General features: G+C 42.6%; 2 protein-coding genes and 1 long non-coding RNA gene across 12 annotated transcripts; 1 reads left to right on the top strand and 2 right to left on the bottom strand.

The window, feature by feature from the left end:
* The first annotated feature begins 111,943 nt into the window (after positions 1-111,943).
* Positions 111,944-185,177, top strand: CLVS1 (clavesin 1). Its single transcript, XM_081874622.1, has 6 exons — positions 111,944-112,231; positions 119,871-120,498; positions 141,265-141,439; positions 170,629-170,739; positions 174,620-174,855; positions 182,953-185,177. Exons 2-6 carry the CDS (start codon positions 120,110-120,112, stop codon positions 183,038-183,040), a joined length of 999 nt encoding a protein of 332 aa, XP_081730748.1. The 5' UTR covers positions 111,944-112,231; positions 119,871-120,109; the 3' UTR covers positions 183,041-185,177.
* A 1,405-nt stretch (positions 185,178-186,582) lies between these two features.
* Positions 186,583-288,013, bottom strand: ASPH (aspartate beta-hydroxylase). 10 transcript variants are annotated; one of them, XM_081874200.1, is made up of 28 exons: positions 287,841-288,010; positions 273,584-273,733; positions 273,078-273,122; positions 270,723-270,791; positions 250,603-250,692; positions 248,014-248,094; positions 246,958-247,104; positions 245,705-245,755; positions 244,100-244,156; positions 242,401-242,445; positions 241,434-241,481; positions 239,707-239,745; positions 238,500-238,541; positions 237,817-237,849; positions 236,973-237,017; positions 235,176-235,226; positions 222,264-222,299; positions 219,982-220,067; positions 218,518-218,604; positions 217,318-217,468; positions 215,661-215,797; positions 211,269-211,367; positions 209,759-209,848; positions 208,212-208,349; positions 201,747-201,882; positions 200,061-200,152; positions 199,014-199,147; positions 186,583-188,588 (listed from the first exon to the last, which is right to left on the bottom strand). In XM_081874200.1, exons 1-28 carry the CDS (start codon positions 287,893-287,895, stop codon positions 188,438-188,440), a joined length of 2,385 nt encoding a protein of 794 aa, XP_081730326.1. In that variant the 5' UTR covers positions 287,896-288,010; the 3' UTR covers positions 186,583-188,437. The 10 variants fall into 10 exon arrangements, with proteins under 10 accessions (XP_081730326.1, XP_081730328.1, XP_081730329.1 ...); XM_081874202.1 differs by lacking the exon at positions 287,841-288,010 and adding an exon at positions 275,974-276,161; XM_081874203.1 differs by lacking the exon at positions 273,078-273,122 and having other exon boundaries at positions 287,841-288,013.
* LOC309349129 lies at positions 251,142-253,660 on the bottom strand. The gene is made up of 2 exons (XR_014159742.1): positions 253,534-253,660; positions 251,142-251,654 (listed from the first exon to the last, which is right to left on the bottom strand). It is a non-coding gene; the product is annotated as an uncharacterized lncRNA (long non-coding RNA).
* Positions 288,014-288,358: the final 345 nt, after the last annotated feature.

Below are 288,358 nucleotides of genomic sequence, written 5' to 3'. Positions count from 1 at the left end.
AGCTCTTGCCTTCACAGTTCTCGAGAAAAACCTTTTAGGTGTGAAATTTAATTCGTCAAAAACAACTAGCAAGTTTTTTTTGGGGGGGGGGTGGAAGGGCAGAAAAGGCCATAAAGGTGCGTTACTGTAAAACATGCTTACCACACTATTCTAAGCCCTCGAGCCCTCCTTGCGGGCGTCCCATAGGGGCATCCGGTTGGCAGCTGTGAGAGCAGGATGCTGAGCTAGATCGCCCATTGGCCGGATCCAGCAACTGGGCTCTTCTTGGGTCTCCCCTGTTGAGTTCAGCAGGGCTTACTCCAATGCAAGTGAGTGTAGGATGGTAGCCCCAGTTTTTTGGGTGGTGGTTTGGTTTTTTTAAAAAAGGAAGATTGCCCCTTGATGTGTTGTTGTTTTTTTACAGTTGGAGGCTGGCCTTCTTCTGTGCGCTCTCAGCTGGTGGTGGGCTTGTTGGGGAGGGGCTGGCTGGGGGCGGAGGGGCTGCTGGAAGCATCAGAGTAAAGCAAATAACTGAGGAACAGGAGGGCTGGGGAGTGGGGGTGGGGGTGTAGGCTGATCTCTGGGCAGCCAGAAACTCTTAAATGGATTCTTTCAGATAAAAGAGCCCCGGATACCTTTCTTTTCCTATAATGGCCCCTGAGGCTAATGTCTTAAAGAGGAAACAAAAGAATTGTTTTACATCACACAAGTGGGGCAAGGGACACAGTGGGTGAAAGAGGCACTTGAGTAATGCAGGCCTGTGCAGAGAGGGGTTAGGGAAGACAGGGAGGGGGGTGGGGAGGGGTGCAGCTGGGTCTAACTTCTGCTTTGCTGTGTGGCCTCTGCTGTTAAACCTTTTAACACCTTCTTTGCCGTTTTTTTGGGGGGGGGGCGGGGAGAGGCTGGGCCATTGGCTGTGCCTCTGGGGCTTTTCCTACCACTTCCCCCCAACAAATGGGCCCTGTTGGCATAGCCACTCCTGCCTCTTCAGGGTCTTTCAGGCTTGTAATCCTTTGCTTGCTTGCTTTTTTCTGGTTTAAAATGCACCCTATAAAATAATTCAGTTCTCTGAGTTGTTGTTTTCTTTTTAAAGGTGCCAATCTGAATATATTAGACACCGGCATATTCAAGGAATGGTGGTTGTGTTTTATTTTAAAAGGCCCTTCTCTTTAAAGCAGGCCTGTTTGGCCAGGACATGAGAGACTGCGTGTGAAATTACTATCCCGTGTTGCTGCGAGAGCCGGGCTCCTCCGAATGGCTTCATCTGTGCAGCGCATCCTTTGTCTCGGCTGTCGGCTTTCCAGAGGTGGGAAGGGCAGGTGTGACAAGAGAGCAGAGGAAGAGGGAGCCGAGAGAGGCAAAGGCAGCTCTGCAACTGCAGGGCAAGGGGGAAATATCTTGCGGCTACTTTTCAACTCGCCTCCCTCTTGGCTTCCCCACCTCCCTTTAAAATGAGGGGCTGGATTTCGGCCTCCTTGGGCTGTGCTTTCCATCTGTTTTTGATTAATGCAAGATTGAAATGTCAGTGACAGCTGTTCACACTGAATTGCAAATTTTTGAAAAAGGAAGTTCTAGCCCTTTAGAAAGCATAAACATCAATGACCGTATTAGATCAGCTCCAGTAACCTACCCAGTGCACTATTTCATTTAGGGCTGACAGAACCAGACCCTGAGAGGGCTTCTGTTTCTTTAAAAGTTTCGTGGAAGGCTGACAGCCACCAGATGAAACTTGTCTGTCATAGTGCTGTAGTGAGAGAGGCAATACCTGGAGGGATGTCCCCTTTTGTGCAACTTTTCAAAGTATCAGTATCTACTGGGTGCTGCCCTCAACCTTAATTTCCCTAATTGGGGGCGAGTGGTATAAATACTTCTTGATCATGTTGGACTAGGATCTGGGAGATCAAGGTTCAAATTCCCACTCACCTATGAAGCTCACAGGGTGACCTTGGGCCAGTGAGTCACAGTCTCTCAATCTAGCCTACCTCCCAGGGTTGTTGTGAGAACGCAACCGGGAAGGGAAGAACCATGTATTCCACCTATTTCTCCTTTGAGGAAAAGCGGGATACTGTATGAATGTAGAAACAAAACAATATGATCCCGGTTCTTTTTCCTTTCCAAATAGAGGACCATCCCAAAGGACTGGTTATCTCGGTTCTGGGTGTAACTGTGCTGATTCTAATTGCTTGATGGGCTGCATGAAACCTAGCAAAAGCAATGACAATTGGACAAATTAGCTAAACATACTACATAGATCAGATTTTGATGTTCTTTTGGGGAACCTGAAAAAACAGAAGTAAAAGCAAGCAAGTTTTAAAATGCTAGATACTGCATGTCCACGCTGGATGAATCTGCAGGTTCTGGGAACAATGAAAACAGAAGGTTTAACAGACTATGCTAATTAGATTACAAAGAGGCCTGCCTCAGAAGTTTCCAGTTATATAGGCCTTGCAGAGACAAAGTGGTGAATTTGGAGTGAGGTGGGGGGTGGGGGAGAATGCATCAAATGAAAATTAGGAGTTGCTTCTTCATTTCTAGTTTCAAAATGCCTATATGGTGCTTCCCCCACCCCATTCCCATAACTGGGTGCATGCTTGTTATCGGCATGTTCTTTCTCTCTCTATTTCACACATGCACTAATCTCTCTTCAGGAGGCCTGCTTTCTTTCCCTGTGCTAGGCAAAAGTAGGGCAGAAGTCTCCAAACACCTTTACCTTCTCTGGGACCAAAGGCATCTGTCCTTATGGCACAGTCAGTGCTGACTGCTGCTATGTGCTGCCCAGTGGGGACCGACATGTGAGAAGGTCTTTATGGTGGCCGTTCCCCATTTGTGGAATGCCGCTCTCCCTCCCCACCCCCACCCCCACCCCCACCCCCTGTGAGATGTGTGTCTGTCTCCCTCCTTATTTACTTTCAGGAAGACTGTAGAAACATTTCTGTTTTCCCAGGCATTTGAAGGATGCAACATTCCGTTCCTAAACGCATTCCCATAATTAGCTGTGCAGGTACGTGACTGTTTTAAATGTTTCCAAGTGTTTCAAAATATGTTTTTGTTTTATTTTTAATTGATTTGTTTTATCACTTCCATGTTTGTCGCCCATAGCTCCTATGGGAGGAAGGGCGAGGTATAAATTGAAATAAATTCATGCCCTGCACCTAATGCATTTGTGAATGAGTCAACACCAAAAGAGACAGAGGCATCAGCAGAAGACCATGGCATTGCTGTTCCTTTGCGTGTTGGTGAGGCTGCGGAAAGGACATATTTTTGCCTCCCGATGGCATCGTATTGAGCAGGGATGGTGAACCTCGGGAGACCAAATGAGGCCCTGCAGATGTTGTTCACTCTCCCCAGGCTACATATCCACCTGAGCCACACCCCTCAGCAGCCCTGCTTTACACCCTCCTGGAGTGTCTTTGCAGGACTGGAATGTGTTTTTGAATTCTGGCAGTGCTTCTTGCTTGCCTGGATGCAAGTCAGAGAGGAATCTGAATGAGAAGGAATTAGCCCCTTTTCCAAAGGTAAAATTCACATTGATTGTGCTACCCAATGGGCTGAAACAGGCAGCAGGTGACTGAAAACACAGAAAACATGGGGACATTTGTTAGTCCCCCCCATCATTAGAGTTGCCGTCCTCCCACTTTCTTCTCTCCCTATCCTATCTTCCTCTCCCCCCCTTTTGTCTTCTGTCTTTAAAAAACACACACAAAGGAAAACATTTCCCCATCTCTTCTAATGTAAGGCAACACACACTGCTGTCATGTTTAAGCACCATCGCCTCCAGGAAAGTGCCTTCATCCAAGTGATAGGAGCAGTTGCAGCTGTGGGAATGCACTTCAGTGGAGTGTGAACTTTATTCCTCCCCTTTGCAACTATTTAAATACTAATATCGAGGTTTAAAATGTTTTTCTTTTTTAAACAGGAGTGGAGGAAAGGAACTCACAGAGGCTTGCCTGAGGGTAAGACCCACTGAACAGAGTAGGACGTAGGACTTGGCTTCCATGTATACGTGGCATAGGACCGGGCTGTCAAATGCCTAATAACTGTTGATAAACAGTTAATATCATGGAAGGTCAGGAAATTCATATGTTCCTGTCCAACAGCCTCACTAACCCAGTTAAAGCTGCACATGTGCTGCAGTTTCAGTCTGAGCTGTTGAGATTAATATGCAATATGTAAGTTATGTTGTAAAATGTGCCATTATATTAGGAATATCTGTTGAGCTAACACTGCCAAAGGACACTGGCAGTCTGTATTTCTTGGCTCTGAATTTTTCAAAGTGCAACTTGAATGTTGTGCCGAGATTTTTTTTGTGTGTGTGTGTGTGTGTGTGTGTGTGTGTGTATGTGCAGTGTGAATAGCCATAATGGAGCTGAGATGCAGCTCTGCTGAACAGAGTACAAAGAAAGCTTCTCAGTTAGGCCACTGGACACAGACCAAAGAGGTAGTTTTTCCTAGCTGTCTTGTTTCCACACTGATTCTCACAGTGTGGTGCCCAAAGTCACAGCAAGAGAGATGTTAAAAACCTGGTCTGGATTCTAAGGATGAGATGGATGGCAAAGGAATCGAACGTTAACTGCATTATCCATGTCTTGCTTATTTCAAGCCAATTTGACCAAAAAGCACTCAATAACCCATAAAATATTTAAGATCATTATGCCTGCAAGCTGCCCAAACTGGAAAGTGGGCTGTCTGTGTGAAAGTGGGCTGTGTTTTTGACAGCTGTTTTGTTTATATTTTATGTGCAAAAGCCTGCTTGTGCAAGATGTTACGTGTGCAAACGTGCACACAAAGCAAAATCCAGAACACAGTTAAAAATAATTATCGGTGTGCTTGGTCGTGCCCATGGTTTCATACTATGAAGAAGGCATCCAGATCCCCATCGAGCAGAGATTATGCATGTGTTTTCCTGTTAGCTGTTCACCAACTGAATATGCATAATACGATCTGAAATAATCTGCATGACCAGGCATCATGTAAGTGATAGATAACAGTCCTTGTATGGAGAATGGGCCCACACCTACTAGTCACACCTCTTTTGTCAGCTGTGCTCCTCCCACCTTGTATGAATTGGGCAAAAAGTTTAAATCAGGCATAGGCAAACTCGGCCCTCCAGATGTTTTGGGACTACAACTCCCATCACCCCTAGCTAACAGGACCAGTGGTCAAGGATGATGGGAATTATAGTCCCAAAACATCTGGAGGGCCGAGTTTGCCTATGCTTGGTTTAAAGAGGAGAGTTTGCTTTTCCTGCATAAGCTCCGCCCCCTTGCTGCCCATGACTGAGACTCCTGCATGATCAGGATTCTAAATACCAAGGCAGGTGGGGAGTGGGGGTAGGAGCTGGTGGGGCTGAGGCCAACAAGCCCAAGCCCAGTCTTCCCCTCCAAGCGCTTGGAAGAAAACACTGCCAATAGGACCGGCAGATCCCAAATGGGACAGTGTGCTGACAGTGTCTCCATCAGTTGTTCCAGAGGGAGGATCTTCCAAACAGCCATTTCCCTTATTTGCAGCAACTATTAAAACCACAGCAGCTCATATTCTATCTGGTAATATGGGTCTGAAGATCGACTCTGCCACCAGTAGGAGCTGCCATATATCAAGCCTGCTTCCTCTTCCGCAGCCTCCAGTGAAACATGACGTGGCCTTGCCACTCTCCCATCTGTTTCCCCTGAAAAAGATCCACTTTCCCACCCCATTATTTGTTGCCAGGGCTTCTGCCTTGAAACCTTCATCTGGCCACCATATCTTCTGTCGACATCTGCCCACTCCCGGTGCAGAGTTCTGGGTCGCTGTCTCCCTGGCATTTTGACTTTGTTCTCTCCCCTGCTTCCCTACGCCTGTGATCACCTCATTATTATGTCATCCCTTCCCTTTCCTGACTCGGCAGGAATCGGCAGCAACTTCCCTCTCCATCTGCTGCTGCAGAAGGTGCCTGTGTGGTGCAGAGAGCCGCCCTTCCCCCCCAGCGCTCTTTTCCCCTTCCTCTTGCTACCCTCCACAACCTTTTAAAGTGTCAGCTGTTCCTTATACCCCCCCCACCCAATTTCTTGCTCCTCTAACGCAGTCACACGAGATGGGCTGATGGCATTCCTCTGCGGCTCAAAGGGAACGAGTCCAAGGTTTAAGCTGATCTATCTCCGCACACCATCCTGTATGTCTTTTGCCTCTCACCAGGGACCCCCCAAAGGCTGTTATTCCACGGCCCTCTTCATCTGTCCTTGACTCAGCTGCAGCTGGCAGCAATAAGTCTTGCAAATCTCGCCCTGCTATTAAACCACCCCTTTGCTTGCAAAAAAAAAAAAAAAAAAAGGAAAGCGAAATCTGTTCCGTTGGGCCCCGCTTGTTAGACACAGGAGCCGTCCTCTGGCTTTCCTTTCCTTGCCCTTACTCTGCAATCTTGAACCCGCCCTGAGTGCACTTATTGCACAGAGGGAGGTAGCATAATTGGACAAAATGCATCCTTTAAAACAATGTGTGTGCTTGAGAGGAGCGGAGTGTTTGGGATAGGAGACGGAGGTTTCCTGTTTCAACAGGAGGGGCAGAGTGCCTGCCATTTGTCACAGATGGGGAAGCATCCGGTTCCCCTCCTGAATTCCACACAAACACACACACCAGTACAACAGCTCCAGCTCTCTGTATGGGGCTGGCGGTGAGGCACAAGCACAAGCAATCAGCTCCACACTTGCAATCTGGTCGCCTTATCTCATCAAGTGGGAGCCCTCCTGACCTCAGATTCCGGAAAGGGCAGTAACTCTGCTGGCCAGGCTCCCCTGGTGGACTGGGACTGGATCTCCTCCTTGGATCTCCTCGGGTTTGTCAGTCCCCTAGGAAAGCATTTAAGGGGCATCACTCAAGGGATGGCAATTTAATGAATTGGCCCTTTCCTGCTTCCACATTTTTATTTTATTGCCCTGGAGCCTGACTAATTCTCCTCCTGCTTTGAATAAACAGGGTTTCATTCTGGAGGCCTTCCAAGCTTCCTAGGCAGCCCTTCCTGTCTCTTTAACCCTTTCCGTGCACTCACTGTGGTAGGAAAACCACAGGACAGGCTGCTGTTATCACTCTCCCATCAGCTAAAAATCTGTTTTGTGCTTGCAGCCTCCTAAGAGCAAGAGAGCATGTCCTGTTGCTTGTCTGACTGCACACTTCTCCATCTGTGCTTGGCTTGGATGGTTGTTTCCAGAGAGTGATGCTTGAGGAGAGCTGTTCGGCCCTGTGGAGCCTTCAATGGGGGGTTCCACAGGATTCGATTTTATGCCACATGCTGTTGTTAAACAGCATGAAACCACCGAAAGGGGTTATCTGGAGTTTTGGAGCACATTGTCAGCAACATGGTGATGACCAACAGCTCTACTTCTCCTTTACATCTGCAGGTGAGGCAGTGGAAGTGCTGGACTGTTGTTTTGCTTTGGTAATGGACTGGATAAGAGCCAATGAGCTGAAGGTCAATCCAGATAAGACTGTTACTGGGTGGTTCCCTAGACCGGAAAGATGGGAGGCTGCCTGCTCTTGATGGGGTTACGTTCCCTCTGAAGGAGCAGGTATGCAGCTTGGGGGTACTTTGGAATCCATTTCTAACACTTCAGACTCAGGTGGCCTCAGTGGCACGGAGTGCCTTCCATCAGCTTTGTCTGGTGGCCCAGTTGTGCCCCTGTTGGGACAGGGATAGCCTAACTTCTGTCATCTATGCTCTGGTAACCTATAGGTTAGATGACTACAATGCATTAAGCGTGGGGCTGCTTCTGAAGATGGTTTGGAAACTTCAGGTGGTGCAGAATTCGGCAGTCATGTTGCATATGGGGCAAGATGGTGTGAGCATATAATGCCAGTTGTAGTCTGACTGCACTGGCTGTTACTTTGTTTCTGGGCTCAGTTCAAAGTGTTGGCTTTGATCCATAAAACCTTCAACAATTCAGGACCACAATATCTCAAAGACTGCCTCTTTGCATACAAACGACCCCAAACCCTGTGATCACCATCTGAGGTGATCATCATTGTGTGCTTCCTCCACGGGGCCAGCCGGTGGCAACACAAAAACGGGCCTTTTCTGCGGTGGCTCCCCAATTGTGGAATGCTCTCACGAGGGCGCTTTTGTTACATATCTTTTGGTGCTAGGCAAAAACATTCCTCTTCTCCCAGGCCTTTGGCTAATTAAACAATCTATGGCCTTTAAAACTCTGTGGGGGGTGGGGGGTTGTTGTTGCTGCTGCTGCTTTTGCCTGGCTGAAATCTGTCCTTGAATTCTGATTATGGTTCTTCCTTGCCTGGATGGAGGATAAGGAAGAGCTGTGTTGAAAGCAGCCTACAGTACAAAGGCAACATTCATTGTTCTGCCCACTTCTGCCTCTGGCCCCATCTTCCGCTGGCATGTGGGCCCCAGAAGGCTGCTCATAAAAGATCTCAGGCTGCAGAAGGTTGCCCAGTGCTGTAACGCATGACCCAACAGAGAAGCACGTTCGCCCTCAGGCACACTTTTGTCAAGGGGAAGGACCGTGCAATTTGTGCGCGTACACTGAGGCCCGCATTGCGTTTCGCACGCACAGTGGCAGGTGTGGAGCTTGAACTCAGTGCCCCGCCGCACAGACAAAAATTCTGCTTGGCTATGGTGGCAAAATGGCTGTCATGTTTCTTCAGGGTTGGAGGTGCTGCTGGCTCCCCACTCCTTTTTGCTGGTTTTTAGATGTTTGCTGCTAAAAATAATAAGCATCCTTCCCCCTCCCCCACTATCTCTCATGCTCTTTTTCCCCTCTTTCTTTCTTTGAAACAGGTCAATGGGCCCTTTGTGGTTAGAAGCTGAGAATCGTACAGCTGCTCTCCTTTGCAGAAAGAGGAAACATGCTTCCAACTCAAACAACACAGATTCTGGGAGGCAAAAATCATTCGCAGCCACCCCTCCCCAGTTTACTTCAGGTGACTCATTCTGCACTTGCTGGATGGCTTGTGACTCACTACATTGTTAGACATGTCAGTGTGATGGAAAATGATCTGCTTGAGCTCTGATCCCGGGAGACCGTTTCCTGCTTGCAGCCTCCCCACTGGGGAAGTCTGAGGACCTGCGGGGTTTTATTTCTCTCCCTTTCCCTCCCCCCCTCTCCCACCCCTTAGACAAAGTGGGTGGATGCAGATAGAGAAGATCTTATTGGAAGAAAGAGAAGAGGGTTGAGGTCAATGGAATCTGTTCCCTCTAGCTGACTGTGTCCTGTGCTGGCTCTGTGTGTGACTTTATCTGAATAGTAATTAGTTGGCAGGAAAAGACGAGCAGCTGAAGAGACAGGATGTGGTTGCTGCGCAAGATCTGAGGCCTGTTTCTGATGGGAAGGAGAAAGGACAGAGCGAAATGCAAGTCACACCTGCCTGATAGGCGCTGCTGAGATCTTCAGCGGGGAAGCATACTTGTCGCTTGTAGGAAGGATTCAAGCAACTGCTTTTTTGCTTTACCTTGAGGCAACTCCCACCCCTACAAAACACACACACAAACCACACCATGGTGTGATCTGTGTGAAACTAGGTCACGTGTAGGGTTAGTAGTGCATTCACTTATGTAGCCACTCAGCATTCGGCTAACCTGAAAGCTGATGGTGGTTGAATTCCCCAAGAGGACCACTTGTCTTTTGGATGAGCAGTACCTCAACACACAGGAAATTATCTTTCTTTCCCTGCACCAAAGCGTCTATATGGCACAGTTACTAACTGATATAGCAATTTATCTGTCTGTCAGAAGTAAGTGTTCTGGTTTGCGAATGTTTTTCGTAAGCCGAACATCCGATGCGGCTGTTGGCTATTGTATCTGGGGCGCCCGCACCAATTGGAAGCCGTGCCTTGGTTTTCGAACGTTTTGGAAGTCAAAGGGACTTCCAGAATGGATTAAGTTCGAGAACCAAGGTTCTATTGTATGTCAATACAGTAAAGGTATGGAGGATATGGCAGCTCCATAAAGGCAGCCGAAATGTACAGCAGAGTATTGCGGAGGCTTTTCCAATACAGTGGTATCTCTGCTTAAGAACTTAATTCATTCTGGAGGTCAGTTCTTAACCTGAACTGTTCTTAACCTGAAGCACCACTTTAGCTAATGGGGCCTCCCACCGCTGCGCAATTTCTGTTCTCATCCTGAAGCAAAGTTCTTAGCCCGAGGTACTATTTCTGGGTTAGCGGAGTCTGTAACCTGAAGTGTCTGTAACCTGAAGCATCTTAACCTGAGGTACCACTGTATGCTGTTTAGAAGGGGAAGTTCTCAGGCACTGCTGGGACTTTGGTCTTGGAAGTTCCCTCTCACTCACCGGTGGGCCTTCTATTTTGGCCTCCCAGGCCTCTCTGTTTGACCCATGAGGCCATTTTGGCCAAGCCATGTCCACCTGGCCATCACATGACATTGGCGCGGCTTGAATTCAGTACTTATCCTGTCACACTTTCGGCAGGGACCAAGTGCACTCTGGAGCTCCCTGTCATTCCCAAGTGCATCTTATTCCTTCCAAAAGCAGTGCAGTAGGGAAAGGCACCCAGTTCAACCAGTGCTAAAGCAACAATCAGAGCACACCTGCAATTGTTGCTTTATAGCCATGGCTTTGCCTTTCCCGTGCCTGATGTCACAGGACATCAAATGATTGGCAGCTGGACAGCTCCATCCACCTGCCAATGTGGCTCGCAGAGACTACTTTCAGATCCAGTCCTCTGGCCAAAAGTGGTTACTCACCCCTGCTCTAACTAGATTCTGCTGCTACTTACAATTTATTTTGTACCATTGGTTATTCTGCCCCTAAAATAAATAGGGGTTACGTAATCTACGTGAGCTTCTTTGTGAATGTTCTTCTTTACATCAACATAAAAGGAGTCATATTGGATTATACTGGATCACACCAAAGGTCGGGCTAGGCCTTCATTCTGCTGTCAGTGTGATATGGTCTTACTCCTTTCCAGTGCTTTTTAGGTGTTTTTGTTTTGTTTTGTTTTGTTTTGCTTTAGGAAAGAATGGTGCTGGTACTTACCATAAAGTTGTTACAGTAAGTGCCGTACTTTTTTTTAATACTTTTTTTAAAGTATATAAAGCTACCTTTATTTAGACTTTTACAGAACAAGCCAATGAATACACTTGTAGGAAGTTTAAAAACAGCATGTCACCTTTTTACACCAACTATATTGCCATCAACTTGCTTTAGAAGTTACAGAAATTCCAAGTTTTGAATCCACTTTCCTCAATCAACAGGTATTCATAAATACAACATCTTAACCCCCGATTTATTTAATGGTATACAAGTGCCATACTTTTAACATTTGCAAAAAAAAAGGAAAAAAAAAGGTGCTGGTATTGCGTACTCTTGAGTACCCCCAGAAAAAAAGAACTGCATTGAGCATTTTGCATCTTCCAGATCAAGTGCAATGAAAGCTCCACACAGGGTGCATTGCACTTCTCCAGTCCTGAAGTCACCAGCGCTTGAACGACGGCAGTCAAGCTCTCCCAGTCTAGTAACGACCGTAGTTGTCACACCAGAGGCGGCTGGTAAAAGGTGCTTCTAGCTCCTGAAGCTACCTGGGCCTCCAGGGACAGAGCTGGATCCAATAGCAGCCCTAAACTGTGTACCTGCTTCTTCAGGGGAGTGTGACCCTGTCCAGGACAGGCAAGTGGACCAATTTCTTTGGCATGGGAACCCCTCCCCCACAGTGCCTCTGTCTTGCCAGGACTTGCTTGGGTAATGTGTCTCTGTGTATCCAGGCCCGGATTTATTCCTTCTACAAACAGATTGCTAATATGGCAACCCAGCCACGGGAGGCACTGTGCACAAATGGAGCCATGGGAGACCACTTTTATCTTAGCTTTGGGCTGCACCTGCTGGATTTTCAGCTAGCATCCAGTTCTTGGCAACCTGGTGCTACCTCTCTGAGATCTAATGGTTTCTGACTTAGAAGCTTCCCTTTGAAATTAATTGATTTCCTTCCCCTCACAAAGGGCAGCATTCACCATGATTGAAATATTACAGATATAAAGCATTACTATACCTGCAGCCCAGTTGGGGGAAAACCTTTTAGGGTGGCTTAATGTTGGGGCTGATATACATATACATATACGTATACGTGTGTGTATATAACCATTTTTTATTTTACTGGAATACTTCCTTTTGCATGATGCTCACATTTGATTTATTGTTGAAATCTTCCACGAGCTCACATATGCATACCTTTAGGGCACTTTTACACAAGCTTTTAAGTGTGCCAAATTTGGGGTTGTCATCTGCAAATCAATGCCTTGCCTTTGACCTGGTGAGATAGACAGGTAATCTTGGGATCTTTTCTACAGGCTTGTCATTGCTTTTCACTTGCTTCAGTTGCATTTTACTTGCGCATGGATGTTTACATAAACAACTAAATTCTAAGCCTAGACAGCATTGGAAAGGGGAGCAGGCACCCCCACAACAAGCAGTTCACCCCCTCAATTGCTGAACCTCTGCGGTTACTAGAAAGAAATGTATTTTTTCCATATAAAAAATACAATTCTGCTAAAAATCAGCAGAAGGCTACAATCCTGAGCACACTCCATCAAGTCTTACTTAAAAGAAGATATGATTAGGATAGGGACATTAATGAGAAATATTATTTCCCCATCAGGAGTCTAATGTAGCTTGACTCGCTGGAATTTACTTTGCCCCTTCTCTGCTGGCCAATATTTTCCGCTGGTGTCACTATTGGTTCTGTGAACCAGACAAGTAACTCCATGTGTGCCTAGCAGTGTGTTTGGCAATTGCAAAAACTTTTGAAAACAATGTGATAATCATTTATTTAATTTTTTTAAATGGCAAGGTTGAAGTCATGGCAAGGATCACCAGTCTGAACCTATGCTCTAATGCAGGGGTAACGTGCCCTATGGATGTTCTTGGAGTACAGCTCCCATCAATCCTAGTCAGCAGGTCCAATTACCAGGGATTGGAGGAGCCTGGAGGCTACCATGTTGGCTACACCTGTTCTGGTGTTTGCTTTATTTCCCAGCTGCTTTTGCCCCTTACGCCTTTGTAGTTTGGGGGAAGGGTGAAAGAAATGTGTGAAGCTGTCCGCACTGAGCACAGACACTTGCAAGCTGGGTTTTTGTTTTAGATAAGAGCCATTTAGTTTTTACCTGTGTGAAGAGGTGCCACAGATTCAAAGGGGCTGTGGGGCTACATCACCACATGGCTCATTCTAGCTCCCCATTCTTTTAGGGCAAACATCTATAGCGTGGTGGTGCTTCTTTGCATCTAGATGAATAGGCACTTTGACACACCTTTATAGAGGTTAGGCAAAAGTATCCCATTATTCTCGCTTCCATTTCATAGCACACAATGCTATGGATCTGGTGCTTTTACAATCCTTGGGGTTATTTTAGTCAAAGGTACACAGGGTGTTTACTGTTGTTGCCATACATCCGGAAATTCCTGGACATAGCTGGGATTTGAGCATTGGAAACAGTGTCTGGGCAGAAATTGCTTAAATGTCCGGGGATATCCGGAAGTGTAGGTTTTTGTGAATTTTTGAAATATGGCAATCCTAGTGTCTACATTGAACTCAGTGAGACTTACTTCTGAGTTGACACACATAGGGTTGTGCAGTGAGGGGATCTGTTCATGTCTGCTTTGGTGGGGTTTCAAGTGGAAGTGATTCAGCTCTGGTGGTCTATTAATTGTGGAAAAAGCTGCCCATAGCACCCAACCTTCACCTCTGATGTTGTCCTCCCCCCCTTCTGCTTACAGCTTGCTTTGCTTTTTTAGATGGGGAGATGTGTTCATTCTGATGGGCCTTCCAAGCTATTTCTATGTGATGTGGAAGTAGCATTTCAAACAGAGTGTGGCGTAACCTCTTTCTAACATATGATACAAACCACAACTGTCTGGCATGGGCGTGCAAGCCAGAACCCGAAGGGAAACGGCGCACAGAGCCAGACGTGATCTTTGATCGTACGTTGTGTAAAATTAACAGCGCCAGTCATGACAAGCCTTAAATGCCACATCTGTCAGGGGGTTTGGTAGCTGCATAACAATATGTTTTTAACCCCATTATTGCTTAATTATGCCTTCAATTATTTCCCCAACAATAACAACAACAACAAAACCCATTGCAAATAACAGGTGGTTTTCTGACAATTCTGTGCGCTGAAAACAGCCCAGAATGGAGTTTGTGGCATTTTATCCTCCAAAGGGAGAAGGCACCTGAGCAGCTGAGCTTAATGAGTGCCCAACTCTGATTAACTCCTTAGCTGCCAGTTTTCCTTGCTGTTCTTGCTACAGGCTTTATACACACAGGGAAGCACTTCAGCAGATAACATTCAAGAAGTTTAAGTGGAATAGGAGAACCTTGCTGGATCAGACAAAATACCCATCTAGTTCAGCATCCTGTTTTCCATGATGGCCAACCAGAAGTGCATGAACAGAACATGAGCGCAATAGCCTTCACCTGCTTGTCTTGTACCAAAAGCACTTCACCTATTCAGTAGCAAGTGAGCAGCACGTTGTGAGGCAGCAGCTGCTTTTGCTATTTCCATGCAGACAAAGGCTTGTAGTTCAGCAGCCAAGCCAGGGATAGCTTCAAACAGCGAAGTTCTTTAGGGTGAAATCCAAGGAGCTGAACACCATTTAAATCAGTGGAACTTGCTTCAGAGCAAATAGGCACAGGCTACTAAGCAATGGTCTGCCATGTTGGATTCATCAGTTCTAAACTTGCATAGAAACAAATGTATATACATTGATGCTTTAGAATGATCTCCAGAATAAGAATTCCTACCAACTGGACACTCTTTCCTCATCCTCTGCTGTTGAATTTTTGCTTGGTGCAGGGAATCATAGGGCTCATTCAAGTGGGCTTCCTCTCCATTTTCACAGGGAGCAGGTCAGGCCAATTGAGCCTGGAGACTGAGTCATCATCACCTGCAGTGAACCCAAAATGTCTGCTAAAATGCATCCAGCCAAGACTTCCATGAAGTACAGTAGGAGATCAGTACAGTGGTACCTCGGGTTACAGACGCTTCAGGTTACACGATTTTGGGACGGTTACTTCCAGGTTTCGGCGCTCGCGCATGCGCAAAAAACCAAATCGCAACCCATGTGTGTGCAGATGCGGCACTGCGAGTTCTGAACGCTGCAGGTTGCGAATGTGCCTCCTGCATGGATCACGTTCGCATCCCAAGGTTCCACTGTACAGTGGTACCTCAGGTTAAGAACTTAATTCGTTCTGGAGGTCTATTCTTAACCTGAGGTACCACTTTAGCTAATGGGGCCTCCTGCTGCCGCCGTGCCGCCACCGTGCGATTTCTGTTCTCATCCTGAAGCAAAGTTCTTAACTCGAGGTACTATTTCTGGGTTAGCGGAGTCTGTAACATGAAGCGTCTGTAACCCGAGGTACCACTGTAATGTGGTGTGAGCAGCCTTTCATATGATTCCTCAGCCATTATCAGTCTACTCCTTCATGGCATCCCTGATAAGCTTCTCAGGAGACAATTGGGGAAGGGAACACTTTAAAGAGACAGAAAGGAAAGGAAAAGAAATTTAAAAGTTTAAAGAAATATGGTAGATGGACAGGACACCATGCTAATACATTAAGCATGGTAGAATATATATTTCATTTGCTTATTACCTTTGTATCTTGGCTTTTGTCCAAGTTTAGAGCATTGTACATGGTTTCTCCAAAATAAAGTGGGGAGAGAGAGGGCATGGAAAAGCTAGCTCCCTGGGAAGGTAATTCCACAACTGTGGAGCCACCACTGAAAAGGCCTTGTTCATGATAAGTTGTCTATTAATCTCCTCTTTGCTACTGGCAGGCCGGAGACCAAGGCCTCAGAAGCCAAACAGAGCTAAAGTAGATTCATGTGGATGCAAGTTCTAGATGCAAGGCTATTTAGGGCTTTAAACATGTAAAGAATTATTTTTAGTTGAACCCGTGAAGGACTGGTCTAAAATAGGTGTGATCTGTGCTTCCTGTCTTGCTTCTACTAGCAATCTGGCAGCTGCATTTTGAACCATTCCCAGTTTCAGAACTGTCTTTAAAGGCAGCCCCAAGTAAAATACATACATACATACATACATACATACATACATACATACTTATTATTAGTATTGTTATTAACTGAATTTTTATATCACCCTATACCCGGAGGTCTCAGGGCAGTTCACAGAATAAAATCAAAATATAAAACCACAAAATACACAATCAAAATAAAAACAACAACCCAATAACCTCCCCACCCCACATTTTAAAAGGGCATAGGATGTCAATAAAATCAACCAAAGGCCTGGTTAAAATGGAACTTTTTACCTGGCGCCTAAAGGTGTATAATGAAGGTGCCAGGTGAACTTCACAGGCGAACACTGAGAGTGTTCCACAGATGGGGAGCCACTGCAGAAAAGGCCCGTTCTCATGTTGCCACCCTCCAAACCTCTTGAGGAGGTACACAAAGAAGGGCCTCAGAAGATGATCTCAGGGTCCGAGTAGATACTCGTTTAATTCTGGATATAATCACTGCATGGGTAAATGTTCTCCAGGTAAGATCACAGCAAGTGAACCTTATGGGAATTGTCTTCCAAAAAGGACCAGAGCCCACCATACCTTTAAGCAGTGCTCCAGCAGGGCAACCTAGTTTGTCAATGATACCATCAACAAGGCAAGTCAGCAGGATCACTTTGTATACCTTCCAGGGTAATCATCCACCAAGATAACCAATACAATTTCAGTCCTGAGACCAGGCCAGAAACCAAACAGGAATGGCACCGTCCAGATCTACGTAGAGTCAAGATGCTACCTCCCTCACCAATGCCTTACCTCAAAATGACAAATTTGGGTAGCTGTTCAAATTTGCCAGATTCAATGTAGATTCCTTTAAAAGGGGTCAAACAACTGCCTCCTTTAAGACAGAAGGGCCACATGTAACTGGCCTGTCAGGTCTCTGTTTTTCTCACTTAGCCTTCTGTAACACATGCCCTTTGACTTGCCCTTTCCCAGGCCACCTTGCAACAAGATGGGAACACTTCCAATGTGCTTCTGAGACTGACTTGAATGGGGAAACGATGGAGGAGTCTTGAGGCAGGCAGAAACTAAGGGCATTGTTGAAAAGGGAAAGATGAGTAGAGAGTTACTTGTGAGACACTGTGTGGAGGGGGCAAAAGAAAGAACAACAGAAACGAACCCTTCACAGATGAATATATTGTCACTTAGTACGGTAAGTATTGAGAGTCCCTTTGATTTGCTGAGAAACTCCAGTGCATATTGGCCCTTTGAAACAGAGGACAATGTCCCACTTGGAAAGAATTTTAAACCACGCTAGACACGATGGCAGCAAACGCAGGTGAAAATCAACTTGTGCTTGCACAGAAGTGCTTCCTGATTCATCTTGCATGCCGAGCCAAGGCAGGCCAGCTCTTCATAATGCTGTCCCACAGAGCATCTCCGATTGCTCACCGCCTGGACCACGTGCTGCTGTCCCCAACGCAGCAGGCGCAGAGGCCTCTCTGGCTAGTGTGCCGTTATTGGATTTGAGACTGCAGGCAAGCCTGGTGCCTGCCGGACTTGACAACCACTCAGTCAGTGATCTGTCTCCTTTAAGAGAGCAGACAGGCTCCAAGGCTGCTGTGTTACTCCCACCGGTTCCCCTCCTCTCCCTGCCTCTCTGAGTGCAGCACAACATCAGAACGCAGCTGTCAGTCAGGCTCCTCGGGGAGCAGTCTGTATGTTTACATGAATGATCATATGGTAACCTCTTCCAGCTCATGGGCAAGTCGCACGGTTACCTCATCTGCAGTCAAATTACCTCATCCATGTGAAATGTAGCAAGTGCAAGACAGGGAGCAAAGCACGGCGCTCTCCAGGGTATGGCTCCCTCATTAGGAGACGGCAGAGGAGCTGTCCTCCGTTGGACCACTCAGGAAATAAACTTGAGATCTGTTAGTCTTATAATTATCCCTACTCATGGGCCCCTTCATAAATCAACGGGGCTTATTTCATGACAGGGAGAGGGGTGTGTCCCTGTGTGCCTGGGAGCCTCTTGTCTCGGCGGATTTACATTTACCCTCTGGAAGGCTGCTGAGAGTTCTAGGATGATGAGCACTCGGATGGGAGGTTAATTTACCCCTCTTTAAGGAAATAAAGAGCAGCAGATAAGGTTCAAGCGGGATGGGATGCTGTGCAGCACAGGCCAGGCTCTGAAATCTCATGTGCCCTGGCTTACCATTTCTCCCTTTAAAAAATATGGCGTGTGATGTCTAGGAATATAAAGTCAATTATCTTGGCCATAGGTGGCTGGGTTTATTAGACGCTGTCAAGTTATTCACAATGTAAAGGACATGTTGACCTACAGTGGTCTCTCCCTTCCAATCAGCGCTTACAACTTACAGAATCTCCTGTATTCTGTGCATCCTTCGTATTAACCCTTGGGTTTGCTGGGCAGATATTTGCTGTAGCGTTTCATTTGCAAGCCTTGCCTTGGAAGAACTCTTGTTTATTTTGGGACAAGCCTTTTAAAAGCACACGGTTGGCTGGAAAGCGGGGGGGGGGGGGGTGGAGGGGAGAAGGAGGAAGGGAGGGAGGCAAGAAAGGAATCATCGGCCACAGTCTCCTTTCTTTGCCAATGAACACCCTGGAAAAAAAAGCCATTTATGTATCATATATTTGTTTCAGGCTATTTATCATTTCTGGTTTGCACACATCGTGCGTGAACAGCTGTCCTTATCTGGCATGGGGCAGCATAATAAAAGGGAGATTATGAGCACTCTTTCCCTCTCCCCCTCCGCTTGCTTTCTCAGGCCTATGAATGTGGAGCTGCTTCTGAATGGCAAGGAGGACAGGGTCTCATGGCAGTAACTAATGCACATCTGGAGTTTTGCAGCATTCTAGAGATAGTTATTAGGGTCCCAGGAGCACCAGCCAGGCTGGGAATGGGAACCTGGTATCCATGGTGAGGCTCCCTATCTCACAGCACCAGGTGTGCTTTTTCTTGGAAAGGCTGTCCTCGGAGGGGGAGAAAAAAGAATCCAGGAGAGAGGTAATTAGGAGCTACCTTGCACAACCGAGCCAGCTCCCGGAAAGGACAGTGCAGGGAGCGGATGAAGTGTGCAGAGATTTCCGCCTTATGGAAGGCAGCAGTGTTTTTGTCTCTTTCTCCAGGGGAGTTGAGAGGAAGAAATACAAGGGTAGATAGCTACATGTTTTAAAGAAACCTGGAAATGCTAACATGTCTGTGTTGGAGCGCATCAGTGCAGGTTGTTCGCTGTCTTGAAATAAGATCCATATTCAGATCGATAGAGATTTGTGCCGAGGGGAAGTGTTTCTGATTATTTCTTTGCCTTCTCAATGTGGCATAGAGTGACTGAAAGAGATACCTTCCCTGGGCTGCTAACTGGAGACTAATTAATAAAACAAACCCTTTCCTGGCAGCTTCTGTGCACACATTCTCTCTCCCCCTCCACCCCCAATTTCTATAATACTGTATGTGAGACGACCATAAAATGGGTAGGGCTAATGAATGGACAGGCCTGCCCTGTTTGAAGCCTGGTATTTCATTTGTGAGGAAGTTTGGTTGGATGCCTTTTTGATACTGCTAGAACTGTTTGCAACAGTTAGAAAACAGTAGATAATTAAGCTCACAACAAAAATTGGTGCTTGTCACTGGTGATAAACACATAAATAGATTCTCAGATGTATCACCAGAAGTATAGTGTCCAGATCAAGGGAAGTAATAGAACTGCTCTATTCTGCCTTGGTCAGACCATACCTGGAGTACTGTGTCCACTTCTGGACGCCACAATTTAAGAAGGATATTGACAAGCTGGAACGTGTGCAGAAGGGGGTGACCAAGATGATAAAAGGTCTGGAAACCAAGCCTTATGAGTAACGGTTGAAGGAGCCGGGTATGTTCAGCATGGGGAAGAAGAAACTGGGAGGAGATATGATAGCCATTTTCAAATAGCTAAAGGGCTGTCACATGGAAGAGGGAGCATGCTTATTTTCTCCTGCTCTGGAGGATAGGTCCCAAACCAATGGCTTCAAGTCACAAGAAAGGAAATTCCGACTAAACACCAGGAAGAACTTTCTGATAGTAAGAGCTGTTCTACAATGGAATGGTCTCCCTCGAGGGGTTGTGGCCTCTCGTCCCTTAGAGATTTTAAAGCAGAGGTTGGATGGCCATCTGTCATGGATGCTTTAGTTGAGATTCCTTCATTGCAGAGGGTTGGACTAAATTACCCTCAGGGTCCCTTCCAACTCTATAATTTTACGATTCTATGACTCAGTAGTGGTGGGTAGTAATCTTTTTCCTGTTCAGGACTTTCATATGCTGGATGGAATGAAGATGGAGGTATGGTTTATATGGTTACATGCCACCCCAATCTCTGCCGAGCAGCTGCATGAGATTCCAAAGGTTACGGGCACTCACCCAGGGTTGCGTTTCTGCTGAGACAAATGTCTTCTAAATATATGGCTTGCCGTACACGTATTTACACCTGGGCCTATACCTGGGGGAGAGTTCAGAGCACTGCATCTCAAGAGGGGCTTGTTCCCCACAGCAGTGCAGCACTGGAGTTCAAGGCATCCTGCACAACTTCTCGGGACCTCTGCCCCAGCCTGCCAAGATCATTCTGTCCCGCATGACCTCCACCTGGAGCTCTGGCTCCACCATTTTCCTTCTGAAAGACCCTTGCCAGAAAAAAAAAACCAAGCCTCATGTAAAACAACACTCCCCCCTGTAGTCTTAGCCTGCCCAGCCTCCCCAGTCCCCTTGGTAACCTCCTCCCCTCATGGCAGAGCCTCCTGCCTGCTTTATGGTTTCCATTGATGGGTTAATGATGTGCTTCCAGCAGCTTTTGTCATTCTCAGTGGTGTCTATCTTAGGTGAGGCCCTAGTATTTTCCTTTCAATTCTCCAAATATTATCGAAATTCTACCATTTATTAATTTCTAGCATTCACAAACTCTAGCAGTTATTAGTGAGTGCCCAAGGTCTCCTCAAATGTCCATACAGCTGGCTTGGTGCTGCAACAAAGCAAGCAGTGGCTCATGCTAGCTCTGAGTAGTAGACCCCAATTGCAATTACATACTCTGCATACTGAAGATAATGGTCCAGAATTTGCCAGTGTGAAGGGAAACAGGATTGTTTTAAAGGAATGCCACATGGCTTCTGTTGTAAAAGAAGTAGAATCTTATCTATGACTTTGGTGGGAATAAGGAAGCAGGGAAGACTTCAGCACTGCAGAAGGTATACAGTCATACCTTAGTTCTCAAATGGAATCCATTCCAGAAGTCCATTCGACTTCTGAAAATGTTTGAAAACCAAGGCATGGCTTCCAATCAGCTGCAGGAGCTTCCTGCACTCAAGCAGAAGCCGTAGAAGCCATGTCAGATGTTTGGCTTCCAAAAAACATTCGCAAACTGGAACACTAACCTCTGGGTTTGTGACGTTCAGGAGCCAAAATGTTTGAGTTGTAAGGCGTTCCAGAACCAAGGTACGACTGTATTTTCAAACAACAACAATGGATTGCCCTTGCACCAGGAGTGATTCTGACATTCCACGGATTACTTTTTTTAACACATCAAAAAGGAAAGCATCCCACTCAGGATTGTTGTTCTGTAACTTCAGAGACTGCCATAGGGTTAGGGTCATCATGATGTGCCTCCCACACAGATGCATACAGAGAGCCATGGGGTGACTCAGGAATGTATACAGATTTTTTAACAGTAGCTCTAGCCAAATTAACACAATCCCACAAGTGCTAAGCCTATATCCCTATTGGCTAGTGAATGCCGTCCCTTGAAAACCCAGCTTCTGATTGGGATACCTTGTGATCTTGGTCTCGCAGAAGGAAAGCCACCCCTTTGTCTGCACTAAGTGGGAAGAGATCACTGTGTGGAACAGATGTTCTGGAGTCTTCAGCAGCGTGGAGAAAATAATCTGATCCACATACTGAATGGGTGCACATGAATGGCTTGCCAGGTGGAGACAGCTGCTGCAGAGCGGAATGCACATTTTCTTGAGAGCATCCTGTAGAACTTAAGAGATTTTCCATGACTTAGCAGCCAGTTTTGTTTGGTAGATAGCCTTCCTGTGCCTCTGCCCCATGGTCCTAATCTCTGAAGATCTGCAGCATGGTAGGACTCTGTGAGGACTCTACTGCCAAAGTTTCTTGTCCTTTTCCAAAGTCAGTAAAGGAAACCTGTCTTAAAACTGAAGTCCTTTATATGCTTACCTGGGAGAAATATCCATTGAACTCAGTGGAACTTCTGATATGACATACAGTGTACATTTGCCAGTGCTGGTCCTTGCTGGTGGAAATCTACAAAGTATCCCCTTTGCCCATCTTGGGAGATTTTTTCTGATTTTTTGCTTCATGGTCAGGAGTGAATATAAAACAACAGATTTCATGGTAGAATTACAAATCAATAGCATAATAGTTTCACTGCTTATGGACATTTTTATTAATTAAACAATTAAGACCACGTGGACATCGACTTGTGAAATGTTTCCCCTATTTTGCAGAAAAGGTAGCTTGCAAAGGCTGGTATATTTTTAGAGAAGGGAGAGAGTTCACAAGCATATCAACTATGAAATATGGCAAATTAGCAGTCAGGTTCACTAGCACCATAGATCCAGACACTTAATTTGCTGTATATATTTAGTTTATGATTGAACTAATTTATGATAAACTGTAAGAATTAGATATACCTCCCAACTATTCAAATTCCCAACTATGACTGGGAGCCTAGAAAGGGTTGAAATACTAATCAGAAAGCATGGAGTCAACTTCATCCCACAAACCACAGTGAAGATGTCACAATAACAATAAAATGCTCCATTACCGAGGAAAGCAATTAAATCAAACTAATTGAATTACAATTAACAATTATTTAATTTTTGAAGTACTAGTGGAGCATTATATTATCAGCAAGCTGTCTGTATAGTATTTTGGCTGGATTATAAATGGTTATAATGACAGGGGGTTTCCTCTGGCAGCCAGATCCTAAACACATTTGCTTGGAAGTAAATCCTGCTGAATTCAATGGAATTTGTTTGCACATATGCATAGGATTCTAGCCTTAATCAGCCATAATGTTATAGTTGGGCCATAGCTGCTGTGTAGGCTACCTTGATTCTGTTTGATGACCAATGTGCTGTAGTGGTTAGACTGTTCTCCTTAGACCAGGGTGACCACGGTTTAAAGCTGCCCAGATGTCCTTTTCATGATGCTATTGGAGCAGTTGCTGTATATGTAACTCTGTTTCCAATACAATTTGCACCTGCAAAACATTGTTTCTTCATTTCCAGCTGGTGCATACCCCATGGCTTCCTACTGAATTCCTGCAAATTTAATACACAAATATATATTTTTAGGGGGGGATTGCTGTCTCATTTTGGTTGTGCTGTAGTGCAAGAGTGCCTCTCTAGTCAGCAATAATGCAGTAATATTGGGGATGCATAATAGAAAAGCTAAGTAAGCAGAATGATGTATGGATGGTCTAGAGTATAAATCCACCAGCAGTGCACTATTATTGTGTCAATGACATGTTGTGGAATACACAGCTGCCCCTGCACAACTCCCATCAGCCATGAGGAGACCTTAATCGCTACTCAGCCCAGATGCTCTTACTCTAATTTACTTGGAGGGTTGTTGATAATATAAAAATTGGGAGGGGAGTCTATTTTGCCCTGAGCTGCATGACATAATATCAAGATAAATAATTTGATGCGACCCTTTCAGTACTTTTTAATGTGGTTGTACAACCTTCACACCCTCTATTTCTGTCACAGCACAAAGGTTCACAGTCTGGATGGTTATATTGGTGCTGGGTGCAAGGAATTTCCCTTCAGATCCAGCTGGCTAATAGCTCTGGGAGTTTTCTGCCTTCCAACCTTCCAGCAATGCAATGGCACTTTGCAGTGAAAGGGAGAACTAAAACCCTTGCATGCATCCCAGCATTAGATTATTCTGATCCACCCTTGCCTGCATCCCAAGGCGCAGCAGCCAGCTGCTGAGAGCTTGCTACTTTCTGCTCTGTGGTCCCCAAAGAATTGCTGTCTCCAGGAAATAATGCCAGCTCTCCCTCCCCTAAGAAGTGGAAGATGCAGCATAACAGATTGCACGAGGCAAGAAGACCAGTTACAGCAAATGTTTCTGCAAAATTCGAGATGCTCACTTACAAATAGAGGAGCCTTTTCTAGCTACTCTATTGATTTCATGGTAGCTGTGAAGTTCCCAGAGGTAGAGAGAAACAGGGTGTGGGCTGGAATGTTTGTTTTGTACACTTGGCAAGGAAGGACTGCTAGCAGGACCATAAGATGCTGCTTTATAGCAAGTCAGATCATTGGACCATTTAGTTCTGTATTGTCTCGTACACTGACTGGCAGTGGCTCTCCAGGGTGTTCTGGGCAGGATTCTGTCTCCATCCTTCTGAGATATGCCAGGGACTCAACCTGGGACCTTATACATGCAAAGGTCAAGCCAATGGTGGATCTACATTTTGGGAGCACTGAAGCTTGAACCTTGTTGTCTCACAACAAGGTCTGGCACTGTTATCGTCTTCAATGGGGTTGTTCCATGACAGATCACATTTTTTTAAAAAAATAAATAGCTCAGGTTTGAGTTAAATTTGCTGTACTATATTATCTCATATGTCAATGTCACTGATGTGAATAAAAATGCTCCGTGCCTTATAGTTTTCGAGTCATGAGACTCGAAATGGGTCTACTAGACCCTTAAAAAAACACACACACCAATAAGTCACTTCTGGAGCCACTCCGAAATTAGGGGCCCTGAAGCTCAAGCTTTGTTAGTTTCATAGCAGATCCACCCCTGGGCCAAGCTCTACATCGCTTTCCTAGAGAAGCACAATCCTATTGAGTTCAGTGGACTTGACTCCCACTAGGTTGTTCTTTATGGGTCTTCATGCATTTTAGGGCTCTCACTCAGTTAAAGAAAACCTAATTGATTCATTAATTGGCTTATTAATTCTTATTAATTAAATGTGCATAAAAACGCATGGCAGAAAAAGCGGGGGGGGGGGGGGCGTTCTCTTTAGAGACAATGTACACATGTGGATGCAACAGCCACCATCTGAGAAGAGGGATTCTACAAGAAAGAATGCTTCTTTTATAATGGCAATTGGCAACTGCACTTTGTTTATTCAAAGGACCTAACCTTTGTTTTAATTGCCTGATTCATAAGGGACATCTTCTTAGCAAACCAAAATGTCTTATCAATCTAATTGATGAAACATTACAGTCCTAATACACTTGCTGAGATGAAGAGATTCCTCCCCAGCCGTGAGTACAGGGTTGGCCCTATCATTAGGCAGACTGAGGTTGTCAGTGTGGCAGAAACAAATGTGAAGTGGTAGATCCATGACTGAATTTATCTTATTCGGTTACAGTATTTATACCCTTCCCTTCATTGTCAAAAAATCTCAGGATGAGTTCTAACAGTAAAAATATAGCATAAAATTCCTCAGTAAATGAATGAGAGCCATTAAAAGAAAATGCCACGAGTTCCATAATATGACCTGTGTGTGTGTGTGTGTGTGTGTGTGTGTGTGTTTAAAAAATAAAGTAGCTGTGAGGCAAGGGTGTCTATCAAAAATTGATAAGGGTACTGGCATTATTAGTCAATTGATTAATTACATTTCTATACTACCCCTCATCTGAGAACCACAGGACGGTTTACAATATAAAAACACAAAAATATGTACCAAGGGTGGTATTTGACTAAGTCATATTCAGAGTAGATCCAGTGAAATTAACAGTAAGCCTGACCTGAGCTTCTCCACATTTCCGCTTGTCCCGGACCTAGAAAGCATGGGACTGATAGGTTTTCTGCTTATCCTGAGCAGTTTTTATTTGTCCTCATGCCTCTTTCCCCGGGAAAACCCACTGTTTACCACTGAATCAGAACAAATCTGCAGAAAAACTGATTGACGTTTGCTCTGATTCACTGACAAACAGCTGGTTTCCCTAGGAGATAGCGGTGGGACAAGCAGATGTTTGGACGAGCCCCAATTTGCACTTCCCAGAATGGTATTGTACACAAACCGAAAAATAGGCACACCTTCAAAATTCACACACATCTGAATTTTGCAATGCATCTGTAGCTAAGTAATGCGTACAAAAGCCTATATGCTAGGGTAAAGTATGCATTAACTGAACTTAATGCTGGAAAACTGAAATTGACAAATTGACCCGTCCCTGTTCATGAGCTAGGCCCAACTGATTTCAATGTGTCTACTCTGAGTATAACGTCAATGGATTTCTCCTGAAGCATCTCTTTGTGAGCAAAGACAAGAGAAACTACACTTTGAACCGGGAGCAACACAAACAGGAGAGAGACAGAGAAAGCTGACTTTTGGGAGCTCTGTAAGTCAACGGCATCTAGGGGACCTCTGTCTGAAGATCTGATGCAGCTCAGTGGATTTGGCTGTCTGCTGAAGGGTTAATGCTGTGCACCGACCTATGCTCAAACTCTATGTTTGCAAGTGAGCAGGCAAATGACATGTCAGAAGGGCAGCTTCATGTATGACATCTGCAGTATATGGAAATAACATGGATGGGGAAATCACGTATGAAGTGCCTGTCACTTCGGTATGCCACAGAACTGTTAAGCTCTTCCTTATCTGATTTCTCTGCTGCATGTTTTGTAATTTTTGGTGTGTGGAAGAAACACGTTTGTGCCAACCAAGCAATGAATCCTATAACAAGTGAAAGGAAAAGGGGAAACTGTTTTTCTAACGCTTTACATGTAAACAAAGCAACACATTGGATGCTGTGAGATGTGCACCCCACATGTTTCTTGCTTACCACACCAGGAAAGGGGGGCATTTTGCAGTGCCGGTTTTGTGACAGAAGAATGTCTCCAGCAGAGACACACTGTAGCTTTATGGAAATTAATATTATTCAGGTTCCTTTGTGTGGATGACTTTACAAACCATAATGCTGCACATTGAATATATCCCTGGCTGTTTGCTGAAGTGAATCGTACACACAGTTGGAGACTCCAACTCTGCCAGTGCCCAAGAACGCAAGTTGCATAAAAAGAGGCCGAATCATATGTGACAAGAAGAATCAGCCCTTCTTCATTTATCAGAGCCCCCCCCCTTTCCTGGACAACCAATCTTCTAAAATTCCCTTGGCCATAAAAGGGCAGAGCCCACACAGTTGACAGGGTCATCTGCTCTGCAAGAAATGACAAGGAGAATTTTAAAGAAATTACGGCAGCTATAAGAGAACATATAGCACATATGCTAAACTCCATTCTTTCCTTTTTAAAAAAATTATTTTTATTAAATATTTTCTTGGTTTACAAAAGTGCATGCCTTGTCTCTTTTTTTCAGGTTGTACAGTCTTTCTTACAAATCAGTTACATTTGTTGTGAGACATTAGTGTTGAGTCCAGTATAAGGTTGGGGAAGAAGAGGGGGGAGGGGATGGTTGGGGTGGTGAGGCTCATAGTCTTTTTATAGTGTATGTGTGGGGTTTTGTGTCAGCATCAACTGGGTAGGTTCTCTTTCTCTTTATTTATTACATTTCCTTGGTTGTGAGAGGTATTGGGGGGCAGGATGTGATTGGTTGTCTGTGGTTGGCTGCAGTGGGGTTTGTTTGCATTTGTGAAGGGGGAGGACTTGTTGGGTCAGGTAAGCCAGATTGATTCATATGCTGTCAGTGGATTCTTGTTGTTGTCTTGTTGGACTGTGTATGTGATAAAGGGGAGCCATACTGGGGTGAAGGATTCTTCTATTTGTCCCCATGTCAGTTTCAGTTTATTAGTTAGCTTTTCTATTAAGGCTCTTTCCCATACAATTTGATGCCATTGGTCCATGCTTACTCCTAACAGGTCTCTCCAGTGTCTGGTTATGAGGCTTCTGGCTGCTGAGAGTAGGTGGGTTATAAGCTCTGTATAATGTGAGTGGACATTATGATGTTGGAACATGTTCAGTAGGGCCAGTTCTGGGGTGAGTTCTAATACCTATTTAGTTATTTTGTATATCTCTTGTGTTGTGGGGATTTTCTTTAGTTTGTTTTGGAGAAATGGGTATGCTGTTGTGGGGATGTTTTCAATGGTGTCTCTCTCCAGGTGGACCCATTGTTTCATCTTGTTTGTAGGTTTTACCTTTTATTTCCACACCCTTGATATCTGGGGCTGCTCGGAGTCAGATTGCTAGGGTTCAAGGGCCAAGATGAATAGAAAGGGAGACAGTGGGCAACCTTGTTTTGTGCCTCTTTGGATTCCATATTTTTAATTCTGCATTTTGCTGAGGCTTGGGTGTAAATTTGTTTGAGGGTTTGTAGGAAGTTGGGGCCAAATTTCATGTTAGTTCATACTGCCAATAGATATTTCCATTCTAAGCAATCAAAGGCTTTAAGGATGTCTAGGGATATGATCACTTGTGGGAGTTTGGTCATTGTGCTGTGTTCTATCAGATTCAGTAGTTTCCTACTGGGGTCTGTTACGTTGCGACCAGGGACAAAGCCTGCCTGGTCTGGGGCAATTAGTTTGTGTAGGAAGATTTTTAGGTGGTTAGCCAGGATTGATGTGAATATCTTGTAGTCTTGGTTTATCAATGAAATTGAGTGGTATGATTCTATTTTGAGGCTATCTTTGAGTGGTTTTGGGATAGAGACTATTTTGGAAGAGGTCCAGGTTTGGGGGATGGGGGCCCCTTTTATGAAGTTGTTAAATAGATGGGTCATGTCCTTACATCAGGGGTTCTTCGAATTTTTTGCAGAATTCTGAGCCATCTGGGGCTGGGGCTTTGTGTGGTTTCAGGTTTTTGAGTACCATCTCTGTTTCCTCTGGTGTGATAGGGCTCTCCAGGAAAATAACTGGTGTCAAAGATTTACCTAACATATCTTGCACTCTGAATGAAATGTGCTGTCCCCCCATGTGCTGTCTGCAGAAAGAAGCATCTTGTGGTGGTACATCACAGTAGGTCCCAAGATGCTGGTAATTACTGGGGAAGGGCCTTGGCTCATTGGTTGACTACAGAGGTGCTGTCTTGCGCCCAAGTTTTGGGGGTGTCTGGCACATGGCACACATGTCATGTGCCCTGTACATGTCACACCAATATGACATCATGTGGTGGTGTGCGTTGCACATGTGACATTGCATCATTGGGAGGAGGCCAAGCACAGAGCCCGGTGAAGCATGGCTTTCTCTCGCATGCTCAGGAGGAACCAGCCACTGAACCAGGTCACACTCAGCTCGGCCATTGGTCTCCTCCACCCTCTCAAAATTGAGGGGCCCCACATCCATGTCAGCAGATTTTGAATTAGGCACACTAGGCCTCTTGGCTCATGAGGACATTTTTGTCAAGCCACACACAACTGCCCTACAGCTGGTAATGAAAGGCTGGTTGTCAGATCTCCAGACACTGTAAGCAGTACTGAACTAGAATGGTGAATGGTTTGACTCACTATAATCTGACACATGGGTGCCCCAATTACTTAGGGAATTTTCACACCAGCACCGCATATTACCATTGGCCTCTGGCACTGGAATGACTATCCTGACCCCACACAGAGTGCCACTATCAGTGCTGTAACATTACTGTCACTTATTAAAATGCATTGGGCTTGATTCACCTATATTATTGCTCTGTTTTGATGCTTTGCTGTTTTGACGTTGATTTTAATAGCTTTATATCAACATAGAAGCATGGTAATGATCATTACCTCTTTTAAGGTGTTTCTTTCTGGGGGGGTTTAAAAGCATTTTTCAATATATATTTTTTAAAAATAATGGCGAGAAATACTGAAGATTTCAGAAATCCCAAAGTTAAACTGTAGGCCATTTCCAACGTCTCCTATTAACGTTAAAATATGTGCCTCTGGATGCTCATTCATCATGGATGTTTCAAAATCCTGATTTTGAGGGTGTCACTTTAAATAAATATGAGGGCCCATCATCAATGAGATCCCCCGTCATGTGATTATTTGCCTGTCAGAATGGAATCCTTGTGTTCTGGACCATGCAAGCCAATTGACACATTTGCAGATTATAAGCCTGCGGCAGTGTAAGGCACACCCAGGCCGTTAGGATGAGGACAGCACAGGTGGAATATACGTTCCCATGGAAATTATTCATGTTTTTCTTTCTTTGTCCTACTGCTGCTTTCCTCATGGATGAAGCTGCAAAGAGTGCTGTTAAACTCGGGTCTTTGGATGCCTTTGGGTTGGAGTTCACACATGAGCTAAGATAATGTCTTCTCCCACCACTGCCAAAGGAATTAAGAGCATTGGATCTATGATAGAGCGAGAGGCCCTGCTCATGTGGAAACAAATGACTTCCGGGAAGGGGGGGGGGTATTTTCTGCATTCATTTTGTATTTAAGAAACATGAATGAATATTAATCCTGTTGAACTGATTCTGAGTTTTTAAAGAGTATTTCAGATTTGTCTTTCGGCTTTACAGTAGCACCTTGGCTTACATAACCCTCTGGTTATGTAAACTTCACGTTACAAAAGTGGCAAACCCGGAAGTATTGGACTGGGTATTACGGCCCCGCGCACATACACAGAAGTGGTCTACTGCTGTGCACATGCGCAGAACAGTGATTCTTGGGTTGCAGAAACCTCAGGATCCGGTCAGACCTCCAGAATGGATCCCATTCGCAGCCAGAGGTACCACTGTATTTTCCTTCAGATTTATTTTCCTTGAGGCTTAATGGTTTGCATTGCATTCTGTATTCACTGTCACCACGGATGTACATGGAAAAAGCCCTCCCCAGCAAGAGCCCTTTTGCTGCAGGGGCCCTTGCTGAGATGTGGGCTCTTTTACACCGCCAGCAGGGTTCAGCCTATTCTTCAGGGGGAGGGGAGTGAGAGGGGCTTTCCCCCAGCTTTTTCCTGACTTAAAACACACACACACACACATACTGGACTAAATCTGAATTAATGAAACACGAATGAAAGTCTTCTGAAAGAAGTAAGTTATGGAAATATTTTTCAACCTGAAAAGTGAAAGAAAAACACACACTCTCCCCCCTGCCACCATGCCCGTCCCTGACTTCTTCATGTGCAAAGGGGAACCAAGCAGAGGGCCTTTTCAGTGGTGGCGCCCGCCCTGTGGAATGCCCTCCCATCAGATGTCAAAGAAATAAACAACTATATGACTTTCAAAAGACATCTGAAGGCAGCCCTGTTTAGGGAAGTTTTTAATGATTGATGTTTTATTGCTTTTTTATTTTTATCATTAATATTCTGTTGGCAGCCGTCCAGAGTGGCTGGGGAAACCCAGCCAGATGGGCGGGGTGTAAATAATATATTATAATTATTATTATTGTTATTATAAAGAGCCATAGTCACCAGGTTCCCTTTTGTCTGTGCCTTGAATTAATATGTGCTAGAGGAATCTCCTGAATTCTGAGATGCAGGTGTAGAAGTGTTCTGTTTTCAGATTCTATTTTACAAGTAACTAGGATATTTTTTTAACTGCCTATGTGTCAAGTGTCAGCTTTCTGTATGTTGTGGAAGTACATTAACAATTTTATAATGCCACCAATTACCGGTAGTGAGTGAGACCCAATCATCATCATCGTCATTACTATGATGATTACTACTACAGTGGTACTTCAGGTTACATACGCTTCAGGTTACAGACGCTTCAGGGTACAGACTCCGCTAACCCAGAAATAGTACCTTGGGTTAAGAACTTTGCTTCAGGATGAGAACAGAAATCGTGCTCCGGCGACACGGCGGCAGCAGGAGGCCCCATTAGCTAAAGTGGTGCTTCAGGTTAAGAACAGTTTCATGTTAAGAACGGACCTCCAGAACGAATTAAGTTCTTAACCCGAGGTACCGGCCCCTCCCATTATTCCACCTGAGGTGAAGCATGAAGGTGACTAATTTATTTTTCATGTAATTTCAGTGGGACTCCTAAGCATCACTAACTTGCTTTGGATCAAGCCCAACTCATGGCTTTAAACTGCACTGGTGGCTTTATATACCATGAATCATGCTTTCCTTCTGGGTCACATGCTATCCCCTTACGTCTGGGGGGGATTATGATTTTATGTTCCTTTCTGGAGGGATGAACTTAATCCGTGGTGCTGGGGGACTTGTTTATCGGCTGTGTATACACTGTAATTTTAAAGCATATTGCTTCCTCCAAAGAACCCTGGGATTTGGAGCTTACGCCACCACAGAGCTACAGCACCCAGCACCCTTAACTATCTACAGTTCCCAGGGTTCTTTGGGAAAACCATGTGCTTTAAATGTGTGGTGTGCATGCACCCTATCCCTTACCTGGAAGTAAGCCCAACTGAACTCCATGGGGCTTACTTCTGAGCAAGGCATGTATAGGCTGCACGATTAATCTGTATCAGGTTAGCAGCATCTGAAGAAGCATGTTAGGGTTAAGTGTAGCCACGATTAGCTGATAACTGTTTTCTATGAAGTAAATTAGCTACACGCTGTGCATTAGTATCAGGAAAAAAGCTTTCATCGCTGAAAGAAATATTTTTAGAGGTTCAATGCAGCGACCAGAACAAATACCCAAGACTGGAATAAAGTGTTTGTAATTCCTGATCTCCCATGCTTGACTGAGTGCCACGGGAACAAAGTATTTTCCCCCCATCTATAGCTTTGCTAGAGAACTTGAGTGTGGAGATAGCACTTCAGTTTTAAAACAACCATCCTGCATAGAATCACTTTGACTGCTATCTCTCATCTCCTCCATATTCTTTTATTGTAGGGAATGTCAACAGATGTACTTGAATGAAACCTTTGCCATACAGGATCTTTCCCACTGTTGGAAAAGAAGAAGAATTCATACACATGCATAATGTTTCTCTGTGTTAAAATGTACTTGCACACTGCTGCAATGGTCTTATGTTTAAGAACTGGATACACTGCAGGTTGCAAATACAGTACACCTTTTTGTGGGAGGCAGCTGACAGGTTTTTGCTATTTCATTGATTTTGGCATCACTGGACAACTGCAATGAGAAAAAGTTACGGCCAAAGTCCTCTAGTGGTAGCGGAGCATTGTCAGATGTAGCAGGTAACTGCTGCTGCATTTGTCTTTAACAGCTGTGCAAAAAGGGCACTGTCTGGACTTGGTGGAAAAAACTACCAGGGATTTTACCATCATGACTGAGTGTAATAAAAGCCCCAAACTATTTGGTATATGATAATGGTCAAAGATACGCAGATAGCAAGGAGGGCACGTTGTATTCAAAATCTATATTTTTCAGAATCATCGTGAGATAAAAAGACACTCTCAGCATCCCCTAAAGGGCAGCAAAAGCAGTTGATATATGAGAGCAGTTGGTGTAACAAGCTGCAAATACTTGAACTTACCGTTGCTTTAAAGTAAAATAACCACAGCTAGCTTGCCTATTTTGTTCTACATCAAGCACTGTTTGCTGCCTGATAAGAAGCTTCTTCAGCATCATTTATTAAAAAGAGGAGCTTATTTGTGTCCCAGCCGGTCAATGACTTCCGGTCTGTGGAACAGCAGGATGGTGATGCCACAGAGACAGATTTGGCTACGTGATGATGTCATAAACTCAATTCAGTGGGAGGGTACAGCTGTGGAACAACAAGAAAAGCTCTTGGACCTGGGAGAATTGATCTGTATGCACCACAATCAAAAATATGGGTCAGGCAAAAGTGTGGATGAGCCTAAAGAAACAAAAATAGAGACAAAAGCAGCTGCGTTGTGAGGATCATCAATCAAAAGTTCAGTGGAAAACTAAAGGAAGGGGGATCTGCTGTCTCTGTCTCCTCTCTCCCATCCATTTGCCCTCCTGCTTTCATTAAGCCACCCTCCCTATGAATACCATCATCTGCTGCTATTGGAAAACTACTCGGCCCTCCCTCTTCTCCTGCTCCTGGTAACCTTTTGATTCCTCTATCAGTTTGTGCTGTGTGGGAGGAGAAGGCGGATGTCAGTCAAAGTATCCCATCAGCCAGCATAAAAGGGAGCAGCCTCTGAAAGACTGACACGAAAATATGTGAATGGCTTCTTCCCACAAGCAGTTCTAAGCATGCAGAGGTTTCCCCCCCCCCCCAGCTGCTTCCTTAAAGGTTATTATTGGCTATGGAGTCCCTCCTCCTTGTTCTTCCTCATTCCCCACCATTCCATGGCAGACTTAAGGGGGCCTAAAACAAGCAGCTCCCTCACTGCCTTCATTCTTCCTCCATCAGCAGCAGAGGCACTTGGAAAAGCCCAGCTCATTATTGAAGGTTACGATGCATCATAGATAGAGCTACGGTTGTTTCAGGTGTGTGTGTCAAAAGATCAGGTGTGACTGGTGGGAAGAGGACTGGCTCCAGCTGCAGTTCAGAGAGACCAGATGGCTTGCAAGGAGTGGAGTAAGAGACCGAGGGAATTCTAATGATTAGAAGCTCTGAAAGAGTCTTGGGATACAGGCGAGCTAGGCATCCTGGGAAGTTTAGTAATTAGCATCTATGAGGCAATTGTAGGACATTCTTGCATGCAATGCTCAATTCTGCAGAATGCTACCCGAACAGGTGAACAGACCGGAGCAGTGCGAGCTCGAAACCGAATTAAAACATCCGTTTCTGTTCCCCAAGTGCGCTTGTTAAATCTGTGCTGATTAAAGTCAAATCAAAGGAGGCTGCAGGCCACGGTGTTTCATGTGCTCCATCTGTTCGGAGCAGACCTGTATTCCAAACAACAAAATAGTGCTTGCTGACTAGAGGATGGCATTCAAAGAATGAAAATAAGATGGATCACTCCCTTGTAAAATGGTACCCTGCTGGATTGGTGCGTGTGCCAAAAATGGCGGACTCAACTTTGACTTGATTGACCAGAACATTAGGAGCCAGTTTTGCAGACTTGTTCTGAATTTTCGCATATTTACAAAATAGTACGAAACATAAGATCAGACTGGATTATTGCTGTGTGCAGTATCGCTGAAAATCCCAGCCAGACCAAGCTATCTGCTATTGGGAAAGTATTTGAGCAAAGGACATTGTGAACCACCTGCTCTTTCTGTGAATTAGGATTGCCAACTTTTTCTTTTATTGCAGGGCTTTGAAGAACGAAGCAGAACTTCAGCACTTGAAGCCTTTCCTCATACCTATATGAATTTCAGCTGCTGAATTTCTACCCTTTTTGAAGTTGGTACAGGCCCAGAAGCCTTGTGAGAAAAAAGTCGATAGTGCTCTTATCCTTTCACAAGTACAGAAGATCTCATGTTTCTGGCTACATGTTATATATATCAACTAATCTGAGGGACATTCTGTTTTTCAGAATCATTTGGCTTCATATAAATCTCACTTGCTCCTACCTCCATTAAACCTGTGTTCTAAACATGGGAAAGGAAGAGCAACAACCATGTTCTGTACCCATTCCCATTTAGAGTTGCCATATCTTGAAGAAAAGAGTTAATAAATTGCTCAGTATATGGTGACTTCTATCCACATCACTCTGTTATAATGGGGTTGTGTGTGAATCTCCCTGGGTTATGCTCGACCCTCTGTGGATTGACTGAATGGCACTGCAGTTTAATATAACTGTACCTCTGGAATGGATTCCTGAAAACCGGTTCACACTCAGAGCTTAACACATGCTGGTGCTACAGCAGTCACATGACACTCTGGTCTGCAACTCGTTGCACACTGGCTTTCTGCTAGCAGCCCAACATTGAGCAGGTCATGTGTAGGGTTGCCATATGTCCGGAAATCCCAGGACATGTTCTCTTTTTGGGGACCGAACTTGCCCATCTGGGGGGATTTTTACATTTCAAAGGAAATGTCCAGGGTTTTTTCGGGAGGGCGGTATTTATTTTTGGTATGCACTTGAATCCCTCTGCAAAATACTGACAGTCTGGAGGCACGACAGAGTTTTTGGTGTGGCCTTTAGATCTATTTATAGAACATATGCCTGCTTCCAGATAGGCTGGAGCAATAAATATCCTCCCCCCATACACAGATGGCTGGCTCGATTTCCTGAAGAGCAAGAACTTGCCAGAACTAGGCTCTGCAGAGGTTAATTGGGTATCTTTACCCAGAAGAAATGCAGAAAGCAAGCACAGTTTGGTTCTTTTGTTTGGTGTAGGGAATGGGAAAGTTTTCTGTTTATGCTACGCCAAGGTCAATGTGATTTAGCATTCAGGGACATAATAATCTTGCAATGGAATCCTCAAAATTACACAGGGGGAACTAGGTAAGAAAGAAGAAACCAAAAGTGGCACTTTTTTTAAAAAAAGAAGGAAACACTTTGATGTTGAAAACAATCAGGTTTACAGCAGAAGAAAATTGATTCCTTTAATCCTCTGTAAATAGGGGTGGGAGAAGGGTTGCCTACAGATTACCCCTTTTTTCCAGGGATATCTTTTAATCTAAATGCTTGCTCCTTGGCTATTCATAGAAAATAATGGCTGTTCATTCTCTCTGAGACAATCGGCGTTCCTTATTTTCAAATGCCCTACCTAACAGAACTGCAGCACCCTTTACTTTTGAACTTTGACTTGGCAACATCTCAGAGGAAAGAGAAGGAATCAAGTCCATAAAAGTCACCAGCTGGGCCTTTCAAGGGCCAGAAATGTTTGGACACCATGCTTGTTATTCCTTTGGTAGGGCATCTTTCCTTCACTGCAAAATACCCAGGGAGCAAGAAGTCTATGTGGGGAGAGTGTGTGAAAGGAAGAATGCAGCATATGCCACACCTCCTTCCTTTCCGCTCTCCAACATCTCTTTGTCCTGAGTTGCAGCAAATGCACAGTGAATGATTCCCATTCTAAATTTAGTCCTGATGCCAACTTACCTGGCTACCTGCTTAATAGTACTTGGGATGGAGGTGAGATGTGCAACCTGACCCTTTGCATGCAGACTAGGAAGTGAGTCCCTTTGAGCTCAGCAGAGCTACAATAAATGTGGATAAGATTGTAGCTTTAATACTTCCATATTTTATTCTTTTTCACACTGGCAGCTTAGTGCATGCCGATCTGTATCGGTGTATCTTATACCCTTCTCACCTGCTCTGACGTAACAGGGAACCAATCACACCTTTCTGCTCTGTTATGAAGCTACAAATAGAATTTTATTTAGTTATTTATCAATACTTACATACCGAGAATGTAAAATATGAGAGAAAAAATGATAAAATCAACAGATTCTCAAAACAAGTAGACAATAAAATCATCAAAACAAAGATAAATAGTTTTAAGAACAGTGCTTTTCCCCCTGGGGGGACACAGGGGTACGCATACCCCTAAACATTTTGTGAATCTAAGTTTGGCCTCATTGAGGGGCAGTATTTCAATATGAGTAGGAAAATGAGAGTACCCCTAAACATTTTTTTAAGAAAAAAGCATTGTTTAAGAACAAATATGCACCATATGGTAGACTTGCCTAAACAAAGAAGTTTTTAGCAGGCCTCAAAAACAAGTCAGTGAAGGGGCCTGCCTGATATTAATGCTGGCATGGCTTCACACAGCATTTAATTCTCATTGATAGTTGAGGTGGATCAACAATCTAATGCTCCACATGCTATATTCATATACACCCGCCCCTCCCCTAAAATTTGTCTAAGAAGCTAGTAACTACCCAGGTATCCTCACGGATATCCCCTGCTTTAGGGTGGGAATCCCTAGTGCAATGTATTAGCAATATATATGCCATTTTAGCTGCTCCTATGCTATTTCTCTGGCGCAACATGAGGTTTCATAACCCAGTTTCTGCAGCGCCGTGTAGAGAAATGACCTTTTCAGCTGCCTTGATTTGGTTTATGTTTATGGTTATATGGCAGATTAAGCTACACTGTATGGATTAGTGTTTTGGGAGAAACAGCAGCAAATAATAATCCAATCTCTGTCTGATCCTCTAGAAAAGACAGGGTACACTGTTAGTTTAATTTCTGAATGATCCTGCAATACCTGTTCTTATTTATCAGATGCAAGGTTATTTGTGATTATGAATAAAGGAGAATTGCATAAAGGGCTCTGTTTTTAGGCAGAGAATTGTATTCATTGCATTATCATGAATATGAGGTTCATTTCATCTAGTACTTCCCATCCCTGCTTCCATTCCCAGGATTCTTTGGGGGAAGCCATGACAGTTAAAATGGTACTTTAAATGTACAGTGAGGATGTGGCCTTGAAAGAACAAATCCGTTGGCCAGAGCCTTTATGGTAAAATTCTGCTGTTTGATTACGGGTCAGATTAAAAGACAGGGGTCAGTAGCTGTGTAGAAGAGGGAATGTTGACCTGCCATTCAGGGCGATAATTCTCCCTTCCACACAGCTATTAAAGGTACAGCAGCCCTGCTTCCATTTCCATGTGCCTCCCCCCCCCCCACAGCCAAAAAAAGATGGTGAACCGGAAAAAGAGAAGGCAAAAGTGGCCTCGCTGAACATTTGCGGTATGCCGATTCCAAAACAGCCAAGGGAGTTTGTGAATTCAGCACAGCACAGAAAACGTCCTCTACCAGCAACTGTGTTTGCTCTCCCGTGCTCTGCTGCTGCAGAGCCTATAAAGAAAGCTGCTAACAAAAAGGTTATTCAGAAGGTTGCTTGAATAAACCCAAAGGTAACAAGTATCCACTGAGCAGATGTCGTGAGACCGAGCTGCTCTTTGGAAAAGTGCCGAGATATTTTAAAGTAGCGCTTTCTCATTAACCTAAGCACAATGCTAAAAGTCCTTTAAAATAAAACTTTCCAGATGCCACCTGCATCTGAGATGCTAATAGGATGAATGCCAGTAAGCCCACTAATACTGGAAATGCTCTTAAGGAAACAGCTACAGCTGATGGTATAGTGACACAAACAAATAAAAAAACTAATTTATGTATTCCTGCAGCTGCATCTCCAGGCAAAGTCGAAGCAGGAGTCAGGACCAATTCACAGTTGACTAATGTTTCCTCCGTCTTTGCAGATTTGGACATTTAACCGTAATTAAGATTTATTGTCTGCAAACTTGCAGGTCAGAGCAGGCATCACAGTATGGATAACTTTTTGTTTACTAGTAAAAAGGCCTATTAGGAGAAATCTTCAAACCCTCCAAGCATAACGTGTCATTTCAGATCTTGACTGTACATTTCCAGCAGGAGTGCAAAAGACCCATCAAGCATTGCAGTGGGTTAGGAAAGGCGGGCTGTGCGTGTGGCTTGCCTGAAGCAAAATATTCTATTTTCCTCAAATACCTCGAATGTCTGGAATAGCAGTGCTGGAATTCAGGAAGGTAGGGGGAAGGCTGGATCACATTCAGCGAGACTCTGCAAGACCCTTGATTCAGTACAGCAAAACAGAGCTTGGATCAGTGTGCTTTCACTCACACCAAAAGGAAAAGGTCTGAACCAGAGAGGGCCTGTAAGCTCAATGGCTGAATACAGCTTCAATCCCTGGCAACTCCATCCAGTTACAACAGCCCAGGTTGCAGATGCTAGAGGAGACCTCTGCCTAAGATGTTGAAGAACTCCAGCCAGTCAGAGCAGACAGTGCTTGGCTTGATGAACAAATACCGTAGTATGAGCTGTTATAGGGTAACTGCCGATGCAACTATGGGTCCTTAGGTCTCACTTCTCTCCTGACCATGATTTGTAGCAGAGATGTTTGTCCATCTCACACTTAGTTCTTCACACATATTCATGGCTCAATGACTGCAACAACAAATAATGAGTTACACTTGATGCCCACATGTCTCCTTTTGAAGAAAATGCTGCTCCTGCCCACCACCCTTTTGCTCTATGCAGTGATTCTAAAACTGTTGCAAGGTTCAGAGGTGTCTTTGAGTGCCTTTTTATGCAGAGGAAACATTCTTTCTAGGATTTTCTCCACCAATCTTACTTTAGCTTCAGGCATAAGACGTTTGACTATACATGCTCATTATGAGTGGCTTGTTTTTAAAACTAATTGCACATTCCTTGTAATGTTGAGAGGCAGTGACAACTATGTTTTTGATCCAGAAATTTCATTTCATTTCACCACGTGAGATCACATCACGTAAAGCTCACCTGTTTCCTTGTCTCTTTACTCATTTACTTTTCTTTCTCTCATTGTCTGAAATATAGATTGTAACATTGATGAGAGAGGACCCCTGTTTTTCGGGGTGGGTGGGACTTATCTAGTCTGTAAAGCATAATGGTTTTATTCAACTAACTTTTATTCGGAAGAAACCCAATGAAATTAAAGGACTTAAGTTAGACATGGTCATTAATTTAGATGTGAGTAAATGTTAGTTGACTACAACCCAATCCCATTGATGGTATATACATAATAATGTCCCACAAAATGTTCCTATCCTTCCCAGCCATTTATATATGTACCTGTAACTCAGGACAGTATTTCATGCACCTGATGAAATGAACAGCAATCCACAAAAGTTTGTGCCCTAATTTGTTAGTCTCTGAGGTGCCACAAGACTGTGTCTTCTCTTCTCTTCTCTTCTCTTCTCTTCTCTTCTCTTCTCTTCTCTTCTCTTCTCTTCTCTTCTCTTAGAGACTAATACAGTAACCCCATTAGAAGATCCTGAAGTATCTTTCGGGTTTAGCTGATAAGCCTCTGTTGATACTGCAGAAATTATTGGGTTTTTTCCAGATAAATATAACCTTGCTTCAACCGAATATCATGTTTCTTTCTATCCGTTCAGTTGTTAAATAATCCACTTCATGTCATACCATAACAAATAACTTCCAGTCCTTTTCTTGATATTTGTGAACCACAAGAATGGTTTCTGGACTGAGCAGCAACTTGCAGTTGTGTGTGTGTGAAGGGAATGTCCTGTAAAGAAAAGTCACCTTTGTGAAAGGGAGGAAAACAAGTCTGGGTCTGTGCTTGGCCACATAGTCACATTAAACAGCTGCTCCATGTGTGGGATTCCTGTGCACTGGCCCCCTCGGTGGGTCTACCAATACACACAACCCTATCCACATACCTCTCTCTCCCAGGCCGTCCACTGAGAGCTTGGGAAAGGGAAATGTTCCTAAATATTTAATTAACTGAAAAGGGAACCCCTAAATTTACACTTGTCAGATTACCTCTGGATCACAGTCACTGTTTATGCTCTTGTGGCCAAATCAAACTCCACGTTTAGTCCATTTCCCCTATGCCATGAAAGTAATAAGAATTGGCAGGTTGACTTGAAGCATTCATGTGACTCAGGTGACCCAGTCAGGGTAAATCTAACATGGTGTGCTTATCTACAGGAGAATATCAAGTTCAAGGCTTGGCTCTTAGCCCTGAACTCATTGGACAAGACAGTCTACAGACCTCGCGGGACGGTGAAAAGTTGCTACTCCACAACGCCTGGCTCCTTTTCCTTTTTCTCTGTCTCTTTTTCCTCTCTGGAAGCTGACTTTTCTTTCAGCAGGCTGTGCATGTGCCAAAACCCTTTCCATTCTTAAGTTTGTCAGAGAGAAGAACATCAGATGTTGATACAGGAAGGGCTTTCCCAGTTCACAATTCCTGTTTCCTTTGGCTTGCAGTCTGCTGTGTGTTCTCTCTCTCTCTCTCTCTCTCTCTCTGTGTGTAGGGGGTCCTCTTCCAACTGTCTGTGGCATCATCTTCTTATGGGCTTGTTTCATACCAAACTCTGTGAATTCCAGAGTGAAGAATTCCAGCCTGCAAAACACGAGACAGGCGGGCCATAAGGGGGTGAATGAGGGGAGAGAGGCAGACAAGTCAGAACAGAAGGTGAATAAATGACTGGGGGGGGGGACCAGAGATGCATCTCCATCTGGAAAGAAGAGTGCTGTTTAGTGCGTCTGGAAGGCATTATTTCTGCAAATAGCTGGACCCTCTTCCATGCTTAGAGGCAGGGATCCCAGCCTGCTGCCAAGCATAAGCCTTCCTGATGGCTCAGTGGTGGGGAAAGTCAGCGAACAAGTGTACTAATGGCATAACGCAGGGAAAACAGCAACCACTCCTTTTGTGTTAAGGCCCATCAGGCATCTGTCCTTCTCCCAGGAGGCAGCCCACAACTTCAGATTGCATTAGGGAAGACTCCTGTTTCATATCACTGGATGTACCAATTTGATGAAAATTTAATTGGTTGGATGTGAAGGGGGATCTAGGAGTATATATATATTGGCTGATTGTTCTTAGCAAATCAGCATTACAGACGGGAGCTGTCCTAGCCAATGCAGTCACCTTTGATTTTTAACTTGGAAAATCCGGATATATAAATGTAACGTATACCAACTCAACAATAATTTCCTGATTTTGTGGTTTAATGGAAAAGAGAAACCCTATGGGGTGTTAATTTAACACGCAGAGAGGTGAGAGTGTGTGTGAATGTGCTAAAGTCTTCACACCCGCCCACACCCATCGCTTTCCACATATTGAAGGGTGGCAGCCTGCTTCAGGGAAGCCTATTGTGCTTTTGGAGGCTCCCATGTGTTTTGGATCCCTGGGAAATCCGGGGTCCAAAGTAGAGTAGAGTAGAGAAGACCTTTCCCACCGCAGACTTGTCACCCTTCAAACTACAGAGGGTGTGATGAGGCAGAGAGCTAGCCTGCTTGTGCACACTCTCATTTCCATGTCTTAACCCCGCCAAGGAGTTAGACTCAATTCAGATTTGCCTGTCATGTCATCCTAACCATTGCCTTGGACTCTTATGTAGAATTGAGCTGGAAACAATGGTAGATACAGGCTGTTTATTGGTTCCCTGTTTCCATTGATCATGGTTTGCAATTATAGTCCTTCTGAGTTGTAATAACATTTCAGTGCAATTCTGTGCAGAACTACTTAGAAGTAAGTCTACTGGGTTCAATGGGACTTATCCCCAGATACGTGGAAATTGGCTTGCAGCCATAATCAACGTGGTACGTCTGTGATTTTGGGACAAATACATCTCTCAAGAAGAAATAACAGTGGTGTTATTCTAGTTGTCTGTTTCAAAATACTTAAGGGAACTGAATGTACAGAACTGTATTGCAGTGGGTGTTTGAGAGTTTGTTGCACATTTCATTGTTGGGCAGCCAGCTAGGGTGCTTCCAGATGTCACTCTAATTAGCATATGGTAATGGTAGCAGACAGGTACTTCCTCTTCAGTGGGTTTGTAGCTACCATCACTGACTTGGTGGAACAATAGCTTTCCCTCATGCATCAGTTTTGCTAGCTGCTTGCTTTAATGGTGACTACAATGATGATTCATGAGTTTGTCTCATATTGCTGTGACTACCCACACAAACATTTAATAGGGCACACACCTAAAGGCTATGCAATTGTTCAAGGAAATGTGGGCCTCACAAACGCAACAAACAAAATGAGCAGGAAAAATAAAAGGAAAACAAAGAAAGAAACCCATACCAACTAAAACAATACCCCAAACTTCAATAAAACAATCAACAAACAGGCTAAAATCAGACACACAACCAACACAATGGTGGTGCCAGAGCATGCCAATACTCGTATCCCGACCCCAGCAAACCAATAATGCTATTAATAACACTGACAACATTGCTTATAAACCTTTTACCCAACACAGGCATCATAAAGGCTCTTAACACCACCTCACTGACCATTACATATCGCAAACAACAGGAGGACAGCCTGTTCTTGAACAAGGCCCTCCATGCCAGCTGAGATGCAGGACCAACCGGCTGGAAGCCAGATGGTCCAAATTACCCCAAATAAACACCTATATAACTACATATATGCTACTTTCTGTAATCTACCCCCCAAAATTTAATTCTAACCCCCCTCTTCCCCCACCCATCACACTTTATGTCAGTGCAACTTAATAGGTTTGATAGACAATATAAGGTGAGAGACACAGGACAAACCAGACGGGTTGGCAGGGAACCATCCTATAAAGTAGATAAGCAGAATGGCTAGCTTAAAAACAATTAGAGTAAACACGTGGGGGTTGGGAAACCCTATCAAAAGAAAACGCATAAGAGAACCTCTGATGCCCTACATGACCCACCTATTCAACAACATCATAAAATGGGGCCCCATTCCTAAAACCTGGACCTTCTCCAAGATAGTCTCTATCCCCAAACCATTCAAAGACAGCCTCAAAGTAGAATCATACCACCCGATCTCATTAATAAACCAAGACTACAAGATATTCACATAAATCTTGGCTAACTACCTAAAAAAAATTCCTACACAAATTAATAGCCCCAGACCAGACTAGCTTCATCCCTGGTCACAATATAAGAGACCCCATCAGGAAACTACTGAATCTAATTGAACTCAGCAAGGCAACTAAATTCCCACTGATGATTATGTCCCTAGACATTCTCAAAGCTTTTGATTGCTTAGAATGGATATACCTATTAGTAGTAATAACTAACATGAAAATTGGTCCCAACTTCTTACAAATCTTCAAACAAATCTACTCCCAAGCCTCAGCAAAATGCAGGACTCTAATACCATAGCAATCCAAAGAGGCACAAAACAAGGATGCTCACTGTCTCCCTTCCTATTCATCCTGGCTCTGGAACCTCTAGCAATCCGAATCCGAACAGCCACAAACATCAGGAGAGTGGAAATAAAAGGCAGAACCTATAAATCAGGGTTCTTTGCAGATGACCTGATGGTCACAACACCAGACCCCATAAACACAGCAACCACCCTAACCAAAGAACTCAACACATTTGCAATGGTTTAAATTTTGCAAAATCTGAGGCTATGTGTTTCAACACCCCCCCCTCCCCATATCCAAAAAGATTTCACCAACATCACCAGGATAAAACTTTGCTGCACCAAGTTCAGATACCTAGGGGGTACCGGAAACCTCAACAAACTATTCCTCCACAATTACAACCCTTTGTGGTGACAAATCAACAAAGACTTGGGGAGATGGAACAATACCAGCTTCACACTCTCAGACAAAATAGCCATGATCAGAATGATCACCTTCCCAAAATTAACCTGCCTATTTCAATCTCTCCCAATCTGGATTCCCCCAACCCAACTCCAGAAGTGGCAGAAAGAATTATACTCGCTTATCTTTTCACATGAAAGCCCAATAATAAATCCCAAATACCTACACCTCTCCTCCTCAGTAGGTGGGTGGGGAATTCCCAACATAGAACTATACTACATCGCCAACCAAGTGCGCCACATAATCCCATACATTCTAAAAGACGAGACAAAAAGGGGGAACACCAGGAGAGAGACATATTCAAAAATACCTCCACCACAGCATACCCATTCCTCCCAGACAAACGACGGAAAATCCCCATAACACTAAACAGGTTCACATAAAGGTAAAGAGACCCCTGACCATTAGGTCCAGTCGTGGCCAACTCTGGGGTTCCGGCACTCATCTCGCTTTATTGGCCGAGGAAGCCGGCCTACATGTGGCCAGCATAACTAAGCTGCTTCTGGCGAACCAGAGCAGGGCACGGAAATGCCGTTTACCTTCCCACCGGAGCAGTACCTATTTATCTACTTGCACTTTGACGTGCTTTCAAACTGCTAGGTGGGCAGGAGCAGGGACCGAGCAATGGGAGCTCACCCTGTCACGGCAATTCGAACCGCGACCTTCTGATCGGCAAGTCCTAGGCTCTGTGGTTTAACCCACAGCGCCACCTGCGTCCCAAACAGTTTCACATAGACCATGCTTAAAGCATGGAAGGAAGAAGCAGTTCAACTGTCCCCAACCCCATCTCCACTAATCCCCCTGGCTCACTACCCACTATTCCACCACGCAGCACGAAACCTCCAGGTAAAAACCTGGCAAGCCAAAGGCCTACACTGTCTAAAAGACTTCTACAAAAATAACAAATCCACATTGACACGAGAAATACAAGACAATGTTTTCTATACATTCTGGACCTTACAGCAATCTATATATCTATATCTATATCTATATCTATATCTATATCTATATCTATATCTATATCTATATCTATATCTATATCTATATCTATATCTATATCTATATCTATATATAAAACAAACACATGTTCAAGTGCATGAATAGTTGAATACACACCCACACACACAGGTATAGGAACCTGTGGTGGAAACTATTTCAATCACCCCAGTTTTTACTTTTAAAGCAGCTCTTCCACATCTGTATGCAAAGAATTAGAAAGCCTCTAGAACTAGGATGGCGAGAATCTTGTCACACTACCATGCAAAAATCTAAAATATAAGCACAGCTGCTTACGTTGCAAATGTGATGTCCCCACAATCTCACCTTTAGCACCTTGTTCCATGGCATGATGCAAGCATGTTTCCTTTGCAATGAGTGATGCAATGAATTCTGGGATTGGGCTCATTAGGAGCACAATGACTCCACCTCCCCCCCTTCCCTGTATGTTGGATGTGTCAATGTGGTAGCCTAACCCTTATTATTTTCATTTTTCTCTCTTATAAGGCGACCCAATTTCTTTTAAAGGAAAACACTGCATTTCATATCATCTGTCCAGTTTGGTGACTGTTCACCCATCACCCCAGCTAATCTCTACAGAATAAAAATACAAGCCACCTTTCTTAAAAAGGCACACACACACACACACACACACACACAGTGCCAATTTGACACCTTTCTGGCCCCTCCCCCACCACTCCTCGAGCTCATTCCCCATCTCAGCAGAGTTAGTTATGTCTGACTTCCTCTATTCACATTTTGGCTATCCTTGTTGCTTTTTGGGGTTTGCATTTTGCTTCCTTTAGTGTTGTTGTTTTTCAGCCAAAGCTGTCATTTATCATGAGAACAAGAGCAGCCATGTGTTGATTTTTTTTCTCTGGATTCGTTTTGGACAGTGTCCCAGTGCTAATGAAGGCCCTTCCAAAGTGCTAAAGAGCTGTTGCCAAAATCGGTTATAGTGAAAACAATAGGGGAGTGGTGCACAGACAGCAGATGCAGTGTGTGTGTGCGTGCAAGCGTGTGTGAGAGAGAGCTAGCAAGTGTGTGCCCCTGTGTGCAGGGAAAGAGCCCTTGCAAATGGGATTGTTGTCCCTTTGCCTTGAGGTGCAGGAGGAAATGGAACAAAAAAGGCTCAACTCCATGTTTCTCTGCACTTAAATATATGGAAAATGAAGCTAATGAAAGCAAATGCACCCCAGCTTTTATACAGGATAAAGAAGGCTCAGGTAGCCATCCATCCTTACCTTGGGAGTTGGGACTAAGCCCTGCAGAGCACAGCCACACTTACTTCTGAGGAAACAGGTGTTGGATCTGGCCACACATCCAATAATGTTATTACAAAAAGAACTGTGTTGAATTCATTTCTATCCCTCTTTTGGACATGGTCTTTTACTGATATGTGTTGGTTTGATGCTACACTCTTGCTGTGCAACATACACAATTTTTAACCAATAAAATGATTTGGATGAAGTTCACCTTTTTTTTAAAAAAAATAAAAGCTAAGATAATTTTACAGATTTGAAAAGTGTGATGCTCCATCTTCGATATGATTTTGATCATAAGTGCTCATGTTTTCTCTCATCTACCTTTTAAAGTTTCTTTTTTAATGAATATTTGCTTCCTGAATAAGCAGCCCATCTCAGTTCTCTATACTTTTCTCTCCTTTGTATACGACACGTAGGATAACGTTTCCTGTGGTACATGTTTTCTACAGTTTGCCTTTCGTTTTTAACATCTATCTATATATGCTGGCTAAGTGATCATTTTTTTGAACAGAAGTCACAATATACAGAAGCCCGTTGGAAGCTATAATATCTAAATAAGCAACCTTCATGAAAATAATAGGGGGAGTGGAACTGTGTGCATTTCAGTTAAGTAAATCAGACGACTTGCTGCAACATCTCCTCCCTCCTTTGCAGAATTCATTCTTCTGAGTGTGTGTGTGTGTGTGTGTGTGTGTGCGCGCGTGTGTGTATACGTGTGTGGGAAAGGGAGCATTCACTTCATTTTCCTGTTATTATTCATCCTGTAGGCTTTTTGCTTTTTATGAATCAAAATACCATGTTATTGTGCTGTCTGATACTAGCTGAGCAAGCTAGTTGAATTATAGCCTTCAGCACCATCTACTGGTGACATTTAACACAGTGGAGGATTCATGGACAGAATGAATGAGTATGCTTCTGGGGCAGTGAGTGGTGTGACTGGTAGCTTTTGGAGCTGGTGGAGCTGCAATGTTAAACCCTCTCTTTTCCCCCACACCAGACACCTACAGCTGTCATAAATGAAAGAATGCCCTTAAATGTGCAGAATGCCAGCATCTTCCTGCTGAGAAACAGCAGCTGTATGCCACACACCCATGCGAAAGGGCATTAGTACAATTTTCAGGTGAAGATGAACCTCAGCCCATCTCATTTAGGGATTGATCCACAACACATAGCATAAGTTCTTGAATTCGTACAAAACCCCAAATAGTAATTACAAAGCTTTTGAGGTCTTACCTGTTCCTGTTTGTGTGATTGCTTTTGAAAGCATCTCAAAAATCAAATCCAGGGTTGGCCTTAACAATAGGCAGAATGAGGCAGCTGCCTCAGACAGCAGATGCTGGAGGGCAGGGAGTGGCACTGTGGTGATATCCTACCCTGCTTCCCTCAGGTGTTGTGGAGGAGGCTGCCCCATTTCCACATTTGAAGCAAGAGTTGATTGCTAGTTTGGTTGGCTTCCATACATGGAATGTGTTTTTGGCCATCTACTTTGCCACAAAATGTGTGGCGCTTGCCCTGGTCAACCCCACTTCTTTTGTGAAATTAAAAGAGCTAAAACAATGCATGGTGGTGCAGTACTGTGATTCATCTTCCTGGTGTTTTTTAAAAAATGAAACACAGATGTAAGATCAAGAGCAGAAAGGCAGCAACAGGGGAGAGGCCTCTTAACCCTTTCCCTTCCTGTCGCTTGACTACTCAAAATCACCTCCCTCCTTAGCTGATTTCATACCCACAGGGGGAAGGAACTGATCATTTACTCTCCATTTCAGTTCATGTGACCGCTTTTAATCTTAAAAAACCAGCCAGAAGGGGGAAAAGTTCACGTGGACAATGATAAGGGTTTGATTTAATTCCATCTAGAGTGGATCACAGCTCTGCCTGAGGCCCGTTTTCACTTCATTCACACCTCCTGAAACATTAAGCAAACTGAAGCACAATAATCCTTCAAAGTTCGCTCTACTTTGACTTTTTCAACATAATTCTCCAGCCAATAAATAAGTACAAAAATGCATTATATTAGGGAAAATATGCTTTGCAAAAATTTTTTTAAAATGTAAGGAACACACACTCTAGATCCCCCCACAAATGGACAGAGAACCTGGGGACAGGGATGAGAACCTGGAATCTTATGGATGATGGAAATATTACTCAGTGCTGACCTGGCATTCCGGAACAGCAACCACAGACCTGAGAGACAACCGTAATTTCCCAGGTTGGAGGAGGGGCTGGCACATGGCACAGTCACTAACTGCTTGTGCCCTGTGCCCCTTACCTGGCCTGCCGAAACCCCTACATCATACCTCCCCTTGCCCAGAACCACTGTGACTGGGATCTCAAAGCTCCTTTCTTCCCAGGCATCCTGTGTGAATTTAAAAACGCACAAGTTAAAAGCAGTTAAAGATGATTCAAAACCGTTAAAACAGGGCAATTAAAACAGCACCAGAGCTCCTCAACAAAGCCCCCTAAACAATATGTCATCCCAAGAATCTGTTCAGCCACTTCAGCTTTTGTAGCTGGAGTCAAGTCAGGGCCCAGCCATTCCAGGCCAAGTGGAAGAGGCAAGGCAGGGAGCAGGTCATAGGAGCCAACTCCTAGGGGCTGAGGTCCCTTCAGCCCCCCATAAAATATTTGAGGGGGCTGGGACCCTCCAAAGTTGATGGGTATTGCCATTCAAATGGTGATTGTGCACTGCATATTGTGATCAATTAGGCAGGGTGGGGCTTACCTCCCCCCCAATATTTTATTCAAGTTGACACCCCTGGAACAGGTCCTCTAGGACTTACAGCAACTATATAGCACTGCATGTGAACTCACTTTCTTCCATCTGATGGATGAGTCACATGGCACAGAAAGTGGCTTGTACAATCCTGGACAACAATTTTTATAAGGAAGTGATTGGTAGGTTAAAGCTCTTTTTGATCAAGTTTATAGTAAGAGCTTTCTTGAGGTAGATTTTAAAAATTATCCTAGAACTTGGAAAACATTGAGATGGTGTTGGCGAAAATTCACAAACGGAAGATCTACCCTGCTGCTGACATGGAGCCAGCCAATTTTGTTGTGTAGCGGCAGCCTCAATTCTTCTTTATTAAACCCCAAATGATTTAATCAAAATGATGTTTACCCAACATATCCAGGAAGCAATACTTTCATTACCAGGTGCCAATCTTTCCCGTGAGTTGGTGAAAGGCCATTTATTTCAGAGGCAGAGGCTGCAAGTTTGAAAAGGTCTCTCCATGACAATGCCATTTATGTTACCATTCATGTGTTTCTAGGGTGAAGGTGGGGGGGGGATTAAATCTCAGAAGTAATTGTCTGTCTTTTGATAGCTAAAACAAATGCAGCATTTAAAACAATCGACCTTTTGTGGCTCAGAACAATGGGATTGTTGTCGACTTGCCCGTGTAATCCATATCCATTTATTTATGCTGAGTAAATAAATGCTTCTCTGCCCTGCTCTGTGCTCTGCTGCGCAGTGGCAAATGGACAGCTCATTCTCTTGGTCCAGCTCTCAGACCCAGCTCCATTGCTGAGACAGCAGCAGCTGCCATCCACTCTGCTACAGCAGCCCTCTGGGGAAGCACCAATGCACTGGAGTGGAACAGCTCAGGGTGCTTCTGCAGAAAGGGGAGGCAAGAATGCAGCCAGTAGATTGTGCCACATCCTCAAGCTCCTCATAGCAACCTGTTTCTTCCTGCCTTCCGCTGATGCAGCTTGCTTGGTGCTGGCACATCACCGTGAGGGAGGGGAGTGTATGCAGAGAGGCAAGTGGAGTGAGCAAACTTATGGAATTCATTATTAGCTTAAGGAATTCATTACCGGAAGATGTGACTACTACTTTAGATGGCATTTTAAAAGGACCGTTAGGAAGGCAAATTCGTGCAGGATAGGTCTGTCTTTCAACAGCTATGAGCTGTAGCAGCTAAACAAAGTGGTGTGCACTGGCTGTGTGTGAGGGCTAAATAATGAGGTGAACTGGGGTGATTTGAGGGTCTCTCTCCTCCTGAGTTAAAGTGTGATGTCAACGACACACAAACCAAGTAAGATCGGGGCCCCTGCAAAACCTCATGTCACTCTTTTGCTCTGTTTCTGTACTTTTCTATGCTGTATCACACACACACACACTTTCACGGGCTTTTCAAGAAGAGCTCTGGATTATGTTTCTCTTAAAGTAGAACAGTGGAGGATAAAAATCCCCTACTTTCAGCTGCTTTAACAACTATTTTAAAAATGGAAGTTTTCAAAAACAGTAGTGGTCAGTGGGGTGATATAAGCAGGGTGGCGTTGCTCATCTGCCTTCCAAACCACAAGTTTCTCTGCCAATTCCTGAGAGCAGGAGCAGTAAGGCGCATCACGGGTGTAGCAGTGGAGCCAATCTGATATTCTTGCAATGTCCCTGCTCTGTGCCTTGCTCCTCATGCCTCTGCTGTCCTCTCAGGAACCAGCAGTGATGCTCATGGTCTGAAAGGCAGGTGAGCAGCACTGCCCCACCAACTGCTGCTGCTTCAGAACTTCTAAGGCAGGGTTCTAGACAGCCACCTCTTAATTATTTCAAGATAAGAAAGAGAGAAACCCCTGCTCCTCCATAAGAGATTATGAAGGAAAGTGAATCCCCCCCCCCAAAAAGTCCCTAGACTTAATTGTTTGCAATTTGGCAGACTTAATCCATTCTGAGCAGATATCTCACTTGCAAATTTCATTCACTTTGACCAAAAGGTAGGGAAAGTTATTATAGCCATCTCTAGATTCCCCATCACACTGAATGGCAGCTTTGTTTTATGTGGCTCAGAAACTGAATTACAGATCAAGCCAGAGGGAGCGCAGAGTGACTCAGAAACAAATCAGGATTTTTTTAAAAAAATACATAGATGTAGATGCAAGCTGAATCTTGGTGCCTGTCCACTCTCTTAGATAAATGTGTTTAGAGGCAATATACTTCCAAATCTGACATATACATTGTGCTTTAACATTTTCCTCACTTTAATCCTCACGCTAGTCATGCGAGGTACATTTAGATTAGAGACAGTGATCTGGCCAGTGCTGTCCAATGACATTCATGCTAGGGGAGGGGGGAATTTTGACCCATCTCTTCCCCACACCCCTACAAGTTGTTGAGCTTTTTTTAAGGTTTTTTTTTTTAAAAAAGCTTTTTTTTTGGGGGGGGAGGCTCGGGACAGACAAAAGGGTAAAGTTTATGGATCAAAACAACAGCACAGGGAAAGCTCCGTCTTCCAGAGATCATTCAACTATGGAGGGGGGGCCAAGGGGTTTGTGTGGCAGGAGTCAGTTTTAGGGGCACTAAGGAAAGGGAGCCAGAGATCAACTGCAATCTACCAAAACCTTGCAGGTATCTACCAGTAGATCGCGATCGACTTGTTGGACATCCCTAAACTACATGAACCAACGGTCTGTCTCTGCATAAGGCAGCTTCCTCTGTAACAGCACCAAACTTCTCCTTTTTGCAGACAGGACACTTGTGAATGTTTCTTTCAGAAAGGTATCAATACATTACAGGCCTAGGATCCCCCATTGTTCTGGAGATAGGGGGCATTCTATTGGCTGTTTCCTGCCACCCACTGTATAAAAAGAACCCCTTGTTCTCTTCGGTCGCATGGAGCCATTTCAGATGTAATATTTATGCATATAAATGTTTCAGGAGAGCTCTGATTTATCAGCCATCTCCTCCTCTTTCTCCCTCTCATTCAAAGATTTCAACAGAGCAACAGATGGCTCTTGCAGGCCATTTGCTGTGACTCAAATGGTGGCACCACTGAGGAGAGCTAAGGATAGCTAAAAACGAGTGTTGCTTCCCTTTGCAAGTATCACACTGCCTCGAAAGAAGAAGAGAGAAAAAGAAAGGAAGGAAGGAAGGAAAGGAAAATAAGCTGCTGGGTTGAAAACTCAACCTGCTTGCTTTTAGTGCCATTTTTGGCTGCTCTGTGTACAAGCATATCCTGTTCAGCTTGAGTGAATGAAAACAGAGCCAAAAGAAAAAGAAAAAAGAGAGAGATAGCTATACCTGTTCTGTTTTGAGGACAGCCTTCTCTTGAGTTTGGAATTTAAGAAAGACCATCCATGCTCAGTGGGATCCATGCAGCTAGAAATCTGTCGCACAGTATCTATTTATTATTTCAGTGGGACTTGCATGGGGCAAGTGTTTGGAGGCTGCACAGCAGCAGTGCTTTGTGAATTGCATCCACTAGCATATTTTCTGCTTTTATTCTTCTGGTGGAAGGTATCTAACTAAGATGGTTCTACAAGTTGTGGGTGGACTTCAGCTTTGCAGTGCTGTATCTACTTTGCTTTTTTTTTTTTTTTTTGCTAGAACCTTGAGAGCAGAGGTAGACAACCTAAGGCCTGTGGGCCAGATGCAGCCCAATTGACTTCTCAATCCAGCCCGCGGATGGTCCAGGAATCAGCGTGTTTTTACATGAGTAGAATGTGTCCTTTTATTTAAAATGTATCTCTGAGTTATTTGTGGGGCCTGCCTGGTGTTTTTACATGAGCAGAATGTGTGCTTTTATTTAAAATGCATCTCTGGGTTATTTGTGGGGCATAGGAATTCGTTCATTTCTCCCCTGCCCGTCCAAATATAGTCTGGCCCACAACATGGTCTGAGGGATGGTGGACTGGCCCACGGCTGAAAAAGGTTGCTGACCCCAGCTTGAGAGCCATTAGATGGGGCAGATGACAAATGGTGTCTCAGGGCATGCATCTAGTTACCTACCTCATAATTTGAGAAATACACTGGGATGACCCACAAGTGCAAATCAGTATTTGAGTTACTACAGATCAGAGATTCCAAAAGTCATATCTTGAAGGAAAGCATTTTTCTCCCTCTTGAACAACAGGGAGTCAGAAACTGATCTACTGCAAATAATCTACAAGTAGATTCCAACCCACCTTTTGCCTGTCCCTGCTCTACAATGCAGGCAGCACAAGGAGCTAACTAGTTTGCCAGTATCTAAGGGACACTGTAGGCAGGGTGAAAACTCAATATACTTTGATGTCTCCTGAGAAGGGAGAAAGAGGTGAAGGAGCCTGGCTGTAGTACCTGAAGGAGATACCTTCAATGATGGTCAGGCATAACACATAGGATTATTTTCTTTGATATAGGTAGCCCCTCCACTCTCCCTATCCTCCAAGTTGAGCAAAGATGGCAGCCTTGGGAGGATGCAAAAAACAGGATAGGTGGGAAAAGCTGGAAAATTCTAAAAGCTGGAAGTGGAAGAGAGATGGATACTCTCCAGTCCTCTTTGTTGGGGACTGGAGGAAAGAAAAGAGTGTGTGTTTTGTGTGCAATGTGTTGTGCACCCCTGCTGTGTGTGTGGCTGCAAGAAGATCTAGCCCAATATCTTTTATATACCTAAGCCAGAGCAGCAAATGGCACTCCCTGCCCACTCTCCACCAAGTCAGTTAGTCATGTAAGTTAGTCATGTCTACTAATTTCAGTGGGTCTACTCTGAGTAGAACTTACATTGGTTACCTCCCCTGAGCTATACAAATGCATGCTTTGTTGACTAGCACATGAAAACACGTCAAAGAGGGAAGAAAATTTCTGTGCCCTTATCTAGGCTGACAAAGTACCTTCAGCCAACTTTGATGACAATACAAAATGAGCTGCCATTATGTGACTCACATAATGTTGGGAGCATAGGTGGCGTGTAAGGGTCTCCTTTAGAAAGAAGGACATGCTCATCAGTGGGTCTCCTGAAAAGCAACAGTAACTATAGGAAGCTGGTATAAGTAAGCCGTATTCCAAACTCTGTTCAGAAGGAATTTGAAGGAGTTTGATTCACACCACCCTTTTTGTGGCTAAAGTCGACTTGGTTGTGAGGTCATGTGACTTAGAAGGAAGGGGTTTGCAATAGGTGAAAATCTCTTCTTACTCTGACCTGCTCCTGCCACGCCACATCCCAGAATACCCCTTTTGGGGGCTTAAGTTACACTGGCTGAAGCACAGAGTCCCAGCTGAGTTGGGCTGAGGGACCTACATTGGTCTTAGGCAGGAAAGCCCAAGATCTGCCGAATCCTGTTATCCTGGCAGATCTTGGGTTTTGGTTGCCAGGCTGCATAATTGCTAGACAGGCACACACCATGAAGTGAAACCTTTTTGAATTGGCTTTACCAAAAGATTGCAACATTAGACTTAGATTGCCCCTCATGTGGGCAATGTGAAACTGGGAAGAGGAGGAAGAAGGAAAGTGTAAATGAAATGTACTTAGCTATAGGCAGTTCCCTTAATTTTGATGCACTCACATAGATGGGGATTGAATAGCACACCAAAGCTTTTGAACTGTTCCCGGCAAAGATTTCTCATCTAGCAACGAATGCTGATGGTGAGAATGTACTTCATAGATAAAATTTATAAGAGGCTCTTAAAAGCAATCGCCTTAGTTCTCTGCAATGATAGGGCAGTGCTGAAAACAGCAGGTAATGGGACCAATGTCCCTTTAAGAATTCCAGAGGTTACTAATGGATATAGGTCATGGTGACAGTCTTAAATAAACCTCCAGTAATAAACAAATCATTTTGTGTTTTCATAAGATTACCATCAGTCTAAGGCTGCTCCTGTAGGGCTAAGAATGCGTGAAGGAAATGAGCGCGATAGGTCATATACATCATACTGTCATATCCCAAGAATAGGACACACACAAAAAGAGAATCTTTCAAGGAGGCTCACACTGTAGTCCTGATAAAAGCTGCTAAAAATGTGCATTAATATTAATCCTGTATTTTTCGATATGCACAACACTGGATGTTGTGCTGGGACTCATCATGTGCCGGGACTCATCATGTGCAAACTGATAGTTGTCATCAAAGACTTCCCTCCCCGTGAACACAAAAGATCTCAATGACAGAAAGTCCAGTCCTAGGATTCAAAAATCAAGCAATGTGATGGCTGCAAAAATAGTGGGAAATGTTCCATTCTGGTCTGTGCACTTTCTACAGTACTGATCCACAGAATGTTAATAGCACTTAACGTCCCATTGCAATCAGTTGGATTTTGATTAGTTATGGAATGAACATTCTCATATAGTTTAATGGGACTCACTTAAGTGTCACTACCTTTCACTGGATCAAGGCCCTTATTAGTTTTATCCACAGTAAAGTCTTTCTGTTCTAACAACATTACTTATTACCAGTGCTTCTTTTCTGGGGGGACACAGGGGTATGCATACCCTAAACATTTTTTGAATCTGATTTTGGCCTCATTGAGGGGCAGTGTTTCAATATGCGTAGGAAAATGAGAGTACCCCTACACATTTTTTTAAAATCGAAAAAGCACTGCTTATTACATGTATAACTTAAAACGATTCCCATGTATTCTAAAACAGGATATCATCTGGATAACTACATTTGGTTCTTGCAAAGTGAGGATATGATGCTGTTTATAAGAACAGAAGAGGGACATGGGTGGGTCTATGGTCTAAACCACTGAGCCTCTTGGGCTTGCTGATCAGAAGGTCAGCGGTTCGAATCCCTGCGATGGGGTGAGCTCCCGTTGTTCGGTCCCAGCTCCTGGCCACCTAGCAGTTCAAAAGATGTCAATGTGCAAGGAGATAAATAGGTACTGCTCCGGCGGGAAGGTAAACGGCGTTTCCATGTGCTGCTCTGGTTCGCCAGAAGTGGCTTAGTCATGCTGGCCACATGACCCGGAAGCTGTCTTTGGACAAACGCCGGCTCCCTCGGCCTATAGAGTGCGCAACACCAGAGTCATCCGCAACTGTCCCTAACGGTCAGGGGTACCTCTACCTTTATAAGAACAGGAAACATTGCCCATGTCCATGGATGACTCAGATCCTTGTGTGAATCTTAAATTGCAGTACACAAAATAGGATTTCAGTGGCACCTTTCCCTAGTTTTTAATACACCATGAGTTTTCATAGGTTTCGGTGTCTGCTTCTTCATATGTCATAATAGAATAGCTAAGAGTCTTTTTTGTTTTGTTTTGCAGTAGCATCTTCAAATGTAGAACTATCTGTTGCAGAAGCAAACAAAGTCAAACATTTTTTTCTCAATGAAACCCAAGCCCTATATGAATTGATGTTTTATTAGCCAAATGAATTCTGTCAATGAATATAAGTACTTAAATAAGTTAAAGCACTATCCAAGCACTTACTATTTCCACAGATTCTGGAACAACTCTAGCAAATGGCAAATCTTCATGGTAAATTTTCTGCTAATTATATATATTGCAATCATAAAAATAAAGAATTGGCTCAGATATCTCTTCATGTCTAATGATTTGCCAATAACTGTAAATACAAGATAACTTCTTTAGAAATAAGGACATTGGGTATTGATTAGACAAATCAGGTTGACAAGGCCATGTGGATATATGGAGATACAGGCCAAGAATACTACCTCAAGCAGGGAGAGGGAAAAAAGATAGTGGCAATTGTGTAATATTCTACTTCCTGCAGTTCATAAATAATCATCACCATCATAATAAAAATGCTGCCAGAAGTTTAAGCATCCCAATAATGTGAATTGATTATTAACATTTCACTTTAAAGCTAGATTAATTAATGCTGAATGGTATGGCAGTTCTTATAGCTGTACAGTACATATGACATCCAAATAATTCTAAATGAATTCATTACAAGAAGGATAATTACAATGAATGCCTAATGAATTAATAATGACAGAGCATTTAGCATTTCATGCATACAAATACTGTAGAATAACCAATTTGGTGGCTGTTTACAATAGTACCCTATCACACCACAAAGGAATAAGATATGGGCAAATCTGTTGGTCTTCTAAAATTAGTTATTTAGGCAAGAATTACCATATTTCCTCAAGTCTAATGTGCCATCAAATCTAATGCGCACCTCAAATTTCAGAACCTTGAAACCCAAAAAGTATTTGCTGGTGAATGTAAATGTGCCATCGAATCTAATATGTACCTTAATTCTCACAATGTAATTTGGCCAAAAAAGGTGAGCATTAGATTCTTGTAAATATGGTAGATGTCAGAAATGAAGCCCAGGTGATATTTCAAGAGGTAAAAATCAGCACACAAAAAGTTGTTGAGTTTTTTTTAGGGCAATCGCCCAATAGCCCCTCCACCACCGCTGATCTCGAGCCGCCCGCACACTTTTTATTAAGAAAAAACAACCCAAAATCCAGGACATTTGCTTTAAAATGTAAAATTCCCCCCAGATGGGCATGTAAGACACCCAAAAGAGGACATGTCCAGGAATTACCAGACATATGGCAACCCTACCAGGTGAGACTTGATAAGTTGTATATACAACTGCTGGTTGAGAAACCATTCTGTAAGTCATAGGTGGGCTTGGGGACCAGGCCTCTGGTCCTCTCTGTGTGGCCCTTGGGACTCTTTTTAGACACACCTTTCACTAGACACTAGGGCTGTGAACAGGGACACGGGTGGTGCTGTGGTCTGAATCACAGAGCCTAGGGCTTGCTGATCAGAAGGTCGGCGGTTTGAATCCTGTGACGGGGTAAGCTCCCGTTGCTCGGTCCCTGCTCCTGCCAACCTAGCAGTTCAAAAGCACATCAAAGTTCAAGTAGATAAATAGGAACCGCTCCGGCGGGAAGGTAAACGGGGTTTCAGTGTGCTGCTCTGGTTTGCCAGAAGCGGTTTAGTCATGCTGGCCACATGACCGGGAAGCTGTACGCCAGCTCCCTCGACCAGTAAAGCGAGATGAGCACCACAACCCCAGAGTCGTCCATGACTGGAACTAATGGTCAGGTGTCCCTTTACCTTTACCTAGGGCTGTGAAAACAATCCAGCCCAAACCCAGATCCTGAACTGAATCAACCTGATTTCAGATGTTCTGAGCTTCAGACAATTCAGGCTGAAACAGCTTTCAGGGTTTTCAAAAGGCGAGGGAAAAAACGGCCCCTTCTTTTTTCCTTACTGACCACTGTTTAATCGGGGAATTAAACATGTGACCAGGAAAAGGCAAACTGAAACACAGCCCTACTTCAGACTTTTGCATACTTTGCAAAGACGTTCGTCAGACAAATAATGTGCACAATATATAGGGAAATTGCTTCCAAAAATATGTGTATTAGGCAAAATAGCATACAAAAAAAGTACAAAGAGAAATACACACTAAATTGCTTTTGAAATTTCATAAGGACTTAAAAAGAATCACAAACTGAAGTGGAAATATGGAGAACTGGACTTAAGATTAAGAAAAACAAGAAACTGAAATAAATTGAAATTGACAGATTTCCTCATCGTACTCTGTTGTTATCACCAGTTTCACTTCCAATGGCAGAGAGCCTTGGAAGCCATCAATACTTCAGGAAGGTTCATGCAGGAATAGCAGCCTGGTTGTTAGAATTAATACAGGATGTTTTAACTCAGGACACTCTCTACATCTGTATCCCCAAATGTGCATCTAGGAAGATTAGATTTTTTTCCTTTTGCCCTATTGAAAACATGTAGTACAGGAGTTACATGTACCTTCTGAAAGAAGAAAGGAGGTATAGTATAGTTGGATAGCCTTAACATGATCTAATACAACTGAGCCAATATAACTATTCTATGAATGGAACTTGCTCGGGCAAGTCTCATTTTTCTGAAGCCCTTTTTCTATTGTCTGAAGGGCCATATCCAGACTGAAAATCAACAGAGCAGCAGCAGCAGAAAAACACAAACTGCCATAACTTCCTTCTAGGCAATTTTGGAAATATATTGTATGAGGTTACGATGAGAACATCACAGAACCTTCACAGCACACTGATATCCAGAGTTCTCAGTTAGAAAATACTGGCATTAAGTATGTTTAAAGCTGGCTTAAATGTGTAGTGTAGATCAGCCACCCCCAATTTTGGACTACAACACCAATCATCCCCAGCCAGCTTGGCCAAGGATAATGGCAGTTATAGTCCATAACATTGGGAGGGCACCAGCATATGAGAGACTGCTGGAGTCACATACTGCGTTTACGCCTTTACTACCTTCACACTCAGCTTCACCTGTCTTATGATACAGAGAACTTTGTCCATAAAGACAGCCAAAAAAGATTTAAAATTAATGAGTGAAATGGTTAGTTTTACCCCTTTTAGGCATCTGCTGAATTTGCTTCTGATGGTGGAGATTGCTGCCACTGGTACCTATTTTGGCTGTGCCATGGGTGCAGACTCCTAGGGGTCAAGTCAGTTCTCCCCCAACCTTTTTTTTTTTTTTAGGGGTTCAGAGGACATTGTGAAACGTTGTATTGGGAGAACCCAATACAGTAATCTGGAGTAGCTTGTGCCTCTGTGCTATACCTAACATCTGGATTCGTCAACTTAGTTGGGTGTAGTGCCATTGAAATTCCTGGATTTTTAAATTTTTAATTTTACCGTATGGGGAGTGTGATGGTGAGTGGCAATAAAAGTGCTCAGGTCTATGCTTTCCAACCATGAAAATGAGCATTGTATGGATGTGTGTGTGCGTGCGCTTATATTTCATGAATTCATTGGTGGGGCATGTCACCAGACCCTATGGAAGCAGCTTGTTCACTTCCATACTATGAACTCCTTGTTCACTCAGCACTGAAACAAATGTGCCTATTTTTCTTTGTCAGATATTCGAGGGTATGCAATACCGCTCCATTCATCCTTTTTCTCCCTCCTCACAGAGTTTTCTTTGTGTTTTCTTATGTATCTGTATTATTAGTGTTTAGCCTAACACTTCCTTATCCCCCTCCCCGATCTGAAATCAAGCTATGCAGCCGGTGTGGTTGGGAAGCTCCTGCAATGCATTCAGGGGAAGAGAGGCCTACGGAGGCCGTTCAGCCATGCATCAGAGGCGTCTTCCTTTTTACCAGCTGAAATGAACAGAGGCCATTGAAAACCGAGCGGGGCTCATGGAAAGATAAACACTGATCCCTCTATTTCCAGCTGTTAGCAAATAAACGGCGTTGCTAATGATTATTTATAGAAAACTCATGCATATGGAAATGAACTTCAACCCAACATTTCTGAAAGACCAATTTTCTACCCAAATCAACAATAAGATCAATGTTTAAATTTCAAGAGGGAATAAATAATGATTAGTAGCCATATCCCGAGCACGTATAATTTCTGCTATTACAGTTTGCACCATGGTGGAGTACGGCAGTGGGACTGTGTGGTGGTTTTGGTATTCAAACTCACTTCTTTTCAATCTTTGACAAGAACAAGTGTGGAAAAGAAATCAGTGAAGGCACCCCCAAATTTACAAGGGTGTGACAGAGAGCAGAATTTAGCCATCTGTCCCTTCTTTCTGTCACGAAACCAAGTTGCATCAATTGAAATCAACCTTTTGTCTTCTAGTCTATTGCTGAGGCCGTTAATCTCGCTCCAGCATTCCTATTGGGTTCTTCCCAAAGCACACACATTCCCCCTCTCCCTCCCTCCCTCCCTCCCTCCCTCCCTTTCTCTTCCCCATCCCCCACCACATACTCCTGGCTGCAGCCTCCTCTGCCCCCACCTTTTCTCTCCTCTCCCTTTCTCCAGTCCTGTAAAAGCATGTCTCAATTGGTGGATTGCTTCCTCATTTTATATTCATTAAAGCAGTTTTAAAAGTGCACCCTTTGCAATGAAACATTTGCTGTGCATTTCCATCAGGCCTTGATATCTCATTTGTTCAAATTGCCACAGTTTCGTTGTCTGGCCTGTATAATCTTGCCTCAACAAAGACTTTGGCTGCTATCCTACGCACTGTTAGGGCTACTGAGATTTCAGTGAGATTTAAGCAATCTCTGTGTGCATATAGGATTGCAGCCTTTAATTCCCCCCTTCTCGCACCAGGAATACATGTGCTTGGATTCATGCCCGGACTGTTGCTGTTGCTGCTGCTGCTGTTGTTGTTGAATTCTCTTATTGGTGATAATTTCCCATTTCTACCCTGGTAATTCTGCAACATTAAGGAAGAATCAGAATACAGGCAATGCTTCCATTAACTGTTATCTTCTCTCTAGTTGAGCCATTGAATGAAAATGCAGTGCATTCACACGATCCACCAAGTCTATCAAATATGTAATATTTTCCTTGGGCTGATGAAAAATGGCAGGGATTTAAAGAAAGTGTAGTGATCTACACTAGGGCTGCCATACGTTTGGATTTTCCCAGACATTATCGGGATTTCAAAGGTGGAATTGACGTCCGGGGGGGAATTTAAAAAATGTGGCACTTTGTCCTGGATCTTTGGCAAGTCAACTGAAAAACCAATTTCCCCTCTGATTTTACTTTTTGAAATAGGTAAAGGTAAAGGGACCCCTGACCATTTGGTCCAGTCGTGACCGACTCTGGGGTTGGGACGCTCATCTCACTTTATTGGCCAAGGGAGCCGGCGTACAGTTTCTGGGTCATGTGGCCAGCATGACTAAGACACTTCTGGCAAACCAGAGCAGCACATGGAAACACTGTTTACCTTCCCCCTGGAGCGGTACCTATTTATCTACTTGCACTTTGACGTGCTTTCGAACTGCTAGGTTGGCAGGAGCAGGGACCAAGCAACAGGAGCTCACCCCGTCACAGGATTCGAACCGCCAACCTTCCGATCAGCAAGTCCTAGGCTCTGTGCTTTAACCCACAACGCCACCTGCGTCCCCTAGACTTTTTGAAATATGGCAACCCTAATCTACACATTGCTCTCTTCATGAAGGAACATAAGTAAACAAGTCTCAGTTGCATGGATTAGCCTCCAGAAGGAATAATAAGGCAGTTCACCTTATTTCCAGCTGCCAGTACTGGCCATGGCATCTAGAGAGGCCCTTTTGAGCATTAGTGCACTCATTGTAGGAATCTGAGGCAGATATGCATTGCAGGGAATCATAGAATCATAGAGTTGGACCAGGGCCATCGAGTCCAACCCCCTGCCAAGCAGGAAACACCATCAGAGCACTCCTGACATATGGTTGTCAAGCCTCTGCTTAAAGACCTCCAAAGAAGGAGACTCCACCACACTCCTTGGCAGCAAATTCCACTGTCGAACAGCTCTTACTGTCAGGAAGTTCTTCCTAATGTTTAGGTGGAATCTTTTTTCTTGTAGTTTGGAACCATTGCTCCGTGTCCGCTTCTCTGGAGCAGCAGAAAACAACCTTTCTCCCTCCTCTATGTGACATCCTTTTATATATTTGAACATGGCTATCATATCACCCCTTAACCTCCTCTTCTCCAGGCTAAACATGCCCAGCTCCCTTAGCCGTTCTTCATAAGGCATCGTTTCCAGGCCTTTGACCGTTTTGGTTGCCCTCCTCTGGACACGTTCCAGTTTGTCAGTGTCCTTCTTGAACTGTGGTGCCCAGAACTGGACACAGTACTCTAGGTGAGGTCTGACCAGAGCAGAATACAGTGGCACTATTACTTCCCTTGATCTAGATGCAATACTCCTATTGATGCAGCCCAGAATTGCATTGGCTTTTTTAGCTGCCGCGTCACACTGTTGGCTCATGTCAAGTTTGTGGTCAACCAAGACTCCTAGATCCTTTTCACATGTACTGCTCTCAAGCCAGGTGTCACCCATCTTGTATTTGTGCCTCTCATTTTTTTTGCCCAAGTGCAATACTTTACATTTCTCCCTGTTAAAATTCATCTTGTTTGTTTTGGCCCAGTTCTCTAATCTGTCAAGGTCGTTTTGAAGTGTGATCCTGTCCTCTGGGGTGTTAGCCACCCCTCCCAGTTTGGTGTCATCTGCAAATTTGATCAGGATGCCCTTGAGTCCATCATCCAAGTCGTTGATAAAGATGTTGAATAAGACCGGGCCCAAGACAGAACCCTGTGGCACCCCACTAGTCACTCTTCTCCAGGATGAAGAGGAACCATTGATGAGCACCCTTTGGGTTCAGTCAGTCAGCCAGTTACAAATCCACTGAGTGGTAGCATAGTCAAGACCGCATTTTACCAGCTTCTTTACAAGAATATCATGGGGCACCTTGTCAAATGCCTTGCTGAAATCAAGGTAGGCTACATCCACTGCGTTCCCTTCATCTACCAGGCTTGTAATTCTGTCAAAAAACGAAATCAGGTTCGTCTGACATGACTTATTTTTCAGAAATCCATGCTGACTATTGGTGATCACAGCATTCCTTTCTAGGTGCTCACAGACTGTTTGCTTAATGATCTGCTCCAGAATCTTCCCTGGTATTGATGTCAGACTGACTGGGCGGTAATTATTTGGGTCCTCTCTTTTCCCCTTCTTGAAAATAGGGACAACATTTGCCCTCCTCCAGTCTGCCGGGACTTCGCCTGTTCTCCAGGAATTCTCAAAGATGACTGCCAGTGGTTCTGAGATCACATCTGCCAGTTCTTTTAATACTCTTGGATGCAGTTCATCTGGCCCTGGAGACTTGAATACATCTAAACTAGCCAAGTATTCTTGTACTATCTCCTTAGTTATTCTGGGCTGTGTTTCCTCTGCTGAATCATTTGCTCCAAATTCTTCAGGTCGGGCATTGTTTTCTTTATTGGAGAAGACTGAGGCAAAGAAAGCATTGAGGAGTTCAGCCCTTTCTGTGTCCCCTGTTTGCATTTCACCATCTTCTCCTCTGAGTGATCCCACTGTTTCTTTGTTCTTCCTTTTGCTACGAACATACCCATAAAAGCCTTTTTTGTTGCTTTTAACCTCTCTAGCAAGCCTGAGTTCATTCTGTGCTTTAGCTTTTCTGACTTTGTGTCTACACGTGCTGGCTATTTGTTTGAATTCCTCTTTGGTGGTTTCCCCCCTTTTCCATTTTTTGTACACATCCTTTTTTAATCTTAACTCAGTTAAAAGTTCTTTAGATAGCCACCCTGGCTTCTTTAGGCACCTTCCATGTTTCCATCTCATTGGTATTGCCTGAAGTTGTGCTTTTACTATCTCCCTCTTAACAAACTCCCAGCCATCAAGAACTCCCTTTCCTTTTAATATTACTGTCCATGGGATCTCACCCAGCACTTCCCTAAGTTTTATGAAGTCGGCTTTCTTAATGTCAAGAAATTGAGTCCTAGTATGCTTGGTTGCTCCTTTCGCTGTATAGTAAACTTCAGAAGAGCATGATCACTCGTGCCTAATGATCCTTCCACTTCTACCCCACTAACCAGGTCATCAACATTGGTTAGGACCAGATCTAAAATGGCTGTTCCTCTTGTTGCTTCTCCCACTTTCTGGACAACGAAGTTGTCTGCAAGGCCAGTGAGGAATCTGTTTGACCTTATGCTCTTGGCTGAGTTTGACATCCAGCAAATATCTGGGTAATTGAAGTCCCCCATTACTACTATCTCCCTTCCTTTTGCATGCTTGGCCATCTGTTCCAGGAAGGCATCATCTATGTCCTCCGTTTGGCTTGGGAATCTATAGTAAACTCCCACAATGAGGTCCCTGTTATTCATCTCTCCCTTAATTTTGACCCAAATGCTCTCACTTTGGCTTTGAGGTTCTAAATCTTGGATCTCTTCACAGGTATACACATCCCTGACATATAACGCTACTCCTCCTCCTTTCTTGTCTGGTCTGTTTCTCTGAAATAGATTGTAACCCTCCATTATTACATTCCAGTCATGGGACTTATCCCACCAGGTTTCAGTGATGCCTGTTATGTCATAATCACAGCTCTTTTTTCCACAATGTTTTCCTGAAGCACATGTACACTCCTGCGCTTTGGTAAGCCACCACACAAAAAGAAGTGCAATACATACAACTGCCCTTACAGTCATATCAAGATTGCCTTTTCTTGCGCACATTCCGTAATGCACAGCAAGGGAAAAAACAAACAAACAAAGGGACTGAAATTTCCAGCAAACCATGCATCTACACTATTTTGTGCACAATTCAGTATTGAAACACAAAAGATTTATGGATTTTCATTATCACTTCAGGAAAAAGACAAGGTACCGTATTTTTTGCTCTATAAGACTCACTTTTTCCCTCCTAAAAAGGGGAAATGTGTGTGCGTCTTATGGAGCGAATGCAGGCTGCACAGCTATCCCAGAAGCCACAACAGCAAGAGGGATTGCTGCTTTCACTGCACAGTGATCCCTCTTGCTGTTCTGGCTTCTGAGATTCAGAATATTTTTTTTTCTTGTTTTCCTCCTCCAAAAACTAGGTGCATCTTGTGGTCTGGTGCGTCTTATAGAGCGAAAAATACGGTAATTTGTAATTCTAGAATCCATAGAGAAATTTGGTTGAGAAAGACTTCAGAAGCTTCCCTAAAGTTACCAAGGACTTCATCTTTCCTCTAATTTTAAGTATATTCCAAGCCTTTTGTCACCAGAAGCCTCAGTCACGTTGCCTGGGAAATGTGTGCAAAGCAGAAGCTCAGGCATGCAAGGCAAGAAACTTAACAGCTGGTACCTGCAGATCTCTGCATACATTGATCCAAAAGAGGTACTACTATCACTGGCTAGGCATAGCAGTGTGAAAACCCTGGAACATCCAGGTGCCTTTCTCTAACCTAGCTAAGTGATCACAGACACATCTTGATTTGGATCCAATCAATCTTGATTTGGAGTTGGACTAGATGACCCTGGAGGTCATCTACAAACTCTACAATTCTATGATTCTATGCTTTTATGATTCTATGTCCAGCAGAATGAGCAGGGCTGGCCCGCCACATTTTTGTACACATTAGGTGGCTGGAGCAGTGCAATTTTCCAATAATAGTTTCTTGTATTGTTTCGAAAGGTGTGGTTCACCTTTCAAACGTGAACTGAATTGAAAGCTTTCCCCACCCCTACTTATAGGGGAATTATGTTAACACCACAATCATTTTGTTTTCCCTTTGCTGAGTCCCCCCCCGCCCCCAGCTTTACAGTATTCTGTTTGAAGTCAGGTGACCGGAACTGTACACAATATTCAGGTTGTGGTTTCACTGTAGATTTGTATTAATTCATTTCATTTCAATGCATCTATTTTAAAAGATGACTAAGTCTGGATCCAAATCCTGGTATAAACTCTTCCATGGATTGGGTAGCATGTATTTATCTATTATAGACTGAGAAATTTGAAAGGAACACTGTGGTTCTGCATACTTTCCCCGTATGTTTTGCAAAGGCCTGCCACCAGCAAGATGTTTTACCTGCCATGGAAATGTTGGCTGCTGGCCAGTAAATACAGTCACATTCTTCACAGATCATGGATGTAAGGCATATGAGAATTTTATGCGTTTGCTTCAGGTTGTCTTTGGGGACCTGGTTTTCAATACATCGATCCCTGCCATCAAAGATGTGTCTGGCCTTGATTTCTGATCCATGTGCTAGGCTGGCCTCCAAATGCATGCTTAAAAAACAAACCCTTTATGTCTTCCCATTTTTGCTTGCTCTATTTAAATGAAAAAACATATATCTTGGATTTGGGTTTGGACAGGTAACTCCTACAAGCCCAGGCATCTGAAAGGCCTCACCCAAAGAATCAGCCCAGCCCTACAGCACACAAACACCATCTGTCTGCCAAAGCTTGCTATGGGCAAGAGCTGAAAGAACAAATTAGGCCTAATTCAATTTTATGAAACCACAACTGAAAAGAGATTACAGGACCTTTCCCTTATATCATAGCTCCTATTTGTCAGAGATACTATAAATCTCTCTCTCTCTCTCTCTCTCTCTCTCTCTCTCTCTCTCTCTGTGTGTGTGTTTATACCAACTGGAAATGAACGTGAAGTGAAAACTGGCATATGTCTAAATATGGGTGGTTACAGAAAATATGGCAAGCAGATCTTCCAGATACCACAAAGGGGTCATTGGCAACAGGTTTTCCAAGGGAAGAGTAAATAGAGATTAAAAGAGAACAAGCATCCTGCTGCCAACAACAGTTGTGTGGGCACCGCAGCAAACTTGCGTGCATGAGGAGCATCTGTACCGCAAAACCCACCACCACTCTGGAAGCACCCTAAATCTTACAGAAGCGAGCAGCAACGTTCTCACATATACACATCCTGCAAGTAGCTTGTGTTTAAAGTTGTTGTTGCTGTTATTTGTATACAACCCTTCACCCGAAGATCGCAGGACAACCTACAATATAAAAACATAAAAATACATACCATAATAACAGACAAAAACAATAACACCACCCACCCACAGTTTAAAAGGCCATAAATTATTTAATTAGCCAAAGGCCTGGGAGAAGATGAATAATTTTGCCTGGCGCCTAAAGATATGCAACGGAGGCACTAGGCATTCCACAACTGGGAAGCCACTGCAGAAAAGGCCTGCCCTCGTGTTCCCACCCACTGGCCTATTCATGAAGGAGACACAGGAAGAAGGGCTTCAGCTGATGATGGCAGGGTTCAGGTTGGTTCACATGGGGAGAGGCAGTCCTTGGGGTATTGCGGTCCTGAGCTGTTTAAGGCTTTATAAGACAAAACCGGACTGGTGCCACACACCCCTAACTCAGACATACATTCTAGAAGGAAGCCATGGTTGATGGTATTGAAAGCTGCTGAAAGGTTGAGGAGAATTAATAGGGGCACATTTTCCCTGTCTCTCCCCCAAAAGATACAGGGTGACAAAAGCAGTTTCTGTGCCAAAACCAGGTGTAAACAGCTATTGAAATGGATCTACAAAATCAGTTTCCTCCAGAAGGAATGTATGTGGTCCGCGATTATTCACTGAAGAACCTTGCCCAAGAAGAAGAGATTGGCTAGTTATTAATTTCCAAATCCAGGAAGGCTTTATTGAGGAGTGGTTTTACCGCTTCCTCCTTCAAGCAGGCAGGAGCCACCCTCTCTCACAAGGAGGCATTAATCACCTCTCTGGCTTGGCCAGTGGTCCTCTCCCTGCTAGTTTTTAACAGCCAAGGGGGCAAGGGTCCAGAGTGCAAGTGGTTGCCCTGACCGATCCAAGCACCTTGTCCATATCCTCAAGCCTTACTAACTGAAACGCATTCAACATAGCAGGACTAGACAGTGCTCTGGACACCTCTCAAGATTCACCTGCTGCAATAGTGGAGTCAAGGTCCCAGCAGATGTATGTGATTTTATCCTCAAAATGCTTTGCAAACAAGTCACAGCGAGCTGCTCTTGGTTCTGCCACCTCCTTCAAGCCAGACTTTAAAAGGCTCCACACTACCCAGAAAAGCTCTGCCGGTGAGGATGTAATGGAGGCAGCAATACATGCCTTCTTTGTTGCCTTCACTGCCACTAGGTAGGCCTGATTGTGAGCCCTCACCAGGGTTCAATTGCATTCGACTAGAGATTTTCTCCACTCTTGTTTGAACTGTCTCTCAGCTTGTTTCCTTGTCCTAAGCTCTGGAGTATACCAGGGAGCCAAACGGGCTCCATGAATTGGGAGAGGGAACTCAGGAATGATCGTGTCAAGGTCCTGAGCCATTTGGATGTAGAGATTGACTAGGGCCGGATAGTCCGCCAGGGCCATCTGGAAATTCATTGGATCCATCAGCCTCTGAGGACAGACCAATCTCATTGGTTCCTCTGCAGTGGGGAAAAGGTACTGAAAGCCTAGAACTCAACAGGAAGTGATCTGACTGTGATGTGGGACTGATGTTAACATCCTCTCCCTTGAAATCACCCTCTTCCTGCCCACTTGAGAAAACAAGGTTAGGAGAGTGGCCTGCCACATGTGACATGTTGGGACAGCCCCATGGTTGTCATGGCTGCCATGAAGTCCTGAGCCACCCCAGAGCCAGCTGCCTCGGCATGGCTGTTGAAGTCCCCCAAAACTAGCACTCTGGGAGTCCTTAGTTTAAAAAGAATCCTAAAATAAGAGCCAGATACATGCTGGACTTCCTTCATCTCTATGCACTTGTATTGCTTCCTACAGACTCCTATTTTGCCCAGCCTTTGCATCTTCCTGTCCCACAGTTGATTTCCTCCTTTGTCCCTGGGGTGATATTACTATGTCATCTTGTCTACCCATGAAAATGTGGCAGCAGGTGGAGTTTATAGATGGGCAATGGCAAGCTATTTATGGGGAAGGGACCTGCAGTTTCCTCTGTGTTCTCTCATTATATTTTAACTTTCAGTGTATTCTTGAGCATTTTGAGATGTAAGCTGCAAAACGACAAGAAGAAAAGTTTGCTATTGCATGTGTAATGTTTTATTATTATAAAGTAGCATTAAGCAGAAAGGCTTGGAAGGCTTTTCCATATTTGATTGTTATAGGCTTTGCATATTAACAGTCTCTCCCCAGCATTAGTCAGACAGAAATTAGTTTTATTTTTATTGTGGGATGCGGGTGGCGCTGTGGGTTAAACCACAGAGCCTAGGACTTGCCAATCAGAAGGTCGGCAGTTCGAATCCCCGCGACGGGGTGAGCTCCTGTTGCTTGGTCCCTGCTCCTGCCAACCTAGCAGTTCGAAAGCACGTCAAAGTGCCAGTAGATAAATAGGAACCGCTCCAGCGGGAAGGTAAATGGCATTTCCGTGCGCTGCTCTGGTTCGCCAGATGGCCACATGACCCGGAAGCTGTATGCCGGCTCCCTCGGCCAATAAAGCGAGATGAGCGCCACAACCCCAGAGTCAGTCACGACTGGACCGAATGGTCAGGGGTCCCTTTACCTTTACTAGTGTGAGAGAGTTGCTCTTCAAAGAGAAGTCATTCAAAAAGACGTATCCCCTTTAATTACACCAAATACAGAATGTTTGAGAATATTCAGGTGCGCACTGAGGAATGTAGAAATCCCAAATCTACATGACTTGGAAAGGACCTTTTATTATTTATTTATTTATTTTATTTTTGGGTAAATAATATTTATTTATACAACAAGAAAACACACACACACAAAAAAACACAAATACCAAATTACACACAAATTACAAAAATAACCATAGACACATAATTTTCTTGGCAAACAATAAAACATCTATTGGTCTTAACACTCAAGACCCAACTTCCCGTCTATTCCATATTTCAAATTCATATTACTTATTGCCAATACACATTTTTTTCATAATTAAACTTATTCTCAATAAATCTAATTTCTTCTATCTACCTAGCAACTATTACCGAAGTTCCTCGAATGCTGCAACATTATTTATTTCATTTACCAGTCACTTTTTATGGTAAAAGGTCTCAAAGCAATTTGACAACAAATTAAAACCAGAGAAAATAGAAACAACAGCAATTCAAGATATAGAAAATGCCCATCAAACAATAAATTAATCAGGGCCAAGACTTACCCAACCCACAAAAAGATGACTGCTGGTGGAGCCTACTAGAGCTGTGGTTGTTGCCCTCAGAAGCCAGGCACTGATGCCAGGCCTGAATCTTGATCGCCTTTGTTCAGCTTAACACACATACAAGGATACAGCTATGCACATATAGGACTCTTGAAGAATTCTTGATTGTATATGGAAATAATCATGCACACGCACAGCAGGACCTCTATGCATGTTCATGGGATCTACGCACACAGTAAGTTGAACATGTGGGTGTGCAGAGTGGGGACAATGTGCACGATCTCGCTCTTCCCCGTGTTTTTATTGTATGAAAAAGGCTAATGAAGAATGAAGATGTGTCAAAACCAAAAAAGAAAAGAAAAAGAAAGCCGTTTCCCCTGTGCCTTGAAATAGAGGCAAATTCTTGAGGATTCATGCAGAAAAAGGAAGTGCTACATATGAATTGCAGAGTGTTCGGGGAGGTCTGACTGTGCTTATAGTATTAAAGTCAACAACCCAGTTCCTGAATGAACGAACTGAATGATGAAAATTCTGTGAGACATAAAAAAATCCCCTACCCTGCTAAGCCTCTACACCCTTTTGTGGTTTCACACTCCTCGAGTGAGTAATAGGGAGGAGGCAACTTAGGTGTGATGGGAAGATTAATGCCTTTTTGTACATCAGGAACCACGCAGAAACAAGATGTTCTGAGTTTTCCTTCCTTCCTGATCGCTTCTTCTCAGAGACCATTTCTTCCGTGGCAGAAGTCTAGTGAAAAATGCACTCAATATTAATTTGTCCCAGCTGTGGGAAAGCGGCACAAGTGCGGCAAGTATGTTCAGTTCTTCATTTAATGTTATGGGCAGCCATGTGGAAAAAATTAGGCAGTCTGTACTAGCAAGAGGACAGCTTTGCAGTGTCGATGTTCTGCTGAGTCAGCGTGACAAGCATACAGGAAAGGGCCCTGGGGTTTTTGTGCAAGAGAGAAGCACGTCGGACAAGTTTGACTTCAAAAGGAACTTTCCCGCAGACGATAAATAATGCTCCATCTGCATAATCTATGAATGGAAAAACAATGGGGCGCAAACATACGTCAAGGTGTGGTTCTGCATGTCTGAATTGGTTAGGCCCAAGGAAGTATGAGCCATGGGAAAGTGGCATGGTTCGATGGGTAGAAAGTACGACGACTCAGGTTCAGACTCTTAGAACAGGGCTGGAGTATCTTTTTCAACCCGAGGGCCACATTTCCTGCTGGCCAATTTCCCAGGGGCCACATGCCAGTGGTTGGAGGGGTTAAAGGTAAAAATGGGTGGAGCAATGAAGATAAATTGCAGCTTTGTACAGCTGGCTAGTCGCTACACACCCACACACCCCTACCCTTCATCTAGGAAGCAAGAAGTACCATGAGAACTGAAGGACACATTTGAGGGCTCTGCCAACAGAGAACATGCTAGTGGCTTGTCCAGCCGGCAGGCAAGAGTGGAAGGTCAGCACTGATACTCTTCATTGATGGAGTCCAGTAGAAGGCCAGCTTTGCTGGGAGACCTGGATGGGAGAACATCTCTGCTCATTCCACCCCTGCCTGGTGTATGGAGTGGGACTGGATATCTAAGTCCACAAAACCATATGCTGTTGTACGTTTGTTAGTTTTTAAGGTGCTTCAAGACCCTTTGTTATTTGCACTTGGGTGGTTATGTATAGCAGATTTAGTGGTTTACAAAGCGTGAAAAGCAGAGCAGTCTGACTCAAAAAGCAACCAGTTGCACAGGCTACATTGATTCTGATTTGCGGCAAACCAGTGCTTTTTATACACCATCTTCTTAGGAGTCAGTCCTTTCTTCTGCGCCCCAGTTGTGTTACATTTTATCTCAGAGCTATTGTTTCCTCTGGGTTGCTTAATTTGGTAGAACATATAACCTATGACACTGTGGCAATAAACCACAGGGACACATATAATCCCCCCCTCCATTAGTTTTCATATCTCATTTCTCTAGCTTTTCAGTTTAGGTTTTTTCCCCAGGTGCTGACAGCTGGTAATAGTGCTTATAGTCCTTCCACTTCTGGTAAGTTATGGATATTTTAATTGTGGACCTTGGCTTCTTTTAAAATGCCAAAGGTCGTGGGTATCTCCTTCCTCCTCCAGGTTTATTAGAGTTTTGAAGATAATGCTGTTTGCGGGGAATGAATCTAAACGGCTGTTCAGTGTCCTCTAAGACAAACGGACATTTATTGCATTCCATATGACAACACTTCTGTCCGACTCACTGAAAGAAATAAGAAGGAATCGTTCCTAATGTTATATCCAAAAAGGGCTCAAATGGAAAAGCTATTGAAATGCAGCTGTTATTAAAGGGATGTTTGTGGAAGGGGTAAGCTGAAGCTCAGTATTTCATATGGGTATCCGTAATGAGCAAGGGAACATAAATTTCACAGCCAGGGACAAATTAAAGGTTATTGGACTAGGTCGGATCTATCTTTAGACAGAGTACTCTCATCTCTGCCAGCATAGTCAAGAAGTATTGGAGAGTCAGCTCCCTTTGCAGAGGCCACACTCTGTTCCTTCTGGTCATGCTTCATCTTTGCAGCTGCGGTCAGCACAAGGTTTTTTTTTAGCACTGTGCAGGTCACAAGGCAGGAGAAAGGGACATGAAAAGTGGGTGAAGCTTCTGGTGAAGGGTCTCTGTAACATATGCACAGCCTCTTAAATGCTCAGGGGTACACCAGCTGCAAGTCTTTAGTTAAATCTAGACTCTTTCCTCGCTCTCCGATCCAGTCCTGCCATTAGCCCTTCCAGCAACCCACCATGTTTTGGTCTGCAGCAGCCGCCATCTTGGAATGGTTTGGTCGTGTGGAGGAGCAGAACATGGTTCCTGCTCTGTGGGAACAGAGGAGATGGAGTGTGCTGTGAGGAAGCCTTGCACCTTAATTCAGAAATCAGTCCCAAGTGCATCACAGAATCAGTCAAAAGTGGAGACAGCGGGGACTAATCTTGCAAAAGTCAAGCACCCAGGAAAATGACCTTATTGACTGACTGACTGATCGATGGTGACTTTAATTATTTTTATATCACCCTTATTCATATTCCCAGATCAGCTTATAGAAATAATAAAATAAATTGAATTAAATAGAAATACAAAAAAAGGAGAAAGGAAACGAAAAGACACACAAAGCTATGGTTTTCCCAGTAGTGATGTATGGAAGTGAGAGCTGGACCATAAAGAAGGCTGATCGCCGAAGAATTGATGCTTTTGAATTAAGGTGCTGGAGGAGACTCTTGAGAGTCCCATGGACTTCAAGAAGACCAAACCTATCCATTCTGAAGGAAATCAGCCCTGAGTGCTCACTGGAAGGACAGATCGTGAAGTTGAGGCTCCAATACTTGAGGCCACCTCATGAGAAGAGAAGACTCCCTGGAAAAGACCCTGATGTTGGGAAAGATGGAGGGCACAAGGAGACAGGGACGACAGAGGATGAGATGGTTGGACAGTGTTCTCGAAGCTACCAGCATGAGTTTGACCAAACTGCGGGAGGCAGTGGAAGACAGGAGTGCCTGGCGTGCTCTGGTCTATGGGGTCACGAAGAGTCGGACACGACTAAATGACTAAACAACAACATATATGGGCAACTCCCCATTTATGCAGGCATTGCATTCTGTGGCACCCCACATGTCAGTGGGACATGTGTAAGACTGCACTGCTCATTCTGCCCCCATTCCACCCCCTTCTGGTGTAAAAAAATGGCATGCGCACCAGCGGTTGGGCATGCCTCGGATGGAAGAGTTGTCTGTATAACGATGTCGGCAAATTAACTCTAGAGGAAAAATGAAAAATCAGATATAATTTTCTATCATGACCTCTTCTTTACAACTTGTTTTTGTGTCCCGCCTTTATGAATCATGAAATTATCCCTAGAACTCTGTCTCTTTTGCAAGTCCATCTTCCCTGACGTAACAAAACAATGCATGTTACACCACCAAAGCTGTAGTGACTTGTATTTTCTTCTGAATTATAATAACACTAGGTCAGATATAGAACCCTGGCTAAAGGGCCTTGGAATCATATTTATGAGTGTGTGTGGTGCCTGTTTTTCTTCTTATTATTATTGAGTGCACTGTCTGTCCTGTTTATTCTGGAGGCATTTGATCAAAAGAAGTGTTTAGATTATGCGATGCAACTGTCAGTAGCTAATGGGCAAGGTTATATTTATAACAGAAAAGTGCTACCTAGAGCCCTATAACTTGCATCTTTACAACGTGTTAGGATTGCTTGAGGGTTAGTACACAGGGAAATAGAATAAGGTAACCCAGGCACTACTTATGTCCAATAAAATGAAACAATAGCAAGACACTTGAATCCACAGATCATTCTCTGATGATAGCTCCAAGCATGCAGGCTGAAAGGTATTAATATATGGCAGTTTTGGCCCCTTCATAGCTACACTGATTTGCACTCAATAGGCCAGGAATCAGATTCTATAGGAAATGTAGCAGAAGAAAGTTCTTGTGTACAGTGCTTAGAAAGTTAGGATCTTCTGCATTTCAGGAGGGTACCAGAGGAAATCTGGAGGCGTGCTGAACATAGCCTAGAGTAGCTAACCTGTAACCCTTTGGACATTGTTGAACTCCAACTCCCATTAGGCCTCCATCAGGAATGATGAGAACTGTATTCCAGCAGGATAACTTAATGCATACTATTCGCCGTACTGCTCAGTGATGTGTTCACCTCTCCATTAAAGCAAACCCTTACTAGGTGCCCCCCCCCAAGCTTATTCCTTTGCAAAGGCGCCTCAGCTAATTCAGGCATTTTCTGAATGGCAGAGAAAATGTACCTCATTATAAGATGCCTGCTAATGAAATCAAATCATTATTTTTTATGTCATTCAGCAGAAATGTACAATAAATGGGATTCAAAGGATTACTATGGGAGGTAAATGTCAGTGTTAAGTCCCTTTAGTAACTACATGTTATAAATTTTAAGTGCTAGATAGAAAGCCACTTTGCGAAAGAAGGCAAAATTAAAGGATTCAGTAGATCGCAACACTTATCACTTGATGGGTCTAGATTCCACACAGTTTTGTCCCTTTAAAAAACACACATTTCTAGTGCCAAATTATCTACTCTTTCTAGTGAGAGGGAAAGTCATAACCATTACTCCATGAAGGTTGGATCTTTGTTTCATATTTATGTTTCCACAGTAAAACAGTCTTAGTTGCTATGGTCTAAAGATGCGTGAGCATCCTTCATTGCTAACAGTGAACTATTTAACTTGAACACAACTATGCCTTTGGTGGGCACTCAAGAAGAGACAAGCCGGGCATTGTCTTCCCTCTGAAAAGGAAGTTTGTATTGGCTAGATCCAGTCTAATCGCACTATTCCAGCTTTATTATTCCTGTTTTCATATTACACTTTGCATTTAACCTGCTTTAAGAAATCCAAAATGAACTTTGCAAGACAGCTACAAATTTCACCCTCAATATGCAATGCATTGCTGAATATTCCATGCAGCGGATCTTGATAGCTATGGACTGCAGTCCCATGCAGATTTAGGATTAGGTGATGGCCTCTTCGTTTTGTTTTTTGGCAGAATCTGAACTTTACATTACACTGCAGATTTAATTTGCTCACATTGGAAAAATACTTGCACAAGATTTGCCCACAAGTTCATGCTTAAATTCCTCTTTGTCCACAAATCCATGTCTCCTTTGAATCATCCATGCCATTTTCTAGATCTAAATTATGCTCTCCAGTCCTTCTGTTAGTCCTGCTGTTGTTGGGGTGGGTAGGAACGTCAGACCTAATAAAATCCAAACCAGAACCTCCTGTGGTTGCTTTATTTTTAAAAAAAAAACACATGGGTCACGGCTCTCCAGAATCTCGCAGTTTGTCCACCGCAGTAAATGGTCACAAACCAAACAGATCTCTGAAGAGTTTTAGAGGGCAACGAAACAAAAACCAAACATACTAAGGGTGTGAATTTGACGGGCTTATGGACAACAACAACAAGAAATCAAATGAAACCACAAAAAGAATTAATGTTCTGATGTGTTTATGAATCCATGGCATCAAAGAGTTCTTTCCTCCCTCACACCCCCAGCACTTTCAACAATACTCTCCTTTGAAAACATATCTTGGCGCTTAGAAGGGACCCCAACTGTCTCCTGTTCCTCACTGCTTTTTATGTTTCTATTTGCCATTGATTTTTAAAAGAACACGCTCAATAACAATAAGACGCAAAATGGTTGTCATGAAGCAATGATAAAGGCAGGAGTGAAAGGGGTTACAGCAAGATGTGACAGTAATGCCAAGTCTGTATGACTTCTGGTTACAGTTTGGGCTCAGTTATTCTTTGCAAATAACACCTTGCGCACTAATAGTCTTGCAGGTTTCCATGTAACAATAGCTGGGCCCTACTCACTCATTGTAAATAAAGATGATAGAATACTGCCTTTAGAGACTTCATGCTGTTATTTTTTTCCGGATGAGGAGGGCACAGATAAAAAGGACAGAGGTACACAGGTGGTCAGAGATAAACAGAAACAAGAAGGCTTTCTTGGGTGAACGTACTCCTTGGGCAAAGAAAGAGGCAGAGTTTACTCATAAAAGTGATTACAGACTGGGAGTGATGTAGCAGAGGTGGTCGTGCCAGGTGCAAAATTCTTAGGGGCACAAAATTTCCCCTCCTCACTCAACCGAGCCCTCAAAGTCGCTGAGCCACAGCTGCACCTCAGAAATTTCCTCAGCAGCACCTTTGGCCAGGGCTATAGAGCGCCGGCTCTGCCAGCCAATGGGACAATGCCTAGAGCTGGGCTTGTAGTTCTAAACAAAGGCCCATGGGTTCTCCCAGAATGGAAGCAACTGTCAGTTAGGCTCAGAAAGGGCATGGTCAGAACAAAACCAGGGAGCGATAGGCGGGAAGGATTGTAACAAGAGTGAAGCAGACCAAGAAGGGGCTTGTGATGTGGAGCTGTGCCCTCAGCCACCACAGCCGACTCATTTTCTCTCATTCTATCCTCCTCACCTTGCACTTACATAAAAGTGGGGAGGAGAGTGGGGGAGATAATAGCCATTGGAAGTTGTAATGACTGGTGAGAGCTGAGGTGACTCTTCACCCGCTTGAAACAGCCATCCCTAAGAGACGGAAGAGGCTGCGGTACCGAGTCAGTTAGCTGAAGGGGTACAGGGCGTAGAAGTTGTCCCCTCAGCCCCTTTGCAGTGGGGAGTTAATGGACTGGACAGAGGTTGAGGGGAAAGAAAAGCCACTCAACACCCTCCTTCCTGGGTGAAGGACACCCTGCTGCTCCCTTCCCCAATGTTCCACCCTGGCCATGGGGACTGGCTTCTGCATCAGAACTGAAGCCTTGGAGCAGCAGTGGCAGTGTCTGCGTGGCATTTAAGCCGGCACAGAAATAATCCCCCTTCTTAACTTCCTCTTCTCTCTTTTTTTTTTTAATTAATTTTTTTAAAAAAATTCTTTTACAAATTGTTCAAACACAACCATATTCAACAATTTACAAGTTTTTTGACTTCCACCAGCTCCTCCCACAATCCTCATGTTTTTATATTTGTTCCGCATTTCCTTTATAATATATTGTCAGTTTTTAATATCCTTACATCTCATTTTCTCTTTACAATACCCTTTCTCATCACAAAGCCTCTTTAAATCCAACTAGCGTTGTCTGTTCATCACAAATATTTTCCAGATAAATCGTAAACTTTCTCCAGTCCTGAGTGAACTTGTGATCTTTCTGGTATCTAATTTTTCCAGTCAGTTTATCTAATTCTGCAAAGTCCATTAATTTCAGCCTCCACTCTTCCAGTGTTGGTAGTTCCTCTTGTTTCCATTTTTGGGCCATTAGGATTCTTGCCGCAGTCACTGCATATTGAAAAAGTTTATAATCACTTTTGTTAATTTCTCTTCCTGTAATTCCTAACAGAAAAGCTTCTGGTTTCTTCACAAATGTATATTTAAACATCTTTTTCAACTCATTGTATATCATTGTATATCATTGTATAATGATAACTTCCTCTTCTCTTCTCACACCCTCGTGTGGAGGTGGGTCGCTACTCGGCCCAGCCCCTCCTCTCCCCCTATCCTCCAGCCATCGCCCTGCACTGTGCCTAGAAAAAGCCCTTCAGCACTTTTGCCAAAGAAGCACCACAAGTCTGAAACTTTGTGGGCTCCCTTAAGAGAGCCTGGCTCTCTTAATACCCACCTCACCAAATGTAGGGATGCAAGGGGTATGTTTGGGTTTGGGGTTTCCCCCCGCCATGGAGGGGGTGCAATACTTGCCTTGCCAGGGAGCCTGGCAACCCACACTACGCTACTGCTCAGTTCATAAAGGCTATCCATAATAACCCAGACAGAACATTTGTAGGAGAAATAGGCAGCCAGGGATGGTTTCCCCTCTACAGCTGGAGCAACAAGAAGAAACAGCTGGAGGGGACAAGAAGACTCTGTGGGCGGTGGGAAGGCAATGTAAATGCGAATACTCTCCCCACAGATCTGTGGTTTAGAAGCTTGTGAGGCCTGGAAACAAGTCAGTTGAGCTAACTCAGCTCCTTCGTTTGAATAGCCTCAGTCACTAGAGGCGGGGGGGGGGGGCGGAGGCAACATTGAGTTTATGGTTAGCTGCAGCTCATTCAGAATGCTTTTATTGGGCATCTGAAATCACCCGATGATACTAGTAGCTAGCCACCTCTCTAAGACAGTAAAGGGGTGGGGAGGCTGTGGGTCTTCTTCTACGCTGCTATTCAAATGGCTGCACAGTTAACTGTTGCCTAGCACTGAAGGCCAGTGTTGTAGCCCCTCCCCCCACCTCGGCCCTTTCTCTTTAAGACAGTGCAGAGGGGAAACTGGAGCGGGGAGCATCTAGGCCAGATTAGGCAACAGTCCAATCAGCCGCATTGTTCAGAATCATTAGACTGCATCCTCTTCCAACAAGTGCACACTTGCTTTGGCAACAGAGGCATTTCCCTTATAAAATATTATCTTTTAATTGCTTACGCGGTTGTTTTCTGGGAAACTGAAGCTGCTGCAACTAAGTATTAGCATGCAATCATCCCACACACTTTTTAATATTTCTCTTCCTTCTCACTTTCTCTCTCTCTCTTTCTGTGATATAAAAGCCACAAACATATACTGCCACCTAAAGGAAATAAGGGGAATCGCCAACCCAAAAATGCTCAGGTCCTCCTTTCATATTTGTGATGCTGCAGCTATGCTTGTTCTGCACAGTTTTCCCAAGAGTTTTCCTTGTTGCCAAGGCAGTGTATTACTTCACTTTCTTCTAAGTGTGGCAAGCCAGCCCTCTTTGGTTTGGTGGGCCTCTTGCTCATTATTCTGAGCAGGGCTCTGGATTTCTGCGCCAAACTTTTGCTCTGGTGATATCGGTGTTTATGTTCATTACTAAAACAGGCACACCTGCACAGAACCTAATAGATAAGCCATTTAAATCAGATGCACAAAAAAATACAGAAACACAAACCTTGCAAACCAGTCCGATGCACTGAGGGTAGCAAGTGCACACACACACTGTCCCCACCTTTACTTCCTGCAGAGGACGATGGCCAAAATAACAAAGAGTCTGGACAGGAAGTCTCCTCTCCACATGTAGGGGGGCCGGGAGAGAGCACCTGGTCCACAACAGGTATTAAATGACTCCCATTAAAATGGATGGGATATAAAAGTGCTGAACTTTGCCAGGATCTGTACTTCTATTTCCAGGTCTATATCGAAAAACAAAAATCTTATTTTATTTACCATACAGTCCACAGGCCAGTGTGCAACATATTAAAACACACCAATACATATTTATAAAACATTGATGCAGATTAAACACAGCATTCATTGAAATAACAAGAAGTAACATGAGATGGCCACAGGTGAAATACAAACTGACTTCAACAACTTCTACCTTCTCACTTCCAAAAGACTGGTGGGAAAGGCACATCTTCACATTAGTTAAGATTGTATCATTCTGCAGAGCTTTTTATGTGACTGAATGAAGGATTAATTTAAAAATTAGCTCACATATTTCAGTTCTTGTTAAACGTAACATAAACGTATGCCGTCCTAAACATCCTAAGTAAGGGAGTGAGTTCACTTAAGTTCAGTTCTATTTACCTCTGTGCAATTATCCATAAAATCTCAGAGAATTATGGGAACTTACACGAACTATAGCTAAACTGATTCTACCAAATGAAAACACGTGATATGTAATGATTATGTCTGTCACCCATTGCATGCCACTATACTGTGATTTTACTTCTATAAGTTCTCTCTCTCCCTCCCTCCCAGGTCTCAGCTATTTATTCTATTTTAGATTCTCGGTTCAGTTGTAAGCAAGCAGAACACAAATAGAGAAAAATACAAAACGTGGTTTCTACAAAAATCACCATACAACTCAAGGGAATATCATCTGTGATTAATCTGTTCAGCCACTGGGTGCCAATGTTGTCTCATATTTGATAAATTGTTCATTTTCTTATGAACCCAATACCTTCAAAGCTAAACAAATGTTTATATATTAAAATATTTGGAGTATTGAAGGTGCTGTAATCAATTATTTGTGCATTTTTATTTTGTTTTAGAAAAATGACAACAGGATGTCAATAATGTAATCAGCAGGCAATGTTAAATAAAAGGATTGCATATGTTTACAGAATGAAACAGGATCACTTTAGAATGATGTTGGTAGACTAATTCTTGTTGGTGTTTAATGACAAACAACTAATCAAATAATGTGTTCTCTCTGGAGACCCAAATAATGAGTTGCTTCTTATGATAATTAATCATAAAGAATTGGCTTGCCATTTCATTATCTGGCACATTTCAGAAAATTTCAGGACAGGTATGTATTTTAGGTAGGAATCAGTTGGAAATAATGCAAACATTAAGAAGTCATCTTGGTTACCTGAGACTTAAGAGCAATGAACAGTTATGTGTTTTATATATTTCCTCATTCTGTTCATCTATCTTTTCTTCCTGTTGCTTACAATTCTCTGTGACTGTTGTTCTCCCAGTATAGCATACAAAAACAAAGTAACAAAACTATTGTTCACTATTACACTTTTATGCATCCAACTTTTTGTTTAGGTTTGTGGGCACATTTGGAATTTTGAGAGGCTGTCATGGACACAATCCTTTCTCTCTTCTCCCAGATCAGCCCAGCTGCCTGACAGATGCAAATGGATAACACACATTGGATCACAGTGACCCAAACACACTTCCTTTGCTTTTCAAAGGGATCTGGGTAAATGTTTGATCCAATAGAATTAAAATAGATACCCTTTAATTTGCATGATTTTCCATGGGCTCCCTCCCCCAAAATCACCATCAAATTAAAACATACGGTGGTAGACCACACAATGAAAAGGCAAAAGAGAATCCAGAGTATTTGTGTTGACCACATAATGAAAAACCACAGATCTGGTGTTTATTGACACCACATAAGCATGGATCCAAACCATGGATCCTTATGGATCTTTGTGTTTTTTAGATGGGATGCCAAAAAAGCCATCGACGAATCATAGCTGCAGATGCAAGAGGATCTGTTTTTCTGGATCCAACATGTGTTGCTGTGTGTGTGTGTGTGTGTGTGCGCGCGCACACACACACACACACACACACACACAGGCATCTTCTCTCTCTCTGGCTGTCCATTTTCTTTCTTCCGACTCCTATGACACCCTCCTCCCCTCCCCCAGCTACTCTGTCTTCCTCCCCCCAGTCTTACGGCTCACTTTCTGCTCTGCTGCTCAGGCGGACCAGTCTTAAAAAGCACAGAGGTAAAAGAGGAAGTGGGTGAAAATGACACTCTTCCCACTTCCTCTTTTGCGTTGATGTACTTTTCAAGATTCAGATCAGCAGCTCAGGGGCACACAGAGCTGGAAGTTGGAGAGAGCACCACTCTTCATACTTCCCCCTTCATCTCTATGCAGCCCCCATTGACCCCCTCATGACAAAGGAGGCAGTGGGTAGACCAAGCTGGGAAAGGAGGTTCAGAGGCTTTGTGAATGGAACAGAGTATCATGAATGGAACAGAGTGTAGCAGGGATGGGGAACCTCTGGTTCTCCTGATGTTTTTGAATGCCAGCCTCCACTGTCCCCACAGAACATGGCCAACAGTAAGCATGGTGCAAGTTGTAGTTCAACCTCTGGAGGGTCAAAGGTTCCTCTTGCTTGAGCTTCAGCTTTGTGAAATGCCAGAAAGTCTATTTCTGGGGCTGGAGGATGAAACAGAGAACTAGCCTAATGTAAGCCAGGATCTTTGCACAGAAAACTTTCAGAGATGTGTCAGTTTGCATTTCTTGGTGCAGAAAGTATTGATCTGATGTGTAGAGATCTTTCCTATTCTAATTAATTCACGAGGGTTCTGGAAGCTTCTGGAAGCTTCTCTGTGTGAAAGAAACAAGCAGAAGTTTCATGATGTTTGGGTTATTCCTTCAGAGAAGATGAGTACAGTTGGCTTAAACTGCTTCTCTTATCTCTTTCTGTCAAGGTCATGTTGACTATAAAAGTAGGGCCAGAAGGAGCCTGAGTTTCACCTTTCTCTTTCTATCTCTTTCTTTCTGGTCTGGTGTTCTGTACATAGTATGGTTAGTGTTAAGGTTTAGACTTATTATGAGTTATTGTAAGGTTAAGTTAAGTCTGCCGCAACTGGATTTCTTATGGACAATGCCAATCCTGAATGTATTGGATTTGTGACCATTATGCTCATTTGCCTTCAGTAGCAGTAAAGCTCTGCTGGATGAAATACAATTGCCTCTGGTCTATTTTAGGGGGAATCCTGCAACGTATTTAAGTTGTTACTCTGCTAACTATACATTGGAATCTACTCCAGATCAATATTGAGTAGAATGCCATGACTAAACGGTGTTCAGATATCATCTTCAGGAACATCTTACAAATGCTGTTGCCTCTTTGGTGACAAACTGGCTCTCCGGCCATCTGGGGATGTGGTACAGCTTGCACCAACACTTTCTGAGTCGGGACACATTGGCGCGCACACTTCCTAAAACCACCTTTGTTCAAAGGAATAGGAAAAGGTATATAAACCCATGCCAGGGACAGCTTGAAGCAATAGCCTCCCAGCAGCAGGATTGCTGAAGCTTCCAGGGAGGAATGCAGTGGGGCTAGAATGGGAGCTGCACTAATGCAGAGCCAGGAGCAACACACGGATTCCCCTGTTGGGCCCATGCAGCCTTGATCCTGCCCCCAGCTTGTTCCCTCTCCTTCCTAGCTCTTGTTGTGGTGCAGCACCCACTGGGCAAACTGCTCCTGACCCATGCGATTCCTTTCAGGAGCTACACTTCCAGCAGATATTGCCCAAATTAAACTTTGTGGGTTCTCTTGTTACATGCTGCATGAACCGTAGAAATAAGTTAATTAAAAAGACACATTAGAGGCAAATCAGTGTTTTAGCACTGCTTGCGAAAGCAGCCTGTGTTAATTAGATTATGGATAATTAGGAGTCATGAGTATTTCATTAAAAGCCAGATTTTAGGATCAGGAGTCAAACTGTGTGAGGGATGCCTCCCTAGGGTGGGCAGGCAATTCTAGAGGAGTAAGTCCAGGAAAAGCCTCCCTGTTCTTTAGTTACAAGTCAAATACAGGAGAATCCACAAAGAAAAGGTGTATAAATCATAAGAGGTAGGCAAGTAGCAATTCACTCCACTGGCCTTTATCTGGCTCCTCCCATTGCCTTATACAGAGCCAGTGTGGTGTAGTGGTTAAGAGCAGTAGATTTGTAATCTGTGGAACTGGGTTCACGTCTCCGCTCCTCCACATGCAGCTGCTGGGTGACCTTGGACTAGTCACACTTCTTTGAAGTCTCTCAGCTCCACTCACCTCACAGAGTGTTTGTTGTGGGGGAGGAAGGGAAAGGAGAATGGTAGCCGCTTTGAGACTCCTTCGGGTAGTGATAAAGCGGGATATCAAATCCAAACTCTTCTTCTTCTATTAATAAATCTCCATTGTTGCGAAAACCCCATGGATTTGTTAGCTGAGATTCCTGCAACTCTACAATTCTATGAGTCTATGATTCTATTATTCCATGAAAGCATGGACCTGTGTCTAGAAAATGCAGGGCCTTTTCATGTTATTGTAGTTTCTTAAAAATACATTTTTATTAAAGATTTCTTAGTTTACAAAAATATGTGCATTGTCTCTTTTGCAAGTTGTGTTTTCTTCAGATCAGTTTCATTTGTTGTGAGACATTAGTGTTGCATACAGTGTTAGGTCAGGAAGAAAAGAGGGGGGAAGAAAGGAAGAAAGGGGGGAATGGTGAGTGGGGTGGGGTTGTGGGCAATGCTTCTATTCTTCTACTTAGTGTGGGGTTTTGTGTCAGCGTCACTTGTATGGGTTCTCTTACTATTCGCTTGTTGTATTTTCTTGGTGGTGAGAGAGGTAGAGAGTGGCCCAAGATGTGGTTGGTTGTATTTGGTTGGCTGTAGTGAGATTTGTTTTTGTGTGTGAATGGGGTGTGTGTGTTTTGGGATCAGGTTAACCAGATTAATTCGTATGCTGTTGGTGGATTCTTGTTGTTGTCTTGTTGGGCTATGTATGTAATAAAGGGGAACCATATCAGGGTGAAGGCGTCTTCTTCTAATTGTCCCTGTCTTAGTTTCAGTTTATTGGTTAGTTTTTCTGATAAGGCTGTTTCCCTTATGTCTTGCCAAAGGCAAGGTGGTTCTTCTAAAATGAGATTCAGAAGCAATACAAAATACACAAATGAGTGAGAAGATTAAAGATTTTGTTCTAAAACAGCAAGCAATGTATACACACCAATCAAGCACTTCAGTCTGCCACTTGGAAGCCCTCAAGAAGTGGCAAAGTGACTCTCCCAGGTAGCCTCAGTTTGTATAGCCTTGCAGCCGATCAGTCCATGCACAAGCTTCAAAGAAACTCTGCCCAAACCATCCAATTTTATAGATAGCCTCTGATGCTTTCAAGACTGGCTACATGTAGATCATCCATTAGCCACCCCCTCCCAATGCCTCACTTTCTCAGAACAATGTCCAACATCAAAGAAGGCATTATTCTCCACAACTGATTAAGGCAGCTGTGCATGGGGCTTCACCTCCTCCCAATGTTCTCAGCACATTAAATACTTTCTCAAACCATCAAAAAACTTAACAAGAGCAAGGGAGGGAGGGAGGGGGAAGGTAGGAGGCAGGAAGGGCTCCATGTCAGATCACTAGCTCCTCAATACATTTTGTTTTCCGGATGCATTTCCCATACACCAGACTATTTGATATCATTGGTCCATGCTTACTCCTGACAGGTCTCTCCAGTGTCTGGCTATGATGCTTCTGGCTGCTTAGAGTAGTTGGGTTATGAGCTCTTTATAATGTGAGTGGGCATTTGTCAGAGCTGCCTCTAGGTCCCAGCTCACAGAGGACCAACGCCAGGCTGATGTTATGTACAAAAGTCTTTTTTTTTTTTGAAATAATTTTTATTAATTTTCATAAAACAAAAAACACAAAATTAAACAAACAAACAAGCAATACATGACTTCCCCATGCCTCCCCTTCCCTGCACCCCTGTGTCCAAAATTTTTAGCAATCCTTCGTTCCTTTTCAAAATTTGATTTCCTTCATGATTTTCTTAACTTAAATATTTCCAACTATAATTCTCTAATTCTTAACCCTTGACATTTTATCAGTCCGAAATTTTGCAACAGTTCTTAAGATATGATTTAAATTTTTTCCAGTCCTCTTCCACCGTCTCCTTCCTCTGATCACGGATTCTGCCGGTCATCTCTGCCAGTCCCATAAATTCAGTCACCTTCGTCTGCCATTCTTCCAGAGTAGGTAGTTCTTGCATCTTCCAATACTTTGCTAGGAGTATTCTTGCTGCTGTAGTTGCATACATAAAAAAGATCTTATCTTTTTTTGGTACCAATTGGCCGACCATGCCCAAGAGAAAAGCCTCCGGTTTTTTTACAAATGTCCACTTAAGGACTTTCTTAATTTCATTATAGATCATTTCCCAGTAGGCTTTAACCCTTGGGCAGGTCCACCAAAGATGATAAAAAGTTCCTTCACATTCATTACATTTCCAGCATTTGTTACTGGGCAAATGATATATCTTTGCAAGCTTGACTGGAGTCATGTACCATCTATAGATCATTTTCATTATGTTTTCTTTCAAGGCACTACATGCCGTAAATTTAAGTCCTGTGGTCCATAACTGTTCCCAGTCAGCAAACATAATATCATGACCTAAGTCTTGTGCCCATTTAATCATTGCTGATTTAACTGTTTCATCCTGTGTATTCCATTTCAGCAACAAGTTATACATTTTAGACAAATTCTTAGTATTGGTCTCTAACAGTTCTGTTTCCAATTTTGACCTCTCTTTCTGAAATCCTAGTTTCTTGTCCTGCTTAAAAGTTTCATTTATCTGATAGTAATGTAACCAGTCTCGAACTTTGGATTTTAATTTCTCAAAGCTCTGTAATTTAACTTTTTCGCCATCATATTCTATAATTTCACTATATTTTGGCCAATTAGAGTCCATGTTAAGTTTTTTTACCGCTCTAGCTTCCATTGGTGACAACCATCTGGGTGTTTTATTTTCCAACAAATCCTTATATCGATTCCAAACATTATATAAAGCTTTCCTGACAATATGATTTTTAAAACCTTTGTATATCTTTGCCTTGTCATACCATAGATATGCATGCCAGCCAAAATTGTTATCATACCCTTCCAAGTCTAAAATATCTGTGTCTTCAAGAAGTAGCCATTGCTTCAACCAGCAAAAAGCTGCTGCTTCATAATAAAGTCTTAAGTCCGGCAGCGCAAAACCCCCCCTTTCTGATGTTATGTACAAAAGTCTTTATTGAAGTTTAATTTCCATTTCAAAGCCAGAGCGTGCAGCCCTACGTCTAGACTCTAGATCGGCGAAGTCCCGTCTGAGTCTCCGCCCCTTCCACACCAGTTTAAGATCCTAGCCCTGCTCCACCTCCTGCGCTGCTCTCTTCTCCTCTGGGTCCTCCTGCCCTCTGGGGCATTGCCCTTTCTGGACTCTTCCGACGCTGAGTCGCTTAGCTCCTCCCCCTGCCTCCGGCGTGCTTTAGGACCCGGTTCCCAATCCTCACTCTCTGCTGTCCCGCGCTCCTGTACATTTGAACTTGCTTCTCGCGCCAACCCAGTGACCTTTCTCCTAACCGTTACACTACTTCTATCACTGCTTCCCTCTTCCGTGACACTGGCCGGATCTGACCTCCCTTCCGTTGTCCGACTCTCCGAGGGAGGCGTGGTAGGCTCTGCCTCGTCTCCTCTCCCTGGTGGGGAAAGCACTGGCCCTGATGCCTGGGACTCTTCCCCCCCACTCTGCTCTGGTGGGGAAGCTGGTCCTGATTTCCAACTACTGCTCTGGGAGTCCCTGCTGCCCCCTTGCTCCTGGGGCGTTCCCCTTGGGACCCCCCTGCCCCTGGCCACTGGCGCTCCCCTCTGTGAATCTTCCGATTCGCTGGAGAGGCTCATGGAATCCCTCGGACCACTGTCCCCTCCTACGCTCCCTTCGGATTCCTCCCCCTCGCTCTCCATCTCCCATCTTCCCTGTGCCTCAGCGCCTGAGCCCCTGACATCCATCCCCCCCTCGAAGCCCCCTTCCCCCTCCCCTTCTTCCGGTGTGGGTTCTGGGTGCTCCAGTGTTGTGGGGGTGAGTGCAGGGTACAGTTCTTCCCCCGTGGCGTGCAGCCAGCCGGATAAGTCCGGGAAGTCCTCCATGGTCCCGTCGACGGCGATCTCCTCTGCTTCCATCTCTTGGGAGGTGTGTTCGAAACCTGGATCTACCCCCAACTCGCCCGGTGCCCCCCCTTCCTCTGTTGTCTGGGGTGACACTGCGTGCCATGGTCCCCTCGGCAGTTCTCTGCGCCAGCCCACCTCAGGTTGATCCTCCCACCAATAAGATCCGCCTGTACCAAACCCTGAGAGAGATCCCTCTGGGGAGCTGGTCTCCTGTGACGCCTCTTCAGCTGAAGAGAAACCCTGGAATGTGCTGGTTGAGAGTGTGGGTGTGAAAAGATATTCGTCGAAATAATCCGCCGGCATGGGCCTGTGTGGGTACAGTGCGTGGAACTCGTCTTTGAGGTAGTGCTCCTCCACCGCATAGTACGGTACCCAGTTGTTGGCGCTGGCCGGGGTACCTTCCCTGGCTAGTAGATATTCAACCCCCTCTTCCCCCCATCTCGAGTCCAAGATCTCCGTGACCTCGTTGAGCGGCTCCTCCCTCGGCGGCCCCCCCTTTGTGGGTGCGCCTCTGAGCGGACTGGGAGCTGTCCCTGGTGCTTGGAACCTGTGAGGTGCCTTATAAGGCGTGAGCACCGATCTATGAAAGACCGGGTGCATTCTGGATCCTTCCGGGAGTGTCAACCGGAAGGCCACTGGGTTGATCTGTGCCTCGACTTGGTAAGGCCCTAGCTGCTTGTGTCCGAGCTTCTTCTTAGCTAACGATCTGGCCGGCACTGCCTGGGCTGCTAACCAGACCCAGTCCCCCACCCGTATGTCCTCACCAACTCTCCTGTGTCGGTCTGCCTGCATTTTGTAAGCGTGTTTAGCTAGCTCCAACTGCCTTCGGAGCTGTTCGTGGACCTCCTGTAACTCCGCCGCCCAGTCCTCAGCTCCCTGCGGCTCCCCCTCCCCCACTTTCTCTAACCCCGGGAAGGTTCTGGGATGCCGCCCATTGTTGGCGAAAAACGGTGTCACCCCCGTGGACACGTGCTTCGTGTTGTTGTAGGCAAACTCGGCCAGCGGTAGATAGTCCACCCAGGTCGAGGGCTGCTGGTTCGCGTAGCATCTCAGGTACTGCTGCATGATGGCGTTGACCCTCTCCGCTTGTCCGTTGGTCTGCGGGTGTCTCGCCGACGATAGGTTGACCTTGACGTTCAGGATGCCCATCAGCTTCTGCCAGAAACTCGAGATGAACTGGCGCCCCCGGTCGGACAGGATAGACCGTGGTAGGCCGTGCACCTTGAACACGTGGTCTATGAACATCTTGGCTGTCTGTTCCGCTGTGGCCACCTTCGCACAAGGAATGAAGTGGGCCATCTTGGTGAACAAGTCCACTACCACGAGTACCGCTGTCTTGCCTCGCGAGCTGGGCAGATCTGTGACGAAGTCCAGGGCCACTTTCTCCCACGGCTCAAGGGGCGTCTGTAGCGCTTGTCCCCCCAGTAGCTCTCTGCCGTCGACTGTCACTACTTTCAGGGGCATCGTGGCAGGCAGGAGCGCTATGCCATGTTGCGTGATGAAATCCACTCCTATAAAGTCTGCATTGCTGCCAGAGTCAATGGTAATAGGCACTTCCATGGTGAGGCCATTGGGAAGCTGGAGCGCTGCGGTGAGCTGCACCACTGGTTTGGGTGGGAGGGGGTCTGTGGGCTGTAAGATCTCTGGGGACTGCTTCACTGACTCGTCTGGCTGGGACTCTTCCCCCCCACTCTGCTCTGGTGGGGAAGCTGGTCCTGATTTCCAACTACTGCTCTGGGAGTCCCTGCTGCCCCCTTGCTCCTGGGGCGTTCCCCTTGGGACCCCCCTGCCCCTGGCCACTGGCGCTCCCCTCTGTGAATCTTCCGATTCGCTGGAGAGGCTCATGGAATCCCTCGGACCACTGTCCCCTCCTACGCTCCCTTCGGATTCCTCCCCCTCGCTCTCCATCTCCCATCTTCCCTGTGCCTCAGCGCCTGAGCCCCTGACAGCATTATTATCTTGGAAGATGTTTAGTACGGTGACTTCTAATACTTGCTTAGTTCTTTTGCATATTTCTTGTATGATTGATGTCCAGAAGAGTTGGATTTTGGGACAACCTTTTCATGTTGTAAACTGCCATGTACATGGTTTAACTGTGGAATGGTGGCATACAAAGAAACAGTGATGATAGTGATGATTCTAAAATTCCAAGAAATTCCAAGAATTTATCACTGATAAACCAGCAGGGAGATTTGATTGACACGGGGAGGCTTTTAAACACTGAAAAAAGCTGTCATTTCCATTTTTTTCTTTCTTTTAATGCAGTGCTTATCTTCCTGCAAATAATTTGACAGGTGGGAAGGAATGGCTGTAAAGAGTAATATACTGGCTTGTAATCCATGAGCTAATAATAATTTAGAAATTGACCATGCTACAAAACCACCAGAGGTCAGTATTTTTCAGGTAAATGAGTTAAATACAAAACTCAGTTCAAAATACAAAACCCATTCAACCCAGATAGAAACCCTTGCCAATTGTCGTTTCACATTCTGCATCCATTTCCTTAAGATGTATGCACCAATAAACCACAACATAGGATACACATCCATCTAAGATCCGGGTGTGCCTTATATCCAAGAAAAATGAACAAGTGAATAAAATAATACAACCAGCACCACATCCATCATACGCTTGTGTGTAAGAAACGCAGTCCCATCTGCTTTCCCGAGATATAATAATTTGCCTTGCCTTACATTTACAGTTACATTATACACAACATCATTAATTGGGTTTAATCAGCAGCACTTTCCCTTTTAAATCTGTTTAGAGTAGGATATATACATTTTAGAAAACATAAAATGGCATTTATAGGATGTAAATGATGTATAGGATTTGGTTGTGGTTGATCATCAAACCAAAGCGATGCTTGTTGTTGAATTTCATTGGCACAAATGACTAAGCAGAACAGATGTTAAAGGGTATATAAAGTAGGATGAAGAAACATTGACTATAATAAAAATAGCTAGGTTTGTCTGATATAAAGGGATAAAAGTCTGGTAATGAAAGAGGTATGATTTTAGAGCTTGACCTGGAGAGGCATCCATCTAAGTTGCCATGTGGTCCCAGGCCCCTTCTCCTGAGCACCCTCCCAACCGTCCTCCTATATGATCAGAAAGAAACTTGACCCACTGCTAAAGATAGACGAGACACAGGGGTGGTTTCGGGGGGGTGGTGTCCAGGAGGACAAGCACCCCTCACAAACAAGGAGCTTGCACCCCCTCCCCCTCCCCCCATGGCTTGAGTCTTCTACTTCTTCATTCACTATAAGGTGGTTTACAACATTAAAACACAACATTACAATACAGTATTAGAAACTGTTTAAAACACTCCACAACTGAACAAATAAGATGGTTCCTGAAAATGTACACTTCAGGTGTCACAAGCCAGGGTAAAGCGCATCTTTGGTATTTGTTGGATGCTGTGTAATGAAGGTGCCAGATGCATCTCTGTGCGAAGTTCCACAGCTTAGGGGCCGCCACAAAGATTGCTCTCTGCAAGGCCTCCATCCATGGTTTGTAAGGTAGAAGACCTACCAGGAGGACTGCCTCTGCCAATCTTAGCACCCAGGGGGGTTGAGGGAAGGAGGTGGTCTTCCAGGTATTTAGGGCTTTGAAAACTAACACGAAAACCTTGAATTGGGCCTGGAAATAAACTGACTCCAGAGCAGCTGTTTCAAAATAGGGGTTGTATAAGATCTAAATGGAACCCTAGGTGCTGCATTTGGGGCCTGGGAGATACCAAAGGACAACTCTCATGGCATTGAGCAGTAGCCTTCCATGACTACTTTCGGCACACAGCCCTGGAAGTAGGAGCGGAACCACTGAAATATGGGGAGCAATCTCCCGCCTCCCAGAGATGCTCCTTGAAGGATACCATGGTCAATAGCATCAAAAGCCACTGAGAGATCAAGGAGAATGAGCAGGGTCTCAGGCTCATCTCTCATCAAAGCAGTTCCAGTGCCATGACCAGGCCTGAAGCCAGATTGGAATGGCTCTAAGCAATCCACTTCCTCCAAGCATACCTGAAGTTGAACAGCCACCACTTTCACAAGCACCTTGCCCAGAATGGGGATATTTGCTACTGTATGATAGCTGTTTAAAACTTCTAGGTCCAGGGAGGTCTTCTTAAGGACGGGGCCCACACCTTTACCTTATTCAAGTTAGATGGTACCTTAGAATCATAGAATCATAGAGTTGGAAGAGACCACAAGGGCCATCCAGTCCAACCCCCTGCCAAGCAGGAAACACCATCAGAGCACTCCTGACATATGGTTGTCAAGCCTCTGCTTAAAGACCTCCAAAGAAGGAGACTCCACCACACTCCTTGGCAGCAAATTCCACTGTCGAACAGCTCTTACTGTCAGGAAGTTCTTCCTAATGTTTAGGTGGAATCTTCTTTCTTGTAGTTTGGATCCATTGCTCCGTGTCCGCTTCTCTGGAGCAGCAGAAAACAACCTTTCTCCCTCCTCTATGTGACATCCTTTTATATATTTGAACATGGCTATCATATCACCCCTTAACCTCCTCTTCTCCAGGCTAAACATGCCCAGCTCCCTTAGCCTCCCTAAGGCATCATTTCCAGGCCTTTGACCATTTTGGTTGCCCTCCTCTGGACACGTTCCAGTTTGTCAGTGTCCTTCTTGAACTGTGGTGCCCAGAACTGGACACAGTACTCCAGGTGAGGTCTGACCAGAGCAGAATACAGTGGCACTATTACTTCCCTTGATCTAGATGCTATACTCCTATTGATGCAGCCCAGAATTGCATTGGCTTTTTTAGCTGCCGCGTCACACTGTGGCAGGGAAGGGAAGATCTTCCAGAGTGAGAGACCAGGAGATGAAAGGATAGCTTTCAGGTGGTAGCTGGGAGTGTACACCACTTTGTGCGTGACTAGGGTTCAGAGCTACATTTAAGAGAGGACTTTGTGTTTTCTTTTCTCTTTCTCTCTCTGTTCTCTTTCTCTCTGTTTTTGTTTTTGTTCAGATTAGTTTATTTTAGCTTGTATTATGAAAAAGCTTTAATAAAATATTATGAAAAAGGTTAGATGGTTTTCCCTCCTTCTCCAATGAAGCATTAATCACTCCTGGGACCCGCCCAGCTTTTTAAAGCTAGCAGCTAATTCCACTGACATCACGTATTGCTGTTTTATCAAGATAGTTTCTCTGCCTTTTAAAACCTTTTTTTACAAAAAGACAAATATCCTGATGTTATCAATAGGGAGGAAAACGAAAACCTTTACTTTGGGGGAACGCAGCTCCATGCATCACTAGATATCGGAGGAACTGTGCTTCATGCATCAATGCAGATAGTGAAAACCCCAAGTAGCATCCTATAGGCTTTTCACCAGGGACCCTTTGCTTCAGGCATCACTTTTCATTAAGGAAACCTGGCCTCATGCATCATTTTGCAGAAAGTATGCCTGGTATAATAAATCATTTAACCTCAGGGAACGCAGGCATGCTTCACACCAAAGGAAAGCTGCCTCATGCTTCTGCTGGTATCTCGGAAAGAGAAACAGTCCACATCATTTCACACAGATGGGGGGGGGGGGAATGCTGCAGTTAGATTAAAAGCTGCATAAAGAGAATAGCCAGTTTTTAATCCAATTGTTGCAATGAAATCCAAATCGCCTCATCTTATGGACCCCAAAAGGTGTTATTTTTAAATACCTTGTGGAATGTTATTTTCATGCTTTGCACGCACTCTCTCTTTCTCTCTCTCTCTTCCTTCCAGAAGGGAAATGGAAGCAGAAGTGCTGACCCAGCACATGATTACCGGTAATCAGAAACAGCACAGATGCCTTTGAAGTTTCATCCACCAATGAGATAATCCCACCCATCACTTTTACATTAAGGAAAAGTAAGCTGGATTTATATTTTCCACTGCAGCAAAGCAGATGCTTTGATTAAAAATATACTTTAATGGAGCTTGCTTGTTTTTGTTTTTGTTTTTTTTTAAAAAAACCCTCTTCTAATGCAACACAACTTAAAGTGTCAATCTAATTACAGTCATACCTCATGTTACGTTTGCTTCAGGTTGCGCGTTTTCAGGTTGTGTCCTGCGGCGACCCGAAAGTACTGGAAAGGGTTACTTCCGGGTTTCGCAGCTCGCACATGCACAGACATGCAAAATGACATCACGCGCATGTGTAGAAGCAGTGAATCGCGACCCAAGCGTGTGCAGACGCGGGTTGCATTCCTTTCAGGTTGCGAACGGGCCTCTGGAATGGATCCCGTTCACAACCAGAGGTACCACTATAAAACAAAGCGAAAGGATACCGGTCTGTAGGGAATGCCAAGAAGATTTGTGTAAAACAGGGTCTGTTTTTCAGCCCCATGTCCACATTTCCTTGTGAACATTATGCCAAGGGTGGGTGTGGCCAGTGGGGGGTGGGGCTTGCAGCCACTGGAGATAAGGTAAGTCTCAGGCCTGCCCAGCTTTGCCTTTGACCCCTCCCACTGCTGTCTCTCACCCCACCCACCTGGGCCCCAAATGTTATATGTTGTCCATAAGAAAATGGAGCTCTGGGGCTGAAAGAGGTCCACCCCCCTGCTTTAACAAGGTAGCAGTAATAGATTTACAATGTCACTATACAAATCTATAGTATAATCACATCTTACCATGTTTGGAATGCTGTGTACAGTTCTGGCCGCCTCGTCTCAAAAAGGATATTGTAGGGTTGGAAAAAGTTCAGAAAAGGGTAACAAAAACAATCCAGGGGATGTAATGGCTCCCTTATGAAGACATGTTGCAGCATTTGGGACTTCTTAATTTACAGGAAAAGTGAGGAAGAGGCGACATGATAGAGGTCTATGAAATTATGCATGGCATGGAGAAAGTGGATTTAGAAAAGAGCCTCCCATATCATAGCACTAAAACTTGTGGACACCCAAGAAAGCTGAATTTTGGAGGATTTGGGACAGACAAAAGAAAGTCTTTCTCCACCCAGTGCAGAGTTAAACTCTGGAACTCACTCCCACAGGAGGCAGTGATGGAGGAAAGAGCTACCAAAGGCTACTAGCCTTGATACCTGCGCTCTGCTTCCATATTCAGGGGTAGTAATGTTTCCGAATACCAGTTGCTGGAAACTACAGGAGGGAAAGTGCGATGATGCTTGAATCCTGCTTGCCGGGTTCCCAGCAACCATCTTATTAGCCACTGTGTAAACAGGATGCTGGACTACATGGGCCCTCACCCTGATCCAGCAGGCTCTTATTATCTTCTTATTCCACATTTTTAGGTTTCAGTATTTTGCAATGACGTTTTCCTACCTTCCCTTTCAAGACCAGCACGCCTCATGTTCCAGGCTTTAAGATATCCAGACTAGAGTAACATGATACAGGTATATCATCCTAGTAGCACTGAATATGCTGCTGGCTGCTACTGTAGGCGAGTGATCATGAAATTTCTTTCTTGAGGAGTTCTATCTGATTCTTGATGTCACTGCAAGTGAAATTGATTGCTTTCTCCTGCTGCCCTCATATTTTTTTCATTTAAAACAACTGTTTGGAGAATGTCAATCACCATAAATGTCAGCTTCAAATATTACAAAATGCATCCCTGATGAACAATGTTTGGCGCTGAGAAACGGAAATTATTGAGGAAGGATGCTCACCCACCAATCAGCATCAGGGCAGAGTTTGCATGCCTTGGGCTCATTCTTGTGGTTTCGCCATGACTATGTCTACCCTCAGAACATACCCCTGCATTTTTAAAATTACAAAACAATGCAAATATCTTAGCTATCAACAATTTTGAATTGCTGATAGCAAGAAAAATGACAGATGGGAGTGGCATCATCTATTAAGAACAAAATTCACGGAGAAGAATTCAAGAGAAGAATTCATGGAGCAGAGGCTAAATGACTACTAGAACTGGAGAAGGTATGCTGGAGAGTCCTGGGGCCACCTGCAACATTTTAAAATACAAAGTTGTCTCAGTAGGTTGGTGGAAGGAGTAGTGGCAGAAAACAAGCTTAACCTTTTCCTTGATCGGCCATTTTTTCCTGCTCAGCTACTTTTCCTTCCATGAGGGGAAAGCAGCTGACAGGATGATTCTGAATGCAAATGCAGTCTTGGGAAAACCACACATTTCTGCATCCCTACTTCCATCAGAGAAATGTTGGAGGGTATGGGGTTATCTAGCCCCCCAAGCCATCTGAAAGCAGCCCTGTATAGGGAAGTTTCTTAATGTTTATTTTTTTATTATGTTTTATATATGTTGCAAGCTGCCCAGAGTGGCTGGGGTAACATGGTCAGATGTGTGAGGTATAATTATTATTATGATGGAATTGGACATCCCTATTTTCATCGGAGAAACGTTGGAGGGTATGTCATCATCATAACAATAGGGAGATTACATCCTCGGCTGTCTCCAGTTTAATAGGATGGCACTTCAACTGGATTTAATGCATGGCCTAAATTTAAACTTTCCGCTTTTAGAATCAGCAGCTTTAAAAAAAGAAATAAGAGGGAAGAAGGCCTCAGAGAAGGAAATGATGCTTAATATTTAAATCTACCAAAGAATTTTATCAAAAAATAAAAAAAACCCTAAGGACTCCAAGTACCAGCAATGCAGACATCAGTTTAAAACAAGACAAATTTTCACATGCTTAATTTATGGGAGAACAGCGAATGACCTCTATTTCACTCTTCTCAAGGATACAGCAGAAGGAAAACCATACTCATATCTCTGACAAAGACCTCTAGGGGTGTGAAATGTCAGACTTGATTTTCTATTCCTTTCCACAACTGTAGACTACATTGTGCTGGTTCCATTTTTTTTCTTCCTCCACCAGTATGTTCTTCCATTAGAATTAATCCAGTGCTACACTCCACTGAAACAGCGAAGGTTTTGTGTTATAAGGTGGGAAATGCTACTATTGATTTAATTGATTTAATTAGATGGCATTCTCCATCAAAGAGGCTCAAAATATGCATACAACACAAGAGAGAGAAAATGGTCCCAATGCAACCTCCCAGCACAAAACTATAGAAAGCTGAGCACAATTAGCATAAAACAGACAAAAACACTTCAGCTTAAGATACACAACAGAAAGTGGCTATGTTTTTATTACATACCTCCCCACTGCTATCTGTAACAGTTTTAACTTCTTTGAGGACAGATTCACATATACATAAACCATACTTGGCATTGCTCAAAGACTTATCACTTTATCACAACTGTTGGTTATGTGAACTGACTCATTTGAAAAGACAAATCCAGGTCATTTTCTCAAGCCCTGTTCCAGGTACTCCTCTACTCTCATCTGTGGACTTTTCTGTGGACACAGTCTTTTGGCACTGTTTTTTCTTGGGGGCATTCAGTTAGGTCATTTGACTGTCTTACTATCCAATAACTCAGACAGTCAAGCTTGTCGCCCATAGGGCCTTCATCTTGCCAGGATTCAGCCTCTGTTTATTGGCCTTCATCCAGCCCATCAGGACATCCAGACATTGGCTCTGACTTGCTTATTTTGTTAGTAACCAGCAGGGTGTTAAGAACACTGCAGCATCATTTTCCTTTGTTGTGTGCTGTGGCTTTTTTTGCACATTCCGCTGGCGTTTGTAATATACTGAATCAGGATGCTGGGCAGGTGAGGGAAAGATTGTGGTGGGCTGCATGTAGAAAGCAATTAAATTCATAAGAAACCTTTTTGGCCTGGCAATCTATCACCAAAGAAGTATATAAACCAGGGCTAGGATGATAAAGACACTAGCCTTGAAATGACTATGGCATCATATTAAGCTGAGCACCTGCTGAATTTCTGTTTGTACTCAGAGGTGTAAGGAAGCATTGATTTTCATTACCACCCATGTTTTTCGCCTTCAGTGCTGACGTTTGACTTCCAACAAAATCTATGTTATTCCACTTGCATTCTGCTGTGGCAGAATTTTACGCAATTAATTGCATTATTGTTACGTTTTTCAACACCATACATTCCAACACAAAGGAAACATGGTACGAATGGGAGAGGAGAAGGGAAGCCACCATTACATGTTGTTTGTAGGTGGAAAGGAACAACGGCAAATTAATTTCTGTTCCGGACATGGGACAAATAAATGAACGCCAGCATTTCCTGCTCCTGTTTCAGTTTCTGTCTGAATTCTCTGACCCCCCTACTTGTAATGCAGGTAACAAAGGCAATGGAAAGCTTTTTTCCCCCTTGGCCAAGAATCCACAAACTATTGTGAACACATGTAGTCCCATAACACCGCTGTGGCCACAGATTAGTGCCATAAGTACACTGATGTCAAAAGGTACAAGCACACCTAATACTGTGCTGGTTTGTGGCCTCTGCTGCAAATGGAGAGGTAAAGATTAGGAACGGCCTTCTAACCCCCCATTCACTTCTCCTTCGCTTCTATCACTGGTGTGCCATGAAAGGGAAACTGATGCTGATTTTTGCCTTGCAGCTCAAATGTTTACAGCGTGTTCTCGTTCCACAAAATTGGAAACTCAATGTTTATTCATTTATACTGAAATTTCCTGGCGTCTTTTCTGTCCCTCCTAAGCAGCATACATGAATAGAATTTAAAAGTCAATTAAAAAAGCAACACGAGAAAAACCCACCCTACCTCCCCCCCCCCCCACCGTACACACACCGATGACTTGGGCAGGTTGGATGGTGTGTAGTTTTTCACCCAGCAGAAAAAAGTGACACTTCAGGAGGCTCCACTATATGGAAAAGTCAGCATTGTCCAGTCAGAAATATACTGGTGATGAGGCTTTTGCCAGTGGTAGCCAGTCAAAATCCCTGGAATTTGGTATTTGAGGGAAGTAGAGGTGGGGTACCAGTAGTTTTTGATCCACTGGATCAAATGCCCCCAGATTCTCCAAGGAGCCCAATTTCTGGTGCCTTCAGGTGTGTCAGCCTGGAGCTGGCATGGCAAAAAACTAAAAAGTACGTTTCCCGACCTTCTGCTCTGACCTGTGTGAGGTTGCAGGGCTTGGCTCTGCCTCACAGCTGCCTGGATACAGGCAGCTGTGGATTATTCTGTCATTAAAGCAAAACACCAAACATTAAACAAGAACTAATATAACCTAAAGGAGCACACCAAACAGGAGCAGTATTTGCAACCATCTCATCAAAACCAAATTGTGCTCATATCACCTTAGAAGAAGTACAGCTGGATGTTCATAAATCTGGAAGGTTTTAGGACTGAAACAGCTGAATGTGGTCATAATGCAGGTGGCCACCAACCAGGTTTGTCAATAGATCTAATGGAGAACCTACCTCACAACTATCTCTACCTTGCAAGAGGACAGATACATTTATCAGGCCACCAGTCCGGGGTGGTCTGAATTGGTCCAAGAAGGTTGGGGGGGGGGAGTTATATTGGCTGGCTGTCAATGACAGTCTGCTGGGACATTGGAAGAGAAAGGGTTAGAACTACCCCCCCCACTGTTCTTAATAGCTTACCTTTGTATGTTGTGATCCTTTTTAATCAGTCTGTGACTTCTTTTTATGACGGTTATTGGTGTCTTCCTTTCCTTTCCCTTTAATACAGAGAAACTTGCTACATAATTATAGAATGGGAGCCAGTAGAAACCACAGCAGTTGAAATCTATTGGAGTTAAATCATGATACAATAATATACATATATATTAAAAGGGGGTGAACTACAGCAGTTTTTGGGGTGGATACAATGAAGAAGAAAAAGATGACATCAATAAATAATTTACAAGGGATCTATGTTAGGTGATTTAATTAATTAATTGTGCATGCAGAAGATTACTGAATACATCAATGTACTTGTTTAGTCAATAGTTTGGGAGGCGGTGTTAGAGGGAATAAACTATATCAACCATGGAGGACAGGGGGAAATAAGTTCAGCACAGAGACAAGTCAGCAATGCAGCAGCTGTGTAAAACTGAAACTAGCTAGTGAGTTTCAAGACAGCTCCTTGAAACAGAATATGGAATTTCTAATTTAAATTTCCAGAATATGAAAAGGAACTGAGTAATTATCTGCAGTATCTAGAATAGTTTTACAACTTGTAACTATAGCTGATATTTAGACACAATCCATCTATAATTCATTACAGTGTGCATCACATCACTCAAGTCCCCTCTGGAAAAGTGGTGAAGCTGGAATTATGTCCTGAATATGCATGCTTACTTTCATTTCACTTGCTGCCTTCCAATGTTCAAGGAAGATGCCATGCTATAAACAAATGTAATATTGAATGGGCAAGTTAAACCAAAATCTTCCATTTGCTCATACAATGAGTGCTCCCATCCTGAAGTGGTACAGCAAGGTCTTGCTCAGCATCTAAACCAGCAAGAAAACAAACAAATAAATCACAAATCCATGAAGGTACAAATTTTTCATTAATCAGCAGCGTCACATGCACTAACCAATCTGTGCCTGCCTGTGACACTCATGCATTAGCAGCCATAATGGATGTGTGAGCTGCAGAAAAATTCACATTTTCTCATAAAAAAGGGAAAGAGTAAAGGAAGAGAGAGAATATTTGAATGCTAATGTGCACGATAGAAGCCATCCCTTACAGAATGATGTCTGGAGCATCTATGGTGAATATACATTAATAGTGCAAAAATTTAACACCAAGAGAATCCCTATAGGATGTAAAGAGAAATGTCAAAGACAAGAAAGCAGTGGCAAACCATGACTTCTATAACAGAGCAAGCTTTCAAAGAAAACCCAAAGACGAGGAAAGTCAAAGAGATCAAGCAGTGACATGAAACAAAATGAACTTCATCAAAATGACGTGGGAAGATGCAAAGAGAGCAGCAGAAGGCCATACAAATGGAAAATGGCAGTAAAGGCTCCATCTCCCGTATGGAACAAAGGCCTATGAAGCAAATTTATTCACTTCTTAGAAGACGCAACCCATGCCTGTTAATGCTAAATTGCAGCAGCATGTATGATTCAAGAGGCAGATGGCTGTGAATGAGAGCAACATGGCAAGCTTGCTTTGAGTAGTTCCAAAATGGCATTTGTACATCATAAAGCTCTCAAAGGACTATATTTCTCCACAGGAGATTGCTAACATGATTTCACGTATGTCTATGGATACATGAAGGTGGCCAGCTCAAATAGACCTGAAGAAAGCTAACTGCATTATGGTGCATCACCTTCTTTACAGTCTTTGAAAGGACAGCTAACAGAAAGATAAAGGTTGGACAAGGTCATAGTACAATATTAAGCACAACTGCATCTGGTAAAGGATCAAGCATTTTCACTTAGAACAAAATTTTAAAGCATTTTTTTAAAGATGCAATAAAATATATTACATTGTTCTTCTTCTTCTTCTTAGATATGTCACTTGTTTTGCGTTACTTCTTTTACCCTTTCCAAATATTTGTTGCTGTTGTTGTTTAGTCGTTTAATCGTGTCCAACTCCTCGTGACCCCATGGACCAGAGCACGCCAGGCACTCCTGTCTTCCACTGCCTTCCGCAGTTTGGTTGAACTCATGCTGGTAGCTTCGAGAACACTGTCCAGCCATCTCATCCTCTGTCGTCCCCTTCTCCTTGTGCCCTCCATCTTTCCCAACATCAGGGTCTTTTCCAGGGAGTCTTCTCTTTTCATGAGGTGGCCAAAGTATTGGAGCCTCAGCTTCAGGATCTGTCCTTCCAGTGAGCACTCAGGGCTGATTTCCTTAAGAATGGATAGGTTTGATCTTCTTGCAGTCCTTGGGACTCTCAAGAGTCTCCTCCAGCACCATAATTCAAAAGCATTGATTCTTCGGCGATCAGTCTTCTTTATGGTCCAGCTCTCACTTCCATACATCACTACTGTGAAAACCATAGCTTTAACTATACGGACTTTTGTTGGCAAGGTGATGTCTCTGGTTCCCTTTCCCCACAGAAAAGAAGATTAAATGATGGGAGAGACAAAATTCTCTTTTGCCTTTTTTAAAGAGTGTTTCCCATGCTGCTGGTGTGATGCCTACAATCTTAGATGCCACAGTAATTTCATGCATTGGTTACTTCAATACTAGATTACTGCAATGCACTCTGTGTGGGATTATCATTGTGCTTGATCAGGAAGGTGCAGTTAGTATAATATGCTGCAGCACAATTGCTGACAGCAGTGAGGCCTTGTAAGCATTTAACACCTGTGCTCTGAACTCTGAACCACAGCTGTCAACTTTTCCCTTTTCTTGCGAGGAATCCTATTCGGAATAAGGGAATTTCCCTTAAAAAAGGGGAAAGTTGACAGCTATGCTCTGAACACAATAAAATGTGGTATTAATTAAAAATTTAAAAAGCAGACAAACACACAATAGGGATAAAAACCACTGGGTGGCAGCAATGAGGAGATTCCTTAATTAGTTTAACAGGAGATGGGCTGTATCACCATGTCCTTCTAAATTATTACACCCATTGACAAAGGCAGTTTCTTCTACTGATGTATCATGTACACTAATAACAATGAAGAACGTGTGATTCAATATTTATGGACATAGCCTTATCATAGTCATGTAACCTATGGAACAATAAGCAGGCCAACACCATCATGCTAGATTGCTACTTAGCTTCCATGGTGAAGTGACCAGGCAATATGCTATCAATAAATCTTTGAAAGTGGGGAGAGAAAAAATCCATGGGAAATATGCATGTTCACCTTTTGACCTTATAAAATCACAGTAATAAATAACTGAGTAGATTAAGATCTATATAGTATTTTTTTAAAAAAAACTTTCACCCTATTTTCCTTTCAAATATGCTTTTACACAAACAGATGTTTCATATATTCTGTTCTACAAGATCACTGTAGATCTTGCAGAATTCACTGCAGAATTCATTCATTTATTTATTTTATTAAATTTCTATACTACCCTTCATCCTAGGATCACATGGCTGTTTACAATATCAAAACACAAAAATACATTTCATAGTAACAAACAAAACCAATACCCTCCACAGTTTAAAAGGCCATAGATGGCTTAATTAGCCAAAGGCTTGGCTGTTCATGATCTAAAGCATCTCCTCTTCATATGTTTCAAAATGAGCTTAATGCGGTATGACGTTTCCTACAAACGAAACTCCACTGCTTTTGAAATGTTTGTTTGCGCTGCTTTCCCCTCTCAGAGTCTTGATTATCATTTTCAGAATGAATTTCCTCACACTGAAATCAATGCCTGCCCCTCCCTGACACTGATCGGGAGGTATTTGTCAAAATCTGCCCTTCACACAGTCTAGAGCCCTTCTCATCCAGCCTGTCACAAAGGAGAGGATATTAAAACAAAATAAAAAAATTCCTTCCAGTAGCACCTTAAAGACCAACTGAGTTAGTTCTAGGTATGAGCTTTCGTGTGCATGCACACTTCTTCAGATACACACACGTGTGTGTGTATGCACACGAAAGCTCATACCTAGAACTAACTCAGTTGGTCTTTAAGGTGCTACTGGAAGGAATTTTTTTATTTTGTTTTGACCATGGCAGACCAACACGGCTACCTATCTGTAACTGTGAGAGGATATTAGTTCTCCAGGAGCATGGATGATGGACGAAACTTATAATGCACATGAACAAAGACCATAAACTAATAGTACTTACTACAATAAAAGGGGTTTCAAAGAATTGTTCACCCTTGAATATTGACCAGTCCCCGACATTTATCCAAGAATAGCTCCTGGGCTGAAAACAAAAATAACATTAATTGAGAGGCTGCATCTGCCCTCTACTGAAAACTCTGCTGGCCCATATCTTGCCTCTGAATTACTGTTACACAAAATCTGGCATTCCCACCACCCTACCCCCAGGCACAAGTGTGGTACACACACACACACACACACACACACACACGGAAAGAGAGATTATTTTTGGCTATCCCTTTCAAAATCACCAGTATTTATTCAGACTAGTTTGGTACATGCAAGCATTTGGGCATTACAGATCTTTTAAATGAGGCACTGTATTTCAAGAATTTTGGAAACTCCTCTTGGAAACCCTGGGGGGAAATACAGCATTGTGGAAATGCAAACCAAGCTATTAAGCTCAAATTCACATGTGAATTTTACTGTTGGGAATCCAAGCTAGTGGCTTTCCCTTTAACATTTTCCCAGCTCTAGATAAATTTTGCTTTTGGGCAGCAGAGTTTGGTTTAAGGAATATTTCCCTTTGAGCAGTTCCACAATTGTGAATCTGTCAGGGAAATAATTCAAGGTTAAAATAAAGCTAAAGGGCTGATTTGTGTGTTCCCACGTATGTCTTCCTACCCACCATACCATTAACATTTTAGGATGATGTTCCTCCACTGGAATTAATATCTCCTATACTAATACAGCAATGAATCTGGCCTTGAGTGTATTCTCTTTCCAGCTGCTTCAAATTGTAAATTACCACAGCTTCCACACTACAGTAATAATTGATTAATGTTCTTGGGCAGTCGTTGGCCACTAAGCAGTCTTGTCACAATTATGAAAGGAAAACCGATCCTTTTCATGATAAGTAGATTAATGAGTACAGGAAATAATTGCTTTACTGCTTTAAAGAGCCAACTCATTTTGAAATTTCAGAAGGCGATTGCAGCCTGTTTTCACTTATAGGAACACTTGATGCAACTGCTGGAAGGTGCTAAAAACCCCAGGAAACATGATGGAATCTGGGTGTGTGTTTAAGTATTCAGCAATCCTGTACCCACCTATCTCTGGATAGGGATGGAAGAGAAATGTTCTATTGAGTTCACATTTAAAGGTGAACCTACCAAGTCCACATTTTCTAAAACAATACACAGACCAAATAACAGCCGCCATTCAAAAATGCACATTCTATGCTAAAGTATGCATAAAACCACATGTATTTGTGGAAATAATATGCAACAATGTCTCATATTTAATAAAATGTATTAAATGTTTGTGCATATGAGGCAACATTGCATACAAAAATGTGTTTATTAGGAGAAATATGCACTCAGATGCTAAATAATTTTAATGAGGGTTTTAATTTGTGTGTGTATAAAATCAAAGATTGCTGAAGAAATGTGGAGAATTGAATTTAAGACTGAAAAAAAAATAATGAGGAACCTAGAGAACCAAAATTGAAAGATCCACCTTGCCCTACATGGGACTCAGCCCCACTGACTTAATGGTGCTTCTGCATAGACATGTATGGGATTTTATTGTAAGCCTCCTGAGAAACAGTTTCTATCCAAATGTGATTTTGGTTTTAAATGCAGTGTAAGGTAGTCTCTATGGGAGTATATTGTATTTAATTATGGGGTATCAGAGTTTTTAGGGGGCTAACCAGACTGGGATAGCTGGGATAGCAGGCTTGTTGGTTTTTGAATATCTGATGTAGATTTTTTCAATTTTGTTGTTCTGTATAGGACAACGACAATAAAGATTATCATATCAGAAGTGATATTAAGATGTACATGTATATATACTTCTAGTTGATCTTCCTAGCATTGTTCTATGGCTATGTACTAATACCATGTATTGCCAGCCTCCTTCCTAACTGCTGGGAATGAAAGTTCTGCTGTAGAACTTCTGTCCATCTATAGCATGAACACTCAGCATAGTGGCAATGCACTGCAGAAATGCACATTGTATGCAAAACATGTTGCCTATTCCAGCTTTCAAGATTTGTCGTCTCTGGATCTGTTTGTTCACCCCAACCCCAATTTATTGGCCTTTGTGAATAAAAGCAAATCTCTCCTGATGAATTTTCTAAAGAATGAATTAGAACTCACTGACACCCAATACCTTTCAATGACTGTGGTCTCTTATGCCAACGGCTAGTCAGACAGGTGGCAAGGTAATCCAGAGGGAAAATCACAGCCCACAGGAACAAGCCAACAATGAGCGAGCTTGGTAAATAATACGTTAGAGGCACCTAAGCATATAATTAGAGGTTTTCGGGAAATATGCTGTTATTGGATTTTCCCTTATTTTGTTCCCTTATTATGCATAAAGGGAAGCAACCTGATCCATAAAGCAAATTAACGAGTAAATTCTGATCAAAGTGCTGGTGTTTGAGTCAATAAGGTGTATTTCCAGATCGAAGTGTCAGGCTGTGCTTGTATCGTTTGCTTGTGTTACAGGACAGATGATCGGGGTAGCCAACATGGCACCCTCCAGCTGCTGTTGGACTCCACCTCCCATCAGCCCCAGCCACCATGACCAATGGTCAGAGGAACCAGTGGGAGAAGCCAGTTTGGATGGTGTGGTTAAAAGGGCTTTGTTTTGCTCCCTGGATATGAGTGGATGGAAACTGAGTTTTGGGGTTCAAGGACTGTGGGCCAAGGAAGCAAAAGACACAGGATTTAAAGGAAAATTTCACATATGGAGTTGAACTAAGCAGTCAGATATTTTCCTGCAGACTCATAATGCTTTTAGATCTGTTTTGACAGCTCCCTAGTCTCCCTTAGTTCCCTGTTTGCTTATCTATAATGGGGGTGGGCGGTGATGTCTGTTGTTTTACAAACGATATAAAGCCCATTGTGTCGCTGAATAATCCCCCCTCCACCCGCAGCCCATATGGCTTGGGATCTACTAGTGTGTGGCTTGGCAGTGCTGCAAGTCAGGACTCCAGATGATTTAAGTCAGTTTCTTTTCGGCAATTTAGTTAAAGCCACTGTGCAGCATTATGTCTGCCGCAAGGAAGATGAATGCCCATTTTAATGGCTGAATCAGCATGCGCCTGAATCAGGAATGGCTGTAGTCTGAGCTCTAGAGGGACTTGCCAGGCTTGTCAAATGTGGAAATGTCCCTTCTACATCTGGGGAGCATAAAGTGACCCTTGCCGTTTTGTTGGCCCCTGAGGCCATGATCCTCAATGAGATGTACTTGTGCAGGCAACCAGGTTTTATATCTCCTATACTGTATGGAGGGAACACAGGGGGTTCTTGAAAGCCATTCAGGTTGATGAACACAGTGCTGCTCTTAATGTCTTATATGCTTTGCTTCTAATTTGTATACTTGAAGAATGAAAATAATTAGTTTGAATAGTTTGCTGTCCCCTTCAGCTCCTATCGTATGAGCTGCTGTAGTGGTGACTTTATTTCTCCCCAGAGGAGGGCAAGCAAAATAAATCAGTCCTTGGGAGGGGTAAATCAGTAGAGCTGTATTGATTTTCTATGATTCACATGTTAAAAACTGGAGCTGGAGTACAGCAAACAGGCTGTACAACCTCAATTACACAAACTACAGCTTTCTCAAATAGGATCGTGTCCTCCATCTGCTTATTTCAGTGACATAATTCCTTGTCTAATGCAGTTCCTCAAATAGGCAAAATTATTTAGTATCCTCAAGGGCATTCACAGAAATTGAAGTTACACTGCATGTACACACGAGATCTTTGTGGAATGAGCATCATGCAGTTATGATGTTTCCAGCCAAAGCTTCATGAATTTTACAAGGCATACAAAACTCTAGGAAACATCCCCTAAGAATCTCTGCCCTGCAACAAATCCACAACCAGCTGGTTATTTGTGAATATTATTTTTGATGAAAAGCAGGTGTATGCATTCAGAAAGACGTGGTACAGCTTTCTTGCAACTATTGAAATTCAAAATGCGGGTGGGATGTTGGGGAAATGCATTGGCTCTGAAAAGCAATCATGTTCCTCTTGATGTTGAGCTAGACACACCACCATACAAATATATCACTTTGGTAGGTACAGTTCTTCTGAGACACTTTCATTTCTACTGTGAAGAATTTCATGATGAAATAGTCTTGATCTCCTTTTCCCCCAAAGAGGGTATTTGCAATCAGGTGGTAGTTGTCACAAACCAGTGGGTGAAGGGTGGGCTTTTTCATGTGTGATTGGATCACTGCCTCCTTCAAGATGGCCAGGACCAGTCTCACCTGCAAGGATGCATTGACCATACCCTGGATCTGCCAGGCATCCCTTATCAGCCGTGAATGGCCGCAATACCTCAAGTATGGCCTCTTCCCATATGAATTGACCTGGACCCTGCAATCATCAACTGAAGCCCTTCTTTGTGTGCTGCCTTCATGAGAGGTCTGGAGGGCGGCAACATGAGAACGGGTCTTTTCTGCACTGGCTCCCCATTTGTGAGGGAGGCTCACCTGGTGCCTTCATTGCATATCTTTAGGTACCAGGTGAAAACATTTTTCTTTAACCAGGCCTTTGACTGATTAACATTCTATGTCCTTTTAAATGTGTTTGTGTGTGTATTGATTTGCTTTTGGTCTTCCTTTTGTTATGCATTTTGTGTGATCATGTTGTATTTTTATGTTGTGAACTGCCTTGTGATCTTTGGATGAAGGACGCTATACAAATTTAATCAATAATAATGATAACAATAATAAAGCATACTTTAATAAACCAAGAAGAGCAAGGGAACATATTGTTGGCCAAATACCTTGTCCACACCATTGGGCTACACCAGCAGAAACTGATGCCACCATTTTGTAGCAGACATTGTGCTGGATACCTCACTGAAGGCTGCAGTGAATGTGGATGTGGCCTAATGTCAGCTGTGGAGGTGAGTGACTATTCCTTTAAAGTGCATTCAAAATAAATTTAAAAATAAAGTGCATTCAAAATTTCATACAGGGCTTCTGAAGAGACCCAAACTACATTCCCCAGACAAAACAAAAATGTTGGATGGTTAGATGGTTACTTGGTGATGCAATGGAAGCCGAGAAGTTTGCCTTCTTTGACACCCTCACTGCCACAATTATGTGCTCTCACTTGTGTTTGGTTGGCTCTGCAGTGTCTTTCACCAACTGCACATTTGCTATTGTCCAGCCTGCTTCATCTTGAGTAAAAATGGAAGAATAAGGTCCTCTGCTTTTAAATTTAATCAGTGCATCCTCACATTAACATGTATTTTTCCCATTATACGAAAGACTATTTTTTTCAATAATGAAAAACAGGTAGGGATTTGGAACTGTAAAAGGTGGCTGAAAGTCTTACTTCTTTGAAGAAGAATCAGTTATTGATTCCTAAACACTTGTGAGTGTCCTTATAAATCTAACCCTTCAAAGGAGTTAATTGGAAAGGAAATTATTCCAAGTGACAACTGTACATTAGGGAAGAAGAATTCTCTAGTTAATTAATAGCATGCAGTCATTAGTTTCAGATTCTCACTGCTCATCATTTGTGAACAAACACTGAAAGATACAGGAGGATGGTAGATTGGTATTTATTGCTGTAGTTTTCGCTCTGCACACACACACTTAACTCTGTTGCAGATCTCCTTTTAAAACTGCCCGAGCATCACTTCAGTAAAGGAAAAGAAAGACTGGGAGTATCTGTTGGTTTCACAGTACAATGCTGGATACCCTGCTTCACCAGGCTGATCACAGGGCACTCAGAGAGAACACAGAGAAGAGTTGGTGAGGGTGTAGCTTGGATAGAGGGAGGTGGGCTATTTGGAGAAGTCTTGGGGCTGCATTCAACCTGTGAGCTAGAAGTGCCCTATCCCTGATCTAAAGGGATGTATGATATAGTGGGGTGTATCATATAGTGTGTAATACTAACTTTTTGCAAGTTTCTGAGTTGCTGCTTTGTATCTTCTGTGTATGCTCATGGAATAGGGTGGTGTCTGCCATGTGGATATTTTAAAGACGTTGTGAGTTTCTAATGCCTCATCCATGCTGTGAAAAAGCCACATGAGAGCAGAATTTGACATATAACGTCAGTATTAAGAAAATCAATAAAATTAGTAGTATAGTTACCATTGTAAGTTAAAGTCAAATATACTTTCTTTCACATGACATCAGTGGCTTTGAAGTTGCCCAATGAAATGATACGTAATAAGAAATAAACATTGCATTGACTTTTAATTTATATATTAAATTATATCAATTTATATTTCAGATCAGGATGAGTCTGTTCAAGATGGTTGTGTAGGCCTGAGTTACTTGGAGTAGTTAAGGGTTGTTCAGGATTTGGAAATTTTAAAAATTTATTTCCGTAAATGGAGTACTTCCGTATATACACATGGTGTATACTTATGAAGCCCACTCATATCTTCATATATAGCAAGGATAATATGGATCAATGGAAGGAGTATATGGGAGGGTGGAAAAGGAAAGGATAGTTGTGTCATGTGAGACTTGCTGTTATTGTTGTTTATTGTTTCAAGTATAGTAACACCCCTTGCATTGGAGATTAGGGACAAAAATGAACAAATAAACTCTTCCATTGGTGTGGTCAGTCATGCAAAGTGTCATCGTAGATGTTTTAAATTGTTTAAAAATATTTTTTATTGATAATTGTAATATTTATTGCAAACTGCCTAGAGATTTTATTATAATCAAGTAGTATATACATTTTGTAGTAGTATATACATTTTGTTCTGAAGAAGCTCTATGGCAGAAGTTATCTCATGATCTTCTCTCCTGGGTATTAGCTGAAGTGTAGGCACCTGGCAAGGCTGCAACTAACTGTTGGGCTTATTTGTAGAATGAAGGAAAGGGCACCCACAAAGACCCCTTGATTACCTTGAAAGCAAGGCAAACACAACAAAACCCTTGCACCCTGGGCACAAGAATTTAGCTGAAATGTTCTCTCCTTTAATAATTTCCAAATGCAATTTGTTCTCTCAATAACTGGTGGAGAATATTAAAACACACACACACACACAAAGAAGAGAAAATGATGACACAGCACTACTCCCCAGCAATGAAAAGCAGACCCAAGGCTCTTTGTAGCTTGCAAGCTCCATGTATGTCTCAAAACCTCAGGATTCCATCTATTTGCATCTGTGCATAGCACAGATCAGAAAACACTTAACAGGCAGCAGCTCCCCAGTCCATATGTGCACAGAAATTATAACTAGAAGGCCTCTAAGTCCCTGCTGACCGAAAAACAGGGAAGATGTTCAATGAAGATTTTATGTTCCATCAACAGTGCTTAATAGTGACAACATCTTAAGCTGCTGGTGCGGAGTGGCAGTCATCTCTTACAGCTCCTCTGCAGGCTGCCATTCTTTATTTCCCTCCTTTCTTTTTACATTCAAGGTTTAGGAGGTGTGTGTGCCGTTTCTTGCATGAAAACACAGGAAAACAAAGGTGGGTTTTCGATTGCCGTTTCCACTCCCCCCACACAGCCACCGCTTTAACTACAAACACCTGGAAATGGTGGGTTTTTCAGGAGCTCTGCCCCGGGCGATGCATCAGGTGGCTTACCGCCCCGCCCCCCTTAGGGAGCCTGTTTTTGATTTGGTCACATATTGAAATCTGCAGTCAACGCTTCGTGAAGAACATTCGTGGAAGCATCTGTCACAAAAGGGGTCTCTGCGTCTATGTGAGTTCACATTGTGCTCTCTCCTTACAATACTGGGTTGAACGAAGAAGGTCTTTAGGACCCAGGGGGACGGCAGGCCACTGCGTGGAGAAGGCGCACACGCGCGCATGCTACCCAAAAATGCATCGCCCCGTGGAGCCGGAGCTCACTCATTCACAGTTCTTTGGAGAGAGATTCTAGGCTGAGGCGGACACTCAGAAACCTTCTCACCCACCCATCTTGGAGGCAAGGGTTCCTGCAAACAACCTCACCCAAGGCGGGGCTTCGTTTTTCCTTACGGCTCTCTAAAGGTATTTGGGACGATCTTTCTTGTGTCTGCGGTAGCTTCTGTTTTCTCCCTTCTTTTTTGTTGCAATACCATGGCTGCGGCGTTTCAGCACTATCCTGCGTGGACAGCGCTCGCCTGCAACCCATCTGCGCTTAACGTCCCTTCCCCCCATCCATCTTTCTTCCCTGCCTTTCGGCTACCCTTTTCTGCTTTTTAAACCCCCCCCCCCCGCAAAAAAAAAAAAAAATCTGCGTAAACTGAGCATCCCGCAATTCTCAAGGGATCAACTGAAAAACAGGGTTGGAGGGAATGAAGAATCCTTATCGGCCGCCCTGCCACCCCCAAACCTCAGAGAAGGCACAAGTTGAGGAGGGGAAGTTCAGGTGAAGGTTACCCGTTTAGAGAAGGGAAAGCAAAGCCTGAGAGAGTTGCGAGGGGTAGGATAGCGCGGTGCCTCCCCGGGGTAGTTGCAGATATGCCGCTTGCTCCTAAGCAAATCGTCGTCTGCTTCCTTCAGGCATATTAAAACAGAAGCTGAAGGATGTACTGGGGAAATCAAACAGGGTCAATAGAATTTCCTTCTCTGCGAGAAAGCATCCCTATTAATATGGGACAGGGAGGAGGGAGAGTGAATCACTTCCACCCATTCCTCTCTGTAGCATTTACTGCAGAAAGTAAGGAAGTGCTTCCATCATCTATCTATCTTCGAAGCAAATGGAAGGATTTTAACATACACACCCATTCCCAACACATCTAAGTGTTATATTGGCGTTTTCACAAGCAATTTCTGCTGCTGAAAATATTTTCTAATGGCCTCTGCCAGTGGCTCGATATATCACTGGGAATGGGGGCAGTTGGGGGGGGTGTAGAGAAAATATTATTAAAGTTAAAGAACAGATGGCTGTTCTTTGTTCATAAGTAGACAGTGATTGGTTTATATTTGGAAGGAAAGGGCAGATCAGAGAGAGATTTCCTGGGCTTTCATGGTCTAATCAGATGATAACACAGATTTTTCTGGTCTGGTACATTAAAAGTTAGTGCAGTGCCAACAAGTAAAATGACGTTATATAACAGCATGATGTCATGCACCACACAGCAAAGGTATGACTTTTCTCTTTCAGCTGGTAGTAGGTTGTTTATCATTTTGAAAATCTTTTGCTGACTTGCTTGCAAAGGCCTAAGTCACAGTTTAGTAAGTTTTTTTTTAAAAAGAAAAGAAAGAAATTAGTCATTTTAGACAGTTTTGTTTATAATCCTCCCAGTTTTGTTGACTCATCCCTGCTCTAAAAAACACAGATAATTTATAGGAACCAGAGCTTTCAAAGGAATGATAAAGCTCTCTGCTACTCTCAAACAGGCATTATGATGGTTGGATGTGTGATCACAAAACATTGTTTTCACTTTTCAAAGAGTCTTTGTTCTCCAGCCTTCACTTATTTGCAGTGCTCATCTATGTACTCTAATTAAGTATTGTGTTCAGTAACTAGAAAGTGCAGAATTAGGCCTGCAGATCAGTGGTTCACCCAATGATACATATTCAGGAAAATTCCAAATGTAATTTGAAGTTATGTCCTTAATACAGAAAGGTTTGTTTGCTTTGTTGATAAGTAGTTTATCCCCTATCCCCATCACAAAGAAACAAAATAGTACAATTTTTTCTTTAAAGCACTTAATGAAAGTAAGTTATCCTGAAATCAGTAGTCATTACTTCCATGTAAATAAAGACCATGTCAGCCACTGCAGAGTCTTTATTTTGTGTATGCAATTGTTAATTTTTCAGAAGACACATGCATACTATGGAAAAGAAGAGACAACTGAGGAACTGAGGGTGAAATCATAGCATTTGCTTGGTAGTTCTTGAAATTTACTGGTAAATGTTAGACATGGCTGTATTGCAAAATTCATTTGAGAGATTTTGAGTTGTACCTTGGTAAATACCACATGTGCAGGTTAAGGATGGACATGACGATGATCTTTGATTGTTGGCCTAGAGATTTACCAGTAAATGTTAGAAATGTTTGCATCATGGCTTGTTTCAGACATTTACCACTAAGCAATTCACTAGTTAAGTATGGAAACAGGTGCAAAATTTGTGTTTTGCTCTGCGTGTGTTAGAATTTTCTGGCTTTTCTCTCTAGTATTTGTAGTATTTGTAGTCTCTTAACATTTACCACAGGCAATAACACACATAATTGTAGTGCATATTCCTTTGCAAAGTAATTATGGATGCTTTTTGTCCTGCATACTTCATACAATTCAAATTAAAAGAGCTTAAAAGTAATTTATTAACATAATGCCCCCACTGCTGGAACTATATACTGTAATACTGAGTCATCCTACAGTACCGTCTGGTTTTCCTTCGTACCCACACACATCCTTTCTGGCAACGTCCTGTTGAACAACCACACTTGCAAGTGCTTGGCTGGCACTACTCAGTGATGAAATTTCATTATATTAATTGGAGTCACCTGAACTTACAATAGTTATGGGTCATCATATTTCTCATATGAGAAATTCTAAATGAGGACACAGTACCCTAACAAATGGATATGCATGCTGTACCCCATGTACAGGGCATGTACGTATGTTCTTTTTGGTTGGCAACCTTTAAAGCAAAGGTGAGGACATACCTTGCCTTCTCACATGTGCTTTAAATTTTAAGCTTTCAGCAAGCACCAAATAAAACATATATGTGCATTTCACCTCTTATGCAGCAATCTTATCTTTAGGATTTAAATACTGAAGCTCATTACAAAATTATCTCCTAAGAAGCTGCCCTGAGATTTTGTTTCTGACTTGGGTAAAAAGATCATTCTCTCTGTGTGTTGCTTGCTCTTTTATGTAGTGTGAATGGTTGTTCGCCGTTGAAAATTACAGTATATTATTGCTCTAAAATTACTGATCTGGCTGGGTTTCCCCAGCCATTCTGGGCGGCTCCCAACAAAGATTTAAAATACATTAAAATGACACACATTAAAAACTTCCCTGAACAGGGCTGCCTTCAGATGTCTTCTAAATGTCAGGTAGTTGTTTATTTCCTTGACATCTGATGGGAGGGAGTTCCACAGGGCGGGCGCCACCACCAAGAAGGCCCTCTGCCTGGTTCCCTGTAGCTTTGCTTCTCACAGTGGGGGAACCGCCAGAAGGCCCTTGGCGCTAGACTTCAGCATCCGGGCAGAACAATGGGGGTGGAGATGCTCCTTCAGGTATACTGGGCTGAGAACCAGAGTCATTTAATACTTTTCCCTTGCATCTTTGGCTATGCTCCTTCCATTAAGAACCACCACACCATATATATCAGGGAAATCCATCCCTCCAGGTATTGCTGGACTCCAGCTCCCATGAGCCCCAGCCAGGATGCCCTAGGGGCAGCCAGTGCTATGCACCTGGCCTCCCATCAGCCATATTTCTATGCTTACTGGGTGGGAGATGGGAGGGATAGTGGGGTGGGTGGCATGGGGTGGACATTGCTCAGTTTGGCTGTGTACTTTTTGATGCGTTTTATTTACCATTTATGACTTTTGTTATATTTTTAATTGTGCAGTTTTGTTCATGTTGTAAGCTGCCTTGAGCATGGTTTTAACTATGGAAATGCTGCATGCAAAGAAAATGTTGTAAGTGTGCATGTATGCAGTGGTGGAGTCAATCTTCTGTTCTTGCTGCTGCACCTGCACTGCACCAGCCTACCTGCCACCTAGCCCTCCCCCTCTCCTTCCCAGTAAGCCCAGTGATGTGGTACATGGCCATGCCTGACATGACCAATGCTCAGAGGTGATTGGAGTTGTACTCTACAACAAAGGGAAGGAATTACATTGGCCACCTATGGTCTATGCTATTTAAATTAATATAATCCACAATACTTATTATTTCAGGTAGAATTGCAGACTAGAGTGTGTTTTTTAAAACACCCAATGTCTTGCTCATACCACAACTAGAAGTTTAAAATTATTCAATGCATTGTTCACACCACAGAGAAAAGGATGAGCATTGTGTCGTGCTGTTAGCTCTGTCTGCAAAAGCAGAGGAAACCAGAGAAGAAATGAAAATGATCAGGTGGGGAGGGCAGGAGGGAAGCAGCAGCACATGGGGGATCATAATCCAAAGAGAGGAAAGTAGTACCAATGGTCCAGAAGACATTTTAAGATGGTGCCACCAAGATGTTTCTAGCCCAACCAAACATAGGTTGGTTTTTTTAAAAAATGATCCTCCAATATCACCTTATGCCTGTGATTACAACCTGCACTGCCTCTGGTAAAGAGGCCCAGACTATTTCAATATTCCAAGTATCCTAAGACAGTCTGCACTTCATAAATAGTTCCAAAATAAATTGAAATTAGAAGCATGATGCTGGATCAAAGACCTTTAAAATATAATTTTGTTTTTTATTAAGTCATTTATAGTGCAAACCTATGGATGTAAACTCAAAAGCAAGTTCCATTGAGTTCAGTTGACATTAATCCCAGATAACTGTGGATGCTTCCAGACAGCAGTTTAATACTGCAATCATTGGCAATTTTTTTTAAAAAAATCAATTAACTGGCTTTTCCCTGGAAAAGGTAAACCCAGATTAAATGGGGGGGTACATGTTGATGACAGTGATATTGTGTGGGTGCTTAGGGCAACCAATGGCATCCTACAACAGTCTAGAAGCAACCTATAAATAGGATTGCAATCTTAGAGTTATTTGTCCTGGGAATACTATTTCTAGGGCACTTTGATTTGGATTATGTGGGCTGCTCTATGATGACTGGGAAGTGGAGAGACTTTCCTTTTTGTGCAAACTTCTGAAGGACTTCTGGAGTTTGTTCTAAGTCTATGAATGTACATCAGTTTACAGGGCAGCTGGAGATGCCCGCTGAAACTACACCACCATTTACCTAGAAGGCTCCACCTAAAGTGGTGCCCTCCAGATGGTGCCAGACTACAACTCCCATAATCCCTGACCACTGACAATCCTGCTTGGGGCTGATGGTAGCAATCAAACAACAAACAAACAAACATCTGGAGGGCTATCCCTGGAAATCCTTCCATGCCTTGGCAATGTGCCGCTTAGTGGACCGAACAAGCTTTTTGAAAATAGAATTAAAGGATTAACTGGGGAAGGTTGTGTGAGAAATGGTCTACTGGGCATGGAAGCATTTTTATAAATGAAAACACCATGGCAGGCAAGTCTTCAGCCACTAGGTAAGAATATCTCAATGGAGCAATAGTAGTTAACACCTGGTAATGCTTCCAGGAAACAGCCCTGCTGTTCAAAGCAATATTGATTATTCTGGCTGCCTGCATATTGCTTTAAAGTCAGATGTTAGAATGAAAGAAGGCTTATAAAAATGAATTATGCACCAGTGTGTACAATAGAATCCTTTTCTAATACTCATTGTGGTCTAGTTACCACAGTATGCACATGTAATGTGGGATATTTCACAGAAACAGTAAACCTCAAAAGCCGTGATCTGCAGATAAATACTACTGAAGTCTTCCCCTGATACTTACTTAAAGAAAAAACCACCAAGGCTCTCATTCAGCTATGCACCAGTATATATTCACCCATAAGAAGGCTGGCACTGTCAGAAATAGTATTCAACCATGTGCATAGTCCACTGGGCCAGATTCAACTAGTGAGTCCCATCAGCAGAAGACCTGCACAAGGACTTCCACTTGTGCAATGGAGTTTCTCCCCTCTCCTCCCCCTCATGTGTCCCACCCCCTAAACAGACTTGGGGGTGGAAGCATGCAGGGGGAGCAGAGAGGGGATCATTCCCTCTTGCAAGCCGAAATGCACATCTACCACACCATGTGCCCATTGCAGAAAGTCTTGGCAATTTTGCAGTCTTTATTTTGGGGCACCAGTCTCCAGTGCTGGAGCACACATCTATTACTTTATAAAAGTGTCAAAAACACTCTCATTGGAGCAAGACAGTTTCCTGTTCCATGCATTATACCAGGGAGTGAGACCTCACACCTGGTGGCCAAGTGGGGTCCTCCACACCTCTCTATCCTGCCAAAGGATTTCTTGCAGGCTATTCACCCCACTCACTGGTCCTACCCCAAGCCCTTCTCAAGTGCTTTTCTGGGCTGGCATGTGCCCTTGAACTGCTTGCTTGCCTGGACAGAGGATGAAATGTATGCTGGAGCATATGTGTAGAAGCATGTTTTTCTGTGGCTGGAATGTAGCCTTCTGTACAAAGGAAGAGTCAGATCCATTCTTCTGCCCACTTTTTCCTCTGGTCCTCCCAGTCCTTGAGAGAAGGTTGCCATCAGGCTGAAAAATGCTCCTCTATCCATGCAGTAAAGGGTGTAGCACAAAACTAGTTCTCGGCTTTACCAAACCAAACCGCTCCATCAATTTTAGTATCTAGGCCATCACAGGGAACTGGAATAACCCATAAGGCTGATGCTTCAAACGGCATGGTAGTTAACTTTAGTAAGGTTATACCTTTGCTTTCTGCAATGAATGTGTATGATATGAAAGAGGGGTGCACATCTGCATACAAACTGTAGACCTGTTGCAGGTTGATGCTCTGAGAAGCCATGGTTGGGGCATGCATGTGCACTGTGTGACTAGAAAAGGTGGTCTGCTTTTTGTATTTTGCATGTTTGCTACAGCAGGCACCAGTGTAACAGTGGGAGGTTGGTTTAAAAAATTAGGAGCAGTAATTGGGCAAAGAAGTTAAGCCAGGTGTGCAAGGGCTCTTGCATATTCATTTGGTGACATTTGTACAGATGACATGTGCAATTTGTAGATTGGGGTAGGGCCCTCAAGACTCTCCCAGGCCACCCTTCTCTCTGTGCCCTGCTGAAGTGCTTTTGCCTCACAGGACTGTATCCTTAAACTACAATCATGCTTTTTTGCTTGCCTGAATGAAGGACAGGGGAATGAGGAGATGTGTAGATGCGTTTCAAAACCTCTGGCTTTCTCGTGGCTGAAAAGCAGCTTAATATATAATAGCTCTGCCCTCTCTGGACTCCTGCTGCCTCTGACCTCACCCACTACTGGCATGTGTGTCAGAAAAAATTGGCCTTGAGGGAATATGGGCCTTGACCTAGAAAAGGTTCCCAGCTCATGCAGCGGATGTATGTTCACCCTGAACATGTCTTTATATGCTACAAAGAAGCCCCACTAGTCTACTACCATATCATTGACTGGTGGCAACTCCTTTTTAATATGAGAAGCTGCCCTGAGGCTACTTGGAAATGGTGGGCTCATCTGGAATGGAGCTCCAACTAATAAGTAAGGAACAGACACTATTGGGGGCATCATTTCTTGAGGTTGGCCTAAAAGGGGCCTTCCTTAAGGGAAACTGGTATAACTCTATCTGGGAAGGCATTGACTGAGCTCTCAGTGCCATTGTTATTTGTATTCTAATTAAATAAGGAATTGTAATATAATGTTAAATCAGCGCAATTTCAGCATTGCTAAAGGCTCAGTTCAATTATAAATTCATCAAGCTGTGTTCACGAGGCTTCTATATTATGTATGCAAGATATATAATGATAGCATTGTACTAAGTAGCTCATTCTAAAACTGTTTGGGTCTTTAAATTTTAATCAAATCGGCAGTAGTAATTTAAAGAAAAAGGGGGAAATACACATGCTTGGAAATGTGTACAGTCTGTTTACAAACAAATATAATCTGTGGTTGTTATATATGTATTTTTCAGAGAATGATGGTGATACGAGTGATTCATTTCTACGGATGGATATCTAAGGATATGAACTGAATGTGAGAGCCCTTGGATGGGTATGGAAAACTCCTCATCGTTGTATTCTTCAATATATTACAAAATATAATACAAATTGCACTTGGATGAGTCACCACAGACTGTTAGTTGAATGGGACCAGAATATCTTCTAAGGAAATTGCTGAAGTTAAGGATTTGGAAAAGAGACTTTTGCAAAGATGACCCATTTACATGCTGGTCTCAGCCCAGAGACGATAGAGAAAGCCCGCCTTGAACTCAATGAAAACCCAGATGTTTTGCACCAGGACATCCAGCAGGTCAGGGACATGATCATCACAAGGCCTGACATTGGGTTTTTACGTACAGATGATGCCTTCATCCTGAGATTTCTCCGAGCCAGAAAGTTTCACCAAGCAGATGCCTTCAGATTACTGGCTCAGTACTTCCAGTACCGTCAGCTGAACCTGGATATGTTCAAAAATTTTAAGGCTGACGATCCTGGGATCAAACGAGCTCTGACTGATGGATTCCCAGGAGTGCTGGAAAACCGTGATCACTACGGCAGGAAGATACTTTTGCTTTTTGCAGCCAACTGGGATCAGAGTAGGTAAATGTAGATAGTGTACTTATCTTTTTAAAAAATAATAATACACAAACCATTAACTGATTGTTAATAGCAACACACATGGGGAAATAATTATTTTGAATTGTTTTCAAATCCTGAGTTGATCTGATGAATCTGATAGTCAAAGATGTGTGTTAAGAATTTCCTTCCTTTTTGCTTCAGATATGGTGTTCCCATTTACCTGTACATACAGCAGGCTTCAAACAAAAATATTTGCAGGAAGTGCTTCAGTGCCTATTATATTACACAGCTGGCCATATCTTGATATGTGATATGATAACTGTGGCCACAGTTACAAGAGCGTGTGTGTGTTGTTTTTAATGCCATAATGCTGGTAAATGCAATGTGATCACAAAAGCGGAGACTTTTAAACTGAATAATCTAAAGAATCAAGGGGGATGAATGCTTCTTTGCTCACAACCAATCTTTCCATACCAGCTGGTGCCCATAAATTCTGCTTTATTAACCCAAGAGTTGTAAATGTCAGACACTTAACTGCAAGTGTACAGAGACTCAGATTTAAAGGGCAGAGCATTACTGCTATGTGAGATTACAAAAATCAGTGTAAATTCTTTTAAAAGATATTGATCAAGACAAACTCACATGCTTGCCAAGATGTTCTAATTTGGGAAGTGTGATTGCCAGCACATCCTTCTGTCAAAATAGAAGGATATTTTTAAATGTTCCCATACATTTCTGCGATAATCTTTGGTGTTTAATACAGGCCAGTAAATGGCTGGTAAAATGAAGTTACAAGGCACTGCCAAGAAATAATTGCCATTCCTTTCCAGCTTCCGGCATGTTAGTGGTAAAAGAGCTTTGCAAACCCTCATTGACCATCTTTTATTTCTGCAATATGCTATTAAATGCAGGGCTGCCAAGACTGTTGTCAGCAGCATCAGCACAGAAGTTACATATGACAGATTGAAGTCATTAGTTCAGACCAATTACACTTCAAACAATTGCATTTTTCAGTTCATCATATTAATTTCTTGTGGGTTAGAAAAGAGAGGTTTAAGCTGAACAATAGACTGGTGCAATGACATATGAAGGGGTGCAGGTGGATAATGTAGGAGATATGAGATAATGTACTTGATTCAATCCAAATTAAACCTGCCCCTGTCCTGCTTTATGAATCACAGGTAGTTCTAACAGGCCAGCAGCAGAAGCATATGGAGAAAGCAGTTTAAGGGAGCATGCAATATGTTATAATCTCTTGTCTTTCCCTGTCTGTAGGGGCCTTTGGCCCAAGTTGTGACAGTTGTCGTTGGTCCCTTAAGACAGATGCTGCTGTCCTGCTTTTGTACAGTCCTCAATGGCATAGACAGACAGATGGCTCCTTATGCTTCTCCCTACCAGACAGCTGAGACAAGGAGGTATCCCACTAAACTAGGAGAGAGGGAAAGACTAAAAGATCTCAGAAGCCAACAGCACAATCTTAATAATGTATACTGAAAAGTAAGTCCCACTGAGTTCAGTGGGGCTTACTTTCATGTAAGTGGGGTTAGGATTGAACCCTGATGTACCTGTAAGCAATCCTCTGTAATGTTTCCCCACATAATCCAGTACAAGGGAATTCAGGAGCAAACTGCTAAACACCATCCTGGCAAATTCCAACAGAGTGCATTGCTTGGTTCAGGCAAGTGAGCCAAGCCTTGTTCAGTAATGCAGAACCTGTGGTCCTCCAGATGGGGCTGATGGGAGTTGGAGTCTGACAATGACTGGGAAGGCCACCTGTATTCAACAAGGAAATTCAGTTTTCTAAAATGGTTGCTCATGTGTTGTAGATGCTCTTGAAGTATTCTGAAGAGGGAGGTTCTGTGTTCAGAATGGGGAGGAAAGAAAGCTAATTCATAATTCTACACATGTCTATTCAGAAGTAAGCCTTGCTGAGTTCAATGAGACTTATTCCCAGGTAACTGTTTTGTGGCTTTCAACTAGAAAACTCTTAAACAACAAAAACAAAAACCTAGCATGTACTTGAGCCCTGCATTTTGTAAGTATTAGAAAATCAGTGTATCACTTCTTAACTGACAAGTACCAGGATAAGGAAATTGCTGAGCACTACTGAAAATACCTCTAAGGGAATGCTCATAGGACAAGTTTCTATTTTATTTTATTGGTAAAAATAAATGCTACATAACTAATTTTTGTTTTTACCCTATGGTGACTTTCAGATCATGAACATTCATTCAAGGTTCTTCCTTCATACAGGTCAAGAGGGGTCAGTCATGTCTTAGAATAGACTATTATTCCATTCCTATCTTATGATGACAAAAGTTCCAATTTTAAATGAATGGAAGGAGTTCATTCTTAGTGTCATTTGCACCAAGTTCTCAAGCTTATGAATCATATGGCCTGCAAAAATCCAAAAATCATTTTATAGACTTTCTCCCTGTGTGAGAGCTACAAATCTAAATGAGCTGTCATCTGACCACTTACATTACAGTTTTAAATGGATCCAATAAGAATTCCTCTTTTTTAAAAAATGGAACCCCAATTCAACAAATCTGGCACACTAGTGGAAGCCAGTGCAAGGACTCCCACGAGCATAATGTGTACCCCCTTCCCACGCCTCTCCCAAATCCACTCTGGAGGGTCGGGAGAACACCTCAAATAGCATGTGGGGAGAGGAGAACGGGGATTGTTTTATCCAACAAGCTGAAATGCTTGCTCTGACAGAATAAGCAGAAGAGCATGGCATTGAATTCCTCCCCGAGAGCAGATGTCCCCAAACTTTTACTATACAGTGAAACCTTGGGTCTTGAATGCCTTGGCATTCAAACATTTTGGCTCCTGAACACCAAAAACCCAGAAGTGTTTCGAATTTTTTTTGGAAATCGAACATCCGATGTGGCTGTCGGCTATTGTTTCTGGGGCGCCTGTGCCAATTGGTAGCTGCGCCTTGGTTTTCTAACGTTTCGGCAGTTGAACAGACTTCCGGAATGGATTACATTCAAGAACCAAGGTACCATTGTATTAGGTTCAAATTTATCCCCTTAAATACTGTGCACCAGGAGAAATGCATGAGAAAAACTGCAAACAACCTTTTGGATTGAATATAGTATTGCAACACTTGAGTCCCAACATTGGAGAAAGGCAGGTTATAAATACATTTAATTAATTAACTGAATGATTACACAAGCAACCCAAGCAAGTATTTGGGGAAGTCAGTTGTCACAGCCACCCAGGTGGGTCCCAGCTCACGAGAGACCTTACTCCGTTGTAGTTTACTTACAGGAAAAGTTTATTGAAGATAATTGCTTCTTTCACAGTTCAGCATTGTGGCTGTACGTCTGTCACGTTAGACCGCCGAAGTCCCCCTCTGACTCCTCCCCTCCTCCACACCAACTTAATAGCCTGGCTCTAGACCACCTCTTCCTCTCCTTTCTTTTCCGCAGGGTCTTTCTGCCCCCCTGGGTTCTCTCTTTCCGGGATTCGCCTGAGGCTGAATCCTCTGCCGCCTCCTGCCCCCTCCTTCTGGCTTTGGGGCCGGGCTCCTCCTCTGAGCTTTCCCCACTTCCGCGCGCCTCTATGTTTGAACTTGGCGCGCGTACGTTGCTTTTGACCTTTCCTTCGTCCTCTATACTGCCCCCTGTTCCACTCTCTACCCTTTCCGGCTGAACACCTTGCTCCAACCCCCTCTCTCTGTTTTCTCCTGTTCCTCCTCCCTCCGAGAGGCTGACAACTCCACCCCCTTTACTCCGTTCCGGCTGAGACCCCTCTGACAGCGTCTGTGCTTCACTGGGCTTTCTCCCCTCCTTTCCTGACTTTTCACAGCTTCTCTCTTCTCCTGCTTTTCGCCTGATCATGCTAGCTCCTTTTTGGGAATCCTCTGACTCACTGCTTAGGCTCATAGATTCCCTTCGAATTCCGTCATCTTCTTCCTCGTCTCTCTCTCCCTCCTCCCACTCGCTTTCCGTCTCCTCTGCCATCTCCTCACTTCTCCCAGAAACCCTGACATCCATCCCCCCCTCGAAGCCCCCCCTTCCCCCCTCCCGGTCGCTGGGTGCAGGTTGAGGGAAATGTGGTTCTTCCTGGGTCGGTTCAGGATACCGGGTGTCCACGTCAATCTTCTCCTCTGGCAGCTCCGTATACGTGTGTTCGAACTCGGGTTCCCCCCCTGAAGGCATCACAGTCTCTTCCTCCCTCACTGCTTCTCCTGGCGCTGCCTGCCAAGGACCTATCATCCACCTCTGACTCCATACCTCCCTTGGCTGATCCACCCACCAATAAGGGTTTGTCTCTCCCCCCCCCAGGCGGGGATCCCTGGTCGGGCTTGTTTTGGGCGTAGAGCCCTCGGGCGAGGAGAAACCCCCGAACGTGCTGCCCGACAAAGTGGGCGTGAAAAGCCAATCATCAAAATACTCCTCGGGCATGGGTTTGTGCGGAAAAATTGCATGAAACTCCTCCTTCAACAGGGGTTCGTCCAAAGCGTAACCCGGCACCCAGCTATTTGCAGAGACTGGAGTGCCTTCCCTGGCGAGAAAATATTCAACTCCCTCCTCCCCCCATCGTGAATCCAGTATCTCTGTGACCTCATTAAGAGGTTCTGGTCTTGGCGACTCCCCTCCCTCAGGCGCCCTTCTACGTGGCTCTGGAGGTGCTCCTGACTCTTGAAACCTGTGTGGGGCTTTGTAGGGAGTGAGCACCGACCTATGAAAGACCGGGTGCACCCTGGAGCCCTCCGGAAGGGCTAGGCGAAAAGCCACCGGATTGATCTTAGCCTCAACTTGATATGGTCCTAGCTGCCTGTGTTCTAACTTCTTTTTGGCCAACGACCTGGCCGGCATCGCGTGGGCTGCTAACCATACCCAGTCCCCAACCTGAATGTCTTCCCCCGCCCTTCTGTGTTTGTCGGCTTGCACCTTATACGCCTGCTTTGCCAGCTCCAAATGTCTCCGCAGCTCCTCGTGCACCTCTTGCAACTCTGCTGCAAACTGGTCGGCATTTTGAGGTCCCCCCCCTTCAGGTGCTGTAAAGCTCGGGAAGGTTCTGGGATGACGTCCATAGTTCGCGAAGAAAGGCGTCACCCCGGTGGATGCGTGCTTCGTGTTGTTGTAGGCGAACTCAGCCATCGGCAGGTAGTCCACCCACGCCGCGGGTCGCTGGTTGGCGTAACACCGTAGGTACTGCTGCATGATCGCGTTGACCCTCTCCGCTTGACCGTTGGTCTGTGGATGCCTCGCCGACGTCAGGTTGATCTTGACGTGCAAGATACCCAGAAGCTTCCGCCAGAAAGTGGAAACAAATTGGCGCCCCCTGTCGGACAAGACGGACTGCGGTAGTCCATGCACTCTGAAGACGTGATCGATGAAGAGCTTTGCGGTCTGTTCTGCCGTCGCCACCTTGGCACAAGGAATGAAGTGCGCCATCTTGGTGAACAAGTCCACAACCACTAACACCGCCGTCTTACCTCTGGAGCTGGGCAGGTCTGTAACAAAGTCCAACGCTACCCTCTCCCACGGTTGCTGCGGTGTCTCCAGCGGTTCTAACAATCCCGCCTGCTTCTGATGCACTGGTTTGGACCTCTGGCAGATATCGCACCTGGCTACGTAGTCCGCCACCTCTCCTCTCATCTGGGGCCACCAAAAGTCCCTTGCCACCAACTCCATCGTCTTCTCTTTGCCGAAATGGCCCGCACTCGGGGCATCGTGCAATTGTTGCAAAACCGTGGCGCGAAGCTCGTCGGTGGGCACGTAAAGGGCGCCCTTGCGAGTCAAAAGTCCATCCTGCAACTGAAACTCATTGTTGTCAGGCGACCCTCTGCGGAGCTCCTCCATCTTGGATTGTGCAAACTGATCCTCTTGCAGCGCGCGTCGCACCGCGTCCAGGTCGACTGCGATGGTAGCGCACGTCCACGCCTGCGGTGCGAAAATGTACTTCGCTGCGATTGGAGCTACTTCCTCCAGGTATTGAGGCTTTCGGGACAGCGCGTCTGCTATAACATTGGAGTCTCCAGGGATGTATTCTATTTTGAAATCGAAATCCGCAAAGAATTCCGCCCAGCGCATGTGTCGTTGGGTTTGCAATTTAGCCGTCCGCCAATACTCCAAGTTCTTGTGATCCGTGCGGACCTGCACCGTGTGCTTGGCTCCTATCAAGAAGTGTCGCCACGCTTTGAAAGCTGCATGAATGGCCAACAACTCCCTGTCCCATATGGTGTAGTTGCGCTCCGTCTTGCTGAGCTTCCGGGAGTAGAATGCACCCGGTCTCCAGTTGCCTTGCGAATCCTCTTGCAAGAGGACGGCCCCAACTGCTCTGTCTGATGCATCTGTCTCTACCCGCATGGGCCTGCCAGGATTCACGTGCAGCAGCTGCTCCTCGGAGGCGAAAAGGCTTTTAAGCTTCCGAAAGGATCGCTCTGCTTGTTCGGTCCAGACGAACTTCTTCTTCTTGGAACTGAGGGTGTCAGTGATTGCCGCCGTCGCGTTTGCAAAACCTTTAATAAACTTGCGATAAAAATTGGCAAAGCCGATGAACCTCTGGACCTCCTTCCGATTTCGAGGGCTTTTCCAGTCCAACAGCGCTTGGACTTTAGTCTTGTCCATGGCCAGTCCCTCGTCGGACAGCTTGTAGCCAAGGAAATCTACCTCTCTCACATCAAACTGGCACTTCTCCAACTTGGCGTACAGCCTGTGTTCCTTCAGCCTCTGCAGAACTTCCTTCACGTCCTTATCGTGATCCTCTGGCGATTCCGAGAAAATCAGGATATCGTCGAGAAAACAGACACACTTCTTGTAGAGGAGACCTGCCAGGACGTGATGCATGAATGCTTGGAAAACATGGCTGCCATTTTGTAGACCGAAGGGCATAACTCTGTATTCGTACGTGCCCAAAGGAGTGAACATGGCCGTCTTCCACTCGTCGCCCTTCCTGATGCGGATGAGGTTGTAAGCTCCACGTAAATCCAGCTTGGTAAAAATCTTCCCCCTCCTGACTGTAGCCAAAAGGTCGTCAATTTTGGGCATGGGGAAGGCCTTGGGCTTAGTTAGTCTGTTTATGAACCGGTAGTCCACAATGAGCCTCTTCTGGGGCGTGTCTTTCTTTTTCACAAAGAAAACAGGACTGCCTCCCGCTGCTTTAGATTCCTGGATGAATCCGCGCTTGAGGTTGTGTTCTATGAACTCCCGAAGCTCTTGCAGCTCGTCTTCCGACATGGAGTACAGCTTGGCAGTTGGCAACTGCGCGCCTGGCACTAAGTCAATCGCGCAGTCGTAAGGTCTGTGAGGCGGCAATTTGTCAGCTTCCTTTTCGCAGAAAACCTCCAAGAACTCCGCGTACTTGTGAGGAACCGCTTGCACCATACTCAGATGCAGCTGCTGTTCGGCTTCTCCTCCTTGATCGGTTTGGATGCAATTCTGGGCGCAATACGATGAACAAAAGGTGATCTGCCTCTGGTACCAAGCAACCGCGGGACTGTGCCTGTCCAGCCAACTCATGCCCAACACGATGGGCGTGTCCGATAAGTGGGTGACATTGAAACTAATAAGCTCTCGATGGTCTCCAATTTGCATCATCATGGGAGTGGTTTGCTGCACCACTTGCCCCCCTAGCAACTTCCTGCCGTCTACCGTGACCACGTTCAGAGGCGTCGTTGCAGGCAGGAGCGCTATGTTATGCTGCTTGACGAACTGTAATCCCACGAAATCGGCGTTGCTTCCCGAATCGATGGTTGTTGGAACCTCGAGAAGTCGCCCATCAGGCAGCTGGAGTGTTGCTGTGAGTAAAACTGCTGGTTTGGGAGGTAAAGGGTCCATGCGCTGCAAGGATGCTGGGGACTTCTCTACAGATCCGCCTGGCTGAGCCCCAGTAGCTCTGCTTCCAGCCAGGCACTGCAGTTTCCCTGAAGCTGCTCCTCTGATTGCACCTCTGCTGTCACAGTTGCTAGTGCTGCAGTGTGCTTCTGGAGCCTCTGGGGGCACTCTTTCGCCATATGGTGTGCACTGTCGCAGATGTAACACTTCCTGGTCCCTCTAGGAGGCTTCGCTTTGGCTGCAGCAGGGATGGGGCTCTGGGATGGCTTTTGAGCCCTAGCACCACCAATCTCCATTGGCTCTTCGCCTTCCTTCCCCATTGGTGAGGGGTGCGCACGGCTGAAATCCCTGTGCACAAAAGGGAGAGCTTTTGCTTGCGCGCGCGCTTGGGGCCCCCCCTCCTCGTGCCACGGACGTCCCTCATGTCGAATTCCTATAGCCAAAGCCCGTTGCACCACGTCTTCCAGGGTCTGGGGTCTGTCCCCCCTTGCGATCTCATCCTTGACGGAGGGGCTCAATCCCTCCCAAAAAAGATCCCTGACCGGTAGACTGTCCTTCGGCCAATCTAAGGCGGTGAGCAATGCAAAAAATTTAGAATGATATTGGCGTACAGTGGCTCTCCCCTGCCTCAGCCCGTGCATCTGCCGGCGCGCAATGTCCTTATCCACAGAGGATTGAAAACAAGCATCCATTGCCTTGATAAACGCATCTGCATTGCGACGGGCTGGTCCATCTTCGCGCCACAGATTGCGTAGCCAAGCCCTGGCCTCCCCATGCAGGTGCGAAACAATAAATCCCACTCTCTCCTCCTCATCTCTAAAATCATGACGGAGTAAATGCAGTGCATACACGACATCTGCCCTGAAGTTGGGATAGTCTTGCAAGTTGCCATTAAAATGCGAAACTAGGGCACCCCCCCTCCTTCCAAGCGCAATGCCCTCCGCTCTGGAGCCCGGGGTCCCCGCCTTGTCCGCATTTTCCCACCTTGCTTGCAAATCCTGGCAGGCTTTCTCCAAGTCAGCATTCTTCTTCTGCGAAGCAATGACTGCCGTTGTGAGAGTGGTAATCTGATCCCGGAGTGCAGCCAGCTGTTCCTCAGCACTCATGGCTGCCCCGTTCGTGAGCTTCGCAAAAAAAAATTTTTGCTTTCAGAGGGAGGGGGACTTTCTGTCACAGCCACCCAGGTGGGTCCCAGCTCACGAGAGACCTTACTCCGTTGTAGTTTACTTACAGGAAAAGTTTATTGAAGATAATTGCTTCTTTCACAGTTCAGCATTGTGGCTGTACGTCTGTCACGTTAGACCGCCGAAGTCCCCCTCTGACTCCTCCCCTCCTCCACACCAACTTAATAGCCTGGCTCTAGACCACCTCTTCCTCTCCTTTCTTTTCCGCAGGGTCTTTCTGCCCCCCTGGGTTCTCTCTTTCCGGGATTCGCCTGAGGCTGAATCCTCTGCCGCCTCCTGCCCCCTCCTTCTGGCTTTGGGGCCGGGCTCCTCCTCTGAGCTTTCCCCACTTCCGCGCGCCTCTATGTTTGAACTTGGCGCGCGTACGTTGCTTTTGACCTTTCCTTCGTCCTCTATACTGCCCCCTGTTCCACTCTCTACCCTTTCCGGCTGAACACCTTGCTCCAACCCCCTCTCTCTGTTTTCTCCTGTTCCTCCTCCCTCCGAGAGGCTGACAACTCCACCCCCTTTACTCCGTTCCGGCTGAGACCCCTCTGACAGCGTCTGTGCTTCACTGGGCTTTCTCCCCTCCTTTCCTGACTTTTCACAGCTTCTCTCTTCTCCTGCTTTTCGCCTGATCATGCTAGCTCCTTTTTGGGAATCCTCTGACTCACTGCTTAGGCTTATAGATTCCCTTCGAATTCCGTCATCTTCTTCCTCGTCTCTCTCTCCCTCCTCCCACTCGCTTTCCGTCTCCTCTGCCATCTCCTCACTTCTCCCAGAAACCCTGACATCAGTGATGTGCTGCCTGTTAACATGGCCATTCTACACCTTTCGGCTGATGTAGTGTAGTGACCTCAGTGGAAACATACTGTAAAATGGGCTCATATTCTTGTTCCTGAGAAATGGGCCAATGAATGACAGAAAAAGCTGGATTTATGGATAATACTTTGACCAAATGTATCCTTCCGATATGCCATCTGTATTGAAACAAATGGTAGTTTTACTGTTACCAAAGCCACAGCTCATGGCTTGGGACAGTCTTTCTTCCAGTTCTGAACAGCTATCTTTGATTGTTCCCTGACTTGCTGTTATTGCTAAGATTCTAGGCAGGAACTGTTTGGTTGTGGCCCCATTCACCTAAAGAAATCTGGTTTAGCCTATCTTGGCTTATATTTAGGAATCTCTGCAAGCCAAATCTATTTTGTCAGGCTTTTAGCCAAATGATATTTTGCTGCTCCTATTGATGGATGGCTTTATTGTAGATTTTTTTTTAACTTACAAAAGCAAATCAGAAATATTTAGGATGTGGTCAATAAAATGCAACTCAGTGTAACAGAGGGAACAACTTCTAATTTAATAGTAAAGCTCTGAACAAACCTCTGGATTTTGAGTCCACATTTTGATGCTTAGCATTTCTAGCTCTCTGCTGCAATCTCAAATCAATTTTATCATGATGACATAACTAATTCTTTACACATGCTGAAATTGTATAAGGGAAAGAAAAAGTGGTTTGAGATTGCCCTAGATTGTTGAAAGGAGATGGGAAATGGTGTTTTCTATGTAGGCCAGCCTATTTCTATTATTCATTTTCAAACGCAAAGTGTATCCTACCAACCCTGATTTCATACTTCTATGGAGGCCACTTACACATTGGTGAAAGGCAAGGAGACATAAAAGTTGCATCATCTCAGTATAGTGAAGAAGACTGTGACCTATGGAATTATGGAACTTGCTCCCACAAGAGGCAGTGATAGCAACCAATTGTGGTGACTTTAAAAGAGGATTAGGCAAATTCTTGGAGGACAAGGCTATTAATTGCTACCAGTCATGATAGCTGTGGATCAGTATATATGGGGAATTGACGTTTGGACTAGAAACTGATCTACTTCCTCCACCTGTGAGTCAATTTGGTTCAAAAGGTTTTTTACAGAGATCCTCTCTGAAGTCAGTTTGCAGCATGATTTGAATCCAAACTGTTCTTGGAAATGGACAAACCAAGGCTAAAAGTGTGAAAGATCAAATGTTAAAAAAACAACACCTGGGACAGTTTTGGAGAATTAAGGTTCTACTCTGCCTGAAAGCCCTGAAAAATTCAATATTGCGCCAAAGGTTAAAAATAAATAAATGATTGCCCTTTTGCATGAACATGAACAGTGATATTTGCACAAAGAATACCTGATTAAGAGAACAATTCCCAAGATGAGGGAAAAAACACTTTCTACAACAGTTTTTCCCGTTTGTTCAGTTTCGCAGCCTGTCTTGCATCCTCTCCTCTGCACTTCTCTGCCTCCTTCAGACTTCAAGTCAAAGCTGCAATCTGGAGAACTCTGGCTGTGTAACTAAATGAACTTGGTTCATTACCGTTCAGATCAATCAGCAGTCTCCTTTGTTTCTTTTGCGGTACAAACCCAGTGCTTGGTTTAAGCTATAAATAACATGAGGTGTTAACTCATGGAGGGTTTAACCACAAAGAATAAATTATTAAAGACATTTGTGGCTATCAGAAGTTGGTTTTGATGGCTTCTGTTTACATCCTAGGAGAGCAATAACTGAAGACATCACACATGACAGGATAACTGAAATGAGAAAACATTAGCTTAATATGTCTGGTTCGTATTTAAAGCTATTGCATTTTCACATGCTCCCACCTTCCAGAGCCGTGAGAAGTTTTAGGGGAAGCACTACCTGAGTTTTGGCTTTCTTAAGGAGAGGAGACACTGGAGACTCACAGCACATTTGTAATATTTGGTTTATTCACCAGTATGCAAGTATTAGTAGAGGCAAATTGCATATGCACTTCTACTAAGCAGCAGGTCAATTAGATATAGAGAGCAACTGTATACCCCACTCCTTTCTTGGAATCATCAGCTCACAGTGCTTCCTTACTCGCTCCTTGTTCTCTGAATACTTCAGCCCAATTTTAGAGCACACCAAAATTCAAGCAGATCATGTTGCTCAAACAAGTCTCAAATGGAGCAGGGAATCCTTTTATGTGTTCCTTCCTGTCCAGAAGGATCCAGTGACTGGCATGGGTGGGTGAAGTCAATCTAGGGCCCAAGTGTACTTCACTGCTTAGGCAGATGTTGCAACTTCCATCTTGCAGTTCAGTGGCTCAACGCATGAGGGAGCTGCCCTGGTTGGAGCCCCAGCAGCTCCCAACAATTCCGTTTATATCCCACTCTTCATCCAAGTTGCTCTGGGCAGGATATGAGAAGCCCTTCCAAGGATACTTACAACGCCTCTGTGGGGTTGGTTAGGATGAGAGATAGTGGCTGTGTCAGAGGTACCAACTTCTAAGGGAGAAAGAGGTGGCTGACATCCGTGTGACTGTTAGAATTCCTGCTCCATGATTGCAGTCATGAGATTTTTGTCTATCACATGATGGTGTATGTTTTGACTCCACAGTGGGAAGTGACGAAGACAGGATGTTTGTGTTACTGTGTTCCATGAAGTGGGACTATTGTCCTTTGTTCTTTTTCTCTTTGCTGTCTGATGCTAGAGAGAGAGGGAGCCATGTTGCAGTGCTCCGTGTGTGTTTATATGTAAATAAATTAGATTAGCCAAAATCCTAAGTTGCTGAGGTCTGTTACGCAGGCTGCGAAGACTCTGCAGATCCCTAAGTGTGCTGGTGTCAGTCGGCATTGGTCGCTGTGATGTTCGGGCAGAAGAAAGCTTTTGAAGCTCCCGAACGATCGACCAGGAGGAAGAGAACATGCCAATTGGGCATTTGTCTCTCCCAGTGTCCTACTCAAGTGTAGGATGAGCTCCTAACAGTGACATCCTGAAGTCATGTGTATGATGTCAGGAGATCAGGAGGAGCCAGAGAGTTGAGCAGCGCAGCTTCAATGGCCGGTGACTGCTACTTCTCCTGTCGCTGCCACTGGCTGGGGGCTGCTTTCCTGCTCCTTCCTCTCCATGGCAAGAAGCCACACTGTACTTGGCTCTGCGCTTGGCCTCCTCTGCCTGCTTTGAACATTGCAGGGGGTGGCCCCTTCTGCCCAAAATATTGGGGTCCCTAAAAGGTCTCAGCCCCTAGGAGTTCAGCTCCCCATGGCTGTGTATAGATTGCCACCTTCGAACAAAGCTAGATTGTTCTTTTCCTCAATTCGGATCAAAGCTTCTTTGGGGGGAAATGCATCAAAACTCAGTAATTCATAAGAAATGACAGGGTATATGTGGATTTTACTAACATCTTGTATATGCTGCTTCCCAAACCAGCAGCAGGAATGCAATGGATGCACAGTAAACAGAAATGTGTAAGCATTGCATTCCTGCTGCTGGTTTGGGAAATGATGGCGTTTTTATTGCTTCCTTTCCTTACCTTTCCCGCCCCGACCTGGCTACAGTGATCCATGCAACGGTCACCTCCAGGCTTGACTACTGTAATTCGCTCTATGCGGGGCTGCCCTTGAAGCTGTCCCAGAAACTCCAGCGGGTGCAGAATGCTGCAGCGAGGCTCCTCACGGGGTCTCTGCCATGGAAGCATATTCATCCAGTGCTTTTCCAGCTGCACTGGCTCCCGGTGAAGTACAGGGTCAGATTTAAAGTGCTGCTTTTGACCTTTAAAGCCCTTCATGGCCTAGGACCCTCGTACCTACGGGACCGCCTCTCCCGGTATGCCCCACGGAGAGCCTCAAGGTCCATAAATAGCAACACCCTAGTGGTCCCGGGCCCTAAGGAAGACAGATTAGCCTCAACCAGAGCCAGGGCCTTTTCAACACTGGCTCCGGCCTGGTGGAACGCTCTGCCTCATGAGACCAGGGCCCTGCAGGATCTTATTTCTTTCCGCAGGGCCTGTAAGACAGAGTTGTTCTGCCTGGCCTTTGGCTTGGAGCCAATTTGATTCCCTCCCTCCCTCCCTCCCTCCCTCCCTCTCTTTCTTTCTTTTTTCTTTTCCTTTCTCCTCCTGAGATGAGGAGTTTAATATTTTAATGTTTCAATATTTTAATGTTGTATTTTAATTTTGTTTTTAAGTTGTAATCATTCAGCTTGTTTTTATTATTGCTTGTTAGCCGCCCTGAGCCCAGCCTTGGCTGGGGAGGGCGGGGTATAAATAATAATAATAATAATAATAATAATAATAATAATAATAAAAATTCCTTTGTTTCTTATATTGTAGTACTGTTTGAATTATAAGCAAGGTTAACTGTAATAATGAAAAAGAAAGAAAAGGGGCGGGGGGGGGAATACAGTTGGAAAGCCTACAGATATAGCACACGTATTGCGATTGCTACAGCAGGATCTACAAAAACCACCAGCAATGTTTAAATCATCCATGGTTAACCACTGCATGAAAACGTAGATAGAGCCCTGCTGGAGTAGACAAAGTCCTATCTAGTCCAGTGTCCTGTTTCCTACAGTGGCCAGTCTATGGGAAACTCACAATGCAGTAGTCATCTCCCAATGTTGTTCCCCAGGAACTTGTGTTTAAAGGTCAGGGGATTTCCAATACTGGAGATACTGGAGAGAGTACACAGCCCAGTAGCAGCCAGTGGGGAGGGGTGGGGCACGATGGCATTGCTTACCTGGTTTCCTAATGCAGTGCTCACTTCCAGGAACCAAGATGGAGAGAGATGAAGCAGTGGGGATTTCAGGGTGGGTAGTGGATTGGCTATGCCACTGCTACCGCTGCTCTGACATCATCACCTTTATCTGGCTCCCTTCACATTGGGAAGCTAGGTGACACAATACTGCAACTGTTCCTCGTCAGGAATTGCCACAGCCAGTTGATAATTCCTGCACCTTTCCCAGTTCTACAGTATCCGTTTTGAGATGTGGCAACCAGAGCTGTATGTAGTATTCCCAATGTAGCCCATAGGTTTGTATTATCATATTGTCAATTTTGTCTTCAATTCATTTCCCAATGATACCCTAGGCTTGAAATTTGCCCCTCCGCCTTAATAGTATCTCAGAGAAGTTGCAATTTCTTGAAGCGGTGAAAACTAGTTGATATCGTGGTTGCTCTGAAATTTTTAACCTCTGCTTTGATGTGAAATTAGCAGGTACTAAATTCAATAGCAATCAAATCCCTAAGTGTCATTTTAAAATTTCAACAGAATGGTATTGACAGGTCAGGAACAGGGAAAAATAGTACCATTACTATCCTCCAATTTGATCAAGAGCATCTTGAAGTCAAATTACAGTTTTTGTAAATTAAGTCTTGTGAAGATCTGGTTCATTTCATTGTAACTAAAGGGTCCTGTGCTTGTTCTATGTTTTTTGCCAGTACTTTGCCCTGATTGTACAAAATATAGCTTCCAAAGCAATACAGCCTTGACAAGTCAGATTACATAAAAAGTGGCACCAAGTCCCTCTGATCAAAGCAACAAACAACAATCATTTTCTGTCATCAAGACACTCTGATCCATAAAAGGGAAATGTTTTCTCCCTTTCTCTAAGGCATTCCCAGTTATGCATCCTTAATGTATAACATGTATGTTAGATTATATCAACATTAGGTGGTTGCTTATATTGCTTCTGCTGCTGGGTCCTAAATGTGTGAATTCAATTGGGGTTTAGGCCTGGTTTTGGCACAGAAACTGCTTTGGTCACCCTGTATGATGACCTCTGTCGAGACAAGGGAAACATGTCCCTGACAATTCTCCTCGACCTCTCAGCGGCTTTTGATACCATCAACCATGGTATCCTTCTGGAGCAACTGTCAGAACTAGGGGTGGGTGATACCGCTTTGCAGTGGTTCCAGTCCTACTCGGATGGTCGTTCCCAGAGGGTGTTGCTTGGGGAAAGCTTTTCAGCCCTATGGAACTTCAATGTGCTTAACATCTACATGAAATCGCTGGGTGGGGTCATCCAGAGGTTTGGAGTACATTGTCAGCAGTATGCTGATGACACTCAGCTCTATTTCTCCTTTACATCTGAGGCAGTGGAAGTGCTGGACCAGTGTCTTGCCTCGTTAATGGACTGGATGAGAGCCAACAAACTGAAGCTCAATCCAGATAAGACTGAGGCGCTGTTAGTGGATGGTTCCCAAGACAGGATGGGTGGGAGATCGCCTGCTTTTGATGGGGTTACACTTCCTCTGAAGGAGCAGGTTTGTAGCTTGGGAGTGCTCCTGGATCCCTTGCTGTCACTTGAGGCTCAGAAGTACCTTTAATCAGCTTCAGCTGGTGGCCCAGCTACACCCCTATCTGAATTCAGCTAGTGCAGAATTCAGCAGCCAGGTTGCTCACCTGAGCAAGATGGTTTGAGCATATTACCCTGATCCTGGTCAGACTGCACTGGCTACCAATTAGTTTCTGGGCCCAATTCAAAGTGTTGGTTTTAACCTATAGAGCCTTAAACAGCTCAGGACCACAATACCTCAAGGACTGCCTCTTCCCATATGAACCTACCCCGACCCTGAGATCATCTTCTGAGGCCCTTCTTTGTGTGCCTCCTCCTCGCGAGGTCCGGAGGGTGGTAACACAAGAACGGGCCTTTTCTGCAGTGGCTCCCCATCTGTGGAATGCTCTCCCCAGGGAAGCTCACTCGCCACCTTCATTATACACCTTTAGGCACCAGGCAAAAATGTTTCTTTTTAACCAGGCCTTTGGTTGATTTGATTGACATCCTATGCCCTTTTAAAATGTGTGTGGGTTTTTTTGGGGGGGGGCTATTGGGTTGTTGTTTTTATTTTGATTATGTATTTTGTGTTACAGATAGGTAGCCGTGTTGGTCTGCCATGGTCAAAACAAAATAAAAAAATTCCTTCCAGTAGCACCTTAAAGACCAACTGAGTTAGTTCTAGGTATGAGCTTTCGTGTGCATGCACACTTCTTCAGATACACTGAAACAGAAGTCACCGGACCTTTCTATATAGTGAGAAGGTGGGGAGGGGTATTACTCAGAAGGGTGGTGGGAATGGGTGATTGGCAGATAGCTGCGATGAGCCTGTTGACGACTCTTAACGACTGCAATAGGTCTAACAGGAAAAAGCAAGGGGTGAGAAGGTGAAAAATGGCTTTGTCATGTATAATGAGATAAGAATCCAATGTCTTTGTTCAAACCAGGTCTCTCCATAGTTTTAAGTTTGGTGATAAGTTGCAATTCAGCAGCTTCTCTTTCCAGTCTATTTCTGAAATTCCTTTGTAATAGAACAGCTACTTTGAGATCTTGTATAGAATGTCCTGGGAGATCGAAGTGTTCTCCTACTGGTTTTTCTGTCTTGTGGTTCCTGATGTCGGATTTATGTCCGTTTATTCTTTGGCGTAAGGTCTGGCCTGTTTGTCCAATATAGAGAGCTGAAGGACACTGTTGGCATTTTATGGCATACACAATGTTAGAACCACAAGACAGAAAAACCAGTAGGAGAACACTTCAATCTCCCAGGACATTCTATACAAGATCTCAAAGTAGCTGTTCTATTACAAAGGAATTTCAGAAATAGACTGGAAAGAGAAGCTGCTGAATTGCAACTTATCACCAAACTTAAAACTATGGAGAGACCTGGTTTGAACAAAGACATTGGATTCTTATCTCATTATACATGACAAAGCCATTTTTCACCTTCTCACCCCTTGCTTTTTCCTGTTAGACCTATTGCAGTCGTTAAGAGTCGTCAACAGGCTCATCGCAGCTATCTGCCAATCACCCATTCCCACCACCCTTCTGAGTAATACCCCTCCCCACCTTCTCACTATATAGAAAGGTCCGGTGACTTCTGTTTCAGTGTATCTGAAGAAGTGTGCATGTATTTTGTGGTTTTATATTCTGATTTTATTCTGTGAACTGCCCTGAGACCTGTGGGTATGGGACGGTATATAAATTCAATTAATAATAATAATAACGTAAGTTCCACAAAGATCAAGAATAAGAATATGAATATGAATATTTTTGGATTGCAGTATTTACTGTAACAAAGACATAAATATCTATGATAGCAGTCTTTAGTGCAATAAAACACAGAAATATTAGAACTGTGTTAAAGCACAAAGGCGGGGAACTCTTCTGATGGTTTTTGCGATACAATTGGTTAATGGGGATGAGACTTAAATTCTCCCATACTAGCACATGAATCCCAGTGTTTCCCCTCTTTCCCCTTCCTTGTTTAAATCGTCAGCTTGGACATTATTCCTTATGTTAAAATAATCCTATCACAGTATGCCTTGGCTACTCGTGCAATCTCCTTGTGGCATTAACATAAACTTTCAATCTTGCTATGTATGGAGGATATCAGGATAGGTGCTGGGCTAAACAGTGGCCTTGTCTGGTAGTTTAGTATTGCATATGCAAGCTTCAGGTTCATGTGCTCCCCTTTCCCTTCCCATTCTTTAGTGTGGCCTTTAGGACAAGATTAGAAGCAAAAGCTTTCAACTAACCACAGAATTTGTTTGCCTGAACTGTAAACTGTGGTTAGTGTCAACTATGTTTCATGGCAGGCAGGGAGAGCATTGCTGGATCTCAGAACTGTTCCAGGTCACACTCTTCATTAGCTTTGCTCTGTGCCCTCCTTGAATGCATTTGCCAGTCTGGAATGTGCCTTGAACTCTGATAATACTTTACCTTGATGGAGGATGAAAGATTTTGTGGGATGGTGGTAGTTAGGAACCACTGACTTTTGTGTGGCTGGACTATCGCCTATGGTAAGAGTCATATCCTTTGCCCCATCATCCATATTTGCCATATTCACTGACCACTGACATGTGGCCCCAGGAAGGGTATATATGAGGGCATGTGGCCCTTGCATTGAAAAAAGTTACCCATCCCTGGATTAGAATAACAAACCAGGATCACTAACCACTGTTTGAACACCAACCAAGGTTTGGACATAATGAGTAACTGGTGTTAGTTGAAAAGAGATGTGAAAGGCTTTGATCTTCTTGCAGCTGTGATACAGTTTAAGCAGGGATCCAACTGTGGTTTAGTGTTGCATCCATATGCAGTCACTTTCAAGCTCTACAATTCTATAAATGTAGGAAAGATACAGAGATAGCAAAGTCATAGCTGTAAATAGAGCTGCACATAATCAGGTATTATTATTATTATTATTATTATTATTATTATTATTATTATTATTATTAATTATTTCAGGTAGGTAGCTGTGTTGGTCTGATGCAGTAGAAATATATATATATAAATAAAAAAAAATGTCCAGTGGCACCTTAGAGACCAGATTCTTGCGTGCACACAAAAGCTCATATTAAGAACAAACTTAGTTGGTCTCTAAGGTGCTACTGGACTCTCTCTCTCTCTCTCTCTATATATATATATTTATACCCCACCCATCTGGCTGTGTCTCCCCAGCCACTATGGGCAGCTCCCAGCAGAATATTAATAATAATGATAAAAAGCAATAAAACATCCGTAGAGGTTCATATTGGACTACCCTAGAAGGACTAATTTCTGTGTTTTGAAAATTGGTAAAATATGCCTTAACTAAAGATTGATACAGTAGAGTATTAAGAAGAAAGGCCAAGGTCTTCAGGATAAAATGCAGGGAGTCCTAAAACAGAGTATTATAATTATCAGCAATGAAAAACGCTAGGTTATTTATCTAATCATATTAGCGATACAGAGCTACAGTTTCCACATACTTACAAGCATCAGTCAGTTTTGTATTACTTGCAACCTCACAAGGAAAGGAAAGGTCTAGGCATTGTCAGCCAGACAATTAAGAATTGTACTCAATGTACAGTGGTGGTCAGAGAAGTTAATAAGATACAAGGCTGAATTAAGAAAGAACAATTCAAAGTGTGAAAAAGATAACATGAGAGCAATTATGCACACTGATATATTATTATCACTTTTAATACTTCATATTTTCAATATCTGATATGGAAAAGCCAAAAGCCAAAAAGAAACAGAAAGATCCAAAGAAGCTCAAATAAACTAATTTGTTCCAGATAGAGGGAAGTGAAAAGATGAACAAATTGGAAATCATACAGAAGCAATATAATATGGGGTGAGAATAGGATGGGTGCTTAGCTCAAATGAAAAGAGCTTGTGAAAAGAAGGCAGAGAACAATTGGTCACTATCCCCTTTGTGGATAATAAATGCAAGAATAGGATTACATTACAGAACATAGATTTATCTTCATCATTAGGAAAGCAATGCTGCACAGCAGAATTTCTTCAGTGAGATAAACTGCCAAGTAATCTATTTGCTGGATGATTTTGAAGGATAGGTGCAGACTTTTGTTCTCCAGGAATGACTTAGGAATAATGTTGTGATTTTAAAATGTCTTAAATTTGTCAGTTCTTTATTGAATTTCTAAAAGTCTGGATTAGTTGATCAGCTCCAGCTGTCCCACCGAGGACTCATGTTTTGTGGAAAGAAGCCAGACTTTGGAAACACAAGCTGGATTATGTTTCATAGCCAGAGGAGGAACCAAGAGGGCTGGCCTGCCCATAAGGTGGGCTAAGGTAGTGCTTCAGATGGCAGAAACCCAGGAGGCAGTGCCACTGTGGGTGCCCTGCTCACCTCTCTACCTCCCCTGCTGGTAGAGAAGCAGCGCTGGCTTCCAGTGAGATCTCACCAAGCTCTGCAAGATCTCACAAGTTCACACTAGAACCTGTCACTAACACCATTGCTTTGTGGGTGCTTCAGTAAGAGTGAAGTGGTGGAGGCAGCAAGTTGGTGGGGGCACGTTCCTTCCTCATCTCAGGTGGTGAAGCAGAACCAGCACCATTTTCTTTGAGAAATGTTTATTGGAATATTTTGAAATATCTGCCGTTTCAGAAAACATTAATCCAAATCATGAAATGTTGCTTCTTTCACCAGAAAAATATTAATAATTTTACTCATTCATTCATTCATTCATTCATTCATTGCTTGTGATTTGTTGATAACTACAATTATTTTCTCCTCTCTTTTATTCCATCCCTAGGAATTCTTTCATAGACATTTTACGGGCTATTCTGCTGTCCTTAGAAGTTCTCATTGAAGACCAAGAGCTTCAGATAAATGGCTTCGTTCTAATTATAGACTGGAGTAATTTCTCCTTCAAGCAAGCTTCCAAATTAACACCTTCTATCCTCAAACTGGCCATTGAAGGGTTACAGGTATGTGGAATGGGGATATTGTATACACGATGCCCTGTGAATAATGTATCGTCAGGGTGGGTACCAGGAGCTGGTCAGTAATAACACACACGGTGTCAGTGAAGTTGACTCCTTATTCAAAGAAACATGCAGCTCAGGTGGACAGGCCTAGTGAACAAGGCAACTCTTCCCAGTAGATCTTGCCCCAATGAGGCAGTTGGGAGGACTGAAGGTCCTCACCTTTCCACAGTTGCCTAAGCCTCCTCCTCCCCCAGGTCCTTTCCAAGCAATCTGAGACTCCAGCAATGTGTCTGTCTCTGCTCCATCCTCTTCATACCTCTACTGATCCTGGGAGACCAAGGGGTGGGGGATCTGGTTGCAGCAGACAGGGAGACCCCTGGCTTCTTCAACAGCCTGTCTGATCCCTGCCCCTTGGCCCCACCCCTCCTCTCCACCCTCTGCTTCTGCCTTTGATTCTGGACTGCTCTCTGCCACAGCCACTTCCTGCTCACTAAACCCTGTTATGTCTTCAGCTTCCAAAACTTCCTCCTCCCACCTCTGCTCCCACCTCTGTTCCTTCTTCTCTCTACGAACACTCAGCATCATCCCACCTCCACTCCCCAGGCTCTGAGCCTTCTTCCCCTGGGGGCTCCCTTGCCAGTCAATGACATGTGGGTATGCTGATTGCTGGAGACGTATTTTATATAGCATGGAGAGAGGAAGGAAAAATCAGTAAGAAAAGAATAATCATTTGAGTAAATGAGCTTTAAGCCAGTCAGAATTCCAAATGTTTGTTTATTGCTTTCATTTAAATGGTGAGCTATTCTTACCACAGGCCTGTCCTACTTACTGCAGCAATTAAGAATAATGTTTAGAGATTTGTGATTTAATCCACATGATACTTCCTGGAGATTAAAAACTTACAACATCTGCCTGATGAAACACATGCCAAACACATGCGGGGCCTATGCATATGTACTGAATGTGGATTAATAAGCCCCCAGAGACACAGCTGAGCACCAGACACTTTGCCTGCATAGCCAAAAGCCCAGTTGTGTGTGTGTTTGTGTGTTAGTTAATACAGACTATTAAAATCAGAGCAGAATAGGGTATGTTGCTAATGTCTGAAGCGGGAGATTTATGGGCAAACTGAAAATACTGGGACTAGATCTTGTGGTTTATACCTCACCTCAGGTTTGATCTCTAAAATGGGTTCCACTACTGTATTTATTTGTTTTTTGTAGGGAATTTTTCTCAGTGTGGAATTTAAGTTTGAATGTGTACATTTGCTTCTGAATAGGCATGAATAGAAATGTTCTGTAAGTTTTCCATAGCAAAGCATGACCCAATGAGCTCTGCTCACCCATGGGGATGGTAATAATAATAATAATAATATTGATTATTTGTAACCTGCCTATCTGGCTGGGTTTCCCCAGCTACTCTGGGCGGCTCGCAACAGAATATTAAAAACACTTTAAAACAACATTAAAAACTTCCCTAAACAGAGTTGCCTTCAGATGTCTTCTAAAAGTCAGATAGTTGTTTATTTCCTTGACATCTGATAGCAGGGCATTTCACAGGGCGGGCACCACTACCAAGAAGGCCCTCTGCCTGGTTCCCTGTAGCCTCATTTCTTGCAGTGAGGGAACAGCCAGAAGGCCTTGGACCTCAGTGTCCAAGCTGAACGATGGGGGTGGAGACGCTCCTTCAGGTATACTGGGACGAGGCCGTTTAGGGCTTTAAAGGTCAGCACCCATTGCCCTCCAGATATTGTTGAACTCCAGCTCCCATCAGCCCCAAACAACATGGCCAGGAATGATGGGAGTTGTAGACCAATATCTGGAAGGGTACAGGCTGCCAACTCTGATGTAGAGCTATCTACTCAGCCTGGGAACAAAGACTAAATTCCGGGATTGATTGTATTTTGGAATGTGGATGCCTTTCAAGCGCCAAGAAACGTCAGCAAGGGCTAAGGAAGTGAAACACACCAGGTCATCTCCTGTGTATAGTGTAAGCAGAAATAGTGTACTTATTTCCTAAATTTTGTACACTGCTTGATTGTAAAAGCCCGCTTACAAAAAGAATAAAACAGTAAAATTACTGGCAAAAACAGTTTAAAACAACCATTTGTAATATTTGAAAAGATTAAAATCAGCTATAAACTAACAATAGATTAAAACACACACCAGCATTCTACATATCTGGGTAGGCTTGTTTAGCAGGCACCAAAAAGAGGGCAGTGAAGGCACCTGCTAGATGTCAATAGGAAGAAAGTTCCAAAGTGTATGCCAACCCCACTACCCATAAAGGTGATATTTGGTTCAGGATGCATGTTAATGTGAACTTAGGTAATGCACACTTCCTGAAATGTAGCCATCCTCCAAAATGCACACTGCTTTGAATTCAAGTCCAAAATATGCATGTAAATGCATATATAAGGGGGAAATGTGCTTAAAAATGGATATACTAGTAGAAAATGACATATACAAATGCACTATATTATGGAAGATTACTTGGGGGGAAATTGGTATACTGGGCATTAAAACGTTGCAGAAATATGTTGTATTTCTAAAAATGTAAACTGATCCAATGCTTGTATTGAGCTTTGAAGGTAACTCAAGATGTTATAGCAAGCGATAGGTTTGAATTTATTATTACAACCTCTCTTGGCTTCAGACAATGGAATAGCTAAGACTCTGCTTTATTGGTTAAGTGCTCTCACATCATAATAGGCAATTACCTGGAAGTACTACTATTCAAGACCTTTACACTAAGAAATTCACTTTCTTTTGATGTTTAGAATTCTATGTTTCCAGAATAACTTTTCCTAGCTGTTTATAGAAGTCAACAAAATGCTTATTTATTCATTACATTTTCAACTATTTATAGGCAGTCCCATAACAGAAAATCCCCTCAGTTTTTTTTTCAAAAGAAAACAAGAAAATTATTAAAGACCACAGTAGACAAAATGTAGGGAATAATAAGACACCAATTAGGATCAAAGCAGATAAATTCAAAGCAGAGAGTCAATGACTAAAATCTACAGGCCGTAAACGATAATAACAGCCACAATGTAAATTAAAATGGAGAACAAAAAGGGTTTCCCTGGGGCCAAAAAGGCATAAGAGGAGGTGCCAGACAAAGCTCTTGGGTGATCTTGGTGGGGTGCCATCACGGCCCCCCCTCCCCGCCCACGCTGGGTGCCATGCCCCCGGGACGCACGCCAGCCCCACCCCCGCCTGCTCTCCACCCCCCAGTGCCGGAGCATGAGGCTCTGCCACTGGAGATGGCATTCCACAAATGGGAGCCACTACTGAAAAGGTCCTTTTACCACCAAGGGCCATAGATTATGTCAAGCTACAGATGGGAAGTGGTGACTCTTCAGGTACTGAGGTCCCAACAAGGAAGGGCTTTCAAGGGGAAAAGACCGAACAGCACTTTTAATTGGGCCTGTAAATGAACTCGTAGTCAGTGAAGATGGCAAAATACTGGCATAATATGTTTATATCAGTTTGCATCCATGTTCTGCTTGAACTGAAATTTCTGGACTATTTTCAAATGCAACTGCATGTGCAATGGGTTGTGAGAGGAATAGTTCACTAACTGTCAAGTTAGGTAGTAGCTGGCCTCACAAACTAGGCTGGTAGAATGCAATTCAAGCTACAGAGGTCACTTGTGTCTCTACTGGCAGAGATGGATCATTAAGTACCCTCAAATTACAAACCTAACTAATCCTTTAGGTGGAGTACATCCCCTCCAGAACAGGATTTATTTGTTTTATTTATTAACTTTATATACAGTGGTACCTCGGGTTACAAACACTTCAGGTTACATACGCTTCAGGTTACAGACTCTGCTAACCCAGAAATAGTATCTCAGGTTAAGAACTTTGCTTCAGGATGAGAACAGATATCGTGCTCCGATGGCACAGCAGCAGCAGGAGGCCCCATTAGCTAAAGTGGTGCTTCAGGTTAAGAACAGTTTCAGGTTAAGTACGGACCTCCGGAACAAATTAAGTACTTAACCTGAGGTACCACTGTACTGCCCTTCTTCTGAACATCTCAGGAAGGTTTGCAAGATAAAAATACAGGATAAATAAATAGATAAAACAAACACAAAATGAAATAATAACTCCCCCTCCCACAAACACATTTAAAAGGCCATAGAATATTAAATAGCCAAAGGCCTGGTTGAACACCATTCATCTAGGCAGATAAACCTCCCATTAACACTACCTCATTCTTGCTTGGACTGAGCTTCAGGTTTTGGGCCCTCATCGAATCTATTACTGCAGCTAGTAAAAGACTAGCACTTCTACTTCCTCAACTGGCTTTGATGAAAAAGAGAAATTGTGTTTGGTGGCATCCACATACCACTAATACCACACACCAAATCTGGATCATTCCATTCAGTGTTCAACATAGCTACTAGGAATGACATAGACACTAGACAGGATCAGGCCATTCTCTGAATGGAGAGATGTAGAAAGTGGAATCCCTCAAGGACTGGTACTGAGAAACTTTTTCACAAATGACCTACAGTTTGGAGTGAGCAGTGAGGTGGCCAAGTTTGCTGATGGTACTAAATTGTTCAGGGTAATTGAAACAAAAAGAGTTTGTATGAAGAGCTCCCAAAGGACCCCTGAGTGAACGGTTGATAAAATGGCAAATGCAATTCAATGTACTGTTCAAGGGGAGGCAATTCCAAAGGGTGGGTGCCACCACACAAAAGGCTTGATTCTTACATTATGTAAAATGGAAATCCTGATAATATCTGAAGGAAGCCCTCAGCTGTGCTGTACATAAGGAGTGAGATAATTTTTTAGGTATTGGAATGTGTCCTTTTGGTCCTCCCTCCTCATGTTTCTGGAATATAACATGCCTATGTCTTTTTTAAAAAAGCTGGCTGTGTTCAGAGAATTCTATACATTTCAGATGTTCCATATGAGCCTCACATTACTAGGTTCATTATCAGAGCAACTTGGTTAACTCGTTTGAAAGCAAACTATTTGAAACTACTATCAGACAAATATATCTAATCAGTCACAGTGTTGCTCATTGCAATCCATTTCTCTGCCTACAGCAGGGGTCAGCAAACTTTTTCAGCAGGGGGCCAATCCACTGTCCCTCAGACCTTGTGGGGGGCTGGACTATTTTTTGGGGGGGGGGAATGAACAAATTCCTTTGCCCCACAAATAACCCAGAGATGCATTTTAAATAAAAGGACACCTTCTACTCATGTAAAAACACGCTGATTCCCAGAACGTCTGTGGGCTGGATTTAGAAGGCAATTGGGCCGGATCCAGCCCCCAGACCTTAGTTTGCCTACCCATGGCCTACAGAGTCCATTCTATACAGATATATATCTTTTGCATGCATAAGTTTCAAGAAGATATCCTAAGTATTCTGAAATATTTGTTTGCTATGTCAGCATTGTTTCAAAGCTTTTCTGAAGCCAGTTGTACTGAAGAGCTAAACGTAGACTTGAAACTAGTTAAAGCTATTGTGGAGAGTGTTGTGGTACCAGCTGAAACAAGGTCAGTTTGACATATTCCCCAGACACTTGAGCCGTCTGTTTCCAGCAGCTGTTGTGTTGTAAGGTAGAGTGGAGCTCTCTCTGAGCTGTCAGTCAAAGTGACCTTTGAAAGGAAACTAAGGATCAACTCTTTATGTAGAGAATAAAGGAGTAGGAACAGACTTTGTTTTCACCAAGAGAAGGTCCATGTTGGTTATCCATCTGCCATTGCATGGAACCAAGATGAAACGAAGAAAAAAAAAGAAAAGATTTCAGACAATAGATTTGCTTTTGTTCCTTGGAGATTGGGGCAGACTACTTAGAAAATTTGCACACACTCTCAAACACACAGCCCTGATCCTAGGCTGAATATGTGTGGAACATAATTCAGGATCACAAATTTAATTGCTGAATTTTAACAAAATTCTACCTCATCCTCTTTCCCCAGCTTAGGTGCTTACTACCACTTGGCAAGTTAGTGGACACCAACAGTAACTCTTCTGCTGGCTCTTTTACTTGAGAAAGCACATGCACACCATTTGAATGGCAATGCCCATTGGGGGGGGGACCCCCCAAAAATATTTTATTGGTGGTGGCAGAGGGACCTCAGAAGCTCCTATGCTTCTGAGGAAGACCATTCAAACAGTTTTTCCTGTGAAAAGGTCAAACTTTCATTTCCCTCTTTCCTACTTTATCACTTTCTTCCAAAGCTGTATTTGAAAATGCCCATTGGCACAATTGTATAGAATTATACAAGAGAACTGTTAATATAAAAGAATAAATCGTTTAATGAAGCCCAATTCAGATTAATACCTGTGGTCTAACCTGATTAGCTTATTACATAAATCTAATGCTTCCAGTCTATTAGAAATGCTGTGTGAATATTAATGAGAGTCCTGAGGTATTTGAACAGAAAGAACAACAATTTTTTTTGTAGTTTTCAAGAATCAGAAAGTTATGATTTGGTTACTTTTGCAAGGGCATTTGTTAACAATATCAATAAACCTGCAAAAATCAGAGGTCATTTTCAAGCTTGCAACTCTACCATGTAGAGGTGAATCTCAGCATTAATTTGTAACATGCATGTTTACGGGGAGTCGACTCTGGAAAATGGCTGTAGTGCATCTTTGGGGACAGCCTTCATGTCAAAAATAAAAATGCTTACACATGAAAGTGTGTTGCTGATATCAGGCACACACTTAACTCATTCAATGTCAAATCCCATAAAAATATTAAGTGCTATTTTTCACGGTAAGGAGGTGCTGGAACTCACTGTGATCACCCTCCCTTGTTCTCTTATAATGGTAATGGCAGCCCCTAAGAGGTGCCAGAACCGAGTTCCTGCAAGTTCTGGCTGAAAAAAAGCCCTGAAAATATCCACACCTGATCTCATGATCCCCTTTGAGCAACTTGTGTGTTTGTAGCACAGACATTTATTTTAACCAGGATGCAGATTTGGCATCTGTACTGGGATCCACAGAAGCCCTGGAGGAAAGCTACAGCTCCCAAGAGTATGTGGCACCCTTGGTGTTCCAGGCACCCAAAAAGAGAGGAATCTTCTTTCTTCCTGCAGCAACAACCATCAAGTAAATATATTGTTACATACCAGACCAATCTACACAGAGCAGTACATGACATTTCAGTGGGTCCTTGTGCTCACTCAGGGTTTGTGTTTTCTTCAGAAAACCAGGCACAACAGAGACTGTAGTGTCTTTAAGATATATGGTTTTATTTACATGTATATACAACATGAGCCTCAGCACCTCAAAACACACCAGCTTATTCCACAGTAGCAGCATCAGAATCCTTTGCTCTGCTGAGCACATCCAATGTTCATCATACTCAGACTAGACCTGTTGAATTGAACGAGCATGATTATCATAGGTCCGTTGATTTCAGTGGGTGTCTTTTGAGTAAAACTTAGTTGCATACAGTCCTGTGCTTTTGAATGTGCAAATATGAAATGAATACATTGGGAGTCTTGTGACCGCTATGCTGACTTTCTACTTGCCGGGAACTCTTGTTCCCCAAGGAAGCATTCAAAAGTGGCATATCCCATTTTACCACTTCACTTCGTTCTGATACATATGTGGGCTCAGCTTTATGCTGCCAGATAAATGTTTTCAGGTGTAACAGTGAACCATGCCTCCAATTTAAATTCTGGAAGTGGGGTGGTAGGGAACCCTGTGCTTGAGCTATAAGAAGTTTTGGAATCACTGTTTTGAAGAAGGCGTAAAAGTCTTGCATTTCTCACATGACACAAAATGAGCAGTCTTGCGCACACACCCTTTAAAGGCAAAAGCGTCATGGAGCAGAACGGTTCGTGCCACCACTATTTCTTTAAACCATCAAATTATGCAGATTTCCTCCTGTTGAGGTATTAAATATTAATAAGCTTCCTGTCAGGAGACAGCACTTGAAGGAAATTTATGGCAGTTTGCTTTGCCAAAGGCCCAGGAAAACATACTGTTTTGTGTGTTTTATTGCTGTACCTGTCACTTTCTCAACATAATATTTCAGTGCTTAAGTACTACTCTTAAGTGTTCCTTTCTAAAAGGTTGACACCTTCCAAGGGCTTCTCTTTACGCATAAACTGTTGAGAGAGAGAGGACATTTGAATGTTGAAAATTTATAATTTTTAAATGACAAAGGGAAAATAAAGGTGCACACAAATTAAGATGATTTAAAAAAATTATAGCTCAGCCTACACCCCCTCATCAATGGCTGCTAAAAATATAATATTCTACAATGCTTGTGGAAACCATATGGCAAGCAGCCATTAGGGAGACCATCCCTGTCAAACCCACTCAGCCCAGGTCAGAGGAAAGTGTATCCTCATGGACCATGTTTTACTGATCCTAACTACTGATAGCTCAGTCAGTAGAGCATGAGGCTTTTAATCTGGGTCGTGGGTTTGAGCCCCACAATGGGCAAAAGATTCCTGCATTGCAGGGGGTTGGTATAGATGGCCCTCATGGTCTCTTCCAACTCTACAGTTCTGTGATTCTTTGAAATCCTCCTATATGTCTAATGAAATCTTTGCTTGAGTCAGAATTCCAGAATTTTGCTCCTGAGATGAGATGAAATGCTAATGGGATTTCTAATGCTAATGGGGTAGCAGACATTCGCATAACATTTTCCAAATGTCACTCCAATCAGTTTCCAGATTAGTCAATGTTATTGAATAAGAACAGCTTTGTGTTTTATGTTTGCTAAAGCTAAGGATTACACTGAAACTTCTTCAGGCCATAAGGCATTTGTTTCATTCACTCCTCCACTCCCTCGCAGCCTGGATTTCATTTCATGCCTGGCATATTTTAAACATTTCCCCATCCGTTGCCCAACAACTGACTTATATTATTGGGGAGCAAGGGGAGGGGAGCCTTTTATCAGCCTGAGGACCACATTCCCCTGTGGGCAGCCTTCCAGACGTGGCTGTGGTGAGAGGCAAACATGGAGGGAACCTTTGTACAAGTGACAGCACCCAGGTGTTGAGATAGACAAGTTTGCACTAAATAGCCTTCAGGATAAGGCTGTCAGTGACTACTACTGATGACTAAATTATACCTCCATGGTCGGAGTTATCCTGATCATGGAGGTATAGTAGCCTCTGAATGCCAATGGCTGGCCTGGGGAACAATAGCATGAGAGCACCATTTCCCTTCTGTCTTGTTAGTGGGCTTCCTTGAGGCATCTGGTTGGCTGCTACAGGGTATAGGTTGCCGTGACTACATAAGCCTTTGATCTGAACCAGCAGGACATCACTGCAGCGGCGTAGCATGGGTTGTCAGCACCCGGGGCAAGGCAAGTAATTTGCGCCCCCTAACCCGGGGCAAGGCAAGTAATTTGCACCCCCTAACCTGGGGCAAGGCAAGTAATTTGCGCCCCCTAACCCGGGGCAAGGCAAGTAATTTGCGCCCCTAACCCCTAACCTGCCGCCGCTGCCAGCTTCTTCTTGCTGCTGCCTGGGCTGGGGTATTTACGGTAACATAGCCACGGCGACGGCGGGTCCGTGTCAGGTGATCTGAGGCGAGTTGCCGCTGGCGCTGCCACCCAAACGACGCCGCTTGCCCGGAGGAGGAGGAGGGCAGAGAGGCGAGGAAAATGCAACATGGCCCAGCAGCTGCAGCAGCAGCGGTGGCAGCGGGGCTGTGAGGAGGGGCTGTCTGGCGCGCCCTCCGCGGCCTTGATGCGCGGGGACCGCGGGGAGCGCTGAGAGCCGCTGCCTGCCGGACGCCTTCAGCCCGGATGCGCGCACAGCTCGTTGGTTCCGCGAGACATGGGGCTCTGCTACAGCCTGCGCCCGAGGCTCTTCGGCGACTCCGGAGGCAGCAAGCGCGCCCCCCCAGATGTTGCGCCCGGTGCGGCCGGCCCCCCCTGCACCCCCCACGCTACGCCACTGCATCTCTGTGACCAGAGTGCATCCTCTTCAGTCTCATCAGATGCCTAGCCCTAACCTTGCTAAGGCCTTGACTTGTTTCCCACCTCATTGAGGCTTTGATGTGTGGTGAAGAAAGGGTGCAACAAGAGAGAAGTCCAGTGCCTTCTCCCTCACAAATTGTCTATGTGCACTTCTAGTCTGCCTGCACACTCTGCCCTTGTGCACACAACTGCTGCTACTTACATGCTCATGATCCACAGATGCTATGATTAAATTGAGGCCACATGGATCAAAGTCCTGAAGCAGAATTCCTAATAAAATTGGAAGATGGGATAAGATGACTGTGGTGGGAAAATGTTCACTCTCTTTTGACTGGGAGAACCATATTCATGACCATGCCCTCTGCGCTGTTGGTTTCAAGAGTGGATTGAATTTTCCTTATAATTTATGAATGGGTGGCCACAGAATTGCTTAGCTCTGGCATTTGTTCTAAATGGATAATAGCTTCTTTTTACCATTGATCCAGTGAGGATAGATCTGTTTGCCACGGGACATTTGTTGTCCACAGTGTCCTTTCCCTTTGCTTTGAAGGTTAGTATGCGTCATACATGATAGGAATATGAAACTTCTGTATTTGATGGGCAAAAAGAAAGAAAGGCTAATAAGGGGAAATATTCCTAAATCAGAATGAGGTAAAAGTGGATCTCCAAAATATTTATAATAAACGAATTATTGCCTTTATAACCCACCTTTCCTTTCAGGAGCTCAGTATGACACACATGGTTCCCCTCCTCATTTTTTCCCTCACAACAGTGCCAGCAGTGATTGGCCCAAGATCTCCCAGTGAACTTCATGGCTGAGTGGGTGTGCTGTAGAATGGACATACAAAGTAAATAGCCTTAAGTAATTTAGTTCCTAAGGGAAATTGTGTGCTTTTAATGCTTAAAAGGAGGTAGTGAGGAAAACCTTTCTTCTAAATACCACTGGATCTTCTGAGGCACTCTGATCACCACTGAGGAAAATGAAGCTACAGAGCTCAATGCAGTAATAAAGTAGATATAAAAGAAAATTGTATATTAGATAGCCAAGTCATGCCCAGAATATTAGTTCTGTGGGAAATCACTAATGTCTTCAGTGGATATTTGTTTCTAGGACCCTAGACTATGTCACTGGGTAAATTTGCGCATTTCTGTATAGAGTGTTACCTTTGTTTAGGCACAGCTTAGTTTACGAACAAGTTGGATTAAGAATGCTGCAAACCCAGAAGTAGGTGTTTTGGTTTGTGAACTTTGCCTTGGAAGCAGAACATATTCTGTTTCCTGTTGAGTGTGTTCCATTTGTAAATTGAGTCCCCCACGGCTATGGGAAAGCACGCCTTGGTTTAAGAATGCTTTGGTTTAAGAACGGACTTCCGGAATGCATTAAGTTCGTAAAGCAAGGTACCACAGGGAAAAGCAGTATATTTGCAAGAAGAAGAAGAAGAAGGAGCAATGTAAAAACAGAGCATATTCTTAGTTCTTAGGGTCCTGGTTTAATTGAGTTCACCCAGACTAGAAAGAGCTTGCTGGTTGTACAGCTGTTGTACAGTTCACTGTAGTATCACTGCTGGATCTGACTCTGGTGGTCTCCCTGCCTGCACAATCCTCTCTTGTGGACTTCAGGCAATACAAGATCAGCCTTCAGTGTCATTTCCATTTCAATGGATGATTATTTTGTTCTTCCCAAGGCTGAAACAGAGTGTAGGTGGCATTTATAATATACTTTCTGGATGCTACATTTGTTTCCCTAGAGACAGAGCTCAAAAACAGAAACCAAAAAAGGGGTAAAGTTCTTCAAGAGCATTTGCTACTCTCTTTTCATCAAGATCCTGCACAGGCAGTACATTAAAATGCTCTAATAATGCCGCATTTCCCCATACAAAATAACAAGGCCTTCTCTTTATAAAGATGTACTTGAGAAGGGGTTGCAGTGTGTAGGCGGCAAAGAGCAGCCTGCCATTGTTCTGCTGCGATGGCACCTTGAAAAGGAACTGCCCAAATGGTAGCGTAACCATAATTGTTTCTTCCTTCTCAAATAACTTTTGGATAAAATTGGTTCAATTTAAAGATAAAGCAATAGCTCCACAACAATACAAACTCTACTGCAGAAGCAGAAAATAGAAAGAAAATTGTGTCACACAAACAACAGGGTCGTTTGGTCTGTTATATTTAACATTAATAATCTGCCAGATAAGGGGCTTCCCCTTCATGTGAAGACAGGCTCAGGTGGATTGAGCAGACGAGACCAGCAGTGGGTCCAAAGGTCAAGAAGGTGGTTTCTGAACATCCTGAAGAGGAAAGTGAGGGGCAGGTGGGAACCTGGAAAGATAGCCCATCTAGGAGAAGGGAAATTCTGCTGCATTGCAGGATATCTTCGGAAGAAGAAAAGGCCAAGGAGTAAACCCCACACAAATTTGGAGTGGAGTCCCTAAGGCAGTTGGATGGCATCTTGTATTCTGGCAACTCCTGCAGCCAAGCTGATGCCAATCATATCACCCAACAAATAAAATGCTTTAAATGTCTGATTTCAACCTGTCACTGAAAAGATTGCAGTGTTTGTAGGGACCAGTTTTATTTCTGTGGCAAGAATAGTTAATCTGCGGCCTTCAATATGTTGTTTGACTCCAACCAGCCCCAACCAGCATGGTGATGGGACTTCTAGCCCAACACCTGAAAGGCCTCAGCTTTCCCCCACACTTGCTCTTTGGGAAAGGGAATTCCATAGCTACAAAATAAATGGGTATTAAAGCCACAGCCAATGAGATAATTTGCTAGTGGGAAGTGGTGGCAAGCTGAAAGGAAAGAAGAATTACCACCCTGATCTGTTCCTATTAGGAGGCAGTGATGGATGCCTGGTTTGTCTCAGTACCAAGCAAGCATGTAATTGCTGACTTACCAGATTCCTCTTGCACAGGCTGCTACTGGTAGTGGAGATGATTGTCAGGGATAGACAGATCAGGTCCATGCCACTATCACATGAGTTTATAAATACATATTTCAATACCTATATCTCAACCTATTTTCTCCCAAAAGACCTATTTCTTAATGTATCGTGTTTCTGTTTTTGAGCCAAATCTGCACCAGAGCATCTGGGAAAGCTGGTGGAAACTAAGTTCTGATCTGCACATTAGTCTGAGAGATGCAGATCAGATCAGATCAGAAATTCACAAATTTTCTTTCCCCAAGCAGTCCAACTACATGAGGATTGCAGGGAGCTGGAAATATCAGGTCTGTGTGAGGTTCCTCTGTGTAGTGAACTATCTGAATTTCAGCTTGGAACGTCTTCTTGTCAGTGGACCATTTCAGGCTATGGACTATTTCCTTTGGCTGGCTATTGGACCTTCCTAGGAAAGGCTACAGAGACTTCATGTCTGAAATGAGACCTTGTCGGAGTAGTTGGGCAGCCTTGGCCTAGCTTTCAGACTGCCAATAGAGATAGTCATGGATGGACTGGAGGTGAGGCAACGAATCAAGCAGATGAGGGTTAAAGGACCAGAGGCAATTGGAATGCCAGAACCCAGCAGGAATTACAAGGCAGAAATTGAGGACAGAAGAAGATGCAAATCCACAACACATTTCCAAGATGGAGAAAGAAATCATTGGATGGTGGAACGGACTCCCTCAGGTGGTGACTCTTCTACATTGGAGGTTTTAAAACAGAGATTGGATGGCCATCTGTCAAGATTCTTTAACTGTGATTCCTGCATTGCAGGGGATTGGACTTGATGAGCCTTGAAGTCCCTTGTAACTCTACAATTCTATGTTCCTAACTTTTGTGGGCACCACACACACTCGGCAAGCATACCCTGCAACCTATTATATTGGCTCCAATGGGATGTATCTGTCAAGCCTAATTTTGGGCGATAGACCTGGACACTCAGGATGCTAGAGAAGACCTCTGTGGGGCACATGTGTGCCTGCAGGCACCATATTAATAACCCCTGTTACAGTAGGTTCTTGTTCTATTAAGTGTCCTTAAAAAAAGTTTATCTAATTCATTGCAAAGTCATTTCTGAGTCAGAAAAGGGAATGAGTCATACTGTTCAATTGCATCAGCTACATGGTTCTTTGAGTATGCACAGTTACTTTGGTGAAAGATTAAGGTCACTGCATATGGTTGCCAACAGCTCCAAAATGATTCTAAGACCAAACAACCAGAAAGTACCCGCTGCATACTTATCTGATGCATTTGATGCTTTGTATTTTTGCCTTCAACTTTTAAGCTAAGAGAAAGAGCTGGGTTCTTTGACCAGTAGTTTTGTTCATCAACCTGAATGTTGATATGAATATTGGGCACACTTTTTTTGTTTAACGAAACATTGGAGATGTGATTGCAAAGGTGGCATAGTTACTCACTGGCATTTTGAATGGGCAAAAGGGTGTGTGCCTAAGTCCGAATACCAGATGCCTTCATTTGTTAATATGTCATGTTTATTTGTTCAAGAGAAAGTTGACCACAAAAATGACACATGTCCAGGAACATTGGGGTAGACAAGAACCAGGGAATCAAAAGGGAACATTGACAACAGAGGTAATGTTCAGATTAAACTAAAAAGGCAAAAAGTTATACAGTGGTACCTCGGGTTACATACGCTTCAGGTTACATACGCTTCAGGTTACAGACTCCGCTAAACCAGAAATAGTGCTTCATGTTAAGAACTTTGCTTCAGGATGAGAACAGAAATCGTGCTCCGGTGGTGCGGCGGCAGCGGGAGGCCCCATTAGCTAAAGTGGTGCTTCAGGTTAAGAACAGTTTCAGGTTAAGTACGGACCTCCGGAACAAATTAAGTACTTAACCTGAGGTACCACTGTAAATATATTTAATGCTTTCCATTCCCCTCAGTTTATTTCCTGTCCACTTCCTAGTGGTTAATCAATAGTAAGTGTGCCTATACACACACACACACACACACACACACACACACACACACACATACTATCTCTCTCTCTCTCTCTCTCTCTCTCACACACACACACACACACACACACACACACACACACACACCTGTTTGTGCTGCCTGGCAGTTGCTGTCTTTTGCTGAGGCCCAATGAAAGCATGGGTGCTTGCTCTCCTGTTTCCACCCCCATGACCTCTTGGAATATTGAATAACAATCATGTATAACCATTTATTTTTTGACCAGCCACCACAAAATTGTTCCTGCTGCTGCTCAGGAATTCTAAGAAATTAAAAAACCATTGCAGTTTTGAAAGGCACAGACAAAAACCTGCTCCTTGATTTGGTTACCATATCTTTAAAAGTGTCCAAATGCATAGCGAACAGTCAAAATATATAGTAGATGCTGATTTGATATTGTTCTGCAAATGTCAGTGAAAAGGAGCACGTAGTTTTCCGAGTTCTAAACAAATGCTCAAAGGTTGTGGTACATGAATACAGCAATCAGAGGGAATGGTCAAACAGTGTATGATTTACCAGCATGGAGTGCATATTAGCAGCTTGCCAGTGCCCCATCTGCAATCATGCTAAGAGGTGTGAGAAGAGGGAAGGGAAGAGATACTGATGTCACAAAAGCAGTAAGGATGGTGTGTATATTGGCAGACTTGCTGCAGTTTTCTCTTCTGAACTTTCTATGATGAAAATTCATCGGGGGGGGGATTTCTTGAAGATAGACTAATACCAGCCTAATAACTTACCCCCCATGTAAAACCTTCACACTGTGGAACAGTGTGAACCAAGATGTGTGAGGTGGAATTCACTGAGTCCCTTCTCCAACCTGGTTACTTTCAGATTTTGGGTTACAGCTCCCATCAGTCTCAACCAGTACAGCCAATGGCCAGGGATGAAGGGACTTGCAGTCCAAAACATCTGAAGGCCATCAGCAGGGGAAGTCTTCCCTGAGTGATGCCGTCCACTTCCAGTACTGAAAGGAAGGTATAGGAAGGCACCTTCCCTCTGTCTATTGCTATGCCATCACCACTGGAAGTCTTATCAGTTGAATGGCCAGCATTGTAACTGCAACTACAAGCACAGTAAGGAGCTGTCAAGTTTATACATCCATATTAAACATCATAGCAAAGGGTGGAAATGGAATCATATCATAGCACACTAGTCACAGTGAGCCTCTCCTTGCAGACATTTCAAGCAGGTTCTAAATCTCTGCCTGAAATTTTCACTGCAAAGGGACAGGTTGTTCTTCTAGTGTCCAAACACAAGTCATGCCATTGGGTTATGAAGGTGAATTTTGTTATAATGATGGAACACAGCTTGCTGTCCTCTGCCTCTCAGAGGAGTCAAAGGGCTCAGAAGAATGTTCCTCTCTTTGCAATATGAAAGAACCCAGGATATTGCTTATTACCACAGGGATTTCTTTTGCTAAAAGCATAACTTTCTACATTTCAGAAAGACAGGATTTCAGGCATCACTGTTCAGTGTACCTCTTTCTGTTGTAAATTACAGAGGGGTGATGGTGTTAGAGTTCCTCTAGAATAGATGACCTATTTATTGAGCACTCATCACTTGTACAAAGGTTGGATTATGTTTGGTTTTTATTCTGATTCGTTTGTGGGGAGTTTATATGACAACCAGCATTCATCCTGATTTGCTTTGGGGTGTTTAGATGTCTTTCTGTTAATCATTCGCTCATTTTCAGGGCATTTCCCCATGACTTTTCTATCTTCCAAAAGGCTCTTTCTTTTTTGAAGCACCAGGGCAACAAAACACTTTAACCTACTTTTGTGGTGTGAGCCTCAGTTTCCAGGTATGCACTTGAATCTTCCCACAAAATCAGGAGGCTCCCTCTGTCAGTTTCAGCAAGACAACAAGGAATCCTGGGTCATCTTAACATCTAACAAAGTTATTGTGAGCTTAGCTGAAGACATTTTGCTGCTTAAAGCAGAGCAGCATTCGCCTATGCCTATGCCCATGTCAATGTACATAGTACTTCAGGCTAGCCAAGTTATTTGGGGAAGTGGGGCAGAAAATTTCACATGCACCTCTCTTCCTTCTTGTAAATGCAACTACCACCACAAACCGATACTACTACATATAGATCACAATTGGCTGCTCTTTCATGACATTCAAAATTAGTTGTTCTTCTCTGCCTAATGGTAGAGCTGGCCCTGACAGGGTTAAGATATCATGCATCAGACTCCAATACATCATATGCATGAAGTTTTTCCTACATGGGTGAGCAGAGCTACCCTTAGTAGAGAGAAAGAACAATATTTTTAAAATAATGAGACAAGGTGGCCATGCAGTAGAAACAGATAGCTGTAGGTGTCATAAAATTCTGCAGCACACAAAGACAGAATCCAGTCCAATCAATAGATGATCTAATCTGCCAGGGTGTGGCCCATTTCCAGCTAGTGGCCACTGGTGATGAATTGGCATAGAAAGTTCAATAGTATACACACCAAAGGAGGATAGTAAACTAAGCACACCCAGGATTTGCTGAGACCAAGCTCTGATGCTGTCCATATTGAAGCCAAGTTGGAGTGAGAGCAGAATTTAGTACATGGGAAGCTTGGTATAAGTCTGATCATTGGACCATTCAGCCCAGTATCTTCAGGGACTGGCAGCTCATCAGGGCTTCAAACAGAATAAAAGCATGTGCTCTACCATGGAGTTAGAGCCATTCCCTAAGAAATGATGCTTCCTGTCCTTACTCTCATATCTTCAAGATGGATACTTTCAGCTCTCTGGGGTGGAAGAGGTTTGGAAGGGTCTTGCATATTAGGCAGTAGTTTAAAGATTGAAGCCACCACTGCTTAGTAGGGCAAACACTTCCCTGTGTGCATATAAATGTAAATACCATGTAAATAGCAGCGTTTGCACATCTGGACACCTGATCTAGCCAGCTTCCCCATACACATGTAACTGGGTGTTCAAAAATTGTGTGCACGTATGTAGGGTATCTGCATATTTCCTATTTATCACCCAAGTTTCTTGCAGCAATCATTTAGAGCTGCTGATTTTTTTTGCTCTGTCCCCTCCCCCCCCCCCCAGTTTGGTTGGCACAGAATGGTTCAGATGAATTTCTATTTAACTTGAATCAATTTGCCCATGAGTATGTAGTTCAATTAATTCTGAATGTAATGGATTACTACACAAGCCCCATTCCATCAGTCAATACTGTATAATGCGTGTGCACGAACCAAGAAGAGGCGGAGAGAGACTGTTGCTTTTAAGTCAGCCGGCTTTTGTGAAATGAAAGGCAAGTGCCACTAGGCCTTCCATAATTATGTTTTGTTTTGTTGTACTTATCTATGTTAACCAAAGCTAGGGGCATTTATCCTCTCTGTGACATTTTGGGAGAAGTCCCTGGCTGCTCACTTTCCCATGCTTGGATGTACAGATACTGCCAAGCCCAGGGTCATGAAAATGCACAATAGAAGTGGCATAGAAATGGCATGGATCCCCTTGATAACATGCCTCAAGGGCACAGTGCATTTTGAAAGAGACTCGCAAATGACCAAGAAAGCATTTTAAACACAGCTTTTGCTTTTATCCTTCCAGTTGCTTGCAAAATGTGACCCCTCGTTGGTTGTGCACCTTTATTCTTTCTCTGTCTCAACCTGGTTGCTACTCTTTGCACCAGGGTCTCAAGGCTGGTGCACCCCAGATGTTATTGGACTACAGCTCCCATCAGCCCCAAGCAAAGTGGCCGGTGGTCTGGGGTGGTGTCAGTTGGAGTCCAAGAACATCTGGAGTACTCCCTGTCAGCTACTTTGTATCTTGGGGTTGTTAATCACCAATGTACCAAAATGTTATTACCATCAGGTAAGAATTGGATTGGCTCTGTCGGTGTGCTTGTGCAGCCCTGACCTCAGAGCCACCTGTCCCTACCTTTGGATCATTCTAGGGAACAGCAGTAACACTGCTTTTCTTTGGGGTGGAGGGGGTATTTGGTGCCAGCCATTTCTAGTTATGTGGCAACATAAATGAGTATAAAAGTAGGATTGAAATGTGAATGCATGAACAGTGGATTGAACTAAAATGAATTTTTTTTAGAACAACAACAACAACAACCAAAACGTAATTTGGGCATCAAATCAGCCTCAGGAGATTCGGTCTATTGATTACACCCTTCCTGTTAATTTAACAGAGAACAAGATACAGTACATGGTAGCTGTGGAAATGTCTCTTCCCTTTCCACACTAATACTTTTCTCCTTGTCCTTAATGCTGCACAATACAAGATGACAGAGCAAACAAGGAGTAAATTAGAAAAGCAAAATCGGCTCCAGGGTTGTTGGTATTCCCTGGATAGTCTGGTTTGGCTTAGAAATGTCACTTCTCTGAGATAATTATCTGCTGCTGGTCTGATGACTTTAAATGAGCAATGGAAAGCTAATAGGTTACAATGACCCTGAAGCTTACTAGCTTGCAGACATTGTGAGGTTAAAATTAAAAGAAGACTCGAGATCCTGAATCAACAGTAGCATTCATTTCACAGCCTTGTCTGAATGAGAACAATGAAGGTAGCCATCGTTCCCAGATGATGTGGTTTCCAGCTCTATAATTCTGTTAGGAAGCCTAAGAAGAAGAGACCTGCTGGATCAACCTATCTGGTTCAGCTTCCTGTTCTTGCAGTGGCCCACCAGAACCAGGACCTAAGTGCATCAGGACTTCTGTTCCCCAGCAGCTGATATTGAGAGAAATGTCTCCTCCATTGCTGTTGGCAGCACACAGAGTAACCCTTTTAAAACCATTCAGGTTGGTGGCCGTTAGTGAAGGCAACAGTGGAGAATATTCAGAATGGATTTTTTTTTCTGCAACACCATTTCAGGTTGTGCATCTCTCAAGCATGAGCCTTACTTCTAAAGGAGTGCCTTTGACATTGTTTTGTATATTGGCCTTGGTCTATGTGTCCTTGAATACAAGGATATGTACCGGAGGATCTGTGTGATTGTAACTGCTACATCTGGTGCTCAGAAGCATACTGCCTCTGACTGTGGAGGTTAAAAAAAATATGTACTGCTGAAACAGAACCTAAATGTTGGTGGGGTCACGTTCTTTTCTGAATACCAGTTTCTGGAAAGCTCAGGAGGGGAGAGTGCTCTTGTGCTCAGGTCTTGCTTGCCAGTTTCCCACAGGCATCTGATTGGCCACTGTGAAAACAGGTAGCTGGACTAGATGGGCCACTGCCCCATCTAGCAAGCTCTTCTTGTGTTCTCTCTCTCCCCCCCCCCGCCTTTTCTTCTCCACTCACTGGGCTGCCAGGAAATATCCCTTATGCTAGAGATCTGAACTGATCGCTTGCAGACACCTTTCTGATATACAGTATTTTATTTTTGAGATTTTAATACCACTTTTGGGCCTAACAAAGGCCCACAAGAATGAAAGAACCAAACCAAACACCACCTAGTTACAAAAATTAAAACCAAAACCTTGAAAACCCAAAGTGGCAGAGTTAAATCTTCTCATATATATTAAAAGCGATTAGTCACACAGAATAAGAAAGTTTCCACTGCCTGCCAAAATGGCACCAGGAATTGGGGTAGGGCTAGGCTCATCTCCTTCAGCTGGATGATCCACCAGCAGAGGGCTGACACGGAAAAAGCCACACCTCACATTCCCACCAACAAAACTTATTTTGCTGGTAGGTGATTTTACAGGCTCTCTGTAAATGACCCCCCCCCACCTCTGGGCAGGGTTGTATAGAGGAGTCTGTCTTCCAGATATCCTAACTTAAGTCATTTAGGGCTTTATTGGCAAACACTTCTCCCTTTTCCTCCTTCCATTCCTCCTCCCATTATCTCCCTGACATTCCCCGCCTCTCCCTCTAGGCTCCCCCCCCCACCGTGAAATTAGGTCAAGGCCTACATTTTCTCCACCCCTGATGTAGAGAGCTCCAAATTGGCACACTTAGCATTATATATATATATACACACAGTATATATGATTTCTAGAGAGAGCTATAGAAATCTCAAGGCTATGATTTATTTTGATGGATCATAAAATAGGACACTGTTATTTTGCAAAGGCAGATCAAAACTTCCTGAGCAAGTACTTTGGCTCTGCAACTCACTTTATTTAACTCATCTGTCAACTGTAAAATAAACAGAATGCCTGGACGTCTCATTATATTGCAAGAATGATTATGAGAAACAATTGTTAATTGCTCAGTTTATTATGTACTGAACACAACAAGAAAACAAACACAGTGGAAAAATCTATAGGGTGTTTCTGCTAAAGGATTAAAAATGATAATTCCCTGGTGCAGGCCAACTTACCGTATTTTTCGCTCTATAACACGCACCTGACCATAACACGCACATCGTTTTTAGAGGAGGAAAACAAGGGAAAAAACATTCTGAATGAAACAGTGGATGTATCATTTTTGGGCTTCATGCTGTGGCCACAGACATGTGATCTGATGGTGAATTTGGGGTGACCCAATGCCAAAATCCTGAGAATTCCTGTGGATCCATGCTTTGTAACCACGTTTTTGCACCATTGCAGCCCCAGGCAACAGTGGGTGCGTGATTTTTTTGGTGCAGGCTGTGGCCATGAACATGCTATGTGATCTGATGGTGAATTTGGGGTGACCCAATGCAAAGATCCTGAGAATCCCTGTGGATCCATGCTTTTTAACCACGTTTTTGCACCATTGCAGCCCCAGGCAACAGTGGGTGCGTGATATTTTTGGTGCAGGCTGTAGCCATGGACATGCTATGTGATCTGATGGTGAATTTGGGGTGACCCAATGCAAGGATCCTGAGAATCCCTGTGGATCCATGCTTTTTAACCACGTTTTTGCACCATTGCAGCCCCAGGCAACAGTGGGTGCGTGATTTTTTTGGTGCAGGCTGTAGCCATGGACATGCTGTGTGATCTGATGGTGAATTTGGGGTGACCCAATGCAAAGATCCTGAGGATCCATGTGGATCCATGCTTTTTAACCACGTTTTTGCACCATTGCAGCCCTAGGCAACAGTGGGTGCGTGATTTGGGGGGGGGGGCAGGCTGTAGCCATGGACATGCTATGTGATCTGATGGTGAATTTGGGGTGACCCAATGCAAAGATCCTGAGGATCCATGTGGATCTATGCTTTGTAACCACATTTTAAGTGGGGAGCGAAGGAAAAACAAAGAAGGGACATTAGAGGGGTGTGCAGAGAAGCAGCTGGCTAAGAATGCAGGAGAGGGATTTAACCGGTTGGAGGAAAGAAAGGCAAAAGTTTTCCCCCACCCAAGCCAGCCAGCCATCTCTCTCTCTCTCTCTCTCTCTCTCTCCCCCTCTCCCCCTCTCCCCCTCCCTCCCTCCCTCCCTCCCTCCCTCCCTCCCTCCCTCCCTCCCTCCCTCCCCCTCTCTCTCTCCCTCCCCCTCCCCCCTCTCTCTCTCCCTTCCCCCCTCTCTCTCCCTCTCCCCCAGCAGCACCGGAGCTTGCCTGGAGGGGAGGGGCTTTCCCTGCTCTTTGTTCCGTTTCAGCAAACACAGCAACGAAACAGAGGAGGGTGGGCAGTAAGACCCTGAGGCAGAATGCAGGAAAGCAGCCGCTTCCTCTTTTCAGTTTTCCCTTCTCCGTGAAGCGCCGCGATTTGATTTTTGCCTGGCGATTTGATTTTTGCCTGATTTTTCGGCTCCAGGGACCACACATTCGCTCTATAACACGCACAGACATTTCCCCTTCCTTTTTAGGAGAAAAAATCTGCGTGTTATAGAGGGAAAAATACGGTATTCCAGCTGAGTTTATGAAGTGGAAAAATAACTTAACACAGATTCTGCTATAGCTCTCTATTATTTAATCTGTTTTCTAAGCGAGGAGCGAGATTGAAGATAGCGGTTATGCTTGGAGACTAGCAAAGTGAAAATTCAGTTCTGAGTACTGATTTTAGTTCTGACTACTACGATTTTTTTAATGGACAGATGCTTCCAGATTGTCAGCACTGAACTATGCCAGCTACAATCACCTAACCAACTAACCTAGGGTGTCAAAAATGAACCCAGGCTCAAAATGGTGTAGGATTCTTTTCTCAGTGTAATTAGAAGCTGTTACTATTACATCTGCAGCACTGGTTCATATAGGGATACAGAGACTGTATATACTGGTTCATATAGGGATACAGAGGGATTTATTCGACAGCTAGATTTCACTCTTGGTCTGAACGTTTCCGACTTGCTGCCTCACTTTGGGTGCAAGCCAAGGTATGTAGGTTTACATTGGAGTCACGCTATATTTTTTAAAGTGACATGCTGTGCAATGTTAAGTTTTTACAGGGGAGGGAATCCAGCTCTCGGCAGAAATTTTAGGCTAAAACTAGTCATATTATTGTTTATTACTGTTTATTATTATTATTATTAATCACATCGTACACACACACATCTCAAGGTGATGTGCAAGAAAAACAATTTAGAAAAACACCCCAAAGTGCAGATATATTTAAAACAAAAACATGAACGTATACCGAAGTATCCTGTTCAAAATGGCAGTCTTGTGACACCTATAAACAAATTCATTTGTATCCTGGATTTGCCCTTTTAAATGGCAAGGTACCAGCTCAACTGCACCACCAGGTCCTGCCCCTGTAGAGCAAAGCTCCAGCCTGCATTGTTTGGCAGCAAACTGGAGCTTGAAAATAAACCTGCTGACAGAAAAAGTTTGGGTCTGGGGCAATTGCTCACATTACTGCAAGTGATTCTTGTGCTGTTCTTTACACAAATGGACTTCATGCACATAAAGAATGGCACAGGGATTTACTGGGCCAAGGAGGAACAATCTAGAAATGTTTTATCACCACATGTCCTGGAAATAAATCAGCTGGGACCAAGGCAGTCAGCATGCACTGGAATCATATGGCGGCAAGTGAATCCACTAACCAAGAGGAACTTTTTGAGAAACTGTATGGATATAATACAGGCATAGGCAAACTCGGCCCTCCAGATGTTGTGGGACTACAACTCCCATTGTCCCTGACCACTGGTCCTGTTAGCTTGGGATGATGAGAGTTGTAGTCCCAAAACGTCTGGAGGGCTGAGTTTGCCTATGCCGGATATAACACTTAGTAGCCTTGGAAAGCCATAAATTCTTAAATGAAAAGATTGCATGTTGTGTTTAAAGGCAAGAAGCTTTGCCTTTCATGTTTTGTGTGTTGAGCAAGACAGTCTTTGGGGATTTAAATATTTCAATTTGTGATTTTAATGCCTTCCTAAATATAGAAGAACTTTAATCTTTAAAAGTTATTGTTTCGATTGCATTGGATCTTAGAGGATGGTAACTTTATCACTGTTATACTAATACAAGCGGTATTGCACTGCGGCATTTCCTGGGAATATGCTTCAATCATTAACGCTTCAGTTAGCAATTTTGCTTTGCAAAGGCTACAGCACAGGAAGAAAAGGTTAAATGCCCCCTCCGTGTGGACTGCCATCTGCTTGGGGTCAGGCCCACCTTCAGCTGCTAATTAAAAATTGAACAACATCACCAAACAACACATTTAACCCAGTCTGTTGCTTGGCCCTAAATAGTTTTGGTTCAGCTATACTATTGTCGATTTTGTTCAGGGGCCATCTGAAGATGCAATAAGTATACTGGCTCTAATGCAGCTTTTAAGAAATGACTTTCTTGCTTTGCATGTTAGTATCTTTAGCATTTGGCAACAAAGATGCATTAGGCTTCCGCAACATGCTTCTACAAGAAAGGAGAATGTGCTGCTGGAGGCAGTGGGGAGAATAGAGAAATACTGACACGTAATGGCTTTACTTCCCAAGTTAGCAAAAAGAACCTTGGGGAAATCAGAAAACAAATGAGTAATGTGAGCAGCAAACCTCCACGGCTCCTAGACAGTGAAATAACAAATTACTGCGTTTGCAGGGTCCTTCCTCCCCACCATCCACCTCCCTGTGCCTTAATTCTTTTTTCCCCTACTGAGATACAATGTGCCCATCTCACATTCTCTCTGAGAAGGGGGAGAGAGTGGGACAGGCTCAAGTCACAAAGAAAGGTCTACGTAGTTCACACATATGAAGCAAAAGCTTTTTTTGCCTTCAACTAATTTGTCGATGTATTCTATATACCACTGTAGAATCAGAACCCCATAATGCCATCCAAAAATTATATCTAGGTCTACTTCAAACAAATGCTTATTTTTATTAGCTACTATCTGACCAAGTCATTCTCAGGATTGAAGCATTGAATTCAGTGGGTTTAACTCTTGAGTATAATTTAGCCACTCTGTGATTGGTGACTTACCAAGTTTTGGTCTATTAATTTCAATAGGTTTACTTTGGGTAAAACCTAGTTGGTGACCACATTATATTTCTTCTCCTCTAAATATCCACCTGGTTAAATATCTACTAAAATATCCACCAGAAGTTAATGTTTGGTTTTCATCTGTTGCCTTTATAATTATACTTTTATAGGTTAGGTTTTATCCTGCCATTTTTTTAACTGTTTAGGGTTTTTTTTTTGTTTCACTAATGCTTTGATGTTTTTAATGCTGGTGTTGCTACCTGCCTTTTCAATAAAGGTGGAGTAACTCTTTCCAATGAATACATTTTACTTAATTAATTGAACCTGTTGCTTCTTGCCCTGAACCTCCATGATAGAACAAGACACAAGTTCAAAGTTTTTTCAAAACAATCAGGCAAGAAAATTAATTACAGTACACCTGTTAATGGTGAGTTGGCTAAATCACATTAGGCCATTATAATGAGAAACTAAGAAGGGGAGATGTAGGTTCTAAGGCAGCAATAGACAAACTCCAGCCCTCCAGATGTTTGGGACTACAATTCCCATCATCCCTAGCTAACAGGACCAGTGGTTAGGGATGATGGGAATTGTAGTCCAAACATCTGGAGGGCCGGAGTTTGCCTATGCCTGTTCTAAGGCTTATAGTTAGAAATGTTTCCACAGACTTTACTGGGGTAGCATTTCTGTAAAGATTTCTCCATTTGTACTGTGTTATTTGGGAAATGGTTTGCTGTGTTTTCTCCTGCCAACCTAGCAGTTCAAAAGCACGTCAAAGTGCAAGTAGATAAATAGGTACCACTCCGGCGGGAAGGTAAACAGCGTTTCTGTGTGCTGCTCTGGTTTGCCAGAAGTGGCTTAGTCATGCTGGCCACATGACCCGGAAGCTGTACGCTGGCTCCCTCGGCCAGTAAAGCGAGATGAGCGCCGTAAACCCAGAGTCGTCCGCAACTGGACCTAATGGCCAGGGGTCCCTTTACCTTTACCTTTTTTGCTGTGTTTTAGTCTAACAGTGGTATAACATGTCTGCAGCTTTTATTAAAAGGATGGCAGCGAAGAATCTCTCCATTCTGGTACAGGACTTTTTACATATTGGAGGTGGATTGGTAGAAACCTCAGCAGCTCACTGTGGCTTATTTGCAAGGCATTTTCAGGATGAAATTGCTTATATCTATAAGAACCTAGCAGGCCAGTTTCCAGTAGTGTGCAGAGTGCTGCCTGGTCAAGTGTTGGTAGATGAATTTCAATTGATAAGACTCAAGAATGTGGATAAGGTACTTTGATAGGTGCAGGGAACCATTGTGTTCTTGATCTTTTCCCTTGTGGCTGATAACATTTTGTAGGGATGGGACCACCAGCTGGGCCAATGAGATAATAAATGTCCCTCTGAGGCAGTAGTGGGGCCATTCCTTAAGAAACCTTCTTTGGACCCAGAAGATCTTAACAGCTGTAGGCTGGTTGCACATGTCCCTTTCCTATGCAAAACTCTAGAGAGAGTGGTGACTGACCAACTCCGGGCACTCTTTAATAAGTCTTCTTTTCTGGATCCAGTTGTGGTTCAGGCACATTTTAGGCACTGAGACTGCCTTGGTTTCCTTGTATGATAGCCTATGTGAGGAGAGAGATAGTGGAAGTATGTCTAGAGTTTTGGAGTTTTTAAAATTTTTTGTAAGCTATCCAGAGCACCCTGTTAGCTTTTATTGTTATGAAACTCTTGGAATCCATAAGAAATTGCCTGTAAGCTGCTCGTTGGGCATCCAGCTGCAGAAGGGGCCTGTTACTCACATGGTAATAATAATAATTTTATTATTTCTACCCTACCCATCTGACTGGGTTGCCTCAGACATTCCAGGCAGCTTCCATTAAATATAAAAGCACAGTAAGACATCAAACATTAAAAACTTCCCTATACAGGGCTGCCTTCAGATGACTTTTAGAAAAGTCAAATAGTTTATTTCCTTGACAACTGACAGGAGGGTGTTCCAAAGGGTGGACATGGCTACCGAGAAGGCCTTCTGCTTGTTTCCCCTGTAACCTCACTTCTTGAAGGGAGGAAACTGCCAGAAGGCCCTTGGAGCTGGACCTCAGTGTCTGGGCTGAATGATGGGGCTGGAGATGCTCCTTCAGGTAGGTCACATGGTTTGCATGCATAGGGTCCCAGATTCGATCCCTATATGGCTGCCAACTCCTGGGAGCCAAGCTCCCCCCCGAATATTTTTTATTTGGGCGGCTGCCCCCCTAATGTTCAAAAAAATAAGGAGGCAGAGAGACCAAGCCCAGAGCCAAGCACAGTGTAGCTTCAGTGACCAGCTCCTCCTGCTGCTGCTGTGGAGGGGAAGGAGCGGAGAGGCAGCCCCTGGCTGCCAGCAATGGTAGGAGGAGCATGAGGCAGCTGAGAACCAGAGAGGAGAAGACGCTAGCCATTGAAGCCATGCTGCTGCTGCATTTGGCTCCACCCCTGGCTCCTCCTGAGGTTGTGATGGAACATCACGCATCATGCACATGTCACACATGTGACATCCCCCCCAAATCTCCCTTGCAAGTTGGCACCTCCAAATCCCTGGCACCTCCAGGCATGACTAGGAAAGACTCCTGTCTGGAATCCTGGAGAACTGCCACCAGTCAGCACAGCTTTCCATGCGTCCAAAGGGATACAACAGGCATAGGCAAACTCAACCCTCCAGATGTTTTGAGACTACAATTCCCATCATCCCTGACCACTGGTCCTGTTAACTAGGGTTGATGGGAATTGTAGTCCCAAACATCTGGAGGGCCGGAGTTTGCCAATGCCTGGGATACACGAATGAATGTGTGTGGCAGTCTCTCTGTCCCCGGCTCTCAGGAGATAGAGAGCTGCAGGCTTTCAAGCAAAATGTAACTTACCATTGACTCTTTGCAAAACTGTGCTGATTTACTCCCACTGGGACTCTAGCAAAGCCCTGTTCCTGCCAATGAGAGATGCCACAGTAATTGATGTAGAAATACTCTCCTCTTCCCTCAGGGGTAATGATGGGAATATTCACAAAGAATGCTGCAATTTAAAAACCTTTTAAACTCACCGTCATCACACTTTGCCCTGATGCACAGCTCCTCCATTGTCACAACACTGTTGCATTTTAGTTGACAACATGCTTTAGGGGCAGTTCCTTGCCAGTCAGCTTTTTTTTTAAAAAAAAAAAAAAAACAATGACGACAACAACAACAACAACAACAACAACACCACCACTAAAAAGGCTCCTCTAATGCTCTCCAACAGCAGGCAACTTGTTTTTCTTTGTGGGTGTAATTACAACATATACTCAGGCATCAGTGTTTCAAAATGACAGAGGACGCCAGTCTATTCCCTGTCTATTCTGCATGAATCTAATGTTGAGATTAAATAGAATTCATGATAGAAAATGACCCCGGAAAAAGTCTGCCCTGTCTTTCATCCATGTTATTCTGCATACCTGAAATAGGATCCACCACTGCAGACAACTCTGGGAGAAAGGACTCTACCTGCATGCTAATTTGCTGGGTATCTGTACAAAACCTCCAAAAGCAAGCACTTGTCTGCGTCAGTTTCCATGGTGCTGTCACGCCGCTCCCTCTCAACAGCTTCACTTATCAACATTTTCCACCCGTCTTCTTCTTCATAATGTGCAGTTCATTCACCCAGAAAGTTCAGCTATTGTAATGATGGCTTGGGGGGAGGGCAGAGGGGGGAAGGGAAGGCATCCGGGGTGAAGAGGTGAGCCGTGTTCACAGAGGTGTATGGGAACTTGGCTCTGTGACACAATGGGGAATTAGAAAACACACTCCCTCCCGCATTCATGCTGCACTGCTTGCAAAGAAAGATACATGCACATGCACACACATGCACACACACACACACACACACACACACACACACACGAGAGAGAGAACTGGGGATGAGTCTGAGACTTTAAACTGCACACCCACATCCCTGCAGCTGCCCCACTGTGCAAGTGCTAAGAGAATGTTAAAGCAGAAGCTCTGTGTGTGTGTTTGTGCTGCAAAGTAGTCGATCCTAATGCATCAATTAACAGCCCAGCCTGTAGACCCGCTCCTTGCCTACCTAACTGGCTGCCTCTGTTAATTGGCTTCCGTTTCTCTCTTCTCCACAGGACAGCTTTCCTGCTCGCTTTGGAGGAGTCCATTTTGTGAACCAGCCTTGGTACATCCATGCCCTGTACACACTCATCAAGCCCTTCCTCAAAGACAAGACAAGGAAAAGGGTAATTAGAAAACGAAGCAAGCCACAAGCCCACCCCCACCCACCCCCAGTGGCACAAGGGGGTCCCTGCTTTCTGCGCCTCCTCCTTTTGTCTTTGTGTGGTTTTGCTTTGCATGGCCTCAGGACGGCAGCGCGAGCTGACGCCTCGGTTGGAGTTTGCCAACAGCCCGTATGCAATCAATATTTCAGCAGGAGACAGTTATTTTCGGAATCTAAGCCAGGCACCAGAAGGGGGGGAAAAACACACCTTTCATCGTGTACAAAAGAAATACACCATTTTATAGTATAAACACACACAGCTATGGTAGAGTACTGGGGGTGGGGAACCCACAGAAACTGTTTGAAGAGCCCTACCCATTACAGATGAGCAGGGGAACCTCATGCTATGGGGCTTCTCTGGCCACATTCACACAATACATTTAATGTGCCATAGCCGTGGCTTCTTACGAAGAATTCTGTGAGCTGTAGTTTACTAAGGGTACTAGGAGCTGTTAGGAGACCCCCCCCTCGAGCTACAGTTCCCAGAGTTCCCTGAGAAGAGAGATTGATTCTTAAACCACCCTGTGAACTGTCGCTCTATGAAGGGAACGCGGTCTCCTCACAACTTTCAGCACCCATAACAAACTACAGCTCCCATAATTCCTTGGGGGAGACATGACTGTTTAAAGTGCTACCATAGCACTTTAAATGTATGGTGTGAATGTGGACATTTCTCCTCCCCAGCTCCTCAGACCACATCCTTAACTAGCTGTGCTCTGTACCTTCCTCAAGTGAATTTGAATTGTCTGGCTGGAATGTGTCTTTGAACTGTGATAATGCCTCTTGCTTGCCTGGACAGAGGATGGGAAGGTGTGTAAGGAAACCTCTGGTTTTTACATGGCTGGCACAGAGCCTCCCATACAATTGTAAGAGTCACACACATTGCTGCATCCATTTTTGTCTCTCCTTCTGCCCCTCCCTGACATGTGCTGCCTCTGCTCCCAGATGTTTCCCCACAAGGCATCTCATCCCTGCATTACAGACATCTTGAGAGAAGTCTCCCATTTTGCTTCCTCAGCAGATTGCTTTTCTTGTAAAAGGGTGGGTGGGGGAATAATTGATGTCACCCAAATAATTCAAATTCCAAGCACTGCTGGGGAAGAAGCAGGACTTTATTATGGCAAAGGACTTGGGAATATTGATTCCTACTATATACCATTTTTACTACAGCCTTCATAAAACTATGCTTGAAGAAGGTACTTTCCTATGCAATTCCTCTAATGGCTAGAAAACTAGCTGAAGAGGCATGCTTGATTGACGTAGGAAAGGAGTGTGGATGGAGTCAAAGAAAGTCTCTACAGACAGAACTTCATACTCCCAATCCAGGAGAAAAACTGCAAAGAGCAACACTTTTGGTACCAAACAGGAATGCAAAGAGAAGCTTCCCAAATTGACACTCCCCCCCCCAAAAAAAACCTGTTTTGTTACAGTGAGATAAGTGGAGAAATGTAATTGATAGAATACACCCAAACAACCATCATCCTTGGCATCTGTCTGTCTCAAGAGAAAAGGGAAGAGTGCACCATCGGGGTAAAGTCAAGCTGTTGGAGTTACAGCACCTGCTATTGCTGTAGAGACCAATAAGGGAGAGATATGTTTTATTGCAGCTGGGGAAAATGAAGGCATCCTGTTGTGCTGATCAGGGCAGGATTTAGGTTTGATGAGGCCAAAAACTACTGAAAGTAATGGGGCCCTTTATATGTCCAGCTGTACTTTGTCAACAACAAATTGTCGCTGTTTTTTGTGTTGAATATATGCTATATGGTAATTTATGGACCTAATAGGTATTGAAAGCCATTTGCACATGCAGAATGTAGGCACCCTATATATAGAAATGAGCAAACCAGTGATATTTTAGGGAGCAGACTAGCCGGCGGGGCCCATTACTTACATCACAGGAGCCTATACAACACAAAACACTGTTGCTGTATGTAGGTTTTAGTTTATTTATTTTTTATCTTGTATTTTGGAAATGTACATCCAGTGGGTTTTTCCCTTTAATTTTTTGGGGGGGCCCAAGAGAGTGAGGCCCTAAGCTATAGCTTGTTTAGCTTATACGTAAATCCAGGACTGGTGCTGAAGCAGGCATTTCTCTTCTCTGCACTCTTCCTAGCGGTCATTCCTCCTCTGGTCAATGCTGTGTATACATGACCTGACTGTCGTCATCTACACTGTAGTCATCGGCATGGGATTCCCACACAGCAGGGTTGATGTTGCAAAAAACTATAGATGTAGGGAAAAGAATAAAAGTGAAAGAACAGGAAAGGACACTGACATAAAAAGCCCAGACAGTAGTAGGGGAATCATTTCCATGGATTATAAGATGAACAATAATAGACCACTAAAGAATATTGATAAGGGCCCCAAAGCAAGTTATGGCTTTTGAATGTACCAGTGTCCCTTAGATGTGTTTAAATGCCTCTCCTGCAGGCATTATTGCCATCATCATCATCCTCAATTAAATTTTCTATTCCATATATCCTCCTATGCATTTTCAATATGCTTTCCCAATGTTTTTAGTGCTCCCCCTCCCCTTGGAATTCTGTTGAAGGATATAAATGTGAGTGGTATGCACAAGCCCCAAGTGTCATCTCAGATCTGCATTTGTGTGTCTGTGTGTTTTCAATTGCAACGTGTTTCTGAGTTGCTCTGTGCACTTTCCACTTTGATCTATTTTCGAGTTCTCAACAGATCTGCATAAAACAAAATCCTGTGCTTTTCCACTCAGTACAACGGGGAACCTAAAAACGACTACAATTTTTTTAGCCTTTTAGCCAAAGTAAATGAAATTTATAGGCACAGGAGTCCCTCCAGAGTGGGTTTTAACAAAAAACAACCAAGAGCTCTTTCAATTTTGGGCAGCCACACTTCTTGCAAAGCCTTGGAGCTAGAGAAACACAGAGATATATGGGAAACATTGATTGTTGAAAAGGATAGAAACAGAGTGACAGACATGAAGCTTTTGTGAGAATCCCAATCTGACTCAGCGGGGAGCTGGAATAATTGACATTATGCTTCAACTCAGGGGGGAGACCCTCAAATCCCCCCAATTCCCCTTGCTATGTTCATGCAGAGCAGATGCACACCCTTAATAAGTATCCATGATAAATAATAAAATAAATGAATGCCCCATCAGCATGTTGAAACAGAAAAGGCTTGCCTTTTTTTAATTAAAAGAACTAGCAAGGTGTGCTTTATGATCTCAGCAGCCAGAAAGCCCATGCCATAGTGTTGGGGGCAATGGCTGTGTGAAGACCACACATCAGCAGGCAGCAGTTTTCATAGCCTTCGAAACAGAATTTTCATCAGATATTCTCCTTCCCATCTTAAGACATGAAGGGATTTATCCTATGGGAAGCCCTACTCTCTGATAAAGTTCATAGGAAGTGAAAACCTTCAGATATCAAAACCAGTAGCTTGGAATAACCTAGAAAATTACCACCAAAAGCCAACACAGTTGCTGCTCATCACCTTATTTTTGCTATGTTAGTGTCTACAACAGACCTGCAGCAAAATGTTGGAGTATGGATCGCTCCTGTTTGTAGCTAACTGACTGGCCATTGTAGCTGACTGACCCTGCCATTCCTCCCTCAACACAGCTGGGTTTTCCATTTCTGCTACTCTATCAATCACTCAGCATTCCATGAACATGTAGCATGCTCCAAACTCACATGCTGCTTTGGACTTTCCACTCCCACCTCAAAGATTCCCTCCCCCTAATATTTTTTGTACTTCGGCAAACTTTGAAAAAGTTTAAATATTAAGTATCCTTAATATTTTAACAGCCAGGAAAAACTGAGAGCCAATGAACTGTGTTCTTGTCTGTTTTTCTTTTTTCAAAGATCTTTCTTCATGGTAACAATCTGAATAGCCTTCACCAGCTTATACACCCTGACTGCTTGCCCTCAGAGTTTGGAGGGACACTTCCTCCTTATGACATGGGCACTTGGGCTCGGACTTTACTTGGTCCAGACTACAATGATGAAAATGAATATACGCACACTTCCTACAACACCATGCATGTGAAGCACTCATCGTCCAACTTGGAGAGACAATGCTCACCCAAACTCATGAAAAGGTAAGGTTCAGCCTCGGAGCACATGTTTAGAGGAAATGAAAAATTATCTGCTTTAAAACAGGAAAAGGAAATGATGCCTAACTGGAAATGCAAGGATTGCTTTGCCTTCAAGAGAGGATAATGACAATGGAAGAACAGCATCTCTATACCAAGGATGAGGAATTTGTGGTTGTCCAACTTGTGGTTAGACTCCAACTCCCATCAGCCCCAGCCAGCATGCCTAATGACCAGGGGTGATGGGAACTGGTGGCCAACAATATCTGGAGGCACAGGATCCCTATAAATAATAAATAGCAGTTACTGGCCTGATGAAGATGAGCAAAGCAAGTTGAAAGGAAAGATGTCTCACCAGTGTATTAAATGAAAATGTTTCATAGTAAAATGCTCTTTCATGAGGCAGTAACAGGATTATGGCTGTTCTGGGCCTCATTAACGATCGTTGATTTTGGCACATCCTGTCACACTTGTTCAGCAAAATGGGAAAAGAATAACCTGTGCAAAGGAAAGAGTAAAATATGGGGCCGGTTTGCATGTAACATTACCAAGTTATGGTTTGCCGTGAACAAGCAAGTGTGCTGGTGCCTGGAGAGAAACTTGTGGCTCCTTTACTCCCCCCCCCCCATCCTACTGCTGCCTTGCTACCTTATACTAAGCATTACAGGTGAGCCCAGGCATGCAGTTTGTCTCATCCAACACATGAACTGCAACCAAGGTTTTTTGGGGGGGTTTATCACTAGTGGTTTGTTTGGGAAGACAAACCAGAGCCTGGTTCATACATCATGGTAAGTCATAGTTTGGGTTACCCTTACAAACAAATGAGGCCATACTCTACACCAAGGACCCATTGTGGGGAAAATGTCGTGTCAAATTTGGCTATTTTGCAAGAACTGAGGCCAGCTGATCCAGTAGCTGCCATCCCCACTTTGTCGCCTCTTTTCACAGGTCTGGAAAACAGTTCACACAAACTAATGAGCTTATGAAAGGTAATAGTTGACTAAATCTATATAATGGTCCATGCAGACTCACAAAAACAACCTTGAGTAGATTTAGATTGCAATCCTACGTACATTTATATGGAAGGAAGTTAGCCTGAACTCAGTGAGAATTACTTTTGAGTACGGTAAATATTGCACGCTATGGGGGGGGGGGTTACCTGTAACCATAAATATATATGAATATTATTGAAAAATCTTTAGTTGAGTAATAATCCAATATGCATTGTTTACGCATATTTTATGTTGCCTGTATTGTGTGGTTGCTCTCCTCCCCTCACCCCTTCATAATAAACACAGGCCTGGTATTATAGTTATATAGTTGGTGATACAGAATAGACACGGCTGCAGTTTGGTATGCAGTTTTAAGCACATACCAAATCATGTACTGTGGTTTGTCTCTGATGGAAAATGTAAATGGAGTGGGATTCCAATCACAGAATTAGAGATCTAGGACACTGGGAGTTTGGCCTAATAAGATAAGTTTGTTACGAGAAGACAAAATACATTCTACAGCAATGGGAAAATGCGCTCTGCATTTCTATTCTCAAGGAGATATGCTTTGCAGCTCGAGAAATGGATGCAAGTTACTATGGCGACACCATTTCCCTCTGCGTATGCCACACATATGTAAAATGCAAGGGAAGCTAGTCACACTAGGAAGCTGAAAACAGCAAGATGAACATTATTATTATTATTAGCCACTTTCCCCACAGAAAGGTGAGCTCAAAGCAAGCTACAAAAACAAACATCAAAAACAAGTATAGAAGCGTGAGTAAAAACAACTTAAAAGGCTCCTGTATGAGTCTGGGTAGCTCAGTTGGCTAAAGCATAGTGCCGATAATGCCAAGGTTGCAGGTTCAATCTCCCTATGGGACAGCTGCATTTTCCTGCATTGCAGGTGGGTGGGACTGGATGAGTGATTCCCAACCTTTTTTTGGCCATGCCCCACCTAAGCATCTCTAAAATCCTGATCCCTGCCCCCCCCCCAGTGACCTATAATTCTTATTATTCAAAAAGTGAACTACTATTCACGTGGAGGAAGCCTAAAGGGCTGTTAACTTGGTCTAAACAAGCTCGAATTGCCCCGCTTAAAAATCAAATTGCTCCCCTGTGGGAACCACGGGACTAGATCAGGCATAGGCAAACTTAGCCCTCCAGATGTTTTGGGACTACAACTCCCATCATCCCTAGCTAATAGGACCATAGAATCATAGAATCATAGAGTTGGAAGAGACCACAAGGGCCATCGAGTCCAACCCCCTGCCAAGCAGGAAACACCATCAGAGCACTCCTGACATATGGTTGTCAAGCCCCTGCTTAAAGACCTCCAAAGAAGGAGACTCCACCACACTCCTTGGCAGCAAATTCCACTGTCGAACAGCTCTTACTGTCATGAAGATCTTCCTAATGTTTAGGTGGAATCTTTTTTCTTGTAGTTTGGAACCATTGCTCCGTGTCCGCTTCTCTGGAGCAGCAGAAAACAACCTTTCTCCCTCCTCTATGTGACATCCTTTTATATATTTGAACATGGCTATCATATCACCCCTTAACCTCCTCTTCTCCAGGCTAAACATGCCCAGCTCCCTTAGCCGTTCCTCATAAGGCATCGTTTCCAGGCCTTTGACCATTTTGGTTGCCCTCCTCTGGACACGTTCCAGTTTGTCAGTGTCCTTCTTGAACTGTGGTGCCCAGAACTGGACACAGTACTCCAGGTGAGGTCTGACCAGAGCAGAATACAGTGGCACTATTACTTCCCTTGATCTAGATGCTATACTCCTATTGATGCAGCCCAGAATTGCATTGGCTTTTTTAGCTGCCGCGTCACACTGTTGGCTCATGTCAAGTTTGCGGTCAACCAAGACTCCTAGATTCTTTTCACATGTACTGCTCTCAAGCCAGGTGTCACCCATCTTGTATTTGTGCCTCTCATTTTTTTTGCCCAAGTGCAATACTTTACATTTCTCCCTGTTAAAATTCATCTTGTTTGTTTTGGCCCGGTTCTCTAATCTGTCAAGTGGTCAGGGATGATGGGAATTGTCGTCTCAAAACATCTGGAGGGCTGAGTTTGCCTATGCCTGGACTAGATGATCCCCAGGGTCCCTTCCAACTCTACAGTTCTATGATTCTATGTATAAAAGAGCAGAACCAAGTCTAATGCAGCTCTCTCTCAATCAACGAAAGCCTTGTGCCGTCAACTCTGCATTGGCAGTGGCTCTCCAGGGTTTCAGGCAGGCAGTCTTCCCAGCCCTACCTAGAGATGTTGAGGACTGAAGTGGTGATCCTGCTCTTTGCTACCACATGGACAGGCACACAGGTCTCTGCCTTTTATCAACTCAGACCATTGTTCCATTTTGTCTTATGCTGACTGGCAGCAGCTCTTCATGATTTCTTTCCCAGCCCTGCCTGGAGTTGCTGGGGCTTGAAGACGGGACCTTGTGCATCCAAAGCAGATGCTTTGCCTCTGAGCTACAGCCCCTCCTCTCCACCTGGTGGAGGCAACAGGGCTTGAGAACTGAAAAGAAACAAACCCAGAATGCTACTGAAACCAAAAAGGCTTTGCGTGTTATCAATAAGTAAATCAATAGTGGCTTGTTGGAAGGAAACATTTTCCCTTATTATTTTCTGCAGCAGGAATGAATCATTGGAAGATAATAGCCTAGAGGAGCCGATGTAATGGGCAAAGAATTAGAGGGAAATGCGCAGATGGGAGGTGAGGCCCCAGTGAATAGATCTTTTGCAGTGTGGCTGGATTGATTGGTTACAGTGCACCAATTTGAAAGGCACAAAGCTCAGCTCAAGGGGGAAAGCTCAGCAGGATAGTCAGGGGTTTCCCCCACCCACACATGGATTTCAGCAAATAAGGTTGTTAATAACGCAAAGGAAGAATAAAAGACAAGAAGTAAAAGACTGGGAATGAGAGCATGTGGGTTGCTTTCATTGTGTTGTGCGCCCCCCCCCCCCCAATACAGCCTAATCTTAAAGTGGAGTTGAGATTGTTTCATGTTTGAATAGATCTTTTTTTAAGCTTTCACAGGTAAGAAAAAAAATGTGGCTCACAGTTCAAGACTACAGCTGACAGGTTAAATCAGAGCCTTAATGCACCTTCATACTTCCTATAGGAGTGCACTGGAGCGGAAATGTGGGTGTGATGGCTGAGTCTGTACAGATGTATATATAGAAAGATGGAGATAAAGATAGATGGCGTGTGTGTTGCAGAATATTTGGTGTGAAATGCTCCCTGCCCCCCGAAACACATCTGCAGAGCAGATGCCATCATCATGGTCTTACCAGAGATGGAGGACAGGCCTTGGAGCCAAATGCCTCATCCAGGCCTCTCCATCTGCCTCTCAGAAACGCCCAGGAAACGCCCCTCACTGGCCCTTGCTTCACACCCCTGTCTGTGAAGTATTTTTGACTGACTGGATTGTGTCCTTGAACTCCAATAATGGTGCTTGCTTATTTGGGTGAAGGGTTGAGAGGGGTATGTAGTAGAATAGCGTGCAGAGGGCAGAGGAGCAGCAGCCCCAGGCACAAAATTCTGAGGGGGTGCAACCAGGTGCCTCCATGACAGACACCCACCTACATGGCTGAGCTCCTGCTGGCCTTCTGGATCTGTGGGGAGGCAAGTTGTGCCCTGGCTGGGCCTTTGGATCTCCTACTCCTCATGGCTGGCAAAAAACACCCACAAGCCCAGCTTCAGGGCTGGCCAAGCCAGGAGGGATAGCCACCAAGCCAAGAAGGCATATGGCCACCGCCGCCATCAGTGGCAGCATTGGTAGCCTTGTGTCTCACAGGCTCCGTGTGCCCACCCCTCTCCCGGTGTGCGCCTCTACCCCAGCTGCCCTGTTTTCCAGGGAGCATAATACTTGCCCTGCTCCGGGCACCAGCAACCCATGCTATGCCCACTGGGGGTATGTGAGTGTTTTTGGAAACTAACCTACAGTACAAAGGTAAAATTTGCATATACTGTTCTGCCCCCTTTTACCTCTGGCCTCACCCACCCCTGGCATGCTGACCTATGTGTACTTTTGCCTGCAGCTGCATTTCCTCAGCCTCCAAAATACCAATCCTGTGTTCCATTCTGAGGATCAAATAGAACAGAGAGCTAACACTTTGCCTGCTGCTTCTGGATCACATACACCCCATATTTGTCATTTACATTGCTAAAAATAGTGAAGAAAGAGAGAGCCTAAAGGATATATTTGGTCTAAATATAGAGGAAGAGATTCTAAAGAATCAGAAGCAGTTGTAGATGTTTTGTTAAGATATACAAATGATTGGCCAGGATTACAAAATGGCAACCCCAGGTCTGGCCCTACCATTAGATAGTGTGAGGAAGCCACCTGAGGCAGCTGATTTTGAAAGGGCAGCAAACTGCCAGTCATTTAATTATTACTGAATGCCTGCTGCCAAGGAGACGACATGACACTCATGGGATTCTCTTTCTCAGGTGCCAAAAGCATTCAACTGACCCTGGGTGAAATACACTTTGAAATAGGTGGGGAAATGCACTATTTGACTCATTGCCATAGCCAGGAAAATGTTTTGGATTTGCCCGGGGCATCTGTGAACTGGCTGTACAAGAGAGGGAGGTGCCTTGCTGCTGATGAAATGAGTTGCACCATTACAGAGAAACGGTTTCCTTTGATTTATAGTGGACCAACAAATCACACGCGGCCCGAGCCCTCTTCAAGTATTTGTTTGGAACCTCGGGGTTCCAAACATATCACTTGTGGGATGCCAGAGACTCCCTTTTTTAAACAGTCCCCTTCTGCAAGTTGAAAAGTGATTCAAATAGGGATGGAGCTCTATTGCTCAGGGCTTCTATCCAATGCAGTTCCAAGTAACTTTCCTGTAAGGATTTACACTGGTGTAATGGGACTTCTCCTACTTTTCTCCCCTGCATGTCCCAAGCCCTCCCCAAATCTGCTCTAGAAGGATGCAGGGACCTAGAATTGATATGGGGATGCAGAACGGGGTAAAATCCTGTTATGCAAGTGTAAATCCTTGTATGTCGAGACAGCTAGTTAGCTCTGCACTGGACGCAAGCCCAGTTCTTCTGTCCAACCACCATGTGTTTACTGGAATGCTGCTAACTCAGGTTTAAGCCTGATACTTTTATAAACCAGCTAAAGGTGCCCTCAGTTCATGGTGTATGGTACAAGCTTACTCTGAGAGACAGAACCTTCCAGAATGGGGGAAAAAAGCTTTTTGTTTTCTCTCACTGAAGCATACACTCGCCCTTGGAAAGAAACCGCCAGCTAGAACTCAATTCCGAATACTAATCTCTTTTAGATTAGGGGTTTCAGGAAGAGAGAACACTGTTCCCATTAGTGTTTTGGTTAGCTGTTCTATTTTTACACTGCAGTGTTGTTGAAGAAACTGCTGGTGATTTTATGAGGAACATAATTTGTACTTTCTAAATCCAGCTAATGCTTAGATGGCATCCAGTGTGAATGAATCACTAACTAGTATTAACTCAAAGGCATGTTCCAAATCCCACAGTGAAGCTGGAACATGGTGCTCAGCTCCTCCGACAGACGATACCTGAAATCTAAAGGGCTACATTTAAAATATTAGTCTTCCGTAACATTCATCCATCAATTCTTTTGTTCTTTGGTGACTCAGGCTGCTTTAAATGCTTTAGATTTTGCATGGGATGAGGGTAGCAGACGGTGCATTCGTGCTCCAGTGTTTCCTTTCTCAAAAATTCACAAACCATGTCTCTGAACTCCTCCTGGATTTGAGAGAAATTTAAAACACAGTTTGGAGATTCTGGAGGATGAGGGGGCAGGGGGAAAATCAGTACTGCATTAAATCTTTAAAGCCCTAAATAACTTGGGGCTAGGTTACTTAAAGGATAGCATCTTCCTGTATGTACCTGCCCAGACCTAAAGATATTTGCTGGAAGATATTCTCAGGTTTTTTCATCTTGCGAGGTTTGATGGGTGAGGCACTAGGGAGGGGCCTTTTCAGAGTTGTTGCTCCAGTTACGGAATGTCCTCCCCAGAGGGGCTTGCCTGGTGCTTGAGTTAAGGACTTTCACTCAAAGTCCTCTTTAGTGCCACTTGCCTTTTAGAACCATGTTATAGTGTATTTTAGTACCTGCGAGAAATTATTTTTAGCTGAGCTTTAAATCCTGTTAAAGAATTATTTCATGCTGCTGCTGCTGCTGCTGCTGCTGGAGGAATTGTATTGATTTTAGTGTTTTCACATTTAGTGATATTTCAAAATCAATATTATTGTTTTAAATTTTGTGTGAACTGACCAGAATATGTTGCTAATGGGCAGTCAACAACTGTCTAAAATAAACAAATAAATCCAGTGGCGCACATGTGGGCACCAGCCTCTACAGTGGTACCCCGGGTTACATACGCTTCAGGTTACATATGCTTCAGGTTACAGACTCCTCTAACGCAGAAATAGTGCTTCAGGTTAAGAACTTTGCTTCAGGATGAGAACAGAAATCGGGCTCCAGCGGCGTGGCAGCAGCACAAGGCTCCATAAGCTAAAGTGGTGCTTCAGGTTAAGAAGTGTTTCAGGTTAAGTACTTACCTCTGGAACGAATTAAGTACTTAACCTGAGGTGCCACTGTATAGTTAAAGCCGGGATTGGAAACTGGATCTGACAAGTGGGTCGGATCCTTGTTTCCAGTCCCTGCAGGTCAATTTTAACAGGTGGGCAGGAACACCCACCTGTCATACCCCCGAAGTAAGAGTCCACTTCATCTTAAAATAGCATATAAACTCAGAGGCTTAGTGTTACTTGGAACATCACTACCTGACATCAGGGAAACTACCAGGAGCCTACCAATTTTGCCTATGACCTCCTCCAATCTGACCCCCACCAATGTGCTGATAGAAATCAGCACGTTGAAAATGTTGGAATTTGCAAAATAATTTCACAATCATCAACACTTGTACAAAGCCCACTACTTTTTTTTATACCAAGCCAGATCCAGATGTTTTTGGAAATGTTAATTGCCTTGAGATTATATTGAGAAAGTCAATAAAATATTAAGACTCGGTACATTCTTGGAAAGACAAATGGCAGCTGAAGCCTTAAAGCCTAAGCAATTGTAACAGCTGTTCTTTGTTTTCAGGTCTCAGTCCGTGGTGGAACCTGGAACGTTGAAACGTGAGGATCAGCATGAGAATGAGAACACCCAGCCACTGCTGGCTCTGGACTGAGTCTGAATTCACCGCAAAGCGCACAACTGCACCATTAGACTTCAATGGTACAAGATACCCATGAAGCAAAAGAGAGGTTTAATACACATTAACACACATTCAGCTTGAAACAAGGCTCTCGGTCTTTGCAGAGCAAGTAAATGATCATCACCAGCCATCTGTATGTGTGGCCAAAGCCAATGGGGAGATGCCCTGCGGCCCAAGTTCTAAGCTAATGAGCCTGATTGTAAAGCAGAGCCCCCCCTTGTAATTTTATGGTTTATGATATTAACAATGGTTGAAATGTTAGGGATGACTTTGTATGTTCATGCAGTCAAAGATACATCAGTTGAGGTTTTCCCATACTGTTTAAGCAGGGATATTCTCCAGTTTTATTAAAATGAAATTTAGATGCAGTACACACACACACACACACACACACACACACACACACACACACACACACATTTCAAGTAAAGGTGTCTTGAGTTTAAATATTGCAGCAACAGGCATAATTTAGTCTGCAGCATGGAGAGAACACCTTGAAACCCGTAAGTCCTTACAGAGCTGCTTCCTCTGCATTTTATCTACACACAACACACATACACGCACACAGTAAGCAATCACCAGCAGAAAATTGTTCAACTCTGCAATATGTGATCTCATCACCTCAGCTATTTGCAGGGGTCACTTATTACAGTCCCCTGGAAAATAAATTCTTAACTTTTAAAAGTCCTTATAAACCTGTCAGCTCAATGTAATGACTGGAGTTGGAAACAGACATAGGCAATTTGGAAAGCAATTATTTAATTTTAACAGTGTGGGATCCACCCCCCCCCCCAAGGCAACTGCAGTATGTGGGGTAGATATGTTGGTTGGGGGGGGGGGAGGTGTCTGAGCTCAATGGGAACACTTACTGGTGATTAATGTTCCACTCCAGGTCCTTTCATTTAGGTCATTCCGGCAAATGAAAGCTCAGCAGAGCTGTTTAACCATCTTTTCTCCAGCAATCAGTTAAAGGTGTAGCCAGAGGGCCTGGCTGACTGCAGATATACACTATGCTTATAATGGAAAGGGAAAACTTGGAATGAATTATTCAATATGCCTCCATTAGAAGGAACTATGGAAGAACAGAAAAACGTAGAACTGAAATGCCAAAGATCATTTTGCTATTCCCGTCTTTGCTCTACTTGCGAAAGCAAATCCCATTCTTGCATTGAAAATAGTAATGGGGGGGGGGACTCCACCATATATATATATATATATATATATATATATATATATATATATGCGCTCGCTGTGGCTTTATTTCCTCAAAGAGTTGGAAACATGTTTGTTGACATTTTGCAATAGCCAGTTAGCAATCCTTAGCCAAACAGTACATTTATGCCATATGTCCTGAAGGATTTGCTCGCTATCTCAAGGATGGCCAAGTAACTCTAAAGTCAAGGATGGGGAACCTGTGACCTTCTAGATGTCATTAGACTCCAAGTCCCAGAAGCCTTAGTCACCATAGCTAATAGCCAAGGATGATGGGAACTGAAGTACAACAACATCTGGAGGGCCACATCCTTCATCCCTGTCTTTGGTGAAGCTGAGAAACAATTGCAGTCATTTAGTAAAAGTCACTTGTAATGAATAAAGCCATGATATGTTACTGGCATAATGTTTCATTGTTAGGGATATCATTCAGAAACTGTTTTATCTATTGTGTAGAGCTAAGATGCTTGTACAGAGTTGCAGCAGATATAATTTAGCTGCAGATTCTATTGCTCCAGAGGGCCAAATAAAAAAATGAACTTGGTCTCTCTTGTAAAATCAAAGTTCTATCAAATCAGTAATTATCAAGTCAGCCTTTTATTGTTTCTCAGCGAAATACAGGGTCTCCAGCTTTACTACAGGTTTACTTTGGACTGTTGCTTCTGCTGGTAAAGTCCAGATTGTTTACTAATCCTTTGTCACAGGGGCCAACATAAAAAAGCTGCTTATCATTCATAACAGAAAAACTGAGTTTTTACCACTGTATCTGTTTTCAGAAAACTCTGCTGTACTTAACTCTCACTCCTACCACCATGGACTTTGTACCCTCTGGAAATGATGACCAAATGCATTGTAAATTTTGGGGAAGGTTGCAACAAGTATTAAAATCTTAGCTAAAGATCCATGTAATTTATTTTTATAGCCCAAGAATATTAAAAGAAGCATTATGGAATAGCATCCATGGGTACCCAAACAAGCAATTTCAACTCAGATAATAAACCTTAAAATGGAAAAATAAATAAGTAGACCTTTGTGTGGATTGTAAATGTACCCAAAAGGCCAGGACAGAACATAACAGGAAGTTTTTTTGCAACTGCCAAGGTTAGCATAAGGATAGTGCTTAAAAGGTTATTTCTGGCAGTGTTAGTTGGACATGTGGCTTTTGAAAGTGCTTCTTCCATTAGCAGCATGATGCAGAACTCTAGGAAGCGTACAATGGTAACAAGGAAAGGTCAAGGTTGACTCATATATAGACTGTATATTTGTTTGTTCTGCAGGGTTTTATTTGGTGTGTTTTTTAGTATAGTGCCAAAACCTGTCCTCCAAAATTTCAAACGTTTTCTTTCCCCATGAAAGCTTTCATTTTCCTGCCTTGCTGACAGCATGCTGGATAATTTCAGCTGGGGGTGAACTTGCACAGTGCTCATTGTACAATGGCAGTAGTGGCATGCAGTGATTTTTTTCATAGGAGAAGAGTTAGGGCCAGAGGCGCCAGCTTACGAGGGCAATGGGGGAACTGACGCTGCACTCGTGATGTCGGAACGTCCTGACGTCGTGCACATGAGCATCGCACCTCCCTAAATTGGGCAGAAATTCCCCAGGCTTTGGGAAGGAGGTCCCAGGCTTTAATAATTCAATACTCTAATTTACCAGGAACATTTAGGGCACTAGTCTACTCCCCTTGTCCACTGACTGCACACCACTGAATGGCAGATGGCAGTGAGGGAGGTTCCCCCCCTCCATTAAAACATTTCACCTGTGTTCCTCAGCCTCCCTGGCTGCCAGTGTTTCCTGATTTGAAAAAAGGCCCATGGGAGAAGTTACCTCACGGCACCTTCCCCTGAAGTTTAAATGAAGTACAGGAAGCTTGAGAGGGTGGCTGCCAAGCACCTGAGATGGGAGTACTTGCCAGTTTTGTTTTTAAGTAAATTCCTTCTTTTTCCTATATTATTATTATTATTATTAAGCACAAACTTAGCACACTGATTTCTTTCAAAGCAAAAGTAATTTTTAAAAACAACAACTCATCATGAGGTTTTCAGGAAGTGTGGGCCCCTTGCAAGTCTTTCTACAGTGCAGACCTGTAGAAAGATGACATGTAGAATGAAACAAATGACTCAGAAAACCTCCTGCTACTTCAATAAGTGTCTTTTTGTAAATAAGTGTGAGAACACCCCCCACCAACTCTACCCATGAGAATTTCAACAAAATTTCCTCTCTCCTTTGATAATTTTTTTTAATGCAGTGTCTTTTCTCACTGGTGAGGAATGGTAGAAAAAACACAGAAGAAGGCCAACACAACATTTGTTTTTATGTAAGCTTCATTTATTCCAGCAGCAACAGCAATTTTTGCTATCAATGCAAAAATTAGAAACTATTTCAGTGCTGAAGCTACTAACATATATGAAAAAATCCACACTGCCACAAAGAAGGCACTTGTTTAATGCACAATATACCACAGCACGTAATGGGCAACCATTAGCTTGTAGGTGCACATTTAGAGTAGATTGCTATATTCCATTTGCCTTCCACATGCAGTAATTGTTTTCAGGCAAAACTGAGATAAGGTAACACTGAACAATGCTGAGCTAATGAGGGCTACAGAAAAATGTAGCCTGTGGTTTCCCAGATGGAACAACACATACTTCTTCACACTTTCATTTTAGGCCTTCCATCTGTACTTAGGAAAGAAAAGGCAGCTATTTATAAACATTATACATAGGAATCTTTCCATTCAATGAAACAAATGACAACAACAGGGCCCTGGATTCAATCTGTACAAAATACTGACCATTCTATTTGAAAATATTACTCCGTCATGGCCGTAGCAAATATTTATTTTCATGTCATCAGTTTAGGTAACATCTCAGAACTTCAGCTTCTATAATTTCAAAAGCATAGCACTATAAAACCCAGCACATGTATACATTGGCACGTTTCTGCTCATAAAATTAAAATTGTAATGTATATTTTGGTCAGAGAGTATGAACTGCCTTGTTGTTGGTCATAATTGTAAAAAGTCTAACCAAAGCTGCTTTGGTGCTGATCCTGTGCACCACACTTCACTAATTCAAAGGCAAAACTGAGAAGCGAATATGAAAGCGAGGTCAGCCCCCACTCCCCCCGCTCAGGTGGATTGAAACAACCATGTGGGTGTCACTTCAAGTAACGATACCTGTATCCAAACTGAATGCTTCCTCTACCACATACGCCACTGTACGATATGAAACTGGCCACACTTGTGAATAGAAATGCCATAACAATAGACTGGAAGCAAATTGGTTCCAAATGTGATCCTCCTCACAGCCTGCACAGTCCCTTAATAAGAAAATGTGCTTCCCATTTAAGTGAAATTTTTTTTGCTGTATTGGAAAGGGCCACCAGACCTTTTTTATGAGGAAGACACAGACATATCAGAGCTGGGTTATAAGTACTGCTCAGCAGAAACTGAACAAGGCAAATGCATATTGTGCCTTCTCACTTGGAAGGCAAAGGCCGAACTCAATAAAATGAAGAGCAGCTCCATAAGGCGTCATCTCTGCAAAATTAACATGGATTGCCATTATTACAAAAGAAAATTACAAAAGGAAAGTGGTTCATAAAGAGCAGGAAAATGGTATCCATATACGATACAAAAATACTATGATCTTTTAAAAAATACAATACCAAATCATCCACTCACATTATCTACAACTCACACTATCAGTTCATTCACTTAAATCTAAATTCATTTCTACACATTCTAGTATGACAAATTTCCAAAATGCTTGCAAGTAACACGTTATGAGTGTCCTTAGAAGGATATAGAAGCACTGATGTCCTTTATGTTTACACACAAGCATTAGTAGTTACGTGACTAGTACACCAAGTGTATGCTTAGCAGTGGTAAGCATAATGCTGGCATAACAAATATTGGCATAAGTCTTATTTTGATATATGGCACAGGATATTCTTTGGCTGACAAAAGAATAGGAATCTGTACTTGCAGCATGAATACAGAGCTATCAGATCAGTGCCTTATAAAGCACAGAATAGGATGCTTTAAAGTCCATGCCCAGATTACTTCATACATACAATTCAGGTTTCTTTCTTTTTTAATGAGACCAGCACTTCCAAACATAAAATGTAGACCTCAACAGGGAAAGCCTCAAGCATCCTTCAAATGGCTGGAAGGGAGTGCCTCTGTTGCGATGTTAACTCTGGATGCCAAACATCCACAATGAATATCAGGCGATAAGCATCAGCATCCTGCCACACTTCATGTTCAAAAGAGTCATCAAAGATAAGGATTTTCCCTTCTTCCCAGAACCTGAAAGACAGAGAAGCCATCCTTTATTTGCTGCCTCAAGAACCACATCTCCATTCTAGATGAAAACCATGCACAGATGACCCTGGAGCTAGTAGCTTTACTCTGGAAGAGCTTGATATTAGCTCTTCCATACAAAAAGAAGAATTGCACTACTCCATAAAGGCAGATGTATGATATAAAATATGTGGTAGAATGCACATCCACATTGATCCAGAATCTGTAGCAGATTCTCTACATTGTGTTTACTTATTGTTTGATTGGGTTAGATTCTAATTTAAAGCTCTTCACACAATCTCCTCATATATGCTGAGAAAAGGTAGGGTGCAAATGTAATATATTCAGCAACCAAGTTTGGTAAGTCTGAAGAACTGTTCATCTGTTTAAGCATCATAGTGAAAAACTTTGAGAGGAAAGATCAATATCAAGGAAAAAGAAAACAAGTATGGTAATTTTCCAAAGCAAATCTAGTCTAATAAAGCAATATGTACAAATTAATTCTTAGAAGAGCAAATGAACACACAAGACTCACTTTGACTCACTTTTATGAAACCATCTTACTAGCAAAAACCCGAAGCAGACATTAATAAACTTATAATCCATCAATGAATAATCTTCCTTTTCTATGATGAGGGTCACATGCCCTCAAATGTAATCTGTCATAGGCTGCATGCCAGGAGTCACAGGAGCCAGAGTCAACGATGGGCAGAGCTAGAGTGAAAAGTGTTCAAATGGGAATACGACTTCTATCCTATAATGAAGCAATGAAGCTAGTATTTCATAGAATCATAGAACTGTAGAGTTGGAAGGTATCCCAAGGGCCATCTAGTCCAACCCTCTGCTACACAGGAATCTCAACTAAATCATATCCAACTTCTACTTAAAAACTTCCAAGAAGAGTCTGTCACCTCGATGTGACAAAAATACGGTCATCATCTACCTATTTTTTAAAATCAACTAGAAATCTAGAAACTTGGCTTATGGCATGTCTTCAGTCTGTGAGATATATGTTGATTGAGTCATTCAAGAAGCACTATTTCTGAAAACAGTTTCCTACACAATGGTGAAGATCAGTGCAAATATGGCCGGCTTTTTAGTATTTGCAGAGGTCTCATCGTGCCCTTTGCAGAGTTGCATTATATCAGTTCATAGCATATTTCCTGAGCTTGGCCCAGTGTTGTCTAATCTAGCTGCCACTGAGGCCCACTTTTCCTTTCCCTCGTCCCCCAATTTCAGTTTGCAGGATGTGACAACCTTGGACCTCTTTGAAATAATAATTCTCCAGTGACAGCGACCTTCTTGGAAAGAGATGCTGCCTTGCCTCACTGGTTCTACCATACACAAGTATGACAGACCTCTTTGGGTCAGATGAGTTTTCTCTTTGATTCACACCATTAATTTGGCCTCTTGATGGGACACTGCAAGGCTTCCCCCATGAGGTTCAAGTTTACACAGAACACATTATATTTCTAACCACCATTTCCTCCTTTTTTCATGATCCTGTGAACAGGAAACCTTAGGAGCATCCTGACGATCTCTTAATTCCTCCAAAGTCTGCGACTGGCAAAGTCTCTGATTAGTACTCTGAAAGTAGAGCTTGTACCCCAGTTCTCAACTCAGGGATTATCCTACGGAAGCAGAAAGCAATAGGCAAGAATATCCATTGCTCACCTCACTCCAACATTGCCCTAGTTCTACAATGAGAGCAGGCAACAGTCTTCTCATAATTAATCTCTGATGAGTATGAGACTGAGCTTTAAATACTGCAAACAGCCCTGGACATCACATTACCATAAAGATTTAAAGAGAAGAAAATTCAAGAGAGAGCAATAAACAGAGGAAGCAATTAGAGGAAAGGATTAAAGCTTCACAATTGGAAAGATGTTCAGAAGTGGTTTGTTCACCCTACTTAAAAGGGACTTTCTTTCAACTAAATTCATAGCACTGAATATTTTGGCTGATACTTTGACTAATGGAAAATACAATACAGTGGGAGTGTCATAATCAAGAAAGAAAACTCATTTGTTTAAACTGATTTTAAAAAGTGATGGCTATGGGGAATCTTGATCCTAAATTTACATACCAGAACTTTGGATAGCTGCTTCAAGTGTTGTTTTAATAGAAAAGTGGGAATAAATGTTAATTCTAATCCAGATATACGAAACCCAAGGATTAAAATAGTCGTCCTGTAAACTGGCATGCAGGATTATAGGCAACATCATGCCAGTTCTTAAATTTAGCTTCTGTCTAATTCTGGTGGAAAGCAGGAGACAAAATTGCATAAGAAAGTGACTCTATTTAAAGGGGGGAAAGGTTTGTTTGTTTTTATTTAAAAAAAATTGCATTAATTAGCCACCAAAAGTTCTGATTCTTGAGAAAAACACTAGTGCAAGAGAAGTGTTGCTGTCGAAAATTTGAAGAGGATTCTGTCATTTACATAGCCTTGAAAGAGATTGCTACACACCCAAACAAAACAAAACAAAACAGCTACAGAATTGCCAGGGCCATTAATTGGTTTCTGGGATCAATTGCTCAACCTACCACTGAAATGCAAATAAATGTGGGTTTTTGTTGTGTGTATGCCACAGTATATTGTGAATGAAAAGTACCATAATGTGATAATCACAACATGATATCGTACTGTCAGGGAACTGCCATCGGAAAGGCAGGCGGTGGAAGGGCTCTCGGACGCTAAGAGAGACTCGGCAGCAGAGGAAGGTACCAGCAGGGGGAGAGAAGGAGCTCAGAGAGAAAGTGAGTCGGAGGGAGGGCTCCGAGAGACTTCTAGTGAAAACAGTGGAGAAGTCTCAGGACCCCCCATAGGTACACCCACTCCTCGCCGGAAACTGTCGCGCCGAGAATCCCGAAGACGCGTTTCCGTTAAGGAACTTTTATGTTGGAGCAGATTCCACAATCGCCCACTGTCGGATTCTGCCAGCGATTAAGGGAGTCATGTTTAAGGGGCTCCGCTTAAGACAGAGTTTTGAGAACCATGCCCAAGCTCTGAGGGACTAAGCTTTTACGCACAAGCAGCTCATCATCCCATCACAGCAATCCGACAGTCCCTGAAAGCCGCTTGTGCAAAGAGAGGCATCATGAGCAACCCAACCGGAGCCGGAGACGCAGGAGGAGCTGGAGCGGGTCCAAGCCTGGAAGAAAGGTACAGGGTGTTGGAGCTCCAGCTAGTGCTGCAAACGGCGAGGCTTGAAGAGAGGCGGGCTCAGGATGCAGACAAGGGAAAAACCACCCCACTCGCAAGGAAGGTGCCAGGGTTGGTACAAAAGTTTGGGGTGATCCCAGAAATTATCAAGCCTTTAGGACAGAGATGCAATACGCCCTCAATCTGCAGTTTGATGACTTTCCCGATGAGGAATCGAGAGTGGCGTTTGTCATTGGGCATCTCGAAGGGGGGGGGGGCGAAAGACTGGGTGAGGCCCCTGATGGCAGCAAATAATGACGCTCTAAAAGACTCGAGAAAGTTTTTTCGCGCCATGGACCTGATGTTTTCCAGCGAGATTGAACAAGGGGTGGTGCGCAGACAGTTGATGGCGTGTAAACAGGGGAACCGATCCATCTGAGAGTACTGGACAGAGTTTACCATGCTGATCCATAAATTGGGGTGGGACCTGTCTGCGGACCCGATACAAATGCTGTTCGAAGAAGGTTTATCCTCGGCAGTGAAGGATGAACTTTCCCGTGCGCCCAGGGCGGAGTCTATGGACCAGCTGACTAAATCCGCGCTTGCCATAGGAGTGGGCCAGGAGGCGAGAGCCTTGGAGAAGCGGGAAGGGAAAGGGGAACGTTGGAGTGAGTTCTGCATTCCAGAGATGCCAGAGCAGCATTCCCCGCCAGTAGAACCGATGGAGATTGGAACAGCGCGCGCGCGCGGAGTTTCAAACACCAACGAAGGGCGGAAGAAGGAGGGAAAGAGCGCCAAGAAATGTTTCCTCTGCCAACAGCCAGGTCACTTTGCCAGAGTCTGCCCTCAAAGGAAGGGATGGCAAGGAATGGCGGGAGCTGTTGGGGGTGAAGAAGAGGGGGTTAAGGAGCAGGTAAAAGCCAACGCCTGGTTGCCAGCATCGGGGCACAGCAGCCAGGCCAAAGATCAGTTAATGTGCCCAAGCCTGAACCCCCAAGACCAGCTGTCAGAGCTGCCTCTAGGTCCCAGCTCACAGAGTACCAACGCCAGGCTGATGTTATGTACAAAAGTCTTTATTGAAGTTTAATTTCCATTTCAAAGCCAGAGCGTGCAGCCCTAAGTCTAGACTCTAGATCGGCGAAGTCCCGTCTGAGTCTCCGCCCCTTCCACACCAGTTTAAGATCCTAGCCCTGCTCCACCTCCTGCGCTGCTCTCTTCTCCTCTGGGTCCTCCTGCCCTCTGGGGCATTGCCCTTTCTGGACTCTTCCGACGCTGAGTCGCTTAGCTCCTCCCCCTGCCTCCGGCGTGCTTTAGGACCCGGTTCCCAATCCTCACTCTCTGCTGTCCCACGCTCCTGTACATTTGAACTTGCTTCTCGCGCCAACCCAGTGACCTTTCTCCTAACCGTTACACTACTTCTATCACTGCTTCCCTCTTCCGTGACACTGGCCGGATCTGACCTCCCTTCCGTTGTCCGACTCTCCGAGGGAGGCGTGGTAGGCTCTGCCTCGTCTCCTCTCCCTGGTGGGGAAAGCACTGGCCCCGATGCCTGGGACTCTTCCCCCCCACTCTGCTCTGGTGGGGAAGCTGGTCCTGATTTCCAACTACTGCTCTGGGAGTCCCTGCTGCCCCCTTGCTCCTGGGGCGTTCCCCTTGGGACCCCCCTGCCCCTGGCCACTGGCGCTCCCTTCTGTGAATCTTCCGATTCGCTGGAGAGGCTCATGGAATCCCTCGGACCACTGTCCCCTCCTACGCTCCCTTCGGATTCCTCCCCCTCGCTCTCCATCTCCCATCTTCCCTGTGCCTCAGCTCCTGAGCCCCTGACACCAGCGCTTGTCGTAGAGGTGGTGCTAGAGCTACCAAACGGACATCCGCTAAAGATAAAGGCGCTATTGGACTCAGGCAGCTCCTGCAATTTTATGAGCAAGGAGTTTGCAGCTGAACACCAGATACAGACTATCCCTTTAAGTAACCCTTTGCAGGTGACAACGATTGATGGGAGGGAACTGTTGGGTGGAGAAGTTAACCAACAAACTGTCCCCATGATAATGAAGGTGGCAAGACACACGGAGGTGATAGCGTTTAATGTGGCCACCCTGGGAGGAGCGCCCATCATATTGGGAATGAGCTGGCTAGCACTGCATGATCCGCTAGTGGGATGGCACCAGCGGGTAGTTTCCTTTGGGTCAGCACATTGCCTAGCACACTGCAAGGGGGGAGAGGCTCAGGGAGGAGCCCAGGCCACCCTAGCAGGGATGGAAGTAGCAGATAAAGGGAAGGTACCACGACAATACGCCGACCTGGGTAATGTCTTCAGCGAAAGAGAAGCAGATAAACTGCCCCCGCATAGACCCTTTGACTGTCAAATTAACCTACTCCCAGGAGCCCAGCTGCCAGTAGGCAAGCTGTACGCCATGTCCGACAGGGAGATGCAGGAGTTAAGGGAGTTCATTGACAAGAACCTCAAACGAGGTTTCATCAGGGAGTCACGAGCGGTGGGGGGTAGTCCAGTGTTCTTTGTGGACAAAAAAGACACGGATAAACCCAGGTTGGTAGTGGATTACCGGGCCGTAAATGCAGTGTCAGAACCCGTGACCTTCCCCATGCCCAGAATCGATGACATTTTGACCCGAGTGAGGAAGGGGAAAAATTTTACCAAACTGGACCTGAGGGGGGCGTATAACCTGATACGAATGAGAAAGGGAGATGAATGGAAAACTACCATGTTCACCCCCTTGGGGGCCTTTGAGTACCTCGTTATGCCCTTCGGTCTACAGGGGGGCTCAGCCTGTTTTCAATCATTCATGAATCACGTCCTGGGACCTTTACTTTACAAAAACTGTGTGACATTTTTAGATGACGTATTGGTGTACTCAGAGAATGAGGAGCAGCATGTGCGGGACGTAAGAGAGGTACTGAGCAGACTGCAAGCAAACCAGCTGTGGGTGAAACTGGAGAAGTGCCAGTTTCATACCAGAGAGGTGGAATTGCTGGGGTACCGTTTGTCAGACAAGGGATTGGCCATGGATCCCAGCAAAGTTCAAGCGGTACTGGAATGGAAGACACTGAGGACAAAGAAGGACGTGCAAAGGTTCCTGGGGTTCGGGAACTTCTACCGGAAGTTCATCAAGAACTTCGCCCACTTAACGGCGCCCATCACTGATTGTCTCAGCAGCAAGAAGAAATTTGTCTGGACGGAAGAGGCGCAGCGGGCGTTCGAAAGGTTAAAGAAGGCGTTCGCGTCGGAAGAACAACTTTTGCACGTGGATCTGCAACAACCGATGAGAGTAGAAACAGATGCATCAGACCGCGCGGTGGGGGCGGTGCTTCTTCAGCCGGGAAAGGATACGTCGGAATGGAGACCGTGTGCCTTCTTCTCGCGGAAACTGAACAAGTCCGAGAGGAACTACACCGTGTACGACCGAGAACTACTCGCCATTCATGAGGCGTTCCGGAGATGGCGACACTTGCTGATTGGAGCGCAGCACAAGGTCCAAGTGTGCACCGACCACAAAAATCTAGAATACTGGAGAACTGCCCGAGTACTGAACCAGAGACAAGTGAGATGGGCACAGGAGTTCTCCAAATTCCATTTTGAAATTTGCTACATGCCAGGGCCGGAGAATGTCAGAGCGGACGCTCTCTCTCGAAAACCAGAGTATTTAGAGGGGGAGGGAGCGCCAGAGGAGAGACATATCATCCCCGAGGACCACTGGGTGTGTGGGGCGGCATTGGTGGGGCCGAGAGAACTGGTAGAGGGAACCGAGAACGATGTATACGCCCAAGATAAGCTCAGAGGACTCCGGGAAGGGGGAGAGAACACAGGGGGTTTTGAGGAAAGGAACGGAGCGTTGTATTACAAGGGGGCACTGTACATACCCGAAGGAGAACTGAGGGGCCGGGTACTCAAACAATTGCACGAAAGCCCCACAGCGGGGCACTTCGGGCAACACAAAACCATGTTGTTGGTTACCAGGGAGTTTTGGTGGCCCAAGGTGAGGGAAGACGTACGGGAATATGTAAGGGGGTGCGACCGATGCCAGCGGGCAAAAGGGGAGAGGCTGGCACCGGCGGGGCTACTGGAACCCTTACCCACACCAGAAAGGCCATGGGAGGCAGTATCCATAGATTTTATGACGGATCTGCCAAAATCCAAGGGGAAAACAGCTGTCATGGTGGTGGTAGACCTATTAACCAAGATGTGCCACTTTATAGCCTGCTCGCATGTGGTCACAGCGGAAGAAACCGCCAAATTGTTTGTAAAACATATTTTTAGGTTGCATGGCGCCCCCTTGAGGGTGGTCTCAGACCGAGGGAAACAATTTACTTCCAGGTTCTGGAGGAAGCTCATGAGCTTACTGCACGTAGAGGTCAATTTTTCGACTGCCCGACACCCAGAAACAAATGGGCAGGCGGAAAGGGCAAACGGTATTCTACAACAATACCTGAGGTGTTATGTTAATGACAGAGAAAATGATTGGGTAGATAAGTTGGCTCTGGCAGAATTTGCCTACAACAACGCGGAGCATGTGTCCACAGGGATGAGTCCCTTCCTGGCAAATTATGGGTGTCATCCCAGGGCATTTCCAGGAGAAGGAGGGGAAAGATGGAGTGTCCCGGCAGTGGAACACTTTGTAGAAGAGATGGAAGCGATCCACCGGCAGCTCCAACTTAATTTAGAGAGGGCCAAAGAAGAATACAAGAAGCAAGCAGACAGAAACAGACGGGAAGGTGAAACCATAAGGGTGGGGGACCAGGTGTGGTTATCCACCCAAGGGCTGCCGTTCAAGGGCGGGTGTAAGAAATTGAAACCTAAACGGCTGGGACTATTTGAGGTGATACAACAGGTCAACCCAGTGGCATTCAAACTCAGGTTGCCCAACCACATGAAACTGCACCCAGTATTTCACAGGTCCTTACTGTCGCCGTACCGAGAGGGGCGGGAGTGGGGGGGACGTGAGAGGGAGGTTACTCAAACACCAGTCATAGAAGAAAGGGAACGCAACAATCATGTGGCAGAAATCGTCGATTCCAGGTGGAAGGGGAATCACGTGGAGTATTTGGTAGAATGGGAAGGAGAACCGGAGTCAGAGAACACATGGGTACCGGCAGAAGAGGTCAATGACGAGGTTTTAATAGAAACGTTTCATCAACGGTTCCCAAGGAAACCTCAGCCGGTGACACGGTTCAGGAGGGAACACTTCGGCACCACCGATGAGGAAGAGGAGTTCGAAGGGTTCCCAGAATCAGGGCTGGAAGAGGGAATAGACTCCGATGAGGAGGAGTACTCGGGAAGAAGAGACGGGAGTCAGTGGAGAGAAGTGTTCGAGTCCTCTGACGATGAGGGAGCTTCTTTCCGGGGGTTTCCGTCCTCACCGCCCATAGATGAGGGGGCGGGAGGGGGTGAAGGGGGCCCTGGGGGGGGAGGTGGATGTCAGGGAACTGCCATCGGAAAGGCAGGCGGTGGAAGGGCTCTCGGACGCTAAGAGAGACTCGGCAGCAGAGGAAGGTACCAGCAGGGGGAGAGAAGGAGCTCAGAGAGAAAGTGAGTCGGAGGGAGGGCTCCGAGAGACTTCTAGTGAAAACAGTGGAGAAGTCTCAGGACCCCCCATAGGTACACCCACTCCTCGCCGGAAACTGTCGCGCCGAGAATCCCGAAGACGCGTTTCCGTTAAGGAACTTTTATGTTGGAGCAGATTCCACAATCGCCCACTGTCGGATTCTGCCAGCGATTAAGGGAGTCATGTTTAAGGGGCTCCGCTTAAGACAGAGTTTTGAGAACCATGCCCAAGCTCTGAGGGACTAAGCTTTTACGCACAAGCAGCTCATCATCCCATCACACGTACAATTAGGATTATGTCAACACTGGGCTATGTTGGTTGCATCAACTAATGCACATCTCTTACCACTAGACACTCCTGTATTATATGGAACTCTCCTTTGACAGCTTATTAAGTTTAAATTATTTGTATTGTCATATTTCATATTGCATTTTGAATTGCGGCATCTGATCTAGATCATGTTTATCCCTGTAAAAGGGCTGGGTAAGGTTTTTGGAGGGCTTTTCTGCAGTAATATATTATGATTGTGTAATGGCTTTCTTTTTTGTAAGAAGTAAAAACTTGGAATGGAAATGACAAACAATTACTAGGAGAAACTAAACATTCATTAAATTTCTCATTATCAAATTTCTGAGCAACATCCCTTTGCACCTAACTCAGCTCAAACTCCTGGAAACAAATATTATTGTCAATGACTAGTCAATAGGAGCTAACGGCTGCCACAAACTGACATGTGTGGTGCAGTATTTAAATTAGGTATATGCTGGCAAGTGTCCAAAATTTCTGGTGGAAGTAGCTGCAATCACATTATTAATTGCTGGAAAAAAATCCTGCCTTCAAAATAGTAAAGCCTATTCCCCAGAAAATGTATTATTATTTTTTTACATGTTAGGAAGATGATTGGCACTTGTGATTCCCTTCCCATCCCACCCCACGAAAACCACTAACTGGGTTTCTACAATAGTAACAGTTCCAGCTCTAGCATACAATTTTTGAGGTGAGGTGATCAGAACTGTACACTGTATTCCAAAAGTGGTTGCACCATAGATTTGTGTGATGGCATTATGATGTTGGCAGCTTTGTTTTCAAGTCCTTTTCTAATAATCCCTAGGATGGATCCAGTTACAGATGGGTAGCCGTGTTGGTCTGCCATAGTCAAAACAAAATAAAAAAATTCCTTCCAGTAGCACCTTAAAGACCAACTAAGTTAGTTCTAGGTATGAGCTTTCATGTGCATGCACACTTCTTCAGATACACATCTGAAGTGTATCTGAAGAAGTGTGCATGCACACGAAAGAAGTGTATCTGAAGAAGTGTGCATGCACACGAAAGCTCATACCTAGAACTAACTTAGTTGGTCTTTAAGGTGCTACTGGAAGGAATTTTTTTATTTTGTTTTGCCCTAGGATGGAATTTGCCTTTTTCACAATTTCCATACACCGGGTCAGCAGTTCAGAATCATACACACAACTGGATCAGCATTTCCAAGAGCTGAGGAGGGAAGCCATTGTTAAGGTTCATCTGGCTGGGTTTCCCCAGGCACTCTCGGAGGCTTCCAACAGAATATTAAAATACAATAATCTATTAAACATTAAAAGCTTCCCTAAACAGAGTACTGACTCTGTTTGCTGGGGAGCTCTTCCCCTTTGGCTCCTGTCCCCACTCTTATAGTACATGAACTTGCCCACCATAAACCCCAGACCGGAGGATAGGGGAGGAGGGCGATACCTTGTTTCTTCAGCACACCGAATCTGGCACCCTTCTTTTGGAATCACCAAGCCTAGATGCATCCTCAGCCTACAATTTGTAGGCCCTGTGTGAGGCCAGACATGAGTCCCTGGGTGCATGACAGAATATTTGATCTGCAGAGAGAGGCATAGTTTGTGGTTTTTTTAAAAAAACAACAACAGTTCATTAACTTGCAGAGAGTATAGGACTGTGTTCAAACCAATCCAGGCTGACAAGCCAGCACTGCTATGTCATCTTGTGTTAGCAAGCCTGTTCATAACTATGTCCAGGAACCTTGATATAAAGGTTCTTTAACTTCTCCAAAGCACATGATAGGAGCTTTAATTAGAGCTGAATCTCCTAGAGTTACTTTAGAGCTCCAATACAATCCCACCCTCAGGTCACACCAAAAATGGTTTGTTGCCGTGTGTAGGAGCACACTTAATAAGGGGCGAGGGGCGGGGATTGTATTTCTATCAGAATTGTAGGAGTGGGAAGGAAAGTTTAAAACTTGCATCTCTATATGACCCCCCTTGTGCTGCTCAGCTGACTGGGAAACAGCTGAGAGTGGTGAAAGGAGAACTACATGGGGGGGGGGACTTAGGTGATCAGTAGTGTTGTGACCCAGGTAGATGCCATGCAGTGGGCCAGAAGCAACCTGGGGAGTGTAGATTGCACACTTCTGAACAAGAAATAGAAAAAAAGGCAGGTTTCCTTGAGACTATGCATACAGATCAGATAATGTGCATATTGTCCTGGGAACGTACAAAATGCAGTCAATATATGTACATTCCCAAAGGCCTGTTGGGAATTATGCATAATGGCAAGAGAATGTTAAAAATTAAGCCACAATATGCACATTTCCCAAGATGCATAATAACCAGGAAATGTGCACAATCCCCTCTTTACTGAAATATAATGTGCACATTCTCAATGAGGCCTGGAGAATATGCACAATGGCCTGTTATGCACATTAAACACTCAACAATCCCTATAACATCTCTCTCCCCACTCCACTTCTCTCTTCCCCTCTATGTCAGTTAGTACCTGTCCTCTTCTGCATCCAGTGGCCTCTGGAAATCGTTCCAATAAGGCACATGTTTTGGGAACACTCTTGCATGCATTTTCATTTTTTCTTCCTAGAAGGAGGGGGGAAACCACAACTTAAGCACCAGGAATCTGAATTCTTAAAACAAAAGATTAATCAACATTTAAATTCTCCTTCGTTAACCTTCAAAGTTATTCAAACACTTGAAAATTCTCTCTCTGTAAAATTCATAAGTTTATTTAAGTCTATTACAAGTCCACAGACCTTCTAATTCCAAAAACAAATATTGATTCCACGCAAAGAGGGATTGATGGGAAAAGCCTTCCAAATTATGAGAAAGCCCATCCACAGTACATTTTTTCATTGTTAACAATTTGAACAAAAAACATAGTAGGACAAAAACATAGTATCTCTGTAAATTCTGTACAAGTTTCTTATAAATCTAAATAGCTTGGTATACAAAGGTTGCAACTGATTCAGTTACATGAGTGTGTGTGTGTGTGTGTGTGTGTGTGTCAACACCAGGAAGACTGGTGGGCAGAGTTCTGTTGCACTCATGTCTTGCTTGCAGGCCTCCCACAGGTGGCTGTTTGGCCACTGTGCAAACAGCAGGTTGTTGGACTGGATGGGCCTTGGGCCCGATCTTCTAATGATCTTATGTACATGTCAGGGATTGGACTGAAGAAGAGGTTTGGGAATCGCCTCCTCCTTCTCCTCTGCTTCCCTTGGAGGAGGAGGGGTAGTGGGGGGGAGTCACCCCTCCTTCTCCAGTAGTTTCAAGAGAAGAGGGAGATAGGATTGCATTACAGCAGAACGCAGAGCTGCCAAATTATGAGATCTTAGGAGAAGGAGGGGGAGTTGGAGAAATGCCAGCAGAGACTTCCTTGGAGAGAACAGAAGCTCCACCACCACCGAGTACTCGTCGCTCACTTAGAATTCAAGAGCGAAGGGCTCAACGACATTTGACTCCTGAAGCCTCCCATAGAGCCACGGGCTGTTGCTGGAGAAAGGGGATGGGCTCAGAGTGAGCAACATCACCATGGAGTTAAGGACTGGATTGTTTTCCTTGCTCCATGATTACTGAATAAAACCACAAATATGAATTTTCTTGTTTCTTCTTTGATCCTTGATGCTACCGGGGGAGGAGAGAATCCCTCGAGTCTGACAGTACATCACTCTGCTGGAAAGGAAGATTATGTCTCTATAAAAATGTCACAACAGTCACATGCATAGGACAATTTCTAACTTTTTACTGCCATGTGGACAAGCATGATCCTCGTATCAGGAAGTCTCGGGTGCCTCCTGGACTTGCTGTTCCTCTTTTTTGCTGTCAGTTACTTTCCCCCAGTCCTCGTACAAAAGTGGGCAATGGCAGGAATGAGAAGGGTAAGCAGCTTCCACTTGCCTCATCCCCTCCCTTTGTGAGGCTGAATGTACTGGTCACAGAGAGAAAGGACAAGTGAACAAAAAGTGGTGATAGTGTCAAGGAGGATGTGGGCCCACTGAGGCCACCTTGCCCAAATAGATTAGATCCAGCACTTGCTGTAGAACAGCCATGCATTTTCATTTTATTGCAGTCTGACTTCACAGGAACAAACCCATTTCCATTAAAATGACAGCTTTTATTAAAATTGCAGCATGGAACCTGAGTGACCGGAGAGAGGGGAAAATTAGCGCTCACAAACCTTGCTGCCAGAGAGTAAACTGGCTCCAGTCACCTTTCTCCCGCAAGTTCTCATCTTCAGGCAGAAAGAGCCCTTTTCCTTTATCCATCACAGCAAGTCCTTCATCTCGAATCACCTTCCAGTTTCTCTCTAAGGACTGAAAAGGCAAAAAATACCAAATAATACATTAATTTAGTATTTAAAGAGCATTCTGATTTATTTATTTTTACCTTAAAAATACACAGCAGCAGTAAGAAAGCATTTAGCATCGTTAACAAGCTTTCCATTTTCCATTTTCCATTCAGTTAAGGGTTTAAAACAAAACAATTCATGTAGTTTCTTAGTTTCAATTACCTTCGCATCATAAAAATTTCAATAATCCCCAGCCACCTACCAAAGTGTCCTCCACTTTAATTTGCTTTTGATTAGCCGAGGGGGGTGTTCAGCAGATCATTTAATACTATGCGCTAACAAGAGTATTGATCTTCACAGCCACAGCGCACCAGAGTTTTCAATACCAAGAGAGTTAACAGAGCATTGAGAACAATACTTTGAATTCCAGAAATAAATGCAGCACAATGTACACATGTCTTTTAAGTCTGTAATGACATGTGAAATCCTCAGTGTTCCCTCCCCTACTCCACTCTGTTGCAAAAGTTAGCCCCAGACAAGTTGAGAGAGCAGAACATTCCCATAGCCCAAGGTGCAAAGTTAGAGGAGCACCTCTTTTCCAGGGCACTTCCCTCAAATTTCTGATTTGCTGCTAAAGCATCAAGCAGGAGTAACTCCTACAGCAATATGACTTCAACAAATGTTGAGATCCCAAGGCCTTCCCACCTCTATCTCGCCCACATACTGTTTAATGGCATTACAGGAATTCCCTAAAGAAAGGGTAAAGGCATTGTTTTTAGTCCACAAACTTAACTCAAGCAACCAATAGAACTTGCCATCATCACATTTTCCCAAACAAAGCTTTCCACAGATTCTCTATGTACTTATTGATGTTAAGCAGAGTTAATCCTCTTAATTTACAACTTAATTTCATCAGCAAAACAGAATCTTTATCTTCTGTTGCCTAAATGATTTAATTTGTGCATCAGTCTGCCAGGCAATTCTTTTGCTATTTAACATCACAGAGGCACTTGCAAAGCCAGATTATGTGCCATGCAATTAATTGGGCACTGCTTTCATTTCCAAAGAGCAATGCAAATATATTGTGGTTAATGACTGATACCAGCACCTGGCAATGCCCAATGTAACAAGGTGTCGGAGAAAAGGGAACTGAATCATGGTCTCTCTTATGCAGAATGGTCAACTCTGGTGGTCAACAGATATGAATTTTAGTTCTCCATGGATACTAGTTCTTCAGTCACTTGAGATTCATTCCCTGAAAAGCTTGGGGAAAGCTCAGGTATCCTCATTTGTGTGAAATATGTGCACCATTATTGAGCCTCCCTCAAGTGTAGAAAGAAATCTGCATGGTAACTAACTCAATCACACAGGTCAAAGACATTCCAGATTGCTTTGCAAACTGACAATATAGGACATTGTTTAATCAATCATTTCCAGTTAGTTGGTTATTATCTAAGAATGGCACTGCTGTGATCCTTCCTAAATGTCAAAGCAGCATTATTAGGAAAATGTACAAAGTTACCTGCCTTCTTTCTTTCTTTTTGCTGCCAACAATATTTCTGATGACACTAGAATAAACTGACAGTACTTTTAATGATCTGTATGTAATCTAAACAATATACTGAGGACTGACAAAGGTATACCACTTGATTTGCTTGAATCAATAATAATGTACTATAGGATGTCAGAACAGAAGCTGACAGGATCAGGTAAGGGAATATCAATTCACCAACACAGGGAACAGCTTTACTCAAGTTAAACGCAAGCTTTCCTTATCTGAAACACAGATAAGAACGGTGATTTTCTTATGGCCTGTGCAGTGCTGCAATTCCATAAGGATGAATCCTGGACTGTCTTGCCAAGAGAGTTGTGCCAGGTTCCCTCTGGTGTAACTGTTTTGGGTGGCCTTTGGCTGAACACTTCCTCCTTTGGGGTATGTTTGGTATGATGATGTTTTAATTCTGATGGCTGCCTTGTAATTGTTATTGTGGTCCTAGTTTCTCATGCTAATATTTCATTATTAGGTGTGATTGTTTTATATTACTGTTTTTTTGAATTGTTGGCACTTTGAACTTCTAAGGAATTTAAGTAAAATAAATGAAATAGCTAGCCATCTTCAAGTATTTAGCCTGAACACCTGAAAGCAAAATGCACATACTTCACTTGCAAAAGCTCTCAGGAACCATCTCCAGACAGCACTCACAGAGAAATTTGGGCAGCTGCTGCCAGTCTGTGCAGACAAAGGGTGGCTGAACTTTTTCAGCCTGAGCGCCTCAATGATGGTCAGCTACCTTTCTGAGAGTTGCATGATAGTGGTGGGTGTGGCGTAGGTATGTGTGTATACAAATATATTACAAATACACACACACACACAAACAAAACCAGCATTTCCAGCTCTCCCCACTCCAATGCTGCCGTGAGGGGTGGCTGAAAACTTTGCTATTTACATATCATTTTGGGCAAAGTAAAAGGCAGCATTTCTCTTCACAGCAGCACATCAGTGGGGCTTGGTTAGAAGTGGAGCAGGCATGCACAGCACACTGGGCCTGGGACATGTATCCCTTGAATGTGGGGCAAAGTGGGTTCAAGTTGATTATTCTCAGAACACACTCCCCAGTACTGTCAGATATACCTGAACTGAAGCACAGGTGAAATGGTTTAGTCTTGGCTAAACAGTAACCATAGTCAAAAGCCAAACTAGACAGCATGGTATGCCCATGCTTCTCCCTTGCATTTTTTTTTTTTAACTAAATAGCTTGGGAGGAGTGATCTGGCTTAGGACCATGAAAGGAATAATCCTGGTCCCTCTGCAACTACTATTTAATAAACACAAATCAAGCACGTAAGGGCCCATCATGTGCAAACCATGGCATCTAGTCTGTGCCTAAGCCCCAATTAAGCAATATTAATTTCCATGATGTTAAACGGAGGCACAAAAAGCAGGTGATGTGAGCAAAACTGTGTTTCCAAACACAGACCCACCCTACTTAGATGGAAAGCTAGCATGGAGAATGTGATTCAGAAGACCAAACAGGCACATGATCATGGAGTGATGAATCCACCACTGCTACTCTCCTTCGAATCACTTTGCTCCAAAGTGGGCTTTGATACTGGAAGTTGGGCCAGCTGGGAAGAAAGCAATTGGAAGTGAGTGTGGAAGCTTCAAGGAAGGGTCAGCACTGTTATGCCTCTTCAATGCTTTGAATCTTACACTCCATAGCCAGATTTACATACAAATAGGACAGACACACATTTAAATACATTTTTAACATTAGTCTATAAACCGGGCTCAACACTGAATAGACTGAATATGAGTAAGACGAGTTCTTTGCACCGTACACAAGCTTGAATGCTGCCAAGTCGGTTTGGTTTGAGTGCCTTTTCTGCAAACAAGTTCACAAATTTGGATTGCATGGGCTGCAGAGAGAAAACGTGTCCGGATTTCTCGGTTTTAATAAGTAAGAAGGAATAGAAGCACAAATGACTGAAACAGCTGTCTTTATTAAGCTTGTTACTACTCTCCTGAGAACGTTATGGCACTTTTCGCTTGCAGCAAAAACACAGCTCATTACTAGAATTACCTTTTTTCAAATATTGAAATAATTTTATACAGGATTAACATGGAAGCATGAGGACTACAAATGTTCTTCTCCTATGTCTTTGCAACTTATATTTCTAATTCCTTAGGCAAACTTCCAACTGTGCAAGCTACTTCAGGCATCTAAAACATAACACCAATTAGAGCAAAATATATACGTGCATCAGCAGAAGCATAGGCTGTTATGCATACAAAACAGCACAGATAAACATCAGTTGACAGTATTACCCAAGGAACAGCCCCTCGAGTACTATATCACTGCACTGCTTCATCATGATGCTTCATGCATCTCACTCAGGTTTCTGTTTTTTTATAGTTAGCAAATATTAGCTAGACTGATTACACGGCTGTGATTCCACATGGAGAAAAGCTTTTTGCTCTTTTTACTAAAAATAGAACAACATGAAATAAGTGACATTGGAAAGAATATCAGGATACCTGAAGATAATGTCCAATTCCCTCATTTAAAATTAAATCTGAGGTGAGAGATGTAAGGCATTATTTGGTACTTTCTCCAGAAAGATTTTTTTTGGGGGGTGCATATACAAATTAATAGAAAATTACAAACATGAAGACTTGGGGAGACTGAATTTGGACAATGAGACCCCATCTGGCTCAAACTAAGTTACCAAAATCAGCAACAAAAGAAGAAAGTGCCCTCACATGGTAGTTGGTCTGTCTTTGTGAAAATTATATACTGATGTTTTTTTAAAAAAAAATCTTCCAAGTACTGCAATGCTTTGCATCTTTGTCTATGCAAGTTTTGTATGTAATGGACCCAAGCGTTCAAAAGTATGCCTACAAAAAGTTAACATACCCACAATGGGAGCAAAAGGGAGCAGGTGGGAGTGGAAAATGGTTCTTTAAAATTTCCTTGATCCAAGACAATGTTTTTGTTACCTCTGTGGGGATTTCTGCTTCTAGAAGTTTGGGGCTTTTGTGAATATATTTGTTAGCAAATAAAAAAACTGTGAAGATTCAAAACATCAAGTATTTTAAGGTAGCTCAGATCTTTTCCAGACAGTGCAAGAATTTCATTCTCTCTGTGTGTACCTATAAATATATGTGGGTACAAGTGAACAAAAATGGATCACTTCCAAAGAAATAGCATTATGTCTGCTGCTCTGAAACATTGTTTTTTTCAGGTCTGTCTGCTACTTCTTGAATAAGGCAGGTGCCTTAGTCTTATAAATATTTCTTGGGAAAGAAAAGGTTGATAATGAGCATCTTGGAATATGCATGCTTATGAACCTACAGCTTGAAAGCAGGCACCCATGGGTTCTGTTTCATGATCTGTGTCTGAATGAGAACATGTGGGTGTCTTTCCCCTTTTCTGACTGGCATCCTGTAACTATTCATGATTACATTGTGCCACTAGGTGCGATTAGATGTAGCACCTTATGGCCAAACACAAGCATTAGCTCTCTTGGGGGGAAGAAAAATAAATAATTCAAGGTTCATTTAGTCTCCAAAACAGCCAGACTATTCCATCATGGGATACAGATTTAAAAAGCCCACCTGAGCTTTGAGTGTGCAAACTTACCCTACGGACCATTGATTTCAACAGGGCTTTCCTACAAGAAAGCATGGTGATGGTCAAAATGAATGAGGATATTCATGCTAGAGAACATTCTTTGTTAGGGAACATTATCCATGCTAACATTAAAGCATGTTCAGAAAAACCAGATGTTTTAGCCTTTTACAGGGACAACAAAAATTAATAATGTGTGTGATCCTGTTAAAAGGGGGAGGGAGTATAAGTCTTCTTTTTCTTAGCATGGAACATTAAGAAAAAAAGCAAACAAGTAAAATAGATGGCAGCCTCTAAAGTTCCTCTATAATCTGTTCTAGAAATGGAAATCTCACTGACGTTTTGAAAAAAGAACAATAATTGATGATTTAATAACAGAGTCTAAATTGTATTTTAACAATAGCAGAGAATAGTGATTATAAATAATTTAGCTGTCTATCTCAAGGGCTACAAACAGTGATGAGTTTCTTCTCTGTTGTCTGAGTTTTGTATTTATTCAGTTGGCCTGATGTTGTCTAACTTCTGCAATTAAATGTCCCAGTGAAGCCTCTAAGAGTTATGAGAGCACAAGGGAAAACAAACCGGCGTGTTATCCACTAATTACAACATTCAGCAATTTAAGGCTTGCCTCCCAGTAATTAGTGTAAATTACAGACTTACTATGGCCATAAAAACTCAAGTGGTCCAGCATGTACATTTTTTTGTGTTCACTCACTTCCACAACTCATTCCCTTAGCAGAAGAAGGAATGTCACACAATGGACTATGGCTCCCACTGAAATCAAGTTAGTCACATGACTTACTTAGGTCCTGCTGATTCCAGTTGGTCTACTCTAAGTATGACTCAAGTCTGGAACCAAGCTTAGATGTCAGTCACAAGGAGCAAAGCAGCATATTGTTCTATCTGCTGAAATCTGATCTTATGCATGCTTACTGAGAAGTAAGCTCCACTGTGTTTAATGAGATTTAATTCCAGGTATGTATTCAGAGAACTGCAGCTGTGGAATCTACTTCAGACAAAAATCTATATAGGAGAATTAATGAAATGTAGATTTTTATCCTGATTATTATTATTTTGTATTTTTATCTCCTATATTTTCCCTCTTGCATTTTTCTATGTATGCATTGTGCTTGCAAATAATTTCAGTTTTCTTTTTGGCATCATGCAATATGCAGAAATTTCTGCTGATAACAATCTATAAAGTAAAAGAAGGCATACTGCTCACCTTGACCAGCTCTGTATAACCTGTTTCCTTTGCTGTCCACCATGGCTGAGCCTTTAAACCCTTGACATTGTAGAGAGAGCGCTGCCAGACAGATGCAAAGTGACCCCGCTGGTGCCCAAGTTCATACCACTTGTATGCCTAGAAGATTTTAATTTGTTAACAGCTCATTTACATTAGTTACACTTCAGCAGAAAAGGATAAATCAATAACAAATATCATATGCTAGCAAATTCCTCTGTGCATGCTAATGATGCTATCAGCCTGCTTAGTGATTGTTCCCCTATAGCATCATCACAAACAACCAGCTAAGATGCAGTGATTTGGGAAAAGAGAACAGAGATGGATACAAGCAATTTAAGATCTTTTCCACGAAAACCTGCAGCACCAAAGAATTCAGGGGCACTCAAGCATACCCACCATCCACGTGGAATATGGATGTGCCTATAGAAATTCCTACTAGGATGCTGCTCCAGTTCTGCCCATCTTGTAATAAAACACAAAAAACAAAGACAGCTTCTCTACCAGCATACAGTGTTCTCTTGTCACCTCCTGTTTAAAAATAAATAAATCTATCTGCCTTCCATGGATAATATCTGCAGGGAAGCTACCAGTATTGGCAGTTAAGTGGTGAGGCCATTTTGCAAAACCACACCCACAGTGGCCCACGAGAGTTGCGGGATGCCAGGGTCTGGCCTTGCAGCTGAATCTGATTCCTCATCCTTACTTCAGTAAATAACCAGAAGTGCAGAAATTAATCAAAAAGTATATGCTGAAAGTTTTCTTTAAAATTTTGTCCCTAATGTCAATCCACAATCCTATAACCAGTAAGCCGCTCAACTACATCACAAGGAAAGGAACTCAATATACTGGACTCTAAAGACACAGAGGTACAGAGAAATAGGTTTTAAGCTGTCTTTGCAGCAATGCTGCTAGATTTTTTTTTTTTTTTAAAAAGGCAATTAACTAAGCTTCTTCTCTGTAGCCATTTCTATGCACTTCCTTACAGAAGAAATGAGGTGGGGGAATCCTACTTAAACATCAGTAACTAGGAAGCAGTTTGGTGTGATCCAGCTAAGTGTATTCATAAATAAACATAGCTTATATTGGATTTCACCCACTGCAATGCCATCTCAGACACCACTGCACTGGGAATTTCCCACTTCTTTATGCAGTGTGCCTCCGACCATTCAGCCTTTTGTTATGGTCCACGTAAAAAGCTTTAGGAATTTTGGCTGTGTGAATTAATGCAAAAACTGAATTGGATATATACCCAGATCTTGCTCCCTAGGTAGAGTCAGCTTCTTCTAATTGGTTTGACTAAGACCACAGCCCTATTTATTTCCAAGTCTTCCCTTGAACCCTTCTGTCTGCTTAACAACCTGCAATTTCATCATAGCCTCTGATGACATTTAGAGTTTGGCTCTTTGCTGTGCTTCCTGCTTCAGGTTCCTGACCAATCTCACACTCTGGACACATTAGGGCCAAAGTCAACTCAGTTCTTATTTGCCTTTTCAGATGAAATTCATTGAACCTCCATTAAACTCTACCTCTTTGTTTCCAACTCTCTGCATGGCATCACCCAAATGGAAATAAAAGCGCCCATCGTCAGTGCCTGGGTCTCCTGATTCTAGACCTTCCTAGAGGGATCAGAAAAGAATGCCAGTTATTCATTTTTGTGTTTTAAAAAAGCTTTTCAGTTCCACAGCTAACAAAATGTAGCAGTGTGGATAGCTGCTATTCAGGATTTGAGCCAGCTATGCCCTTTACTAGGAAACTCTATTCCATTTCCCCAGCTTTCAATTTTTCCATCATTCCATGTCCATCAAGTTGTTTTGAGTCTCCTCCACCATAAAGATTTCTTGTACTTCTGAAAACTTTAAGGATCCCCCAAGGCTGCTTATACATTAAATTGTACTGTCATTTGGGCTGCCTAAAGACCCACATGCAGGCAGTAAGTCAATTACTACTATATAGTATACTTGTATTTATATAATTCTTTCTCAAAGATATATTATCTTAAAATTCCTATAATGTATTATAGTGTACACGCTTTCTGTTCCTTCAAAGGATGCATAATCAATTATCTATCACTCTATATTCCCCATGTCTTCTCTGCTATTGTGTGTCAACTCTACTATTTCTAATGGAGGTGGAGAGTGGCCATGGTGTGTTTCCCCCACAAATGTTCACATGATTATATGGACTTGTGAAAATGTCTCTACATGGGAACTTGCTTCAGAAGAACCATCTCAAATGTGGTTGTGTGAACTGGCTCTTAGAGGGCAGGGAGTAAGTTGCAGTGCTAAATAACTGACCTGAAGCCCCATCCTGGAAAAGAGATCTTTCATCCAGGGGATGGATCAACATAGTAGTGATAGCAGTAGTAGTAGTAATAACAATAACCATCATCATCCTATACCACCATTCATCCAAGGATCACAGGGCAGTTTACAAAATAAAAACACAAAAATGTATACCATTTTTGAAACAAAAAACCCCAAGCCCCCCCGCAGTTAAAAAGTCCATTGATTGTTTAATTAGCCAAAGGTATGGGAGAAGAGGACTGTTTTGCCTTGTGCCTAAAGATAAGTAGCAAAGGCACCTGGTACCCTGGGAAAGCATTTTGCAAGTGGAGAGTCACTGCAAAAAAGGCCCATTCTCGTGTTGCCACCTTCTGAACCTCTCGTGGAGGAGGCACATGAAAAAGGGTCTCAGATGCTACACTTGATCTTAGCCAAAAGGCCGAGAAGCGAGTGGTAAGATATTAGAAAGAGGAATTTTTATTTTTATTTTTTTTCCTTTTACGTTGTATTTTGTGTGTGTGTTTTTGTTTACTATTTGTAACCTTTTTCTTGTTAAAAACTTAATAAATATCATTTAAAAAAAGAAAAAGAAAAAGGGTCTCAGATGGTGATCACAGGATCTGGGTCAGTTCATATGGGGAAAGGAGGTTTTCACGACCCTCTAATATTAAATAGTACAATTTTGACCCTTCACATATAATTTCCTCCATTTATTGTGCTTTCCAAAAAAAGGAGAACCTAATGTAAATATTACTTTTAAATAGGGAATGCTTTCTGCAATCTTGTTCTCTGCCTTCAGGATGAAGCCATAATGCACTTTAGCAAAGCCGTCATTAGGAGCCAGGCTCAAAACCTGTGAAAAAGCAAAACAAAAAATAATTAGGGCTTTACCTCTGCAGTGATTTTGAATTGTTTACAGAGACATGGCTATATATTAGTTCTTGGCTCAAAATAAGGATTTATTTCCATTAGTAGTCCACAAGCAGACCACTGGCTAAGGGTTTTGACTATGCATTATTGAACATGTATGTCTAATTGGAGTTGTCCCTGCCTTTTCTCTTGCCTGCAAGGTCATGCAGCAGACTTCTTGGACTAATTCAGCACAGTCATATAGGCTGGAATTACATATTGTGTGTCACATGGAGATGCTTCAAAATTGCATTAAAAAAAATAAATTTTATTAGAGTTTGGAAAAAGGAACACAAATATTATTTATTATATTTTTTATCAACATTAAAATGTTAATCTAAATAAAACCAAAAACTAAAAAGAAAAAGAAAAGAGAAAGAGAAAAGGAGATAGAGAAGGGATAAATTAGGAGACAGGAGAAGAGAAAGATGAAATAATGAAGGAAAGAAAGAAATAATAAAATAAGGAACATACCCTGTGATGTGTTTTTATCAACTCATGAGACTTCATGTCTCACTCCATATTATTGGATCCCATTGCTAAAGGCAGGGAAACTCACAACTTGGTGATATCATGATATAGACTGAATCAGTCTTCCCCAATTTGGTGCCCCCCCTTGATATTTTGGACTAGAACTCCCATCAGTCCCAGACAACATGGTCAATAGCCAAGGCGGATGAGAGTTGTAGTTAAAAAAAATATGTGGCGGGCACCTGCTGGGTTAAGTGAGCCTAAATGTTATGGAGCAGAGGGGGGAAACTCAAACAGGAGGGGAGCCATTTTTGGCAATACTTCCATGCTGCATGTAAGGTGCCGTTCCATCCTCAGCCATGGACAAGAAGCTGTGCTGATATTCGTGGTATGGCCTTCATTTTTAAACAACATACCAAACATCAGTTTTGACATTTGCACAATGGATTTTTATGAAAAGAATGTTTAATTAGTATAGTGGTACCTCAGGTTACATATGCTTCAGGTTACAGACTCCGTTAACCCAGAAATAGTACCTCGGGTTAAGAATTTTGCTTCAAGATGAGAACAGAAATCGTGCGGCGGCGCAGCAGCAGCAGCAGGAGGCCCCATTAGCTAAAGTGGTGCTTCAGGTTAAGAACAGTTTCAGGTTAAGAACGGACCTCCGGAACGAATTAAGTACTTAACCTGAGGTACCACTGTACACAGAACTGTGGGAGCAGAGAAGGAAGGGAATTCTTCCTGCTACTGTGTCTCCTTCAGCCATTTAACTATAATTAATGCAGAGTTCAGGACTGACCTCAAAACACTCGTCTATCTGTGGCACAAATTGGGAGACAGAGCGTTTGCCTTCAAATTTCTTGAACTAGAGAAATCCCTTGAAGAAAGTTAAATCAAGATCTATTGCGCTTTGAAAACAAAAGCAGCTTTGATTTTTACAAAGCCTATATTTAATGTATTGTGTCTCAGTGCCAGACTACTAGATTCAAAGGGGGAAAAGCTAATCGGAGAAAAATGAAATGCTATCCCTTTCTTGACACTGCCTTCAAGCTGTGATACAATGGAAGATCTTAAAAAAATTGTTCGCCAAGAATGGACAAGTTTCCCATCGGGTTGAATTCCAGCTATAGGAATAAAATTCTTTGATTCAAAGTTCACTGTTTAGGTTCATTGCTGAAGGTGTGTGTGGCAGGGGAAATAGGAAAAAAGATTCAACATGACCAAACTGCTGAAAACAGAATTTAGGTCAACCATGAACACAGAGATTTCCTAGAAGTTATTCCTACTGCTGACCCACAACTTCTCATTCTAGTGCTACCCTTTTGCCAACAGAAGAGAGGTGAAGAGAGGGTGCAGGGATTTTCTGATTCTCGTTGGGCATCAGCAGACGGTGCTTCATGGGTCTTCAACCACATTGCAATGCCTCTAGTCAAAGTTCAAGACTCTATTCAGAACAGCAGTGGAGAATCTGAGGTCCTCCAGAAGTTGTTTGGTGCCAAGACCCATCAGCCCCAATCAGCATGACAAGAAAATGACAGGAGTTGTAGTGAACAACATCCAAAGCACCACACATTCCTCATCCCTATTTTATAGGGTACAGAACTAGCTACTTTATACTTTATATTTAAACTTGAAATGAGTTATGATACTCCGCCTGGGATACCTAACTTTGTTTCTTCATCAGTCCATTCCACATGTATTCTTTAACTTTTAAAATGTAACATCTTTGAGCATTTTGTAAATGAGATATGCTTTTAAATTGATGTACAACTGCAGCTGGCTGGAATTATGTAAGTGACTGCTTCAGGAAGCAATGCCCTCACTTTCAATGAGGTTCAGTTGCCTTCAGTGGCATTATCATACAGTCAGATTTGAATGTCTACCAATAATAATAATAATAATAATAATAATAATAATAATAATAATAATAATAATAATAATAATAATTTATTATTTATACCTTGCCCATCTGGCTGAGTTTCCCCAGCCACTCTGGGCAGCTCCCAATTGAGTGTTAAAAACAATACAGCATTAAATATTAAAAACTTCCCTAAACAGGGCTGCCTTCAGATGTCTTTTAAAGATAGGATAGCTGCTTATTTCCTTCACATCTGAAGGGAGGGTGTTCCACAGGGCGGGTGCCGCTACCGAGAAGGCCCTCTGCCTGGTTCCCTGTAACCTCACTTCTCGCAATGAGGGAACTGCCAGAAGGCCCTCAGCGCTGGGTCTCAGTGTCCGGGCAGAACGATGGGGGTGGAAACACTCCTTCAGGTATACAAGACTGAGGCCGTTTAGGGCTTTAAAGGTCAGCACCAACACTCTGAATTGTGCTCGGAAACATACTGGGAGCCAATGCAGATCTCTCAGGACCGGTGTTATGTGTCCCGGCGGCCACTCCCAGTCACCAGTCTAGCTGCCTTATTCTGGATTAATTGCAGTTTCCGGGTCACCTTCAAAGGTAGCCCCACGTAGAGCACATTGCAGAAGTCCAAGCAGGACCTAGAGTCATGGTACAATCCTGTTCACATGCTTTTTAGTATGCCAAGTTTTCCCATGTGAAGGAATGAAGAGTTAGAAGAGGAAAAGGCAAGTATCTTGTACAGTGGTGCCCCGCAAGACGAACGCCTCGCAAGACGGAAAACCTGCTAGACGAAAGGGTTTTCCGTTTTGGAGGCACTTCGCAAAACGAATTTCCCTATGGGCTTGCTTCGCAAGACGAAAATGTCTTGCAAGTTCCTGCGGGTTCCCCCCCCCCCCTTTTCCTAAGCCCTAAGCCGCTTATCAGCTCATCCGCTGATAAGCCGCTTATCAGCTCATCCGCTAAAAGCCGCTAAACCGCTAATAGCACTAATCCGCTAAGCTGTCAATGGGCTTGCTTCACAAGACGAAAAAACTGCTATACGAAGAGCCTCACGGAACGGATTAATTTCATCTTGTGAGGCACCACTGTAGTTTGAACAAGAAGCTACACAACAGGGAAACCACACATAGCCTATGCACACTTTAGCGCAACCGTAAGAGGAAACATTTGCAGTGTTTGGACTGGTCAAAATGAGGGTACCATGGCCTAAAAGGCAGGGGTGGCTACCCTTTTTCAGCTGAAGGGCTACCCTGATAGTAAACTAATCCAAGGACTGCATGCCTGTGGTAGGTGTTGCCAACACATATTTATCACACATGCACCACATACAAAACACACACACACTGCATACACACTCATCCTCACCACAGGGCTTTGAAATTCCATCACTAGGCTGGGCAGGGAAGTTTAAACCACTCTCCTCAGCTCATCCCTGTCATGGGCTGATTTGTCCATCACAGTATCGGGCTGCATGAAGAGGTTTAACCCTTTCCTCTCAGCCCAGGACTGTGATGTACAGATTTTGCCACTGCAGCCCTGGGTAATGAAGAGAAGTTCAGGCCCAACTGGCACAATGGAAAAGAAAGCCCCCATCTGCATAATTTGCAAAGTCATACTCCCTCTTGCCGGGAATCGTTACTATGAGGAAACAGCACAGAAGGCTCCTTCCTGGTTCCTGTCTGGTAAGACCACCCAGCAATGGAGCCTTTGCAGAGGGAGATGTGTCTGATTTTGCTGTGGGATGGCGGGGCCGCGGCAATCACCTTTCAGCCCACTGGTTCACCACCTATGCTATAAAGAGGCAGGTGCATACTTTTATTGTTTTCAAAATTGTAATGTTCTTAAGCCTTGATCAACCTGTGGTACTTTAAAAAAAAAGTTTACATATTCTTAATAGAAGCTCACCTCCTCATAAACCCTCTTGGCATTGCTGTTGTCGCCAATCAAAAGGTAACCCACTCCTAGATTGTTCTTGAATGAGGTATCATTGGGAAACAGGCTAACAAGTTTTTGCAGTGTAACCAAGGAGCCTCTCATGCGACCTAATTGAATTGGACAAAAAACAACAACAGCAGCTTGGTTACAAGTAGGAGTAGTCTGGGATATAGCAGAGGAGGTAGCCAATCCAGTGCCGTCCAGATGTGGTTGGACTCCCATCATCTCTGCCTATTGGCCATCCTGACTGAGGTTGATGGGAGTCCAGCAACATCTGGAGAGCATCATGTTGCTCATGCCTGCAATACAGTATGTTCAGCTGTTAAATGGGCTCAGGTGATTAAATATATAAAAAGTGTACATTACTAAAGACCGATAACACAAAATGTAAATATGCACGTAAAAATATATGAGTATTTTTCTCACTGATCTCTTTTACTACTAATTTTAACAGTTATGCCTTAGGAAAGCAAGCTGGTGGGTTGTATCAGTCAGTCTTATGGAGACCTCTTGTGGACAACTGTGGCATTCCTCATATCACAGCTTTCATTGGACAGTGGTAATAAGGGGGTTCACAGCGTGGATAGATATGCGAGCAATTAATCTCCAGTTCTTTAAAGTGCACGTTTAAAGCTGCTGCTATTTTTCAACTATATTAATTAAGGGTATAAATAAACTGCAATTAATTCAAGTGGGGGGGGGGCGGAATGTTCAGACTTCCTGGCTCACAGGAAGACAGTTGCTCACAATATTTGCTTAACATTTGTCCTTTCCATGAATCTGGGAGACACCTGTTTCTATCTACTTCTGTTCATTTCAAGTCATGCCTGTGATTTAATGCCAGTGGAAAGAGACCAACAGTTTAAAACACAAATGCAGTGATGCACACAGGGTTTGGGGTGTTTTTGTACAAGCATATCTGTGGTCTGTGCAATATGATTTGACTCTGTGAAGCTGTATACAGTGGTACCTCGGGTTACATACGCTTCAGGTTACAGACTCGGCTAACCCAGAAATAGTGCTTCAGGTTAAGAACTTTGCTTCAGGATGAGAACAGAAATCATGCTCCGGCAGCGCGGCGGCAGCAGGAGGCCCCATTAGCTAAAGTGGTGCTTCAGGTTAAGAACAGTTTCAGGTTAAGAACGGACATCCAGAACGAATTAAGTACTTAACCCGAGGTACCACTGTACAGGCAACACAGCTGTATACTGTTGAATATGCATTATCAAATACTGGCAAAATCCCCCCACTCCTATCAGGATATTAAAACCAAGTATCAATGTCAAATCTAGATAGAAATCATTTGGAAGAATATTCAAGCAACTGAGCAGTATCTGTAGAAAAAATGATATTAAAATTCACAAGGAGGATTTTTTGAGACCAAATAGGTTTCAGTTGCAGCAAACAAAACTTGTCTCCTTCAAAATCTTCTTGGCATTATATGATATACATCTCTAGTGTGTACTTACCCTTTAAGCTACATTGCACAAACAGTTCTTTTGTTGCTTATCGTTCATGTAACTTTACAAACATATGCTGTATGTATCATCCATTTAATAAAACAACAAAGTCTTTAAAAATCCCCTGGGCATTTGACCTGCAGTAAGTACAGATTTAAGATCCTTACCAAGAAATTGTTGTCGATCTGCCCTTCTTTTCAATGTGAGTTTTACCAGATCATCAGGGACATTTGGTAGACTAGCAACTTCACCATAGGTACTGATGGATCGCTGTAGTATTTCATTGCTTCTCGCTTTCTCTGCCAAGTCATCCTCACTCTGTGTGTGACCATAAATAATTCATCAGTGCCCAAGTCACCACTTAACTTTTTGTTTGTTAAAAACATGTTTTTACTCATTTGGTAGTTGTTTGAGATTGGTAAATGTCACTGGGGAAAGGAGATGAACTGCTTTCATTTTAAAGAAGAAGAAGAAGACGAATTCCTGATTGTACAAATGGACAGTGTAACACCTTCAAGCATTTTGGTGGCTACTTACACCAAAACGTACAGCAAGGAAAATGGGAAAAAAAGTATTTTAATAGCTGTCAAACAGCCTCTACATAGCCAACCACAACACTGACTTGAAAAAATAAACAGGTATTTTGTTTCCGTGCTCATCTTTTGAAATGCCTGCAGCTTTGTTTTGTTTTATTCTGGAATTCAGTCACCAAATCACGAGTATTTGTTCAAAGGTAGTTATAAATCTGTTTTCACTTCAGAATGACTTTACTGGATGGAAAGTTGTAACAGAAAGTTGTTTTAACAAAGGGTTAATATGGTGAATTTTGCTGGCTTTGGTTTATTTATTTATTTTAAGATGGCTGTCAGTTGAAGAACTGACAGTTAAGACCTCCATATTTCCATCGTGTAATGTCAAGCAAGCTGATTATAGTGTTGCGCAAGTTATTTCAAGGCTACAAAATATGGGCTATAAGCACAAATCACTGGGAATGCCATTGCTTAATTGTATGTAACACAAGAAGCTGAGAGACAGCCAAAGGAAAAGACAGGAGCTACCAAGCCTCTTCTATTCATGAAAGGAAGTGTCACCTGCTCCCTTCTTTCAGAAGAAATTGGCAGTTACAGGAGCATAGGAAGAAACAACAACCAGTGCTAGGATTAAGGAACATTCAGTAAACCACCTGCAAGTTTCACAGCTCTGGGGGAAATGTCCTGGCCTCACTGAATAAGAGCTGCCTTTTGCAAGATCATTCACATTTCCCATTGTGTTCATCCTGGAGATGACTGGATTTATAGTCTAGGACAAATAGAGACATACACAACTAGACAATTTGTCTTTCTATACATTGCTTGCTCATTTTTTACCTGCGCTTTTCCATATCTTGCCCGTGGGCTTTGGGGATACTTGTTGACTAATGCTTCAAATGCCTTCAAAGCTTCCTCAGCTTTTCCCTAAAGAAAACCATTGTTATCTGAAGTAATTTGCAAAATATCAGGTGTAGGGAAAATATTAACATTCATTATTATTTACATTTCCGATAAAAGTGCTGAGAAGTTACCAGCTAACAAAGCGCCTAAAAATAATCCAGTCATTTATAAAACATTTTTCGTGGGAAAAGGAAGTAGGCACACAACACTTACAGTGACAGTTAGGGAAGTTATCTGTTATAGTGTGGTAATGTATAATACACCTTTTAAATAAGCACAGGTTGGGATTGTTGTTGTTTAAATAAAAATAAAATATTAACATTATGAAATGATTGTGGAAGGGAATGGCGGGGGAATCTAAAATATCAGCACTAGAGTGGGTTGATGACCACAGGCAGTGGATTTTGAGTGTCATGGAAGAGTAACAAGTTATTTATTTTTGTATCCAGGGAGAAGTGCTTGTGGGATTTTATGTCTTAGATGCTAAAATAAACCAGCTAGGTTTGGGCTCAGGGTGGGGGGGGGGAGGAGAGAGGAGACCGAAGAGAGGGAGAGGGAGAAGGCGGTATTTACTGCTCTTCCTCAGGGAGGGAAACATCTGGGGCCATCCCTGAAATTTCCCTTTTTGTTATGAAATGGCTTAAAGTGAACATCTTGGGGGGGGGGATGAAAGCACATTGGGGGCTTTTAAAACACATAAGGAAAAAATTGATTGAATGTGATGGGTGGTATTCAACTCAGTTTTACTCAGAGTAATCCTACTGAAATTAAATACACAATTTAAGGCATCAAAATGAAATTATTTAGGTACCTTCTTACGGGCTATTTCACAGCTGTGAAATCCTTGAAAGCATCAGTTATGAAGAGGTATGCAAATATGAGAAAAATATATAGATTTTAAAACTCAAGGCTGCCATCACATCTGGAAGAACTGCAAGTTTTACTTTACTTGGGCAGGCCTACTTCCCAGGTTCAGTTGCATAAAATGTCATAGGAAGCTACCATACACTGAATCAGACCATTATTCCACCAAGCTCAGTTTTGTCTACACTGATGGCAGTTCTCCAGGATTTCAGACAAGTCTTCCTAGCCTTACCCGGAGTTGCTGAGGACTGAACCTGGGACCTTCTGCATTCAACGCAGATGCTCTACCACTGAGCTACAGTCTATACATTTTAAAAGTACTGAATTGCTGTCTTTGTCCATCCACCCCTTACAATAGACATAAGCCTATATTGTGATCTACTAGCATGGCCAATAGATGGGTTCACAACCATTTGTAGTGTTTATCAGCATCTTCTGAGGTTTTCTATGCCTAGAATTTTATGCATGGTGCTACAGCCCATCTTTATGTTCTCTCCAGCAACAGCCAATTTAAGCTCAGTCAGATTTCATTGTTACCTTTTTACGCAGCTTCTCTGCAGCATCGAGTTCAGCTTTAATCTGTTTATCAAATTTATTGAGCAATTTTGGTTTCTTTTTCTTCACTAGAAAAAAAGAGATTAAAAAGAAATACAGCATTTCTTCCCCGAATTCAGAATTGACTATTTATGAATTTCTTTAACACCTTAATGCATGCTGAAGAATCTCTAACAATAAGGAGCAAAACTGTAGTGTTTTTGTATTTATGCAGTTACAATAATACTGTGACCAGTCCAAACTGGTGTGTGTGTGTGTGTGTGTGTGTGTGTGTGTGTGTGTGTGTAATTGAATTTAAAAAAATAAAGGGGGGGGAGAAAAAAGAATGAAAAGAAGAAAAAAACACAAGAGAAAGATAAACTTACATCAAAAAATCTTACAATTCCACATATTGAGATTACCCTCTTGACTTCCCCCCATCCCAACCATGGGTCCTCTTAATTATATTTTAACTGCATATTGACATTTCTCCAATTATTCTGTCTTCCTAAGTTATCCATACTCTCTATTTCATTTAGTGTATTTAGAATCCTGCTAATGTTTTGACCCGTTTGTATTACTTTTGTATATACATTATAAACATTTGCCATTCTTTTTTAAATTTCTTGTCTTCCAGTCCAAATTGTTAAGAATGCAAGAACATAGTTAGAGCCTACTGACTCAGGACAATGGTCCATGTAGTTGGCATTCTGCTTTCTTAGTGGCCAACCAGATGCTGGTGGGAAACCAGCAAACAAGATCTGGGCACAAGAGCCATCTCCCCTCCTGTGATTTTTGGTAACTGGTATTACTGCCTCCAACTGTGGAAGCAGAATATAGCCAACATGGCTAGTAGTCATTGATAGCTTTCTCCTCCATGAATTTGCCTAAAGCCATCTAAGTTGGTGGCTATCGCCTGCTTCCTGCAAGTTGCAGCAGCATCTGGCCAGCACCCAAAAAGGCAATGGTGCCCTCATCGCAGCCCATAGTGGTTACAAACTATCTGAAAGATCACAACTGTCTCTGAAGCCGTTGTTAGTCACTGAGCTATTCAAAGTCATTCAGCCACTGGGTTTGTCAGCAACTCCATTCCCTGCAGGAGGGAGGGATAACAGGATAGTAGGATTAAGGATCAATTAACAAAGAACCTCTATACCTGATTTTAAAGCAGGAATTGGGAACCTTGGGAACCCACCCTTACAGATGCTGTTAGATTCCAACTCTCACCACATTCATCCAGCATGGCCAATGGTCAGGAATGATAGGAGTTGCAGTCCAACAACATCTGGAGCACAATGGGTTCCTTATCCCTGTTTTAAAGGATTTGGCTAAATATATGAACATCATAGGCTTATGGTTATTACCACAATATGACAAATGATCAGCATAAGGAACAAATGTGCAGAACAGGCCATTAGAATCATTTGATCTTATTTTCCAAGACTTGGAAGGCATGCTTTCATGGACTCTTTCCAAGAACACCCGTATGCTTCAGGATACTGTGTCAGCAATCCACCATATGGGATCATGTTCCTGAACTATCCAAGGAAAAACCCCTTCTTCTGCTAGTGCTGTATAATAGGGACACAAAATGTAGCAAGGACACCTCTGTATAATGTGAGTGGTCATTATGATGTTGGAAGGTGTTCAGTAGGGCCAGTTATGGGGTGACTTCTAATACGTGTTTAGTTATTTTGCATATCTTTTGTAGGACTGCTGTCCAGAAGGGTTGGATTTTAGGGCATTCCCACCACATGTGGAGTCATGTGCCTGTGGAGGTGCAGCCTCTCCAACATCTTGGTGAGGTTCCTGGGTGTATCAGCACCAGTTTCCATGGTGTTAAGTACCACCTGTAGGTGAGTTTCAGGGTGAAACCTTCTTTGGGCTGATATGGACTTAAAGGGAGGTTTAGACCACATTCTAGTCCAATGAATGGGGTTAATTTCATAGCCTATGTCATCCTCCCATTGTTATTTGAATGCGTCAAGGGGGTTTGTGGGATTTTGGAGTAGTATTTTGTATATTGTGGATACCACCCCTTTGCTGTGTCCATCAGCCGTCAGGAGAAGGTTTTCGAAGGTGGTCAAGGGCCTAGTGGCTGCTGATTTGAATTAAACACAATGCTTTGGGTCCTAACTTAAGGAAGATGGTGATTATGTCACTTGCTACTCAAAGGTCTCCAAGCAGTCTCCAATACAAACTCCCAAAACTTGAGCAATAGAATAATTGAACATTTTCTCTATTCCATGCACCAATGCAAAAACTAAGCATTCACATTATCTTACCTTTTTCTTTTTGCTGAGTTTCTTTTTCACTTTGTCCTGGAATATGTAAAAAAGAAAAGAAAAACATTTTGTATCATTACCACAGTGCTATTTTTAAAATGCATACAACTGGAATAATACCCACAAAATAATGGGTATACTGTATCTTCATTTTGCAATATTGTCAGGTTTTTAAATCTATCAATGTCCAAATATAATATTATATAGTTATTATGTGCAGAGAGTAAAGAATAATTGTTTTGGCTGTGCTGGAAAAGGTAAGGACTAAAGTTCATACCTATTGCATTCTCAATTCACTTCATTCAAATGAATGGAAGTTTTTGCCTGCATAGACTCTTAACTTAATAAACCAATTGCATTTTTCATCTTCCTGCATCTTCTCTCTTGAATATACTGGTAGTTTATGTATAGAGGTTTCAGACTTCTATATATAGACAACAGTGTGGTGGTGGTTTAATTCAGTTTACCAAACATTTCAGCTCCCTTTACACTATGCCTTGCACCTGGTTTATGCATGCCAACCTTCTCCAGCCTTATACCTTCCTAGGTGTCTTGAACTACAATTAACTGTATGGCCAATGGTCCAAGATGGAAGTTGTGCTCCCAACATGGAAGGGTAAGACTGATAGGTGCCAGTCCCCTCCACCACAATGTGATTGCTTCTGGTAGGATGTTGGGCAATTGATGTGCTCAATACTTGGTCAAGTTCATGTGCAGTCTCCAACTGTATGAACTGCCATGATCTGAGCTATCATATGTGATTTGAGCATATAATATGTGATTTGAGCTAACATATGTGATTTGAGCTATCATATGTGATTTGAGTGGGAACTCCCTTCCTGATGCTAATAATAGCTTCTATGGAGTGATTTTCTTCAGAACCATAGTGAGGATTAAACTCCAGCACCGTATCCATTGCAGTTCAAATCCTGAGCAAGTGGTCCTAAAAGTTGTTATTTAGAGTTTTTAAAATATATATGTAAAATTAAGGTCAGATGTATAAGTGGTGCCTCGCAAGACGAAATTAATCCGTTCCGTGAGGCTCTTCGTCTAGCGTTTTTTTCGTCTTGCGAAGCAAGCCCATTGACAGCTTAGCAGATTAGCGCTATTAGCAGTTTAGCAGCTTTTAGCGATCAGCTGTTAAGCGGCTTATCAGCGGATCAGCTGATAAGCGGCTTAGGAAAAGGGGGGGAAAGGGGGGGAAACCCGCAGGAACTCGCAAGACATTTTCGTCTAGCGGGTTTTCCGTCTTGCGAGGCGTTCGTCTTGCGGGGCACCACTGTATCTTACAGTACATCTGTACTGCCCCTGTCAGGACTCAATAGCCTTTTTATGTTCAAGACAATTATGTAATGTGTTATTTCCCAACTACCTTTAGCCTATTAATTAATTCACATTATATGGCATGTGTGACAAACGAATCTTAGTCCCATCCCCCACCCCCACCCCACCCCCATACATTTCGAGATTTTGCCTCTTTTTTGCTTTGCGTTTTGGTGCTAACCACTTTTCAGTTCCATTGTAACATCTAACATCCTGTGAAGCAAATTCAGGAGGTTAGTCACATGCATCTGCTGCAGTAAAAACAGAGAGCCTTGTGGTACCTTAAAAACTAACATATTTATTATGTCATAATATAGATTTTAGTCTTTAAGATGCCAAAAGACTCTGTGTTGCTCATGTGAAGTAAGTTCCTCTGGTTATGTTAAATTATCTGTCTCAATTCTATCCATAGTATAACACAGGGATATGGTGGAAGTAATATAACCAGCACCATGGTGCCTTAAAAGACTTCATGATGGCTCATGAATCAACTCTAGTTCTCCTCTCCTCCTGGCTCACTACAGTGGTATCTCGGGTTAAGTACTTAATTCGTTCCAGAGGGCCGTTCTTAACCTGAAACTGTTCTTAACCTGAAGCACCACTTTAGCTAATGGGGCCTCCCGCTGCCGCCATGCTGCCAGAGCGCAATTTCTGTTCTTATCCTGAAGCAAAGTTCTTAACCTGAGATACTATTTCTGGGTTAGCAGAGTCTGTAACCTGAAACGTATGTAACCTGAAGTGCATGTAACCCAAGGTACCACTGTATAAGCCTCCCAATCACTAAAGCATTTAGGAACATCTAGGGACAGTTACTGGTACAAGCTGCTGTATTGAAACAAAATCCACCATCAGCTCCAGATATTGCCTTAGCACATACACTGTGAACCTACACACTAAGGAGGATACTAGCCCGCCTCTGTTTCATAGTGAAAGGTAAGAGGTTATGATAAAACTGGTGAACACTTCAGAATAAAAAAAGATTGCAAGCATATAAACTGTAGGAGTTTATATGCAGATATAGGACATACATGAATTCACATTAAGCTGGTTTTAACCACCAGTTCTGCATAATAAAATAACTAGTGATTTCAAATGGTATAAAGAAGACACAAAAGTGTTATTGAAGAGAGATGTTTTGTCAGCGATTTGGAAAATAATGACTGCACCAGTGAAAAGGTTCTTTTGTACTTTATTGCAACCTATCATTACACAGAAGAAAAAGTTCATCTTTTAAAAGTCCCCGTTACCTTGCCCCCATGGCACACTTGTGTAAACATGAAAATTATGTAATTATAAGCATTTTAAGAACTTGATCACAGCATAATAATTTTCTCACTCCAGCAGCCTAAAAATATATTGTCGCTATTGTACAAAAACACAATCCTATTTTTCTCGCATGTCCTTAAAAATATGGCTTTATAAAAAATTATTGCTCTTCCACTTAGAAATATGCAATTCTTTCATTTTATTTATTCCTTAAATTTATATACCACCCTTCCTCCCCAAGGAGTCAAGGGTGGCAAACACATCAATGATAAAACAATACTTTGCCTCAATTGGTATTAACAGAACTAGAGGACTATTGCTTCCTGAAAAGTATGAATGGCATGATCCTTCCTGTACAGTCTCCCATTCCCTGAACTGGCCTAGTGTAATGCCTGTGGGTGCACAGCTTGTGGTGGTGAGAACAAGGCTCTGTTATATTTTATGGGAATCATTCATGCACAGATGCATTACCCATGTGGGAAGGGAATATGCTCACAGAAATCTAGGATATATGCTACATATAAACTATGTAGACCTCTCAATATATTGGATTCCAACCCAAGAAAAATGCATCACATTTCTCCTTACTCATGTTTCTACATTAAAAAAAATTAAATCTAATTATCTCCAAGTGCTGGCTACAGTTCACAAGTCAAAGATTCCACAACAATCCTAGTGAATACCCATTGACTTCAATGCTACTTAGTGTTTCCAACTGATATATCAGATTAAACTGAGATTATCTTTCTCAGAGCAACAGCATTAAAATGAGAACTATTCCTGAGCCAAAAAAGGATAAAATAATTAAAGTAATGTGAATCTATTGTAATGGAACAGCACCATGCAATAGTTATCTATAGCCCTAACTTTTTTTTTTAAGTTTACCTTCATTTATGAGCAAAATAAGGATTTTATTAATAAATACTGATTTATATTTATAATAAGCAATTTTTGGTAAAGAATATTTGTTGAAATCAATCATATTCTGACTCATTAGATAGACTCATCAGATAACTACAACCCTTGCCTCAGAATAATCCCATTTATTTCAGAGGGGCTACTGTTGATTAAGCAGTTGTGGGAATACAGTTTAGGTACTTATGCCTATATAACTGCTGACAAACAGTGCATTACAATGGCAGGTCTAAGGGCAAATGAAAAATAAAATCAAAAAACAATTAAGCCCAAGTGGATTTTCAATGTAAGCTCTGAAAAAAAACAAGATTGCTATGGAATTCTTCAGTGTTCATCAGAAGTGGTGGTTACAACAATAACGTTTGTGTGTAGTGTAATTAGTTAAGTAATTCTGTAGATATGTCCATCATTAAGGTGTTTGCTACACCTGAACATAGATTAAAGTGAGCTGAGCTCAGCTAGAATAATTACTAACCAACAAGTATAGGTCCAAGCCAAAATTTCACAGCTCTATTTTAGTAGTGTTTGCCATAAAAGAATGTAAATATATCACAATGCTATTTGATCACATTTTAAAACTTTGCTAACTAAGATTGCTTCCGAATTTTAATGTATCCACAGATATATATATATTAAAATCTTAAATCATTTGTTGCTACATTATAAATAGCATATTACAGTTATGTGAACGACACATGTAAAATTCAGATACTACAACCTCTTGGTCACTAGTAAGGGAGAAAATAAAAACATGTATATTAAAAGCTACAAAATGTTAAAAATGTATATTGGGGTTCTAAATATATGCTAATGGTATACTAAAATGTGAACTGAGTGCTACACATTTTCAGAGAGTTTCACAAGTGATGCGTAAATAGTTTTTTTGCATCTACAAATTGAATGAAAAGTCTGCATTGACCAGAATATATATTCAGTTTAAAAATCGTGTTCTATTTCTGGCTAATACCATATTAACAACATCTACATGAGATGCAACTTAAATGGGAAAGTCTCCTAGCATCACTTGTGAAACACCTTTAGTGTTTCTCCCTCCACCACAAGTTTCTCAACTGCTTAGTTAATTACGGCATAAAGTCTATAACAAACATCTGTTCCCATTGTGTAGAGAATGGTTTAGGCTGGTCCTCCTGCTGTAGGGACAGTCTTTTTGAAGCTTTAAGTATCTGAAAAAATAAGGGGAGATCTAAATTAGAGGACCAACCATGATACAAATTATTTTTAAAAATATTCTTTATTACTAATATGCAACTTTGTAGCAAAGGAATTTGGTTGTACCTTCTATTAAAACTGTATTAGTTTTAGACACAAAGTTGCTATCTAATAAAGAGAGGAAGCAACAGCAGACCTTCAAGGACAGCCTTTTTGAGCAAGAAAACAAGAATCTCTTCCCCCACTACACACATACGCACACCATACATGAGGATGTACCTAGGGGATGGCCAGATTGGCCCCTGCCAAAGGTGCAGGTCCAAGGAAGCGCAGAAATCATACCTCTCCACTCTGGCTCAGAGTGGTAGGAGTTTGCCCACTCTCCTTGCCAAGGGTGCAAGGGAGCCTAGGTACGCCTCTGACCATACATACATATTATGAGAAAAATGCATTACTATAATGAAAGCATACTTGTAGAGTAAGAACTCTCTACTCCCTCACAATGAGGGCTCGGCCATTCAGTGTTAAGGATGGAAGGGCAGATTTGCTTACACCCCAACACTCTACAATTGCAGTATTTTACTTCTCTGCCTTGCAAGAAGGGTAACTGGCAACCATTCACTTATATGGGAGAAAGTGAAGACATAACATAGAGATAACCCCAGGGTGGAGGCTAAACCAAGCATTATCTATCTGCATAGCTCTTCATCTACATGGTTCCATCCTGGGTTGTTATATGTATGTATTTGGAACAGGGCAGAGGAAAATTTATGCTGGTCCATCTGATATAACATCCTGTACAATCCTGTGGGGTCAATTGCAGTTATTGCACATTGGGTGGGCCAAACACACACACAGTTGTGGCCTGTTTCACATTAGACGCAACAGTATGGATAAAGAAAAGGCACTGAATTTGAAGGCAGCGCTAGCCACTTATTACAAAATGGGAGCTACAGTGTGCTTTACTACTATGCCGCTCGCATAGGGACAGGTGCTGCTTGCCCCAATTAAATGGTCATCTGACTTGCTGTGCCTATAGAACTGCTACTTCACATGCTGCAGGAGAGTGCCATGACCACCACACCCAATATAAATTTAACTGGATGAATCTCTATTCTGTTAATGTTGCCCTTATCTTCGCCATCACAATCTTAGCCTTATGTTTGACTCCAGTTGCCAAATTCTTTTTATTTTCAAGATGCATTGTCTGCTGCTTACACATTCATAACTTTGTTACAATCACAATTTTTTGTACTCTCTCACTTTCTGTTAGATATTGTCCTCTTCATATCCACCTTCCATTTCTACCTTCCTACTAGAAACAACCTTTCCTTATAATAATAATAATAATTTATTATTTATACCCCGCCCATCTGGCTGAGTTTCCCCAGCCACTCTGGGCGGCTCCCAATCAGTATTAAAAACAATACAGCATTACATATTAAAAACATCCCTGAACAGGGCTGCCTTAAGATGTCTTCTGAACATCAGGTAATTCTTTATCTCTTTGACATCTGATGGGAGGGCGTTCCACAGGGCGGGCGCCACTACCGAGAAGGCCCTCTGTCTGGTTCCCTGTAGCCTCACTTCTCGCAATGAGGGAACCGCCAGAAGGCCCTCGGCGCTGGATCTCAGTGTCCGGGCTGAACGATGGGGGTGGAGACGCTCCTTCAGGTATACAGGACCGAGGCCATTTAGGGCTTTAAAGGTCAGCACCAACACTTTGAATCGTGCTCGGAAACGTACTGGGAGCCAATGCAGATCTCTCAGAACCGGTGTTATGTGGTCCCGGCGGCCACTCTCAGTCACCAGTCTAGCTGCCGCATTCTGGATTAATTGCAGTTCCCGGGTCACCTTCAAAGGTAGCCCCACGTAGAGCGCATTGCAGTAGTCCAAGCGTGAGATAACTAGAGCATGCACCACTCTGGCGAGACAGTCCGCGGGGAGGTAGGGTCTTAGCCTACCAGGTGGAGCTGGTAGACAGCTGCCCTGGACACAGAGTTAATCTGCGCCTCCATGGACAGCTGTGAGTCCAAAATGACTCCCAGGCTGCGCACCTGGTCCTTCAGGGGCACAGTTACCCCATTCAGGACCAGGGAATCCTCCACACCTGCCCGCCTCCTGTCCCCCAAAAACAGTACTTCTGTCTTGTCAGGATTCAACCTCAATCTGTTAGCCACCATCCAACCTCCAACCGCCTCCAGGCACTCACACAGGACCTTCACCGCCTTCACTGGTTCTGATTTAAAGGAGAGGTAGAGCTGGGTGTCATCTGCATACTGATGAACACCCAGTCCAAACCCCCTGATGATCTCTCCCAGCGGCTTCATATAGATATTAAAAAGCATGGGGGAGAGGACAGAACCCTGAGGCACCCCACAAGTGAGAGCCCAGGGGTCTGAACACTCACCCCCACCACCACCTTCTGGACACGGCCCAGGAGGAAGGAGCGGAACCACTGTATAACAGTGCCCCCAGCTCCCAGCCCCTCTAGACGGTCCAGAAGGATGTTATGGTCGATGGTGTCAAAGGCCGCTGAGAGATCCAGCAGAACTAGGAAACAGCTCTCACCTTTGTCCCTAGCCCGCCGGAGATCATCAACCAGCGCAACCAAGGCAGTTTCAGTCCCATGGTGAGGCCTGAATCCCGATTGGAAGGGATCCAAATGGTCCGTTTCCTCCAGGCGTGCTTGGAGTTGTTCAGCAACCACCCGCTCAATCACCTTGCCCAAGAATGGCAGATTTGAGACTGGGCGATAGTTGGCCAAATTGGCCGGGTCTAAAGATGTTTTTTTAAGAAGCGGTTTAATGACCGCCTCTTTCAGCGGGTCTGGGAAGGCTCCCTCACAGAGGGAAGCATTCACCACCCCGCAGATCCCATCGCCCAGCCCTTCCCGGCTCGCTTTTATCAGCCAGGATGGGCAAGGATCAAAGAGACAGGTGGTCGGTTTCACTCGTCCAAGCAGCCTGTCCACATCCTCGGAGGTAACAGATTGGAATTGATCCCATGTAACAGGACCAGACAGAACTCTAGCACTCTCCCGCCCTGGCCCTGCTCCCACGGTGGAGTCTACCTCCTTCTGAATCTGAGCGATTTTATCTGCAAAAAACTTTGCAAAAGCATTGCAGGAGATCTTGGGGTCCCTACCAGGCCCCGGTGGTACAAGTGGTTCTGATAGATTGCGAACCACCTGAAAAAGTCTCCTGCTGCTGTTTTCTGCAGATGCAATGGAGGCGGTGAAGAAGGCCCTCTTCGCCGTCGCCATTGCCACTTGGTAGGCTCGACGTTGAGCTCTAACCCGTGTCCGGTCTGATTCAGAATGAGTTTTCCGCCACCGGCGCTCTAGCCGTCTCAACGATTGTTTCATCACCCTCAGCTCCGGGGAAAACCACGGGGCTGTCCGGGCTCCATGCAATCGGAGAGGGCGCTTCGGAGCCAGACAGTCAATAGCCCTGGTTAACTCCGCATTCCAGCGGGCCACCAGGGAATCAGCTGAAAGGCCATCAACTTGGGATAAAGCATCCCCTACCACTCTCTGGAAGCCAATTGGATCCATTAAGTGGCGGGGGCGGACCATCCGAATCGGTCCCACCTCCCTGCGGAGGGGAAGGGTTGCAGAGAAGTCCAGTTGCACCAGGAAGTGATCTGACCATGGCACTTCTTTTGTTTCGCTTTTAGTTAATGTCAGATCACCAGCATCCGTAGAGGTAAACACCAAGTCTAAGGCATGTCCGTGGCTATGAGTTGGGCCAGACTTATTCAGGGACAGCCCCATGGAGGCCATGCTTTCCACGAAGTCCCGAGCGGCCCCTTGTAAGGTCGTGTCGGCATGGATGTTAAAATCCCCCAGGACAACCAAGCTAGGTGTCTCCAGGAGCATATCCGCCACGACCTGAAGCAGCTCGGGCAGGGAATCCTTGGTGCAGCGGGGAGGTCGGTACACCAATAGGAATCCTGTACTGCCCCTATTGCCCAACTTCCAGAACATGCACTCAGAAAACTGGGTCTTCCCAATAGGATGCCTGGTGCAGACTAATGACTTCCTAAAAATCACTGCAACCCCCCCTCCCCGCCCACATGACCTGGGTTGCTGTGCGTAAGAGAAACCTGGTGGGCAAGCAGCGGCAAGGACAGGCCCATCTGCTTCATCCAACCAAGTCTCTGTTACACATGCCAGATCAAATCCTCCATCCATGATCGAGTCATGGATGGCAGTGGTCTTATGAATCATTGACCTGGCATTGCACAGCAACACTTTCAGGTCATGTGGGTATCCCTTGCTGATTCTAGTATCCATCCGGTCAGGACCAGACCCGGAGGCAGGAATAGTCCTCAGCCAACGACTAAACCTGCCTCCTCTGTAATGACACGGTCTGGTCTTAGCGTAACTCCTCCTCCTACCCGTGATCACTTCTCTATTGCTTCTCTCTCCTTTTCAACTCTCTTCTCAACAGCCAAGCCTTTATTTCCAATCCATTCTTTATTCGCTTTAAGCTCATCCATGGGCATCCAAAGGATTTTTTCCCCAGAGGCAGCAGCAAAGCAAATACTCCAAACAAATGTAACTAGTATGAGAGAACAGGCCTACAATTTCTAGAAGACCTAGGCCTGCATCTGATGAACTTGTATTCCATACATTCCATCTGTTGCTTCTGATGGCTAGACCTGGCATCCAGACACTTTTTGATGACCACTCAAACCAACAATTATTTCCCTGGCTCAGCTAACCCCCACCAAGCCTTAATTCACACACACACACACACACACACACACACACACACACACAACAACACCAGCACGTCAGAGTAACAACAAAGGTCTATATTTCAGGGTTGTTATAAAGTACTATAACTCCCCATACTTTTCAGCATATTGATATAAACACTGGATTACATTGTGCATACACTCAGCCATAGTGTTCTGCGTCCCCTCCCCTGGCTTGCAGTAAGGATAAAACAATGATAGGTTTTAGCTGCATTGAGATTTCTTTTTTAATGTTGACAAATGGGAAGGGGCACTTTTTTGGTATTAAATAAAACCTGAGTTAGAAAGATCACAAACTCCTCTTTGTTGCTAACTTTTCTTTTTTAGTTGACTCCCCAAACTCAGATACACTAAAATCCTGGATACATGAATGGCTCTCTATGAAGAAGCAACCATTTTTTACATCATAGAAGCCTTAAAAACCAACCAACAAGTTTCTTCACTAGACTCTAGCCCAGGAGTAGTCAACGTAGTATCCTCCAGATGTTGCTGGACAATAACTCCCATCATTCTCAACTATTTGGCATGCTGGCTGCAGCTTATAGGAATTGTAGTCAAACAACATATGAGGATACCATGTTGGCTAGATCTGTTTTCTTAATGCCACTCATTGCTATGACTTCATTCACTGGCAATCATGCTAGTTTACAAAACAAGGAAAACAGTGCTTACATATTTTGCCTCGTATCTCTGGTTCAACAATAGTAGCCTTCTTTTTTAGTCAATGAAAACTGGAACTCTGATGATTGTGGCACTTCTGTAGACTTTCCTACTTCCCTTGCAGTCATCCATGAGTTCACCATATCTGCAAATCTAATGTTACCTGATGATCCCCAACTCTATTTTGCAGCAGCAGCATTTATTTCCAGAGTATTTACCACATGCTACTCATTAGTCCACCACTGACTTTACTTTAGAAATGCCTGATGGATCAAACTCATGTAGCCAAGCATTCTTTTGTCATAGTAATCAACCAGATGCCTATGGGATGCCCCAAAGCATGAACGGCACACAACAGCAATCTCACCACTGTGATTCCCCAAAACTGGGACTCAGAGGTATTTTTCCCCATACTGCTCTTTTAAAATTTAACCTGAGCCCTGCAGGCAAAGGCTTTTATTATCTCAACTATGCCTTGGAATAGTTTTTAGAATATTCCATTTCCCCAAAAACAAAAAGTAGGGTTAAATGCTGAAATAAAAACAAAAAAGAAACAGAAAGCAATGTGCTTCACAGAAGCCCAAAGCTATGAGTATTTCCATCTACCACTTAAGAATCTGGAAATTTGCAGCTGTGATCAAATCCCTTTGTATTTACTCATTCTGACGCACTAAAAACATATTGAGGACGGAAATGAAAATGTTAGCACCTGTAATAATGCTTTGGTGCTAATCTAATGCCATCATTTTATGGGATGCAAAGTATCAGTTTAGTGTGTGAGAGGCATGAAATACAAAATCAAATTTCTCCCACATTTGGTGTTGATAAGCAGTCACTGCAGCTGTGTTGCTGGCAATCTTTTCACATCAAAATATTATGTCCCTCTTTGCCAGGAGGTTTAGACTTGTGCCTTTGTGTCAACTCCATTTGACTGAAGATGTACCTGGAAAGCTGACTGTTTATTCCAAGTTGCAGGCTACAGGTCTCTATTGCCTGCAACGTGTTCCTGAATCCAGATCCTGCCAAGTCATGATACCACATTCTGGGAGTAAGGCAATACTAGATAAAGCAAGGTGAAGGCAAAGCAGACGCAACACATGGTGGGTCTTGATATGAGCAAGATACAGCAGTGGTTGCAAAGTCCCTTTTTTGCCCTAAACAGAAAAGAAGCCCAACTCAGAAGCTTTCGTAAGGTCAAATGTCAACATATGACCTTTTCTGTCGTGTTGCTGTTAAAGGAGCCTTACCCATGTGAGCCAGAGACTTCCAGAAACAGTAGCAGCCACCACATGCATCTCCTTGGTGGTTATAAACAAACTCTGCGACAGAGATATGTATACCTGCTTTCTTCTCACAATCCAGAGACAGGGCTTGAGAAGACATTTATTATGGATGTGAGTCACTCACTGTTGTTTTCTACACCTTTATTGGATCTTATTAGAAGCTCCTGCAGCCAATCGGAAGCCACGGAAGCTGCGTTGGACGATTGGGTTCCAAAGAACATTTGCAAACCAGAACACTCACTTCTGAGTTTGCGGTGTTCAGGACCCAAAACATTTGAGTCGCAAGGGGGGAAAAAAAGGCTTGGCCAAGCTATAACAAAGGCGGCATTTTTTCATCTCCGCCAAGCTAAGCAGTTGGCTCCTTATCTCTCCCGCCCTGACCTAGCCACTGTGATCCACGCGACGGTCACCTCCAGACTGGATTATTGTAACTCACTCTACGTGGGGCTGCCCTTGAGACTGACCCAGAAACTCCAGCGGGTGCAGAATGCCGTGGCGAGACTCCTTATGGGGTCTTTGCTGTGAGATCACATTCATCTGGTACTATACTAGCTGCACTGGCTCCCGGTGGAGTACAGGATCAGGTTTAAGGTGCTGGTTTTAACCTTTAAAGCCCTATACAGCCTAGGACCCTCGTACCTACGGGACCGCCTCTCCTGGTATGTCCCACAGAGGAACTTATGGTCTGCAAATAAAAACATCCTGAAGGCCCCAGGCCACAGAGAGGTTAGGCTGGCCTCAACTAGAGCCAGGGCTTTCTCGGCTGCGGCTCCAATCTGGTGGAACACTCTGTCACATGAGACTAGGGCCCTGCGGGACCTGACATCTTTCCGCAAGGCCTGCAAGACAGAGCTGTTCCACCAGGCCTTTGGCCAGGGCGCAGCCTGACTCCCTCCTCTGGCAATCTGCACAGAATTTTGCTTAACGGTTGCCATCAATTTGATTTTAGCTAATTTTTATAATGAAATGTTTTTAGAATGTTGGATTATTTGATTGTTGTTAGCCGCCCTGAGCCTGGCTTCGGCTGGGGAGGGCGGGATATAAATAAAATTTATTATTATTATTATTATTTGCTAGAACCTAAGCCAGCCCACTGTCAGGTGAGGAGCCAGCTTGAGCTGGCACAGCAAAGCAAAAAACAACCCAAAAGTCCAGAGCTTTTGGCCCTTTGCCCTGGATGGGTGGAACTAGTAGAACGTTGAATGTAGCATGGGCTCTGCCACTATAATCATCCCACGAGCCAGGTGACCCCAAATTAGGGCTGCCTTTTAAAAGCATTTTTAAAAGCTTTTAATTTATTGTAAAATAAATAAGTAGATAAATGAATATAGGCTAATGAACTACGATGTGCATTTCAGTTTCTAAGAAACTGAATTAATAAAATAGTTCTGCTCACGACATATTTTTATATATTGTAACAGAAGTAATCAGAAAAAGTATGTGCCCTGGGTGAACAATTCTGGGCACACTCATATATAAGCACCATTACATAAACAGGTTTTAGCATGGTATGACAAAATAATGTACAAACCTGTCTCATGCGGTTGAGCAGTCACATGATCTTCTGTATGTTCTCGGTCATCTATGGTTAACAAGTTGGAAAAACGTATGTTATCTTATACTGTGTATGCGTGTGCTATTATTATTACTAATAATAATTTCTACTAAACAAATTGATACATTTTATATAAACCAAAATATATTCAGGCTGATTTTGTAGTTATACAGACATAATTAAAGAAATAAGATAAATACAAGCTTAAATACTTTTTTAAAAACCAGCAGTGATTGCTTGAACTTTAAGGATGATACAGAGCACATAGGTTGTCAAATTGTACATTACAGCATAAGTGTGTGACACAGATATAAAATACAGCATTCTCTTCTCTCTTGTTTTCCCCAAGCATTTTATTTTTAACACGTACATCATAAAATACTCTCTTATTTTTTAAGCCAAATATCTAAATATTTATGAGCTTTGAGCTATCATAGCTGGATATTTCAGCTACAGTATTTTCTTTAAAATAGTTTTGACTTCTGAAATGAGCAAAGCAAAGAAAATGAGTGGTTTAATGGAGTCATATACCAACACTTGAGTCCTTAAAAACAAACAGATGTTTGTTCCAAAGGCAAGGCAGATTCAACATAACAGCTATGGTTTGGCAGTGTACTCCATTCTTAAAGATGTATGCCCTCTTCCAGTGATATCCATACATGTCTCCTTAAAGTAACTTTGAAAGAGTGAGCTTCAATAAGACAAGAAAAGGCTGTACTAAAGCATGTTCAAGTGCAGAGGATGTCAAAACAAAATTGCTAAGCTGGCTGGTAGAGTGGACTCTGTGATTTTCCCTATCTATGGAGTATGAGATCAAATACAACAGAGGAATGCCCAGCAGACATCCAGGAACCAAAAAGCTCAAAAAGGATAGGTAGCTGACCACAGAATCCTCAACTTCAGCTGGAACTTCACATTTAGGAGTGACCTTGGTCTCCACAAAATAGCTGCAAAGCAGCAGGGGTGGGTGGGTGTTATTTGAAACAGTAAAATGGTGGGTAGAATGGAGTGATTAACTTTCATCCCACTTGCTGCTTTTCCCCAGTGACATACACACACATCGAGAAACATGGCTGGGTAAAAAATGGGTGAGAGGAGCGTGTTACAGGGTAAAAAGAGAGATGGCAAAGAGCCCTTTTCCTACTTTTAATTGCACCCTCCACCGCCACTATGTAGGTGGTTATTCTTGAATTCTAGTATGTATCCCTGAGATTAGCATAATTCAGAGTCTAGATGCCTATGTTATATGGTATGAGAAGGCAAAGGGAAATCAGGTTCACAAATATCCTAGTAACCTTCCTTGCCACACTTGAGACAGGTAGCTTTAAAAATGGGGGACAGGTTTGATCTCTTCTATCTCCTCCTGACAGAGAAACTTAATATTCACTTTTCCCCGGACAGCAAAGAGATACTAGCAAAAATAGCCTTAATACATTTCTCAGTACTTCTCACAGGACACCTTATGGGTCCATACTGATTTGTGATTATTTGAATTCACAGAAGCAAATGTCAAAGTGACATGCAAATATGTAGTATATAAATACATTCAGAGCTTTTAAGATCCAGATGTCTAATTTTTTATCAATACATTCAGTGGTTAAAAACCATCATCTTATACAGTGAAGTTTCTTAGCAGTTCTCTGACCGGTATTCCTTTTATTCCACACATGAACAGCAGATAAAAAGTGCTTTCATGAATTACAGAAAGATAACTTTAATAAAAGTTATACTCAAGTTAGTTTCTCCCACCTTGGTTAATTCATGCAAACGTACCTGACTGAACTTGTTCAGTAGCAGAATGTGGAACAACTTCTTCATCTATGGGCACATAAAAATGAATTAGATAACATGCTGTTAGAGTAGCAACCAAATTAAACTAACAAAAACAACACCTCAGAAAGAACGAGCATGCACAATTATTCCCTTATATGACAGATGCAGGAAAAATAATGTTTGCACAGAAATGGAAGGCCTAAGTAGCAGCCGTTACTAATGAGTGGATAGGTAAGGAATGGGAATTTGCTTTAATTATTAAACTGACATACTTCTGAGAAAAGAAGAAACAGGTCAAAGACAAAATGACATTATAACAAATTGGATCCTGGCAACTGAGTACTGCTGAAAGAGCTTTTAGCTCTAAAAGATACCTTGCGGATTTGCAACATCCTAAAATGGGACTATTGTGCTTGAATCATGCTTGTGGGTTTCCCAAAGGCATCTGGCTGGGCACTGTGAGAAAGAGGATAATAGATTGCTCACCTCTTCTTCCCTTTGGCAAATGACTGTACTGTTGAAATGGCGATGAGATCGCACTGGCCTATTTATTCTGAATGTTTGTATGTGATGCCAATAAAGGTTTGATGATGAGAAGAGGATGCTGGACTAGATGGGCCACTGGCCTGATCCAGTAGAAGCAGGCTCTTCTTATGTCCTTTAATAATTATAATGGTGATAATGATTATGATTATCATTAACAGCAGAAGCTGCTAATTTATAAAGGTAATTATACACAAATATGGGGAATTTATAGAAATCATGAAATCATAAGCTTTGGATTTAAAAAGGATTCTTAGGGCTGATTCCTAATAAGATGGAATGAACCATTTTTTATACTCACTTTCATGTGTTTGATCAGTGCTCTCAGTTGGCTCTGTTAGATATATAATACATATAATAAATAAATCACAGCCTTTATAAGACCAAAACTAACAATATAAAGAGTAATGTGTACACAAACTGTAATTTAAGACAGAGCTAGGACCTTTATAAGCAGGAGAAAGAAACCTTACACTTTAGTTCTCAGACTCCAAAATACCTATTCAGACAACACAACTGAAAATCCCTTCAAATGTGACAAAATGCTTATGTGGAAAGTATTGCTGTTTAGGAAACAATAAAGTTAGATGTGGATTGGTCATCACATGCACACTTCTGTATTTCTCTTTGTGTATGCATACTGACTGACACATCCATGACTGACTCTGCCTCCCTACAATGTAGATACTGTACACAACGTACAGCAAATAAGAAAAATACAATAATCACATTGATAAGGCAGAGATAAAGGTCCCACAACATTTCCTATTTGGCTGTGCTGTTTCTACAACATTGTTTTCATATTTCAAGTGGACTTGAGAGGCCAACATTGCAGCTGCTGCTGCTACTAAAATGGGCATGTTTATTTAATCCAGCAATAAGCATTAGTTTTGCAGCATAATTCTTCTCACCACCACCACCCCAAGTTAATAAATGAATATATTCATTTATAGATAAATGATGATAAAATGAATATATGCTTACCTTGCATATTTTCATAATAATGTTCGGATAACAGTTCTCCATCTGAAAAGAGAACAATGTTGTGATATAGTTCACAAGAAAATGTATTCTTTTTTGGCACCTGCTGAAAACATTCTTATTTAGATAAACCTAGCCAGATGTTTAGAAAGTTAGTATGAGTTTTTATTTGTTTTAATCTATTTTATTGTGGTTTTAACTTTCTGTATGTTTTAAATTATGGTTGTAAAAAGTGATAATTTTATGGTTTTATCTTTTTTAAAACCACTTCGAGGTGAGTTTTTTCTACAATAAAATGGTATATAAATTTTATGAAACAAACAAAATATTGTGCAGGCCTCTTTGATTAAGAAAAAAAAAAGAATCCAGGTCCATACTATGTAAATTAAAGAGAATGACTCCAGACTTTAAAAAAAATGTGGTTGGAACTCAGGGGTCTGGGGACAGAATAGACTGATGGAGTAGAGAAGCCACCCAAGGCTGCATTTTGTCAACAACAACAAAAGAGAGAAAAAAAATACAAAACCTGTCATTAGGGTTCTTTTCTACATATTTATACATAATGTGTAGCTAGACCCTTAGAGAGTATCAATTATAGGAGTTGCATCAAAGGAATCAATGTCTATCACTAACCAGACTCGTGCTGACAGCATTCAGTTTTTCCTGAAATTGCAGGTTCTTTCAGCTTCTAGGAGAGGCCTGGGGAACCCTACAATTCTATGATTCTGTATAGCCTGCAGGCCTAATTATGCCCACCAGGCCTCTGCATTAGGCTGCCAGAGCTCCCCATTTGGCCCAGCCATACCCATCTACCCTATACTTGATATTATATATAAGGAATGCAAAAGCCTGGGCTCAGCTTTGCAAGGGGCTCTGCAAGACCATGTGGGTAAAAAATGTCACCCAATGTCACTGTAGCAACTTTGTCCGCAACAACTATGGTAGAGAACTGTTTAGATCCATTTCCCCATGCCTGTTTGAGAAGAGAACTTTCCTTGCTGTCAGTTCAGATACAGAGCAAATACATAATTTGCTACTATTTATATGTTCAAAAGTGCAGAATAACTCATTATATATATATGTTTAGTTCACCTATACGTAACTCATGCAGGACATGACTTGCTCAGTGTGTGCACTAAAACAGCAAAGAAACAGGTAAGGAAAACCATTACTGCCAAGTTATTATTTTTCATAGCCACAGTCAATTTACCTGTATTCTGAGCTTCAATAAATTCTTCATTTTCTAATTCTTAAAAAAAAATACATAATTAAAATTTAAAAACTGGAATGCTACAATGGTTATGAGTTAATAAAGAAAAAAGTAACAAAATCACAATTTCCTTTGTCAGATTAATTAGCATATATGCTAGAAAAAGACTTGAATACATAAGTTTTTAAAGGACTGTGATTTGCAAAGCAGTTTGTCTTAATCACTGTGTGTGTGTGTGAGAGAGAGAGAGAGAGAGAGAGAGAGAGCGCACACACATAAGTTGTAGTGAAGTGGACTAGCTGCCTGCATAAGAGTAGGGATCTCAAATGAAGTTGGAAGCACACTGAGAGGGGGAGAGATGCACTCACAAATTTATGGTGACTGGAATGCCCCCTTCTCTAGTGTTGAACAGCACTGGACATTCCAGAAACTATGGCCTGGTGTTTTCAAACACTGGGACATCATCAAATAGTTCTTAGTGACTGAATCAAGAAGATCTCAATGGGCTGGCAAAGCTTGTAGAGGGCCCCTTCAGATAGGTGGATCAGATGGAGGAAAGGGAAAGAAACTAAGACTGCAACCCTAAACACACTTACTAGAGGTAAAGCTACTGAAGGCAACAGGCCTTGCTGCTGAGTAAACATGGACAGAGAGTGAGGGAAGAAGAAAGTATCTGCTTTGGGGGCAAGTTGCTTGAGAAGGTAGGGTAGGACAGCTTCAAGCATGATCAAATGAAACTGATTATCTGGGCACGTTTCAATCCAGTTTCAGACCTGGTTTTGGAATCAAAATTCGCTTGTCCAGATCAACTTTGAGATTTATGTTGTGAATAAATAAAAATAAATTTTAAAAATGACCTTTGTCAGGAGAAATTTGTAGGGGAAATTCAACCCTGTTGATTCTCCCTGACCTCTCAGCAGCTTTTGATACCATTAGTCACAGCTTCTTTCTGGACTGCCTTTGGGGTTTAGGAGTCTTGGGAGATGCTTTGTGGTGATTCCACTCATACCTCTGAGAGTAATCAAATCAGTGACCTTTTGCATGCAAAGGTAGTTCTCTGTCACTGAGCAATATTTTATGTTCGGGACAGAGAAAGAAAAGGTTCCCCAACGATCACATATTTCACTATAACACACACGACTTATTTGTTGCTGCTTAAAGCTTAACATTTTTGTAAGGCACAAGGAATGATTTGCATTTCATTGTCAGTTTTTCAAAACTTTAAAATACAGCTAGAAAAACTGATTCATCTATGGCCCTTTCACACAAGCCAAGCTGTCTGCTGCTTCTTTGAGGTGACATTCTATGTGCATTATATTTATTTATTTATTTACTTACTTACTTACTCATTTACCCATTCATATATAATTTAATCATAAAGTATCCAAGAGGTGAGAAATAGCAAATTATCATAAAAATGATATAATATAAATGTAAAACTGTTCAGCCATGGTAAAATATGGCTGAGTCACACATAGATACCACACATGTGGGTAGGGAAGCAGAAAGCTTTCCCCACAACCCAATCCAGAAATGCAGGCATTAATCAGCTGAGAAAGACATGAGATCAACTCCAACCCATAACTGCAATATTTATACACACAGTACAGCCATACTGTTACAGCAACATGTTATAAATGTGAGGACTTTCAAACGATATTACAAATGAAGTATAAAAACAAATGTCCTGCTCTTAATCACAGTTACTATAAAGTCACACAACATACCATGTTCATCCACATAGTCCTGCTTTTCTGTGTCATGTGAATAAGGTTCTGCAAGTAAAGAGACTGTTAATGCATGCAATAAATCTACTGTCACATATTATTCTTAAGAATTCACATCTTACTGCTTTTAATCAGCATTTAACTGGGAAGTCAATATAGCAAGCAACATGGAAGGCAAGGGCAAACTGAGTAGCTCACAATGTCCCAGAGGGCTTGGATACGTGCCTTGTGTAGGTCAAGGTGCATGTGTACAGGCAATGGTGGAGGTATTAATAGAAGGAGTAGAGAAAGGGGAGCAATCTGGGAGGAAGAAAATTGAATAGCCAGAGAGGAGAGCAGAGTGCCACATTAGTTAGAAAAGAAAGAGAAGAATAATCCATTAAAATCACCACCGCCACTTCTGGTTCCCTTCCCCTATCAACCATCAAATCAGAGATCACATCTTTTCTATTGACTGAACTGGAAAAGACATGGATCTGGGGCTGTCCAGCATTGCCAGGGATCTGAGGCACTGATACTTATGGATCCTCATAATTTATAACAGGGATTACCTCAAAAGTACAAGTTGCCTCTGTATACATAGATGTGCTATGTGATTTGTTGGTGGTATTACTGTAAGCATTAATTTGATTGCGGTTTTTCAGGGACCCTTGGTAAAATCATACAAATTCAAGAGGATCTGTTTTAATTCTACTGGATCTGATTTTTTTACTCGTACGTAAAAGAAAAGTATGTTTGGCTGTGTGTATGCATGTGCTTTCTTTCAATTTGTCTGTTGGGGGCAGGTCTGACCCAGGAAGAGGGGTGAAAAAGGAACCAGAAGGGACAGTACCTACAGCATTCTTTCCAGATGTGCCAGAGGCCCAAAAAGGTCGGCAACCCCTGCTCTGTTGGGTAACATAACCTGACTTTTAAATTAAGTAGAATCCAACTGTAAAATGCAGGTATTTAGACTTCTGTGTAATACCTGTGTTATGATCCAGAGCATCCTCTAGATTTAGTTCTGTGTCATCTGTGGAAGACAGACAAAAATATGTTTTCATTTGTGCAAATCAAAGTACATGTTTCTATACAGCTGGTTGACTGATTGGATGAAAGAGGAAGGAATCAGGACTGCACTAGGTCTCCTACATTCAATTTAACATATTAATCATATCTGCAAAGAGGCCTGCACTTCTAAATTTATGTTTTGCAGATTATGTGTTTGAGTCTACGTAAGTTAGCCTCATACGGCAGAATTCAATGGAGGAGTTCCATTCTAAGTTTCTACTTAGAACTACTTAGTTGGATATGGCCCTCTGCATATAGGCATTATAGGATACAAATGTGATATATAAACCAACTACTACTACTACTTATTATTATTAATAATATATTGATGCATATACCATTTTAGTGTCATAGTGTATAATTTGTATTATGCCCTCATACATCACCATCATTTTCTTAGCATACTAAATCAGCATTTTTATTGTACAAATTGTTCCAAAGCAAAACAGAAATGAGTAATAAAGAACAGGCCTCAAGCATCACACATCACTTATGAAAAGCACATGCCCTGACCATCTGACAGTCAGATGCCATTTCCTCTTTTCATTAGTTTCAATTAAAAACCTTTCTTAAAACAGATAAAGAAGCTATCAAGAGGAACCACTTTCAAATATTAATCATCCTTCTTCCCCTTGTTTCTTATTGCAGCAATTAGATTGCCAGTTATTATTTTAAGGATATTATTTATAGTTGGAGTCACTCTTTCAATCAAAGTCCTTAGTCATCGATGGAAATAAAAAACATTTTTGCCTGTGGTCTCACCAAAGATACAGTAGTAATACTATTTGGTTACCTTAAACATAGTATAATAGAGGAAGATACATAAATGTCTACTCATTTTCTAACAGACACAATTACAATATGTCAGAACTGGAAAAGCACCAGGAAAGTTTCTTGGGTAGTCAAAGTCTGGGATACGGCATGCATGATGGAAGTTCACAAATCTGATTTGAAGTGAAATAGGCATCAAGAAAATGTTTTTATGGAAGAAACTGAATTTGTTTATTTCTTATTGGAACAAAGTAAAAATATAAGACTCAGTGAATCCATATTATTTGCTGAGCAAAAGTTAATAGTATGAAGTGTAGGTGAAATAGTTAATAAGTAACGTAAGATTCTAACTTTTCTTTTTCTTTAGCATTTATAGAAATATTTAACAGTTTGAGAATGTGAGTATATAAAAATATTAATAATGTATTATAATAGTATTTTATTAATATTTTGGTATTAACTGTAACTGCTGCACTGCAATGTATTTCACAAATAAATATATACACAAATTAAAATAATAATTTATAGGAGCACAAGGAGCTTTCACTGCTATAAGCATTATTTTTAACCCTCTTCTGGGATGCCTTTTTGTCTCACAGACGGGCATTTTAAATGCACATTGTGCATTTATTTTAAAGATAACAGGAATGCAGTATCAACAGCCTACCAAGACAAAAGACAAGCTTTCCTTGATCTAAACTATGTGCACATTTGCAGACAAGCTTTCCTTGATTTAAACTATGTGCACATTTGCAGTTCCATTGCTCGCAAGGTTGGTTAAACATAGAGAAACAGACACACTCTATATAACCTATTACTTCTATGTGAATAATAATCAGACAAACCTTGGCCTTCTGGTTCATATGTAGCTTCTTCCGTATGTGCATGATATTCATATGTATCTGAAAATTAGAAGTTCACATTAAATCACAAGAAGCTATTGATACTGTTGTCAAGGCTGGTGGGTTTAAATTAGTTTGACTAACTAGTTGTTCAGTCCCTGCTCCTGCCAACCTAGCAGTTCGAAAGAATGCAGTGCAAGTTGATAAATAGGTACTGCTCTGGTGGGAAGGTAAACAGCGTTTCTGTGCACTGCTCTGGTTCACCAGAAGTGGCTTAGTCATGCTGACCACATGACCCGGAATCTGTACACCGGCTCCCTCGGCCAGCAAAGCGAGATGAACACTGCAACCCCAGAGTCATCCACAATTGGACCTAACGGTCAGGGGTCCCTTTACCTTTAACTCAAGATTGATTGGAAAGAAAGTCATACAACTATAACTGGGAATGCCCAGCTTTTATCAACACTAGCCATGAAAAGTTTGGAGTAGAAAATTTTCCCCCAGGAACAGATTGTCAAAGAAAGTAATAATAGATATTACCTTAAAATATTTAATAACTGGTAAATAGCAGGATTCTGTGCATGTCAATTCAGAAGCAAGTCCCTTTGCATTCAATGGGGCTTGAACTCCAGTGTAGTTTGTGTATAGAATTTAAGCCTAGATGAACTAATGAATGCACATAGATTTCAACAAGTATTATGAAATACAATATATTTTGATCAGAACAGCTATCTTCAAATATTTTGATCTGGCATTTCATTAAACCCCTCTAACATGGGACCCACTTGTATATTTTTTTCTCTCTGATTCTCTATCTTTCTTTTCCTCTCTCCCCTTTGCTCTATTGATCTTTATTCTCTATGTATGGACATCTCATCCCTACTTGTGGGTTTTCCTTTACTGGATTCTCTCTACCCAAACTACAGACAGGCGCCGTAATCATGTTCCTCTGCGCAGAGCTTCACATAACTGTTGCCTCAAATGTTAGCACATAAACAGAAATTTATCTGTCACTTATCTGTCATTTATCTCCCAAAAGGACCTTACAAAGACCTCAACCTTGATGGAATCTTATCTTCAGATCTGCCAAATCAAAAAAAGGCAGCTTGCCATAGCCACTTTAACATTGGTCTTTCTAGTTAAGACTTATTAGGATTATACACTGTGAATGTACATGAACCATGCTTCCCTCAAATGTCGAGTGAGTTGCCTATGTATGGCATCTTTGCCCTGACTAGTATTTCTCCATCACCTGGCTGAGAAGATGCATTATTTAAATAACATAAAATGTGAAATGGTATTGAATCATGGCAATCTGTCTTAGGTAAAGTTCCAGGTAGGTAGCTGTGTTGGTCTGACGCAGTTGCAATAAATAAAAAATTGTCCAGTAGCACCTTAGAGACCAACTAAGTTTGTTCTGGGTATCTTCTTCAGATACAATAGGTAAAGTTGTGATCCACTTAGGTGAGGTTGAAAACCAACACTTTAGAAAATTCCATCCTATAAACCATCTCTCCCATTAAATTTGCAAATATTTAGGATCAGTTCACAGACACATGTTCATCACCTGATACATCACTTCACAGATATTATGAAAAGCAGACATACCATGACTGTCATCTGTGTCTGGCTCTCCTGGTTGATAGTCACTTGGAGATTCTGAAATGAAAAATAAGGGAAATATTTGCTTTTTGAAGATACATAAAACATTGTATTCAGTGTAACACTAGGAAAAATATTTCGTCAGGCACTTCTCCCTCTATATGTCTCCTAAAGCTGTTCGGTGATTTTCCCCAACCTTCCAGAGCACATTTGGGGACAGGGCAGGGCTTGTGGGAGGTAGGGGAGAATAGAGCAAGGAAAGCTCATTATGCTATTGCAAATACTTTGTTGAATACCACCTACTGCTAAGTTAAAATACTGTCAATTTTCAGAAAAGTGCCCAATTAATCTAACAGTTTTTTGACACATATGCTTGGAGTAGACATAATCCTAGAACTAGAATGTAAGGACTGGAGTAGACCACAGAACCATTTGTGCTGTTCTTCAATACTTCTTTTATTGCAAGTGAATTTCCTCATGCCTCCCTGCATCTTGGTTTGAGCATCATCAATTCAGGTTAAAATGAATCCAGGCATACTTCTAAATATTTTGAACATCCTGATAAAACCACAATTTTCAGGATCTTAGGCTTCAGGTTAGATGTATGCCTAAATACAAGAACATGGGAGGAATTCATGCATGAGAGGGGGAAAGCAGAAGGAAGGGCACACATGATGCTGCAGTCTTCTTCCATTCACTAAACTTTCCTTCCAATTATGTCCAAACTGGGTCACAATACAGTATACAAGTCATTTAAAACAGACTTGATGATATACTACGTTCGACTGAACTGAATGAACTCAAAGACATATATTTATTCCATAAAAGTCTAAGTAAAATATCTCACCACCTTCTTAATCTCTTTCTAAAAAAGAAAAAGAACACGCTGAATACAGTGGTGCCCCGCAAGACGAACGCCTCGCAAGATGGAAAACCCGCTAGACGAAAGGGTTTTCCGTTTTGGAGGCGCTTCGCAAAAGGAATTTCCCTATGGGCTTGCTTTGCAAGACGAAAATGTCTTGCAAGTTCCTGCGGGTTTTCCCCCCTTTCCCCCCCTTTTTCTAAGCAGCTAAGCCGCTTATCAGCTGATCCGCTAAGCTGATAAGCCGCTAAAAGCCGCTAAACCGCTAATAGCGCTAATCCGCTAAGCTGTCAATGGGCTTGCTTTGCAAGACGAAAAAAACGCTATACGAAGAGCCTCACGGAATGGATTAATTTCGTCTTGTGAGGCACCACTGTACTCTTAAAATTTCAGGTACCTTCATAGTCAGATTCTGGTGTTTCTAATACTTCTGGCCCTTTATCTTCAAGGTCTCCATCATAGACATCCTGTTCTGTGGAAACTTCAGGTGTTTCACTATTCTCCTCCTGAAAATCTGTTTCTTCATCCGCTTCATTTATTTTTTCTTAAAATGTTAGAAAAACAGCATATCAGCAGAACAGTCTCAATTGCATTCTGTAATCACCGCCCTTCTAAACAGATCATTGGTACAATCCAAACACATTTAAGGCCCACTGGGTTGGATCCAGATGGAATTTTGCTAACTGGATGCTCCCGCTGGAGGAAGGGGAAGGACACCATTTTTTGAGACCCCCGCTTCCTCAGACAGCTCTCTGTGCACCTTGAAAATCTGTTCCAGAGTATTAGGAGACCCTGAAGAACAGTATGGGAAGTTGCACAGGGGACTACTCATTTATTATTATTATTACATTTATTTCCTTCAAGGAACTCAAGAAAGCTACACAGTTCTCCCCCTCTTCATGCTATCCTCACAATAACCCTGTGTAGTAGGCTAGGCTGAGAGACAGTGACTGGTCCGAGGTCCTCCAGTGAGCTTCATAGCATAGTGGGGATTTGAACCCTGGTCTTCTAGGTCCTGCCAAAAATCGTCTTCTTCCCCTTTTCCAGTAAAGTGGAATGAAAGCCTCTGCTGGACTGGAGTCCCATCTGCAAATGAAGGAGCCCTTCTGCTTGTGGAGGGAAATGTCCACATCTAACCTACTAGTTTAAAATTACTCCTTTCACAGAAATCAGTGGATCTTAAGAGTGCTTAGCTCTGATATTGCGCCTCAAGCATTTACTGTTATTATGGGATAATTCTATAAACTGGTATCATTGGACAAACATGTGAGGGGCAGGTCATTAGCCACTACAGTCATTGTTCCATTTTGGAAAGCAAACAGTTATTTCCAACCAGCAGCGAGAATGTTTTGAAAGATCGGTAACTAGCTACATACAATTTTTAACTGATCAAAATAATTGGTTAGTTCTAAAATTTCTTTTTAGAAGTTCATGGGAAAATATTCATTCATACCAAACTCTGATTCAAGAACTTGACGTAGCAAAGTGTCCATTTCATCTTCCTCTTCTGGTTCTGCTTCAGCACTCTTGTGTTCTACATTATTTTAGAAAATATATCAAAGGTCAGCAGAAAGAAGAGACTGAACTCAAAAACCAGAAAACAAATACTTTTAGGGAAAGTAAACATGTTTACCTATGGACTTGGGTAAACGCGATATATGGCATTTTTATTCAGGCTTTTTTTCATATATAGGTGACTCCCCACTTACACAGGGGAGCCTGTGCTGGCCCTCTGCACACATAAATGAAATGCCCTTAAGTGGGAAGCACCCCACTGCACCTCTGACTCACCAGGAGACCCTCCCAGAGCTCAAAGAGGACATCCTTTTTGGGCCAGGGAAGGTCTCCCTGCAAGCTGGAGGCACAGCAAGGCTTTGTTGAGGCCCTTCAGGTCTCTTCCCCTACTTCTGGGTTCCTGATACAATGCATATGCGCAGTCACACATGACGTGAGGGTGGTGCCTGTACATGTCACAAACATGTACCCACAGAAGCTGGTGGACTCTCCTACATTGAAGGTTTTTAAACAGAGATTGGATACCTATCTGTCAGGGATTTTTTGAGCTGTGATTCCTGCATTGCAGAGCATTGGACTAGATAACCATTGGCTATCAATGATTCTGTGATTTTATAAATTAACAGTTTGAAACTATAGTTAAGCACAAGGCTATAGTACAGCACTTTGAGGGTGGTTGTTGCTACTTTACAATCAAATAGTATATACATTTTGTAAAATAAAATAAATCTAGTAGGGATGGACGAAGCATTCCACATCACATCACTGTCCATGAGTGAATGAGTGAATCCAACATCTGAAGGCCACAGGTTAGTCACCTCTAAGTTTAAATAATTTGAAACTATCCATCATGATTAACAGTGCATCTTCCATGAGCTTGGAGTATGGGGTAGAATCTGCTATGCTGAACTATCTAGACTCCTGAGGATCTTAGCTTTCCTTTTTACATAAAGCACTTTTGCAGCCCTCATGACTGAAAATGTTTGAATATGAGCAAGCACAGCCTGCAAGGTTTTATCATACATACAAAGGCAGACTTTAGGCTTGTAGAATCTACATTGTTTTTTACTAGAACCCCAAGGTCCACAACCTGGAATTAGAGCAACAATGGGAGCTTATGAAGCAAAACCAATTACTTACTGCACCACAAGAGCAATATATTGGTAAAACCTACACAGGGGACTACAAATCTACAGCCAAGTTAATATGGATCTGGGATTTTTTTAACATTTATGTTACTTATTATGTACTGCATTGTATTGTTTTGTTGCACATTGCCCTGTGGCCATTTTTGGTACTGGGCAGTATAGAAATCTCTCAAATATATAAATAAATAAAATGTTAAAAGTTTCCATAATTCTAAAAAAAGGAACACAGATTCATATAATGTGATTTTGAATAGTGACCAAGTGAAAACAGCTAATTACAAGTCCTGAACATTTGTAAAGTTAACCGTGTAAAGTGATTGGCATACATCTGTGCGGAAAATAGTCAATGTAATGATGAAATTTTACATTGCACATAATGAATGTAGCACTAATCAGTGGCATGTACATATTGCAAGAAGACTTCCAAGTACTAGGAAAGTTGCATATTGTTTTAAGTGTCTTTAAAATATTTAATCTGGACCCACTCCATTATAGAAAATACTCATTTCTTTTTACAATACTCAGTGCCTGAAACAAAGAAAAATATTTGTCATGCTAAGAGTGGCAAAAAACAAAAACAAAATAAATGAATGCACTGGCATAGGTATACAGTGTAACAGATAGCTGTTTAGGGTTTTTCTACAGTTCAATCCCTGATATAAAGAACTCTAGTAAAGAAACTACTTTTATTATTTAAGCTAATTAATATTTTATTTGAAAAGTTTTAAAGGTTATATGGAGAATCTAGTCTATTAAATGAATATACATCCAAAGATGATTTAAATAGCTATTTCATTTTGGGGTGCAGTCCAACAGTGTTCATCTGCCAGGGGGAACCTAAACTGCTGGTGGAACAGATTCATCCTCCCTCCTATACCCCCCCAAATCTGTTCTGGAGGGCTGCAGAGAAGTTGGGGTGTGGGCATGGTGCTTCAGGAAGAAGCATGGAAGGAGAAGTCCACTCACATGACATTGGATGCCACCCTCTGTTTTTATCTTTTCTGATTTGGGGCATATTTTCATATAATGTTTACTTCCCTGAGAAATGAGTTCAGAATGGTTTTGTGTAAATGTGCTAGTGAAGTACACACAACAATTCATGAACCAGAAACTAGGTTTGTCCTGCTGACTAATCTTTCATGAAAGATCTAAATAGAAAGAAATTCAATGTGACATTATGCATATCGCTACCTCAATGGAACCATTCTGAAAGCACTCCCATAGTGTTAACAGTGTGGAAGAGGGTTTGCAATACAAGATTTGCAAACCTCTCATTGAGGACAAGTTGCTGTAGAGCAGATGCTGTAGCTTTTACCATACAAAAAGATAGGCAAGATTGGAGTTTATTTTTCTATGATTTAGTTTGCACGAGAACCTACCTGCTCTCCCATGTGGCTCCTCTGTAGGTTGGATAACCTCTTCAGCATCTCTTGGCTTTTGCTGTTCTGGAACAGATCTTTCTTTAAGTCCTGCATTGTTTAGTTATAAAGTTAACTTTAGCCTTTCTGATTCAACATTTTGGCTTTCTTAGGTATCACTGAGATAATGACAAGGGGTTGAATCCAAACTTAGAAAGACTTAGAAAGCCATTTAGGCTTTTGATCCAGTGGAGGGAACATGCTGAGGAAAAAGGGAAGAGGCAACGTCCACTCATCCCTGCTTTCCCTGCAACCCCACACATTAATATTTTTTCAGAGGGCTTTAAGGGAAGGAAGGAGGAATTGCCACCTTCCCCCTTCTGCCTGTGAAGGAGTCCCCTGATCAGAACTCTGCTCGAAGGAGTCTCCCACCACGGGGAGCAAAGTCTGGATCCAAGCCCACCAATCTAAAGACTACCAAAAAGGAGAGTACACACTACACACAAGCTACCGAAGTACCACATTGTATTTCAAAGTCCAACATTTTTTTCATTTTTAAAAAAACAAGTTTTTGGAGCCTGTTGCAGCATCTTCTTAAAGAAAAACTTCTCTCTGTATGAACTGGTTTCATTTCCAGCTGCCTTTAAATCAGTTTCCTTTTGCCAAAACCCAAAGTTGCTCTGTAAATATGGGGTTATGGGCTGCTTCAAGGAAATCTCTCCCAATGCTGCTGTGAACTTATATGTGTCTCTGGATGGCACTCTTAAATTTTAATTACTTAGAGCATCAAAAGATGCTATTACAAATATTAGGGCCACTTCTTCTAAAATATATATTTAGTTGTTAAGCAGAAGCCAAAGGTGGATTTGGGATAGTAGCTGTTTCCAAATGAAGGTTGAAGCTCCTTTCCTAACCCGTCACCCTTGCTTCATTCCTTATTTAACCTCTCACCCCCACACACCAACACCTCCCCTATCCAATATAGAGATCATTACCATTGATGAAACAAGAAAAACTGGCTTGGGGTGAATGAAGTGAAGCAATGTATGTCTAATGAAAATACTGCCTCCCGACTTCCGGGTTAGCGCGAACGGCTAATGGCGGATTCCCTCCGAGCTCCGGAGGGAATCGGCTCTACTGAAGACGGGTCTTGCCGTGCCGGCGACACGGGGACCCTCAGAAACCGCAGGCGCGGAAGCCTGCGGACTTGGTGACTCGGTGGGCACCTTAAGCGCCCTCCCCGACCCACGAAGAGCCTTTTTAAAGGCTACGGAGAGGGTACGGAGAGTGGCGTGGTGCTGAGAGTAGACCGCTACTTCAGTGGAGCGAAGCCGCAAGCCATGGCCGGAGAGCGCTGACTTTCTTCCCAAAATTTGGACTGGATAACAAAGGACCCGTGAGTAGTGGAATTTGGACTTTAAAAAAATATTTATCCTTTGAATTCGGCACGACCGGGGGATGTGTTAAAGGGAAGTCCGCACCCCCTCTACTTATAGACGATTTAAAGCAAGGAACGGAGAATTAAGGCGGAATGAATACTGTTTTGATGATTTAAAAGTTTTTCACAAATTTGATAGAAGAAGATTTTGTGCTGGAGAGAAAGGGAACTTTGGAACTTTGTGTGTAATCCCCCAAAAAAACCCGGGAGTGTCCTATTTGGGTGCCGGAGGAAGAAATGAAAGGAGTTTGACAGCTGTCAAAGAAGCTGTCAAACGGGCGGACAAAGTAAAGAATTTTGTTATTTAACAACTCTTGGAATTAAAGCTGATACATTTGAACTGAGGCGATTGGAAACAAAGTATTGATAATAACAAAGTAACAGATTATTGGAAAAGGACTACTAAATAACTGAAAGCCCCCTAGGGGGAATTAGTGACATTACAATGGCTGCAGAGGGAAAATTACTGGCGGAGATAGAAAAAATGTTCTTTCTCGTGGGAATCCTGCAGGAGCAGAGTATGGCTTTGAGTAAAGTTTTTATGACCTTGAATTCTGAAACAAACAACTCTGCTGAATGCACAAAGGAGACGTATGACAAAAACTCTGCAGCTGAGCAGGAAGAGATGCCTTTGGAATTGACAGAGAAGAAAGAAGGAGTTCAGACACTACAAGTGGAAAATATCAACCAGGAATCTGCATTGTTAGAGTATGAGCAAGAAGACCTTTGGATTACAAACCTGCGAAAGATGAGAAAGAAGAAGAGAGAAGTCCCTGGAGTACTTGGAATATTAAAACTAAAAAGAGTAAAGCAACATGATTGGGACTTTCCTCTTGAGTATGGAAAACTAGATGGTCCTTCGCAGCAAACACTCTTTAACATTCTGGATGAAAGAAAATATGATGTGACTCTGACTGAACTCCTTCGGGGTCTTAGGACCAACAAAGAGGATTACCAATATAGTTGGCAGAGAGGGACTGACAGAGAATCAGACGCCTCGGACGTGAGGAATCCGGACTAAGAACTATTTTTTGTTTGTTTTTTGGACATTTGTCTGGGAAGGGACAGAAACCGGGGCAGGGGGGGGAGAGAGAATAGAACTATAAAATGTTATGATTTGTTTTACTTGGTCAATGTGACCTATAATTAATATAATAAAGGGAAAATTTGTGGAAGGGAAGTTAGATCGACCTTAAAAAAAAAGAAATTAATGATTATAAGAGAATTGGATAAGTTGAATATAGATAAACAAAAAGAATTTAATTTTTAAAAACAATATGAATATGTTTAAGAGGTTAGGTAAGAACTTGCTGAATTAATTTTGGAACTGGGATGTAAGAGGAGGGGGTGGGGGGAAGTCAATGAAAGTGGGTAAAGAAAATTAGGGTATGTAATTGTATTTGTGTGTTTGTGTGTTTTTGTCTTTGTGTGTGTGTTTGTTGTTATAAAATGTAAAAACCCAATAAAAATTATTTAATAAAAAAAAGAAAAGAAAAGAAAATACTGCCTCCCACTCAAAGCCAGCTCATGGGTAGAGAAGGAGGAAGGTATTTTTTCAAGGTTAAGATTCTAGACTGAGGGGTGCAGGGGGAAGAGTGAAAACAATGTCTCAACCTCTCTTTCCCCTAAACTGTTTCTGAGGACCTTCTCTGTGGCACACTTTTGAGAGTGAAAGATAGGAAGAGCTAATCTATACATTATACAGAATAAGGCAGCATATGAATAGAATTCTGGATTGTACTACTTCAGATTACAGGCAGAAAAAAAGGAGAGAATATATTTTGAATGCTTCCACACGTAAAATGCTCCTGACATACAATTAATAGATTTTGCACCACTAAAAACAAACATGTTTTTCTAGCTAGTAGTAGTATAAATGAGTGACATTTCCATCAAGTGACCAAACCAGGGATAGAGAACCTGTGGCTCTCCAAATGTTGCATTTTAGTTCCTACAAATTCTAATCAATATGGCTAATAATTGTGGGGGAACCACAGTCTCCTTTCCCTGATCTAAATAATGGATGTAAACATTTTTCAAATGGGAGACAGGTTACAGATCCAGCCACTTGACCTGTCAAATCCAAATACCATGCCATAATATTATCATTTAGCATCTTTGATCAAGACAATTCCCCAAAATTCAGATTCGACATGAACTTGACCACATTGGCAATATTCCATCAATATTGCAGAACAAAGCACAGAACATCATGAGTGGGCTCAGTAAGAAAGGCCTGCACATCTACAGTGATCATTGTCCTCTTCAAGAAAATGGAATTTGTTGGACTCATTTTTATCCATTGCAATTTTAAAGTAAGGGGAAACATTTCTGAGCAGTGTTTTTAACATATCTTCTATAGCATTTATAAGTTTACAAACTGCTAGTATAGTCCACCAAAACTTTGGTGCAACCCTTACTGCTGTAAACAGAAGTGGCATAAAAGAACATCCATAATTTTCTGGTGGATTGTGTCATAGAGAACAGGGCACTCTGTGATTTTACTAAATGGACACTAAGGCTGCAATCCTACTTACACCCATGTTAGAGGAATTCCCATTGAACATAGAGAGATTTACTTCTGAGTAAATGTATATAGAATTGCACTGTCAGTTTCTTCATTCTTCTTTCAGAACAAACTGGTGGCATTAAACTTTATTGGAAATGGAATATTACTGTAAACACATTTCATACAAGAATGTGCATGGTTTTGATTATTTTCTGTATGAAGAATTGCAAAATAGTTCCTCAAAATATTCAACCTGTACGTTTCAATCCAAAATAAAGTAAAATATGAACTACCCTAAAAGTTACAATGAATTAGATGTAACATCTAAATGGTACACACTCAGTCTTCATGTTGCTGAATCTTCATTGGTTAGAGGTAAAGATCAAATTATTATTATTTATTAAATTGGTATACCTTTCATCCAAAGATCACAGGGTAGTTCACAACATGCACAAAGTAAAACAAAACAAAAACCAAATAACAAAACAAAACCCCTCCCACAAACACATTTAAAAGGTAATGGAATGCTGATCAGCCAGAGGCCTGATTGTAGAGAAATGTTTTCACCTAGCACCTAAAGATATGTAATGAAGGCGCCAGATAAGTCTTCCTTGAAGAGCATTCCACAAACAGGAAGACTGCAAGGAAAAGGCCTGTTCTCATGTTGTCACTCTCCTGACCTTTTGTGGAGAAGGCACATGAAGAATGGCCTTAGATGATTATCACAGGGTCCGGGTCAGTTCATATGGGGGAGAGGCAGCCCTTAATGTCTGTAACCATAAATTCTGTACATCCACACCATTCAGATGCAGTACCAAATGTACAGATGTTGAGGTTAACAGGAAGGTCTCACGTCACATGTTCGTTCTCAGAAACATATAAATAGGCCAGAAGTTCCATGTCCACCCTGGTCCTCAGGCCCTATAATACTGCTTTGCAGGAACCTGTCTTTGTGGACAAATTGTTTGTAACACTAATCAATGTGTTTATGTACTACCTATGTGTGCTATAGGGACGTGGGTGGCGCTGTGGGTAAAACCTCAGTGCCTAGGATTTGCCGATCGCATGGTCAGTGGTTCGAATCCCCGCGGCAGGGTATGCTCCCGTCGTTCGGTCCCAGCGCCTGCCAACCTAGCAGTTCGAAAGCACCCCCGGGTGCAAGTAGATAAATAGGGACCGCTTACCAGCGGGAAGGTAAACGGCGTTCCATGTGCTGCGCTGGCTCGCCAGATGCAGCTTGTCACGCTGGCCACATGACCTGGAAGTGTCTGCAGACAGCGCTGGCTCCCGGCCTATAGAGTGAGATGAGCGCACAACCCTAGAGTCTGGCAAGACTGGCCCGTACGGGCAGGGGTACCTTTACCTTTTATGTGTGCTATAGGCACAAATCCACTTTGCTATACGGAAAAGTGACAGTCTGACCTTTGCTGATGGAATATCAATCTCAGCTGGATGAGAAATGGTTAGACCCACTCATATCAGTTGGGAAAGAAACTTGCCTTGATTGTGAATGGACTGAGTCCACCTACACTTTTCTGGATTTTCTTTTTTAAAAAGTCACAGTGGTGTAGCGTGGGTTGTCAGCACCCAGGGCAAGGCAAGTAATTTGCGCCCCCTAACCCGTGGATTTTAGTAGGGGCAGAGAGCTGTGAGTGCGAGCGCGCGCCCCCAGATGTTGCGCCTGGTGCGGCCGGCCCCCCCTGCACCCCCACGCTACGCCACTGAAAAGTCAGGCTTGTCATAAACATCATTCAAAGCTTGGAAACATCTAGAAGCTCCCCAATCACCAGCTCATTTGCCAGTCTCTTCTCTTTCCTAAAAGCTGTCCCAAAATGTAAGCTGGGGGTGGAAGGGAAAACAGCAGCACCTGAAATTTGCAAAACCCAAGGGCTCTACCTAAATTTGATTACTCATGCAGAGCATTATAAACTAAGGCATGAGAAGCAACAGAATAGGGCTGGCTTGGCTCACAATGAAAGGATAAATTTCAGAAAACATGGAAGAGATGGTCTCAGAAAAACCCACATTGATGTCTAAAATTTAAATTGCATTGGTTTTTTCATATGATCAAGAAAAGCATTATATCTCATGAGAATTCTAAATGTGTTGTATTACTGCAAAACAAGGGTGAAATATGTTGCTTTTATTTTCGTGTCAAAATTGTACTTTGCCACCCATATATGAGTACTTCTTGCGGTAAGACCAGAGACACAAAGAGCTACACAACTATATATTTTCAAACCTTGCACTGATCATAACACATATCCCAATGTCTGTTCAGCACTAGATTTCCTAGATTTTCCCCTCGCCCCAAATACTTTTTTGACACAGTATTCTCCATGTCAAGATAAAAACAGCAAATGGACTTATTCCAAATATCATTTTGGAAAAGATTATATTCAATGTTTATTTAAAAACATATATAATAGTATGTCCTATTTTCTACCCAACAGGAAACAAAACTAGTGCAATCTGTAAAATACAAGCAGAGGGGGTAGCAGCGAAGGTATAATTTGAAGTAAATGTTCTTATTTATTTCTGTTCTTCACTTTTTTTCACTGAGCCATTTGAGCTTTCATTCTTCCATGTATTTATTTTCTAAATAGTTGAAAAAGATGTGTTTTGTTGCACTTTCTAGAGTGATATGCATATTGATAAGATATTCCATCGTCCCAAGTGTATAAATTGGATCATGTTCATTGAACACAAAAATAAAAATTGAAAACTAGTCTACCTTATTTTCCCCTAATACTTCTACTTCCCAGTGTAAAACAACACTTACAAATATTTCAGTGTTTTATTTTTGTATTAGCCTTATGTGTGACATACTGAGTACCAAAAACATTCCATTATATAAATGATCTCAGTACAATAAGAATGTACAAGACATTATCAGACATACTATGTACAAATTGGAATTTCATAGCAGTCTATCTTATTTCATGCTTACAATTTCATACATATTCTAAGGCTGTTTGTGCAAATGATTCTGTCATCTTGTTTACTCTAACAAGCTAAAGACAAATTGCCTTAGTGGTGCTATATTACATTCTTGTGCTATCAGTTCTAACTGAAGCAACATTCAGATATGAAAATAGTATCATTTTACTTTTTTCCTCTTCTCTTCATCCTTTGCTGAGCTATCGGATGCTTTAGAAAGGGCTTTAGCTGTTTTTTTAATTTCTTTCTCTTTGCCACTAGCTGATTCTTTTATCTCTTTATTTTTAAGATTCTTGTCTAACCCTGATCTCTCCTTTTCACCTCTCCTGTCTCGCTTAACCTTTTCAGATTCTTTTTTTGATTTATCATCAGCAACTTTCTTATCCTTTCTCTCCAAGTCATCAACTTTCTTCTTGGTTTTTTTCCTCTCTTCATCTTTGGTTTCCTTCTTTCCTTCTTGCTTCTCTTTCAATTTCTTGGCTGGTTCTTTGATCTCTTTTATTTTTTCTATTTTCCCATTTAAAAAAGGGGAAATGTTCATTAAAGAACACACATTAAGACACTGGATATTAGTAAACCAAACTCACATTCCAACTTCACATCACAAATTCATAGTTGCAATTCAAAAGAACTTGATCACACAGTATTAGTACTGTCAAAAGAATTGCAGGTAGCAATCGCTACTTGGAATGTGCCAAGGGAAATAACTTTCTATTTTATAAGGCTTCCCAAAACTTATTCTTCAGCATCAGATGAAAACTGTTCTATTTCCCCAAACTTTTAACAGTATTTAAACTAGTTCTCCTATTTTAAAGGTTTTATGTATTGTAAGTGGCCTTAGAGAAACTGATGTAAATATTTCTTAATTAAATATGTTAAAAGAATTTTCAATTGCTTGAAAGATTATTCAGCTGCCAACTTTTTAAACAACATCATGCTACCCGACGAGCTACTAAATAAAATTAAAAAAGAGACACACTGTTAAATGGAAATCAATGACTCTAAAATGTATTTGCCTATTTTACAAGAGGTCTATAACTGGCATAACCTCCTTATAATGTATCTAAAATTTGCATATCCAGCACTGACATCTTGCTCATGCTACAGACTTTGGCTTGCACAGTGGAATTTCCCCTTCCTCTCCTGTCGCTCCCTCAAAATCTGTTTGAGAGGATTGGGGGACCCTCCAAAGCACATTTTGGGGGTGGCACAAGGAAAGCAGAGGCAAGTAAAAGTCCCACTGTGCAAGCAGAACTGTGTTCACTCAGCTTTGATACAATCCATGGATTTTGAGGGGCTGGGGATATTGTAAAAGAGAGGAAGCAGTTCAAACATACGCTGAATTAAATTTGCATACTTTAAAGTCAGGGATGGGGAAGCTGTGGCTGGAATGATGGAAGCTGTAGTTCAACAATTTATGGAGGGCCACAGATTCCTCACCTCTACTTCAATCATTCTGCTACTGTACTTTTTATATCTGCTTTGTCTTTTCTCTTAAGATCTCCTTGACCTCTGCCCTTATGCAAGGGCAGTGCTATCTGCTATCCTGTACTCATGGGGCTGGATCAGTGAACTAACAGAAAACACGACTATCTCAATTCACAAATGCTAAAAGCAGTGCTTTTTTCTCTCTAAGAAAAATATTTAAGTGTACTTGCATCTTCCTACTGATATTGTATTACTGCAGCTCAATGAGGCTAAAGTTAGATTCACAAATGTTTAGGGGTATGCGTACCCCTGCGTCCCCCCAGAAAAAAAGCACTGGCTAAAACTAAGCACGATGCTACATATATTTGAAAAAGATAAGTGAAAAACAAAGTTAGGCACCCCTAGGCGAGAACTGCAACTCGTTTGAAGTTTAAATGGCTGTGACCCCATAAAACAGGAATGAGGAATTTGTGCATGCCCACAACTCCCATCATTTCTGACCCTTGGGCCATGCTACTTGGAGTTGATTGGAACCGAAATCCATCAACATTCATAGGGTGACAGCTCCCCCCACCCATTTTATAGGCTAATTTTAGAAATGTTAAACTGTCTCCAGAGGTCATGATTTGTAAAGAAGACACTGTGTGGAGTATTTCCATTGTGCTGTAAACACAAGATAAAAATAAGATCCTACTGAAAACACCTGATTTTAATGATGACCATCATGTAGACAATTTTTTATTAGAGGTCTTAATACTATATCGTTATAAAATGGTTTTAAAATAGTTTAGAAAGTTATATACGTAGAGACTTATGAAAATGATTGAGGCACACAAATCTGCATTCAGTTTGCAATTAAAACTGACAATATTATTTCAATAGATTAATACTGAAATAGATCTGAAGTATTGTAGCTGCATTTAATTAAAAAAATATGCTGATAACATAATTAGTGTTTTAATTACATGACAAAAATGCCACTTCAGGTAAAACTCAAATCCAACCAAGTACTAGCTAATATGGAAAAGAAAACCACCAACACACATGCACACAATATTCAGGAAATTATGAGGAAACATGGGGGAGGGAGGATCTGCAGACTGGGGCAAGAATTAAGAACCTGCCAAAAATTTCCCCATTAGGTAATTACCTCTCCTCTTGCAGCCAAACTCTAATGTCAGAAGTAAGTTCGGGGAAAGGGAGGATTCAGGAGGTTCAGGTGTGGTAAAAGCACCCTTCTAGCTGGCCTTTCCTTCCAATATGTTCTCCAGCTCACATTCTCCAGCAATTGTGAGATTGAGAACAAACATTTGCTAAACATTATTTAGTCCACTCTTCCCAACAAGGCCTTTTCTTCTACACCTGTTTTTTAAAGAAACATTTGCGAAGGATGATTACAATAAAATATCAAGTGATCTACCATCCCTCTACCGTGAATGGAAATAGGAGTAATGCATTTGGAATAAAAATCTTTTAAGATTAGCATTACTAACATGTTGGTTTCAGAGCATGGTTAATGCTTCATTGCATGAGGAAATGGTTTCTCCTGCCTTGAAAGAGGCAGTGATACAACCGCTCCTAAAGAAACTGGCTCTGGGCCCCTTAGACTGGAACAACTACTGACCAGTTGCAAATACCTCCTTTTTGAAGGAAGGTGATGGAGAGGACTGTGGTGGATGTTTTTAGTTTATTGCTGATTTTGCTTTTAAAAAAAAAGTTATTTTTAATAGTTGTTATTAACTGGTTTAACCAATAATTTTATTGTTTTATTCTTTTTGTACACTGCTTTAAGATATTTTACAGTGTATAAATTTTAGAAATAAATAAATAAAGCCCTGAGAATAAAAAGACTATGATATTACAATGAAACATAAAAAGGGAGCATTTCTCCTTCAACAGGAAGACATGAACTCTAATTAAGAAAGGCCCAGCATATTTTGAGCAGAATGCTTGGGGTAACAATATGAAAACAATATAGTATTTCATATGCCATGCACATTGTAGAAGCCTTATCTATCCAAATGATTGAATTCTTTGCCCAAAGGCCTTGATCCAAAGGCGTGCACTCAGTGATCAGAAATTCTCATGCATCACTGGGAAAATTCAGCTAGAATTCTGCTAGTTAGATATTTGACAAGAAAGACTGAATGTAGCATCCTATTTTTCCTTCCCGACAGTTGACTAGTAGGAATCCAATCTTTATATTTGCCCCAGGTTACACATGCCCCATCCCAAATCCTACAGAATTACATGCACTGCATCAATTTGCACACAGGATTCTTCATCCAGCAGGAGAAATATGCAGATCCACACACACATAGCCTGTAGCTGGATTAAAAATAAAGTTTTTAAAGTACTATAGATCTAATTATGTAGGATGCTGAAGAGCACCCAAAACTAATGCTTGATATTTTTTGTTCAGTACATTTTGAATGCAAAATCACACTGGTACGAACTGCATCCAGAATTAGTAGACACATTTAACACACATTTAAAACACATTTAAAACACATGCATTTCAGGCATTCATAATCAATGTGCACAAAAGGTCACTAATGCTCCAGTAGCAAAGTACCTTTGACTTTAGCCTTTCTCTTGGTGACCCCTCCTGGTGGCTCCCCTGATTACCATAAGATGAAAACAAGTTACAAACATTATTTTAAGTCTTTAAGATGCTATACACATGGGGGGGGGGGAGAGATGACCCAGTATAAAACAGCACCAAAATTACATCAGACCTTAAAAAAAACCTTATACCTGACTGTTCTGTTTTCTGGAAGTGTTCCATTAAACAAAGCTTTCAAAATAAGCCATACACAGGTATAGTAGGCCCAGTCTCTCTCATTTCATCAAATATGAAAGCTGTAATTGGTAAGGTCACAGGAAAGGACCTTTTCTATAGCAGTGCCCCAGTAATGAAATTCCATTCTGATGAGAGGGTGGTAAATACATTTTATTCCATTAGACTTTTAGTGTATTGCAATCTTGTTATCTATGGTCTTATTTTATTTGCTTTTATTCTGGCTTTTAAAGCTTTCCAGTTTGGGGAGCTCTTTTAGTCATCACTATCTCAGTTGATCCGAGAACAGTCTCTCTCTCTCTCTCTCTCTCTCTCTCTCTCTCTCTCCCTCTGTGTGTGTGTGTGTGTGTGTGTGTGTTTCTAATAGAAAAAAATCAGTAATACTGTTGTATGGGTTTTCTAACTTATGGTTCTCAAAGAGAAAGAGAAAGATGTATTGCAAAAACAAAGAGAATTCCAAATAGGATTTTTTCATTGGTAATTGGCTCATAAGCTAAACTATCAATTATGAAAAAGTGCTGTTTGGATTATGTAACACCAAGTATGGGCAAGCATAAACTAAAAGGATGCTATCTTATGCTTTAATATTTTATCTGTTTCCAAACATATGGATTCATGTGAAAGAATCTTCAGTACCTAAGAATGGAGTCCATTAGTTCAGTGGAACATTTTGTGGCCATGTTGCTATAAGACTTAAATTAAGGAACACTTGAGTCACACAACTTTTAAAATGACTTCACTTTGCAGAATAAGAAACATGATGTTTAAAAAATTGATACATCACAAAAATGAAAGCTTGTTTCCCCCCAGTAAGAATATCCTTTACTCTTACTAGTTTTATGAATGATATTTGTATTCAGCATATATTACTGGACTAAAGCAAGCAACATACGACCATTCTCAGGCTATGCCTTTGGGACTGCTGCACAATTGATGCATTTGGAATATCATACCTCAGCTTAATAATCCAAAGGTGAACAAGGTTCACACACTTGCACAGAGCCACTTTCCTCTTTCCTTTGTGCAAGTGGGGAAGCAAGCTAGGAAGATTTCTATTACATCCAAACTAAGGAACAATGGTTAATGGCTCCAAAAGAAGACCTCATATTGAGCAAACTTTAAAACATGTATTTACATCCTGGCTTGGTAGGAAACTAAAGCTAGTTAAAACTTTCTAAACTCAGATGCAACAGAAAGCCATGTGTAACTGCTGCTGAGGTAGACCGAGTTCAAAATGTTATAGTGAAGTGGGCCATGAACAAATGCAGGTACTTAGCATATAAAAGGAGATTTGGGACTGGTTTTCCATATGAACAAAAGCTGTTACTTCTGAATACTAACTTCTAATCCTAAACATGCCACCTGGCTGCCTTAGTTGCCAAAGTGAGGCAGCTTGGCTCCCTGCCTCAGCTGACTGAGAACAGCTACCATTCGGCTCCTTCCTTCCCCGAAGTGCTTACTGCAATGACCATTCTACCTTGTCACTGCATAACTTCATTATTCAACCAGTTCTCAAATTACAGAGTGCAAGTTCCTTTAGCTGCTGCTTTCCATAGCAGGGTGGTCGTATGATGTTGCCAGAATGAGGGTAGTGAGTTAATACCTCAAGGCTTTCTCTGTCTTTCCTTGATAATCTGAATACTATTGTGCAACTGTGTGACTGTGTTGATACTTGAGTTTGCCTGTTTTCTTCTTCCTTCCCTTTTAAAACATGTACCTGAGACTGAAGACATTATTTTAAACTGAAAACCATCTTGAGTGCTTTGGTAGGAAGGTGGAGCATAAAGATAAATAAATAAATAAAGATAAATAAATAAGCATGGTGACTGAAAGAAGATTTCAAAATACTGTACTAGATATAAACTGTAGATCTAAATTGAAAAGATCCAGTGATATGCTATTAAGTTACTGGTTTCTTTTGAATATCATGCTCTCAAAGACCTTAGCAAGCTGTGAAGATAAGCCCATAAAAGTTAATAGCCTACAAAAATAATTACTAAGTCTGCTTTTTATTCATAGGAGTAGCACTCTGGTCCAAGCTCTGCTAGTCCTCTTTTATGAATAAGAAGCAGGCAAGCAATAAATGTAGGCTAGTAATATAGCAGGCTAACATAGCCTCCTCTCCCCACCTGCTTCTTTTTATGCTGGGTGCAAAGGAAATATAGCCTCACAGAAGATGCCTCCTCCCAATTTTCAGTAATTCCCCTCTTCCCACTTAATCTGGCGTGTCACAGCCTACTCCATTCAGCAATGTACACCTCAGGAAAAACTTTTGTAGGGACAAAGGGAGAGAGAAGTCACCTTTCACCCATCCTCTTCCACCAGCATTTCTCTGGATTCAAACCTATATAATTTCCCTTTATTTCCTTTTTATACAAAAAGCAAAAAACAAATGAACTTTAGATCAGATCATAAACAAGGTTACCTCAAACATGATTGAAGTTTTACCATTTCATCACCAAAGGAATGTGGAAGTGGTATTAATGGTCCAGAAGTTTTAAAAACATTCGGCAATAAAAAAACAAACTTGTTAACAAAACATTCAGACAAGAAAATCTTACGAATACATTTTTTTAAAAGACAATCACTAATCTAGTCCTTGAAATAAACTCCACAGCTGAACCATTATTGCTGTTATTAGATAACAGAATACAAATTTTGTCTAACTTTTATTTATATGGTCCTGCTCAGATGTTTATAACTGTGAAACCCATTTCCAATAAGAATTAAATTTTAGCCATCAATAATGAAGGGTCTGAAATCTGTTATATTATAGCCTTGGGTCAGCTATAGAAATCTATTATTTTAGAACAGCCTGAAGTTTAGCAAAATAAATAAAACCAATGAAATCTCCACTTCCTCACCTTTGCTTCAAAACTGAAACACAATTGTTCAGATTATGTACCCCACCCCACCGCAAAGAACAGAAAAGGTAACTGAAAAGAAAATGAAATTTCTTGCTGAACATCTGGTGACAAAGCACAAAGGCTATGTTTTGCCCCACAAAGCCCTGAATTATTGGTTGCCATGTTATGAGTAACTGCCCTTTTCATCAGTCTCAACTAAATAACTTCTAACTCATACTATCAGGTATACAAAACTATTTTTAGAGAAGATAACTCCAAACAAACGAAGGTACATTCCTTGTAAGCTCAAATTCTTTTCTTACAATACTGTGGTATCCAAATGTTATCATTACTTTATTCCACTGTGGATAAACATACAAAGTATATAACATTTATCAATAAAAACCACTGTTTTAATATATTTCTACAACAGTTATGCCCAACCATTTTACAAGATATGAACTTGCTTTGCATCAGATACAGTTGAGGATGGTCACAGAAATCCGGGGTTCAGCTCAGGTATTTTTATTTGGAACAAATAAAATGCAAAGTGCATCTTCTGCAAATTATTTACACATTGCTGCCATAGCAAAGAAAGCAGAAGATTGTGCAAAATGTAAAGCAGCTTTTTCACATTATGTGCTCAATATTATGTCAGGCAAGCTTTGAAAATCCATAGAACTCTTCCTCAGGCTGTAGACTTTACTTGTACACTTTACTTAAACACTCACATTTCTGAGCCATGAAAGTTTCTATCAAATGTGCTAATTCTGAGACAAACAGTGCAATTCTATACATATTTATTCAGATGTAAGCTCCATTGAGTTCAATGGTTGCTACTTATAGAAAAGTGTGTAAAGGACTGCAGTCTAAGGTTTGATCAGCAATATCAGATCAAACAAGCCTAAGTATTATTCAGCAGTGTGCATGAAATACAGGCACTAGATTTTATCATACACACACACACACACACACCACAAAATTTTGCACACATATCTGTTCCAGAAGGTTAATTTGCTCCACACAAAGCTGGGCATGGAAACTTGCTGAACTCAGGCATTTGTATAATCAGTCCCTTCACTATGAGATGGGGGGAGGGTGCGGCGGAGCAGAAAAATCAAAAAGCAAATCTGAGTCAGCCATTCAGTTTAGCAAGACATAAAAGACAGTTTGCATTTATCAGCTTTAATTAGTTGAATATTACAGGAGAAATACATATTTACAGGTTCTCGCTTTCAAAAAATGTCCACTAAATTTTTACAAACAAATCTGCCTTTAAGAGATAAAATAGTATATAAAGAAAATAAGAATGAAAGCTTCATTTCAAAATATACAACACTTGCATGCTATTTCTTTCATATAGTAAATGGATTTACTAACATAACAAATTTGAGTAACCTCAGAATTCTGCTCTATAAGTCTGTAAAAGCATGTAATAAATTATAAAATTAAGGAATACTCATTGGTAGCAAATTCAAATAATTTCAGTAATAGTTTTCTTATTTAATGCAATAGTAGGCAGAGTCTTAAAATATAAAATATAAATATATACATAATTTGTCAATCATGCCAGAATAGTCTATAGTAATTTAACACTTTATTAGAAAGGAGAATCATTTAAGGGTTAATAGTGTAGGTTACTACCATAGAGCTTGTGCAGGTTAGTGCTAAGAATACACAGCACAAGTTAGTGCTAAGAAAGCACAAACTGACGCAAAGCCATACAGAAACCAATCATACTACTGAAGACACTTTTGTCTTACCCCAGTCTCTCTCTCAAAAAGGCTTTTTGACAAGTGAATTACATCACATGGCTGATATGTCCATTGAGGGTAAGGGGTTACATCAGGTTTTACCCCAGTAGCCTGTTGCATTTTGATAATTGAACTTGATCCCTGAACTAAAATCATTGGTTCTGTAAATCCACAATAACACATGTCTTTTTTCCCTGAACCCCTTCATTCTGTGACGTACCATCAACATCATCTGCAGCATCGCTCTCTTCTTCTTCTATGATTTCAAAAGGAGTCATTACATCATAGAGAAATGAGAGGAAACCATAAAACCAATCAGAACTTTCCTCTGCTAAAATATTAAGGACTTCCTCAAGTGAATCAATATTTTCATTATTGCCATCTTTGGTCAAGCCTACACAAGAATAAAAGGAAAGAGAGAGAGAGAGAGAAGGCAGCAGTTAGGTGGGAAAAGAGAAATTGAAGTAGAAGGATTTAAGAGAGCCTGTTGCATGATCAGCAGTCTAAAACAGTATGGTTAAGAAAATTAGTAAAAAGAAATCTGGAAGTTTTAATAAGCACCCAAGAAACAAACCATTTGAAGAAATTGAAAAAATTCTGACAAAGACATATTCCTACTACTGACCTTGCCAAGATGGTTGATTAGAGGCCACTAATGGGGAGAGGATTAAACACATGCTTATGCAAAAAGCACCAAAAGCTGTAGCCTTTCCTCACAGAAAAGGTGCCTCAACAACTTGTATCATTTTGGTTCTAACCCTTTCCTCACTTTTTCAAGTAATATATTCTATTGATATTGAGTAACTAGAACTGTACACAGTAGTTCATAAATTGCCACAGAATTATATAAAGAGATTGTGATCTCTTGATATAGCAGCTCTCTAAGGTAAGAGTTATCCCAAACTGGATGCGCTCCAGCCTGACCAATTTCCCTAAGAAATTTGGGGAAATTGTTCTACAATCTTTATGAGCACCACTTCAAACACTAGCAGCCTGGTTTCATTGTAATTCAAGTATAGCCCCTCTCTTTTGCATGCATGGCTTCTCCTAAAGTGTTCCCCAATGTTCAATAAATCTAAATAATTCTTCCTGGCATTACCGTGTCATTCAAACCCCTCCCATCTTTCCATGTTGCTGGCCTTCTGCATGAAACAGGTATCATTTCTGAAAATGCCATGCCCCTGCACTTCAACATTCTACTTAGCAAGCTAGGCTTTATTAGAGCATCTCATAACCACTTTTAACAGTTTGTTATTGATGTAGAAAACTGCCATCTTCCACCCATTATTTATATGGCAAACCATTCACATCAGGCAGGTGAAAACCCATCACAAACTCCTCTCCCCATACCCTTAATTTGCAAGTCTAGCACTGCCAAAGATCCCCCATCTCTGGAAACATATCCTAAGCGCAAAAGCATATTGGTTCAGTAACCAAGAAATGAGTCCTTTCTAAAGGATTATTTTGTTGTTGTTTTTTCCTTGAAGAATTATATAAAGCAGTGATTGAGAATAAGAAAAACCTTGATCCCCATTATAGCTGCTTATTCCCTTTACTGGGATACCACTGCTGTCAGATTGCATTTATCTTGGAACTACAGACTGAAGAAGAAAGAAAAGGAGAAAGCATATGGGTGACTGTAACCCAAAGCTTGATGTTTTATTATGTTTCGATATATGCTGTAAGCCACCCAGAGTGGCTGGGGAAACCCAGCCAGATGGACGGGGTATAAATAATAAAATTATTATTATTACTACTACAAAAATGAGCAATTAATAAAGTAAGGGTAACACCCCTAAAATCACACCAGCAAGGCTGTTTTAGGAGATGAAGAGATAGACATACCTTGTGAGGGAGACAAAGCTTTCGTTATCCTGCTCATATGAACCAGTCATGGTCATGGACTGGGGAATATCTGATTTCTAATTACATGTACATCTATGAAACAGTAGCACTATCGTGTCTTTACAACTGTACAGTTCTTTTTTATGTCAGTTGCAAAATAATGTTACACTAAAGACTAGGCTCCTGAACCAGTAAATTACTGACACCTGCCCAAACGAATCAATATGCATTCTCTCTCTCTCTCTCTCCCTCTCGCGCGCGCTCTCTCTCTCTCTCTCACACACACACACACACAGCTCAACTTATCATCCAAAGGTCTGCTACTCAAAGTTTATGTATTTTTTTTAACATAAAGCCAAAGTTCGGCATGTACAGGTATTGGGTAAGCATCTTGGTGAACGACTAAATCAGTATTGTTCATATTATTCATATTTAATATACAAAGTTTGGCAATGTAAATCTTGAAACTGGGGAAAGAATTAATCACAAATAACAATGATAGCACCTGCCTATTATCACTCCATCACCCCTCAGGGTTTTTTTGGGGGGGCGGGGGAGTTGTTTATGCTGTATAGGTTATTAGTCGATTCATGAACGGAGGAGATTCAGGGTGTGTCTGAATATATTCAGGGGCTGGTGTGCAGGACTACCTGGTCCTGAATGGGGTAACTGCGCCCCTGAAGGACCAGGTGCACAGCATGGGAGTCATTTTGGACTCACAGCTGTCCCTTGAGGCGCAGGTCACTTCTGTATACAGGGCAGCTGTCTACCAGCTATCTACCAGCTCCACCTGGTACGCAGGCTGAGACCCTACCTGCCCGCGGACTGTCTCACCAGAGTGGTGCATGCTCTAGTTATCTCCTGCTTGGACTACTGCAATGCGCTTTATGTGGGGCTACCTTTGAAGGTGACCCGGAAACTACAACTAATCCAGAATGCAGCAGCTAAACTGGGGGCGGCCGCCGAGACCACATAACACCGGTCTTGAAAGACCTACATTGGCTCCCAATACATTTCTGAGCACAATTCAAAGTGTTGGTGTTGACCTTTAAAGCCCTAAACAGCCTCGGCCCAGTATACCTGAAGGAGCGTCTCCACCCCCATCGTTCTGCCCAGACGCTGAGGTCCAGCGCCGAGGGCCTTCTGGCAGTTCCCTCATTGTGAGAAGCAAAGCTACAGGGAACCAGCCAGAGGGCCTTCTTGGTAGTGGTGCCCGCCCTGTGGAACGCCCTCCCATCAGATGTCAAAGAGATAAACAACTACCTGACATTCAGAAGACATCTTAAGGCAGCCCTGTTCAGGGAAGTTTTTAATGTATGATATATTAGTGTATTTTTGGTCTTTGTGGAAGCTGCCCAGAGTGGCTGGGGAAACCCAGCCAGATGGGCGGGGTACAAATAATCTATTATTATTATTATTATTATTATTATTATTATTATTATTATTATATTGATTTCTATGCTATCTGTACATTGTTAAATCACAAGTAGTCAGAATACATAAAAGCAATCTGGGTTAAAGGTTGTACATGATCAAATGAATTAGGTATCTGAAGACACAGGAATATATTTGCCCAGTGCAGCAACACAAACTAAATTTATTAAGTTTCCCAGACAAGCTGAAGATCTTAGAGAACATCTGAATGTTAAATCAATATCCCTGTACTAAAAGGAAAAAACACAGAGCCTTTAAACAGCATGTCAATATAGAATAAAAATGCCAAGATATGGGTAATTATTTATATTTGAGAAAGGTCCCAGGACTTGTTCTCTTCTTCTTTTAGTCTTTTCTCCACTTCTAGACTTAACATCCCATTCCACTTCCAACCTATGTAATTCCTCTTATTACTCTAGTATTATACTATTCACCTTTACAACCTAGCTATTCAAATCAGGTGCACTTTCCTAAGTGCCCTTTTCCCTCATGTCTCACTCTGTAGACTGGCCTTTGCAAAGTCCTCATCCTTTTCTGTCTTGTCAATCTTCTGGCTTTTTAGGTACGTCTTGCTACTTTTTCCTCTTGATTTGCCTTTCCAGTTTTACTTCAATTGTATCTTGGGTTATGTGCTTCGGTATGTTTGACAATCAAACTTCACACTTTACATCAGTTCTCATCCCTCTTAAATCTTATGCTTTTCTCTTCTGTTTTCGTTTTCATTGCATACTATGACTGTTTCTCTATATAAATTGGTTCCAGTGCTCTTTTACACCTTTTTCCCTGATGGAACTCAAGGCAGCTTAATAGGCTTAAGGACTTTAGGATTTCTGACCAATGTTTCTCAGGAATCTTTTATAGAGTTACCTTAAAAAGCTTTAAACATATTATCACTTTAAACATTTATCATATTAAATGTTTCATACTGTATAAGAAAACAACAGGACTACAGGAATACACTGTGCTGTGCAACATAATTTCACCAATATTAAGCAATTACTGTGATTATTTTAACACTTTGGGTTACTTTTTGTTTAAAAATACATATAACAAATAATGATATTGTGAAATGTTGGAAACCAGATTCATTATTTTAATGCTGCAACAGAAGGTAATGTTTAAGACAGTTTTAGAAGTGTCTACTTGCCTAGCAAAGCCTTGGCATCTTCCACATCAAAATCTCCATCTCCATCAGCATCATAGATCCCAAGCTTTCCTAGAGCAGGGACAGAAAGAAACTAATTCAGTAATCTATTTCTATATTAATCTGTTGAATGTGTGATGGAATGTAGCAAGAAATCATGAGCCTCAACATTTTATAAAAGATGTCATTCCAAAACACAAATGCAAGCTTACTAACTGTTTTGAGATGATATACATTTTTTTCCAAATAAACAAACCAAACTCCTTAAAAGATAGTGTATCTTTCTGCAAATCTGAAATCCTTTTGGATTGCTAAATCAGCATTTCATTACTTGCTAGTGTTTAAGGAATTGTAACAATTTTGTATCTGAAATGACTATGCAAGTCAAGTGACACAATGGCTGTAATCCTGCTCCATTCACATTAATGGAAGTTATGGGACTGGCTTTTTAATATGAATAGAATTGCACCTACCAGTTCACTAAATAGTATTTATCCAGATTACTGGAATAGTATTTTTTTAAAAAAAGAAAGAAAGAAAGAACTAAAAAATCTACTGCTAAGTGCTACATGATGATTGCTTATTAATAAAATTGCCTATCTAATGTCAAAGGTACAATACTTCATAAGCAGCACATCAAACACAACGTTCAATGCATCTGTTTCAGACAGTAAATTGGTGTACTCAGGAATAATGCAGATGCATGCAACATAGAAATATTCCTGCTGCTATGGAAATTTGCAATTGCTGCATTTGGGATACTGGCAGAGCCATAGCCCTAAATACTCAAAAGAAATTTAGGCAGAAACAATTTCAATCAGAGAAATGCATGCCAAGCTGGCTGATACAGTAGATTAATTGCTAGAAAATCCTAAAAGTTGGAGAGCATAGTTTGAGCTCATTTTTTGCCACGGCTTATTGAACAAGGCAGAAGCAACAGTCATGCGGAGAAGCTAAAACAGAGTCCTGACAAGGTGGTTGCTCAAAGGGCATATTTGTTTTATCCCAAACAACAAAAATCAAAATATCCAAGAATGAAACTGAAAATTCTAGCAACACATTCAATTGTTATACTGAAAACAATATAATAAACCAGCACTATAAGAAAGGAAATCTAGCTATGGTTTGGCTTGATGTCTGAGTTGACAAGCCATAATTAAGGAGATTGTTCTGCTTCCAAAGGCCAATATATCCAGAGACAAGAGAACAGCGAAGACAGGTGACAAAAGCAGGCAAACAGCTCTAAACCAGTTTGATTGATTCTTTGAGTTCAGCTATGCTATGCTCTCAGCTATGCAAACCATAGGATTTGGAATCATGCCTAAACAAAACAGATAGTGATTGTGGGTTGCAGCCAGAGTTAATCCTACTCAGCATAGACCCATTGTAATTACTGGACCTATCTAATTTGGGCCCATAAATTACAAAGAGTATGCTACAAATATAACTTGGTTGAATACAACCCTGCATAATTTATTTTAATGAATTTATTATGGAATCTTTGTAATTATTTAACCTTCCCAGATACTAATATTTTCATGGCTACATTTCAGTTGGAAACAATTACTCATTTCCACATGATATCAAAACACTGTAATAAATCAGCTAAAATCTGCAATTCTGAGCTTTGAAAAGTCACATTTTGTTCTTAAGGCCCACCGCTTTAAACATATTTGTAGTCTGGATATTGGATGAATTACACTTTTACACATAGCCAAATCCTCTACCTTCCATTTCACAACTACCCGTGGACTTTAACCAAATTAATGGTAGTTGTGGGAAAGGCAAGCAATTGAAATGTCTTCTCACCCACCTGCATCCCTCCAACTACAGATAATTTTGGCATGAAGTGCAAATGGTTACACCATTTCTATTTGCTCTGAGCTCCAACAGTCTCTAGAATCAAATCAAATGAAGCAAAATGCCCCAAAGCAGCTTCATATAGAGATAAGCAGAGAACAGGCTGCATGCCAGGTGATACCTATATCAGCTTTCCACTCTCATAGGAAAATGGGAAAGTCAACTTAGATCATACACTTCCCCCCAAAGAAGACAGAGCTCATGCAATCCAACTCCTCCTCCTCAGCTTTTTATCATTTGTACACTTGGAGAATTTGTTTTTTTATCAAGTGGTTCATAAATTTGCTTAATAAAGAAGTACCAAAACTCAACCCTAAAAGAAAGAGTAGCAGCTGAATAAGGTTAAAAATCTGAAAACCACTTAAAGAAAGCAAAGATGGAAGGGTGTAGCAGAAGATAAAATAATGAAGCATATTTTGTTTACTCCAGCAGTATGCCAACAGTCAGGTATTTCAATCCCAAGAAGTATAAGCATTGTTTATTTCTCTATAATCCTACCTTGGAGTACCTCTGACAAGTTATAACGGAAGTCCTTTGCTTTGGCTGCATGCGTGGTAAAAATATAGAAAGCATTATTCACATTGTCAAAACCTGAACAGATGAACTACATGATTTACTCTTTAAATCAGCACTTTCATGAATATCTGGTGCTTGATAGTTGAACAATGAATAAGCACCCGTAATTGTTGAAAGGTTAAATCCAATGTTGCACTAGTGAGGTTTCACTTAGGAATTGAGACTTGGGTTTCCTCTCCTCCCCCTGTGCACCCTTAAAATTTGCTCCTGAGGGTCCCTCAACTCTCTGCAGCTGATTTTGTGAAGGGATTGCTAGAGGAGACAGGAGAGGAAGAGAAAGTTCAAATGTGTTGCAAAAGTCCCTTGTGCCAGTGGAGCCACAGAGCTGGATATGATCCAAGGTTCTTAATCAAAATCCTGAAGTTGCAAAAGAATGACATTTGGAAATATTAAAATTACTTCATTTGAAATGCTCTTGGAATGCTTACCTAGCACTTCCTCGTAATCAACAAGTTCAAACCAAACCACAGCGACTGATGTCCACACTCCCAGCAGTGCAATTACCATAAACCAAGTAAAAAATGAACTTCCGGAAATTCCTTCTTTCTTCCCATTCTTGTTCCCTCCATGTCTTGCTTCTGTAAAATAAAGCAAGTGAAATTACTACTAGAAGGCAAGGCTTACAATTATACATTCCTGCAAATATATTATTTGATTACACAAAATTCAGAATGAAGGGTTTCATGCAATTATTTAAAAGACTATCTACTGATTCAAACCTGGTGGGTTAATTTAAATCAAAGTCATTTAAAATTATCAAACATAAAAAGATAAAACTTATCCTTTATTTAAATCTTGCTTCCCATTTTGTAATTCATTATTTGAACTGTTTTCCATTATGCTCATGCCTCTTCCATCCCTCTGCAGATCTGTGTCACCCCAAAATCTTTTTTTTTTTAAGGTATTGGGCAAAAGACTACCATATTAACTTGAATGTAATGCACACCTTTTTGGGATCCAACCCAACCCAGAATAGTAAATACTATATTATTATTTTGTTCAGAACAGATCTCATAATTCTTTATTATGTGCAAGATTATTGATTTTCATGGTGTTTAAACTCGATATTATAAGTAAGATCACAGAGATGTCAAGATAGTCACACAATAAACTAAGAACATTGGTAAATTTATGGGCTATGGGGGGATGTTTAAAAATGAAGAACTGCTGACCCCTAGGTTTGGCTACTTAGCAAAGAAACGTAACCATTGCTTTATCAGCTCCCATTTTTCATAGGTCCATTAGTTTCAGAAGAGAGTTAGTTATTAACTCACTTGTGGAAATAAAGCTAAAATTTTGGTACAGTTATTTGCTGCCCTTGGCTCCTTTGGGAGGAATGGTGAGATATAAATCAAATGAATAAATAAATACATAATCAGACTCATTAACACATTAAGACTTACTTCTGTGTAAATATGTATAGCAGAAGTAGCCAAACCTTCAAGCTATTTGTGGATGCCAACTTCAGCCCCAGCCAGTCTGGCCAATGGCCAGGGAAGACCGAAGTTGAGGTCCAACATCTGGAGAGCCACAGGTTGGCTGTCACTAATGTATAGGATTGCACTCTACTCTAGAGTCTTGGGTCCAGAAGAAAAACTACCAAAAAAAAATCCTCACTCTTTAAAGCACACTAAGAAATTTAGGACTGAATCAAGGAAGTAGCTTCTCCACATTCAGCCTGGCCTTAAACAGTCATTAGGGGCAGCATCAAGTATTATATACAGTAGTTGCTCATGTTACTGATGAATATATTTAAATATTTCCGTAGCACAAGTCATGGGAATATAATATAGCACACTACTGGATCCAGCAGCTTCATAGATAGTGAAGCCACTTACGATGTAGAGACCAAAGCAGAGATAAATATAGTATTTAGCAACTGATATTTCATAGTCTATATAAGTAAAAATGATCTCAGCAGCAGATAGTTCCCCCTGAGATTTAGCAAAAACTTAAACTCAGTTTCATGGAAAATGCCACATTACAAACATTTATTTTTGAAATTGTGAAGCACTGTTGAGCGCTATGCAAACACATACCACTCAAGAACCAATGTGAAACAATTTCAGATGTGAAGCTTTTACTGCAAGCAGCAGCTAGACTCCTCTTAGCTATGCTAATCAGAACCTTATCTTTTTTTCCTTTGTTTTATCATATGACATTTTTTAATTATGAGCCAATTGAGAGCTAAAAGCATATTTTATATACCAATTTAAACTCATTCCAGAAAATGAAATCAAGGATGAAGCCCTGCACGCAAAAACTGCCAGCCATGTAGAAAGTAGGTCAATTTCCAAATCTGGTAAGCCTTTACTTTCACCTACCATATGTCTACACAGATCCCATAGTCCTGTAAAATACAGTGCTACACTTTCAAAGCTCATAAAATAATGTGAAGAACTAGGTCTTCGTGAATATTCATTCACCTCGGGTTTAATATGCCCCATTTTCTATAAAGCGATCTCTGTTCATTCTCTAGATTCAAGTAGAAAAAATGGCACCCACTGTCAAAATCTGAAGACAAAATGTAATCCATTTATTACTTGAGATTAAGCCCCACTGAACAAAACTGAGATATGCTTCTAATTAGACATAAAGTCAATAACACTGTATATATCTAGTCAAAAATAAATCTCATTGTTTGCATTGTATCTATTTCATAAAGCTATACAGCTCTAGGAAGAGGAAATCCCAAATATTAATAATTTTTAAACTATTTAATCTTCAGATTAAAGTTATACCACAATACATTTACAGTTTTGCTGCTCACCCCCAGAGTCACAAATACAGTAGGTATTCCAAGCTGCTAGAAGTATACCTGAATCTTCAGCCATGGCATCAGTGTCCTTTATCCATGAATTAAGTAAATCTTAATATAAAAAACAAGTGTCCAGATAGAATCAGCCAAAAATGTCCCTCATGTAAGCCTTCCTACAGCCACAAAGAAAGTTTCTTACAGCCAACTCAGCTAAGGCACGAAATCGGACCCTGCTGCAAACTGCTCAAAAGCTATTTTTAGTGCAATCATCTGCAAGCCAAATGCTTTTAAGTACCCATATGGAAACCCAGTGCTGACGACAATCAAATTTGCCCCCTCCTACTAACAAAGCATCCTGGATCTTTTCTGTCTCATTTAATCTCTAAACACCAACATACCAGAGACGCAAAACAGAACAGATTTTAAAAAATGATTGCAGGAAAGCATGCCTCACTGACTAAATTCTAAGAGCATTAAACCTTCTGTACAAACTCAAACAAAAGTCAGGACACAAAGCTTGTCTGTGCAATTTGGGCAACAGCCACACACATTTACATGATGCTGACAGTCAGCCATCGGATGACTTTTGGGTGCATTTCTAGCTATAAACTTGACACAATTGTAGTCCACAATTACAGAAAGGCACTAACACACGCATTATGTACTACTAAGGATGGTGTGTCACTGGCAAGAAAGAAAGGCACATGCAGCTAGGCTGCCTTCTGATTCAACATTTGCAAACCATGCTTTGAACTGGAAGGTAATGGCGTTTGGTGAAAGACTAATATTTATAAACATGCTTTAGTTTGTAGCTCAATCAGGAAATATTGTCAATAGCCCCTTTTCAATTTTTCGAAAACTTCCTTCTGATAGCTTTTTAGAAAGCATTGTGTAAACATTAGATTACACACACACACAAAACCCCCAGCTAACTTGTTGAATTCTAGCCCAAATAATAAAGACTGTTGGCATTTTTGGAAGATTTGCAGGCTTGAATTCCGATGTGCTTTAGGAGAAGAGTGTTTCACAACTAAGGAGTGAATAATTTGCCTACATGCTAATGGTAAAGAGCAGCCAAAGAATGCCTATTAAAAAAAACCCCTTTCATTCTCAAAGAAACTACATTCCAGTACACAGCTGAGTAGTTCAAAAGTGACAGCACCATGGGACCAACCCAGCTTCCTGTAGGGCAGGGTGCAATAGCTCTGAGGCAAAACCTGCCTGCTAATGCCTCAACAATTCTCTCCTCAGGAAGCTATGGCATTTGTTTTCTAACAGCCAAATCTAAATATGTTAGAAAAAAAGGTACAAAAATCCCATTTAGCAAATCTACCTAAACAATAAAACTATAATCCATACATGCATATATTTATTGACTGTAGATAAATTGGACCCATCATCAATGTGAAGTTCAGAACAATTTTATAGAGAGGAACAGCAAGAAAATCAGTTGAAGCAACTGCACTATACGGCTGCAACATGTTTTTTTGGTACGAACTGAGTAAAACGTTAGACCTTAACTAGTGTGATTTGGCTATGTATACACAAGGAAACAGGCAATAAATCAATTTATTATGAATAAGTTAATAAATGGCTCAGTTAATTTAATTGAATCATTAAGTACAAAAGAGTAGTTAACGATAATATAGGTCACAGAATGAGCCAAATAACTTCATTTATTAAATGCCACTCCTTGTAAAGAAAAAAATATTGAGATAGCTAGCTGGCAGTTATAGTTTTCACAAGGTCCTTTATAACAGGTTAGTATTTGTGCTCCCAATGCATAACCAAGCAGCAAACAGCCAAGGATATCAGGGACTCCAGTTTTCAATGGTTTGTTCCTAAACTCAGGCCTAGGGATGGATGAATCGGTCAATTTTTAAATCTTAAGTTCAGCTCACCACATTTCAGTAACAGTTTGCAATTTTTTATGTTAAAGTCATGAAAATGTAAATCAACATTTTAATGTGCATTTCTCCTAAAATGCACTTTGCTAAGCAATTTTCCTACTGTTATATTTTATTCTCACTAACAATTATTATTATGCATATGTTCCCACAATATGTACATTTTTACACACTCTTCTTTTTTGCTGCAGCATCCAGAGAAGTGTAAATTTCAAAAGAAAGCTGCATTTAGGTTCACATATTGTTTCAGAGAGTGGAAATTAGGTAGAGTCACATTAAATGTGAACTAAACTGAATTTCTCTCCCATACCTTATTCAGGCCTCAAAGCCCTCTTCAGGAAGAGAAGGGAGAATTCAAGACCAACACTGGACCCTGAAACTCAAAGACAGCATAAACTCTCTTGACTGGTCAACACCTTTGTGTTTTGCATTTGAGGAACCAGCTTCCAACTTGCCTGACTTTAGCTCCAGCTGATGGCTTTTGATTCCCCTCCCCCAACATGAGGGCACAACCTGCAAGTCTAGATTCAGGTATGGCCCTAGTCTAGTCATTACACAGGAGAATATCCAGACAAACTACTGCTTTAAAAATATCATGTGAATCTCACTGGTTTCTGTGCATGAAGCTAGTGTAAGTTTTATAACCACCCTGTGTAAGCTGCAGGAAACTTTCATCATGGTGCTGTTCTACATGATATCCAAAACATCTGAAAACTCTTTACCACATCTGTCAGCTCACGTTGTGCAGCACTTCATCACTTAGGAATGTGCAATGCTAATACAAAAATGCCTCATACAACTGGGCAACCACAATTAGTAGTCTTTTAAAACATTACACCTGCTACACAGAGAACAATCATAAAGGTTTTCCATGGCTATAACACTTTCTACAAAAACTTAACTAGGGGCATGCAACTACAGCGGTACCTCGGGTTACAGATGCTTCAGGTTACAGGCGCTTCAGGTTACAGACTCCACTAACCCAGAAATAGTACCTTGGGTTAAGAACTTTGCTTCAGGATGAGAACAGAAAGTGTGCTCCGGCACCACGGCAGCAGCGGGAGGCCCCATTAGCTAAAGTGGTGCTTCAGGTTAAGAACAGTTTCAGGTTAAGTAAGGACCTCCAGAATGAATTAAATACTTAACCTGAGATACCACTGTATATTTTATGGGTTCTACCTTTACAATTCATAATCAATATAGAATTACATTTTGACCTTGGGAGTTATCTTGGGGATAGTTCAAGTACAGTGGTACCTCTGGTTGTGAACGGGATCCATTCCAGAGGTCTGGCTGGATCCCAAGGTTTTCACAACCCAAGGAGAAGTGGTAGACTGCTTCTGTGCATGCACATGCAGCGAAACACTTCTGGGTTTGCTGCTTCCGCAACCTGAAGTTTACATTACCCGAGGGTAACGTAACCCAAGGTACTGCTGTGCTGTCCTATTGCCTCACTAGGTAACAACCCCTCATTTGAAGCACCTCTAACTTCTACTGCAACATTGAGGAATGAAACATTTAAGCTGAGGATGGTTACAAAGACATGATCTCTATATATTCTCTGAGATGCCACAATTTCAAGCAAGCAAATACTACAGGCAGCTCTGAACCTTTAGCCACCCCTCATATATGGGAAGAGAGGATCCCATAGACATGGCATGTAAAAGTCAAACAGCCATTACCCCCATATATGTCTCAAAGCAAGTAAAATTATCAAGTATTCCTATGAGAAACTGTGACTCCTGTAGAGTTCCTGAATAGGCAGGAGTTTCTGAATAGGTTTCATTTCAGAATATTGTCAAGATAACCCATCTCACACAATAATCAACTGGCCAGAAGTAGTTAGCAATTTCAAAATTCAAATTCTGAGTTATTAAATAGGTGGGATGAGCATTGGGGGGGGGGAATCCCTCTCCAGATCTGTCACAGAAGTACTAAAACATTTGGAACCTTTTTTGTTAGGGGAAAAAGCAGATCTAAGGGAGAATTCTTCATATAATAGTATAAAATGGAGAAAGACTGACAAAGAACTCAAGGTCACCCAATGAAATGAAATCTCCTGACATTTTCCAGAACAGGTTTGTATCCAAATAATGCATTGCATTAGTGAAATGACTTTTCCTCATGCAATTAAACTTCCCATCCTCCACTGAAATCTGCCCATCAAAGAATAAAAGCAGGGGATCTACAGAAATTGTCAGATTCTTTTTATTGGTATTTTTAGGAAGGGGTCCTTGGCAGTAACAAAAACTCTTGGGGGCAGGGTATGGTCCACCCTCGTTGCGTCATCTTAAAAAGTACTTTAAAAGTGGTTTATAGATGTTGTCACAAAGACTACTTGCATTTCATGGGACAAAGCATCACTGTCAATGGAACAAAGTGATTACAAATTAGCTGTATAAAAGCAGCTCTTTGAAGAGAATAAATGACGCAATAACCCCTAATCACATAGCTGCTCACCTCTTGTGATATTTGTTCATCAATTAATCCAGAGAAGTAACTCAGGCAAAAGGCTGGAAAATTAATTAATAAAAGCACTCTAAAAATCATTTTATCTCAATTTTATCACTCGTTCCAGTTCATAAAATACATACATTTGTTTGAAAAGTTGTACTTAGTCAATAGATTACAAGGAAGAAAAATCAGATGAGAGCCAATGTGGCGTTTGTAGTATTCAGAGTACTGGAACAGGGCCAGGGAATCCAGGGTTCAAATTCCCACTCAGACATAAGGCTCACTACATTACCTTGAGCCAATTGCTGTCTCTTAATCTAATACACCTTGCAGGATTGTTGTAAGAGTAAAATGGGGAGCTCTTTGGAGGAAAGCTGTGATATAAATGTAATAACACATTTCATTTCATTTTTTTAAGGAGATGGTATAATGATAATTTAAACAAGTCTCAAGCAGGATAGAAGTACTACTGTTACTACCAGACATTGATTCAAGGCCAAGTATAATCTGTACCAACCAAAGTCACACAATTCATTTTAAGAGAATTAACAGAGTAAGCTATATGGATGGAATACAGGTGATTACAGATGCAAGACTATGTTTGTAGATGTGAGATAGTGGGTCTTGAAGATAGATTGAGGGTGCAACAGGTGCTATATTCAAGTAGTTTTTCTGCTCCTGCTGCTACTTCCATTCTTATGAAGCCATGTTTCCTATTCTTTCTATAAATCGAATGGAAACAGCAACACAAACTCCACATACTCTACAAAGCTGCCAGGACAAAATTGAACAAAACTGGCACCACAGACTATGAAGAAGCTAAAGAATAATTTGCACTTAACACTGAAACCCAAATACTCCTAGTACTATATAGTGTGCTTTAAAAGAGGAGAGCAATGCAGGCCTCAAAAAATACCCCAGCACATGGCTTTACAGAATTCTTGTTTTAGTTAAAATCTCTAGGTAGTAACTAGATGAGTTTTATTGAGACATCAGATCTCAGTCGTCCAGATTTACTACATATTCATGTTCTTAGAGCAGTTTAGGTTTACGTTGGGCCTCATCCTCCAATTGAATGCAAAAGCACATATATTCTGTCTACCTTTTTAAAAAAATATTTATATACCACTCTTCATCTGTAATATCACCAAAATACAATAATAAAACAACACTTTAAAACAATAAACCACAGTAAACTTCCACTCACTTTAGCCAGCAATATACATTATTCCAAGCTAGGAATTAATCACATGCAAAGACCTGAGTAAATAGGAAGGTCTGGAGCAGATACTGGAAGCTCCTTTCAGATGGGATGGAGCTCTATAGAGTAAGCACCAGCACATAAAAGGTCTTCCCTCTGCATGCTGCATACTGTGCCTCAACTAATGGCAACACCATCAAGAAAGAATACATAAGATATTTTGTATCAGGCATGACCAACTCCCAAGAGACTGTAATCTACTCCCAGTATTAAAAAAAATTGGCAGTGATCTACCCATTTACCCATTGTCATTGGAAGGAAGAGGTGTGTGCATGGGGTGAGTGGATTGCCCAGAGTTGTTGAGCAATCTACCAGGATCAGCCGGAGATCTACGGGTAGATCGCGATCTAATGGTGGGACATCCCTGCAATATTTCATTTTGCTTTACAGTGGGGGCTGATAGATTCATCACTATCACACTATGAATACGAAGAAAGCCTGTTCAGGCAGCCTGCTTAAAAGAAGGCCAAGCAGGAAAGACAGGGACACACATAAAACTTAAAAGGGCATTTCAACACTACCATTATTTTCTTTCTATGCTCTTTTGCATTCATTATCTGTTTCCCATTGTTGCAACATGAGTAAAAGCTGCAATCCTAAATAACTCTATGAGATAAGAGTCCTGTCTGATCACATAATTAAATATTATTTCCAAATCCTTGCTTAAGGGAGAAAAGGGGTAAATTGCATAAACAGCCTATAGGTTTGACTTTTGTCAGACATAAAAGTTTGCTCAATCTGGTCAATGCCTTATTTAATGCCTTATTTCTAACACATCACCATGATTGCGTGGCATGCAAAGCGACTGCAGATATGTTCAAACCTATTCATTTCACAAGAACAAAATGTGTGCACTTAGCAATTTTCAGTTGTGAAGGTGTGCTTATACAACCTGAAACAGGAGCTTTGAACTCCTGCTCAAGCAAAAGCATGGGAGGAGTTTCAGGAGTGAGGGGTGGGGGGGAGACCTGCCTCTTTTCAACCCCTCCCCCCAGGCCTTTCTTGCTATGTTAAAAGGATCAGGTAGCAGGTGACAGGAATGGGGATGAGACTCTGGCAAGCCAAAGCCATGGCCTATCAGAGTAGACAATTATGGGTGAGATGGACAAATTGTCTGACCTAATAAAAGGCAGTCTATGCTGCATAGTCTATGCTGCATTTCAATGATTATCTCCATTTGCCTTGGGACTGCAGAGCAGACAGGAAGCACTCTGACCTTTGTCACTGGCCAGGGAGCCAAGGGCCACTGGGAGGCAGTACACCCACCCAGCCCCACCAGAAGAATACTGTTATGTACTGAGCTGAATCCTAGAACAATAGGATCCAGAATGCAGCAGTCTGATTGGTCTGCAGGAGCCACCCAATCCAGCTCCAGGTGGAAGTGAATCAGCAACCTGATTGGCCTGCAGGAGCAGCCAATTAGGCTTCTGGAGGAGGTGAATCCGCAACCTGATTGGCCTACAGGAGCAGCCTGGAATTAGCCAATCACATGGGGCCCATTGTGTAAATAATGTATATATAGCTAAACGTTTTGGGTAAAGTTTCATTCATTGCTACTATGAGCTGAATAAAGAGCGTGAAATTCACACTCGACTCCAAGTATATTTCAAATACCATGGCAAAAAGACACAGTCTGAGCCCAACTGTCAACTAGAGGAGCAGCAGCTGCAGTAGTGAGTTTGCTTTTTGGTGATGGTGATTGTTTATTATTACAAGAAAGTGCCTTGAAAATCATTTGATTAAAAGGCAGAGTATAAATCTTCAAAATAATAAAGTTAAAAGTAGAATTCTATTGTTGATTATTTTCTTGTTCATTCCAAAACCACACCACTCATTAGTAGTTTTCTTTCAATGCAAGCATTTAACAATTGAACAAATATTTAACACTGCAACTAATATTTTCAGGAAAACTAATATAACTCTTCAACATAGGTTTAAAAAGAATTATAAAATATTTTTCTTTTCTCCAGGGCTGGAAAATCGGATAAAGCAATCACCATGTGCCTAAAGTTGTTGTTTGAAAAAATGTGTTGGTGATTAGAAATTTGAATCTTTTTCATGGCTAGAGCCTCTGGTGGTAGCATCTATGAATTTGAATGATTTCCCAGCCCTAGATCTCTCATTTCACAGCATTTTAAAGCACACAAACAAAAACTTCTCATGCAGCAAATCAATCCATGAGTGTGGTTACAAAATAAACAGTCTTATCAGTCACAGCAATCGTCACACTTTACCAGTATATGATGTTCATCAGGGAACAATCACCTTGGTGCAAGGAAAACATTGCACAAATGGCCTATAATGAAGAATCCAATAAACCATTAGCATGAGACATACTTCATTGTTCAGAAATAATAATAATATATATTCCATAGCATTTCTTCAGAAGTGAAAAATCAGAGAAATATCAAAGTGTACATTGTTTCAGAAGGGGTGTAAGAAATTGCCAAGAAAAGATACGTTTTGTCTAAAGTCCAAGCAGCCCTTCCTCCTTGCATAGTATGTTTGTTCTAAAGGTATACTTTACTAGGAAAGCTAACTACATGGTGAGACCGGATGACGAGAAGCCTTGCAAGGAGTTAAGTGGTGGGTGGGTGTGGAGACCAGAGAAAGTAGTGGAGAATGGAAAGCACAAAGAATTAAGAAGTGCAGGCATTTCTGCTTCTTATGTCCCTCCATTGTACAAACTGTCAATTTATCCCTACTCTGTGCATAAAGACCTGTCCTCTTATCCCATGACTGCTAAACTTACTCAGGATACCTAAGTGTTTGAAACTCTAAATACACAGATTATATCTAAGTTCTACTCAGAGGAGACTCATTAAAATTAACATCTTGAAGTTTCCTTTATCATACACTTCAATGGGTCTACGCTGGATAGGGTTTACTCTGAGTAGGACTAACACTGGCTAAAACCCAATGTCTACTTAGTCATCCTTATTCATGTTGACTTGTTGACATACTCAAAAAAACACTAAAAAGTTAGTGGGACAGGACTTATCTTTGTGGAAGCCATGGCCGTTTTTCAGTTAGACCTGTAAGCTCACAGAGACTGTGAACAGTTTATGTTGTGATTGTGTGTGTGTATGTATGTCTATATAACAGAATGATAATATGTCATAAAGCAGTCTACTCAATTATATTCTAAAATCTTCAATATAGCTTGTTACCAGCACATACAGGCACACAAAGGTATAATCAATGTGGGAACACTGAGGAGAGCAGGTATAGGATGGATGGGTGAAATATGCCCGAATACCCTGTATGCCACCAAATCTTGGCCATGTTAGACTAACTATACATTAATGCTACAGATTGGATTTATTTCAAAGTAAATATATGTACAATTGATCTAAACCAGGCTTCTTCAACCTCGGCCCTCCAGATGTTTTGAGACTACAATTCCCATCATCCCTGACCACTGGTCCTGCTAGCTAAGGATCATGGGAGTTGTAGGCCAAAAACATCTGGAGACCCGAGGTTGAGGAAGCCTGATTTAAACAGAACCAACTCTGAAATATGCATATGAGGTAGCCACCATTCTAACTACACAGGGGGTTGGACTCGATGGCCCTTGTGGTCTCTTCCAACTCTATGATTCTACACTTACTTGACTGGAAGTGCAACTGAACACTTTAGGACCTGCTTCTGAATGAACATATTTAGGGTTGGGCTTTAGGTAAGGATATTCTCCCTTGTCACAGAAGGAAAGAGATGAATTCGGAGCAACTTAACAAAAATCTGTGGAGGAAAGCACACTTTCCATGTTGAGAAAATGAAATGAAATCAATGAAAATGAAAGAAAAGAAAAACCTGCCAGCTAACTTTACTAGCTAAGTTAAAAAAAATATATCCTAATTTCCACAAAATCTGTATACCAATCTAGAGATTATTTAGTTGGAAGAAAGTAATATTTTGAGAACTGATATTTTTGCTTTGCAAAAAAGAAACCCTAAAGGCATTCATACTAACACCAGCCACACATTCATCTGACCTCTTATCACTAACTAGGTTTTATTATATAAAGTTTTCCATTCACTTATGCATGTGTTCTTTTGCAAGTTAAGATATTTCTGTGTCACTAAAATGCCAGTAGAGAAGGAAAAGGAGGGGAGATTGATTTAAATACAAGCAGCAAATGTAAACCATCTGGTCATACCTCACCCTTTTTTAATGGGCAGTTGACACGTAAACACTTTGGAAGAGATGAGGGAGTAACCAAACAGAAGTATTGAAAATACCTTACTGGCAAGCGATACAAGTCTTACCACACAATCAAGAGAAAGCATTTTATACTTGCACATGAAACCTGATGCCAGATTACAGGCAACAAACTACAATGGTGATTTAATGAGATTGTGGGTTAGGCTGCCATGTATAAAGTCCTAGAAAATGCACTTAGCCAGCTAATTTAAAATCTGTTTCCCACCACTGCAGCCTCACAAAGCTGTACTACACAGAGTTACCCAGAGTTTTGGACAAATCACAGCAAAATTCATCTGTGTAATTCAATGTCCAGCAGAACAGAGGTGTTGAACAAACAAAAAAACTCTGACCAACAATCAGATTATCCAGTACAGATTCCCAAAGATAACTGTTCTAGAAAAGTGCCTCAGCACTTTGTATAAAACCAGCACTTTTATCTGCATGTAAGTCTAACTAAAATCAACGGGACTTCCAGATAAATATCTTAAGGATTCCATTGTGATACAATAGTTTTGCTTTATTGTGGGTTTATGCAACACCACCAGTTAACAACAAGGTTAACAACATCCACTTCAAGAGAATGGTGTGCCACCATACCACTTTGAAATAGATTCTTCCAAGATCTTCCCCCAGTGGACTATAGTTAGTGTACAATAGAGCACAAAACCATCGTACAGCATGGCAGCAATCATCAGAAGCACCTGATAGCCATCTTTCTGTGTAAAGAAAGACACTCAAAATAACTATGAAATACTTTGCAGTGTTTCAATACAGAATGGAACAGAATTTTATTCTGCTTACACACAGTAACTTGCACTTTATGGACAATGCAGATACCCTTGCAGGATGATAATCCCCCAAGAAAAGGCCACATTAGCTAGCCACATTAGCTCATGTGTCCTGAAGATGGTCCCCAAATGGGCTGTGAATGGAAAAAAATTCTAGCATTACAGAAAGCAATGGCAATTGAACAACAAAAAGCTGGGGTGGGAAAAGGAAAGGGATAGAAATAATTCAGAGTTAGGGATATTTCACAGGGGCCTGCACATCACCCTAGTCAGTCAACACTTGATCTGTGCCAGTTTGTGCATGAAGTAGCTATTTCAGCCCCAAGTGTTTATCATCAAGAATTGGTGCATGTTTACTCAGAAGCAAGCCTCATTGAATGCCATGGCATTTCACTCCAGCATACATTGGTTTGCAATCTTGCAACACAATCCTATGTCTCTTCATATGGAATTGAGACCCACTGTCTTCCACAGGAGTCGGCCTGGATAACTTGGTTGGTTAGAACTTGGTGCTGTTAATGCCAAGGTTGCAGGTTCAATCCCCATATGGGACAGTTGCATATGCCTGCTTTGCAAAGGGGGTTAATCCTCGGGGGTTCCTTCCAACTCTACAATTCTATGTTCCTATGCCTTCAAAAACCACACATTTTCAAAAGAGCAAGAAAGACCACCAGCTCTGAAGGTGTGCGCAGGATGGCAGCCTCTTTAAATCGGATCTACCCAGCTGAGAGGTGTGACCTGTGTACACAAGTGGAAGGGGAAACAAACGAAGCCAGGCTCCTCGTCTCTGAGTCTGTGTGCTCAAGGAGGAGCTCAGAAGCGAAGGGATTTCGAGAGCGCTTTCACAACCTGCAGCCGAGCAGCGCAAGAAGCTGCTGGATCGGGACCAACGGCCCACTGACTCCCGCCTCCTGCTCTCACGAACACAGGAGCCCTCTCGTCTCCCGCGGTTTTGCCAGCGACTAGTATTCAGAAGCAGGACCGCCTGAGGAAACCCCGGGCTCCATTTTATTCCCCTCCTCGCCCCTGATCCCAGCAGCACCGTCCAGGCCCCTCATTCCCTTCCCCAACGGGACCCGCCGCCTCCTCCGAGAGCAGGGCAGGCATTCCTGAGGGGCCGCCTCGGGACCGGCAGCGAGGCGGCTGGAAGAGGACTTCAGGGCGCCAGTTTCGAAAAGCGCGGCGCTGACAGGAGAGGAGAGGCCCCGCTCCCACCCCCCGCCTCCGGAGGACCGCCGGGTCGGGAGACCCAGGAAGGCGGGACGGGCACCTCTCCTCCATAGCAGGCCCATCTGGGCGGCCGCTACTGACCTCTCCTGGCTCCGGGGCCGGGGCTGCCGCTCTTGGGGCTCTTGCGCGGGGCCATGTCGCCTCCTGTAGGTAACGCCGCCGAGGAGAGTGAGAGAGGCGGGAGCGCGCGACGGGAGGAGGAAGCTCGTTCGCGACGGGGGGCGGGGCTCGGCGGACGCCCGCGGCTCCTCTCTTAGCTCTGCACGCCGACCTGACCCTTGGGCGGGAGCCCCTATTGCCCGACTGGCAGCTGCTCCTAGCAAATCGCGAGGCGGAGGGGGAGGAGCCGCTCGAACGTGATTGGCAGGTACGGGCCGCGGGGAACGCCTCCCGACGTTCTCGCGCGCGCCCGCTGCGTCGGCGGCGGGGACCGTGCTGGGGAACGCATCGATTGGAACGTGGCAACGCAGGAGGAGAGGGAAGGGAGAGCGAGGGGGCACGTGGAGGGCGGGAGAGAGTCTGCCTGGGAGCGACTGCTGCTGGTTCTGTGTCTCGTCAGTGCAGCCCCGGAACCATTTGTTCAGCTTGCAGGAGCTCCC

Source organism: Podarcis erhardii, assembly GCF_964252035.2.
Source record: "Podarcis erhardii genome assembly, chromosome: 8".
Classification (NCBI taxonomy): Eukaryota; Metazoa; Chordata; class Lepidosauria; order Squamata; family Lacertidae; genus Podarcis; species Podarcis erhardii.
Note: the sequence above shows the minus strand (reverse complement) of the source record. Positions and strands in the feature narration are given on the sequence as shown.

Bases quoted from the DNA above. Each gene is read 5' to 3' on its own strand.
- CLVS1 (XM_081874622.1), top strand. From the start codon at position 120,110: ATGACCCATTTACATGCTGGTCTCAGCCCAGAGACGATAGAGAAAGCC. The intron at 141,440-170,628 runs GTATGTGGAATG...TCTTCTCCACAG, and splicing joins TGGCCATTGAAGGGTTACAG to GACAGCTTTCCTGCTCGCTT. The intron at 170,740-174,619 runs GTAATTAGAAAA...CTTTTTTCAAAG, and splicing joins AAGACAAGACAAGGAAAAGG to ATCTTTCTTCATGGTAACAA.
- ASPH (XM_081874200.1), bottom strand. From the start codon at position 287,895: ATGGCCCCGCGCAAGAGCCCCAAGAGCGGCAGCCCCGGCCCCGGAGCC. The intron at 273,734-287,840 runs GTCAGTAGCGGC...TTTATTTTACAG, and splicing joins CGGCCCCGGAGCCAGGAGAG to AAGCAAGACATGGAGGGAAC. The intron at 188,589-199,013 runs GTATCGCCCTCC...TCTGTCTTTCAG, and splicing joins CGGTGTGCTGAAGAAACAAG to GTTCTGGGAAGAAGGGAAAA.